General features: G+C 42.1%; 17 protein-coding genes and 1 long non-coding RNA gene across 39 annotated transcripts in view; 10 read left to right on the top strand and 8 right to left on the bottom strand.

Annotated features, from left to right (window-relative positions):
• pum2 (pumilio RNA-binding family member 2) overlaps positions 1–3,682 on the top strand; it is a 28,654-nt gene extending 24,972 nt beyond the window's left edge. Inside the window, 3 exon segments of the mRNA XM_042095665.1 lie at positions 899–1,020; positions 1,998–2,190; positions 2,371–3,682. Coding sequence (XP_041951599.1) covers positions 899–1,020; positions 1,998–2,190; positions 2,371–2,502 — 447 coding nt within the window. The 3' untranslated portion in view covers positions 2,503–3,682.
• LOC121711828 overlaps positions 1–11,358 on the bottom strand; it is an 18,950-nt gene extending 7,592 nt beyond the window's left edge. Inside the window, exon 1 of the long non-coding RNA XR_006032456.1 lies at positions 11,204–11,358. This is a non-coding gene — a long non-coding RNA (uncharacterized LOC121711828). The remainder of the gene's footprint in view (positions 1–11,203) is intronic.
• Positions 11,359–15,521: 4,163 nt separating this feature from the next.
• Positions 15,522–33,990, top strand: laptm4a (lysosomal protein transmembrane 4 alpha). Its single transcript, XM_042095156.1, has 7 exons — positions 15,522–15,721; positions 19,368–19,488; positions 25,439–25,515; positions 27,918–28,040; positions 30,114–30,209; positions 30,903–31,001; positions 32,805–33,990. The coding sequence occupies exons 1-7, from the start codon at positions 15,593–15,595 to the stop codon at positions 32,877–32,879; spliced, it is 720 nt and encodes a 239-aa protein (XP_041951090.1). The 5' UTR covers positions 15,522–15,592; the 3' UTR covers positions 32,880–33,990.
• A 1,583-nt stretch (positions 33,991–35,573) lies between these two features.
• matn3a (matrilin 3a) lies at positions 35,574–45,641 on the top strand. Of its 4 annotated transcripts, XM_042095152.1 has the most exons (8): positions 35,574–35,888; positions 37,098–37,742; positions 38,594–39,169; positions 40,737–40,862; positions 41,885–42,013; positions 44,049–44,147; positions 44,242–44,311; positions 44,698–45,641. In XM_042095152.1, exons 1-7 carry the CDS (start codon positions 35,723–35,725, stop codon positions 44,295–44,297), a joined length of 1,797 nt encoding a protein of 598 aa, XP_041951086.1. In that variant the 5' UTR covers positions 35,574–35,722; the 3' UTR covers positions 44,298–44,311; positions 44,698–45,641. The 4 variants fall into 4 exon arrangements, with proteins under 4 accessions (XP_041951086.1, XP_041951087.1, XP_041951088.1 ...); XM_042095153.1 differs by lacking the exon at positions 41,885–42,013; XM_042095155.1 differs by lacking the exons at positions 37,098–37,742; positions 41,885–42,013 and having other exon boundaries at positions 35,576–35,888.
• A 2,318-nt stretch (positions 45,642–47,959) lies between these two features.
• ttc32 (tetratricopeptide repeat domain 32) lies at positions 47,960–49,139 on the top strand. Its single transcript, XM_042095157.1, has 3 exons — positions 47,960–48,338; positions 48,473–48,639; positions 48,819–49,139. The coding sequence occupies exons 1-3, from the start codon at positions 48,217–48,219 to the stop codon at positions 48,944–48,946; spliced, it is 417 nt and encodes a 138-aa protein (XP_041951091.1). The 5' UTR covers positions 47,960–48,216; the 3' UTR covers positions 48,947–49,139.
• Positions 49,140–49,288: 149 nt separating this feature from the next.
• LOC121711502 lies at positions 49,289–54,931 on the bottom strand. Its single transcript, XM_042095151.1, has 21 exons — positions 54,774–54,931; positions 54,638–54,693; positions 54,444–54,539; positions 54,246–54,370; positions 54,002–54,148; positions 53,842–53,925; positions 53,570–53,734; positions 53,387–53,483; positions 53,078–53,298; positions 52,837–52,993; positions 52,549–52,757; positions 52,336–52,453; positions 51,109–51,308; positions 50,914–51,028; positions 50,669–50,838; positions 50,500–50,591; positions 50,228–50,361; positions 49,939–50,125; positions 49,680–49,821; positions 49,489–49,600; positions 49,289–49,406 (listed from the first exon to the last, which is right to left on the bottom strand). Exons 1-21 carry the CDS (start codon positions 54,791–54,793, stop codon positions 49,333–49,335), a joined length of 2,721 nt encoding a protein of 906 aa, XP_041951085.1. The 5' UTR covers positions 54,794–54,931; the 3' UTR covers positions 49,289–49,332.
• A 3,126-nt stretch (positions 54,932–58,057) lies between these two features.
• LOC121711898 lies at positions 58,058–68,321 on the bottom strand. Its single transcript, XM_042095769.1, has 21 exons — positions 68,203–68,321; positions 68,048–68,097; positions 67,867–67,965; positions 67,648–67,775; positions 67,395–67,532; positions 67,151–67,243; positions 66,808–66,972; positions 65,487–65,583; positions 64,673–64,893; positions 63,710–63,863; positions 62,788–62,996; positions 62,569–62,686; positions 62,037–62,236; positions 61,502–61,616; positions 61,031–61,200; positions 60,066–60,160; positions 59,348–59,478; positions 59,077–59,266; positions 58,493–58,634; positions 58,227–58,335; positions 58,058–58,145 (listed from the first exon to the last, which is right to left on the bottom strand). Exons 1-21 carry the CDS (start codon positions 68,223–68,225, stop codon positions 58,081–58,083), a joined length of 2,712 nt encoding a protein of 903 aa, XP_041951703.1. The 5' UTR covers positions 68,226–68,321; the 3' UTR covers positions 58,058–58,080.
• Positions 68,322–68,399: 78 nt separating this feature from the next.
• Positions 68,400–72,148, top strand: LOC121711899 (potassium voltage-gated channel subfamily S member 3-like). The gene is made up of 2 exons (XM_042095770.1): positions 68,400–68,778; positions 69,722–72,148. Exon 2 carries the CDS (start codon positions 69,769–69,771, stop codon positions 71,284–71,286), a length of 1,518 nt encoding a protein of 505 aa, XP_041951704.1. The 5' UTR covers positions 68,400–68,778; positions 69,722–69,768; the 3' UTR covers positions 71,287–72,148.
• A 23,431-nt stretch (positions 72,149–95,579) lies between these two features.
• Positions 95,580–118,456, bottom strand: mideasa (mitotic deacetylase associated SANT domain protein a). Of its 2 annotated transcripts, none has more exons than XM_042095174.1 (13): positions 117,905–118,456; positions 114,908–116,464; positions 111,354–111,593; positions 110,556–110,889; positions 105,430–105,496; positions 104,642–104,784; positions 103,315–103,418; positions 102,206–102,281; positions 101,464–101,552; positions 101,055–101,177; positions 99,233–99,358; positions 98,472–98,671; positions 95,580–97,221 (listed from the first exon to the last, which is right to left on the bottom strand). In XM_042095174.1, the coding sequence occupies exons 2-13, from the start codon at positions 116,426–116,428 to the stop codon at positions 96,906–96,908; spliced, it is 3,339 nt and encodes a 1,112-aa protein (XP_041951108.1). In that variant the 5' UTR covers positions 116,429–116,464; positions 117,905–118,456; the 3' UTR covers positions 95,580–96,905. The 2 variants fall into 2 exon arrangements, with proteins under 2 accessions (XP_041951108.1, XP_041951109.1); XM_042095175.1 differs by having other exon boundaries at positions 101,121–101,177.
• Positions 118,457–119,161: 705 nt separating this feature from the next.
• On the top strand, positions 119,162–133,699 carry ttbk2b (tau tubulin kinase 2b). 9 transcript variants are annotated; one of them, XM_042094887.1, is made up of 15 exons: positions 119,162–119,396; positions 120,368–120,505; positions 120,990–121,137; positions 121,669–121,742; positions 122,192–122,332; positions 124,416–124,520; positions 124,642–124,707; positions 124,944–125,036; positions 125,512–125,637; positions 126,928–127,085; positions 127,169–127,442; positions 128,363–128,577; positions 129,245–129,827; positions 130,237–130,877; positions 131,569–133,699. In XM_042094887.1, the coding sequence occupies exons 2-15, from the start codon at positions 120,437–120,439 to the stop codon at positions 131,915–131,917; spliced, it is 3,042 nt and encodes a 1,013-aa protein (XP_041950821.1). In that variant the 5' UTR covers positions 119,162–119,396; positions 120,368–120,436; the 3' UTR covers positions 131,918–133,699. The 9 variants fall into 9 exon arrangements, with proteins under 9 accessions (XP_041950821.1, XP_041950826.1, XP_041950824.1 ...); XM_042094892.1 differs by having other exon boundaries at positions 120,365–120,505; positions 127,169–127,403; XM_042094890.1 differs by having other exon boundaries at positions 120,365–120,505; positions 127,169–127,412.
• On the bottom strand, positions 133,577–135,206 carry churc1 (churchill domain containing 1). The gene is made up of 4 exons (XM_042094900.1): positions 134,994–135,206; positions 134,643–134,778; positions 134,477–134,547; positions 133,577–134,362 (listed from the first exon to the last, which is right to left on the bottom strand). The coding sequence occupies exons 1-4, from the start codon at positions 135,030–135,032 to the stop codon at positions 134,270–134,272; spliced, it is 339 nt and encodes a 112-aa protein (XP_041950834.1). The 5' UTR covers positions 135,033–135,206; the 3' UTR covers positions 133,577–134,269.
• Positions 135,207–135,299: 93 nt separating this feature from the next.
• On the top strand, positions 135,300–142,084 carry znf106b (zinc finger protein 106b). Of its 5 annotated transcripts, none has more exons than XM_042094897.1 (10): positions 135,300–135,562; positions 135,805–135,886; positions 136,098–136,159; positions 137,087–137,296; positions 137,429–138,712; positions 139,348–139,627; positions 140,363–140,444; positions 140,554–140,702; positions 140,873–140,933; positions 141,121–142,084. In XM_042094897.1, the coding sequence occupies exons 2-10, from the start codon at positions 135,818–135,820 to the stop codon at positions 141,369–141,371; spliced, it is 2,448 nt and encodes an 815-aa protein (XP_041950831.1). In that variant the 5' UTR covers positions 135,300–135,562; positions 135,805–135,817; the 3' UTR covers positions 141,372–142,084. The 5 variants fall into 5 exon arrangements, with proteins under 5 accessions (XP_041950831.1, XP_041950829.1, XP_041950830.1 ...); XM_042094895.1 differs by having other exon boundaries at positions 135,702–135,886; XM_042094896.1 differs by having other exon boundaries at positions 135,688–135,886.
• A 112-nt stretch (positions 142,085–142,196) lies between these two features.
• On the bottom strand, positions 142,197–155,417 carry LOC121711357 (calpain-3-like). Its single transcript, XM_042094899.1, has 22 exons — positions 155,322–155,417; positions 154,924–155,196; positions 153,190–153,259; positions 151,020–151,138; positions 150,706–150,839; positions 149,892–150,060; positions 149,561–149,644; positions 149,221–149,375; positions 148,817–148,977; positions 147,797–147,954; positions 147,538–147,549; positions 147,070–147,278; positions 146,925–146,958; positions 146,528–146,554; positions 145,764–145,835; positions 145,537–145,594; positions 145,351–145,415; positions 144,975–145,043; positions 144,725–144,803; positions 144,426–144,542; positions 144,112–144,170; positions 142,197–142,549 (listed from the first exon to the last, which is right to left on the bottom strand). The coding sequence occupies exons 2-22, from the start codon at positions 155,182–155,184 to the stop codon at positions 142,523–142,525; spliced, it is 2,139 nt and encodes a 712-aa protein (XP_041950833.1). The 5' UTR covers positions 155,185–155,196; positions 155,322–155,417; the 3' UTR covers positions 142,197–142,522.
• Positions 155,418–159,145: 3,728 nt separating this feature from the next.
• On the bottom strand, positions 159,146–177,958 carry capn3b (calpain 3b). Of its 3 annotated transcripts, XM_042095842.1 has the most exons (22): positions 177,449–177,958; positions 172,010–172,079; positions 169,440–169,558; positions 169,187–169,320; positions 168,445–168,613; positions 168,099–168,182; positions 167,846–168,009; positions 167,391–167,551; positions 166,944–167,113; positions 166,490–166,501; positions 165,823–166,031; positions 165,537–165,573; positions 165,185–165,208; positions 163,507–163,536; positions 162,954–163,031; positions 162,055–162,112; positions 161,850–161,914; positions 161,378–161,446; positions 161,097–161,175; positions 160,647–160,763; positions 160,359–160,417; positions 159,146–160,196 (listed from the first exon to the last, which is right to left on the bottom strand). In XM_042095842.1, the coding sequence occupies exons 1-22, from the start codon at positions 177,779–177,781 to the stop codon at positions 160,170–160,172; spliced, it is 2,268 nt and encodes a 755-aa protein (XP_041951776.1). In that variant the 5' UTR covers positions 177,782–177,958; the 3' UTR covers positions 159,146–160,169. The 3 variants fall into 3 exon arrangements, with proteins under 3 accessions (XP_041951776.1, XP_041951778.1, XP_041951777.1); XM_042095844.1 differs by lacking the exon at positions 162,954–163,031; XM_042095843.1 differs by lacking the exon at positions 163,507–163,536.
• A 6,001-nt stretch (positions 177,959–183,959) lies between these two features.
• On the top strand, positions 183,960–204,755 carry nrbp1 (nuclear receptor binding protein 1). The gene is made up of 18 exons (XM_042095249.1): positions 183,960–184,712; positions 185,553–185,869; positions 186,451–186,573; positions 188,915–189,016; positions 190,149–190,238; positions 190,690–190,730; positions 191,505–191,599; positions 191,804–191,887; positions 195,676–195,734; positions 195,828–195,926; positions 196,347–196,479; positions 196,658–196,751; positions 197,035–197,085; positions 198,246–198,381; positions 198,958–199,011; positions 199,475–199,538; positions 199,793–199,848; positions 201,931–204,755. Exons 2-18 carry the CDS (start codon positions 185,636–185,638, stop codon positions 202,024–202,026), a joined length of 1,611 nt encoding a protein of 536 aa, XP_041951183.1. The 5' UTR covers positions 183,960–184,712; positions 185,553–185,635; the 3' UTR covers positions 202,027–204,755.
• A 928-nt stretch (positions 204,756–205,683) lies between these two features.
• si:dkey-12h9.6 (macoilin-1) lies at positions 205,684–214,655 on the bottom strand. Of its 4 annotated transcripts, none has more exons than XM_042095247.1 (12): positions 214,442–214,490; positions 212,458–212,578; positions 212,181–212,322; positions 211,788–211,914; positions 211,416–211,539; positions 210,702–210,880; positions 209,549–210,056; positions 209,141–209,299; positions 208,485–208,655; positions 208,005–208,131; positions 207,077–207,251; positions 205,684–206,723 (listed from the first exon to the last, which is right to left on the bottom strand). In XM_042095247.1, exons 2-12 carry the CDS (start codon positions 212,514–212,516, stop codon positions 206,530–206,532), a joined length of 1,965 nt encoding a protein of 654 aa, XP_041951181.1. In that variant the 5' UTR covers positions 212,517–212,578; positions 214,442–214,490; the 3' UTR covers positions 205,684–206,529. The 4 variants fall into 4 exon arrangements, with proteins under 4 accessions (XP_041951181.1, XP_041951180.1, XP_041951178.1 ...); XM_042095246.1 differs by lacking the exon at positions 214,442–214,490 and adding an exon at positions 213,398–213,683; XM_042095244.1 differs by lacking the exon at positions 212,458–212,578 and having other exon boundaries at positions 214,442–214,655.
• A 6,112-nt stretch (positions 214,656–220,767) lies between these two features.
• LOC121711985 (serotriflin-like) lies at positions 220,768–225,901 on the top strand. The gene is made up of 9 exons (XM_042095888.1): positions 220,768–220,778; positions 221,873–221,951; positions 222,220–222,223; positions 223,008–223,114; positions 223,334–223,424; positions 223,623–223,765; positions 223,997–224,091; positions 225,167–225,267; positions 225,524–225,901. The coding sequence occupies exons 1-9, from the start codon at positions 220,768–220,770 to the stop codon at positions 225,649–225,651; spliced, it is 759 nt and encodes a 252-aa protein (XP_041951822.1). The 3' UTR covers positions 225,652–225,901.
• A 41,446-nt stretch (positions 225,902–267,347) lies between these two features.
• Positions 267,348–279,285, top strand: LOC121711021 (serotriflin-like). The gene is made up of 8 exons (XM_042094293.1): positions 267,348–267,472; positions 267,662–267,689; positions 269,160–269,269; positions 270,277–270,367; positions 277,194–277,336; positions 277,617–277,711; positions 278,316–278,398; positions 279,085–279,285. The coding sequence occupies exons 1-8, from the start codon at positions 267,380–267,382 to the stop codon at positions 279,210–279,212; spliced, it is 771 nt and encodes a 256-aa protein (XP_041950227.1). The 5' UTR covers positions 267,348–267,379; the 3' UTR covers positions 279,213–279,285.
• Positions 279,286–283,531: the final 4,246 nt, after the last annotated feature.

Below are 283,531 nucleotides of genomic sequence, written 5' to 3'. Positions count from 1 at the left end.
TCTCTCTCTCTCCCTCTCTCTCCCTCCGTTCGGAATGCTTCATAGGAATAATCCCCAGAGCATTTCTGTTCCACGTTGGACCAGCAACATTGACTTCAGTGTGCTTGTTTGCGTAGCCCAACTAATCTTGGTTTGTAAGAGTTCAGTGAGAAGCTCAGAGTCCTCAGTTTGCATTGGTTATCGTAACGGGCAAGGGTCCCCTACTAATTAGTATCAATGTTTGGCAAATTGGCACGGTACTGAAGCCACATGGCAGTCGAATGTTGGTGTGTCTGGACCTGAATGCACTCGGAGTGATTGCTGGGGTTAGCAAGGGCACACTCCTCTAGTCCTGCTCCAAAGGTCAGATGGGTGTTATAAATATTGTAGTCACAATGATTGTAAAGACCAGCCTTTGACGTTTTGGTTGTAAGTGTGGGTAATGTATGTACATGTGGTTGCTTAAATATATATTGATTTATTTGTTTTGTGTCATGCATGTTACTCATGTTTTATCATATCTGTATTGCATTCAGTCTGGACCACAAAAGGCCAGTTTATACATATCCAATGAGATGAGGCTAATTTGTCATGAAAGTGTTTAGCTTGGCAGACCCATTGAATTGTAAATTTGAAGAACCTAAATGGTAGAATGTTGCCTGTTTAATCAGCATTTATTGTAAAGCTGTCATCCTTCTGTCAACATCCAAATATATTTATCCTCTCGTCTCATTGGATGATTGATACTGGCCTTGATACTTCAACAGAATTGCAATCACTTTCATCATTTTTAAGTGCTAAATCCACACCCTGTTAGTCTTTTGAAAATGCATGTTTTAGTAAGTAATGAATGGATCGAGTTCAGTCCCTTTGAGTGACTTTTTAATTGGCCCCCATCTTTTCCCCTGATGCCTTACAGGATCAGTATGGGAACTACGTCATCCAGCATGTCCTGGAGCACGGGCGACCTGAGGACAAGAGCAAGATCGTGGCCGAGGTGCGCGGCAAGGTGCTTGCCCTGAGCCAGCACAAGTTCGCCAGGTGAGTGAGCGGCAGTGGCGGTCCAACAGAGCAATTAATAAATTACTGGATGGAGTTGTATCGTTACTATCCACTCGTACAGTAATTCAATTAAAAGCAGGATACAAGATTGGAGTTACCTTTTATATTTTAGTTTGTCATATTTCACAGGCATTATGCAGGAGAGAATATTATCTAAATGAATTGTTCTGGAAAGCTTTAGTTGAATTTCAGGACGTCGGTATCAAAGTACGCCTGCTTGATCACAGAGCTGTGCAACATCAAAAAGGGCACACAAGTCTGTTTCCTTCTTTAGCCAGCTCTCTAATTAGTGCTGAATAGTGCCTGCAATGTCAACATTTCAGCATGATCGTGAGTGAAACATTGTCAGTGCAGCAGCTTTAAAAATAAGGTACTGTATCGGCCTTTGTTCTTTTGACTGGAGCTAGGCCACATGTTTTTATTTCAAGCTGAATGCCATTGAGCATTGATGAATGCATCATCTGTCCTTATCTGGTTTACTGATCAACCGACAGAACAAAAGGCCCAATATCCAGAGTGCACATTTGAGGCACTATAAAAAAATATATATTGTGTGTAGATATAAAATATGCCAAGTAGGTGGAAGGGAGGTAAGGATTGTGGGCTTGGCAGGATGTCTGTCTGGGCCTCTGGCATGTCTTATAGAGCTAAAGCAGGGGATCTCCGTCAAAACAATACATTTATGTTATAGATAAGAACTTGGCTGAGGTATTATTTTTTTTCCTTTCAGGGGATGAATGTAGGCCTACCATTTCCCTTTAAACTAAGAGAAAAAGAAAAGCAAAAAAATAAATAAAATGTTAAGTGTGCAGGTCAGGATGGGCTGCCTCTTTATAATGCATCCCCTGTAATGTGGCTACCTACCACAAATAAAGTCTGCAGTCACTATTATTTGATCTGATCTGATCCCCCTCTAACCTGTTGTGCCCTCTGTCCCTGTCTCTCCCTCCTCTCAGTAACGTGGTGGAGAAATGCGTCATCCACTCCTCCCGTGCTGAGAGGGCGCTGCTGATCGACGAGGTGTGCTGTCAGAAGGATGGTCCCCACAGCGCGCTCTACACCATGATGAAGGACCAGTACGCCAACTACGTGGTGCAGAGGATGATCGACATGGCCGAGCCCGCCCAGCGCAAGATCATCATGCATAAGGTGACGCACAACGTATAGATCAGGAGCTATGTAATTTCAGTGAAAGTAGTATTGTTTCCTGCTGCTAAAAGATTACCAAGAAGAAGTTGCCTTAAGTTGATATGCGAAAAAACAGAAAAAAAATGTAATAGTGAATTGTCGGACATCCATCACAGCTTATTTTCTCCCTTCCTTTCTCAGATCCGGCCTCATATTGCGACCCTCCGCAAGTACACGTACGGTAAGCACATCCTGGCCAAGCTGGAGAAGTACTACATGAAGAGTGGCTCAGACCTGGGGCCGATCGGGGGTCCCACCAACGGCCTGATGTAGGCTACCCCTCTCCATCCGTCACCCAACCCACACACCCTCCCCCATCCCATAAACCCCTCCTTGGCTAGCTCTATAAAGGTGCACTCGACCCAGCTGGGTTTCTCTAGACACCCTCAATTGCTTCCCCTTGGGGGAATTACCAAAAAAAAAATACAGAAGATGATGAAAAAGAAGAGGAGATAATTATATAAAAATAATGAGACAGAAAAAAAAAGTTGACTTCAGCTCATAGTACAGTGAGGTGCGACAATAGCCTCTGTGCTTGCCCTGGTGCAGTTTTCCCTCATGACCACTAGGGGGTGCACAGTCTGTAGGCCATCTCTGGGTAAAGCACAACTAGCCCTTGTTTATGATGTAATTGATGTAACTGACTGGTTTTTCGTATATACGTATATATATATATATATATATATCTTGTACATTTTTTTTTACCTTGTAAATTCTCTGTAGAAAACGTATACAAATTTGCTGAAATTTACAATTCTTACAATTTACACCAGCAAGTGACTTTATAAAGCCAAACTGAGTGATCCTTTTTAAAATAATATTAATTATTATTATTATTTTATTTTATTTTTAGTACCCATAATTCTCATACTAGCAGTAAGTGGTGACATTGGTAGACCTCACCTCATGGCCCCCTGAGTTTAGACAGTGGTACTAATGCCAAAGCAGTTGATTTCACACAAATCAATAATCTAATCTCCATCTAGCGCTTCGGTTTTTGGGATAGATGGTTAGCACCGACTCAGCTTGCCGGCAAACACTTTGTCTCTTGTACCATTGAGTTAGTCAAATGAATATTTGGCAGATCCAGTCGCCGATCTTTTGCTTGGTACAGACACGGAGTTGCTCGGAGGCTCCTGGGTTATTAGGCCTCAGCTTCCTCTGATTTCTTACTTTTCCTTTCTTTGGAGTCAAACTCCTCAGTTAATAAAATAACATCGGACTACAGCTTTGTGGTAGCTGTTTTTTTTTTGTTTGTTTGTTTTTTTTCTCTCTTTTGCGTTCTTCTATTTAATGAATTTTCTTGGACAAGGAGAGGAAGTTAGCGTGAGGTCACAAACTCCCCCCACGACAGGCTACGTTAATTCAACATCCTGCGCTCTCTGTCTTTTCCTTTTTCGTGTGCGTGTTCTTTTTTTTTTTCCGGCTACAGTTCACTTGGGTGGCTGTGGCCTCCTAAATTACCTTCAGAGCTACTGGCTGTAGTGCCGAACTGAATTCTTTTTAAGTTGTTTTTCGAGAGCAGAGCCTGAGACCGAAGCACATTGGTTGGTCATTCTTCGTGACCGAGCGAGACCAATGTTGTCTTTCCATCGTTACGTGGGAGTGGGGAGTAGGATGTTGGGGAGCTAGGGTGGGAGGGGAGGGTTGTGGGTGGGTTTTATTGGGGTGGTAGTGGGCGGGGACTGGTTAGTGGGGAACGCTGGCATGCCGTGTCTGGATTTAATGCTTACGGAATGATATAATTTTTTTCCTTCATCATGTCTGTGGAACATCTATCTGTCGTAGTAATTTGAGATGAACACTGCCCTAGGAAAACGGTATTGTTTATGTACTGAAATCATCTCTTTACATAGTACTAGTTTAGGCAAAAATGTATAGCATCTTTATGTATGAGTAAATATTAAAGATATTGTTGCTTTTTTCGGGAACGGGGTGGGGGAGGGGGGCCGGGGGCCAGGATGGCGGCGCCTTCCACACCGAGAGAGGATAGCTGGCTGACTGGGCAGGCAAGACAGGAAACCTTTTTTGTGGATTGTGATTGGCTCTTACGTCTCCCTTTGTGAGAATATTTTTTTTTTTTTTTTTTTTTTTTAATTCTATTTAATACGAGCATGCTCATTTGAGCCAAGTGATGGTAACTTTGGTGAAAGGGGTCAGTGTTTTTCGAAGGTTTTTTTGGGCATGAGCCGGTGAGGGAGCATTATTTCAGCGACGATTCAGTCTGAATATGCAAGTTATGCAGAGTGGGGGGTGTCTGGAAGGGCTGCTGTCAAATGCTATACAACTCTTCTGTAATGCTAGTATATTAATGGCTTTTCGTTTTTTGCTTCTTATGAGTAATTGTAGAATACATGTAGTATATGTGCAGTTAATAAGTGTAAGTTTATTAGTTTAAATAGGAGAAGACAAAAAAAAATACGAACTAGTTGTGATGTTGGACAGGCCTTGCTAAACATAGTAGTGATGCTTTTATTTCGTCTGTACAGTTGTACATTTGTAAACGTTAATGCTGTAAATGGGATGTCTTTTACACTTTTGGGGAAGAAAAAAAAAAAGCAAAAATGTGCATTTTTGATGTGTGTATATTCATCACTCCCTTCCCCTTGATTATAATGTATACAGATTTTTTTTTTCTTTTGATCAAGTGTTATTTTAAAGGACAAAAAAAGAAACAAATCTTTTATGGATTCACAATCGGAACATGGTCTTTTGTTTTTAAATCTGTTTATTGGAGAAGGTCAGACACTCTTTGTACCAGAGCTGTAACATCTGTTGATATTGTCATTTTGACGTGTGACGGTAAAAAAAGAGAGATAAAAACTAAAGTGAATGAAATGATCCATCAATGCTCTGTACTTTGAAGAAAAAAACATAACTAGAACTGGGCTGTTAATAGTCCAATCTGCTACCATGGAAACTTCACAGGACACGACAATTATTTTTGTACAGAAGAGTGCTGTATTTTGGAACAGCTCCTTACTTGTAAGCGAAAGAAATGTAAGATATTGTCAATGATATAAATATGAACATATGGGTTTTGTCACACTGTCAAAGTCATGTACATTTTCAGGTGGCCTTATGTACATTTCCAGATGTTAGATGAAGAGGAAAAAGAACTCATTTTTTTGGAAGCAGAATTGTGACTATGTATGATTAAATTGTTCTTCTAACATTTGAATTTTAGCGTTCCTTTATTGTGTGTTTTGTGGTGCGTGTTGATCTTCATGTTCATGTTCTAGAGCTGAAAAGGTATCACAGCTCTTCCAGTCTGTAGTGTGGCTATCCAGGTTAAACAGTGCCAGGCAGAAATTATCTGTCAAATAACAATCAACCTTAAATGTCATTATTAGCAAATAAACCAATATTGTCATGATGACTGAGTCAAAGGCGGGTCATATCCCAATCCCACCCCATCACTCTCTCCCAGTCATTTCCTGTCAGTCTCTCACTGTCCTGTCAAAAATAAAAAAGGCAAAAAGCCCCAAAAATATACTTAACTGAGTCAAACGTTTTTCAAAAATGTCCGTGCCAGAATAAACATGTTGGCCATTAGCGCACTGAGGATTCACCCGAACAGGCCTATGGCCTACATTCAGAAACACAAAGATAAAAGTGCTGAGCCCTCGAACACTCAAGTTCCTTCTATTTCCATGTAAATAAACCCACATGTAGCAAAGTCAGTTCTGATGCAGACAGGAAAACAAATACACAGATCTAACAATAGACCCACCAAAAATGTTACCTGTGACCTAAAATATAAAATAAATTCAAATGAGCACCAAGAGTGAAATAGGTAGTCAAATTAAAGAATAAAGATGGATAGATGTATTTTATGGCCACACAACAATATTGGTGGTGGGGGCGTTGTGGCGCAGCAGGCTACAGCGCCCGTAACATACACGGTTCCAAGTGCCCACGGGGACCCAGGTTCTAACCTGCGGTCGTGTCCCGATCCCACCCCGTCTCTCCCACTTGCTTCCCGTCACTCTCCATTGTCCTGTCCAAATAAATCAAAAAGCCCCAAAAATATACTTTAAAAAAAAAAAAAACAATATTGGTGGTAATTGTTAGAGAAAGAGGTAGCTCAGTTGAGTAAGGGAGAAGATAAATTAAAACACAAAAGTTAATAAATTGTTCGGATTTTGCAGTGTTCAGGAGTGATTGTTGAGATGAGACAATTGCCCAATCCCGGGACTCACAGACTTTGCTCCGCATTTTCGCAAAATTCGTAAGGGCTTAGGGCTGTCCCAATGTTGCATTTCAAAGGCCGTGAGAGTACGGACTTCATCAAAGGGAATTACCCACAGCTCAAAGCACTGTGACGTTTATCACAGAGACCAGTAGCCTGGCTCCGCCTGTCTATGTACTTCCGCTTAATTACAATTCCCCACAGTACTGCGAAGTCAGAGAGTCCGGTATCCAGGCTAAGAGACCATAGGAAAATCCAAAAATGACAAAGGTAAACAACTGCACGACACACGACCAGCTTGTAAAACAAGAGTTTGAAAGAATGTGCCATCAGGCAACCGTCTCTTGTGCCTTGGCCGAGTGAAAAGCTGGCAAACTGGCAAGTTTCAGCAACATCTTTGTTATGAAACGTCACCTAGGTAACATGTGATCTCATGAAGTGCTGTCCCAAACCCATTTATACCTATCTGAGCCCATGTGGCCTCACACACACACTCACTTAGCATCTGAGAAATCTGTGAGTCCTTAGTCCTCAGGGCTTACTTTGGGATTGAACCTATGAATATGACTGTGTAGGGATTTCGGACGAGGAGGCAGTGGAGGGCCAGCAGTGGAGATCTAGCGGAGCTGTGGCTGGAGTATGGAGCTGACCAGTGCTTATGACCCCATCCTCCACAGACTGATAGCAGTGGCTCTAGATCGCCACCATGTCCCAGAGAAGTGACCTCATTATTACAGAGTCACATGTGCGGGAGTCACTTCAGAATGGCCCAGAAAGTAGAATAGTAGGGAATGATCACAGGGTGTACTGTTGAGTCATTGAGTCTTTATGCCCTGGCCATGAACATATATAGGCCTACTGGTCAAATCAGACCTGTACTATCCCACTACAAGACTGCTGGCAGGGGGAGTAAGATTTTACATATCGGTTATTCCAGATACTTCTAAAATTGGTAATGGGAATAAACATTTTAACCTTTCAATTAGTTCACAGTGATCTAGAGACTAGAGGCTGTTTTCCCCAAGGCACTTAAAATGTTTTGTTGTGTTTATGAGTCAAGCGAGATGGGTGGTGTGTGTGAGGGGTTATCATTGTTAATGTTTTTTTTAAGGGTTTAGTAATTCAGTGTTGGTACATACACAAAATGTCAGATTACTCATACTTGTACTCTTGCAACACATTCATACATGCATGAGGTTTTCCAACCCCTCTCCTGTTATTTTCCAAGAGTAACTTCCTGGTTTGTCAAGCCCAGGGACCAATCAGAATGTCTGTTTGTTGAGCGTCTCCCGGTGGAGATTACCTGTAAGGAGGAAGGCGCTACTTATTCACCAGAGGCAGCGATTGTGCCATGACACACTTGTGTGAGCTGAGGAACTAAAGTCCAAGTCAGAACACTACAAAATGAAAGCTTCGTGGTTGGCCGCATGGCTACTCTTCACAGGCCTCTGTTTGCACCCTGGACACACGGTGAGTGAGGACGAATGAATGTGCCATACCTATATCCCCTGCTTCTCTTGCAATAAGGGTTCTTGGTTAATGTGTTGTACATTAACTTGTACATGTAAGGGGGACTAGACTATTTAACAGGGAAGAGATTTTTTGGGTGGTGGGGGAGGGACAAGGTTGTGCAGTATTGACACACCTGATCATTTGTAACTGATGAAGGCTTAATCTACCTGTGGAATGGAAAATTACAGGAGGGTCACGGTTTTGTGGGTTAAGTGTGATTGATGCAGTGGCATGTAAGCCGTGTAAGGCACAGGTGACGGGTTCACTTGTGTGCATAATTGCGCAAACAGACATGACCCTGCTTGTGGACATGATCTAATGGCCTTGTATGCATTTATACAAACATTTGTGTTTCACCCCTAATCATTCTCAAATAACACACTGAAAAGGACCACGGGGTGATCTCTGCCTTGAGTCATCCATAGGGATATGCTGCACAAAACCAAGGCTGCACCTTGTCAACCTAACAGGTGTGAAAGGGTGGTCTTTGGCATGGTGGTTTTCTCATGCCTTTATCTTGATTTTTCTTGTAAAGATGCAAAATAGCCATTTTGGCTAATTCTGGCACATTTACATTTTTTATGTTTATTAATGTGCACTGTCCATGTCTAAATAAATCAGTGTCCATGTCTTAAATAAATAAATAGTAGGCTTTAGTTTATGTAAGAAGTGCAAAAAGGTGGTCTTCTTGTGGCTTTATTTATCTATCATGTTTTTTTCTTCTTTTAAGTACACTCTTGTACTTGTCTTGTCCTTTCCTTTTAACAAATCTTCGGATAAACAAGTGTTTATTGTGTGGGTCTGGTGCAGACACACCCCTCCTAGACAGATCCACAGACACTTTTGCTAGAACTGGATTAGATAAGGGTACCTGTTCCAATCAAAGTCCATCAGAATCAACACTGCAACCAGAACAACATAGAAAGCTCTCAGAACAAAGCACCTTTATGGTTATGTGTGTGTGTGTGTGTGTGTGTGTGTGTGTGTGTGTGCGTGTGTGCGTGTGTGTGTGTGTGTGTGTGTGAGAGAGAGAGAGAGAGAGAGAGAGAGACAAAGAAAGTGTGTGTGTGTCTATGTGTGTGAGAGAGAGAGACAAAGAAAGTGTGTGTTCGTCTGTGTGCGCGCGTTGCCTGCGTGCGTATACCTCTCTGAGTGCATGAGTGTATCAATACCTGACGTTCCCCATGCATCAGGAATTCCAGATTGGGTTCCGCTGGGTTTTGACAGAGCCAGTGCTCACTACTGAATTTGTCCATGAGCCTGTTTCTCACATTCTAATCTAATCACTGTGCTCAGTGAGTGACTCGCACCGATGAGGTCATGGAAGATAAACCCTAAAACGAATACACCTGTGCTGAAATCATACATACAATCACCATGTTAATCACTAAATTAAGGCCTTTTTAATAGCTGTTCATGTTGCATAGTCATTTTATGTAAAGCATGCGGTATTGCACAGTTCTCATTTGGGGACTTGCCCACATTCAGTCTATATCCAGCATTCAGGTGGGAGGAACTTTGGATATGGAAAATAGTTTGTAAATATTTCATTGGACATGGGCCAGAGGGGTCTTCTGTGGAAGTAGTTATCTCTCATGTACAGTAAGTGCAGATGCCCTTGGGGACATATGAGTCCTGATTATGATGATAACTCATATTGACCCTGAGAGACAGAGAGAGTGTGAACATAGGTGCAATGAAGCTATAATTGACCTTCAGTTGAAAAACATTGTTTACAGTTTTAGAGTTCAAAGGCCATGCTGCAATAAACTACCTGAATGCAAGCCAGGTGGCCGTTCTTCACTATTTGGAATACATGACCCTTTTTTACTATTATAACTTATTTTATAAGTTCATTGTAAGCTGTAATGTTTTTGTGCAACATTCATGTGTTTGGCATAGCTTCCAGATACACCAGCTTTCTCTTTTAAGCTTTGTATAAAAGTGACAAAATTGAACTGAAACTTCACACCTTGTTTCTGTAATCTGTTTCATGCCATTTGCAATCACATTTGTTTCAGTATGTTTTTCACGTGACAGACCTCAGAATATTTGCGAGAAGAAAGCTGCAGCGTAACCTGAAGAACAAGTACTATTATCACTGCCACAAACAGCTAACAGCTGGTGGCCACGACTACAGTTATTTCCACCTTCCATTCATTTATGACACCTACAGTTGAGTTGGTGTTTTGATCAGAGATTGGTCTTGGCTGCCATCTGCTTTTGTTTGTGTAGGCTATTTGCTAAAGCACTATCCTAAGCGATTCCCTTCAGTTGATTTTTTATGGAAGAGAAAAAACAGACCATACTTGTCTGACTGTTAGTCATGTCCTTCCAAGTTAATGTATAAGTAGAGACATGTATAAAGGGGTTGGGCCAATGGCACAATCACCTGAGCTGAGCAAACAAAAGGAGCAAAAAAGGAGAAAAAAAAAGACGTCCAAGGGAAATCAATTACTACTTATTACTAAGAATTATTCTTAAGGGAGACAGGAGAGGGTTCTCTATTGACATCACATCATAATCTAGTGGATTAACTCAACAACACATTTGGCAATGGACTGTGTCGCTGTGTAATGGAAGATGATTCATGCTTCTTTGTTATTCATTTTTATGACCGTTAAGAGATGACTGGGAGGGACAGCAGTTATAACCTGGAGGTATTTCTCTTGAATCTCTTACGCTGAGCCTCCATGGTAGGCCTATAGGTCTAATGGCTAATGAGTCAGACATCAGTCACTCAACTGTCATTAGACTCATGGTTAATCTATAAATGGGAGAATCAGTACAGGGATGAATCTTCCTGCACAGTCATATCCTGGAGTTTCATGGCAAAATGATTCATTGTTTGCCTGGCAACTGGTGATATCAGTAAAACATGTGGTTTCAGGGGTGTGAGATAATGGATCAAATTACCGTTGTGAAATTGAAAGCAGCAGAAAGGAGGTTTGGTCTGAAACAAGTGAGTAGAAGGCATGTGAAAACCTTGTAAACAACAACAGGACAGTTGGCTTACTGTGCCAACTGCCAGCTTACTGTGTTAAGCTTTTCTGATGTTGTCATGGAGTTTCTGAAAATGAATTAGAAGCTCACAACAAAACTCTAAAAAGTGGTGAATTTCCACTTTAATTTCAATGTTTCTGCATTAATTCATCCATACTCATCATTACTTGAAGAATGACAGATGTGCATTTTCATCAGGATCAACTCACAACTTACACATCTGTTCACACACACACCACACACACACACACACACACACACACACACACAAAAGAATGTGTTTACAGGTTCTCAGAACATTTATTTACAGGTGTTGGAGCAAATGAAACAGATGCCGGTCCCAATCTGTGAAGTCCCAGCGCGCTCTAGGTTGCTCTGGCACAGATTAAGCCATGTGTGTCTAACTCACACTCTGTCTCCTTCTTGGCAGAGTTCTCCTCCAGAGGATCTGGACGGGTCTGGTGATGATGCTGAAGGTTCAGGGGATCTGAGTTCAGGTCCGGGTAAGTGAACTGCTTTGAAATCCACATTTGCAGCATCATTACCAATCAAATAAGATGATTTTGGGTTTCTGGATTCCCCAAACACAATCTCTGTTATTTTTTAGACCCACACGTCATAACCACAACCCTTTCACAGATGACCCCAGGAGGGGACCTCATCCCAAAAATCTTTGTGGGTGACACGAAAAGAGAAGGGCCTGTAAGAATTTGTTTACTTTTACTACTGCTTATGTGATAGTATTTTGGTCTTTTTATTAAACTGTTTGCTTGTCTATGCTTAGGGTGACTCGGATATAATATTTGATTCCCAGCCTGCCACTGCTGCATATATGCCACGTCCGACAGGACAGGGGAGTCATAGCTTTTTGGAGGACAAGGAGACTCTTGCAGGTAATTCTTTTGCTACGTTGCCAAATAGTATTATGGTGGCTATACAAGACCTTTAAGCACTGGTGTGAAAGATCAACAAATCAGTCAATCTGTGTGTGTGTGTGTGTGTGTGTGTGTGTGTGTGTGTGTGTGTGTGTGTGTGTGTGTGTGTGTGTGTGTGTCAGTCAGAATGAAACATTGCTAAGGCATTTTTTCCTCTGGTGGACTGAGACAAAGTAGACAAAGTTCCTTGTCTAAGGCCACAACATTGGCCTGGTTGATGCCAGACTGCTTTTCAAACTTCAATTGAGGATGAGAGTGGGTCTGAAAACTTGGGATCATCTTCAAAGATATGCATTGAGCTCAATAAGCATCAAACCAGCTAATAGGCTAACTGAAATACATACCATGCCAATCTCTAGGTATGGTGAAGGGTATGTGATGATGTGGGGTTATTTTAATTCCAAAGGCTAAGGGAATTTTATAAGGATGCATATCCTGGATCCATTAAAAATAACTGACCTTTAAAAATAAAAATCTGCCTGCCTCTATGGGAATTCAACATAGGTTTAACATAAATACTTATGCACCCTGTATTTTAATGAAGAACATTTATTTATTTATTATACATTATTCATTCACAAAGAAAATTGGTGTCCTTTAAGAAAATTGGTGTCCATTAAGATCCATTTCCAAAAGATGGAATTCCTGAGTGACTGATGTCTGACTCATTAGCCATTAGACCTATAGGCCTACCATGGAGGCTCAGCGTAAGAGATTCAAGAGAAATACCTTCAGGTTATAACTGCTGTCCCTCCCAGTCATCTCTTAACGGTAAAAAAAAAATACGTCCACTTCTGTTTAACCTAGCCACTGAATGCACTGCTCTTTCTGTCATCATAAGCCCGTCCCATGCCGGATAAGCGGGTTTTTGGTGATCTGGAAACAAATATAAATGGGATCCTTTCCAGACGGACCTGTAGAGCAAATTCAAACAGGTTTGTCTGGCTTCACCCTGGCTGGGACAACATAATCATAAGCGGCTATACTGGGATTCGATCTTTCGGTTTCCAGCCTGAGGTTTGTTTCCCAAAACCATAGTTGCTAACCTGTGAGAAATTGCATTGCAACCAACAAAGTTGCTAACCCCTGACCCACTACTATCAGTTTTGGCTGGGGGTTAACCTGCAAAAAAGAACTATAGGAAGTATTCCAGTAGTATTTAGGGAATGTAGAGATTAGGGATCATAATCGTATAGGAATACTATAGATGTTGTGGCAATCTTGTAGTATTTTGGGACATACTATAGAAGTACTATAAGACTTTCCTATAAAAACCCACTAAGAAAGACTAGAGGGGAAGGATATAAAAGAGGTACATAACAGAGGTATTTATTTTACTACAGAATTACTATAGAAATCTTATAGTTTTACTAGTTCTTTTTCATAAAGGTGTCCAGGGGTCATCTAGGACTGTCTTCTAAATGTATGTTTTATGGATATGTTTACAGGCAGCTCATTCTTCAGAATTTGTCAGCTTTCCTGTGTTTGTCTGGGAGGCACTGAACCGGTTAATGTCACTAATTAGTGGAACCTGTTCCACTGTAAGTGCATTAATTAGCAAGTCCAGGTGACTGGAGCAAAACAACTGAGAGGAGGTGTAATTTCTCTGCCTGAAACATCTGTCTGGCGTCAATGACAAAATGCATAATCAGGAAATCTTTTCTACTTTCAGCTGTCATCAGTGGAGGCGTTGGAGCATTGGTCCTGGCCCTGGTGCTCGTCGGTGCTGTGGTGTACTTCATGAAGAGGAGGGAGAAAGCAAACTATGCAGCGGCCCAGCACACAAACGGCAAAACGATATATCATGCAGCACCGACAAAAGACGAGTTCATATTAGCATAGCCCTACATGCAACATAATGACTATATAAAGGAGGAGATGTTCTCTCACTCTTCAGGGAGTGAGAGGGGGATGAGAAGTACTACAAAGGGTGTGGAGATGATGGAGTAATTGTAAATAAGGTGCAAGAGGAAGAGAGGAAGTGAGAGGGAAAGAAGAAAGAGGGTGAGGAAAGGGAGACTGGCAAGCAGAGGCGTGTCTGAGTGAGAACAAGTACAAAGGGGAAAGATGGGAAATGAAAGTGACAAAACATGTACAGTTCAGTAGCAGTAAAACATAAAAAAAAAAAAAACAGACAAACGACAGGTTAAAAAGATAGACAGGAGCTGGTCAATTAAAAAAAAATTGTTTTATCCAGTGTTTTACAATACAGAAAGAGAGAGAGTAAGAGAAAGAGGGAGAGAAAGAGAGAGGGAGAGAGAGAGATAGTGTGTGCGTGTGTATGCGTGTGTGTGTGTGTGTGTCTTAAGTGCCATGATTTTCATGATTTTTGGTTGTATCACTAGGGCTTTCTGAGATGATGTTCTACTTTGTGTTCCCATTTGTTAACACATGATAATGTATTTATTGATTACCTCTGCCTTAGTTAAGAGGTAATTGTAACACTGCCCTGTCTAAAATGTAGCATATAGCCTAAACTTCTGAGTTGCATTAGTCTCTCAAATGTTCATCATCATTGTCTACAGCTGTAAAAACTCCATTACATTCTACATCAAAAACTAAATCTGTATTATGCTGTTTTTAAGTGTTTTAAGTTGCTGACTTGTGGAGGTTTTACACTTTTGAGTAATAAAGGAGACCTATGGTGTCATGGTGACAGACCTTGTGATTCCTTGTCTAGTCTTGATAAGTAGTTAAAGTGCTGTTGCCAATATTTATATTGAAACATAAAACTGCATTTAGAAGACCAACCTTTTAGACTATTAATGTAGTCTTACCCAGAGCCCTAGAGAAAGATATCTATCTATAAGGCTCTGGCCCATGCTATTGTTATTATATTATTGATTGAATGGACATATTGACATTGTTGTTTATTATTGCTATTCTCCTAGCGTCTGCCAAATCCCTTAACCATAACCATAAAATAAGTGTATGTGCAGGATGAATAATACAAAGAGTGTATTACAGTGTCTGAAAATGGCTCTGCCATCATGAATGGTTTTACTGTAGCTTAGGTAGGTCTTGTTTTTATATTTCTTGATAGCAAAAACTGCAAAAATAAGTTAGCCAACATCTCAGACACGTTCATCAGGCATCATTTGTGAAAGTCATAGAAACACTACTAGCATTATGCATTAAACGTCATACAGTATGTGGTTTCGCATCATGAGAGAAAGCTGTCTATATGTATTATATAAATAGTATATTTGTGCACACACCACGCAAACAATACTAAGCTTTCTGCCTTCCACTGTTTAAATGTGTAGGATGTAATGTTGCCTGGATAGAAATAGGCCTGATCTTTCTGTAGGCTAGACCTAGGCCTACCATGCAGTCTGTTATAGGCTACTGTTTAAATTCAGCGTGTAGGCCCCGGTTCTAGTTTGTTACCCATGTGTAGAAAGAATATGCTGTTGATGGAATTTCCCAGTAACAGTGAGGGATTACGCCAACAAAAGTGGCAAGGATAGCTTAAACAGAGCATTTCTAAATAGGGATGGACTGGCTCAAGTATTACAGCAGCAGCCCTGGTCCCGCCCCTTTCCATTTCCTTTCTTTGGAGGATTGTCTTATATCTTTCTGCCATTGGCTTAGGCAGATGCTTGTCAAGTCCGTATGTCTGTATGTTTTCTTTCGTAACGTCAGTCAGGTAGGGAGGCGTTTCTAGAATTCAGAGTCGACTGTTGTTGATGGTGGAAGTCTTGTAGGTCGTGCTGCTTTCATGATGTTTCTTCCCAACATGCAGGGCGATATGCACTTCAAACCGACTCGCGACAGATTCTACACGACAAGATGTTGTGGGTGCTGCCATGTTCGGACAGGAACTATCATCCTGGGGACATGGTACATGGTATGTGAATGTGGTCGATATGCGTTGGCTAGCTGCAGAAGCCATTTATGCTAGCTTTGCAGGGCTAACAAGAGCTAGCGATTAAAGCTAACGAGCCGTTATTGTCGTGGTGCACTCTGCTGTGCTTTCTGGTTGCTATAATAGTCATAGCACAACTGTTTGTCATTTGTCCATAAATAAGAGTAATAGAGATTATTAGGTGACGTTAGATATCTTGGTTGGTAATGTTAGCGAAACTGACCAGCTAGTTAACGTTAGCAGCTAGCTCGATTGCAAAGTTTACTGAACCAAATGAACCAATCAATGACCTGCAAGGATATTGATGTGATATTAGTCAGTTAATGTAATAGGTTTGATGGACAAAGTTCTAGCATGTTACTGAAATGTGTGGAAAGAGAGATTACATTATTGTTAAAGGTTGATTGACAAGTGCTGTTGTGTGCATTTGCTGAATAGAAGAAGGATAACGTTAACGTCAGTCCCGATGACTAACAAGAGAATGTCTAACCAGGCGCTGCTGTGGTGCTATTAACTGTTAGCTCTAGCTAGCTAGCGAGCAGCATACATACCGTATCAGAATTATACGTGTTTGTTTACTTTCTGGTACTGAAAGTCCTGCAGTTACCGGGGCTAGACAAAATAAAACTATTCATGAATACAATTATCGATTTTAAATATGTTGTTGCGTTTGTTTACATTCGACACGCAAAGATATCCAAAAATTTTAACATTATTTGATCATAATGCTAGCAGACTGCTTTAGCCTTATCTTTAAATGTTTGCTTTTGTTATGATACATTTCCGTTGTTTTGATAACAGGACGACACTGGAGACATGTCCCCAACTAAAAGTGTTTCAAGAGACAGGGAAATAATGTTTATTAGTTAAAGTTAACCATCCTGGCGTGCTAAGTTACGGTAATGCTGTCCAGTTTGGGAGTTAGACAGCCATTGCTCCCCACAAAAAATGCCGTAAGTAAAAGTAATGTCAAACTGGTCGTGTGGAAGTGAGTTCAGAAAACAAGGGGACAGTTCCACTGAATTCCACTGATGGGGAGACTGAACTGGCTGTGATATGCCATTGGTCCTTACAATTGTTCAGCTTCCAGCGTTCCCCACGTTACGCAACAGCTGTTAGGTTTTATGTGAATGTAGGTGCATTAATCCCACACTGCGCCTGTGTGTAGCCTTTCTTTGTAGGCTAGTACACACACACACTCTCACATTTTTTTATTGGTTTGGCTAAATCATGTACATTTCAGGAAAGATTATGTAATGTCAAGTAGAGCTTTTTGCTCCATGTATGTTTTCCCCCTCATTTAATTTAGAATGTTTTGCCCAAAGGACATTTCTGTGTACAGTGTCCTATGGTGACTCTTACTGATACACATGACCTACACACACACACACACACACACACACACACACACACAGCACACACACACAAGGGCATAGTATTTCCATTACATTGACAGAAGCAAATTAAACATAATATGATGTGGTGATTATTTTGATTAAGTGGAATTAGAGGAGGTATAAAGTTTGATGCATTTTATCCAATCTTTGATTCATTAGGTTTTCTTTCATATGTCAAACTAAAGTTGTAGCCCAGGACTTAAACCCTTCAATGCACTGCTCACTCAGAACCTTTGTTTTGTGATCACTCTCCTTTCTGCATATCAAAATGCTGCCTGACCGCTTATTGTTTATAGGACTATCTTTTTCATGCTCATAGTAATGTCTTCCTGGTGCTGTGAAGTCACTGGAATTTCTTCCCCAAACTCAGCATGACTCTGCGTTTCTCACCCAAACATGTTGACTAAATCCTCCAACAAAGCTGCCACTGCTTCTGAAGGTCTAGGGAAGATGTTGGCTGATGTTGTTGTAGGAGGACTCTGTGCCCCATGGTGGTAGGCGCAGGGGGCTCAGGCAGCCTTGGTCTACGAGCTTCATAACAACAGATCAATATACAAACTAATGAAATGGATGATATCAGTTGCAGCAGTTGTGGGGGGGGGGGGGGGGGAAGAAATGTGCCACGGTATATCAGTTCAGGTTTCAAGGATAACACTGGAAATAACAATGCAGTCTTAGCCTGTAGTTCTTACCTTGGTATGCACGCACAAGGTGGTGTAATCGCTTGGGAGAGCTGAATGCTGAAAGGTCAATGGGATTCATGAATCAGTTCTTCTGAGGGCTGGGAGGTCTCTTTTAAGCATTTGAGAAGTGTCAGGATGCACCTGGATATTTCAATACTGTGATCAGTTTTTTTCCCCCCAGTATTTTTTGCATAGCGTAAGTCTGTAGCCTAGAAATCTAGACGCACCCTAGCGGCGACAAATTAATTTGCTCAGCCTGTACGTCTAGTATCAAACCATAGGGATTTCTGTTGGCTGACGCCGTGGACGTCATCCAATCACAGCGCTCTATTTTGCTTGAGAGTCTTAAGGCGGGCTTAACAGGATAACGACAGTCCTGCGACAGTGAACAACAAGGAAGGTGGCTATGGCGAACGAAGAACGGTTGTTTGAATCGGCGTTGGCGTCAACTTTGGAGGAGTTGGACTTGTGCTTTTCTTTGAAAGTTGAGCAACACAATGCACTTAAGTCATTCCTTTCGAAGAAGGATGTATTTGCCGTTTTGCCGACCGGATACGGATATGGTCGTAGCGCTGGCCTATTATATGCCTAGGCAGTTTGAAAGACAATTCTCTGCCCTCCCCTTGGATTAAGCGAGGTGAATGGTTCGATTCCAGACTATACATTTCAATAATATAGGATGGCCCGCCAGGCTAGTAAGTCTGTACTTTTGGTTGACAATGTTAGCCTATGTTAATTTCACATTGGCAGTAGAGGTTAGAGGCGCTAAACTTTAATATTTGGTGCGTTGGACTGGATTGGGTCATAATGAAAAGCAGACCATCGGGTCTGAATGGGATTTTGTGATGCAGCCAGCCTACAGTTATGCTCTACGTAGGGTCCTCCTGAATTTTTTTATTTTATTTTTTCAAATTAATTTAACACATGCCCAGGCCTACATTTTCTTTTCACACGACTGACATTTAACTGTCATTGTCAACCCATGATGTTTTATTGCCTGTGCTTGTGAGCACTGCATTCTGTGGTTTCTCCCCTGGGTTGCAAACTAACTTTATATCCACTCTTGTCTCTAAATACTGCACTCTGACGCTGGTGATGTTTGTTAATTGGTTTTTGTGGGTGTTTGTAGATTTTTAGGTAAAGGTTTTTAAAAGTCTCTTTGTACCGCATAGCTTTTCTTTCTTTCTTTGTTTCTCATTGTCATTTCTTGTTCCTTTTCTCTCACTATTTCTTTCTTTCTCTTTCTGTCTCTCTCTCTCTCTGTCTCTCTTTCTTTCTTTCTTTCTTTCTTTCTTTCTTTCTCTCTCTCTCTCTCTCTCTGTCTTTCTTTCTCTCTCTCTCTCTGTCTCTTTCTTTCTCTCTCTCTCTCTCTCTCTCTCTCTCTCTCTCTGTCTCTTTCTTTCTCTGTCTTTCTTTCTCTCTCTCTCTCTGTCTCTTTCTTTCTCTCTCTCTCTCTCTCTTTCTCTCTCTCTCTGTCTCTTTCTTTCTCTCTCTCTCTCTCTCTCTCTGTCTCTTTCTCTCTCTCTCTCTCTCTTTCTCTCGGTGTAGGTGGTGAATCTGCTGATGGGAATTCTGCTGACAGTGGCTGTTACCCACCCTGAGAACGTGCCCGCCGTTAACCTGCAGTACGAGGCCATCGAGCACTACCTGGCCTCCGACAGGATGTCAGGTAAAAACACACACACTTAAGAGCTCATCAGACCTATTTCGACGACCTTGCAAGCACTTCAGTGGAACTGTGCTGCAAATCTGAAAGCAATCAAAATCCCTTTTCTTTCCATGATGTTTGCTGGTCCCAAAAAGAATGTGACTGCGTGAATGAAAAAGCTTCTGTGAAACCTGTTATTCTTAAGTTCTACTGAAATGCACATGCCAGTTAAAAGGTCTTAAGGCCATTATGGTACTTTCCTTAGAACAAGTTTACCTACTTATTAATTTGGCTGACTTGCAGTAAACTGATATCTAGGACATTATCCCCTCAGTATAGAGGTCATTACCATGAAAACTGTGACCATCCAGTCATAAATGTGCAGGGTCAAAGTCATAAATGTGCAGGGTCAAAGGCCTCTAGCTGATGAATACAGAGCATTGTGAAAGCAACTTTTTAGCAGTCATGAAAAAGAGCACCCCTGACGTTGTGTCTGACCTCTCTTTGATAGGGACTATCTCTTTCTGCCTGTGTCTTTGCTAAACGAAGTTCTGGAATGGCAAATGCCAGAAGCCTGTTTTAACACAAGTCTCCCACCCTCCCCCAAACAGTCCAGTGTGGTTGACTACAAGATGTGTAAGAGCACTAGGTGGAGCAGAGCTTCTCCCCTTTCTGTTCCTCTCCTCTTTCTGTTCCTCTCCTCTTTTCCTTTCCCACCGTCTCTCCATTTTCTCTCTCACTCCTCTTGCTTTCTCTTTTTCCCCCCTTTGCTCTCCGTCCCTTTCCCACATGCCTCTGCTCCTGCCAGCAGACCAAAACTGATCGGCTTCCCAGAAAGGGTGACTCAGGAAAGCACTCGGCAGCCTCCCAGCACAAGTTCCCAACCCATGGATTCATGGAACAGGAACTTCTGTTCAGCAGTTTGGCTTAAACGATTTAAGGCTATTTAATGTTTTTTTATGTGTGTGTGAGAGAAGTAATAATAGGAGAAAAAGTGGAAAAAAACGACAGAGATGCAAAATATACCAAACTGTGTCTTAGAAGTGGTTCAGTAAGGGACAATTGACTGTGTGAAATGCTTTCTAGTTAGAGTGCCATCATCTGGAGGTCTGTGTAGAGCCCCATAAGAAAGTAAGGTTTTGGTAGACATGATCTGGCTTCTGCATCGGGAATCCTAAACGGGGCTCTTTCCCAAAAAAAAATTGTGTGTGTGTGTGTGTGTGTGTGTGTGTGTGTGTCTGTCCGTCCGTCTCCTCACCCCTGACTGGGCGTTGACTCCTGTCTGGAAGGCAGAGTAATGCTTCACCCAGTTTCCTAAATGTGAGGACCTCATATGGCTACAGCCCTTACGGCTTTATCTAATGCCTTCAGCTGACCCAGAATCAGCTTCACCCAGTCAGAGACGATGTGTCATGAAATATTCACCGCTCCACGTCAGATTTTAGACAACAGCCTTCCGCTACCAACTGCTCATAATAGCTCCATGTGCTGCAGGTCACAGCGTTGTCCTGGTTTACGTACAATATGGGAACAATGGTCATACTGTTTTTTTTTTGTTTTTTTTTTAAGTACTTAACTGTATCTTGTAATGTTCCAAAGGTCCTTATTTCGTTTGCTAATGCTTTTGTTGACCTTTATTGACTATCATCAGAGTGCCAGTGGATCTTAAACATGATTTACATGCACTTGTTGAAAGTCAGTCTCGATGTGCAGATGTGACTGATACAACAACATGAATTCAAGTGACGCACGCACCTGCAAGCCAGGATAGATTATCCCTCTGGGCTCTGCCAAAAGAGTATTATTTACCAATGTGGCACAGTAATGAAAACCCTTGCGGACGGCTGGCACTGCTCTCAGTTGGCAGTGCTGTGTGGCTGACTGTTTGGACCAGCATTCGGTCAGTAGCACACAGCCTGCTGCAGCTCCAAGCTTTTCCTCAGATGAGCTTCTTGCTGCAGAGGCATCAAATGCCGCTGCCGCTGAGGTTCAAAGAAGGGGGAGAATTCACCTCCACCACCTATCTCTCTCTCTCTCTCTCTCTCTCTCTCTCTCTCTCTCCTCTCCTCTCTCTCTCTCTCTCTCTCTCTCTCTCTCTCTCTCTCTCTCTCTCTCTCTCTCTCTCTCTCTCTCTCTGTTTCTCTTGTTTCAAAGTACAGTGGCTGCTGCGGCTGTAAGCTGCCTGGGGAGGGATATGACATATTATGGTGGTGTGTGTTGACTGTAACACACATACACACACACTTGCACACACTTGCATGCGCACACAGGAGGAGGTGAGGCAAACAAGGAGTGGTGCCTGTTTCACATCCCAAGTGGGCTAATAGAAATTCAGCAGTTGCTCAGCGGCCCGCTCCCAGCGCCTCAGATGCCTATTTCTCGACTTTCTCTTTCCTGACTCCTTTGTCTCTCTGCTTGTCACTCTGCTCTGTCTGCCATTTTTCGGTTTGTTCTGTTTCCGGCATCTCTTTCTCTGTTCTTCCCACTCCATCTCTCTTCCGTCCCTCTTCGTATTTAGCTCAGATGCTGACAGAGAATGTGAGGTTGATGGAGACAAAGAGAGGGAGGGAACGTCTGTGCGTGTCTGTCTGTGTGTGTGTGTGTGCGCGCATGTGTCCTAGGAGTAACAAGGGAAGTGTGAGAATAGGAGTGTGCATAACGTGGGGAAGAGAGTGAGGGAATGTGTGTGTGTGTGTGTGTGTGTGTGTGAGAGACCAAGGAAGTGTGTGTGTGTGTGTGTAAATGCCCTTTTTTTGTTTATGTATCTGTGAAGGAGATGCGTAGAAGCAGAGATATGCTAACACTTTCTCCCTGGCTGGCAAACTAGCATTCCACAATGCTTCAGACGGCTTTTAATTACAACTGGCTCATCTTGACCTCGTCTTCCGTGCAAGCACTCAGTGTGTTTGTGTGCGTGTGTGAGTGTGTATCTGTGTGTGTTTGCGACGAGAGCTTAGGATTCCTCAGGGTAAACTGAAGTGAATTGAGAGAGTGAGTAGACAAGGCCGCTCGCCTCCACCCCCCTCCCCCTTGCTAACACACACTCCGCCGCAAACTCCATTTATGCACAGATCAATACTAAGCTGTTATAAACTATAAAACTATAAACAGTCCTCCGAGACCACTGGCCTGTTGCCTGCTGTAGTGCAAAGCACAGACAGGGTGAGGAGCCCAGCCCGCCTACTCTCACCTACTTAGCCACGCGCAAATCAATTAACTTGAATAGTGGCGGACGGGTCTCTTAGCTGTAAAATGTCACTGTGGAATGATGCGTTGCACCCTGTGGTGTTCCCCACGGGACTTAAGCATGTTCATGCCACTATGATGAGCACAGACGTTCGAAAATGTTGAGATTTAGCGTTCCGGGTCATCTGGTTTATCGGTTTTCCCCCCTCCGGGAGGTCAAATTGTTTAGTGGAGCAGTTTAGGATGCTTGCAAAATAGCCCCAAAGCAGTTTATCTGCCGTGAGATTGGCCTTGAGTGAACCGAAACTGTTGTTTGTTTATTTGTGTGTTTGCCACTCACACCTGGGGGATATTCCATCAACCTCGCTAATAAAGGCGGCGCTTAACAGAAATAGCCTGGTTTGAACTAGCGTAGAGTTTCACTTGGGGCTGAAGCCGTTCCATTAACTCAAGTTAGCGGCATCTTGGCCTCGTTTATTCAAGCGAGGTTTAGTTTAGCCAAAGATGGTTGATTACGAAGATACTTCATGAGAGGCCATTTCCTGTCCCTGGAAATTTATGCAAATAGGGTAGCAGTACACGCCCCTGCACATTTATGCAGTGATCGGGCTCTCTTTTTAACATTTTTCTGAGCAATGGATGCACATTTCGGACACGGTATCATGATCTCCAAACCCTCCTCCCTATTTCAGTAGAATGTCGTGATAGTATGACCCTCCAGTCGGGAGAAAATTTATTACACATTAATGAAGGTGTACACCAAGTTTATTTTGTACTCCGGCTTGTCTGGCGTGGAACCGAGGCGTTCAAATATAAGTCATACGTCAGTGACACGCCCCTGTGCAGGCGGGAACTGGACCAGAGCCCGTCTCTGACTGAACTCCACTTTGCCCTCATAGACATGAACTAGGACGACCCATCTTGCTACGCATTCATTATCAATGACCAGAGTTCACCTAGATGGCGATCGCGGGCGAGTCCAAAATACATGGGGTCCTATGGAGCTACATGGCTACATTTATTGTTTTCACCTATTTAACAACTGAAACCCTCAGATTTTATTTTATTTTTCGCAAAATGGATATGGATTATCAATCAAAAGTGAAATAATCCGGGTATCATGTCCTTTCGTTTTCTTACAGGTTGGGTCGTTGTTGCCCATAACACGCTAGCATTGATGCTATGCTATGCTATGATCATGCTAATGAATGACGTCATTGACACGTTTGAAAGGCTTTTTAGGACAATTAAGTGACTTTAAAAAATATAATACTCAACCAAGTGTATTGTCTTTGTCTCCCCTTTTGAATACAATATTCAAATTACTTGAAAAAAATTATATCCCGAGAAAAGTGGATTTTGAGGGGTACAGCTCCATAGACCTCCATTCATTCTGGACTCGCCCCGCGAGCGCCCCTAGATGCAGTACCACACCGGAAGAGTTCCGAGAGTGAAGGTTCTCCCCTTATTAGACATTCTCTGGTTCAGCTTCATCTCTGCTCGTGCACAAGGTAGAAAAGTAGACCAAAACAGTAGATTGACGAAAAGACGATATATGTCGTAAAATTAAGACAATACTAGACGATTTCTGTTCGATAGGCAAGCGCCATGAAAGTCATCAAATTTAACATCGAGAGAAAAAAATAGATTGCCTACAGAAATTGGAGAATAATGAAAGCATACATTTAAAACAGCAATGCTAATGGTTTGAAATCAATTGCGAGCTTTATAGGCTTCACTCTTGAACACATACAGTCTTGAACAAAACGAGTGAATGAATAAATGGTATAAACTTAAATAGGCATATATTCAAACCTATCTATAGTCTACGTTCTTATATTAAAAGAGTTCACTCCAAATTATTGTCTAGGTTTAGGTGGTCATAAAATAAATTAGTATCAACATAATAGCCTATTGTCTCCCATAAGTCCCAAAGTGTTTGAAATAAAGTTATCTGAAATGCAATGGCTTTCAATTCAATTTATGCCTAGTATTTAATCTGTGTAGCACACAGTTGATTTGATATTCATGAACAATCGTTGACACATGAAGCAGTTTTAATTTAGCTGCCTAGGCAACAGAATAATTATCCTTTGACTTGCATCAGATATAATATAGCCCCACTGGCAAAGCGGTCACTGAACAGCCTACCAAATGTGCATGACCCTTTATCAGCAGTAGACATATGTCTTTCATCAAAGATTATAACTAAAAATGCCATTATCAAGGTGATAAACAATGTAGCCTTACTTCGTATGGGAAGCGAACCTGCGAACACGCAAAAATGGAATTCCTTTCCTATGCCATTTCGCTGCACGTTACACCACCACCGAACGTAAGTGATTCAGAGTAGCACAATTTCTAGAACCACACGCATGTGAAGTTAAAACATTTTAAATCGCTTAATCTTCATACATTCTTTGGAGCTAGTGAATGTGTAAATCCATGCTTGGTGCACTGTTGGAAAAAAACATTTCTATAGGCCTACTTCTATTTTTGAAGTTGTAGGCTACAGGTTGACGGAACCATCTTTTTGGACTCGTTTTCCGACTGATTGTTTTTTTTGCAACACAGCTTAATTTAGCTTGAAAGTTAACCTGCTACGGAGCAGGTTAGTTCAGTGGCATAAATTCCCATGGTAACCAAGCTGGGATTCACGTTAACCTCATTAATGGAACGGAATTCTCACTAAAATGAGCGAGACTTATCGAAATAAGCCAGGTTTGGCCTTTAGCGAGGTTGATGGAATACCCCCCTAAACTCTTGTTTTGTTTTGTTCCCCCAGAAAATGCCTGCGTGGGATTCGCCATCTCTCTCCTGATGGTTACCATCAGCGCCATGATGGTCTACGGAGCCATCACTGTAAGTCATTTAAAGCACTGTCCACTCTGTGTCTGTGTGTGTTTGTCTGTGTGTGTGTGTGTGTGTGTGTGTGTGTGTGTGTGTGATCTAAAGCATTGTTCATTTTGTGTGTGTGTGTGTGTGTATTGTGTTGTGTACGATCTAAAGCATTGTGTGTTTGTGTGAGAAAGATAGGGTGTGTGAGACCAACCCAGAGAGTGATCGAGATGGAGCATGTTGTTTGTGCATACCTGTGTATGAGCTGTCTTCCAAACCAAACCATAACCAGACTCTGGGAGCACACTGCCTGCAAGGCGTGGGTGGAAGAATAGTGTTGTGTTCTTTGTAGGGCTGCAACTAACAATTACTTTCATAGTCAATTAATCATATCATTAATTAATTTATAGTTTAATCTGTTGATTGTTGTATTTGTTTGATTAATTGATTAGTTGTTTAGTTGATAAATGTCAGAAAATGGTGGTTTTGTCAACATGTTTAGTATACTATATAAGAAAATGTAAAAAAAAAAAGACCCTAACTGATATTATCAAAATAGTGTCTCTGTGTGTGTGTGTGTGTGTGTGTGTGTGTGTGTGTGTGTGTGTGTGTGTGTGTGTTCATAATCTACACAATCAAAGCTGTTGAGTGTCGCTCTGTGTCTGCGGTCTTCGCAGACGTGCCAGCTTTGATGTGCTTCTGGCCCTCCAGAAGCCATGCGTGTGAAAGAAACCTTTCTCAATGAGCTCTTATTGGAGATGCAGATGTGCTACTGCATTTCACATCATTTTGGTACAAGGCTGCCAAAGCAATTGTGTGTGTGTGTGTGTGTCTCTATCTCTCTGTGTGTGTGGATGTGTGGTTGTGCGTGTGCGTGATAATCTGACCATTTCTTTGTAGGGTTGTCTGAAAAGCTGAATCTGTGTAATTTATTTGTTTGTTTGTTTATTTATTTGTTTAATGGTATGCCTTCTCCACTGTAATCAGTTATGGACAAAAAGTCAATACCAACAGACTGTAGCAGAGCCTCACTGAATGCCCTACCAGTGTTTATGAGTCTCAAGTCTGTTTTCTTGTGCTTGTTTTCATCGTGTAACCTTCCAGAGGGAACCAGTCCTGCAAAGGTTTGGGATTTGCATAGACCCCTTCCCTTCAGTTACCAAACCAAACCCACCTGCAGCCGAGTAGCACCCTGGTCAGCGCTAGCTGGGCTTCCATTCAACTCATTAGCACGTTTTAAGTGCATTCATGAGAATTTGTACAATTGCAAATTATTACTAATAAAAACTAGATTCCATTAACCTCTGTTATGCCATATGCAAATTGAGGGTTGATCGACCCCCCACCCCCCTCCCCCTTTAACGAATCACATTTCTATTCACATTAGAAAGTTTTATGCTAATTATTACTAGTCAGAATTTCTTATTCAAATGGTCCAAATGCGCATTAGAAAGTTGGATAACTGAAACCCAACTAGTGTCTGATTGAAATGAGTGGCCCATGTGTGGTTGCACAGTCCCTAAAGGTGGTGCTGGACTAGTGTAGTTGTGAGTTTTGAACTTTCTAGAACCTTGTAGGATCCCCAGAGTTACCCATTGCTGTAGTCCATACACAACGTTGCTTGAAAGGGTTAAATGGGTATTGTTTCTTGTGCCAAAAGAACTTAGTTATGCTTTTATGTATGAGTGAACCTCAATAACAGTCTTATCCGCAAAGTGTGGTTGGTGTGTGACTGCCAACTTTCATACCTATCAAAGCACAAGCATACCTAATGCGTAACTAACCAACCAGCCATTTAACTTTGGTTCCAAAGTAATTCCAAAGTGGTTATCGGATGTGTTGTTGCCTGTTTTGTAATGAAAATGGCTACTGCCACAACGACCCTATCCAGATAAGGTTTGCTCAATCCTCATTTGGCAGAATTAATTATGGGTATGTGGGTTGCTTTGGCTAGAAAAGGCTTGATTTTAGGCCGGGGTCAGACGGACTGCTGGCCAAGACGGGCTGAGCAAAAGAGGGGCCGCGCTTGCGGCGGCCTGCATTCCCGATGGCCGTGCGATGTGTGCAAAGGCGTGGCGGCCGCCAGCCGGGGTCAGAGTGGAGCCTTCTGGAAAAGTCCACAGTCCAGACTTTGTTTGTGCGCTCATCCCCCCCCCCCCCCCCACACACACACACACACACACACACACACACACACACACACACACACACCACCATCACATCACATAGAAAGTCATGGAGCCATGGGCTGTTGGCACGTTTGCTCTGCATACAGCCCTTTTCATACAGCCTTAGAAAAAAAGTAGTGAATAGAAAATGTGACTAATGAATAGTGTGGTGGAAGTGTGTAGATTATGATAGTCAAATTATGTGAGTGATGTAATCCTGACTGTGTGTGTGTGTGCTTTTGTGCGTTTTGTTTGCAGCATCGTGATGGGTGGCTCATTCCATTCCTCTGCTACCAGATGTTTGATTTCATCCTCAGCTGTCTCGTGGCCGTCAGCTCTCTGACCTACCTGCCGCGCATCAAAGATTACCTGGATCAGCTGGTCAGCACTTTAACTCACCTGTGCCTGCCCATACAGCTTCCCTTTAATACCTAGAGTCTTCATCTCCAACACTACAAACTAGGGATCGACCGATATGGATTTTTTTAGTGCCGATACCGATACCGATTTTTTCCATCAGCCTTAGCCGATGACCGATACAGGCTGCCGATTTTCTTGAGCCGATATTTGGAGCCGATACTGCTTTTATTTTGCTCCCTCAATTTACATTATACAAATGACACATAATTACACAAATGATGATAACAAATGTTATAAGTCTCAATTTAAAAAGGAACATTTAATGAACTTATGATGGATGCACTGGATATGGTTAACTGTGCAAAATGCTTTCATCAACATCTTACAACACAGCCTTGATGATGCATTGCTTGCTGACATATTATAAGACATAATTCAAGTCATCACAAAATGTCCTTTGTCAACACATTTAAATAATTTAAGAAAACAATAAGCCTGAAAAGTAGCTATTGAAATAAAGTGCTTGATTTGTCATTTTAGACTGCATGGTTTCAATTTTTCTATGTCTATATTTTTCTAAAAAAAAGCTGCCAGATTTGTCAACCACAGAACATAAATCAGCAGAGGAAAATAACGTGGAAATAACGTGGTGTCAGATGTTTATGTTCTAAACGGCATCAACGTCAAAAGGTATAAAACCGTATCTCTCAAAGTTTTAAAATCTCTCCTTCAGGTAGCGCAGCACTCTCATATCGCTGTGATGCGTGTGTCCCACTCAGTGAAACAGACTAGACGCACACACAAACTTCTGTTTGGTAGCTGACGAACCACCATTGAACTGGATTGATAATGATCACGTTAGCAAACGGCTCTAAACAAGTAAGGCATACACGGTATGGCTGGTACATGATAAACGTTAACACGAATTAATATTCAACTACACGTCTCTCATTATTAAAGCTCTGATATCACTGCGATGGCAACTCCGCCCCGCTCGAAGGGAGAGGGGGAGGGAGACACACACACCACACGCGTCCAAAACTCAGCCAGGTGGTCGCTGAATAAAACTCCCACAAATATCTCGCAACAACGTCGGCATTACTTATTCATATGATTGACCAGTGTTCGTAACAGCTACCGCTAACGCATGCATACGGATAGCCTACAACTTAGCTATTTGCAGCTCCCTAAATACAATGGCAAGCATGTTTTATAGAACAGGCATTCAGGGAGGGAGACACACACACACACACCACACGCTCCAACACTCAGCCAGGTGGTCGCTGAATAAAACTCCCACAAATACCACGGAGCAACGTTGGCATTAGGCTACTTAATCATATGACCAGTGTTTGTAACAGCTACCGCATGAATATGGATAGCCTACAACTTAGCTATTTGCAGCTCCCTAAATACAATGGCAAGCAGTTTTAGGCTATAAACGATCATTAAGCATTAAAAAAAGTAGCTTACCTATCTATCATTCGTGTTTTTCATTTGGACCCACAAACTTGCTTCCACCTTCAAAGTGTATGGCAATATTTCAGCTAAGTCAAACAGTTAAAAGATGCTTTGAAAGTTTAAAGTTTACTGTTGTCTTGAAGAGCAGGATTTCAGCACTCTGCTCGTGGGGGAGGGGCAGTCTGCACGTGAATTGCAGCGTCTCCAGCAACACAGAGCTGCCTGTGGACGCCTGTAAATAATGCGGGGGAAAAACTATCGGCGAATGCAGCGGCTTATCGGCCGATGCCGATACACGTAAAAAACGCAAATATCGGCCCGATATATCGGTCGATCCCTACTACAAACACTTCAACACTCCACTCCAAATTTACACATACATAACAGTGCAACATTTTTCTTTTGGGTTTTATGTCATATCGTATTGGTGCTTTCCTTTTCCTTCAGAAAACCATCTTTTAATCCTGTATACTGTTTACTCTTTTTGAAGTTGAATTAATTTCTAATTGGCCTTTTTAAAATTGGCCTAAGTGCATATATTCCTAAAACAAATTCAGTCAAAGAACAGCAATTTGAACGAGCTCATATTGTTTGTCTGTTGGCACTAACAAAATCTCTCTCTCTCTCTATCAGCCGGACTTCCCCTACAAGGACAACCTGCTGTCTCTGGACTCCAGCTGCCTGCTGCTCTTTGTCCTTGTCTTCTTCGCCTTACTCATCATCCTCAAGGTAGAGGAGGATCTGCTTGGAGTCCTGAGTTTATAGCCAAATCACTTCCTTGATGCTACTCTTATAAATAGATATACAAGGGTCTCCTGGATCTCTGTACTGAATGTTACTCCAGTATAGCTTGGTCTGAAGCCCACTGAAGTCTTAATGACTTGATACCTTCCCTCAGTGCAGGATCCTTATACTGTACAGTGCATATATATAATTACAGGCTTAGCTGAGTTATTTAAGCAATAAGCCCTGAGAGGCCGTAGGTTACGCTGATTTTACAACAGCTAAGGGGTGTTGTTAGGCACGACGCGCTAGCGGAGAAATGTAACGATTTATTCATAGATAATCATTCTTCCGCCAAGAAATATATGTCCTCTATCTGAGTGGTTGCTAAGCAACGTCGAGACGCAGCTACTTGTATCAAGTTGTGGTAGCGCAGTCATATAGAACGGAATGCGGTCAAGGTGTATGTTTGTGCTGGATTTTACAACGGCATCGAACACGATTCAGCCAATCATAATCAAGGACCGGAACTATCAGTTTTAAAATGTTTTACTACCCACAGGTGAATGTTTGGCACTTGGCACTTTCCAATTATTCACCCTCGAAAAGTTTAAATTGGGTCTCCTTGACACATTGTGTCAACCTTGCAATATAGTGCATTCAGCTTCAACTTTAACTTGCGCATTGTTTCTCACACAGGCCTACCTGATCAACTGTGTGTGGAACTGCTACAAGTATATCAACAACAGGAACATGCCTGAGATTGCGGTCTACCCTGCCTTTGAAGCCCCCCCTCAGGTAAGTGCTTCCAAGTGTTTGTTGTCTTCTAAGGGCTAGTCCACACGCACCAAACAGATCTTCCAGGTCTTCCCTGGAACCGTATCAAGAATATTTGCGTCCAAACGGATCCATCTCAACACGACTCAACACGTTACTTCATATCCTTGGCCTATAGGTGACACTGTTTCTCTTACAGAAATTGACCAAAGCTTGCGCGCTGTAGGTTATACAAACATACAGAATAGGCTACGACGAAAATGGCTAGTGCAAGGAAACCAGAATTGTTTGTGTGGACTGATGGTGAACTGCCAACTGTAGTCAACTGTAAAACTAATAAACTTCATTTTTACGGTTTGTGATGGGTGCAGTCCCATCCTTTATTTGGCTAACGCAGGTACAAATAATCTCCTTTACTTTCTTTGGTTGTAGGATAGTCTGCGATTCACATTAGTTTTGGCTATCACCGCAAGTGCATAGGCTACTAATCGCTAGGTCTACCCAAGTTCTAGGCTATTCTGTCGCCACATTTATAATATTGCTATAATACCTTTGTTAGTAACAGTTGATATATTTGCCTGCATCAAATCACGCATTCGCATTTAGTGCGCATCTACCATAGGCTTAACATGAGTTAAGTGTCTTTGTCAAAGTCAAAGTCAAAGTCAGCTTTATTGTCAATTTCTTCACATGTTCCAGACATACAAAGAGATCGAAATTACGTTTCTCACTATCCCACGGTGAAGACAAGACATATTTTACCAATTTAGGTCCACAGACAAACATAACATTCAAGTAAACAAAAAAGTAAGTAAATAAGTAAATAAGAGGGCACATATAATAATGAAAAAATAAGAGCAGCAAAATTTGGTTGAAATTGTGCATAGACAGTCAATAAAAATACTAGTGCAAATTCAGGCCAATAAAAGGCTTGGGTAGTTCTGTTTGACCTAAGTAAGAAGAAAGTGGCATAGTGGTGCAAGTTATGTAAGAGCAGCAGAAGTGTTGTGTTTTCAGGACAACAACACCAGTTGTAAAGTGTACAAGTGTGCAAGTGTGCAAGTGGAGTAGTGCAGGCGGCCATTTTGGGTATGCTCATATCTGACTTCACTAGACTATGAATACATTTATTTATGTTGTAAGACATGTAAAATAAATGAATGAAACTGGCACTACGCACTAAGTCATTTAAACTTACACCGCACTTCCCTAATTACTTCTGACTAGTTCTCTCGCGTCACTGACGATAGCTAGAAATGCATTTAAGAAAACACAGGGAAAACACTGTTCAGTCTACCAAGTCATGATAAGCTATTGGCGCTGCGCAGCACCAGTTGTGATATTTATCCTACTGAGTGTAATCGTAGGTAATGTCATGTATGAAAACTAGTATTGTTAGGCAATACTATAAGTGTCAAGTCCAGGGCAGCTGAGGTGTGGTGATGACATCATCAATACGCAAGTATGCGGTTTCGCCGTCCAAACAAACTCGCAAGGGCTACGGTTTCCAATTTTTCCACCCTGGGACCAGGTTTCAAAAAAGTGCGGTTTCAGGCAGTGCGTTTACAGGATTCGTTTGGACGATCGGCCAAGACGATGCAAAACCTGTGCGTTTAACCCAAAAAGCGTCTCCGTGTGGACGGGGCCTAAGTGACCACGCAGACTGCAAGTGACTAGCGACTGTGTAATGTTAATGTAATTCAGCCATTACAGGCAAAATCGCCACAGGTGGCACGAAATGTCTTGCGACGTTCTTCCTAACTGCCATATAGCCTCTTTTCATAAGACGTTCTCTCATGGCAAAACTTTGGTTTCCTCCCACAGTACGTGCTGCCCACCTACGAGATGGCCATGAAGATGCCTGAGAAGGAGCCGCCCCCACCTTACATGCCCGCCTGAACATCCCCCTGACCCTTCCCAACAGCCCCTAACCCCCCCGTCCCACACACACACACACACAAACACACACACTTTTACCCCTCACCCCTCTCCACCCTTTTATCCTGTCCTCCTCCCCCCACCTATTCTACCCCACCCACCCCACTCCAACTCCCCCCCCCCCCCCCTTCCCTTGCGTGTTGAGTAGTGATCCGGTCGGTCGTGGCAGCCAGATGAGATGGTAAAGGCAGGGTTGCACAGGGTTGCCTGCTGAGGTGGACTTGAGCTTGTGTACATAACAAAAAAGAAGTTAAAATAAGTTTTTCTGTCACTTTTTGTCTCCCCTCATTCTTTTCCATCATACACTGTCTTTCTGTTTTTTTTTAATTTTTTTTATTTGCCTGAATCCTTTGTTTGAGTCCTTTGTTTAAGTTCTTGGATGTGTTTTGTGAAAGGGGATATTGTGTAAAGTAACTGCTTACGAAGCCTATTCCAACCATAAGTCAAGCACCGTCCTGTCTTTTTTTTTTTTTTAGGTTGAATATTTATGAGGCACTTTTAATACAGAGAAGACCTCTTGAGACAATCCGTACGGATTCTTAATGATTGATATTACTCTTTACTGTTGCCTGTTTTCCTTTTTTTCCATTTTAACTATGTGTTATATGTTTATGACTTAAAGTTTTGTCTTAACCATGTTTGAAGTGTTTGGTGAAAGAGGGTTGTAGCACTTTTAAAAAAACAAAAAACAAAGTATATATTTCTTATTTTGAATAACCCTTTCTCTTTGACGTGGCCAGATCCTGTTTGACCATGCTAAGTTTTCCACATTGTGGCTGAAGTCGTTATTGTGATCCACCCTTGTGTTTATCCAGTAGCTTTTGAGGTGTGCTTTTGGCCAGTGGTCCTGGGGTGGCTTGCTTTCTCGCTCCTCACGAAGGGACAGCGCCCCCTGGAGATGTGGAGAAGTATGGCTACTGTTGTGATCATCTGTGAATGCATGCTACTCTTTATTTTACCAGCCTTTAGTTTCACATGCAGTCTGAACCATTGTGGATATTGTAAAAACACACATACACACACATTCACAGAATGGCTTCAATAAAAATTTCAAAAACATTTGTATCCATCACATGACCCTAAGATGCCCTTTTTTCTGTGTTTTTCCTCTGAGCAGTAGAAATGCTACAAGATTGTTTGGATAGGACCGAATTTAATGCTCCATGCATTCATCCATTTGAGACCCTTATCACTTTACTGACAATACTGCTGCTACATCTGTGCAACAAACAGCAGCAGGACAGGCTCATAAGGTCATGAACAGTGGTGGAATGTAACGAAGTACAAATACTTACAAATACTCGATGAGATTGCTATCCGCGGATCAGCGAAGTTACAGGCTATGCCCATGCTTCTGTCACACATCTGATCATTTGCGGCACAAATGAATGGTAAGACTATTATAGAACCGCTGGCCGAAAAAAACGTAGCATTTTCCAGATTAGGAAATATTTCTTAATTGAGTGTGATCAAATAAAGAGGCATAGCCTACAATTCGGGGTAGAAATGTGAGCGCTCATTCAATGTCTATGTGGGTCTGCGCAAGTGAAACTGAACCTAATCATAAAGACACCTTCCTCAGCAACTTTTCTGTTCAATCGGCAGAATTGGCATTACGATCCACCCGACGTTTCCCTTGTCTACCCCGTTAAACTTCAGGCTCTCGTGTTTTGCTGAATGATATTTTACTCAGCAGATCACCCTAGTAGATGACCAAAATTACAGTCTCTAGAATTGTAGGTCAGAATGTAAACTGGGCCACAGATGGTAAGCACAATTGCATTAGCTTAAAACTATCTAGTCGAGTATAACCTAAAACTAGCTTAATTAAAATGTCACAGCCCATACTATTTTTTCTTTTAGAATATAGATATTAAGAGAATAAATCATTATGCAAATACTTTTACTTTTAATACTTAAAGTACATTTAAAAGCAGGTACTTTTTACTTTTACTTAAGTAGGGTTGTCATTGTGGTAGGCCTACTTTTACTAAAGTAAATATTTCTCTGTGTATTTGTACTTTTACTTAAGTACTGAGATTCAGTACTTCCTCCACCACTGGTCATGAAACACTTCTATGTTGCAAATTATATTTCAAACTGCCATTTTATTTGTTGGTGTCCCTCTCCAGGAGATGAGGCATGAACATTAACACTTACAATGAAATTGCACACACATTTGAGATGTGTTTTTAGTGCCTCTCCGGTATTAAGCTGTAGGGATTTGGTTGACTTCTGTCAAACAAAAGCTACGTTCAGAACCTTTCATAAGGTCAATGTTGGATCTGCTTAATTTGTAAACAAACTGAAAACTGTACTAGGAAAAATCGCGATTGTGTAGTTTAAATAATCATTTGCGCCATCTTGTGGACAAATCTAATCTATTCAGCGTGATGAAGGATGGTGAGTTGACTGTTAACTCTGACTCTAGGCTACTTTTGTTTTGACTGAAAAGGTCTATGTAGACTCCAAACCTTTTTGTGTAGGCATTAGCTTATGGTTGGCCTAAGCTTTGGAATTAGGCCTAAGTGAACTTTCAGAAAGCTTTACTTTTGTGACCTGTTTTAAAACAGTAATATATTGTATTGTAATCTATAACAGTCGTTGATCCCTAGATTAGCATAGAAATCACAGTTTGCACTTCTTTCCTAAAAGGGGGCCGGCTCTTGGGGAAACCCCTTGGATTGGACAAGAAACTTAGACGCGCTGTCAGCAGTGTCTTCAAAATGTGCCATCCTTGTAAATATGGGAAGCACCTCAGTGAAAGTAGACAGTTGGGAGCAGAACGACTATCGTGAGGCACAATGAGTCCCTTCATCTGCAGTCTGATCTACGGTCTCTCGGTCTTGTTGGTAGGAGTTTGTGGGACTTATGAAGTTGACCCTGCTAAAGTAGCGGCGCAAAGTTATGCGCAAAGAAGGACTGTTGCCCGACCACAATTCCCACCACTGAGAACTCTAAACCCTGCAGGTAAGTTTAAAACCAAAGATGCTTCAGTAATGCAATTCAAGCGTAATAATTCATATCGCTATGCGGTTTTACAGTGGGCTTTGGTTTTGTGCTCTGACATAAAAACCCTGGCATATTATTTCGCTTTTCCATTGATGGTCTTGCACCCAATGCTTAATTAACATTATATAACAAATGCAAGGTGGATTCCTCCATTGCTTGCATTATTGCGCACTGCATTTAGGACAGCACATTTTCGGAAAAAAACTCTTAAATTAATTTTTATGTGTAAAATAATAATTGTAGCTGTTCCATCATTGTTTTTTGATAAGCAGTGTACTGTGCAACAAACAAATGTTTGTTCCAGAAGTCTTTAAGCTATTTTAGAAGATATGATTACACAACTCAGACCTATTTAATTCTATTATTCACTGATTATTTTGTGCTTTTGACCTGATCTATTACTGAAGAGCTTTGATGTGATTGTGGTTATGTGGCTAACACTTGTGGACTCATTGATGGCCTATCTGTCAATCACTGTCAATCACTTGATATTACATGGACATGGCAGCTCTCTAATAATAGACATGCTAAATCACAGAAATCCATAAAAGGTCAACATGGGAAAGTAAACATATTTTGCTACACCTGCACAATGTGCACTGCTGTCCTTTTAATGAAATGGTTTTGTGGAATAGCAACTTCAGATTCTTCCAAGAAGGCATGTCTTTTATTTTCTTCAGTCTGGCTAAACATCTGCTGAGAATGTAATGGGGTCAGAGTTTCCCACTCCTGTTTAGGACCACGGAGGACTACAGGTCTTTAAGGACCTCAACTCTCAATGAAACAGCTTTCCGTTGCCTGTAGTGGATATGGTGACATTCAGCCAAACTAAAGCAGAAATGGCTCTAAATCGCACAATACTGTAGTTTGTTTACCTGTTCACTGGGACAGAAGCAGGAGTGGAACATTATGACCTATACAAGACCACGGGTGGGTAATCCTATCTATAGTGGGCCAATGGTACTAGCTGGTCATCTAAGATCAGTCTTTTATGCTACTTAGCAGATGCATATAGTTTAGCTGGTTGGACTGCAAAGCTGAGAGTCGCATTGGCCCTCTGCAGGTATGATTTGATCCACCCCTGAAGACCAGTCTAACTAATCACCTACCGGCAGACTTTATGTGACTAATTTGCTTTACCGCTTCTCCTCTCTGGTGGTCCCCTAGCACATGGTGTTAACTACGGGTATAATGGGTATCACTATCACCCCCATCAACCTCACCACCATCTGCACTACCACCAGCAGCCTCCAAACCTCCAGCAACCGCCGCCAAACTACAGCCAGACACCCAGGATGTACACGCCGGTGCTCCTCCATCGACCCTTTCCCCCTTTCTCGCCACCGGTTGTGCACCGTCGGCCCCATCCCCTCTCCCCACCCCTGACACACCACCGGCCCTCGGCCCCCACCCCCCCGGCGGTGTACCACTGGTTCAAAGGCCCCGTGCGTCCCGGGGTTCACCACCAATATCAAAAGCCAGCGCCCCCTTTTAAGGGTGTGGTGCCTCCAGTGGCTTGCAACAAACTCCCCCTTGTCATGCCACTGGTGACTGCCAAGCCAACTACAGTTCCCATAGCACCCGTGACCAATCCTCCTCCAACACCCACCCCAATGTTAGAGACATTTACTCTTCCAGTGGCCACTGTACCGCCGGAGACTAGCCCCCAACCATCGACCACTCTGGCCCCGGTGACTTCACCAGTGGCGACTCTGCCACCGGTGACTCTTCCGCAAATGACCCTGGTTCCATCAGAGCTACCGGTCAGTACCCAAAGTGGAACCATCACATCCGTCAGTCCTGTGGAGACAGGTAGAATATTCCACAGCTGGGTTTCCTTACAAACCCATCTGGTCCAAACGAAACTGCTAAGAACTTATGGTTCATTTCTGTGTATTGTTGAAATACTGTATGTCCTAAAACATTTCGATGTTCGGATCATTTTGATTGGCATCACAATATGAACACAAATTGGAACGCAAACTATATATGAGCAAATGTTATCGTTGTTGACTAACTGTTAACTGTATCTTGTCATATCAAGCAACTAATACTAAGCTTTGAAAACCTGGACCCCTTTTCTCAAAGACATTGTAGCTCCACAATGTCTTCTAAATGATATCTCTTGAGAGCACTATCAGAGCTACAATGTGTTTGGGGAAAGGGTCCCTGTGGATCTCCATTGGACAATAATCTACATCAACATCAACGACCACCATCTCATCTCAGTTGTTTACTAATGGTTCAGCTGTTTGATCTCGTAATCAGAAATTAGGTAATTATACCTTATTATTTGTCGCCAACACCTAATATGTAACTTCTTTAACATGACTTGGTAAGAGCATCTCTTGATAAAATCTTTCTACACATTAGCTGATGCTATAATGTCAAGAAATCAAGATAGTCAGTAATCTGTGAAATTTTGTGATCTGACATGCATTGAATGTTTCTAAAACAAATGCAGAATTAATGTAATATGTGACATTATGAAAGCTTTTCTTTGAGGAAATTTATATTTTAAGTGATATTCCACTTGTCTGTCCACAATATATTATTCTTGTATCAATGTTTTCAATATGAAATCTAATTCATACATGCTGTATGAAAGCATACTGACTGATATAACTTCTATTACGTACACTAATCTCTGATTGGTCTACCAGCCACTGACAGTCAGTGCAGGAGCCGCCCGCTAGATCTGGTCTTCATCATCGACAGCTCGCGCAGTGTGCGCCCTATGGAGTTCGAGAAGGTCAAGATCTTCCTGGCCGACATGGTGGACACTCTGGACGTGGGGCCGGACGCCACTCGCGTCGCTGTGGTGAACTATGCCAGCACAGTCAAGATCGAGTTCCTGCTGAAGGACCATCCAGACAAGGTGACCATGAAGCAGGCCATCACCCGGATTGACCCCCTAGCGGCGGGAACCATGACAGGCCTGGCCATCAAGAAGGCCATGGACGAGGCCTTCACCGAGCAGTCGGGCGCACGGCCCGTCTCCAAGGGCATCTCCAAGGTTGCCATCATTGTGACGGACGGGCGCCCTCAGGACCAGGTGGAAGAGGTGTCGGCTGCCGCAAGGGCCTCTGGGATTGAGATTTACGCTGTGGGGGTGGACCGGGCCGACATGCAGTCGCTGCGGCTAATGGCCAGCCAACCGCTTGATGACCACGTGTTCTACGTGGAGACCTACGGAGTCATCGAAAAGCTGACCTCCAAGTTCCGGGAGACCCTGTGTGGTAGGAGCAGGCCTGGAATATAATTAGCGCACCTCTTTTTCAGCCCTAAAGAAGTATGTTCATTTAGGGACTGAGAAATCTGGTTCCATTCATCTGTCAGACCAGCTGACCTGTTGTCATAGACTTGGTCCTCTCTGAAAATGACTACTCTTTGTTATAATACAGGGTCTTCATTTCCTCAGAGAATGGAACCAGTATTTTGTTTCTGTGAAGTTAAAGTTTCAGAGAACCTGTCATCTCAGCAGCTTTGTAGTTAGACAGTTAAACAAGTACTGGGCTTGAAAAACTGGTTTTGTAGTCACAGACATCTGCAAGATCATATTGCACTTCTACTTAGCATTTTAAAATATATTTTGTTTGTTAATTTATTGCTAATAATTTATTGCTGAATGTATGTTCAAGCTAATAACCTTAACTGTATTCACTAATTTCTGTCTGTCTTTTTCCAGGAAACTATGTTGTCTGTGTTTGTGAAACGGAAAACTTGCCCTGTTTTGAGTTGGTTCTGCAAAAGTGCTTGATGGCTGAAGTGTATGAGATGGATGTAGGGTGTTCATCTCTGGATTAATAGGGCTTGTTGAGATAGACAGCCCTATTGCTTTAAAACACTTAGGCTTGCAATTGCTTCCTAGACAATACAAGTACATTTGCAACAATTTCCACAACATGGCTATGGCAACACACAAATTGTTACTCTCATTGATTTTCAAAACAAGTGTCTTGTACAAGATTGAGTTTGTTCTCCTGACCAAAGATTATAGAGCACCACAAATGTGCACAAGATGGTCCACTTCCACTTTATGTGAAAAATATTAAGATAGCAATTATCAAGTGATCATTGCAATATATAGGAATATATTATATTACATTATTGTTAATAATAGCTGACAAACTGGCAAAAGGAACAGGAAGAATTGCTGTAAAACTTTTGACACTTCTGGCCATATGCCTTAGCTTTATGCAGGTTTTTGGTGCTTTAAAATCTTTGTTCTTGACAAGGTGTCAGTGTTCATAATCTATAAGTTGTTATATTATGGTAGTTTGGTATGTTAAAAATTGAACTAAAGAAGTAATTGTGAAAATAATTACGACGTCATAATTATCCTATAAATGGTCATGATTGTTGGGATCAAACTAATTTTGAAGTTATTTAGATATTTTTTAAATGTCTGATTACAGGCTTCCTTTAGTAACTGATTGTATTGGGATTTCTCTCTGTTGTGAGCTGTCTTTCTGTTGGACATACGAGGCTAATGTAATTTAGCCTCTTGTATGATCACTGACAAAAAATCAGGGATTATTCCTTAGCCTTTAATGTATACTGTATATGAACCACAAGCATATATGACTCCAAAACAACATATATGATTTAAGTACAGATGAGAATGACGAACCACTTTATGGGCAGCAACCTTACGTACACACACACACACACACACACACACACACACACACACACACAGACAATCACACTTAGTTACTCGGCTTAGTTACTTAGTTAGCCAGTGAAATTGTCCATGTGCTGCTTTGGTGCCTTCAGCGACTCCTAAACCATGGCTTATTGCAGGTCTGGACCCCTGCACCATGGGACACGACTGCGAGCATATATGTCTGAACAGCATCTCCTCCTATTACTGCCAGTGTCGGGAAGGCTATTTGTTGAACGCGGACAAGAAAACATGTTCCTTGAAACGTAAGAACCTGTGAGCTGCTATGAGCTACTAGCGTTGATGTCGAATCAGCTTATGCACACAGTGTCCAGTCCTGGCCCCAAAGAGCTGTATGGTTCCTATTCAGAACCAGTTAGTAGAAAATACTGTTATTATCAATATCAATATATTAAATGTATTTATATAGAATTCTGGTTGTTTTAACCTCTGACTACCAAAGGCTTGAATGCATCAATGGATGTATATGAATGCATCAATGGTTCTGTCTACACAGAACTGTCTCTGACATACAGTAGCCTACCTTAGGTTTTTGAAAGTGCAAAAAAAAGGGGCCGCTTTAGGACCAGTTTTCGACTCTGTACATTGTGTCTACTATGTCAGTGTTATGCTATATTTTTCCCACTGAAGAGGAGCTAACCATAGATGTGAACTAACTTAGTGGCATGGTTCTTCATGCACTCTTGGCTTCATCAGTTGCTTTGCATGCATCTCTCTTTTTGTGTCTGGTCTCTAGACCAGACAATTTGTCATTCAGTGTTGCTAGTGTAACTGACATCGGCTGTTAACAGTGGTGTGTCTGGAGTAGTTTTTCTGCTGTGTGTATGTTCTGCCAGTCGGACACAATGAACACAAGTTTATTATAATTTGTTAGTGAGCTGCATTCAAGTCCTCTAAGTTCACGAGTACCTAGGGTAGATGTGTCTGCTGTGTTTGTTATCAGGGATGTGGTGAAGTATCTTTGTCGCTTAGCGATGATAAATCTGTTTACCAGACTTTCCGATCATGCTTGACATGTGGTTGCAAAGCAGAAGAAAACCAAGTGATTTACATTTTCTCTAACTGGAGTGTCAGCTGTTTTGGGCAGCTTTTCTGGCTCACTTTTACGTTTACAGCCATTTGTGCCTTCTGCCAGCCAGGAGAAATTCTTTCAAGTTCAAGCAAAGGCCCGCACTGGCCTCTCGGACTAGTGCTGTGTGATTTCACATACTGCCTGAATGACCCTTTTGTTCCCAAACCTTTTTTTTCCACCCTGGCTTGTTTGCAGGTCAGGACCAGTGTGGCATGGGGCATGACTGTGAACAAATATGCATTAGCAGCACCTACTCCTATCAGTGCGATTGCCAGGACGGTTATGTGTTGAACAAGGACAAGAAAACCTGTTCCTTACAAAGAAGTAAGAACCTGCAAGTCAGCTATAACCCAGCTGGCTTCAGGGCAGGGAAACAGTGAGGTAGCTGGCCTCTGTTTATCACAGGGTCACAGAGTTACTCTAAATTGTTTATTTTTAGCATACTGTTGAACTAAAGGAGTCTTCTCTGGCAGGCTCTGGGCTTATGAGAAATTGGCTATAAAAGGGAAGTGTCAAGACTTCCACAGAGTAACTCTTCACAACTGAGTGTGGATGCCCTTGATGGCAGTGGGTGATACAAATGAAACTTTTTTAGTGTAAATGTCAGCCCGTATGAACAAACATTAGATTGAAATCCTCAGCATTCATCCGCGCATCAATGAAAGGAAAATATTCTTGTAGAGAAAGATGTGTTATTTATTTAAATGTACAATGTGTTCCCGAATTGCATATATACTTCTTTTAATTCTTAAGTATTCATTTGGATGAGGCTTTTATCCAAAGCAACTTACATAATGTCAATTATTATTGCAAGGGTTAGTCTCCCCAGAGCATCTCAGGGTTAAGTGGCTAACCTAAGGATTAGACCAGGTTTGCAGGCTAAGTTCTTAGCCACTAAGGAGCTGGGCTAGCATGCACTAGGAAGTGGACTAGAATCTTCTACACATCTGGAATGTGGAGCATTTGAGGGTCAAAGGACGAGCCTCTTATCCATGGCTACTTTCAGGTGTGGATGTGGACCACTGTGCCCTGGGAAACGACTGTAAGCAAATCTGTATGAGCAGCAGCCACTCCTATCTGTGTCTGTGTCATGATGGCTTTACCCTGAATGAGGACATGAGAACATGTTCCCCTGAACGTAAGGACCTCAAAGCCCCTTCATGCCAGCGGCTTTGAGGTGGAACTGAGTGCCATTTTAGAGATGTTTTACATGTTTTAGAGAAATTACATGTAAACCCACAAGGAATAGATTTATGGTCTATACCTGCTGTAGTGTTATCACACAAAACATCTTTGTCTTCTCTATTTATTGGTCATGATGAAGATGTTTATGCAATGCAAACTCCAAACTGTCCTAGAGACCTGTATACCTGAAACTATGTGATCTGTTCAAAAATATATAAATGCAGGTTGAGACTCTTAAAGTAAACAGTCACCATAACGTATGATACTGAGAACTGGGAAAGGTGACAATTCCATTTACCAGATAACATAATTGCACTGTTAATGTTGGTGTCTATAGCAACATTCATAATAACAATAGCTAGTATCAATTGTGGAGGTATTGGAACTGGTCTTGCCCAACAGTCTCATTCAACGGGGGTGGGGGGTGTTTCTGTTTGACCCATAAATAAACTGGTAGCTAGACGTTAAAACTGTGTACACAAGACCAGAGGTCACTAAGCTACTGTTTGTTTTGGTTAACACTTTAGTCCAGGAAAAATTGTGCAATAGCAGGATTTTGTGTGTTTGTTTGCAATCTTTAGCAGCCCAGCCCTGCTCTCTGGTTCTGAAATAACACAAATGAGTTATTGTTCAGCCATTGATATTTTATGCCACGTCTCTTCAGCCTTCATTATACTAGCTATAGTTTTAGTCAGGGGCAGTGTACTGCCACCACCATATAGCATAGTTGCTAAACATTTGTTAGTACTAGATTAGCCTCCATGTTCACCTAGCAGGATGCTAATGAGAGATGTAGCCTAATTCCATTAGATCTGTACGCCTAGGCTAAAGCTACATGTTACCACCGCCACTACATCTGGAAAAGCTTAGGCCAACAAATGTGCACCAGCTCTGACCTGCATCTGAACAAATATTGCATTCCTGTGGTGCCAGAAATAAACCATAAATTTCACAGGGTGAAAGAAGATTAAACATAGTCCTAGACGGTGACTTTTAAACCAAGTATCTCAAGATAGATTTGATGTTATGGCAAAGACGTGTTTTTTTCCCCCTTGACTGATTTACACATTTACTTTTCTGCAGTTTGAGAGCAGAGATAGTGTTTTAGTTAATATATAATGTATATGTATGCTGAGATACATGTGCTAAAGTCCCTGCCTCACTCTCACTGAAGAGGTTAACGTTGAAGTGATCCAGGACCCCTGCAAATGTGAGGCTCGCCTGGCCTTCCAGAAACAGACTCAAAATTCCCTTCAGGACCTTACTGCTCGACATATCCTTTGTGTCCTTATGGTCTCTTGCGTAGTATTAGAGGTGTTTGTTTGTGTGTGTGTGGCACCATTCCATTTCCTTAACCACGGCAAAACTCGCTGAAGTTACCAGGAAGGTGGAACAGCTGGAGATCGCACTGGGTCATGTCTAGACACACGAGGCAAGGTGAGCACCGGAAGTCTGCTGGTGTGGGCTTGTGTGTATTAGTGTGTCTAAGTTGTTTACTCTAAGAAAGCATGTTAAAAATGACACAATGAGTTGTTTTTTTTAATATAGCTATGTCCAGATATGGACAACACAGTTTGTGTTATTTTTAACACATTACTTTTGTTACACTATGTAACACAGCATTTGTGTAATTTTTCATGACAAACTTTTGCATCACTCTTACATATAATCAACACACATGTGGGTAGAATTAAACTACTATACACAATTCAAAATAAATGACAACCAAACAACCATAACTACAGATTGGCCATCCATTTTTATCTCTGTGCATGTTTGTGGCATTGACTCTCTTCCTCATCCCTGACCTTTGTCTTTTTCAGGGTTTACTTGGTCTGCTGAGCATTCAACTGACCATCACATCTTAGGGATCACTGCCATCCAGCCATCCAGCCATCCCTGTATTTACCTCTTGTCTCCGGAAAAGACCTCCTCTGCCCATGGCTCCCCTCAGAGAGAGCTAGACAAAGACAGAAAGAAAGAAACCATGTGCATCCTATACCTCTTTTTAATCTGATATCAACACTGTATTCCCTAATTTGCAACCCGCCTTTTTAGATTTGGATCCATTCGGATCAGCTGGGGATATCAAATCATGGATTAGGCTATCACCATTCAGACCCAATGAAAGGATGCAGAGACTCCCAAGAATTTATATATAGAGAATTCTGTGTCTCACCCCCCTGCCCTCCTGATTACTACAGATTTGTTTTAAAATAGAAATCTGGAGGAGAAAAGAAATCTATGTATTGTACTTCAGGGTATAGTAGACAATTATTGTTTAAGCTCTAATTATGAGCTATAATTATGTCATTTCATGACTAGCTAGCCTACCCTTTAGTGTCTGTGTAGAGTAGAATAAAATTGGACTCTGTAAAATATGTAGCAAAGTATTTTTTTTTCCATTAAAGTAGTCAGTTTGATTGTTAAACCTTAAGTCTGCACAAGTGCAGACTTAAGGTTTAACAATCAAACTGACTACTTTAATGGAAAAAAAAATTCAGCTTATTCGATGTATCAGAGGAACAAAGTGTTGTTTATTTATCAAGTAATTATTACTGAGTAAAGTGTTGTTTCATTTGTTCGCTTTAGAGGAAATCATCATTTTGGTTGGCTTTGATTTTGGTCTGGTTTATGAAACTGAATTGACCTAAACTCTGACAGAAAGAGATACAATACTGTAGTAATGTTAAAGTGAGTGGAATATATATCAAAGATACATTATACCTGCTCCTTGACCTTTATACATAAAAATGGAAAAACGTGAGCCTGCTTCCTTCTTTCGTAAATCACCTGCACCTATGTCATACAACGGGTCATTGTACAGATGTAGACACTGTTGGAAGTTTTATTGCTGGTGTGTGTGTTTGTGTGTGTGCTGTATGTCTGAAACGGCCGTGTGCTTTTACGACTCAATGTCAAGACGAACACATTTTCAGCTCTGGGAGTGAAATTCATGTAGGTCTTTTGCCAAGCCCATCTCCCTTAGACAACAGTAAGGTCTTTCATAAGCCTATAGCAAATATAGAGAGGGAAGCATCACTCCTCTCAAACATAGTAAAGCTCAATCTTCAGGCACTGTCTCACTTCAGAGAGTCTAGGCATAGTCAACATTCTAATATAAACCGTATGCATTCATGCTGGGAATATGGATTTAATGTTATGAGCAATTACTTAGTACATATTATTATTATTTATTGAGCATACTTTTCTGCGAATGCCAGAGGCAATATTTTCAACTTCAGAATCTACTGATCAAGAAGGAGGAGAGGAAAGTATTGCCTTATCCCTAAGATTCACAGCATGGATGTTGCGCAGACATGTGATTATGCGTGAAAGGAACAAAAAAAAATCTGTTTTTGAGCTCCAATCCCATTTTGGAGCTGCTTATAGAACCCATAACTCTCAGTTATGTACTTAACCCTAATGTCCTATATCTGTGTATATATATATATATATATATATATATATATGAGGTATATGCATAGAACAGGCAGTTAGGGGGGAAAAATGTTCCCTCCAGTCTTGCCAGCCACACACTGTCTGTGGGACTTAGTTCAACAAATGTTCTGCAGACAATCGCAAACACACGTGTCTCACACCTTATTTGCCAAAACCCTCACACAGCATTTTATACTTATGTTAAGTCTATGAACCTTATGAATATTAATATGAATTAGTAATTTACCATACAAGTCTGTGTTCACATTCAAAATGTATAGCATGGATTTACTATCAACGCCCTTCAGATATTAAACTGACACCACAGATACCTATACACTGTTGCCAGGAAATAGGATTCCTAACACAGTCTTGGACATGGATGTGATTGATGTCCCCTCACTCTCCCTCTCCCAAGGGAAGGGTGGACTTTGACGGTATGTGTTAATTCTCACAGCAAACAACAAGATTCAGGTGTTATGAAAAAAGGAGAAAAAATGTCCTTTCCGTCTCCTTTATAGCCTACTTTCTGTCTTGACCTATACACTCAGACTGATAGGCAAGTTTTAATCTTAGATACCTTCCTTCTATTCCTGTAAATGATCAACAGTAATGTTTTTTTGAGGGGTAAAAAGATTGTCGTTTTTTCCACAAGAGTGTGGTTATTGTTACAATTTACAAGAACTAATATTTGAAAAGCTGTTATAATAGCCTTCCTAATTACCTTTGTTTAAAGACTGACATTGAACCATTTAGCACAGGGAAAACTGTGCAGCCGCAGGAGGGATTTCATGTATTATGTTTAACAAATTAACCACAACCTTTTAACCTTTGAGGATCCGCTCCAGAATGCAGGCTAAACATTTTTGAAAAACCTACCTGTGCAGTTTGGACAGGCAAATGCCCCAAATCATAGGCTTACTGCAATAACTGTGAAAAACGTAGTGTTATACATTAAATGTCAGAGAAGCAATGGGACACATTTTCTCAGCATCAGGCTCTTTCAGGAATATCTTGCGTAGTAATTTGTTATTTTTGGCAGGTTCCCTTGACATACAATATGAAAATATGAGATGAGGATAAAATAAAATGTGATGGCAGAAGACCTCCCAAGTAACCCATCCTAGCAATAACTTCTGTTACCAATACAGTAATTTTAAATGTAGGCTACATTCTCACTAGGTGGCAGCATAATGCCAATGAAATGTAAAACTCACACGGTCAGAAACTACAGAAGAAGGCCCTAAGCAAAGGTTTGACGGTAGCAGAGAATGTCTAATAAAGGGGAGAACTGCCACTCTGAAAACTTCCGGTTTCTGAACTGGTTGCAGTTCCTGCTGTGGTTCCACATGAGGGCGCTCGTCCACGAGTGCAGAATGAATGGAGGTCTATGGAGCTGTACCCCTCAAAATCCACTTTTCTCGGGATAGAATTTTTTCCCCAAGTAAATTGAATATTGTATTCGAAAGGGGAGGTAAAGAAAACACACTTGGTTGAGTATTATTTGTTTAAAGTCACTTAATTGTTCTAAAAAGCCTTTCAAACGTGTCAATGACGTCATGCATTAGCACAATGCTAGTGTGTTATGGGCAACAACGACCCAACCTGTAAGAAATCAAAACGACATACGCACTTGTTCTTTCAACTTCTGACCTATAACCCATGTTGAAGTTACACAAACTACAATCAAATCTGAGATTTGTCAACGACAATCAGGTGAAAGACAAATTTAGCAGTCTAGCTCCATTGAATCCCATTCATTTTGCACTCATGGTGATCGCCCCCAGTGGAACTTTGGTGGAACTGCAAACAAAATTCGCTACAATGGGACTTAATACGGAGTGGCCAGGCTCTCCGTAGACGGGCTCTGACGGTAGTCTGCAAAAGAGTGAATAGTCTACATGGAAAAGGAAAGAAACGACGTTCTTAAACAAGCTCACATGGAGTTTAGTAACAAAAACTTTAAACAGGCAGAGGAATTATACAGTCACTTTGTCACGTCTTGTGAGAAGAAACAGTCAAGGTAATCTTATGAAGCGGCTAGGCGAACCAACCTGCTAAATCACAAGCTGCCATTGAACTGGGAGTAGGCCTACGCTTGATTCAACAACTAGGCAGCTAGGCTAGAGCTCTGTCAACTATGTTGTTTTGTTTCAGGAAATGTGACGCCACGGACCTCGCAGTTGCATTGAATAACCGCGGCCAGATAAAGTATTTGAGAGTTGATTTCAAGGAGGCAATGGAGGACTACACTTTGGCGATAGAGGCAAATAAAGAATTCGAAGTGCCATACTACAACAGAGGATTAATACACTACAGACTAGGTAAAGACTTTTAGAAACTAGTCACAGCATGGTTTATATAGGCTATAAGACAATGCAAGCTAGCTATTTATAAACCTATAGGTCTATTTATTGGGTTGGCCATGTTAGTAAACATTAGGCTACAGAAGAACTTTATTCACACAAGTGTGGTTACAGCATAAGTCACATTTCTTTTCAAGGTTTTTTTGAAGATGCCGAGAAAGACTTCAAGAAAGTTCTGGAATTGAATCCAAATTTTGAAGATGCCAAACAGAGCTTACAGCAAACAATAATAGATCACCAAGAAAAGATGAACAGAGGATACTAAGCTGGATAGTTTGATCTTACCATTCTTAAATGCCCCTGTGTGTAATATATTGTAATCTTTGTACAGCATGTATAAATCACCAGCCTTATTGCAACTATTTTGTATTCTCTAGGACTGAGGTGCATTTCTCTTGGTTCAAAATCTCTACTCAAAAAGGTGATTTAATTAAAGTGAAGGCTAGCCTACAAAACAAGTTTGTGCCTGTTACTTTGAAGCCTACCATATCCCTGTATATAGGCCTGCTTTACACATGTAACAGAACTTGTGCTACAGCTACCTAGTTAGATGCAAGTAGGACATTGAGTGAGTTGACGCTTCAAATAAGCACAAGACAGATAATAGTTAAAGGCAATCCCTTTATTCATGTAACGAAACAAAGTTTGATGTCATTTAGATACCAAGATGCGTCCAGAGGAGAGTTGAGCTCTTGATCTGGGAGAGAACTTTGCATTGCTTTGACCTACAAAACAAAGGCAAGGTAGTGTTGGACCAAGCAATCAGAATTCCATTCGTCACTCAAGTCACGCCAGCCAAATACTCACGGCTCTTAAAATTGCTCGGCTGATTGTCAGGGTGACTAGAGCATTGTCTGTAGCAGAAGCCATCACTTTGTCTGTTACGATCACAAATGGCAGCATCACAGTGGACATGAATCTGCAAGAAATTGAAAAGGAGCTTTAGCACAGTTCATAAATTACTGGTAAAAACAGGTTAATGAGTGAAATGGCCTTACCTGGTCTCTAAGCACCACATTATCCTGGACAAATGAAAACATCTTCATGTCGAAGCGTTTGAAGTGGGAAGGGAATTGGACGCGATCATCAGCTGTTACAGGATGCATTGTTGCCATATAACGATCATCTTGGTTGGGGCACCTGTTTAATCAAAATGTTTTATGCATGTAAACACCATGACCAAACCACAGAGATTTGCAAAAGCACTGCAACAGCCAGTAATTCATGACAGCATTTGTGAATATATTATTCATGTACCCATCAACAATGAGGTCCCATCGTGGAGTGGACTGCCTATCGTTTGTCAGTGTTGCCCAGCAGCTCTCGACGAAAAGCTCAAGCTCTGGATCTGTGGAGTCCATCAATTCAACTTCAAAGTAAAGAGGACGCCTCAAGTACTCCACCACAGGATAGTTCTCCTCTGAGTAAAATGTGTTGTAGAAATCTGGAAGAGAACATACAAGTCATCTTGCAAATAACCAAACTCTATGAAGCTCAAATTAGAGGGGGAAAACCGGCCCAAAAAAAATAAAATAAAAAAAAACACCTCTTGCTAGTCTCATGCGGATTCTCATCGCCCCAGTACCAATCTGGGTTAAATCCTCGTCAATTCCCCGAGCTTTTGGGACGAACGGAATAATCTTGAGGTCATCATTCACATAGTAACAAGAGATGGTGAGTCTGGGGGGGGGGGGCAGAGCAAATGTTCATGACAGCCATAATCAGTTAGTGGTCATGAGAAAGCCATAATATACCAGTTGGTGAGGGTGAATAAAATTCCCTTTAAATCTAGTATTCACATATACAGTACACACATACCGATACTCCGGTTGGGAACCAGTCTTGCCATTCTTTACACCTTGATTAGGCATGGTGATATGATTCTGATAGATCATGAAGTCATCTAAGAACTACAAAAACAGTGATTTTTATATGGAACACACATTTTATATTAATGCACATCCAAAAGCTTGAAGGGAAAGCTTACCATTCGGGCTGTTCCACAGGTGTTAACAGTGAAAGAGAAGGAAGCAAACCGATCGTTGCTGAACACTGGTTTGCAAGACTTGTCAATCAGGGTGAGCTGACTGGGGATGACATTCGGTGCAGACTCCACCTTCAGGGCCAGGGCAGTCATTGTACCGTTGGGGTGGCACTCTGCAGACAGAAATTCAGCAAGTATGGAATCACACACAAAAGTCAACACCAGACATATGAATGTGTGATACTGACCAGTCAAAGGCATGGGAAAGGTACAAGCCAGAGAGAAGTCAGTGAGGGTCCACTTATTGACTGGATCATTGACCTTAAAGTCCAGTCGACCACCAGCGGCAGTGGGAATAACGAACTACAGACAAGATATTCAAACAATTAGAAACGTGTGCTCTTGCTGATGAAGGCTCAAGGTGCAATATAAAATAAACTAACCGTAAATACAGCATCGGATGAAAGGAAGGAGACCCTCATAGTCATGTGTGTAGCATTCACACGGACATTGTAGTCGCTGGCCAGGTCACCAGTCAGCTCTCGCTTGCCCACAATGTATTTAAAGTCATTGCCATGACCTTCATGTGCCACGGTGATGTAGTAGTTCTCGTCATCACAGGTTCCAGTTACAACAGGAAACACTGCAGTGAAACAAGCCCAATTCAACACCAGACCAATGCTTAGTTATGGTGGATGGAATCCACCATCTTCAAATCTCCTGGCTTATTATTATTAACCTTTACCCCCCCCCCCCCCTTTTTACTTTTTCAAGAAAAAATGCGACTAACCGCTTAACATAGACATGTTGAAATAACTGTTTTGTAGGTCTGGAGTGGGGCAAGAGATGTATTTTATCAGATTCTTAAAAGTTTATACTTTGAGAAATAGGGGACTAAAAATGTTAAAAAAGCTCATTTTTCCCCCATAGACTTCAAAGGCTGTGATATCAAAATGGCCTAAAGGCAGCTGCGCTTGTTAAGCTCCCAGAGTAGTTCCCAGGCTAATTAGAACACTAGCACAGGTGTCAACTGTGAATCAACCGTCTCACCTAACACATACAATCTGGTGCTCCCTAAAAAACATCCCGTTTAAGTGTTTCCCGTATGTCAAAATAGTCACAGCCATAGCTCATGCTTTGCACATTATATCTCCAGAACGGTTTGACGCATGCGCTTCAAATTTGGTACAAGTGTTTGTATGGACTCAGATGGAGTTGATGTTGGAGGTCAAAGGAGAAGTCAATGAACACTCAGTGCGATAACTCAGAGTGCTTTGGCATACATGCCTGAAATTTGGTATGAGTATTTGTATGGATTCAAAGATGAGGTGAATTGATGTTGGTCAAAGGTCAAATGTGAGTGTTATATCTCAAGAACGCCTTGACACACAAGGTCTTTTGGTACGAGGGTTTGTATGAACTAAGATTAAGTGATTTAAATGTTTTTTCCAGGAATTTCCCCACCAACATTAAGCCAGCAGCTTTCCATCCACTATTGTAATTCCTCTTGCATTACATTCTAGTTGAGATGGATAATTAAGGGTTCCCAGTCAATTTCCAAGGGGTGCAACGAGCAGTGAAGTCTAACTTCTACTGGTACATATCTGGGTTCATCCATGCTATCAAAAAGATTTTAGAATTTGGTAGAAGAATAGATATGGCCATCATACCAACATCCTGAAGAGTCACATCCAGTGCAGCAGGATGAGAGAATGGAGACGGCTCAGGCAGGACCACCAGGCCGAAGATCAAAGAAAGGGTGTAGGTTGTGAGCTCCCGTTTAGGGCTCTGCAATAGAGATGCAAGACTAATACTGGGATGGGGTCCCTGATACAGCAGAATAGAAACAATCAGCACTTGAAAGACTCGAGTTGTCAACATACACTCTTCAGAACCACAGGGTCAGAGAAGGGCACTCGTAGACTAAAGGTCTTGGAACCATTGGGAAAGCGAATCTCTTGGACATTGAAGCCTCTGGCGTTGGCCTCGACAACCGTTAGTACACCAGTGGAAAAGGTAATGTTCATCAGAATCACATCTTGATGGAAGGTCCCCAAGACCACATCAAAGACACGCTCTTCAGGAACAGCATCTGCAGAGCAAGGATCAGGGTTATTAAAAACCATCCATGGAAAGAGGCGCAAGCAAAGGACAGTTATTGGGATACTCACTGGCAATCACATGTGGAGGTCTGGGCATCAGAGGGGTGGTGATGGGATACAAGACCTTATATTTGGTTAGCAGGTCAGAGCCTGCCTCCTTCCACACAATCACAACCATAGCCTCAATGGAGTACAAGATATGGTACTGATACTGAGAAACATGGCTCTAGTGGATGAGAGGGACAAGTCAAACACAGAAGTACAGTAGAAAGGTTCACTTTATTCCTCTTCTCCCAACAAAATAATTTACCTTGTAGTAGCCATCAGGTCCACCCACAGGCAATTCAATGATGATTAGGGAATCGGTCACAGACATAGTGTAGCCCTTACTGAGCAGCTGTGACTCATCGAGCTGCTCACCATCAATGCCCATGTGGACCTCCAGAGTCTCACAGGTATTCGTTGTGAGAAGTGGGTGGATGTGGCGGGGCACAGACCAAGTAATAGTTTTCTCAGTGAAGGTAAGGCCACCTGTAGAGACAAGGGGAGGGTTGACAATACAACTGTCGCCTTGCAACTTCTCAAACTGTGGCAATATTGAAAGCAGTTAGTCCCTTACTGGTTGGGCAGGCTGCTGCAGAATCAAGCATGGTCACAGACCATAGGTCCTTGAAATAGGTAGTTACCCTTAGAACGTTCATCGAGATCCCAGCAACCTAGGAGAAACAGAGTTACTTCATGAGCCAGAGAAGTCAAGTAGTTTTGTGACATTTAAAAGCAAACACAGTGTAGTGCAACTTGCATTTTCAGTGTAGATCTCAGTTGTGTTGGGACGGCTTCGGATAACAAGTCTTGTTGGGGTTGAGGCCACAAAATAACCAAGCTTTTGAGCCTCAGTCAACAGCAAGGACTTTTCTCTTGGGGTGAAAAAAACCATCCTCCAGATGCTCTTCTTAGAGGTCACAGCCTACAAGGCGATACAAATGCACATTCAAACACCACTTTTAAAAAAACAGCAGATTGTTGATTTAGGGTAAACCGGAAGACAAGATGGTAGGGCCAAAAAGAACTTGCCTCAGGAATCGCAGCCCATCGATCCTCCTCCATTTCGGGATGAACAGCTCGGTCAACCGGTGGGGGCAACCTGTTCACCGACACCTGTGAGCAAAACCATGCAATGAGCCGGCCATCCTTTCGAACTAAACTGATAACATTCAGGTCACTAGCCATTTACCTCCATGAAGTCCGCGTCACACAGAATCTCACGAGAAGCCCATTGGTTGTATTTGCATGTCCTGGACACTTCATGCATGTCTGCCTTGTCAGCTTTCTGTTCACTATTTATTGTAACACGCACCTTCATGTTAAAATCCTCATCGTCCTATGCGATGTTTTGGGGGGGGGGGGGGGTGAGAAATGTTTAGTTATAGTACAATACATTGGATATAAATAAACAAACAGAAACTTCAAATCATTACTTGATTTTGAGTGTGGCAGCTCAAGACTGAGGCAAAGAGTTTAACATTGCCCCAAGGGTCAACAGTCTTCCGGTAGCCACATGTAGGTGCCATGCTGGGTGTGATTGGGTAATAATGACTTCCATCTGCAAGTGCAAGCATAACTTAGTCGGAAATAATAAAATACAAATTCTCAGAACTACAAAAAAATAAACTCACTGAATGCAGCCACTTCAAGGTGGCCTCCAAGTGTAAAGGATTTATCAATTGTGAGCCTCATGACATTTCCAAGGCATTGAGGCCTCAGTCCAGTTGCTGTAGTGAAGGAAACAATCCAAAAACTGAATGTAGCAGCATAGTCAAGCTATAAAGAAATACTTAACTTTTCATGAATAAAAAAAAAAAAAACTTACTTTTAAAAGTTCTCTGGGCAGAGATCATAACAGCAACCATGAAAAGCCACAGGACTCTACGAAACAGAATTCAAAATAATTACAACACAAGTGAAGTTAACAAATGACCACATACCATATAAATCAGAGCACTTACCGTTGAAGAATTTGGGCCATTATCACAGAGAAAAAGACACAGCAGCTGGGGAAGCTTGAATCCTATTAAGAACGGCAGCAGCAATAATGGCTCAGACTGCCCTCCCCAGACACCCAGAATCTAAAGAACCAGAGAAGGATGCAGTGCATTTGGAGGGCCTTCTCCTGGCTTTTAAAGGGGGCTCAGCCCCAGTCATACACAAGTGAGTGCAATTGTGATTAACGAGTACTCCTCAATTGGTCATCAATGTCAGGTGTACTCAATGTCAAGTACTATCACACACATAATATGGTTCATTCATGCCACCTGGGAATATCAGGGATCGCCCCCGTGATTATGTTGCTTTTCCCACTGCGAATGTTTGTGTGCTTAGCCTTCGGAATGTATGAAAAGCATGGATGCCACAACAAAGGTTAAAGCATACGCTCACTAATCATAAATAAACAACTGTATTTGCTTAAAGATATGGCGTATGACACTTGTGAAAAAAAGATATGCAGCTTTCAAGTGACAAAAATGGCAAATTCCCAAGTTCACATTAAAATTGTTGGACTTGAAAGTCCACAAGGACTACAAATTAACTATGTGACAACAAAAGTGACCACGAGCCCCCAACTGGGCAACTCAGTTAGCAAAATCTTCCCCCAGTTTCCCACATGAAGTGTTTTCACTGGGAAAAAAGGTTTTCCCATGTGCATGAACACACCGTTACTCCTGGTTGCAAATTAGTGGTTGAATCCTAATATAGTTCACCTGTTGTGTTCAGGAGCCAGTCACTCAGTGGTTGTGGCATCCATGTTTTTCACACATTTTGACGGCAAAGCAAATGAACACTCGCAGTGGGAAAAACAACGTAATCATGGGGGCGGTCCCTGATATTTCCCGGTAGTGGACCACCTTACTTTGATTTACAAAGCGTGGAAAGGCAGAGCTCACCTGAATCTGTTCAAAGTTGTTGTGTGAATGTGTGAAATGTGTCCTCAAGACATAATTGAGCAAATATAGCTGCCAATTCACATTCTGTCCACTAATAGCATGTGATCACAATTCTAGGTTGAGAAGTCACATTTGGTCTGAATTAATAGTTTAATAACAATGTGCTATTAGTCATTTTCTGCTTGGATAAATACAATAATTTAAATTAATTTTAAGAATGTATACTCCCACTATAGGTTCATAGATAGATAGATAGATTGATACTTTATTGATCCCCAGGGGAAATTCAAGGTCTCAGCAGCATACATACAAGACAAACACATTCTTTAACAGCAGAAGAGTAATTAAAGTATATAATATAAAAACACAACTAAGCAGTAAGGACAGTAGAAGATAAAGAATATGCTAAATATACTAAAATACAAATTATACTAACACTTAATACAATATATAAAAATATACTAGAATACAAATAACAAAATTACAAATTATACTAACACTTAATCTAAATCAATTCTAAAAACAGTATCCACATAGTGGTGATTAATAAATCAGAGGCGCTTGCAATGACTGAGGCAGGACTGAGCCTGTGATTCTCTGTGCATAGTAAGGTATGGTAAGGTGCTCTAAGGTGCTCTGTGTGAATGAGTGTCATAGTGGTAGTGCAATGGTGATAGTGGTCATGGTGATAGTGCAAATGAGTAAGTCAACAGTGCAACAATGCAGAAATAAAGTAAAGTAAAGTCTATATATCTATATATTTAACTATTTAAGAAAATGTATAAGTGTGGCCACAGTTCGGCTGTGGCATGGAGGGGGGGGGGGGGGGTATGCATATGTGCTAATGTGCTAATATAGCACGCAAACAGTGAGGCATAAAGACAGTGGTACAAGTGGCTAGTGGACAGACAGTACCAAACATGGAGGGGATGAAGAGGCAGACAGACTATGCAGAGAAGTCTATCTCTCCTCTTCCCTTAAGTGAGGCATTGAACAGTTCAATGGCCCTGGGGACAAATGACTTTCTCAGTCTGTCAGTTGTGCAAGGCAGTGAGCGAAGTCTCCAGCTGATCAGGCTCTTCTGTTTAACAATAGTGCTGTGGAGTGGGTGACACTCATTGTCCAAGATGTTGATCAGTTTGTTCAGGGTCCTTTTGTCAGATAGTGAAGTGATACACTCCAGTTCAGCTTTCACTACAGAGCCAGCTTTTCTTACCAGCTTGTCAATTCACCCCACATCCTTCTTCCTTGTGCTTCCACCCCAGCATACTACTGCATAGAAGAGGACGCTGGCAACAACAGACTGGCAGAACATCCTGAGGAGCTTACTGCACACATTGAAGGACCGCAGCCTCCTCAGCCCTTTCTTGTAGAGTGCATCAGTGTTGGCTGACCAGTCCAGTTTATTGTCCAGGTGGAGACCCAGATACTTGTAGGTGCTAACCACCTCCACATTGACCCCATCAATGTGAACTGGTAGCAGAGTGGGCTTTGACCTGCGGAAATCCACCACCATCTCCTTGGTCTTTGAAGTGTTAAGTTGAAGATGATTGAGTTTGCACCATTGCACAAAGTCCTCCACCAGGCTCCTGTACTCCTCCTCCTGCCCGTTCCTGATACACCCCACAATTGCAGTATCAGAAAACTTCTGCATTAAAGTATTAGCTGGATGTAAAATTAATCAGTTAAATGATTCATTTAAATTTGCACCCCACATTTTCTTTATTAAAATATGACTGTTTTATCAAGGGCTATGAGCCATTCACTCCCACGACTTCATGAATTTCCGCTTAGTTTTTCCTCTTTCTCCAGAGGGTGGAGCCAGTGCTTTGCTCAGAGTGTGAAAGCAATTATGTGTTGCCCTGGGTAAGAAAGATCACAGGTTTTGTGACTGTGCAAATAGATCTTTTAAGAGGAGTGGTTTTAGAATTATAGAGGCCTCTTCTCTTCTGCCACAAAGCTTCTAAAGAGAACCAAGAAATGAGGTCCATAAAATAGATGTTTTATCACCTCATTTCCTTTCATCTTTCACCTACCCACAACTTAATGCAATGTTGTTTATAATATAACCTGTACTCCCCTTTCCCCTCTTGATTGTGCATGTAATAACAAATCTATGGAAAATAGATCCAACTAAATGTATTTATTAAGTAACAACCACAATTACCCATGTATGTACTGAATGACAACTGAATCTTGTACATGTTCTTTTGGAATGTGCTAAAGAGCCTAACAAATCTACCATAATATGGTAAAAATGTAGTCACCTTGACTACACTGGATGACAACACTTAATGTAATTAAACATGTGGATAAACAGAAAAAACAGACAGCAAGAGTTATCAGTATTGGAGTTTATAAAATTTTAATGTCATATCAGGAAGAGTAATCCAGAGGAAACATGTTCTATGTGCAGTTGAGAAACAGCTCTGGGACCTTTAAAAACAGGAAACATACATTAGAATTTTAAGGACGAAGAAAATTCCATTCATAAAATCATTTTGCACGACTCATTACCCCTTTTCACGCTGTTTGTGCCCATTTGCTTGTTAGCACACTGGCCATGGCACAGTCCATCCAAGGGGCTACTGGGGTCACAAATGACTGCATCACAATGGAAAACAACCTGAAATGGGAAGAAGCGTTAGGCCATTGTGGTCTCCATTCTGCCAAAATGATGTCTCACTTGAAAGGCAAACACCACCCCCCCCCCCCCCCAACCCCAAGCAAACACATAAGCAACAAATAAAGCACACAGAGGGGCAATAGCATGCTCCAATGACCTGGCCTGCAGGGGTATCCTCTGCCTCTGCGAAAGAGAACATCTTCACCTCTAACCTCTTGAAGAGGGAGGGGAACACCACCCTGTCGTCAGGCCTTACCGGGTGGAATATTGTCTGATCAGGGTCCTCAGGATTTGGACAGCTAATGAAAATAATAATAATTATTATTATTATTATCATTATTGATAAAACACAACACATGCACACACTCTATACCCCCCGGCCAACACACACACCACACTTTTATCCTACATCAGAAAACACACCGAGCCCTTAAAATAGCCTATACTTGCTAAACCTGCACAACATCCCATAATGTGTTAAAGGTTCTTTTGGAGTCCCCCATATCATCTCATCATATTGTTGGTATATGCTGGCCCCCCATAAACCCCAAATTAAATGAGCTCATCATTGCCCTCCACTGTCATCCTTTTTCAAAAAGGAATATTTCTATGGGTTTCCATTTTACTGTGAGGTGTGGTCATTAAGTGCATCGTTAAATTAGCAGTTAAATGGACTCGGCAGTGCACTACATCTCTTTATGATGTGGTGGCCATTTCCTGTCGGTTTAGTTCAGAACACACCCATCCACTATGACGTCCCATCGTGGTTTGGACATACGGTCCTCATTCAGAGCAGCCCAGCAGCGGTCAATGACGAGCTCTACGTTGGGATCCTTAAACTTCACCAGCTCCACCTCGAAGTAGAGCGGCTGCCTTAGGTACCTCACCACAGGGTAATCCCCATCAGAGAAGAAGTCTGTGTACTTCATATCTGAGGTAGATGAAAACAGGAAATTCACAAAGTGAACGTTTTTTTAACGGTAGTTTTAATAATGTAACCAAAACCCTTTACCTTTAGCAAGCCTCATATGAACCATGAGTTCCCCCACTCCAGCTTCGGCCACTGGTGTTGTGGATTGAGGCATAGTGGAAAAGGCCACAGTTTTACCAGCGTTCACAGCATAGATGCAGAAGAATCTGAATCTAAGAGTATGCATGTTGCAATAGTGAGTTTCCTTGTCAAGTGAAAAAGAGCAGTTGTACTGTTGGAGGTCTACTAAACATAAAGAAAAACAGATAAGATCCAAACTCTTCTCATCTGTGGTTTCCCCAAAGGTGGAACAGGCTACCAGAACGGAGGGAGTCCCTCTCCATCCTCAGACCCAGCTCTTCTAAGAATACCTCCTCTCCCAACACCACTAAAACACCCAACTTGCACTTACCATGAACTTCTTATCCATCCTGTCTAGTCCTCCAATCTACATCCCTGACTTAACCCCTTTATTTCACACCAGCCTGTGTTCCCATCTTTATCATTTAGGAAAGCTGCTCCGTTTTCATACATGTATATCTGTTTGAAGCAAAAATACATTCACTGTTCTAATCCTGATGTGAACAGGTTGACGTGAACGCTCCATTCTCTCTCTTGTACAAGGTAGTACTTATTCTTGTAATATTGTCTCCTATTCACACTGCACCTTGATTTTTTGCTCTTTTTTGTAAATCACTTTGTACAAGAGAGATAACTATGAATAAATGTAAATTATACCAACAGTAATCAGAATTCTTACCGATATACAGGTTCACTGAGATTCAATTGAGTCATGGTATTTTGAGCACTCTTCAAAGTGGCCTTGTTTTCATACACCATCACATCATCTTTAAACTACAAAAGAAACAAGATCAACATAAAACATTTCAGTCAGCACCACTTAATTGGTATTTAATACAACATGGAGGAATATGCTACTCACAAATATCTTTGGCGGAATGGCTTAGTTGGGGGGTGGGGGGGCATGAACTGGTCAAAGCATGCATAACTATTTTAAAAGCAAAATTAACAAACAGTCTATATCCATTAGGCCACTGTTTAATTAGCCACCCTACATAACAAAATCAAAAGGTCTACGAGCTTGCACACTAAAAAAAAAAAAGTGTGGAGAACATTATGAAACAAAGAACATATTTAATAAAAAAAAAAAAAAAAAAAAAACACACACCTCACGTAGAGATAAAACTGCCTTAAGTCAATCTACTAATTTTAACACCATGGGCAAGACCTTAACCGCAAACATTGAGGAGTCAGCTCAATACTCCCACATACCACACGATAGTTATAATAATGCACAATGCACAAGAGCTTTCCTTGTTGGTAGGCTTTGCACTTTGCCAACCATTGAAATCCTCTTCCTTTGTTCCTAAAGACAGTTTGGGAATCCCTGCATTAGACCATAACTATTCGGTCGTCCCTCTTCAAGCATCACCGCTACTAAGAAGGCTTTTTACCATAAGATCCAGGGTGCCACCGATGACACTCAAAAACTATTCTCCACTCAACCAGTCACCTCCTTCGGTTACCAACCTCACAGCACATTCTTCAGACAAAGTGGCGGCTATCAGTAATCAAATAAACAACTCACAACTACATCCTCCAGGTCAGGGGGCAACTAACTCTCCAACATGTAGCCATCCTTCTTTATGTCCCTCCCCCCCCCCCCATACATATTAGCCTCCAAATCCACACAGTCCTACGTACCTTTCTGATGGTCCCACAAGAATCAACACGGAAGTAGAAAAAGGCGAAGCGGTCATCACTGTAGTAGGGCCCACATGAGGGATCATTCAGAGTCAGCTGTCTAGGGTCGAGTCTGGGCACGGCCTCCAATTTAACAGCAAGAGCCCGAATGGTCCCATTTGGACTACATTCTGGAGAGGGGTGTTACACAAGACATTGTTAAAGATTAAACAATTAAACAAACAAAGAGCTGAAGAACCTGAGGGAAAGCAATTCACTTCAATACCACAGGTCACTTTTAACCAGTGGGTTAAAGGACTGACATCGTGTTTGTGAAACCTGCTAGTGATGGAAGTGGCCTACTTTAAAAAGACGGTTCACATCTCACACATTGATTTTTAGTTTCTTCTAAATGAATATGTCCATGGTACATACAACAGTGTGGGCTGAACGACTTAGAATGTGAGATTTTATTCTCTAAACTTTACAGACCAATGACCGAGGTGAGGAAGGAACAGGCCAGGGAGAAGTAAGTGATGTTCCAACCCTTCTCCGGGTTTTGCAGCGTCACATCGAGCCTGCCCCTCACAAATGACGATTGGACCCCCTGAAACACAGATTGCACTTTTCATGCAGAGGTTTAAACTGCATAACCATCACCTACATAAAGGGTACAGTCCTTCAATTCACCAGAAAAGGAGAATCAGCACAGGGAGATGTGGGTTATGAATCAAAACCAGAAAGTGATAAATTCTCCCTATGACTAGTTGCTAGTAGTATGATCGTTAGCTTTAAACTTACACTGCATAACACTATTCTAAACCAGTCATCTTGGCCAAGACATGCTTTCTGACAGAACAGGTTTGGACAAAATCCAGTGAGATTATAGCCTAAACCTTTTATACATTTGTGATGTTTTTTGGATCAAACAAAAGTTGGGCCCAACACACACACACAAAAACAACAAAAGTGAAGAAGTAATGTTGGCCCAAGATTGTGCCTTTTCTGCAGTAATGGTTTACTGTACCTCAATGGCAATGTCAGGAGACCCAAATGGAACCACTAGGCTGAAATGAGTTACGTTCTCTTTGAAGCTGTACTGTTGAGCCAGCTCTCCAGTCAGCAGACTGCCACCAACCAACGTCTCAAAGTTAGGGCCTTGGCTTCCATACTTAACAGTGATGTAGACGTTCCGCTGATCACACGAGCCAGTGACCGATGCCAGATCTGCAAAATCAAGGACAAACCTCAATACATAAAATGAGTAGCGTCATCAGGGGTGCAGATCCTAGTTGAAACCGATACATCTTCATAAGGAAATAATACATACATTTCTGACATTACAGTCCTTCCAAACACCCAGCATATACATTTTCCGATGGGTGTCTTAATCACACAATATTTGTACAACCAGAGAGCATCAGAGATCACTTCAGAACCAAGAGTCATTAATGGGTCATGGTTTTGCTCAGTGCATGCATCCACACATCTAAAGTTAAAGTGAAACGTTGATATTTAGCAGACACCTTTATCACTACTATCACTTTCACTACCCTTACCAGTATCCTTCACTGAAGTTTCCAAAACTGCGGGGTGAAAGAACATGGTCTCCTCTGGTAGAACAAGAAAGACAAACACCAGGTCCAGAGTGTAGGTCATCGTTTTCACATTGGGAATCTGTGGTATGTGTGGAAACGTTTTGAATAATCCATCAGTGTTTTTTGCCCTGGGTATATTCATATGTGGCAGTGGTGGTTTGAGAGTAGGCCGATTCATACCTCCTTAATGACTGCCGGGTGAGTGAACGGCACTTCTAGACTGAAAGCTTTGGAGCCATTAGGGAAGCCATGCTGTCGGATGTCAAAGCCATTGGCTGCAGCTTCGAGTACAGTCATCTCAGCAGAGTCAATTGTGATGTTAGTCAGCTCCACATCAGGCAGGAATGTACCCAAAACCATTTTGAACACACCTTCCTCTGGAACAGTGTCTAAACATGGCACATATGGCAATTTAGGAAGAAAAAAAAAAAAAAAAAAAAAAAAAAAAAAAAATCTGATGTTAGTACAAAGCAAATAACAATGACTGTACATTAGGCCGTGTTTAGTAAGTCCTCATTTCAGAAATGTACAGTAGGACTGCTTATAAGGTAATACTGCAGCTACGCGTCAAAGAGACTGGGTGAGCAAAAAAGAAAAAAGTACAAATTGTATTCATTTTACAGCTTGCTGTGCTACACCCCCACCCGCCTTATCCTTACACTGATTAATGGTACAACACATACACCCAGGACACAGCAGATTGAAATAATGAGTCATTTTATAGTCATTGTGGATGATGGTGCATAAAACTGAGTGACATACAATTAGTTTACACTGCCTACGGTATAAATACACTTTTGGAGGTCACACAGACAGAACAGAACAAAAAAAAAAAATGTAGACAAAACAAAGGAAGAGGACCCCAATTTAAATGGTTGGCAAAGTGCAAAGCCTACAGACAAGGAAAGTTCTCGTGCATGAATTATAACTATCGTGTGGTATGTGGGAGTATTGAGCGGACTCCTCAATGTTTGCGGTTAAGGTCTTACCCATGGTGTTAAAATTAGTAGATTGACTTAAGGCAGAGTTATCAAATTAGCTTTGGTTACATGCAAGACTTTGCACTTTTGCCCATCATTTAAATCAGGGCCCAGAGACTCACAGTCAATGACGTGTGGTGGCCTGGGGACAGGTGGGGTGGTGATGGGGTAGAGGACTTTGTAGCGGGTCTCAGAGCCTCCAGAAGCTCTCCACAGGAGTTCCACCATGGGCTCAATGGTGAAGGTGGTTTGGTAGTCTCTTTTATGAACATGGCTCTTTAAAAATATAAAAACATCCAATAATAGATAGAGTAGATATAGATTGCAATGCACCAACATAGCTGATAATGCAGAGATGATTACTAAGGTGTTGCTAGGATAGACATCGTGTTTGCATAGTTTAAGGAAAGTTGATGGTGTAAAAGTAGACAGTTTAAAAGTTGAATGTAGATAGTTTAATGGATGTTGATTGACAGAATGTTTAATGGCTGTTGATAGGCAGATAATTCAGTGGATGTTGATAGGTAGATTGTTTAAATGGATGTTGTAAGCAGATAGCTAAATGAATGTTGATACAGATTATACTATATAGATAGGCTTTGCTAAATGCTTAATGGATGTTGATGCACCTAGTTTCCCTTATATCCTTGTAGAATGGAGAGACAGAGTTGGCCTAGTTGAGCAGATACAGGTGCAAATCAGTTTAATTGGTTCTTTGTGATGTCATAATGCTAGTGCAAAGTCTATGGGGAAAAATAAGCTTGTTTTTGTGTTAATATCGTAAAGTAAAAGTTTACAAAAATGAAGATTGAGAAAAGACCTACGTTACAATGTTTGAACGAAGTTAAACGGTTGAAGCTGAATTACACAGACGTTTTGGTTAGAAGAATAAAAAGACTTTGGATAACAGAACTCATGAATCTGAGACCAAACACTGTTAAGACATTACCCTTTTATCCAAAAGAACCATTAGTGCATTTTATGACTAAAAAGACAACGATTACAGGTCACAACAATGACCCACACATTTTAAATGCTGCGTGCGTGCGTATCTGTGTACACACCACTGCTAACCTCATACCAACCTTGTAGTACCCATCAGGGGACCCAATGGGCATCTCGATCACAATGTGAGAGTCTGTGGCATAGAGAGAGTAGCCCTTAGCCACCATGCTTGCCTCATCCAGCCTTTGGCCCTCAATTCCCATGTAGGCCTGTAGGGTCTCGCTGGAGGCAGAGGACAACAGTGGAGTGATGTGTCGGGGCAGACGCCAGGTGATCATCTCCTCAGTGAAAGACACGCCACCTTCAAACAACAACAACGGTCAGCTGACTGCACTGTAGACCCTCGCCTATATAATCAAGTGAAGAGAAAATAAATCCTGCACAAGTATTCTGAATCCCAGTGATTTAGGAGGGCTGATGTCTGGCCATCCAGATCAAGAGTTTTGATAAAAACATTCATCTGCAGTAACACTTTTTACAACAAGAAGGTCAGGTATGTGCTCGAAACCAGTCATGAAGCTCAACTGGAAAAGGCAAGGTGGTAACTCAGCTGCATTGCAAGTTTTTTTTAAATGGAAAAGGAAGCCAAATGAAGGAATAAAAAGGTAGAACCTGACATCATGACAGAGGAGCGCTTCAACGACAGATTCAGGCTTAAGATAAAACCCCAGTCAGACACAACTGGATAAACAGGTCTTACTTGTCGGGTGGCATCAAATGTGCTATATCAAGACCGCCATCAAACTCCACTGGAGAATTCACCTCCAGCTGACGGGATGGGTTATTTATGCCTGGACTTGGGGCTCCTTCAGCTACACTGACTGCCACCGGTGCTCAGCCAAGTACCAGCCTGTGTGTGTGTAAGAAGTCTTCACAGTTGAGGGCTCGACTCACCAGTGGGACATGCAGCGCTTGCGTTGACCAGAAACAGCATCCAGCGATGCTCGTACACAACAGAGCTCCTCATTACTGCCATGGGGACTCCAGCCACCTGTTGTTGTGAACAGACTTCACAAGTCACCATCTAAAGGCTCTTCAAAGTTGTCAGATAAAGGAGTGATGTACAAAGAATGGCAAGGCCTAGATAGACTCTTTCAACTTACGGCGGCCTTACATTGTACGATTTTGTTCTGTTTTCACAGTCGGCGACTACATTTCCAAAGTCGGACAGAAATCATGGGAGTTGTACTGGAATCGCGGCGCACTCCCGTCAACTAGATCGTTAAGTGTAAGGTGCCAATCTTAGCGGTTGTAAGTCAGTCGGAGTCATTCCTTTTCTAGTTTTGCCGTTACGACAATATCAAACATGTTTGATATCGCAAGTCTTTCTAGTCGTGGCTCATGCAAATAGTGACGTGAACTATGAAACCCAATAGTGACACCTCTCCAACACCAAACAGGAAGGGGCAAAGTAGGCGACAGCTGTAGCCTATATGATTATTTGTAATTCTTAGAATATTTGTCATTTCTAATACATATTTAGTCGGCTCTTCCACATGACAGAACAACTCTATCGGTTAGGGATGTCACGTATGAAACAATGCTGCAGAAACACGAAAATACGACTGAGTTTAGTAGGCTCTCATTTCAGTTCCTGTTTATCTATTGCACAACGGGTAATTTAAAGGAATCTAGTTGCAGTCTTGTAAATAGTGACCCTGCAAGATCCCTAGTCATTGCAAAATCATAGTCGGACTTAAAATTCTACTAGCCTACTTGTCTTTAGATGTGAGAGGGTCTGAGACTGTAGTCTTTCAAAAATATTTTCCAAATCTTTCCAAAGTCTGTCAGTGTAAAGAGGGCTTTAAACATCAACAATCATGTCTGTCCAAGGCACGGAAAACACTGAGCTAACCGTAATTTAGGAGTAAGCAAAAATGAACGAAAAAAAGAAATAAATAATGAAATAAATGAATCAAATCAGTTGAAATTTTGTACAGCTCTACCCCTATAGTCCAAAATATATAAATAGTATCTGCATTTGTTTTGAACATTTAAACCGGAAACCATCTAGGGACAGATTGAAAGGGTCTATTCATGGGTTTAATCAGGTCCCTTTCCACAGGTGTATTAATCAAGCACCATGCAGCCTGCATTCATAATCATGGTGCGTAATTTTATACACCTGTGGAAAGGGACCTGGTGAAACCCATGAATAAGGGTGAATGGGAGGAGCAAAGGGAAATAAGTGGGAAGGGAGATATGTCTGAATTACATCTTGAGAATATGTCACTGAAGTGTTGTGCAGGCCTCTTATCAGCAGACGAGTCGGAGAGGTGTAAAGTCCGTAGCCTAGCGTGTGGAGTTCCACTGGAGTGACCTCTTTCTGTGCAGGTGCATAGACAATCACCTTCAGGAGTCTGAAGGGGGACCTTGTGCCCTGTAACAAAGAATCAACATGCAAATTCAAATAACTTCATTTTTCCTGTTAGGAACTTCACGTGTGAAAAGCACCAGTACATTCGTATACAGAATACAAATCACATGGGGAGTGGCGACATGTAACACACCACATAAGCAATAATCAATTAAAATCACATAACGAACTGAATTAATACCGCAGATACTGATTTAACTGGGGTGGCATCCTTTACACCAGAGACCATCCATGCCAGTTGTTCAGAGGTTGGAAGATTATGCTCCACAGACACCTGATGAGTAGTTACAGTTACATTGTAAAAACACAACACACAAGATAAACAAAGATAAACAGAAATGTCTGCAACACAAATTCCATCTAAAAATGAGATTCTAAAGTATTATGTTCTTTAGTGCAAGTGGGTAAAGCTCAAAACACAAGACCTCCATGTAGTTTTGGGAGCAGAGGATTTCACGAGAGGTCCACTTTGGATAGCTGCATGACTTGGACACAGTATGGACTCTATGTGAGTCTTCTCCATGTGGTCGGAGCTGAAGATTTATCTCAAACGTTCCATCACTCTAAACATTACGTTTAAAATGTCAAAACTCCAAATAATGACAAGCAACATCAGAGCACTTCTTTAATGAAAATGAATTTGCTACAGCTGCCAAGTCAAGTGGCTTCATTACATACCTTTGATTGAGTGTAACAGTGTTGGAGAGAGACATAAAGCCGTGTATTGCCCCAAGGATCTGAGACCATACTGAATCCACACTTAGCAGCCAGGAAAGGTGTAATAGGTCCGATAACATCACTGCCATCTGAAAAGGCAATTGAACTACTGGTTATAACAGAACGCACTACAACAACTGGTTCTAACCATGAAACAGCGTTGTTGAGTCTCCTACTTACTGAGAACATACACTTTAGCTTGAGCTAGTTCCCCTGCTGTAAGATAGCCGTCCACGCTCACGCGCAACAGATTTCCTAGACACTCAGAGCGCGTGCCATCTGTTTGATGGGGGGATTGTAATGGGTGAAAGGAAGTTAGACAAAAGCACTGCAGAGCCCACTTTTAGAGTTAAACACTTACCCGGGTAGGCCCATATTGGCAAAGTTGTGGTTAATGCCAATATTAAAACCCTGGAAGAAGTTTAAAATTGACAGTGAGGTCAGCAATATAATGTGTGATAGACTAATCACAAATATTGATTGATACATTGCAACTAGGCTACTTCAAACACTTACTGGAAACAAAGAAGAGAGCTCATCCTACGATGTTACGAGTGACCTGCCTCAGATACTGTGAGAAGTCGGATAACCAGAAGCCGGATAATATAAGTTGGGCAATAAAAACCCAAATTGAAAGCGTGGTTATTACAGCTGTAGACTATCGTAATCAAATCTAAGTGCCACACAGATGATTCTAACATCTGCGTAATTGCGGCCAAATATATTTTTATATATAGTTAAACGCTTAATAAAATAAATCAAAAATCAAGTCATATGCCAGGTAGGCTATTGTGTTCGTATTTTGTGTAAGGGGAACTTTTAATCTGATTATATATTTTTTTCTAATTCATATCTTGTGCTGGTTGAGTCCGTTCCGCCCACTTTGAGCCCGGGTAAGACAGCCTGCGCATACTAGCCCAAGTAAAGTATCAATCCTGAGGGGACGGACCATGAGGAAGGTCTTCAGATGTGCGGAACTGCGTGCTGACTCAACGTGGGGTACGCGGTTTGGTGGACGAAATGGCTGCAACAGCTTCTTCGCTATATCTGCACGGACCTCCGGAACATAGACAACATTAAATGAGAAATACGGTAGGTTATGTTTAACATTTTGGAGGCGTCTACATATCTTGTACTATTTTCAAACTATTGCAAAACTGTGTTTTGTTATTATGGGCGTGTGTTCTCGCGTTTGCTCTTTGGTAGCCGCAACTTACATAATTCTAATGCACTACGATAATACTGGCCTACCAGTATTTTACAGATGTTTAGCACAATCGAGAATATAAGTGTGGTTCATTATTGCATGAAAAGCTATTCAGTTTAAAGTAGTAAAGTGATGTGATTTAATTACCCCGCCCACCCACTCGCCCTTAACCATCAGTTAACTTAGAAACAGGCACCTTACTTTGGATAGACAATAGCAATATATCATAGAAGTGAACGGCAAAAATCTGAACTGGAGTAACTCAACATTAGGCATATGTTTAGTGTTCTAAAGACGTCAAATAGGTCGTTTTAGTTACCAAAATGATAGCTAAGGAGCCAAAAGTGAATGGATCGCTATGAAAACTATTCTTTCATTATACAACTAAACGCGACAAAATACTCAAAATAACTGAGCCAGCTCTATAGCCTAGGCCTACTTATGTGATCTCAATGGCGATGCAGCGTTTGTTTGCACCTCCAAACAGCATGACTTACCTGGTTACCGCCCCAAAACGCCCACAAATGGCCATATGTTTGTGTGAAAGAATATCATAAGTCAGTTTTGACAGCTCGCATTCTGGTCTCTCTGTATCCTTACGTAGCTTCTGATCACCGTTTATAGTAACTTATCTGTGACCTAATAGTCTTATGTTCCCAATATTAACAATTATTTACCTTAATAAACATAGCCTACAAGTGCACACTAAGATTTATATCCAAATGCATGATTCATGAATGCATGAAAATGGTGAATTTGACAGTTGACATATGCTGCTGTTAAAAATAAAGTTTTATGTTCACTTAAATAATCTTTTCCTCTCTGTAGATGGATAAGTGAAACAAGCCAACTCCATCTATCTACCCAACTTCTCAATGCCCCCCAACAACGGCACAATGGTTTACGGCCAGATACTCCACAGCCGCGGCCGAGAGGAAGACCAGGTCAACCTCAATGTGGGCGGGATGCTGCACAAGGTGGACAAGAGCACGCTGATGCGCTTCCCGCAGACACGCCTTGGGCGCCTGCTGTGCTGCCACACGGAGGAGGCTATCTTGGAACTGTGCGATGACTACAGTGCAGCTGACCAGGAGTACTACTTTGACCGCAACCCCGGCATCTTCCGCTGTGTGCTAAACTTCTACCACACGGGCCACATTCATGTGATGGAGGAGTTGTGCGTGTTCTCGTTCAACCAGGAGATCGAATACTGGGGCATCCAGGAGCTATACCTGGCCTCATGCTGTAGCAACTGGTACCAGGAGCGCAAGGCGTACATCGAGGACCGCGACTGGGACGTGCGTAGCGATGACCCACAGCCCAGCTTGGACTCGTCCTTCGAGGAGCTCTCGGTGCTGGAGAAGGACCTGGAAAAGTTCAAGGGTGCCTGGTGTGCGGACATCCGACGCTACGTGTGGCTGACCCTGGAGGACCCAGGCTACTCGCTCTCGTCGAAAGTGATTACGGCGGCATCGCTGAGCGTGGTGCTCACCTCCATCGTAGCCATGTGCGTGCACAGCATGCCCGAGTTTCAGCGCGTGGACGCCAGCGACCGGCCGGTCGAGGACCCTGTCCTGGCCATCCTGGAGGTGGTCTGCATCATTTGCTTCTCGGCCGAGTTCGCCGTGCGACTGGTCGTGGCGCCCTCGCCCCGCAAGTTCCTTGCCAACCCTCTCAACATGATTGACTTTGCGTCCATCCTGCCATTCTACATCACGCTGGCGTTCGAGACCATCGACGAGGAGCGGGGCGAGGAGGAGAGCGAGAACCTGGAGAACGTGGGCAAGGTGGTGCAGGTGCTACGGCTCATGCGCATCTTCCGCATCCTCAAGCTGGCGCGCCACTCGGTGGGGCTGCGCGCGCTGGGCGCCACGGTGCGCCACAGCTACGAGGAAGTGGGCCTCCTCATCCTCTTCCTCTCCGTCGGGATCTCCATCTTCTCCGTGCTCATCTACTCGGCCGAGAAGGAGGACGCCGACTCGGACCTCGGCACCATCCCGGTCGGCTGGTGGTGGGCCACCATCACCATGACCACCGTCGGCTACGGCGACACCTGCCCCGTGACGACGGCCGGCAAGCTCGTGGCGGCGCTCTGCATCATCTGCGGCCTGCTCGTGGTGGCCCTGCCCATCAGCATCATCTTCAACAAGTTCTCTAAGTACTACCAGAGGAACAAGGCCATGGACGCCAACCTGGCCGAAGCCGACAAGCCGCCAGACAGTCCTTACATGCACATCCGAGAGCTCTACGGTCAGAGCCTGTACCCCTTCCTTGGTGGGATCTCCTTCAAAAGCAGCGACAGCAGCGGTGGGGATGACACGGACGCGTCCAGCCTCCAGGACGTCGAGGCTGTATGTGACGTGGACGTTCCAGAAAAAAAGGAGCCGAAGTAACTTTTTTTTTTTTTCCCTTTCCATTTCCTTGTTGCTATCTGGCTTCTGTGGCGAGACACACTTTACCGCTGAAAGCACTTTCCTCAGGGCTAATAAAATATCTCCTCTACCAGCCTCGACACAATAGCGGCATCTTCTCAGAATGCAGAGATGTCTTCTTACATTTTCAGTTTGCGCTGACTGATGTTCACAGGAAATGTGATTCTTTATTTTGTGCCTCAACCCCCCCCCCAATTGGAGTATGCACACTGGATGGACAATGGCAGGAAGCCAAAACAACTTAATTGAAAACTTGCAGTGTGTCCATTTTCCTCTCAACTGACAGCAAACGGGGAGATTGTCAATCTGTACCCTTCCATTATAGGCCTAATCTGTCTGCCCGGAAACTGTCCACGGTGAGTCACAAATTGCAGACATCAGATGCAAAGCAAACCGTGTCAAAGTTATCAGCAACGGAAGGAATCTGGAAGGCAAGCCCAATCCCAACTCGTCCCAAAAAAAGCACCTCTTTCGGCATTGTGTGAATAGATGTTATTGATTGGATTTGGCTTGGACAACTGCATGAGTTAAAGCATCCTCACTTCACCCCTGAACCCACTCTATGCATTATATTGATGGTACTAGTCATTATGACCTCCCATGGAGAGTATTTGCTCTTCATATGGTTAAACCTTTTGGAATGTGATTGCAAAGCCTGTGACACACACACACACACAGACACACACACACACACACACACACACAGACAAGGACACAGATCCACTGACACACCATCCTCCAAACAAATGCTGGCATGGCATGCTCCCAGTAAAGGGCTGAAGAACAGAAATGGTAAATGAATAAAGAGATTTGCCCGAGGTTAGAATTGTGGTCCTGGATCATTATTGCTAAGAGTGATGTTACTTTGTGAGGCATCGGAGCTCTGTGCTCATCTTCCAAAAAGTGTTCTTTTGTTGTTCAGTTGCGTTTTGTTGTTGTTGTTGTTGTTGTTGTTAGATTGTTTCAGTTGTTTCTTAGAGCTTCTGCTCTGCTATGCAGTGAATCTGAGAATGAACATTAAGGCCCATTTCACACTGCCTGTATTGTATGTGCGTTGTGAAGGCCGTGTTACCTGTTGATTTTTCAATTCAGTGCCAATGTGAACAGGTTAGAGCAATCATACTGTCTGCGTGAAGCACACACTCGCACTCTACACAATGCATGCAGTGTGAAATACTGGCCTGGGCCTCTGAGTTTGCGTTGCACTGCCTTACCAGTCGATTTTCAAGTTCACAGTTTCTTGTTAACAGTTAGAGCATTCACTTTGCGTGCTTGAGACACGCATGTCTCAGGTGTGGTTTAAGTGTGTGGCTCAAGTGTAAAAACATTTGGGTTGGCAGTAGCATTGTCACAGCTGTAATGTTGGCAATGTGAATGCACAAGTGAATGTGAACTGCAGCAGTAGTGCAATGCAGTCACCAAGGTACCCAATGTAGCTGAACTGCTGTGGCTCTGCAGCGATACCCTCGATGTTCTGCGCAGGTAATGTGAACGCTTTATTAACCTGTTGGCATGAGATGAAAATCAACGAGTATCGCCGCCATAAGGCAACACCCAAGTAGGTAATTGGAAACGGACCTAATGTCCAATGTCACTCTGATTGGTCACTGCCAATACCAGGTTCACTAAAATTCTGTAATTCTGTTGGGCTGTATTTTTTGGCTGAAAGGTTCTGTACAGACCTGCCAATCACAGCTCTCTGGAGGTGCCTCCATGTGTTCCTGTGTGCGGTCCACTTCCTGTATTGATTGCCTGCCAGGAGACGTCATGTATGCATGGCTAGGTCTCCATTATCAGTGAGCAGCAGCCAACTCACTGCAGTAGTCAACAAAAAACAAAAAAACATGTCCAGTAAGCACTTCAGTTCGGGAGCATAATGAAAATGCATTGTTTCAATATTTTTATAGCATACAATATTCCATATTATATCAGAACTTTTATTAGGCTACATATGCTTACATTCCTCCTCCCCTGGATATATGTAAACAAATATGCAAAAACATCTGAAACGCAGAATGTTCAGCATATATTTATTTATTTTTATTGTGTGACAACAGGATTTGTTACATGAAGGTGCCTTAATATCCCTGTTAATACATTAGGAGATCTGGAGTTAATAGATCCCCTCACTTGGGTTCTCAGTTCTTTTACATCGCCACTATAGCATTCCATTTCAGTCTGCATCAACATGCACCATGGCACTAAACCACTATTCAGAAGCAATATTCAGTAGGAAAGTTACTATGCCAAACAGTTTGAGTTTGAAAGACAGAAGGCACATTTTGTCCAAACTACTTTGTCAGACTTTGCATCGACCAGTTCAGTTTAATTTCCCGTCGCCCTAGAATGGCTTCAGTGCATTAGCCCATCCTCATTAGTCTCAATACTGTCGCTGTAAGCACAGAATATTTTTGTTTTGATGGGAGGATGGTCAATATTCTCTTATGTCTTTATCCCTCAAAGCTACCATAATCCATTCAGCTATTGGCTTTGTGTCTGTGTGTTTTAAAAGGGACTAAATCTTGCTCACCGTGTCATCTCGCCCTCACACTCTTCATGACTGGAAGAGTTTTTTTTATTTTACATCATTCTCTGGATGGATAGTCACCGTGGGTTATAGAAGCGAGAGGGAAACTGGCCTCTCTTTCCTCAGAAATTATGTGCCTTGTGCTTTCCTCGCAAAGTCCGGGAATGCTGATCAAGCTGTTTTTATAAAGTGCTGGAGGTTGAAAGTGATAAAGTGATTTTCCCATGACAAAACAAATGTGAATGTAGATATGAGAATGGGCCACGTTTCATAAGTAAAGCGCGTGTGTGTGAGAAAGGGAGGGACGAAGGTAATGAAGACTCAATGAAGGACATGGGTCCACTCAGCACCAAATGAGATCTCTCTCCAACCAGCTTATTTCACTCCTCCATTATTTTCCCGACTGCCACTGGTAATCATATAAGTCTCGGGTGCCAGCGAGGCTCGCCAGTGGACTTCCCTCACTGTCTGCGGGTCACCATCAACCCAAGACAGAGAGTGTGTCTGAGTGCCCTGTACACTGTCTTAGTTTGTAGATGTAGCTCTGCTCATGTTGGGCTATTGACCAGCAAATATTTACTGAAGACTTGCATTATTATGCACAGGCTAAAAAGTCCTCTTGCACATACAGTTAAGAACAAAATTATTCATACCCCTGGCAAATATTGATGTAATGTTGAATTTCTCTTGACCAATATCTTTGTTCTGACTGAAAATGACCCTGCCACATGCCAAAAGGTTGTAAGACAATGTGGTAGAAACATGGAATCCAAAAAATAATCATTTTTATCTTTTTTTAAATTTTTTATGAAAAATGGCATGTCCACAATTATTCATACCCTTTTTAAATAATCAATGTAAACATCTTTATTTACCACCAAAGCTCTCAAAATGGTTCTTATAGTACCTACCAAGACTCTCCATGTCTCCACAATGGTTTTAGACTGCACATTTTTAGCAGCAATCTGGGTTTTGAGGCAGGAACGATTATTTGCCATCGCTTTGGCCTTGTGCTAACTTTTTTGACTGATTGAGGTCTGGACTCTGGCTGGGCCAACAATGTTGACATTGTTCTCTGTTAACCATTTCTTGCCTTGTTTAGCTGTATGTTTTGGATCATTGTATGGTTTAATGGTCCAATGATGCCTATTGGGGCAGGTCTCTTGGCACACTGCCTGATCTTTTCCTCCAGAATCTCAGTGTAGCCTCTTTCTGTAGTGTTACCGTTTACTTTGAGAAGGTCACCAGGTCCCCCTGGTTGAAAAACATCCCAAAAGAATACTTTTCTAACCCCACAATTGAAATGGACATGGTGTCATTGGAATGTAATGCTTATTTTTTTTATGCCAATCTCAGGCCATGTCCCTGTGTCAAAAAGAAATCCAGCGAAAGCTAACTTCTTTGTCCAGGTGTGCCCTTATAAAGGTTAAGCTGAGTTGTGCATGTTTGGAGAAGAGTCCATGATCCATGATCAGCATCCAAGATGACCAAGTGATCCATTTTGAGATGGAGTCCAAATTTCAACCACCAAAACACCGTCCACAATGTGGAGAATAGCTATAGAAATGTATTAGTCTTGGGTGTTTTTTTAGACAATGGAACCTGGTGAACTTCTCAAAGTAAATGGTAACACTAAAACAAGGGGCTACATTGAGATTTTTGGTGGAAAAGATAAGGAGGTCTGCCGAGAGACCTGCCCCAATGGGCATCATTGGGTCACTAAACCACACAATGATCCAAAACATACATCCAAACAAGGCAAGAAATGGTTAACTAAGAACAATGCATCAACATTTTAGAGTGGAGCCAGAGTCCAGACCTCAATCCGTCAAAAAAGTGAGCACAAGGCCAGAGTGATTGCAAATAATCGTTCCTGACTGAAAACCCAGATTGCTGTTAAAAAGGTGTGGTCTAGAATCATTGTGGAGACATAGAGAGGCTTGGTAGATATTATAAGAACCATTTTGAGAGTTGTTAATGCAAATAAAGATGTTTCCATTGATTATTTAAAAAGGGTATGAATCATTTTGGACTTGCCATTTTTCATAAATGAATATGCAAATGCAAATGCATAAAAACAATATTTTTTTTGATTCCATGTTTCTACGACATTATTTTACAAACTTTTGCCATGTGGCAGTGTCATTTTCAGTGAGAACAAACATATTGGTCAAGAGAAAATATACTGTATACCTTAACAAAAAATGGTATCTGCATAACAGACATATTTATATCAATTTCGACCAATACTGTCAGCAAACAGACGTATATTAGGCTATAATGATAAGGAAATTGTTTAATTTTAGACTTAATACTTTTAAATACTTTTAAACCATATTTGTTATGTCAGAGTTCTGATAACAACACATCTTTCTATGCATATACAGGACTATAAGCCTTTGCTTTACTAACATAGCATTATATTCAAATTAATGTACATCGATGGATCCTTCAATGCGTTTTCCACTGTATCTTGGATCTAGAAGACCTCTTTAGTCCTGTTTGCAGCTTGGTAAGCAGAGCCTGTGCTGTTAACTTTGGGGGTTATATCACCGGCTATGTCCACAGAAACTCCACAGGGGCACGGGTCAGTGGAGACCCTGCCCTTCATGGATTTGGGAATTAGCACAGCGTCAAGGGCACATCGACGTTGTGTCATGCCAGATCAGCCCGACACTTATTTGGCCGAGCAGCCGGGGGTAAACAACCAAAGATGCCGTTTCTTACTGGAAGAAAAGGATTTTTCACCACACTCTGAAAAAAACCCCACTGCTCTTGAACACACACTAATTGTTAGCTCTAAGTCACTCGCCTGATGTCACTGAGGTGAAAGGGGACAGCCAACATTTTTCATTATTCATGCTCACGATGGCAATGAAGCCCCTTGACCTTTATATTGTTAAAACCACACTCCAGTGGTTCATGCATCAGAGTGTGTATTTAGCAGAATTGACATTTGAACAGAGCTCACAACAGGTTTGTATTGTTGGCTTATTTGTGATAGGCTAATTGTCTATGTATTAAGCATTCAATGTTGATGTGAAATATATTTACATGCTTGTTATATATTAAATATATTTCACTTTCTTAAAAGTGTTTTTGGCTGTAGAGACTGTATATGTCCTTGCCCATCTTGTGGGTGATACATTATTCTACCTCTATGAGAAATATGCCTTATGGTACATTACATTTATAGGATATTACATTTATTGCCGTTGAGATGAGTTTTACACCTCACTAATTCCCCTGCCATAAAACCACTGTATGTGAAGGACACAAAATATGCTTCATTGCAGCTCTCCATGGCAATTTCCTCCACTTTCACATAATTTTCTGCAACCATAATGAGAAATTTTCTACATTGACCGTACCATGAGGAAGCAACAATGTTTAACAGACAGCTGTAGTGTTGGAGAGTTTAATGCGGAGTTTAAAAATTGTGCTTCCCACAAGCTTTCCACATAATCATTTATTTTTCTATCCTTACTGTGTGCTCTGTCTAATTTCATAACTGTTGCTACTAGAGCAACCGTTTTGACACTAACTGCAATCTTACATCGTAAAGCATACAGTGCATCCGGAAAGTTTTCAGACCCTTTAAAATGTTCCATATTTTGGTATGTTTCAGACTTATCTTAAAATGGATTTAATAAAAAAAAAATTCCTCATCTCATTACTGCAGAAATGTTCTTGTACCCTTCCCCAGATATGTGTGTTGACACAATCCTGATGGACAATTCTCTTGGCCTCGTGGCTTGGTTTTCACTCTGACATACACCCTCAACTGCGAGACCTTACACCCTCAACTGTGAGACCTTACGTAGACAGATGTGTGCCTTTCCTAATTATGTCCAATGAATTAATTTAGGCACAGGTGGACTGTAGAAGCATCTCTAGGCCATTGATAGAATTGGGGCAGCCGTGGCCTACCGGTGTGTTCACTGTGTGCTGAGTGTGTTTCACTAATTCACGGATTGGGATAAATGCAGAGACCAAATTTCCCTCACGGGATCAAAAGAGTATATATACTTATAGAAGTAGGATACACCAGAACTCAATTGCAAGCGTTATAATAAAGGGTCTACTTATGTAATTGGGATATTTAAGTCTTTTTTAATTTTTTATAAATTTACAATTTGTGAAGTATTGTGAGTAGATTGATGAGAAAAATTGCATTTAAAAATGAAACTGAAATATAACAAAATGTGGAAAACTTGAAAGAGTCTTTCCGGTTGCACTGTACACTGTAGTTAATGTCCTCTGGATCATACATTGTGGAAATATAATCTTATTGTGGAAAAATAAGATTAATGGCTGAAAATGATTGATGTCGGATTAACACCTCAAATTTGGCCATGCGTCCTCTTTCAAAGGCTGCTCTTTGTGCTAATATACTGTATCTCCACCTCATTGCCCCTGCTCCAAGGCGATACGTGTATGTTAGATTCATGACCACAGCAGCAGGAGCCGTCAGACTCCATAATGAAATGGGCACAAAAAACGCCAGGAGCTTTGTTCCAACTTGCCATGGATTTTTCTCTCTACTCCCGCCTTTCATCAAATAGGAAAGAAAGGTCAAGTGTTTCTGTGGACTGAGAAAAGTGGAGAGAGATTTCTACCCCTTTCCCTGCACCCCTTATTCCTTCTCACTTTCCCTGGTAGAGTTAATCAGTTTCCTAGTCGGTGACTAGCACACCCAGCTTAAAAAGTCACTCTATGCATCATTCGTACAGTGACAGGTATTGCATTCCATTTATGTACAGAAAGGTCTAAAGGTAGAGGAAAAATAACATTAAGGTCCATTACTTCACATCCACCTGTCAGAGACCTGCCACAGAGCGGCCCACTGCCTGCGATGGGGGAGTTGTACTTACATTAATTCATTAATTCATTCATGAAGCTGAGGCTTTTGTCCTAAGTGACAAAGCAAAATGGATGTCTACATTTGGCTGGCAATCTATTTACAGTATGCCACTTGTGAAGCAGAAAACCACACCTCCACACAGAGGTAGAGCCATGATTTACCAGCAGCAAAAGAGAAATTATGATTATTGTGTTAGAATTCGGAGAACAAATTGTTCCATTTGGAACCTTATGTCAAAAAGAGTCTGTTGGAGCAGGGAATGGTTCCCTTAAAGTGAGGATGATAAAGGTGATTGCTAGAACACAATAATGGGGCTTTTGTCCTTAAACCTAGGGAATAAAAGGCTTTAAAGATAGGGGTTTTGGCACTGTAAAACATAATTTACATTTCATTAACATTTCACAAATGTTCTTCTCTCTTATAGAACTTCCCTGAACCTCATTTCACCTTGTCTCCTCCACACAGTGTGTGTAATTATGATAAATTACATTTTCGATCAAGACCTTTGAGGACATGGATATTGTGTACCATTAAACCAAACCTCCACCAATTAAATACAGTAGAGATAAGGACTGAATCCTTTTCCCCCTGAGTAAGTGATTTCCTGGGTCGTGGTACACTAAAGTCTTCATGGGGGGTATTGGCTGGCCTCACTTAATTGGATTGCAGGTTGAATCCACCCTGGACATAGCACCTCATCCCCTGTCCCGGAGGCATAATGGTACTTACCACGGGCTGAGAGAGTTCTGCTAACGTCATAGTTTGGGATGAGGTCATTTGAGGCCAAAAGGGGCCGTGTATTTTGTAGATGTCACTGTTGGCTTTTGTGAGCGCCGAGCAGACTGAGGTGGAAATGGCTGATATGTGTGTTGGAGTGTGTGTGTGTGTGTGTGTGTGTCTGTTTGCTTGTGTGTTTGTGTGTGTGTGTGTGTGTGTGTGTGTGTGTGAGTCTGGGGGGAATTATTGAGGGGGGTTATGCTGCAGTGTCGGTAGGATACAAGGGCACTTGATGTCAAGCCAAAGTAAACTTTGACTTAACTCGGAGGAAAGTCAACAGAGCTCTATTTTAGGTCTAAACTTAGGGCTTTAAGTAAGGCTGTTTCTCTGGGTCACACATATAAAAGATAAGAGCTGGAGTTTATGCTCTTAAAAGGCTATACTTTTGTCATTGTCTTTATACGTGACAGGCTCTTGCTTTGTCACTTTCATCTGATCCTATGGAAAGCTTTCTTTCATAATCACAAGTAAAATGATACTTTCCAGCATACATTTCATGAGCTCCAGACAGCAGTATGAGTAGCCTACTGTATACTTTCTAATAAGCAGTTCGCTCAATTATTGGATTAGTGCAACAAGTACACACAACCTGATCACTGCCGGCAAGTTTATAAATGCCCATGTCATCAATCTCAGTTGGATGCCAAGGCTGCAGTGATGGAGGGCTTCCTGCAGTGAGCTTTACTGGATTGAATGGGATGATTAAAGACTGGCAATGGCTCTTTACTTGGCATAGAGATTGAAAGGCCCTCTGGCCTCCATTCAGGAGTGAAGAGACAACAGCTTTTATGGACAGCAGCAAATGAATAGGTCTGTGAGTTTGCATTTGAGACACAAACAGATAAAGTAAGCAAGAGAAAGAGAGGAGAGAGCAACGTGTGTGTGTGTGTGTGTGTGTGTGTGTGTGTGTGTGTGTGTGTGTCTGTGTCTGTGTGTGTGTGTGTGTGTGTGTGTGTGTGTGTGTGTGTGTGTGTGTGTGTGTGTGTGTGTGTGTATGTGTGAGAGAGGGGGGGGCATTCTTCTTAAGGAACTTGAATGTCATTCTGACTTTTGCTGAGAATACATTTACATTTACCAGGATCTGTAGATCAGTTTAGGGAACTCTGAAGAGGAACAGTTGGGTCCTTACCAGCATCTATGTTGGCATATCAAATGAGCTGGGCTCCATTGCTCAAAGTTCTCCTCAGGTGGCTCATAGTCAGAAGCTGTTTTATCCTTATTCTGTTAGAGAGCTTCTGCTAATATCACCAGACACCAGCTGTTGTTTTCAATAGATGGCAGACTTTTCTATCATTAATGCACCTGCCCCCCAAGCAGCTATGTCTTCTCTCGTCACTGAGAGTGGAACGATTGTAATATCACACCAAACAACAACATGCCATACAACCGACATTGAGGAATACACAGACACTGTGACCTCCTACATCACCAAATGCATCGATGATGTTACAGAAATAAAACACATCACCACTCAGGCCAACCAGAAGCCATGGCTGACAGGAGACGTCCACAGACTGCTGAGGGCCAGAGACAAAGCCTTCAGAGCTGGAGATGTAGCTGGCCTAAGAACAGCGAGGGCTAACCTGTCCCAGGGCATCAGGAAGGCAAAAAAGGATTACACAGACAAAATAACAACACACTTCAAAGACAGCAGAGATGCACAAAGCCTATGGCAGGGCATACAGGCCATCACTGACTACAAGCCTGCGCCACGGAGCTGTGAGAACAACACCTCTCTGCTAAATGACCTGAACAGTTTTTTCGCCCGTTTTGAAGCACAAAATGACACTCACCCACAGAAAACCCCACCTCCCCCCCACGACCAACCCCTGTACCTGTCCTCTGCCAGCGTGAAGAGGACACTAGCCACCATTAACCCACGCAAAGCAGCAGGCCCAGACAACATACCAGGACGAGTGTTGAAGGACTGTGCAGAAGAGCTGAAGGATGTTTTTACAGACATTTTCAACACCTCTCTGGAGCAAGCAGTCATCCCATCACTTTTCAAAACTGCCACCATCATACCCGTGCCAAAGAAATCATCACCATCATGCTTCAATGACTACCGTCCTGTAGCACTCACGCCCATAATCATGAAGTGCTTCGAACGGCTAGTCATGTCACACATCAAAGCCACCCTACCCCCCACCCTGGACCCCTTCCAGTTTGCATACCGAGCCAAACGATCCACGGAGGATGCAATCTGCTCTGCCCTCCATCCAGCCCTCACCCACTTAGACAATAAAGACTCATATGTGAGAATGCTGTTCATAGACTTCAGTTCAGCATTCAATACCATAATACCACAACAACTCATCAGCAAACTGGACAAGCTAGGATTCAGTACCTCCCTCTGCAACTGGCTGCTGGATTTCCTGTTGAGACCACAAGCAGTACGTGTCGGGGACAACACCTCAAGCACTCTGACCCTGAGCACGGGGGCCCCTCAAGGGTGTGTGCTCAGCCCACTGCTCTTCACACTGCTAACACATGACTGTACAACCACTCACAGCTCCAACCATCTGGTGAAGTTCGCGGACGACACAACACTGGTGGGCCTCATCACTAAGGGCGATGAGGCTCACTACAGAGAAGAAGTAGACCTGCTGGCTAAATGGTGCAAAGACAACAACCTCCTGCTAAATGTCAGCAAGACCAAGGAGATTGTTGTCAACTTTCAGAGAGGCCACAAACAACTGCCACCACTGTCCATCGACGGAGATGCTGTGGAGAGAGTGAGCAGCACAAAATTTCTGGGGGTGCACATCAGCGACGACCTCTCCTGGACCACCAACACAGCATCACTGGCGAAGAAAGCCCAGCAGCGCCTCTACTTCTTGCGCAAATTGAAGAAGGCAAGTGCCACGCCTCCTGTCATGACTACATTCTACAGAGGGACCATCGAGAGCATCGTCTCCAGCAGCATCACAGTGTGGGGCGGAAGCTGCACAGATCAGAACAGGAAGACCCTCCAGCGCACTGTTAACACAGCTAAGAGGATCATTGGAGCACCACTCCCCTCCCTGCAGGACATTTACACCACCCGCCTCACCCGCAAAGCACTAATGATTGTCAAGGATACAACCCACCCTGCACACGAACTGTTCAGCCTCCTGCCCTCTGGAAAGCGGTACAGGAGCCTCCGCTCCCGCACCACCAGACTGGCAAGTAGCTTCATCCACCAAGCAATCAGGATGCTGAACACTCTACCCACTCTCCCATCACTGACAGCCCCCCCCACCCACCAGCCAACCAGGAACCTAGGAAACTAGGATCCTGTCTACCAAACCCCCCCCCCCCCCCAACACCGCCATGTGGAACTGCACTGTGACTGCGCAGCCAAACGTGTTGCTGCTTCACATCAAGCCTGATATACTTGAATTACTGCATACTGCATATCAATGTAAATATACAGGTCACACAAGCACAAGTTTAAACTTCATGTAACTGTTAAGACTACAGAAATATACAACACAACTACCTCTATTTTTTTTTTTATATATATGTCCTATATTTCTATTTTGATACATACATGTTCTATATTTCAGTCTTGCACTTTAATTTAATGTTTATTGTCTATGGCTATGTCCATAGTATGTCTATGTCTGTATTTAAAGCATGTTTATGTCTGCATGGGAAAGTAAGAAACGAAATTTCAATTCTTTGTATGACCAGTGCATGTAAAGAAATTGACAATAAAAGCCGACTTGACTTGACTTGAACCCTGGTTCCAAAAAAGTTGGGACACTGTGTAAAATGTACATAAATCCAGAATGCTATGATTTGTATACATGTAACCATATGTCTAATGGAGAATATTGTGAAGACATCAATTAGATCAATTGTTGAAACAGAGAAATTACTGTCATGATGTTTACCACTATGTTGCATTACCTCTTCTTTTAACATTTATGAACCCAATACACTACTGTAGTTACTGGAGGTTTGAGAATTCCTTTCCAGATGTACAAGCTAGGCACTAATGCACCCCCATACCATCATAGATGTTGGCTTTTTGCTTTACTAGTCGTACAAACTGTATCTCCACTTAAGACCAAACAGCTCCTTGCCTTCCATGTGACTGTAGTTTATTGCATGCGTCCAGTTTACAGTATGAGCAGTCTGTCTAAGTGTGGAAGTATTCATGAATTCCTTTAGTGCATGAAAACACTCACACATACTTAGCAAATGGCAAATAAAGTCTCTTATCTGTTTGATGTGAACAGACTGTAGCCTCTTAATGAATTGCCCTTTCGTGGTACAGCGGTGCTGTGGACAGTTATGACCAGGTGGCATCATACTTTAAAATGGCACTTCATTCCATAATGGTTCGATACTGCAGGCTCATTAAGAACACACCCAATTCCGAAAACATGTGTTCCATTTGGGTTTGGGGAATTACAGTGGTGTTATTGAGTTTGTTTGCCTTCACAGAGGGTCATACATACAGGAAGCCCCACAGATATGCCAGCATCTCTCTGACAGTGAGAGAGGGGAAGATAAATCGAGGTAGTATACCGCTGATAATTATTCTGACTCCCACAAGCACTCTGGCGCCTGGGGCTATAAAACATTTAAACGAGGATTTTTTCATAATTGCCTTTTTTTTACTGCCCACCTATGTCAACTAGCCCCATGAGTTATGTGTGTGAGAGTGTGTTTGTCGTGCCATAGACTCTATCTTGTAATTGAACCCACTCAACCTCTCAAAACACCAATAAACCAAATGTAATGAATAATCAATAAGACGATGCAGAGACGCCGGACCCATGTCCCCCCCCCCCCCCCCCCCCTCTTGGACTGTAATTACTGAAGCTGTGCATTCTTAAGAAAATCTGCTTGAGGTTTATGGGCAATTAGATGGTCTGTATGACACCAGCCTGATTCATTTTGAAAAATAAAATAACAAAAACAACCTCCTCGCCAAGCTTTTGTGTAGTGTATTACCAACAGGCACTGGGGCATTAGATTGTCCAGACTGGTTCAGAGGAGAAGTGATTTTTTACTTTAATTTTATTAACTCTGTGGTATGTGTTCCAAGTTGTTCTTGTATGTTAGTAGGCTAATACTTGTTTTCACTTATAGTTTCCTGACAATATAGGCTGATATAGTGTATGTGAGCTGGCTATTTTATGGCTTTTATTTCATCTTAAATGATTATGTGTGTGAAATGTGCCAAATAGCCTCACTTAAATAAATAAAGCTTTTATGAAATGAAATGGAGGAAAGATTACAGACCGACCATTCTCTCTCTCTCACATAGACACACACACACACACACACACTCACTCACTCACTCACTCACTCACTCACTCACTCACTCACTCACTCTCACACACACACACACACACACACACCTTAGTCTGCAGATGCATCATTTAACTAACTTAATTTGATAAACTGCGGTGTCATGCATAGAGCCGTGACACCCTAATGTATAAACTTGAAGAATACAATTTCCCCCACATGGCCTCAACACTTTGGGAGTAAAATGATCCATCCAGGTCAAGAGAGAGAGAGAGAGAGAGAGAGAGAGAGAGAGAACTATCCAAGGAGCAGCAAATCTCATTTAGGCTGCGAGAAAGGTTAATGCTTGGCAGTGACAAGCCATCAGTGTGACGAAGGAGCAGGACATCTCTCTCTCCCCCCCTCTCTCTCTCTTTCTCTCTCTCTCTCTCTCTTTCTCAGTGTGCAGTGGTGGCCCGCCGGGGGAATTTTCCCCCTTTGTCATTACACCAAGGACAGCAGGCATTACCCAGCGACATAGCGCAGCCCGAGATGACTTGTGCACCGCAGAGATAAATCTAACTTTAGAGGGAGGCATTAAGATCCTTTTTCACTGCCCTCCATGTCAGACTCTTTGTAGGAACTTGTACTTTCTGTCTTCAGCGCAGTTCGGAAAAAATGGGGCTACTTTATGGAACTGTCTCTACCATCTGTCTCCCAGCCTGTGTTTTTGTGTTGAAAGGTTGGAGCCCTTTAGGAAGTCCTGAGGTAATTGGAATAGAAGTTATGTTTCACACAGAATGTTAGGCCTGGATGTTTTGCATGGGAGTAACTTTATGATTTACCGAGCAAGTGCCAAACAGGACTGTTTCAGGTGGAACGACATGTTTTGGAATGTGAATTTCACTCATGCAACATTGGTGTGATGCAAATCAGCATAGCTAGATTTACATGCTGAAGCCACATATACACTGACATGCTGAAAGCTATCATGAGTGAACCAGCTATCCCAGCTCAAGGTTAACTGGCTATGTGGTGCTTTCAAAACACCTGGCTAAGGTGTTGCTTTTCAAACTTTTCAAATATTTTATATTCTCATATCTTTCCAGTCATTTTTTGCTCCAGGTTAAATGTTGACATAACCAAATTCCACAACAAAATGTCTGTCTTGTAAAACGTTATGCCTCAGCCTGCTGTCCCCTCTCCTTTGTGTCCTTCCAGCAGTAATTGATTACATATTTATTCACATGGGTAACTTAATGGAGTAGCCACTGGATTCTGACTAATCACAGTGCCCTTTATAATGTATAACATAGATAGACCATTATTAACATAATGCATCCAACACACTTTCTGATATACTTTAAAAATGAGAACCTCCACACTATGGTTCTTGCCAAATTGCACTTTGCTCTCAAAATCTAATAAATTATCTCAAAGTTATCTGAAGGGTTATGCAAACTTTTGGATTTCCCCTTTAGCTGAGGTGGTGAGGGGGATGTTTTTTTTTTCTTACTTTGTAATACAAGTAATTTGTCCCAGTTTGATCATCAGGGTATAGACTCAAAAGCTGAATGGAAAATTGACCTTTGATGCTGATATAAAGAATGGCATTTAATTATTCAGATTATTCAGCAATGTTTATTTCATTAAACAAGTGATAGGAGAGGATAGAGAGAGTTCTTTTCAAAACACTGGGAGGCAACGTTAAAAGAAACATGACTGCTTTTATATTTAGTGTCATGGAATCTGTAAGAATCTGTTTCACGATGAGTCAAGTGGAGTGCAGAACCACAAACTTTTCCTGAATTACCCCACTGTCCTTGATCTCTCTGCTAGCAGCTTGACGGGAGTGTGATGGCATATAATTGAGGCTAATGTGAATTGTAAATGGCTGTAACAAGGCCTGTGCTGGTTTTATAAGCCCTTAAAAGCTTGTGATGAGGCTGCCCTGTGGCACTGCCTCTTGGGCTCACTGTGAGCTCACTTGCTCCTGTGGTGCTTTCTTTAGCTCCCCTTCGGTGCAAAAGAAACAATAGCTGTGATTTATAAGCTAAAAAGTAATTTTCCTTTCAGAAGTGACCTCAAGTTTGATGTATGTGTTATGGGGCTCTCTGTCCCTCCAGAAGGAATCGTTGAATGAGAAAGGAGTTGGTGTGTTTGTACAGACCAGGGTCAGTTTGCCCTCCCTTGCTTGCTGTGAGGTCTGTCTCCGACTCTGGTGTGGGTTCTGTGCCCCCATTGTGTATTTGGCCTTTACTTTACCTGGAGTAAAATCCAGGTAAAGTAAGAGAGGAGATCCGAGAGAAAAATAAAATAAATGACACCGTGAAAAGAAAACAAACTCTCATGCACTCATTTATAAAGTTCTTAATAGTACTACTAAAGCATATCCTGACACAAACGGCAGGTGCACACTCTAGGGCTTTATCTTTCAATCCAAAGAGCAGTTTAACTTTTTAAGTTAAGGCAGCTTATTTTTCTGTGGATATTAAATACAAAATTGGATTTCAGTAATCAATCAATAATTTCATAGACCCTTTTACCTAAAGTGAATTAGAAAGCAATGGCTGGATCTCTCTCTCTCTATCTCTCCTCATTGAGACCATTGAAGACAAATATGCATGTTGACAATTAATCCACAAAGGCTGGCTTGGCAAAGTCAATTAGCTCAGTCATTGACAAGGACATTGAGTGGGCTGTATATCGACTGACCCATCAAAAATAAACATTGCATCAGAGGGTGTTTCTGCACCATAATCAACCAAATCCTGGTGTGCAGAATTCATTACTATAATGAGGAGGGCGAGAGTTTGGATTACCCTGTTTAATTTGATATTGTCACTGATTAAATTATTTCTAAGCAGATTGAGAAAATTAAATGATTTCTTAACTTAACTTTTAACTCTAACTGTGTTGGCAGCATGGTGGATTGAATGTCAAGAGAGATCAATTATTTTCAGCAGCAATGAATGACCCACGTTTCATAACTGAACTTGAATACGATGAGGGGGAGTGTGTGACTTGAAATGGGGGAGCAATACTTGCATTGCCTTGAAGTAGCAGTGAAAGGCATCACATAGTGTTCACAACAATTTACAATAAATATTGAATGAATTATTTTTGTTCCGTAGCAACTTAGGCTAGCCTAGCCAAGGCCTACTACACAACTTTTTTTTGTTAAATGTAACTAGGCTACATATGCAGCTTCGGTGCACAGTCTAGTTTTCCTGGGACACGTAAAGATTTAAAAAAAAAAGTAGGCTACACAAGTGCTTTTCTATTGTCTCCACTTCCTTCGTTTCCCATTTCCTCTTTGGAGCAGAGTGAGCTTTTGGACTTGAAGTGTGTCGTGGCTGCTCTTTTGGAAATTACATGGGTCCCAACTGTTCTATAGCCTACCTCGCAAGCAAGGACACATCGGAAAGTGACCTGATATCTTTTGAATGTGACATGTTCCAGCTGTGCTGTATCTTGCAAGGATACATCGAAAAGTGACCCGACATCATCTGCTGGTTGTACACCAATGTCCTTGTGCTCTTCTTCCTCCATTCCCTCATCTAGCAGCTGAACTTGCTTGTGAGGTTGTATTTCGATGTCATCAAGATTTCCCCCCTTGAATACCATTAATCGGCCTTGTTCAATTGACATCAGCACCTTACTGATTTTTGCGAGTTGCAACGTTCCCTCTGGCAGTCTGTACCGGTAATATTCTCTGTGGACTACGAGGTCATGTCCTAGGAAATTTGCCAACTGGTCCATTTCTGTTTCGGTCAAATTAATTACTGACAGAGTGGCAACGTGTTTTCTTAACTTAGTGGATTTCAAAGCATCAGGATTCATGTCCAGGCTAAACATGACCATCTTACATCTGAAGAGTCTTCTGAGAGAAGTTTGTGATACTCATCATTCTTGGAGTCTAAGTACGAATGAAGTTTTTTGACATCCTCTGTAAAAGGAAGGATCAACGGAGTGTTCCATTTGGCCTCGTGTATGTTTCTGAGTGCAGTCAAGGATATATAGTCAGACCATCTGGTTTCATGTACCTTCTGGAAATCCACAGCTTGTGCAACCATCTCATCATTTCCACTCATTCTGCCGTTGCTTTCCATAAGTTTCGCAATGTAGTCCTCATAATCAGGAATGGTGGACTTCATCTGAATGGCCTCTTTTTGCTTTTTCTTTATGGATAGCGGCATGCTAACAGAATAACCTTCTGAAGAACTGGATTCTGCAGATGAAGGAATATAATCTTCATCCTCATCTGGAGTAGTTTCAATGGAGTCCTCATAATCAGGAATGGTTGACTTAATCTCAGTGGCACGTGTTGGGAGGTTACTGGTAGAAGGCACATTTTCCAGCTAGGGTGCAAGTACCATCCTCATCCTGAGTGGCACATGTTGGGGAAAAAATATGGAAAATATGGAAATATGGACTATTATTCTGTCTCCATTATTGTATTATGTCTGCAAAAGTATATGGATGTGTAAGATCACCCCTAGAACCATGCATGTAAAAGATGACGTTCTTTCAAAAGGCTGTTACCTGCATTCATAAAATGAATGATGAATAAGAGTTTTACATAGTTCACCTTTCCAGTTGAAGCACTTGCTTCAGACATCAGGGCCTGAGATGCATTCATGGATCCTGCATGACTCCTGCGAGTGCAGTTGACTCTTGAACGATCCCTGCGAGGCATTTCAGCACCCTGGCCAGAGACCTTGTCAGACATGTTCTATCTACTTTGCGTCATTTGCCTAGTTTAGCAAAAGACCTGAGTTTACAAAAATCATGACAGGGGCCCTTACAGGGGGCTCATGCGATTCCTGATTCATACGGTGCATCCATCAGGGCCAGGGCCTCATGGGGATGCTCCATCAGTGCTTGCCCATGAGCAGTGGACAGAGTGATGACCCATGGTCCCCTGGGGCCACGCAAGGACTGCAGGAGACAGCAGTGAATCAGCGCCGTAAATCCACTTTAGCATTTCATTCAACTCTCTTGCTCTTTCTCTTTCTCTCTCTCTCTCTTTCCCTCTGTCTCTCTTCATGAGAGAGATAGATAGAGAGAGAGAGAGAGAGAGAGAGAGATGATCAGAGACCATGAAGGAATAAGAGTGTGAGTGTGTTGTTGGAGGGGGCTCTGACTTGTTTACAGCATGGGAGAGAGAAAGACAGTGTGTGAGAGAGAGAGAGAGGGAGATGAGAGATGGAATGAGAGTGTGAGTGTGTGTTTGTGGAAGGAGCTCTGACTTGTTTACGGCTGATGTGCAGATGGCAGTGTCAGCATTGGTCATCACTAATGATGAAGAGACTGTCTGGCCAACTGACTGACTGGAGGGTTTACCTGCTGTTGCTCCTCAAGTGGTTCAAGAGAGAAAAAGCACTGTAAATAAATAAACAAATTCTTGTTTGTTTCACGGTAATTTTCTTTGCCGTAGAATCAAGTAAATAGGTTATGATTCTTAATATATATTAAAGCTACAGATTTATTTCATTCAACCTTTTATCTAAATGGGTGGTGTACATGCATACTAACTAGGCAAGCCCCAGTGCTTTCCCACTTATCCTGATTGGTTTTGTTTTCGTATAGCTACCTGAATCCAAAAGCCTGTTTCTTTAAGGATTCCTGGAAAGTATTGCTTACCTCAGCTTGCTTACTCTTATTCTCTGTCTCCTGATTAAAATCCTTGTAATACATGGGGCCAGTGCATATGTTAGCCTGTTCAAGGTTGTGAATGTCCTTCCTTTTTACCTAAATCTGTCAGCTAAAGAGATTACCAACTCAGAAAACAAAAGAAACTTCAAAGTGCCCCCCTACACTGTCACAAGGGTAATCTTGGACACAACTACCCCCCTCTCCCACCACCACCCCCAACTACCCCCATCTTCTAAAGGTGGTGTTTTGCTGAGCTGTCATGTTCCCAATTTTGCTCCGTCAGAAGTGATGAGTGTGTTGGCAGCAGCAGGCTTGTGGGGCCGTGGTGCTGCTCGATAGTATGTCTTTGTTGGGAAATTACTCATTGCTACAGGGACGGGGACTGGAGCTGCTGCAGGGGCAAATAGAGCACTGGTGTGGAAGCCCTTTATTTTCTTAAGTGCATTTGGCTGTACCTGCTGTCTACCCCCCACCTCTCACCCCATACACACACACACACACACACACACACACACACACACACACACACATCTCTCGGTCCTCCTTCAATATACAATATCGGATTGAAAGACTATGACCCGTGTTACTGCTTATGCCACAAACCAAGGCTCGATCGATTTGGGTCTTAATTAAAATTGGTCACCTGGACACATGACGAATGAGCACCAGCCAAAGGTACATTTAGAGAGACAACAACAACAACAAAATAAATTACAACACAAAAAAATGCTCTTAGAATTAACCCTTTTCCACCCTTCACTGCTTATTTTAAATTATACATCAAAGCCGATGAGACAACATTGTCTAATTGTCTTGTATGTATGATGTCTTGGGATGTGGTACAGAGGTATCATCTGCAAAGCCTCTACACATGCCTAACAGCCATGCAAATTAATCCCATTTCACCCACAACAGGTCGGAGCAGGCAGAGCCATGTGTCACTTTAAAAACACATTTAGCTTTTTATGGGCCGTTGTCCCTGGGTGCAAGTAGCACTTCTTCACTGAGAGTTCTCCCAGGAACAGATTTGGTGGGTGAGTGGGGACTCTCCGCACTTCCCCTCTCTCTCCCTTACTCCCCCCCCCCCCCCCCTCTCTCCCTCCCCTTTCCTCTTTGACAGCTCACACATCCACCCTGGCTTACATTGTGACTCTGGAAGCATCTTCGCCTTAGCCCGAGTAATGGATCGACCTGTTTGCATCATTTGCATGGGACTGAGTTATAACTGCTGACGGAGACGCTATTCTGATAGCTGCAATTCAATCGTCCCGGCAGTGTGTGTGTATGTGTGCTTGCAAACAGGTAGCAATATGGAAATCTACCAGAGTCTTTGTACGCCTGTGAATCTGCTTGCAAACAAGCAGCCAAATGTATGTGTGTGAGTGTTTTTATGTGTGTTTGTGTGTGTGTGTGTGTGTGTGTGTGTGTGTGTGTGTGTGTGTGTGTGTTTGGACGCTGTTCTCCTCTCTTAATCTTCAATTACAATATACTCATATACTATAAGTAAACAAAACATGTAAAACATGGCACAAAGTCAATGCCATCTGAGCATGGCAGCCTTTTGAGAATCCTAGAATTGTGGTTACAGCCTTCAGTACCATGGACAGCAGCCAGGTGCATGGGTACAAAACCCTCACGTATAGCCTTCTGCTATTTGCTTTGCCTATGTGCCTGAACATTACAATAAGAGCATGTACATGACAGTTAGGCACAGTGTAGGGCAGCAGGTCTATCTGGAAGTACAGAGCTGTTCTGGGATGCCATTAGTATAAACTTCATCAGCAGGTATTAACAGATACAGGCTGACAGCATTAGAGGTGTGACAATTCTCTATATGACAACAACCACAGGCGTGTCTACATGAGCTGGTTTTGTTTCTGCAGTACGAGTAAATGAATGTGTGGTGAGTGACAAATACAAAGTTACGTATGCAGGGAACAACACCACAAGTAGGGGAGCAATAGGCCAGTTGTGTCATGGAGTCTGCAGGGTGGAATATATGTATGCAGATGTTATGAGCCTGGTTTGAATTTAATACACTTCCTTTTTCATTTATATGTATATGAGGTAAATAATGCACAATGTTCTTGAATTTCCCCAATAAAGTATCCATCTATCTATCTATCTATCTATCTATGTATGTTATGAACATTGGCATGGTTAGAGTTTGAGTTAGTTTGGTTCTAAAACACTCCAATTTTGAAAAAAATAATAAGTCATGTATATTTAATTGAGTATTTCAGGTAATATCAATAAAATTGCAGTTCTGTTCTTTTGATTGAGTAAAGATAAATCAAATAACAATACCCAATTACATTTCCACTGAAAGTACTTGGAAAGCAAAATGTAAAAAAAAAATTATTTATGAAAATTCATTATAATGGATATAGAGTTTTGGAACCAAACTCTTCATATATTGTCCAACACAGTGCAGGCAAGGTCTATAGACTATTGACATTTGATTGATTAACAAGGGACCAACAATCCCCTGAAAGAATAATGGTCATGAAAACGGTGAGAGTTCTTCCCGGTATTTAAAACAGCTTTATAATGTCAGAAATGAACCAACTGGGCTGTACAGCGCAAAACAACAGCACAGAAGCACCATCAAGATTAAGCAAAGAGCACCATTGTAAGTCACCAAACTGTTGGGGCACATTTGATAAATGCTTTATAGTCAACGCATCACTGGCAACAGCCTTGTGAAAATATTTCTTTTAATTACAGAATGTGTCTCTAAAGAACTGGCCCCATCCTATATTCCCACTTTACAGTGCAGCTAAATGAGATTGATAGCACCTAATAAGTGCCTAGTGTTTAGCATTTTAAACAGCCAACTGATCTCTGAAATTTAAGATGACATTGACTCAGGTACTGTGGGGTTCAGGGTCATTTTCTCCATTGCTCCTGAGTAATTAAACTACCAGAGGGCAATAGACCTCCATTAAGTTTCTACCAGTCTACTTACCGAACACTGGACCGCCAAGATTTCCTCAGCCACTCTGCTTTTATTCCTACTTCAATCATCTGTTGTCCCCATCCATCCTTAAGCTGCATGCCACCTCCCTTTAATGGAGGGACATTAGCATCCCATAGCCTGCTAGTGATGACATTTGATCCCCACTTAGCCCTTGATGCCACTGCCTGAGTCCCAAGCAGGACGTGCGCTAGCCTAGCGGACCCCCTTTGGGAGTACTGAAACACTCTCCATGCTCTGATCCGTCTTGTCATAAAAGCTCCATTATAGCGCCAGCGAAAATGGCAACGCTAAGTGAACATGCCTCATTTTTAGCCCGTGGGAACAGAAGGATACGGACAAAGAGACAACCGTTTGGGGCAGTAGACACAGTCAGTGTGCTAATCAAAATGACCGAGTCAGTACTGATTCTCCTATGGTTAATCCTTACACTCACACCAGGGATGTGAGTGATGAAAGACCAAGTGCTTGAGTCCCTGGGCCTGACATTCCCATATGTGGGAAGCTTAGCCAGACACCATGTGTTCAGTGTTTGATGCTTTTAAAACATCTTAGAATGCAACACTGGGCGGGAATGGGGCAGGGTAAGTGTGTGAGCGTGTGTGTGTGTGTGTGTGCGCACCCATGCTAGGCTTAACTTCCTATAAAACATTCATCATCTTCAGCCAGCTGGACTTCCTGTTAGGTGACCTCTTGAACCTGCTGCATTGCTAAAAACATGCTCTACATAGTCAGACAGCCTTGTCTAAACTAGGAAGGATGCAGTCTAGCTGAGCAGGCTTTTTTTTTTTTTTTTCATATCTCTGAGTGGTCGTTGGCACAAGGATTGTCTGCCTTGGCAGGAACTCTCCTACTCTTGCACCTCTCCCACCACCACCGCCGCCGCCATCCGACTTTGCAGCAACAGACTGAGAAGGCAAGACTGCCAGCACGGAGGACGCCAGTGATTAGCGCCAGATAAACTGCAGTGTTGTTTTAAATGCCTATAATCTACCTCTTGCCCGGTCTCACAATTACCAAAAGTGCTTCGCTATGCGGAGGTGGCACTGGTGCCAAGGATATGTAAGCAGTTTAGAACCACATCTCCTTCAACATTTTACGAGACAAAATATAAAACAGTTAGGCCCAAGATTTGCAACAGACCCTCTCATCCTTATGGTTTTCAGCCAAATGCTACCTAGCATATTTTAAAGGTCTATAAAATATGATATCGGTGATGTCATATGTGGCCCTTGTTTAGGATGTTGTATTAGAAATGCTGTATTTTATGCTAGTTTATGCAGTTTTTCCTCTTGCTTGTGCCAATGGCCTTTAAGTACAGCTTTGCCAAATCCCTGCTACAGGTTCATAGGACAAAATTGCTGTTCTAGTGCCCTCTACTGGTAATTTAAACACTGACAAGATTTGGAAAAGATTCTTGAAAGATTATAGTCTTTTGAGTAAAGCTTGTATGGGGGGCATTAGTTAAAAGACTCCAATATTTCAAGAATCTTAACCAAATATTGTCAAAGTCTTCTGATGTATGGGTAGCATAAGTGTACAAATCGTATGATGAGTTGAATGCTATGATAAATGCAATGCAATTGCAAGAGTAATATCATCTCCTCCCATGATCGTGGATTCACTCTCATAATGAAAAGATATATAACAGAGCTATGAATTTAGGATTTCACCTTCAGCAGTATGTTCCACTGAAGTCACATTCTATCAAACTCAGTGGTTGAAGGCTAATTAGATTCCCACCATCCTTTCAGACACACACAAATAAATGTGCTAAATTTAATGTGTGCTTATTATTAATTTGACTGATGTTTTTTAAGTTTTTTTATTTCATCCAAAGTGACTTCCAGACATAAATTATTACAGGGGCAGTCACACAGAAGCAACTTAGGGTTAAGTGCCTTGCTCAAGGGACAGATTAATTGAATTGTTGGCATATACCAAGTTCAAATGTATTGGATTGTTTGGCAACCAAATCATCAGGATCATCACCAAAACATCCCTAAAAATAACTTTGCAGTGTCTCTGCGGATAAGAGCAAATAAGAGAAATTAGGTTTAATTTTTTTCCTTTGCACTAGAAACTATTTTTTGTCCCCTTATTTTTGGGGCTCTGCTCCTCACTTTTCCAGGTCTGGAAAAGAGTGATCAACAAATTCACCCATTTCAAACCACTAATGGTCATGTTCATGTTGAAGTCTAGTAATGAAGTGACAAAAACAAAAATGTAGATAATGGCTTTTAATCAAAATGCATAACACTATCCAAATAGCAGTTCTTTCTTGATTATACAAGCGATTAATAGCATTTGTTTTCTTTTTTTTTAAAAAAGGGGGGAAAACAATCACAATCAATTTGATATCACACCCTCTCAGACAATATAGAGGATGTTAAAATATATCAATTTACACCATATATACATTTTATAGTCAAAAACATTCATTTCAAGGTCCCTTAATCATACAGAATAAGTATATATTTTTTAGAGTTTAAAAATCGATAAGTATAAATCTAACAATGTGCACAGAGAGTTGGTGTTCCTTTTTTATAGTTCGAAGTTTTAACCAAAGGAATACAAAACAAACACTCAACAGTTACTTTGACGATATCCAACATCCTTACTGTACGTTCCTGAGGACACAAGCACACTCGCCCACGTGCACACACACCCACACACATTCACTTACTCACACACTCACTCACTCACCCTCACATGAACACTTTCAGTACCAGCACATTCTGCCTTACCTTTGTGACGAGCTCAAATACATCTCGTCATTTCATCCGTCAATACCAGTGAATAGTTCGATGCACAAACTCAGGTGCCCTAGATATCAAAACAACTTTGGCAGTCTCTTTTGGACAAAGAAAGCATGCAGAGGCCCTTACCTCATCAAACGAAGAGAAATAAAAAAACAAACAAACAAACAAACAAACAAACAAACAAACAACAACCACACAATGTAAAACAACTGGAAGACTGAAAGGCCAGATCTCCAACGGCTGCCAAAGTACTGTGTACTGTTTCGATGTGTAAAGTAACTGGACATGTTGTAAACCGACATGCTAAATATGGCGAAAAAAATGAAACGTGAATTGCGGAGAATCAGTTAAACCCGTTTGTTTGAATCCTATGGAGTGCAGACAAACAAAACAAACAAAAAGGATTCCAAATAAAGATTGTCTAGTAAAATAATAATAATAATAAAAAAAACATCAAATAGACAAGGCACCCAGTTTTGGTGGCTAGTCCTGCAGTACAAAAGTCATTGATTTTTCTTTCCTTTATCAATTTGTGTTCAGTGATGTAAAGGCTATCGACTGTAAGGCAAAGAGTCTGCAATGGGGCTTCAAGGCTGGACAGGGATGACCGTTGCGTCGCCAAGTCCTACAAGGCCTTGATGAAGCGCCTTTGTTGTGTTAGGCTTTGTAGGTTAGTGAGGTTCACCAACTCCCTCCAGGAGTTCAAGTCAGTGCTCACATGCAGTTTTGAAAAGCAGGCAGAGTTGGCGGGGGGGGGGGCTGTAAAGGTCTGGCTCTGGCCTCCCTTCCTCACTGCCAGTCTTCATCATCCTCATCCTCCGCCGTCTCCGACGACTCCCCGCTGCTATGGACCACTCGCTCCCTCCCCCTGCCTCTCCGCTCCTCTTTCTCCTCCACGTCGTCCTCGTCTTCTTCCCCACCTCCATTCTGTGCCGCCGCTGCCGCTGCCGCTACTGCGGCTGCTGCTGCCTCCTCGGCCCGTTGCTGTGCCAATGCGGCGGCGGCGCGCTCCTCTTCCTCACGCAGGCGAAGGGCGGCGGCCTTCTTCTCCTGTTCGGCGTGGCTCTTCATGTGGGCGCTGCGGCTCTTCACCTTGAAGAAGATCCTAAAGGGTCGAAGGCAAAGGTCACAGGTTTAAGGCTGTGCTTTAACGATCTGAAACGCACGGTCTAAAGTGGATGGTTTAATTACGTTTATGGTGTGGCCAGTCCAAAAAAAATAATCTTAACAGCGTAATAAGTTCGCTAGACGCAAGGCACATTGTTCAAAAGGGTTGTTCTTATGTTTCTTAATCAGTCATGGGTGTGTTTTGGGCGTAACATCCTTTTAAACCAATGAGGAGTGACACCTGTCATTCCCTTTAAGAGCAAGGAGCGCAACACCAAACAGTGTGTCTGTATTTTGACAGTCAGCGCATCTGAAGGAATCTGCTTGCACGTGAAACCTTGTATGCAACACCAGGATTCCACTAAACCTTGCTTTAGGCTACTAAAACCTGTGTATGACTATCAGAGCATAGTCTACATGCATCTGCACTCGTCTATTATTTATTATATAAATGTGACACGAACTTCACTGTGGTCTCATACGCAAAGATAAACCAGTTCTACACAGTTATCTACCACTATTGACTGACAAGGGGTTACAATCGAAAACATAACCTGAAAAAATAACAATGTTCGAATGACTGAATAAAAATCCTAAGGATGTTTATCCTGCAGACGAGTCGTTGCCTGGGACTTGTTGCTTATATAAGGGCTGCTTACATCTAATTTAAAATAGCTGTGCTTCATGTGTGCCTTTCGTTTCATTCCGTTTTGTATGCGCCAGGTTTTTTTTGGTCAGTGGCATAATGATTTTTAGTGAGTGTAAGATAGTGATTTTTGAATCATGCGCCTGACCACACCTATTTTTTTTTAATTGCCACGACTGTATGGGCAATGTTCAATTGAACTGGAGTGCATGGCCAAAAAAATCACCGCCTTGAATGTAAGATGGGAACAGGACTTTTGTAGTGCTTGGCACCATGTTGCGCTGGGTGTGAATTAAATGTTGCACATCGTTGCCAGCTGTTGCAAGCCTCTACAAAGCATTCACAGTTGCAAAGTTTTAGAAGTTGCAGCTCATCTTGTCGCGAATCTTTGGTGTGTGATCTTTGTGACTGAGCTTGTATGATTACATTAAATCAGCATTCTCTATGTTGTGCATTAAAAATGGGTCAAAACAATCTAGATAGGTGGTGCTCTTTTTACCAATCTTTCTGACACACGGGACTCTAACACAAGGTTTTACAAACAAACCAAGGACACACACACACACACACACACACACACACACACACACACACACACTTACCTGCCACACTTCTTGCAGGGGAACTCTCCCTCCGGTTCCTGTGGAGCCTTGGGCGGCGGTTTGCTCTTCTTGCCGGCCGGTTCTGAGCGAGGCTTCCGTGGTGCGCTGCTGGGAGGAGCCTGTGTGGGCGGTGCTCCTGCAGGCCCCTCCTCTCTCCGCCTGTCATCTCTCTCTGACTTGATCACAGACTCCGCTGATGACTAGACACACCAGAGAACAACAGTCAGAGCTCATTCACTTGTGGCTTAATCAAGTATACTCTTTGGGGCTTTGTTATTGGGCCTTATTCAGATAAGACTATGAAAGTGACAGGAAGTGAGTGGGAGAGAGAGATGAGGTGGGATCGGTAAATGACCCCAGGTCGGAATCGAAGCCATGTCCTTGTGGGCACGTGGACCCGAATGTGGTATTGTGCCACAGCTCCTCCAGGGCTCATTCCCTTCTGTTTTCTAAATCACGCAATCACACATACCCTGCCCTGCATGACCGTACCAGAGCTTTAGCACATTTGGGGTTGATTTTGGTATATGTAACTGTAGGGGTCGTTTCCTTGTAATAACTCTAGGATTGACTACATGCGAAAGGCATTATCTGAGCAATGAACAATGTCAGTGGTTTAAGTGACAGGTGGAAATGCATACCAGGATTTCTACATTGCCCAACAAAAGAAATGTGCTACATGGCCAAGTTCCCCATGCCTCTTCAATAGATCTCTGCAAGGACACATGCTGAGCTGACATATGCTAGCATCGGTGACTTACTTTGTCATAGTTATGGAGGTTGTGAATCACCCTAGACTGGTCAGACTCATCGGTCCGCTCATGGGCCTCCTGCCAGGTTTTGTTGTCCTGAGTCTCTTCAGTGCCGTGATGATATCTGGAGATGCTCTGTGTTCATGAACAGACAGGGGAAAACAGCAGACTAAATTAAAAACGAGAACCAGCATGCTTGCGTTTAGATTATTGCTAAAAGAATGCTCCGTATCTGTAGAAGTGACGTAGTTGAGTTCATTCCAAAGTGGAAGGTTCACCAAAGGTTAGAAGGTGCAAGAGGCAACATTACGTCTAGCTGGCAATAATAGACATTTGCCAGAAACTCCTCATATAGAAGACATATAGGGAAATTGTTTAAGTATGCAAGAAAAGTCTTAAAAGGCAATTCTGTCTGGGGTAAGTGAATCTAAACATAAGTTTCACTTATAACTTAGTAACCTTGCACCTACACTCATAAGGCTAATATTTCACAATCACAATTCACAATCTAAATCAATATCATAACAAAATTACCTTTACTCTTATCCAATTTTCTGCCGCTAATAAATACCCAGTGAAATTCTAATCAAATGAACCCCAACTTTAAATTTAGAAAAGATGTGGGAAAAACATGTGAACAACAAACTTTGAAACTGGTATTGATCCTCCCACATAGAAACACTAAAACAAAAAAAACATTGAGAATGTACTCACAGCTAGAAAGTAACTGAGGAGCAGTCAGCCAAAAAGAGTCCCTAAGTAATTACACTGTGGAATGCACACTGGGTTCCCAAGGCTCACCACTGACTCTTTCCACTGAACCAACAACTAACTATCTGCATACTAGCTGCACTGCACAACGGCTCACACTTGCACTCGTGGCATCCTGTGGTTCATCAGCTCTGACAATGTCAAGGTGCCAATGTCAAATGAGAACGACACCAAGCGAGTGAGTCAGAATGAGATGTGAGTGTGTGAATGAGATTTTGTGTGTGTGTGTGTGTGTGTGAGTGAGAGAGAGTGAGAGTGAGAGTGAGAGTGAGAGAGAGAGAGAGAGAGAGAGAGTTGTGTGTGTGTGTGTGTGTGTGTGTAAGTGAGTGAGTGAGTAAGGACAACATTATTTTACCAAATGTATCAAATTGTTCCCCAATTCCCCAAGCTCCTTCATTTGTTGGGAGGGCATAGTAGTTGTGCAACAATAGCAGCACAATTCCTGGCAGAGTGTAATAAACTGAGAAACTCTTTCCTACCTTTCCTATAATTTTTTTAATTATCACTTAATTATTAGTGTAAGTTTTATTTCCACTTCTACATTTCTTTTCTTTCATTATTGTTTTTATCTCTATTACTATACCAAATATGTAAGCCTTGGCAACACAATATTATTGTCATGCCTATAAAGCTCATTTGAATTGAATTGAATTGAATAGAATTTAATTAGAGAGAGAGAGAGAGAGAGAGAGAGAGAGAGAGAGAGAGAGAGAGAGAGAGAGAGAGACAGACAGACAGACAGACAGACAGACAGACAGACAGCGCTGATTCAGAATGACTACATATTGGGAGGCTCCTGTGAACAGAAGAGTCATGCTTGAACCTCTCTCTGAACTCTTCTATTCCGCTGACTCTGGTTTCGGCTATAAGGTGTGACCTCTCTGACATCAGATACATCTCCAATCCCCCTCATCTCAACACACTAGTTTAATCATTCAACGGCACTAGCAGCCACTTCATCTAAATTATTCACAGTTTAGTGACACTAATGAAAAGCAAACAAACAGCCGGACACGGCCTGTGTGGAAGTGGGGGACGAATATTTCGTGTGATATCTGACCTCAGTGCTGTGTTCCTCGGGGTCTGGCGGCCCGTAAGTAAGCGTCCCGTTTCGGCCGATCTTTACCTGCTTCTTGTAGGTGTAGTAGAACTCCACACACTGAGACACCGTTTTCGTTTGCACCTGTGAGGAAACACGCACACACACGCAAACGCAAACACACACAGACACAGAGACGCAAACACACACACACACACACACACACAGACACACAGACAGACACACAGACACACACGTTGAGTGAGTACACTCATACATAAATGATAAACACATGCTGAGATGACCATGTTGCACTGATATAAATAAGAACATGCAGGACAAGTCAAAAGCACCCGCAAATCACAAGATAAAAGCAGCACACAGATACACATCGTGGGACCAAACGCCTAAGAGCAGTCTGCACACTGACCACTTGCTGCACCATGAAGAAGTCCTTCCGGTAGGCAGAAATGCCCTTGTTGAAGTAGCGCTTCTCCTCCTGACTCCAGTTACCAGAGCCTGCAGACACATGAGGTCACACACACTTCATGAAGGTGTGTGTGTGTGTGTGTGTTTGTGTGTGTGTTGTTGAGTGAGAGGTAAATGTGGAGAGAGAGAAAGAGAGAGAGAGCTGGGGGGGGGGGGGGGTAAAGTGAGTCACAATTGTTCATCTATGTAGTTGTACTACAATAAAACCTGACTGTGCTGGCATGCTGACTGTGTGTGTGTGTGTGTGTGTGTGTGTGTGTGTGCAAGCAAGTGTACTAAATATCTTTTAACAAGTTTTAAACGCTTCACACAATCCCACATAAACTAGCCAAAGAGAGTAGCTAGTTGTGACTAGCCCTGTATCCTGCACTGATGTGGCAGATTAGGAAAGCACACCCCAGTCTCACTCCCACTCTGGTGATGTGACGGCACTAGCGGCGCTGACCTTAACTTGGAGTCTATTGCAATTGTGTAATTTATTCACAAACCTGGGTAAGTTCACAGAGAAAAAAAGTGGTAAACCTCCTAATAGCAGATCCCTATGACTTCATTCTCCTGACTAAACAAAGACAGTAAGCTCCTTTTAGGAGTTTTATCACCGATTACTGTGTTATCCCTTAACCACTTGTGAAATACCCCCCCTGCCCATGCCAAGCCCGTGCAAATGTGGTGCCGTCTCTCACCTGAGTAGTGGTAGTCTGCTAAAGGATGGCTTTCTGAATAAATGGGGTTCTTCAGCAACAACATAGCAAGTGTTTCCTGAAAGGTCAAAGGGTCAAAAGTGAGAGGTCATAATAACACAATGATGATGGAGATGATGGAAACTATAAACTCACTGCTCACAATGACCACGACATGTTGCTTTACTTCCTTTACCTTTTATATATGTTTATGTCAGATCGAGATGCTTACTGTTAAAGGTATGCTATGCAGTTTCAGGTATTTTTGGTGACTTTAGAGCCCTCCCTAGAGTCGTGATATATTTATGTTTTACTTGAAGTTGTAAATAGCCTACATCTTGTGGCTTGTTTCCCCTGTACACAACGGAAATGCTTTTATTGTGGAGGCGACGGATTAACAACTGTAAATGAAAAAACATATCCAAAGAGCTATAATCTACTGAAAAGGTAATGTTTCACAATTCTCACAAGATGTCTTTGTGTCGACTAATCTTTGTTAGCGATGTTGGTTCTCTTCGTTAGCGACTTGCTATGGCTGTGCTGTATGGCTATGCTAGGTGAATGATTTCCCTATTACAAGTTTCATCAAATTCAAATTGGCTTCGTAAAAGTTATATTAAGGTGGAAATCTTGCATAGTGTACTTTTAAAGATGATGATGTTAAGAAAATAAATTACACAGTACATATACAGCTCCGTAGAGGACACCGTTACACTGAAAGATAGAGATTACTGATAAGGTCACTGAACAAGGAAGTGGGACTTCTACTAATGGCATACAGTAGTACCATGGTACTTTAAGGTATGCAAGGTATGTTAAGCCAGTTAGTGTGTGAGGGCATCTGCAATGATGACTAAAGGCTAAAGTCCCTTGGAAACCAGGCAATCAGTTGCATGGGAAAACACCTACACTAACGATTGCATGACCTGAGTCAGAGAGAGTGAGAGTGAGAGTGAGAGAGAGAGAGAGAGAGAGAGAGAGAGAGAGAGAGAGAGAGAGAGAGAGAGAGAGAGAGAGAGAGAGAGAGAGAGAGAGAGAACCAGAAATAAAGAGGGGAGAGGAGGTGGGCTTGGACTCATGGCTGAGTAAGAGGGACAGTGGGGTCTGCTCACCATGACGTCACCCTTGCACTCGTGCAGGCAGTGCAGCGCCAGCTCCTGATTGGTCCCTCCTCCCGTCAGCACGCTGGAGCAGGCCAGGCTCATCAGGTCGTCCACTAGAGGGCGCAAGAGAACAGGTTCCAGTGTGCGCGTGCACGTGTGTCTGTGAGTGTGTGTCTGTGTGTCTGTGTGAGTGTCTGTCTGTGTGTGTGTGTGTGAGTGTCTGTGTGTGTGTGTGTAAGAAAACAAATGGTGCTCCGGCGGGGCAGTATGGGCACAGGACAGCTGCACGTAAAGCACTTAAACTGTTGCTCCACTTCAATTGTTATTGTAACTGGCTTAGAGGGAAGTTTTTGCTTTGGATAAACCAAATGCCTGTTGGGCTGCTGTCAAAAGCTGTACGCTGTGTAAAGGGACCGCTACTCTCGCCTCTGGCATAGCAATGTGCAACTCAACTGCTTCCTGGCTTAGCACGTAGCCTACGGCTTAAACTTTTAGCAAGGACATGCACTGGAAATTCCAGGAAGTCTTGTAATGTGTATGTTAATGTTTCACGGGGCAACAGCATTCGGAAGTAGGCTGTAAATAAGTAAAGTCGATATCAAGACGGCTACAAGTGTGTACAAAGGCTTCATACACAAAGGTCTTGGACTTCAGATGAGCCTAATTTGAGATTCAAGAGCATGACTGCATCTTTCTTTATAATAATTCTAGTACCATTTTCTTTGTTACTAGATTCAGGTTTTTAGTTGATATGCTATGCCTTTTAAACTCACTTTTTTCAACAAGGTAGGTGCTTTCACAGACGTGGAGCCTAAAATGAACTGATTGAAATAGTTCCGACTTCTGCTAATCTCAATTCAAATTTCCAGATAAAAAGGGAATAAATCTAAACGTAAATGTACACTGATAATTCGTGCCAATGAAAAGACATTACTCAACTTGAACAGGCTCCATGACAGCCTGCCATAAAAAACAGGAGTGGCTCATATCTCACTGGCCCTGAAATTAACTTGCGATTGATAATATCTGACAACGATGACTTAACCGCAGACAAATATGTTATTAATTTGGGAATGTTTGCATTTCTCTAAACCATTTGTCATTTCCAGGTTTTAGACACAACCTCAGGCCTAATCATGGATCCTAACCATGCAAATCCAGAACAGCACTACAAAACCTAACTCAAAACCTACAGTTTTAGGTTTAAACAAAACCTACTCATCAATACCTACAGTTTGTATTAGACACTTTACTCTGCCACCAACATCCTGTCTGGGAGAGCACCTCTACAGCGACCCTATGACCTTGAAGGTCATGCCCCTTGACCTTGGCTCACCTCGTTCTTCCTGGTCCCGGCTGGACGGGGACTCCTGGAGCGGGACCCAAACCAGATTGGCCTTGTGTTGGTCCTGCTGGGCCCTGGAGCGGTCCAGCATCTCCGGAATCTCTGCCTGATAGTGAGGCCCAATGTTGATGCGCCTAAAATAGTGTGTGTGTGTGCGTGCACATGAGTGTGTGTGTGTGCGTGTGTGTGTTAGAGAAAGTGAGAGAGTTGTGTGTGTGAATGAACATAACATTATGTGTTGCAAGTGTGTGTGTTTGCGCGTATGTTTTTGGAGACAGGTTAAGTGTTTGTGTGTTACACAAGTGTTTAAGAAAGTGTGAAAGAGGAAAGAATGAAGACAGAAATATGTTAACAATAAACCTGAAATAAATCTGACAAATCGTTTTCAGCTCTAAGAGACAGAGGTGTTGTTTCTACGTGTCAGCAGACCATAAACTAACGAAATTGATCTGGCCTAAGAAACATGGCAAGTGTGTGTGTGTGTGTGTGTGTGTGTTATAGAAGAGGAAGAGAGTGCAAGAGCCAGAAAGAGAGAGCTCTGGACGGTCAGAGTGAGTCACTGTGATTCACATGTGTAGTTGTACTACAATAAAAACCTGATGCTGCCTTCTGCTTTTCATAGGGGGCAGGGGGTGGTGGGGGTAGTAAAAACTGCTGACAGTTGTTCAAGGGCCCTGTGCCTGCCTGCATGTTTATGTATGTGTTTTATGTGTAAGGGGAGGAGGGAGGGAGAGGGAGAGGGGGGGTGGGGGATGATTGTTGTTGCTGTTGTTACTTACGGCTCTAGGCTGACAGGTGTGGCTTCTCCGATTGGGGGGAGCACTGGGGGGGTGATGTCTGAACTGCCTGAAATACAGCCAGGACGGAGAGAGAGAGAGAGAGAGAGAGAGAGAGAGAGAGAGAGAGAGAGAGAGAGAGAGAGAGAGAGAGAGAGAGAGAGAGAGAGAGAGAGAGAGAGAAACATGAAGATAAGATTCATGTGGACGTGTATCTGTCTGTGTGCAGCCTGACCCCGTTTCATCCCTGGGGGATTGATGTTCAGTGAACGCACACAGACAGATCTAGCAGACAGAGAGACAGCACAAACGACGGGGGACGATAAATGAGCCCAAAGACAGGAGGGGGGCAGGGGAGGGGAGATATGGGACAGACAGACAGGCCTAGAGATGAAAGACACAGACTGCAGACTACAAAACATTGTCCAAAGGCAATGGCTGTGAGAGAAGAGAAAAAAAAAAAAAAACTACTAACACAGAAAGATAATCCAGAGACGCAAAAGATAAACTTTGGGCAACTAGACAAAAACAATATTTACACACACATGCACTCTACCGACACAGGACCACACTATTGTGAGTGTCTCACACAATATATTGATCGCCAGAGATATCCCCATCATGATACAGATTCCTCTGCCCATGTGACTGACCAAAGTCTCTACGTCATGGCTTCTCCAGCTATAACTTACTAAACGAACCAGCGCAAATTCAGTTGTAGTGAAAAAGATGAAACTGAGAAAATGGCTGACCGTGCAAAGGCACTCTGCATCTTGCTGTAGTAGGAATATAGATAATTCCTGCTTTTTGCCCTTTTCAGAGTATTTTTACTTACTTCATCTACCTAGATATCGTGATGCATCTTTTGCATGATTTTCTCACAATGTATCAAGTAGGGGTGGGCGATATGGACAAAAAATAATATCTCGATATTTTTTGTTATTTTGACGATAACGATAATTAGTCGATATCCTTTAAAAGAAATTTGTAAAAGTCTAAGTTACTTTACAGCTCATTATTTCTGAATAGCATCAATACAACTAGATGTACCGCATAGCGGTACAAAATATGACCGCCGCTCAGTCCTGTACATCCGTTCCGCGAAAATAAATCACACTTCAATTTGTCTCCATATTTTACTCCATCCCCCACTCTTGAAACTTTTGTGTATGCTTGTTTGGCATGCCTGAGTGTGTGTGTGCGGCTGCACAGAAAGTACCCTACTGGTGCTGAAAAGGTGAATAGATTGTAGAATAGCCAAAGAAGATGTAGAATTGTTATAAAACCTTTAAAATCTCTAAACAATCACAAGTAGGGCAGTTCATCACAGTTCATCCATTGCAACTGGATTGATGAAAGGTCACTTACACCTGTAGGCTACATTGTATTTGGGAAAAGCAAAATGTATCAGCATAATGTTATTTATTTATTTATTTATTTTTTATGTATTTTTAAACAAAAACATCTCTGTCAGTTCCATGCCGTTTTCAACAGCTATCAAAAACAAAGGTCATTTTTGGATGGATGGATTTTTTGTGAATGTTTCTTCTTCTACATAAGATTTTAGTCATCTTTAGTTCATGTAATACTTTATTGTCAATGCACAAATTAAGTAACAGTAGTCTGAAACGTTATTGTTAATGCACAAATTAAGTAACAGTAGCCTAGTCTGAAACGAAATGCTGTTTTACATCTAACCAGTGGTGCAAATAACTGACATGTCCAAATGGGCCTTGATGAAATGCGTCGCTAGACTGTTCATACACATTTTAACGGACCAAAGTTGAAGAGCTTTTGTCCGTTATTGTTAGTGCAAATATAGGCTGATTCATGTTCCCTTGCATTGTTTAACTGAGGTCCATGGCTAGTCTGGCTTTCATCAGACCAAGCTCAATCTTTTAAGAAATCAAAAAATAAATAGCGGGCAGATCAGGCTGGGTTCACCCAGCCTAGTCCATAGGCACCCGATATTGTTTAATTTTCCGATTGAGATATACACGCTCTGGCTATTCTAAATGCAAAAATGCATCAGAGAGTTATGACAAAACGGTAACTAACAAACTAGATCCTAATAGAAAGCCGTTAGCTTCCCTAAGCTACAGGTAGGATTATAAGGTAGGCCTATTTACAACATAAATTGTCAATAGGCTATGCTGGCGACACAAATAAAATCTCCTTTGGAAACCAATGGCTTACGCCTTACAGTATCAAGCGGACTTAAACTGTCATATCGTGGCGAAAAGTTGTAATAAAATTCACGCAGCTCCATGAGTCAAGGAAAGCGCGAATGAAGTAGCCACTTCTAAATGGGACCCACTACACAGTAGCTTAAGGTGTTTTGCTAAAGCAGCCATAATGAAATGAAGGTGTCATTGTTTGGATACTTCACACACACGTGCTTTTTAATTTCACAGACTACAACTACCAAGCTGTAATCAAAGCACATCGATTCCCCTCTCACACCCTGCACGCACTTAAAACAAAATAAACAGGCGTCTCAGTCTCACGCGTGTATAGGCAAAACTGTATCAGACCGGTGTAACGTTGGTAAATCTTCCATTGCACAGAATGATTTTGTAGCACGTGCAATAAATGACAGTCGAAAGATACAAACAGTGCTGCTATACATTTGCTTGGTATAACCGCATTTATAGTTTTCTACAAATGCAATAAATCAAATGCCTCCATCACTCAACCAACGCTAACGGTAACATTACCTAGGTCCTTATTGATATTACAAGATTAACGTACCTGCAGTAAAAACCAAGCATGTCCGATAAACATCCTCAGATTTATTTCGGCTTCAAGAAGAAATGGGAATTACACTTCATGTGAACATCGTCCTATCCTTATTAGATGTTCGCTGCGGTAAATTACAGTCCTTGTATGAAGCGTCCATTGTTTTTTTCCAACCCACTTTTAACTTTTAACAAAATTACGTCTCACTGCAACGATGCGCCATCTAGTGGACAAACGACTACTTCTCGCCAATACTGAAAATGCAGCCATGATGATGATGATGAATATTTATTTTGGCTTTCTTTTAATCCTACTGATTTTCATTTTTTACCGGGGGGGGGGGGGGGGGGGGGGGGCAAATCACAAATGAGTGATTATGAGCCAGGTTGATGTGGGCCCTTGAGACCAACATACCATAAAAGATTCACAGAGAACTGTGTCTGCCCTACCCTCCTTTCGGGGGGTCCAGTCCAGCGGGGGGGCTGCAGATGAAAACGAAAAATGACGGTTCCATGCTATCCATGTGGGGGTACATGCCCACCAAGTTTTGTGTACCCCGGTCTTTCAGTGTCCCGGGAATCCTTGTTGGTGTACGTCACTAAATGTACACATAAATTATTTTATTGTAAGGCCCCCCATGAACGAAAGTACACAAAACTCGGCATGCATTCAGAGGGTGTCATAATGATCCTACACTTTTAATTTCGTGCAGTTTTGACCTTGTCAGCCAGAGATATTGAGATGAAAACACCTAATTTTTTGCTTTTTAATTTTTAACTAGGTGGCGCTATACATGAAATAAGTGGTAATGGGATGGGTTGACATGCCCCCTTAAGACCAACATACAAAAAAAAGGTGGACCTCCTAGGCCCTACGGTTCTCGAGATATTCACAGAAAACTGTCTCCGGCCACCTACAGGCCAGTTGGTGTATAGTAACATAAATTAATTTATTGTGTGGCCCCCCATGAACGGAATTCCACAAAACTTGGCGTGCATACAGAGGGTGTCATAATGATCCTACACTTCCAATTTCGTGCAGTTTTGACTATGTTAGGTCACAGATACCTTCAATTACACCACCTCATTTTTACTTTTTTGTGTTTAACTAGGTGGCGCTATACATGAAATGAGTGGTTATGGAATGGGTTGACATGGCCCCTTGAGATCAACATACAAAAAAAAAAATGGTCCTCCTAAACCCTACGGTTTTCGAGATATTCACAGAAAACTGTGTCTGCCCTACCCTCCTTTCGGGGGGTCCAATTCAGCGGGGGGGCTACAGATCAAAACGAAAAACGATGGTTCCATGCTATCCATGTGGGGTTACATGTCCACCAAGTTTCGTGTACCCCGGTCTTTCAGTGTCCCGGGAATCATTGACGGAAATTTGGGCATGCGAAAAAGAAAAAAAAAAAAAAAAAAAATCTGACTAAACCTATATGACCGCCGCTTCGCTGCGCGGCGGTCATAATAATAACAAATAACCTAACCTGTGACTTTTTAACCAAATCAACCAATGCATTGTCACTCTATGACACATTTCCAATTCTGCCCCCACTTGTGTGTGTGGCAATGACATGGTCTAGCCAGCTACATTAGACAAGATGAATAGGCCTAACAGTTTCCCAAGAGAAAGTCTGAAGCTGAAGACTGAAAACTAAGCAGACCAACAGAGTACATCTCAGTCATTTCCTTCGAGGTTTTGTTTAAGAGAAATCATGTAGGCTAACATTCCAAGTTACAGAATAGAAACTAATGCGTTAGCTTATGGTTAATGTATATGAGAAATCCCATGGAGATGCTAACGGTTAGCATAATCGATATTAGAGCGAACTTCAGTCCATTTACAAAAGGGTTAGGCCTACATGAGAAGAGTTCTTTGTTTACAACTGACTATTAAAATACTCAAAGGCTAATGTTTTCTCTCCATATAATACCATATAGGAAAAAACATGACTCATCAACAAAATCCCAAGTAGCCTACCTCTTGCTGCACAAAATAAACATTCGGCGTGTGTGTGACAATGTGGACCCACTAGTGATCATGTGACACTTGCTCTGCTGCAGCCAGGGGCTTCTCTCGCATAGGCTACACCTCCTGGATTTAGTGAATGTATGGGGTTTCAATGCGTGTTCGAGTGTTTTTTTCCCCATAAGTAATTTAAATACTCGATAATGTAAATTTGCACATTGTTAAAACAACAATCACAATATTATCACAGACGATATATATCGCCCACCCCTAGTATCAAGTATTGCAAAATACTTGATCAAAATACCTGTATCATGATATTGCATCGTGGGCAAAGTATCGTGAGAAAGTCTGACACACACACACACACACACACACACACACACACACAGTCACACACAAAAAAGGTCACTCACTGGAACGCAGGAGACTGCGTGTGGCAGACTTGGGTGTGGGCGGGGGGGGTAACCCCTGTGAGCCGGCGGCCGCCATGGATGAGAGGAAGGTGGAGAAATAGAGTCCGGAGCCCTCGCGCACCGGTGACAGGATGGGCGGCGGCGTGTAGGGCGGCAGCGCCAGCGGGTTGTCGCCGGGCAAGCGCACGGGCGAGCGCAGGTGGCTCTGGTAGGACGAAATGCTCGAGTACACAGACGGCGCGATGAAGTTGCTCACTTTGGGCGGCGGGATGAAGAGCGGCTCGGGCCGCGGCCGCCGCTTGGACTTGGGCCCGTCCTCGTCCTTTGCATTGTCCTGCACAGGAAGGACAACAAACCAACGCTCTGTTGAGTCTTTTGAGAGTGTGTGTGCATGCAGTGAAGACAGTAAGAAAGACATTGTCCCTTTTTAAGTAATCGTAAGAGTACATTTTAGGCATACCATAAAAACACGATTAAAACATGATCTAAAGCCCCAATTAGACACTGGTCCCATTTATTCGCCTGGTGTGACCACAGATTTGGATGAATAAAAGCAGGTCTCAATTAGAAGCTCGGTCTATTTTTTATGGAAGCTTTTTGGTTGTGTAAAACCTCTTAAAGCCCACCAGATCTCCAGCTTGAGCTAGTTCTATGCAGCTTAAAACATGCATTTTCCATTGATGAAAGGCAGGTGTTGGCCAGACTTAGTAAGTCTTTAAACTTCTACCATTATAACATGATCAGACCTTTGTGGAGCCAGTTAGTTCATATTTACAGTAATGTAAAGGTGAGCCTTACCTGTCCCAGGCTGTCTGACGCGGTGTTCTTCAGTGACCGTCGGCGCGCCACAATGACAGAGGGCGTGTGTTTGGTGGGGTAATGGTGTCCTGTTGTCTCCTGTGCCCCTGCCCGACCGTGGGGCCACCCGGAGCCCAGCTGTCCGTGGGCCGCATCTCGCTGCACGGGCACCGAGACTGGGATGACCAGAGGCACCATGCCCCCTCCCACACCCTGCTTGCCTGGAGCACTGTCATCCATCTGTGGAGGAGCAGAGCAGAGTAGTACATCTTTATATGTCGTCTTTTGCTAATCCCATTTCATTAAATTACATTAGTCATTTAGCTGACGCTTTTTATGTTCAAAGTGACTTACAAAAAAGGGAGCAATCAAGGTACAGTACATTTTTCAAGCCGTTTCACTCCACTCCTTTTTCTCAATACAGTGGAACATGTAGTGGCTTTGCTGCACTACACCAGCAACTGGCACTGAATGGCAGTTGAGCTGGTTTTGTTATGAAAAAAAGAGGTGAAAAGTAGAAAGAAATGGAATGATAAAGAAAGAGGGTGTGATGACCAAAGAGAGAGGAGAAGGAAATAGGCAGAGAGAGAGAGAGAGAGAAGAGAGATGTGTGAGGTATGAAGTGGTCAGAGACAAAGGAGAGTTATGAAAATGGTATGAATTGGACAACCAGTCACATCACATGACCAAAAAAATTACTACTGACCAGGGCAGTACACATTTGCATTGCGCAAAAAAAGGATATGAAAAAACAAAAAAAACAAAAGAGGGCCAGCAAACAAGCCTTCTTCTGGCGGAGACGTGTGGATTAAAATCTGTGCCAGATACTGACGTCACTTCCCAACCACGTAACACCTGTTGCTGCTGCGCTGTTATTTCTGCTGGGACAGATCACATAGCTTTTAGTCTTTAGCCTAACTCCTCTTAACATGTTGCACCAGGCCTACGTACAGGCTTAGCCTAACTCCTCTTAACATGTTGCACCAGGCCTACGTACAGGCTTAGCCTAACTCCTCTTAACATGTTGCACAAGGCCTACGTACAGGCTAACAACTCAGGATGCTAGTCAAGCCCTGCTAGCTAGAGCACCTATTTTGCCATCATGTTTGACACAAGCAAAGCAAATCAAGTTATAGCACAGTGATCAGTGACTAGTCCTTAGTTTCTGCCATAATGACTATGACTAGAATGGTCTAGTCTTTAGTCTCATTTCTGTTACATTGCAACAGTTCTATAAACAGGCTAACAACTAATGCTACCAAAGCTCTGCTACAACCCTTACTGGGATCTATGCTTCACACAAGCAAAGGAAATGATGGCCTTTTAGAGACTAATAAACTTCCCATTTTCTCATTAGTTTAGTTTATTATAGGCAATAAGTCAAAAAGAGAAGAACATTGCTGCTAACAGCTCACTAGTCAGTGAGTCTTGTGTGTACACAATTCCATTGTTGGTCATGTGAGCTTGTTCCAGGGTTTGTGTGGGCGTTTTTGAAAATGAAAAAGAGATTGAGCGTTTCACTTCATTTGCATGGTGCACCAGGCTTGAGTCATGTTTTATTGAGCGCAGGGGATTCTCATGGGGGGTGGGCCGCCTGGCAGAGCTGCGCGATGGGGCCCCTTCCGCGTTAGTTACTGGGAACGGGCTTGGGAGGTTCGAGGAATGTGGAGGTGTGCAGACTTGCAGCTGCCTGCAGTGCACACACAGATACACACACACACTGGAACTCACACTCATTTTCTCTCTCTTTCTCTCTCTCTCTCTCTCTCGCTTTCATCAGTGAAACTCCTCTTTAGCTGCAGGCGTGTGTGTGTGTGTGTGTGTGTGTGTGTGTGTGTGTGTGTGTGTGTGTGAGTGTGAGTGTGAGTGTGAGTGTGAGTGTGAGTGTGAGAGAGAGAGAGAGAGAGAGAGAGTAGTGAAAGAACGGGCAGACTGGGGGCCATCGGGACAGGGACATAGATATAATCTGTGTGCAACAGATGGATGGATGGATGGATTGAAGGGTAACAGCCAAATGTAGAGACAGTACAAGATAGAAAAGAACAGCGTCTTCTCACAGAGCAGCTCTTCCCAGCTCTGTTGATGTGGTGTTTTCAGTTGCAATGCAAGCACTGAAGCTAAGTACGCAGGCCAGGCTAAGGAATGAGAGGGAAAAAAAGAAAAAAAGGAGTAGCTTCACTGCTGGGTGTGTCTTTTTGTAATGCAAACACGGTATGTCCCAAAGTAATAACACTCTGTCTGTGCACGGCACGCCAGACAGAGGGTAGGTCTCCCTGCCCTATTGCTTAACAACAGTTAGCTAGTCAACAATTAATTTACCACGGAAAAAAGGCAAGCCCGCCAACACTCTTCTTCTGTACACTGAATACACCTGAAAGGCCACTGAAGTGCCACAGTGTCTAGTGTATGTGTCTGTGTGAGAAACTGTTTGAGAGAGAGAGAGAGAGAGAGAGAGAGAGAGAGAGAGAGAGAGGGAGGGAGAGAGAGAGAGAGAGAGAGAGAGAGAGAGAGAGAGAGAGAGAGAGAGAGAGAGAGAGAGAGAGAGAGAGAGAGAGAAAGAGGGAGTGTGTGTTGGCTTAGTGTGTGTGTGTGTGTGTGTGTGTGTGTGTGTGTGTCACAGTGCACTTGACGAGGAGAGCCTGCTAGACGTGCACAATGCAAAGCTTTGATGTCCAGCTGTGGACATGGGCAAACGGTCCGCACATTTCACATACGAGTTCACAGAGCATGAGGAAGTCACACAGTGGAACACTGCCTTCCTCTCAGAAGGGGAACAGGACTTTGTGGCCAGCCCACAGGCCAAGTGACACAATAAGTGTTTGGGCGGTATGGAGCCATGGCACAAATAAAACCGCACAACATAATGATTTTTTCCTCTCTCTCTCTCTTTCTCTCACTCACTTATGTCAGCATGTGATGCCATTCTGAACTGCTGAATATACACACCCTCTCACACCTGTAAGCTTGGCATTACTCAACCAGTTACAGTACGGGTTTACAAGAACAAACCTGTTCTGGCTAAGAAAAAAAAAAAAAAAAAAATCACTGCATAGAGATAGGATTTCTGACATCATCACCTACAAAACATTGGAAATGTGTGAAATTATCTTACCTGTACTTTTAGCCTATAACTCATTGAGAACAATTGCTGCAAATTTTTATTTTGTCTGTAAGAACCAAGTTGAACTCCTTATAGCCATGATGCAACCAACTAGCGTGTATGATTTGTCTGGACCAGCTGCATTCGGGGGGGGGGGGGGGGGGGGGTGTCTGTGAACTAGGTCAGTAAACTCGAAAAGCTTGCTTGGGGTCAATGCACGAAAATACATTGAACAGAAAACATAAACTGGCTTTCTCCTCACTATGATTCTGAAAGGAGCATAGCCATTAATTCTAAATGTTAAAGCTACTGAACGTTGATGCATGCTATACGTCATGTAATTTTGTGTAGTTGGTTGCAACAAGAAAGATGCAGAATCCATTTGAACCATTCGCCACCATGCAAACATCCTCCATACACATGTCTATGTTACTTTGTGTCCAGTTACTCCTACCTTGATGACTTTAGCAGGAAGTGACTCCATCTCTGACGCCTTCTGGGCCAGCGTCTCCAAGTTGATCTCCTTGGAGGCCCTACGTCTTCTGGTGCTTTGGATCACCCCTCCTGTCATTCCCTGAATGCCCTCCCCTCTGTTGTTGGCTCCTGAGGCGTCCTTGCCGCCGGCCTGGTTCCACGGGACGGACGACGGCACCGCTCCCGTGGGCGAGAGCCCGTCTTTGGACAGCCGTCTGGAGCGTCGGGGGAGCGCTGGCGGCTCCTGGGTCTCCGGAGCGGGCTTAGCCGGGGCGCTCGGCTCCGTGAGGGCGGATGGGGAGACTGGCGACTCCTGAGGTTTGGGCTGTGGGGCTGCCAGGCTTTGGGGCTGGGGTTGGGGCTGGGGCTGCTGGGAGGGGGGCGGTGGACTGGCACTGGAGGGCTGGCTGTCGGACTGGTAGGGCGGAGGGTGAGGGTTGAGCTGCTGGGGCTTCGACTGAGTATGTGGCTGGGTGGGTATGGTCTCCTGTTGGGGCAGGTTTGGCTGAGGCTGTGGCTGTAAATGAATTGGTTGCTGTTGTTGTTGCTGCTGATGCTGTTGTTGCAAGTGATGCATTTGCTGCAGCTGTTCCTGCAAATGTTGATGTTGATAAATTTGTTGCAGCTGCTGCTGCTGCTGCATATGGTGCTGCTGCATTTGATGCTGTTGCTGTTGCTGCTGCTGATGCCTTGCCTGCTGATGCTGGTGTTGCTGCTGCTGCTGCTGCTGCTGCTGGTGTTGCTGCATTTGGTGATGTTGCTGCTGCTGGAGCTGACGTTGCTGCTGCTGCTGCTGTTGCATCTGCTGCTGCAGCTGCATCAGCTGGTGCTGCGATTTGGGCTGCTCGCCAGTGTACGGCATGCCTCCCATGGTGTTGTTCGCCGGGAAGACCGGGTAGTACGCCGGGGGCACGGGCTGCTTGGTGGCGCCGAATGCCAGCTGAAAGGGCTGAAGCATGGAGCCCTGCATGGACCCGGGTCGGATGGTGTGCGGTGGGCACGGCATCTCACCGCCCTTGTGGCCCTGCTGGAAGACCTGGAGCTGCTGGGCCTGCCGCATAGCAGCGGCGGCGCGCTGGTCCCACTCCAGGCCTCTCACCTGGGCTTGAGCCTCCTTGTAGGCCTCGCTGGAGCCCTGGGGTGGTGGCTTCTCCAGAGGCAGCCCGTCGGCGTCGTGGTTCGGCTTGGAGTACACCATCTGTCCCCTGGCCTCGCCCATGCCTGCCCGGTACGGGCTAAAGTTCTGGCTCCAGCCGGGCATGTTGGGAACACCCTGAGGCCAGCCTGGGGCCTGCACAGCGTCTTGGTGCATCCATTTCAAAGGTGCACCCTGAGAGAAATGTCCCCGGACCGGGTGCCCTTTCTCTGGGTTGAAAACGGCAGTGCCCTGGGCCTCTGCGTTGGAAGGGACTCTGGATCCATTGTCATCATGTGCCTGCTCTAATGCAGTGCTTCCCACATTGTAATACACCTCTCCTGGATGTTGTACAGCTTCTTTCATGGCTTATCCCTTCTGCTGGCTTGTACTGCAGGTGCACTGTTAAAACATATTTTTTAAATAATAATGACCAAAGGCAACTCAACTTAAAAATGCAATGGTCCTGGATTTAAACTTGTGTTTCTACTGTGTACTACTTGTGAAACTGAATTTGCCAATTTCATACCATGACCAAGATCTTCAGCACAAACATGGATCAATCAGTTTAATGCTCCCACATGCCACTCAAGAGAGTAATAACTGTGAATAAAGTGAATAACTTTGTACTTTGCCAGTCATTTAAATTGGGGCCTTATATCTCCGGCAGATTTTTCTATTATTTAAATTAAATGTATTTCTTATGTTAGCACACCTATTTAGGTCAACCATTTTCATGCTAGGTTTGACAGAGGTGAATATACACCATCGAGAAATGGAGGTCTTGTAGGAAGAGTATTATATCCGTTGAACTGTACTACTTAGAACATTGCATCATGGCTCTGTCATTGCAGAGTCAGATAGAAAGAGGGTCATGGTGGAAGCAAGACCTCACGTGCACATGGGCAAGTCGCTATAGTCTTTCCAGTGTTGGCTCACGGGGTTGTTTTACATGTAAATTATACTCTGTAGTTCGGAGGTGGAAGTGAAAACGCTTTATAAATAGAGAAGCAATTAGGATAAACATATCTGGAATGCCAGTGGAACTCTTCAGATTAGCGTAGCGCGTCAACTCATTACAAAGCGTACAGGTTTTTCGTCTACTTCCATAATGATACACTGTGGCCTCGTTGACAACAAGAGAAAGTGAGAGACGGTTAATGCTGAAGTATGGAATTAGTCACAAGAACTTGCGGTAATCGACTGCAGCTCCTGCAGTTAAAACCAACGGGTCTTCTAGTGTCCAACGGTAACGAAACACTGAACAGGCCTAAGATACAGCGTGACAGCCACGTCAAACTACTGGGGGGGGGCACTGCCACAGTGTAGTTGTATGCAACCAACCAAAAACAAGTTAGATTACCTCCAAAAATGTTCTCAATTGGAGATTAATAGTTTTGTTCACACAGGCCATGGCTAATTTTGATCCCAGTACAGTGTGCCAGCTAGAACAAGGCGTGTACAGTGCCGTGTTTGACAACGAGAATTACAGGAAGCGAGGAAAACAAGCGCTGCTACTTTTCAGCCCCCCTTAAAAGATCCCCCCTCCCACGAGAACGATCGAGAACTTTTTGTGGCAAAACTTACTTTGCACGAGTGTAATTTTGACCACGAATCATAAATACCGATTGTTTGCAACTATTCACAACAATCCCGAACAACTAGAAGCGTGTAGCGTAATGTTAGTTACATAATTTGATAGCACTGGCTAAGTCCGCCAAGGAAGTCACGAAATGTTTGCTAAGTAAACGTAAAGTAAACAAGTTAGCCTAAAGCGAGAGTGTGAGAAATGCAACATTATAACGTTAGCTTCAACAGAGAATTCGATGCAGGGATACTCACAGTTTCACTATCGCATTGTCCTCCTTAAGTTTCTAAATTCGATTGACAGTGAGCTGGTCCACGGAAATGGTTTTGCTTTCGGACAAAGTCGACTGCATGCATCTCCAGAGCAGGATCATGCACAAAAATGTCAAACAGATTAGCAATGTTTCTTGAAGCCAAGAGGTTGGTATGTTGCAACAGAAATGTTTACGACTGAACTCATTCGCTAATATCCAAGTAAAGTCTATGCGGGTGGATGGTATCCTGAGTTGCACATTGTCAAGCAGAGATTGCACAACTTGGAAAAAAAGAGCAACTTTCCCCTCGAAAGTGACGACGACTATGACTACGCACTCACAAGCCAACAACAGGGGCGCGTTCGCTCTGGTCTGGGTCTTGCGTTGCTTGGTCGATCACTCAACAATATGTATAGCAACAAGTCGTAATCTGCAGACTAATTAGAAATATTTACAAATATTTAAACTACAAGCAATTCGATTCTTGGAGACTTGGACGTCCACGGGCGAACATAGTCTCTAGTTTCAACTGACGCTCTGCAAATCCTCCAGTGAACTAGCCACGCCTATCCTCTTATCCATATTTGGCCCTGGCCATGTGGAATCCGGTAAACGACGCCCTCCTTACATCCCTACAGGGGAATTCCTGTTCACAATTTATTTAGCTGAGAAGTGTCCCCCCACTCAGCGGGTGATAGGAATACGTAGATAACGTTTAAGATGAGTTTTCAAGGCTGCACCTCTGGCTCCTGTAGACAAAATGGATTATGTATTTATTTATTCACAACATTGTCATACTTTTGAAAATAATTGTTTATTTTGTACAGTTACCCAGTCACCTTTAACATTATTTGATAAATGGGGTTTCCTGCATTTCCAAAGGAGGTTGTCAGTATGCCCATCATAACCTGGCATAGAGACAAGCGTGCATCTGGATGCATTAATTGAATTAGGCGTCATTATTAAAGCGATTCGAAGAATATTTAAATAAAACTTGATTCAAATATTGGTATCATTTCACTACTATCGTAGGCTAAAATATAATGGAAATGTCCCCCCTCTGGACACATGCTCAGCCAACTAATGTCAATCAGTATTAACAAAACGTGCTTGATATTGTACAGTTGATTAAAATAAAACAGTTTGCAATACAGTAGTACTACATAAACAATCAATTTCCAAATGCAGATCAACTGATTAAGTTATAAAGCAGCCCTGCCATATCGTTAGTTCCCTGCTGAGTAGCTCCGAAGAAGTCTCACTAACGTGTGACGTAACATGGTCCTTGTGTGAATGAGTCGGGGAGGAGAGGGGATAACCAGTCGGACTACCTTTTGCGCTAACGTTATTCATGCAGCAAGCAGCATTCACTGTTGAGCGCAAACCCAACCTAGTGACAGAATCATGGCTTGTGGACAACAATACCCCTCGAGAAAAAGTGTTTTCGTCTGCTGTCTTATAATTTCTGCCTTGGATTGTCACAACTGAGGAAGGTACGGGAATGGATATTAGCGAGCTACATGGCTGCCTGCTAACTTAGCCCGCTACCAAGACATTTAGCGAGAGATTGCATTGCGGCGCTGCTGCTTTTTATGCAGTCCTTCATCAAACCGCAGAGGCAAAATGCTTGCCATATGTTAGACGATTTTACTTAGGGTACATGCACTTTGTATAGTCAGCTGTCTTCCATTGTTGCGCTCTGTAGGGATAAACTGTAAGGTCGACTGGTTGTTATTTTCACTATAGCTCGCTCGCTCCAGCAGCAGCAACAGAGATAGGATACGGAACGTTGCGCTTTGTTGTCAAGGTAAGGTCGTCTTGTCGGAAGCTAATTTTAGCCAGCTAGCTTGCTAAGCCATAAGTGCAGCATCTCTGATCTATGTCTATAGCCAATTTGTCAACACATTGGCGCGTTTGTTTAGTAAAAGCTGGAAGGTGTTTTTGAAAATTTAAGACGCATAGAGAAGATGATTAAAAATTCCCTCATCGCTCAGTTGTAGACAGTCAGCTAATATGACAAGCAATGATACGAGTTATCGTCAGCAGATGCGCAAATCATAGAATTGATACCCAGCCTATAAGGTTAGCTGTATCTTGATGTTGACTGCTGACTAGACTCACTCAGTGGATGATAAACATCTCTCATTCGAAAGGATTGTCGATCCGAGTAAAAACAAAAACAATTGCCATTGATTTAGTGTTTTGACGATAGCTGCATTTTGACACTTCTGTTGCTGATCGTGCATTTGTGTGGGCTAATCTCAATCCATATGCAAATAGCATTAGCGACACGTTTGTATTGGGTGCAACAATAACCGCAACGCACTGACAGGTAATTGAGATGGCAACATGCTTTATTGTGCATGGATCATAGAGAAAGAAAACAGTGACAGTATCTTTACTCGTCATATGACGATGGCTGAGTAACTCTTTCTGATGTGTGCGTGTCTGTTTGCTGCAGTAGACAGCCTGTGTCACTGATGCCAGGTGCAGCGCCGGTCTGGGCGTGCTCAGTGCACTCGTGAACGTCAGGATGAGTGGGGCCGGTGAACAGACAGACATCCTGTCAGTGACAGACCTGGTCAGGGACCGATGGAGAGTGGTGAGTTGCAACCTGACTTTTTTGATGTGTGTAAATTGAGTGAGCAAGCATCTCTCTCTCTCTCTCTCTCTCTCTCTCTCTCTCACTCTATCTCTTACACACACACACACACACACACACTTCTCTGTAAACAATATTTGCTCCCTTTTTGTCTTTGCTTTCTCAGGACATCTGTAACTAACAGGTGCAGAATCAGCAAATGGCCATAAATAGACCCATTGAGCGAAACAGTGGCTTTTCGAGTACAGACTATTTCCAGGTTATTGCAGCTGTGTCACATTTACCGTTTTAGGACAAGATGTCTGAATATGCCCTCGAGAACAGAAGTACAACTGCCATTCTTTATCATAAGCACAGTACTACATCACAACAAGCCCCCCAAAAAAACAATCTCTCCCTCTCCCCCCTAGCACCAATCTCTCTATGTCTATTGTCACTCTCTTCCTCACTTACACCCTTTCCTGTGCCTCATCTTCCTCCAAAGGTGAAGAAGATAGGCGGAGGGGGCTTCGGGGAAATCTATGAGGTCCTGGATCAGCTGAATCAGGTCAATGTGGCACTTAAGGTGGAGTCGGCCCAGCAGCCCAAACAGGTCCTCAAGATGGAGGTGGCGGTGCTCAAGAGGCTGCAGGGTAAGTGGCTGGGTTGGGAGAGGGTCGGTCAGAAATAACAGAGCTGGTTCGATCCACTAGCTGTACAGTAAGCATACCTCCTTACCGATGTCTTATGAGACGTGTAAGCAACAGAAGCTAACGCCCATGTTTTAGCCTCTTTGCTAGCACTCCGGCCTCCCAATTCGAGGTGCTGCAAGGAGTGGGTTTGAAGCCAGGCAGGTGCAGGGTTGGATCAGCACAACGCAGGTTACATAGGGATATATACTGGATCTTTATATGGGAAACCAACTTTCTTTCTTTCTTTCCCTGTTGTTCATTAGTTCAGACAGCTCCATGTATTTCCATGTTTTTTATTGTTGTTGTTATACTGTAATAGATATGTTTTGTTCTGATGTGTAACAATGGGTTTTCAGTTTCCAAAAGGATATTTGAAAAATCTTATTTTTACTATTCTTTGACATCTATTTTAAGTACAATGTTACACCACATATGTTTCTATCAACCTCATGGAATGTAAATAATTTGATAGTTTATTGCTTGCTTCCATAGGTAAAGACCACGTGTGCCGCTTTGTTGGTTGTGGCCGCAATGACCGCTTCAATTATGTTGTGATGGAGCTACAGGTACAGTATTTGATGTTTGAGATTTTCCTTGTCTTTTATGCATTTTTCTTTCTTTGTATCATAAGAGTAAGAGTCACTCAGCAAAGATGAGATTATTTATTTGTCTCTTTTTAAAATGGAAATGTCAGGGAGGTATTCCTTTTAGTACGCACACACACACACACACACACAGTTTCATTCATCCTCTCTGTCCTATAAAACATCGAAATGCAGAATTTCGTGTACCGCCCAAACTACGTGTTGTATACCGCAGTGTGGAGGTTGTGCTACTGTAGGTTATAATCAGTACTTGTTCACTAGTTGTGTTTAGAACTTCTTCTACAGCTGCAGAACTGACTCCCAGCTAAATGTATCATCCTTGATTGATTCAGCACGTTCAAAGCTGTTGTTTTGATGTGCTGTGTAAAGTAGGAACGCTTGTGAACATGGAAGTGTCGTTCCATTTTCAGGGGAGGAACCTCGCAGACCTCCGTCGGACGATGCGGAACGGGACGTTCTCGGTGTCCACCACGCTCCGACTTGGTCGGCAGATTCTGGCAGCCATCGAGAGCATCCACTCTGTCGGCTTCCTGCATCGGGACATCAAACCGGTGAGCCATACGGACAGAGTCTATATTGTGATACTATGCATGATTTTAACGAAACAAACAACAATATTTTTGTTTATGTTCTACAGACTCTGCACTTGATTTAACATGGTCTGGATACCTTTGTGGTTTGTTTGAGTTAGGGGTGTTTGTTGGCACAGATGAAAATTACTTTGAAAGTGACAGGATTGAATCAGAGCAGACTAACAAAACAAGTGCAGACAGAATCAGTAACAACTCTGTTCGGTAAGGCCTGTGATGTGACTCTCTGCTTAGGAGTTGGTTTGCACAGGGTTCCCACGGGTCATGGAATTTCTGGAATATCATGGAATTTTGGAAGGTCTATTCCAGAAAGTCAGGGAATTTTATCATTTTGGGGCAAAGTCATGGAATATCAGGGAATTTTGTTGTAGCAGTTTAAAATTGACTTACCAAAAAACATTAATACAAATATATTTCCGTGCACAGTTGGTGTATATCTGGTTATTAGCTTTACTGCTTGCTTTAGTAGCCCAACTCTATTCAATGTCCATTTATTCATCTCCCGCTCTAAAAAAGTAAAAGATTCTTCAACGCTACACGCCTGCTCTGAAATCATTGGTCGGCATATTGTACCATTCATTATATAGTAAGTCATGGAAATTCAGATTTTTTGTCAGGAAAAAGTCATGGAATTGTACTTTTGACTTAGAGTGGGAACCCTGTTTGCACCATCTTTTGCACTAATTTTTGAGTATTCAGATTCCTCGAAGCCACAGCCACTGTTGTTTGGGTAGCTGGTGCTGTTTCTTTCTTTTCATCAGCTAAATCACTCCTTAGTGGCTTAGTAGCTTAGTGGGCGAAAAAATCAAATCTGCAGATGAAAAATATGGCAAAGACAACTGAGGATTCCAGACCATACTTCTCAGAGGAGCTTACAAACACTCAGCAAGGCCACAACCCCTGGTCCAGCTTGAAGTGATCATTAAAAAGGCATATAAATTGTGCACAGCAATTAAGAATTATTTTCTTGGCTTTACTTGGTCTGAAGCTTTTAGTAGATATTCAGTCTCCCAAAAAGTTCCAGCATCAATAGTGCCGGTTTGATTGCTCATTATACACATTTATTCTGCAGTGGCGTGTTATTTCTTTCATCAGCAGCTACACTTTCTGACCACTTTAGGATTTCAGGGTTATTTATTTTATTTGTTTTCTTTGTTTCATCCCCCATTAGCGGAAAACCAGTGTGCAAGCTGGTCTCCTACAGGCCTACTCAAAAATCATTGCAGTTGAGGGCATGTGACTCCGCATGTTACTGACATCATCCTCTTCTTCGTCCTTAGAACAGAGTAAAGTATTACCAAACAGCAACATGAGTAGGCAGGGCAGTGGCCGCTGTGCACATGAGTCACTCTGAGGACATAACAGGCCATGACCATCTGACCACTTAGATTACCCAGGCGATAAGATGTTTCAAAAACACATGCTAGCTTCTACAATGGCACTCTTACATCACCTTGTATCCATTAGCATGCACTGACCAGCACTGACCAAAAAAGAGGCTTGCAGCATGTGTTTGATTGAGACTATGGCGGTAAACCTTCTTTGCTGTTGTTCTCTTGACTGGCTCACAGTAGACGTTCAGTCTGCTCTTTCTGCCCAGTCATGGCCTCTTAGATTGATGCCCACGAAGCCTTGCTGACCACAAAAGCCTGATTATCTTGTCGGTGCAGAGGTCTGACGGGGGCAGTTTGCTGCACTGACCGCCGGCCGGCGCAGGTGGCACTGGCATGCGTCCTGCGTCAGATGGCCAGAGCTGAGCCCGCTGCCTCTACAGCAGCCAAACTGCTTACTGCCAGTCATTCAGCAGACACACTGTAGGCTTCCTAAAGACTTCCACAATAGTAGAGATATTACTACCAAAAATATAATAATATAATGTGATCCCAAAGACTTGCACAGTGGTGGAGAGCTAGGATATAGGCATCCCGAAGACTTACAAAAATAGGGAAAGACACACAGTGAAAGCAGACAGGAAGGAGGGAAAGTCTTGCTAGCACATTGCCATCATGTTTCCCCACACTAAATGAGTCACTCCTTTCTGCAGTCCAACTTTGCCATGGGTCGCCTGTCAAGCACATGCAGGACGTGTTACATGCTTGACTTCGGCCTGGCGAGGCAGTTCACCAACTCCTCCCAGGAAGTCCGACCGGTGAGAAACGGTGTTTTACTTTTTTTTTTTGGTTTCTTTCTTTTTCTGTTTCTTGGTTTTGTTTTCACTTTTGCTTTTCTTGGTAACCATTCTCCTTTCTGTCCTTCCTTGTTCTCCAAAGCCTCGTCCAGTAGCAGGTTTCAGGGGGACGGTGCGTTATGCATCCATCAACGCCCACAAAAACAAGGTAAATCTGACATATTAAGACTGTTTAACAAACGTTTTACAAACTCTCTCACTCTCCCTCTGTCTCTCCATCTCCCTTTCTTCTCCTGTATTTAACTCTCTCTCTCTTTCTCACACCCACACCCTTTGACCCAAGCCAGTTTTAAAACAGACCTTGCCTAATTGCTTGTTTGAATCATCAAGACGTGTCACTCTCTTGCCCTTCCTTGATCTGTGACCTGCTATTACAATAAACAGGAGATGGGTCGTCATGACGACCTCTGGTCCCTCTTCTACATGCTGGTGGAATTCATGGTGGGCCAGCTGCCCTGGAGGAAGGTCAAGGACAAAGTAAGTGTACCGGCCTGGGTTGGCCCCAGATTGGAAGATACACAGTTTTAAATTTAGGAAACACAAGAACTTATGAAGTAATTTAATCAAAAATAAGATTTAAAGGGATGCAAAACCATAACGGAAGCAAAAATGGCAGCTGGACAAATCAGTTGTCAGTAGGCCTAATGTGGGAGAGTGTTGCATCATGAAAAACAAGTGTATGGGTAACAAAACCAAAAAGCCAAACCAAAAAAGGAGTACGGTCATTGTTTCAATTCAAACTGCCGCGTAATACTCAGTTTTAACCTGTCAGTATAGAAATTCTGAAAGCCTCATTGGTTGTTGTAAGTTTAACACAGTCCAGGACTGCTGAGGGCTTTTGCACCCCGCATGTGTATGCTCTGCAGTGCCATGGCTATTTTTAAGATCTTTAAGATCATTTTTCTCATTTGAGTGAAATGATGTTTCCCTGCCCTGTCCCATAATCCTTCAGGAGCAGGTGGGGAACATGAAGGAGACCTACGACCACAAGCTCATGCTCAAGCACCTGCCCTCGGAGTTCAGCAGCTTCCTGGACCACATCTCCACCCTCGACTACTACACAAAACCGGACTACCAGGTAGTGCACATTGTTCTGTGTGTGTGTGTGTGTGTGTGTATCAGAGAGTCTGTGTGTGTGTGTGTGTGTGTGTGTGTATGTGTGTATGAGAGAGTCTGTGTGTGCTTGCAGACCAGTACCTCCAATATGAAAACCTGCAAGCCTGTGCCTGTTTGTAAGTTTGCATGTGTATATTAAGGTAATGTAATATGTAATGCTTTTGTTTTCTTGATATAGGTATAGGTGTGTGTGTGTGTGTGTGTGTTTGAGTATCTTTCCGGGAATATCTTCTTGTCTGAAGTGTGCACTCACTGCCACAAGCACACTGGCATAAATATGAGATGAGGACTGAAGTGAGGAATATGGAGCATATGTTATTAGGATGCTCCAGCACTCCCCATCGCTCTGTGGGCTTCTTCACTGTTCCACATTAGCTGCTGTTCCTGCATGAGTGGGAGATTCCCCCGGGCATGCTGTGGGGATATTTATTTACTTCTTAACTTTCATCTTTTTGCTCGAGCCATATTTTGGTAGATTTTCCAAAATATCATAGTCTGGCGAGTGGGGAGCATGATGAAACTGTCTGTGCTCCATTTCCATATCGTCCTTATTTGTGGGCACGTAGTGATTTGAACAAAGGCTCTCAGTTTTGTGTCTGTGAGGTTTCAAGCCGCTTACTTTCTCACTTGACCATAACCTGTCAGATCTGTTCACAGGCAGAATTACTCTCTGTGGAAGGGAATAGGTAGCTAGGAGTAGACCTTCCCCACACTTTGGAAACCAGAAGGGTACACATCCTTGGGGGGGTTTTGAAATTTGAAGTCCCCCACACAGTTCCCCTTCACTCACCACTTCCTGTCGCACCACATCATGCAGTAGTGTATTGATGAGGCTGCAGTAGTGCCAGAAATAGTATGGCCAGGAACCAACGGAGGGTTCCTGATTTGTAGATGGTCAACTTCGAGCTAGAGTGTCCTTTAGTAAGGCTCTCAATGTCACAGTGACTTACAGCAATGTTCTCACTTAGCACATTTACCTCCTCAAGACATCAATGTATTAGTAAGATATAGCACTACATTAATGCTGGCAGAAGGTAAAATGTTGTTGTATGTAGTGTTATGATGAATCGTGGAAGTTGTATAGTGTGTGTTGCAGTTATAACTGTGTTATATGCATAACTGTAAAATGAAGTCAATGAGGAAATGTAACCTTTTGCGGTTTTTGAAGATTTTTTTTGTCTGTAGGGAACTATCAGCAATAGATGATAGCTTTACTGAGTTGTTGATGGTGAGGATTTTTTTGTCTTTGCAGATGCTCATGTCCGTGTTCGACAACAGCATGAAGAGTTTTAACGTAATGGAGAATGACCCCTATGATTGGGAGCGCAGCGACTCAGATGGCCTGTTGAGCATCCAGACATTGGCCACCACTGCCCAGCAACTGACCCGTCTCACTCCTGCATACATGGGGTATGCCCATAACACCCTTCTATTTTTAAAATCAGCCATCACGGTCCAGCATTACTTTACTGACAAGCCTCTCGTCCAATTAGGATGGCCAACGCGTCGGCGGTGCCCGGAGACCTGCAGCGGGAAAACACTGAGGACGTGCTCCAGGGCGAGAGGCTGAGCGACGCGGACAACTGCCCGCCGATGCCATCCCAGCATGCCCTGGGGGCTGACGTGTGGGAGGAGATGGAGCGCAACCGAGACCGCAACCGCAACCACGTCCAGCAGCAGCAGCAGCAGCAACAGCAACAGCAACAGCAGCAGCCGCTCATCAGGAAGGTGAGGGAGGTGAGGCCAGCTGCCCTGCGGAGAGTGAAGGTGGGTTTGTGGGAATGTCGACCAGCGATGGCGCAGCGACAAGCGGAATGGCGACAAAAAAAAAAAAAAAAAAAAAAAAAGATTCCACACCAACCGCCGGCTAAGGCACAAAGTAAGAACTATCAAATGACACATGGTTGATAACAACACATAACACAATGAATTATTTAGTCATATTTCCAAATTTAGTCAATTTTGCCATTTTACAAAAAATCAGATACAAGTAGTTTTCAATTGATAAATTTGAATAGTTGATGCATGTAGTTACATGACCACTTTGTGAAGTGTCAAAGACTTTTTTGCCCACCATTTTGTCAACCTGTATCATTTGGCGAGTTCATATAGTATAAATGATTTGTTGTTGCAACAAAAAACATCTTTGTTGTAGCAACATCTCAGTCGACATACTATAAACCCACCCTTAGATTAATAATGCACCAAGTAACATCTTTAGCAATTCTGATGGGCCAACATGCTACAATGGGCAGCTTGTGTTAGTAATTAATAATGGGCAAAAATGATAAGCAGTGATTGTATAAGATTTGTACAGTGAATGTTATCAATGCCCATCAGGCTGCCCATCAGTATTGCCAGTGTATCACCTTTAGCGTACTAAATCACAAAATAAAAATAGATTTGTATTATTTCAATGTTGGCTTCAGTGATGTCAGTCACTTTATCTCCTTCATTATTTTCAATGAAGATGAAACATTTTGATCTTAACAAGAACTTAGCAGTGGACAGACATAATGACCGACCACAAAACAGTGACCCTAAACGACCCTTAAGTCCTGAAGATGAATTCCTCAAAGCCGTAACTAGTTGCTACTGACAATGAAGCCTCTTGAAAAGAATCGTCTTGATTCAAGGACCGTCTCGGTAACCAGATGGTTTCTCATGTTGCTCCAACCCGGTCATAGGTGGCCAGTGAAGAGGAGCGCAGTCAGAACCAAGGCAACCAGAGCCCCAACAGCGGGTCCATTCAGGGCTCTCCCCGTCGGGTGCGGTCCGAAACGGTGCTGCTGGACCGGGTGGCGCCGCTGCTCCGTCGCATGAGGCACAGCCAGAGCATGGGCCTGGACAAGCGGCTCACCCCCGAACCCAAACCCACCATCGAGCGCTTCCTGGAGGCTTAGTGAGTACTGTAATTTCCTACCTGTTAGCCAAGGTTTACAATACATTTATTTTGCAAAATGTCTTAAACTATGAGGTTAATACAAAGGGGCGTGTTATACATGTGAATGCATTTCTTTCCTTCATCCTTCTTTCTGATTAAAGTACAATCTGATTCTGATTCATTGGGCTATTAGGCACTGTGGTTAATACACAGGTGTGGTTATACACAGTTTTGTCTTTTTTAATTGGCATAAAACACTGTTGTTAAAACACAATGTGGCTAATATACAGTAAATTACTGTTGATCATAGATTTTTTTGTTTTGTTTAGATGCACTAAATGCCCTGATTGCATCATACTTCTCATATTTCTTTTGTCTGTTATATATTGTTCAAACTACCGGTAGGTGTATAGGCAGTGAAAGTCATTTGTGAAATTTATCTCCACTTGTGGGTTCAGTCTGTAACATAAGTGCATAGTAAGCATTGAATTAGTGCTAATTATGGTGAAAAAGTTGTGCCGATGATGCAAGAACTGGAAAAAACAGGCAAGAATACAGTAGTCCTGATTTTTCTTTTCTTTTCCCTCCAACTTTTTTCTGGAAATAGAAGCAAAGCAACTTAAGCACTTGATATTGTTTTCTCTCCCTCACACTTTCTTTTTCTCTCTGTTTTCTCCTCTCTCAGTCTGGGCAAACAGCGTCCCGGCCTTTCCCAGGATCGAGAGCGCGGCTCCAGCCTGGGCAGTCTCCGAGGCAGCGGCAGTGGCGGCGGCTGCGACGAGGACCTCCTGCAGCTAGGGGGCGCCGGCTCCCCCAAGCAGGGCTCCCAGGGCTCCCTGGAGCAGGAGGAGGCGGCCAGTAGCGGGGGCTACGTGGCCGTCACTCTGAGCCCCGTGCCCCAGGAAGGGGACTCCCAGGAGTGGGTGATGGTGGAGCTGGAGGGGGGCAGCGGGAGCGGGGGCTCGGCTGGCTCCAAGCCCGAGGATGAGGAGCGATCCGGGGGAGGGAGTGGTGGTGGCGGCGGGTGCACGCTGGGGCCTGAGATTATCCCCCGTACCTGGTCGGACCCACTGCCCCAGCGCAGTGTCGGTGGCTCCAGTGAGCTGGGGGGCGTCCTGTGCCACACCGCTCCTCCCTTCGGACGCTTGCCGGGCCTGACGGGGATGACGGGCATGCCGGGGTTGTGTGGCGGCCTCACAGGCCTCAGGCGGCTGCCCACTATCCCGTCTGCTGCCGTCATGCGCATCGGCCGCACTCAACAAGAGCCGGTGAGTCTGATCAGCAGCTTTGCCATATCGTTCAGCTGAAATGTTCAACCAAACCAAAGAACAGGTTTGATGGTCCATGGTTATTATCAAGCTGGCGACTTAGCCCAACCCAAGAACACTGATCCATGAAGGTAGATGTCCTGTTTCGGCAATCTCCTTTCTTTTTTGTGCCGCCTGTGGTTTGGTGGTTGATGGTTAGTCAGTGGTTTCCCTAGTACCATCGACCTTAAATTGTCATTTCTAGAAAACACTGATTTCCCAAATGCTTTCTCTTCCTGTCTCTGTATCTAAGTTTGTTGAGGAGAAAAAAGAGGCTTTTTTGTATGTCTTCCATCATCTTCAAGGACTCTCTGAATTCACGTGCTGTTCCCACGCTTTTTTTTTCTCCACTCTCTCTCTCTCCCTCCAGTTTGGTGAGCAGGAGAAATCTGAACAGGATGGTAGACAGGAGGATCAGCCAGGCAGCACCATGGACCAGCACGAGCGGGAGCTCGGCCCAGATGACCCACCTAGCCCCGCGGTGCCACCCCTGGACTCTCCGCACGACCGGGACCCCATCGACGGAGACACCCCCAAACCCACTTCCAAGATGGAGATAGAGGGGGGCGAGAGCGACTCGGGGTTCCCTGACCATGGTGACACGACGGCTGGCGGCGTGGAGGGCACCCACCCGTCGGGAGCCACCCCCCCGCCACCCCGTCCGAGACGAGACTCCTCGCCGCGGGCCAGCCGCATCCCCGTGCGTGACCCCGACTCGCCCACGCGGCGGCCCCTGTCGCCCGCGCTCTCCCCGGCCCTCTCGCCCTCCTGCGAACACTTCCCCTCAGCGCTACTGCGAGACCGGCTGGCCCTGGGGGGCTCGGTAGGTGGGAATGGGGGAGGCTGGCAGGCCGAGGACCCCGCCTCGCTGTCGTCCCTGTCATCAGGGAGGAGCCGCATCCCACGGCCCCTGAGCCCTACGCTGGCCCCGAATGATGTGCAAGCCGCCAGTCGTTTCCTCCCACGTCCGCCACCGGGCAAACCTCCCCTCCGCCCTGCTGGAGATAACCGGTAAGAGACCGTAAGCACACACACACACACAGTGTGTCAATACACAACACAAGTACATACTGTAAAGAGAGAGCAAGTACACTCACACACTTGTGCACCCCGCACCATAAATGTTAAAAAAAAAACGACATCATATAAATCACATGCAGGGTGTTGAGGTGATGGGTTAACATACATACCTATACATACATTACATATGAGAAGTTGAGATGAGGTGAACTCCACATGCATCTAGTCTGAACTCTCATGCACTTAAATATTGCATCTCTGCTCTCTCGTACCATCGGTGTTGCTCTCTGATATGTGGGGAATTCTATGGTTTACAGTTTGCTGAATTAACAGAGGGCTTTGGATAAGGTCAAAATGCTCACCTTAGGCTTGCTTAGAGCAGCAAGTTCTCTGACAAGCTAATGCAACAGCAGGGTGATTTGAGGACTGACATCAAGGGAAATATGCTGCAAATAATGTGTCCTTCTTTAACTTCTCTCTCTTTCCTCCTCTCTGTCTTCTCCATCAATGTCACTCTGTCTATATTTCTCCGCCTAACATTAAAGGTGCAGTCAGCGATTGCACAGGGAGTCCTGTTTGTTTATGGCTATATTTTATTTTATTAGCAGACGCTTTTGTTCAAAACAACCAAACGAGACACGTTCTCTTCATGTCTTTCTCTGAATCTGTCTTATCTTATCAGGCGTCGGCGTTACCGCATCCGTGCCAGTAGCACTAGCGACGCTGATCTCCTGGACAACCTCACACAGCTGATGCAGGAGCGCGGCGGGCCCACCCCTCACTACAGAAGCCCCTCCTCCTCATCCCTGCAGCGCTCCCTAAGCTCCTCCCCCTCACGGCACGAGTCGCACGACGCCGCTGGCGGTGGCGGCGGAGTCTTCCTGGGACGCAGCCAATCGCCTTCCAGCTTCTCGGGGTCCCCGCCACCTCTTCGCGCGGCGGAGCTAAGGGCCTATCGGGCATCTGGGTACTGCCCCAAAGTCCGGCTGGGTAGCCATGAAGGCAAAGTCACTACCAAGCTAAGCAGATGAACACCTGTCCAGATCCAGGATGGGGTGGACTTGGGGTTGTACAGTATATTGGGTAGGACATAATTAAGGTCATACCATGGCCTAATTCTAACTATGGGGTGTCTGGAAGAATTCTGGGAGTTGTAGTTTGAACCTGAGCTGAGCTTCCCGACACACTAGTGACCCGAGACTGAACGAAATGCTTGAAAGAGCCTTGTTACTGACGATGTCAACTATGACGATGGCACTGATGATAATTATGATGACGCCATGGGAAAATGGTCCCTTGCCTTTTCAACTTCCTGTCTGCCATACCTCTGAGATATCTTGTGCACCATTTTGTTTTGTTTTCTATTTATTCCTTGATTTCTGTCACTCCAACGTCATTCCTTCATACACTTTTACTGAAGTTTCTTTTATGGCTTGCCCTAGAAGGGTCCTTCCACTTCAAGTCTTTTTGCCAAAAACATAGAATTAACATCATTCTATGGATTGTCAGTTCTATGGCCAAATCACAGCCTTTTCTTTTCATGTTTCACTTTTTTTATAACTTTATTTTTTACTTCACTATTGTCTCATATGTCATTTGTTACAGTCCAAAAATTATTTATTTTTCTTATGAAGAGTTATTTTCTATTTTCATTGCCTTTATCGGTCAGTGGATATCCACTGATCAGATGGCCATATGGTTAAATATCTGTATAGCCCTATGTGGTTCAATCAAGCATGTGTATATATATGTAATTAATGGAATGTATGTAATGTAAACAGTATCAATAGAATGTATTTATTTATTATGGACATGTGTATTACGGTACTTGACAGCTAAGCTCGGAAATGATGACAATGTCTTCTTGCATTGGCAGCCACATGTTGCAAGCGGTCATTTGTCTTGGTGCAGTGTCCTCTCCTCCATGCCTGCAGTCTGCCTCTACCAGTGAACTATACTCCAGGTAAAGAAAAACCAAAACAAATATGAGGATAAAAGAAGAGATCTGCCACACTGTCAATTTTTAAAAACATATTTCCTTGTCCTATTAAGAACACTAGCTACATGTAGTCAATCAGTTATCTTTCACCGCAGTAGAGGTTAAAGCCAACATATATATATGTATATTTCAATCTGCATTGTTTTAGCAGTGCACTGTGACACTATTGGCAAAATGCAGTTTATGATATTGGGCTTTTTAAATAAAATAAAGTCCCATAAACTGATTTAGTCATACAAGCTTTAGAAAGCTGATAGTCTGTTAGCATTTCATCCTGAGATTCAGATCACTAAGGTTTAGTAGCTCCACTCTCACTGATTTTGATTTAGTCATTGAAAAAGTGAGAGAAGCTGATTTTTGGTCTATGAAGTTATAAATACTGTACATTTTGTCAATAGGCCACATGCTCGGTCCACTGTAACCAAACCACTCATGCTTACTGTATCTTACAAGGTACTTAAAAAGGACAAGACATCTGGTCTGATAGACCTAGTCTTAATAACTGTACAGAATCTATGTAAACTGCCAGTCATTGTGGCATCATCAGATATACCTGTTCGTGTAGTGTGACATTTTTCCTTGAGTTGCCGGCAGCATTTCTTGTTTGTTTTATTTTTTATCACGCAAAGAAACATCTGATTTGTTGGAATGTAAATGTGAAAATGGGAAGAAACGTGCATGACTAAGGTTGTACATAAGTCACTGTGGTCATTTGCTTTTTTATTCATATTTATACAACATCGTACTGTATATTGTCTGTACAAATCAATCTGTTTATTTTTTAAAATAAACTGCTCATGAACAGAACCATCAATGAGACCAACAACTGAGTTTACATGAAAACATCCTGAACCAAATGTATTTTTCTTTACTCAAGTTATTTTACAAAAGCATACATACATATCCTTATTGTGTAGCATTATGTTGAATTGCTCAAAAATATTATTTTAAATAGCTGAATAATCAAGGCAGAGAGTAAGCTTTGAAAATAAACACTTAAAGAACTTTTCTGCAGAAATTATATAAACATATGGGATTGCCTACAGCAGCGGTCCTCTCTGTGTGAGTCTGTAGTCCTACAGTGTGTGGATTGCTGGTTGCAGACTATGGTGTATTGCATCGCTCCAAGGACCGGATTTCTATTAAGTTGGAGTGCTTTTCTGTACTCATTCCATATGGATTCAATTGGAATTAAACTAAACGGGTGAACGGGTACAAGTATGACTGCTTGGGAATGGTCAGAGTTTTGGGCAGAAATTATGTTAATTTCATGTCATCTAACACTGACGACAGCTGATGATACCAAACGTTACAGGAGGCGTCCTTGTGAATTTTCCTACTATGATAACTCTGTGCTAGACTAGATGTAGTCGCAATAGGGATACTAAAACAGGGGGGCCGTCTGCCTGGGGTCATCTGGGAGAACACTGATGGAGTCCTCTGCTTTTCCACACAGCATACACAACATTGTGTATTCCTAGAAAGAGGCATGGTTTCTTTTTTAATCAGTAAAATTAAAACGTCACAAAACTGAGAATTCGCAGAATTGTCATATTTTCCAAAATATCCAAAAACAAATAATTAGGCCTACCTGATAGTCATCCACTACCGAGAATGTGTATTCATGACGTGCTATGACGTGGTCGCAATTTTTACACATATCTGCAAAAGCAACATACGCAAACTTGAATCATTGTAGGCTTATGTACAGCAGGGGGGGGAAACAACTGTTCTCAGTACTCAGTAACAGTACTCACGCAGATATGTGACAATCTCCTCTCCGTCCTCATCAACCGTGGTCTTATTGCTTATCATAACGAAGTCCCTTTGGTGGCAATTAGCACAGCCAACATAATTCATGAGGTAAGATCCATTCTCCAGACAAGTATTTCCCTACGAGAATTGTAGAAAGCAATGAACAACGCTACAAACCTATCTTAACTTTTCGAAACATTTCTACTTAAACGTTGTTTAGAACTACGCTCTTGGTTTACGTGCATAGAAGTAAACGTTAGATCTGTACGTAAGCTAGCACACTAACGTTAGCCATGTTTAAGGCAGGACTAAATTTAAATCTCTCTGCAAAAGTGATATAAATTACTACTCACCCTGTCCGGGTATTGTTTATGTAAACAACCCGTACACATTGTCTCACCAAACTCAATGAAATCAATAGACAGTTAACGTTATATGACTTGTTAAGTGTTTACACAGCCGCTCATCATAAGAATCCAGTCCTTACTTCCGCAAGACAGCAGAACCAACCATTTAAATGAAGGGCGTGAGAAAACCGTAGATCTATATACCATGTGTTAACAGCTGTCTACGATAGATTGTAGTAAGTTGGTATACAGATAGGACTAGGCGCAGGCAAAGGCTGCTTTTTAATGCGATTGGCTCCTTGAGTGTCAGTGGGCTGACAGAGCTCTAGTCATCAAGCACGTGTGTGATTTCCCTATGTTTTACTGTGTATGGTGATTTCTCGCGTTGCAGCAAAAACATGGCGTCCATGGACGCGAGTTTTGGCCGTGGTTTTGGCTCTGAAACATTGCATTTGAAAATAATGATATTCCCTCGGTTGTTATGTATATAATACGAATTATTGAGTGATATCTATATTTTCTAGAGGTTCGCTATTTACAGTCAGTCGCACGCTGTCTGTTGCAGTGCAGTCAAAGTAAGTAACATTTGCAGATGCTAATATAGTTAGCTGCCTGACTGACTTAAATACCACCTAAAATGCATTTTGCAATCTGCAATGGCAGAGAACTGTATCTGTAACTGGAGAGAATTGCTGTATAGTTTTTCTTTTTCAGAATAAAATATATTCAGAGATGTGTTGTCATTCTATGGTCTCCGAGCCAGTAAAATGTCACTGAGCATCTTATCAACGGTGAAATATTTCATTAATGCATAACTAGCTGTTATCAAGATGACGAAGGCACCGAAAAAGAAAGGCTTGACGAAATGTTATGTCTGCACGCACAGTTACAAAGCAGAGGTAAGCATTACTTTTATCTTAACAACCTTTACCTACACCCAGTATAGGCCTATATTATATAATAAGTAACTTATAATATATTATATTATAAGTGATAAAGTACTGTGAATATCCTAGGTTTGACTGTAGGTCTAGACTTTAATGTGTCTTCTGTACCATTATGCATGCAATATAATGTCATGTATTAACGTCTCTCTTCTGATGCCCACAGGAGGTAGATGAACACATGAATGGTGTTACCCATCACCTTGTGTTGGAACAACTATATAACAAGTAAGAACCAAGTCAAGCCAAGAAAATCCTCATGATTTCTGTAATGGCAAATGTGTCACCATGTATTGGTTCTACCTGTGCTCTTAAAGGGACACCAGGCAAGCCTGATGCTTTTTCTCTACGAAACTCCCCCTCGCTCGGTCTGAAGCTCTTTTCCTTTTCTTTGCATCTTCCGTCAAGGGTTTTCGCTGCTTCTTCGCCGGCTCTGCCATTATACACACGTTTGCAACAATCTCTAGCGTTTCGTTAGCCTGCCTCTGTGCTGTAAACTGATCCTGCTTCGGTCGGCGGGTAGGATACACCGAACTTGCAAGTGGGATATTCTTCCTACAGGCAGTAGGGGCGGGCGAAAGAGCCTTCATTCGCCCCGCAATGAGTCATTTAACCATATACCGACTTACGAAGATGATTAATTAACACGAAAACGTTGCCTGGTGTCCCTTTAACACAGGTGATTTCACTAGTTAACTGATCTATCTGGTTGATAAGACATACTAATTAGATTTAGCTGATTTAGTAAATGGTTGGAGCAAATATGTGGCAGGATTTACTAAGTCAGACTTTTACACCTCTGACTGGTGCGTTCAAATTCCTTGAACAGACGTGAACGTATGTGGCGAACATACAGAGCTGTCTGAACAGATACATTTGACGGATTTTGTGTAAACATTTCATCTCAAGGTAACTCTCAACATGTTTGCGGAGAACTACCTCCTGAAACTTTGTGAGTGGGCTTTGGGAAACCTTAGTTGAAAACTCAAAGCAAACAGAAAACTGTGTCTGCACAACATCAACATGTCACCTCTGCACAACATATCACCTCTGCAGAAAGAGCTTTGAGAAACTGTTTATATTTGTTGTAGTCCACACAGTTCTGCCTCTGTTTAAGTATATTTGTTGAATTGATTTTCATTTGTATTAATTCAGGAGTCGCCCCCACCATTGCCTGGTCTGTGGATGTGTATGGAAGGGCCTAACACTCTACCGGCAGCATGTTGGAACTCCAGCACACAAACAGAAAATCGCTGCACTGGCAAAACAACGCCGCAGTGGTGCGAATGTGGCACTAAAGTACACAACCCCTCCGGACCTGATTAACCTGTGCAGGGAGCGTGACCGACTGAACACCGAGAACAAGTGAGGCCAAGTCAAAGAAGTTACGCTTTCCTGTAAAGGGCTTATTATATAAGTTGTCACATACTGTAGGCTAGATGGTTGCTTTTTATCTTTGACTTAACTCATGAAGCATCATTGTTGTTTTTTCAACAGGGCCAAGAGAAGACTAGAAAAGATTAATGCTCGGAAAGCCAGGCACCAGGGAAAGGCCTGTAACAGTAAAGGCACGCAGTCCAACAGTACACATCAGCATCCACATCCACATCCATATCCACATCACCAACAGAACAAGGAGAACAACAACAGGTCGAGTCAGAGCCCAGGCGGCGAACCTCGTGGGCGTTCTCCGTCACCTGATTCCCCATCGAGCTCCTCAAACAGGGAGTGGGACGGGCCCGCTCTGCATCAGGAGGTCTCTAGCTCACAGGCAGATGGAGCCGGAAGCAGTAGGACCGGTTCTGTGTGTTCAGAGCCAGAGCCAGAGCCAGACAGCAGTCACGCCGCAAGATCCAAAGAGCAAGGGGGTTCTTTCCAAAGTAGCGGGTGTGACAACCGGCCGTCTGCAAGCCAGTTCTTCTCAGAGATCGACTTTAGTCTGGATTTCACCAACGATCTGCTTCCCCCAGTGGGGGCCCTGCTCTTTGCACATCCACCAGCGGTCAAAGCAGGGCCGTCCAAGGGCAAGGGCAAGGGCAGCAGCCATACCGGTGCACTTTCCACAGAAACTGCTGACGGCAATCAAAATGCCTCACCGCAGGCAAAGAGGTCAAGAAAGAGGCCGCTGAACCCAAGCGAAGGACCACCTGGCTCCTCAACCGAGCACAATCGCCAAGAGGACCTTCCCCGGGCACCGGGATTGGTCAAAGCTCACGTGCAGCACATCTCCACCATTCTGCGGCGAATCAGGAAGTCCTTGGATGAGGAAGGTCTGGCCAATCTGCAACCCCCCAGCACCTCAACCACAGATGATGATGGGCACAACAGGGTGCTAAAGAAACTAAAGACCGAGCACGATGGAGATGGACATAATTCTGAGGAAGGGACCGGTGTTGAGGATGAAGAAACCACAAACTCCGACTCCAGAGAGACTCTCCAGCCCACACAGTCCCCTAAAAGCAGCAGCAGTAGTGCAGCTGACCCACCTTCTTCCTCCCAGAGCAGGCTGGGTCTCCCCGAGCTGCTCAAACGTGACCTGAGCCGCCTCAGCGCCAAGAGCGGCGCTCACCACGAGCCCAACCTGACGGCGGCGCGGCGAGTGCGGACGCTCAGCAGCTCACAGACGGGCGAGGCGGAGAAGGATGTGGCGGCAGGGCCAGGCCTGAGGCCCACGCTGCAGAAGCTCATCAACTCCACGGTGGCCAAGAGGAAGGTTAACTGGAAGGAGCTCTACCAGGAGTACCACAAGAAGAAGAGGCTGAGGGAGAAGGGCATGCCCAGGTGAGAGAACGCCTACGTCACACAGCTTCAGAAAGTCCTACCACGTGTTTGTTCCAACCATTCCAACCATTCCCTACACTAATTCACGGATTAGGATAAATGCAGCGACCAAATTTCCCTCACGGGATCAAAAGAGTATATATACTTATACTTACTTATACAAGCTGATACTATGGTTAACTGGGGATCACATTGGAAAATAACGAAGCGCCAGCTGTAAAGCCTTACACAACGCTCAGACCATAATAAATCAAAAGAAGTTCTATCTCGTCCCTAAGTTACACAAACATTGCATTACGCTTTGAAAGTTGAACTATGTTCAAGGCTCAAAGAGTTTTCCACTTCTGTGAGCCAGTCTTACAGTAGTAGCAGAAGGCTGATTTTGGCAATGTTTTACCACGCCATGTGTAATTGCTTAAATGGCTTTTGTGATCCTTGAGTGTCTGCTTCAATTGGGACTTGTGTGTACCTTTGCTTTTTTAAAAGATCTTTGTTAAATTAAGAAGTTTATCATCTCATTAAGATTATATAGTAGAAGATCAGTTAAATAAGTATCTTCCACACAGAGCTTGCTTTAGCATTGTATCCAAACAAAGAACAGCATTTATAGAAACGGCTTCAATGTTCCTCCACAGGTTTGGTATTGAGCTGGTGAGTCCAGTAGTGCCGCTCCCAGATGACCTTCACCTGGAGGAGGTCCAGGACCTGCCCTTGGGAGAGGACTTTCAGTGGGACTCTATAGACTTTGACACCAGCGGCTCTCCAATGTGCTGTGAGGATCCAGTGCCTGAGGAACCCTATCTAGAAGACCACGAGCCCTCAGCTGGGCATGTGGACGGGGACACTGGGCCGCACAGACCTGCAGGGGTCTTTGTGAAGATAGAGAAAGATGATTGGGGTCAGAGGGATTTGCAGGTACATTGCTTCACTGCTGTTTAATTTCCGTAAGGGATAATGTATAGAACGCCGGTCATTATTGGGAAAATAAGTCCCGACAGGGCGAACCGGACCCCGACGCGCCAGCGGAGGCTCCTGAAGGGACTTATTTTCCCAATAATGACCGGCGTTCTATATATTATCCCGCTTATTATACGGCTACTTGCCAAAACTAAAAAAATGTGAACTATGTTGTATGTCTCTTTACACTTATTTGTTAACGTTTCGTCGTGGCTTTTGCTGAGCTTTCACTTTTGAATGAAGTTCTAATGCAAGAAGTGACCGGATTACTTGCGGAATGATATGAAACACTTAAATCGGCAGCACAAAACCCGTTGCCATTGACAGCGGTAATTATATGTTTGCAGCGGTAATTACATGAAAATATTTTACCGTAGAACGTTGGGAAATCCCATTCAAGTCAATGGAGCGTTCTACTAGCATTGTGAAGAGCCGTATAATAATGCTTGATAACGCAAGTGAAATGATCTCAAAGGCTGTTCTGTTGGTGATGTTTTTTTTCTGCCCACCAAGGTAGCTTTGTTGCTGAATTTGTTTTTAATGGTTAATAGGCTTGTTTGTTGATTGACCGCTGTGGGAAATTCCCTACCTTCAGCACTAGGAAACACCTCGCCTGTGTATATCTGGAAAAAAATGGAATATAAACTGGAAATATTCAGTAGTATATGTGTAACACTTTTTCATTTTATTTAGGATGTTCCATCACTTGCTGAATCATCATGCCATGACAAAGAGGACCGACCTGGATCAGAACGAGCAAAACCCAAAAAAGAGAGTACGAGGAAACATTTTGTTTTAGATATAATGCTATAATGCTATAACTGTGACATCTGGAGACCTCCATTGAAATCACTGACTTTTACAACCGCACTGGCCAATTGCAGGGCAGGTTGATGAGCTGCTGGCGGTGTCATTAAGAGAGGAGGAGTTGAGCAGCTCGTTGCTAAATCTGGAGGACAGTTTGACCCAGGCGCGTGGCACCCTACAGGAGGCCTACGTGAAGGTGCAACAACTCCTGATGGTCAGGGAACAGGTGAGTTTGCTTTGCTGTAAGCGCAACAGTAAGATGTGTGCGTGCGTGCGTGTGTGTGTGTGTGTGTGGCTGCGTGTGCCTGAAATGACATCCATAGGATCCGATAGTGATGATGAAGGAAAAATGTAAGAGGGTACAGATTTTGTTTAACCATTATGCTCTTTTGCCAGACTGCGAGTGACATTAATGCACTGAGGGCCAAACGCATCGAGATCCTGAGGTTCATGCGAGGCAAGGACCTCTTGTACTCTCCAACTTTGACACATTATGCATTAACAGTATGCGTAGGGAGCTTGAGAATCCATTTAGTGGCATTATTAGTTTGCCAGTCTTCCATGAAGCTGACGTGTTGCCCACTGTACAGCCTCATCACCAATCAGCCTTGTAATGTTTCCTTGTCCCGCTTGCGACCCCGCAGATGGGAGTAGCGCAGATGATGGAGAGAAACAGAAAACCAAGCGCAGCCCAGAGCGATCCCCCCAGCCTCTGAGCTCCTCGCAGCCCGATGCACTTCCTGGTCCGCCCCCTGACGTCCCTAATGAAGTTGCAAAGTGTGCGCCATCCACGGTGAGGCTGGATGAAGCTACACAGCTGGCCGTATCCATGAAAGAGGAGCCGGCCAGCCCTACTTCAGGTCAGGGCCTCGAGGTTTCTCCTGTAGCCCTCTGATGCATGTTTGTCAGAGTGGCGCTTGTTCTTCGCTTCTCAGCCATATGTTTCTTTCCTGTTTTCGTATAATGCTATCCAAGACTTGATAACTTGAAGAGGACTAGAGCAGCATGACACTTTTTTGGACCATTCCCTTTTGAGTGTAATTTCAGTATTTTCATCCAGTGTTCACTTGGATGAATGTACCCCTCCTTTACACCAGAGGGCGCCCTTGACCTCACTCACAGTCAGGGTGCACATAGCAGTTCCCTTCTGTTGAGAAGTGTGGTGTGGCATCACCAGACTCTAGGGACACTCGCATGGCAAGGCCCTTCTCACTGCACTGACACTAATCATATAACAAGCTATGGGGAAACTGGGGTCGGGGAAAAGAAGTTAAATGTACAAAATATTTTTTCTTTTTTTCCTGTCGTTGTTGGAAAGAGCAAATTTTATATTCTAATAAAGTATGCACTCTGTTCTGAATTAAATGGGGAAGAGAATGACCCTTGTTATGTTTAAACGTTGTCCAAATGTGTTTTTTTTTTTTTTTTTTTTTTCTATCAAGGCATTAAATAAATTGTACATAATTTATTAACATGCATTGTGCCATACTTGGTGTTTATGTTTTATCACCAGTGTATAATTAATCCATTGTTTATGACAGTTGGCTTTCTGAGAACAGGTTGCAATGCTTTGCCTTGATAATACGTTTATTAAAAAATCTTTTTTCATTTGATGGATATTTCAAATATTTTTGGTATCATTATAATGCATTCGCTGTTATGTTGTACTTCTTTGATATTATAGCCATGTTTAGTTACAGATTGAATGAAGGCAATGCAATCAGTTAAAAATAAGTATTTATTGACTTTTTTTTTACAAAAATGCAATTGGTAATAATCAAAAAAAGTCAATTGTACTTGTAAGATTGTAGTTTGTAAGGTCACTGGCCTGGTTTTCCAAACCAGCTTGAGACTTTACATCCAACCATTAGCTCAGTTCACAAGGCAGGAGAATCCATAGAGCAGCACAAAGACCAATTGCAAGTTGTCACTCCAGTTTACTTAAGACCTGTTTTGGTCAGTCTTGAGGTTTCATGAATTAAAAATGTTTTCTGGGCCATTTCCAGAGAACCCATGATGATCAGTCTTGTGCATCCCGACAGAGATCTATGCATACATTGTCAGCTGCAGCCACTACAGAGAGAATACAGTGAGTGAGAAGTACAGTTAAGTACATGTACACAAAGGCATAAACTGGCATTGTCACTCAGACCAGGGGGGTATTCAAGAAAGCAGGTTTACTGATTTAACTGGGTATGTTAATCCAGAGTAAGCGGTAAACCTGGATTTTCAGTTTCAAAATTGTCTGGCTATGTAAGTCACTATGGTAACATAGGCTCTAAACTAGATAAGGGGGATGTTTTGTTCAGGTCGTGTTCGGCTCTAAGCTAGATAAGGGAGATGTTCAGTTCTGCACAATGGTGTCTGTTTTTGAGGAAGGTCCTATATTGATAGAGAAGCACAGATAATCCATGCTATTCACTGTGAGAGGGTGATAAGACCACAACATGATATCCTAAACAAGTTTTTGCGAGAGTGCTACTGTTTTTCAGCGAAATCCTTATTATACTTGAACAACATTCTTCATCCCTATGTTTCTAATGTTACGCATTGTGGACCCACCTTCAGTTCTTTTCAAATTATGTGCATCACTCTCCGTTTTTTTGTGACTGGGAGTGTTTTGTACAGAGGCAGAGTATATCTGCAACTGTTTGACGGTCGGTGCGTAAAGTTTGCATTGCGCTAAAGCGGTTTCTGCGCAACTTCATTTATTTTCCTAGCCACAAACCCACGAGGATCATTAAAGTGGATTTTCAGCAACTGGCAGGTCAACATCACTTGATTTAAGTTTCCTAAATTTGCACCAAAATTATCTTTACTGGTGAGCTTTCAATTAATGGGCTTTGGCTATTTCAGGCTTTTCTAATGTCATTGGCTGCATTGATGGGACGTAAGTGCCCATTAAAGCGTCATTCATAAACAAGGCAGATTATGTCAATAGGAAAGGTTTCCACAGCATAAATGTCCAAATAAGTCTAATGGATAGGCTATATGCCACCTATATTTGTGGATGCTCTCTTAATGGTGTTGATGTTTAAAACACATTTTTATGTTAATAATTGCCAGATTATATGATGCTTCACATCTTATCACAAACGTGGAGGTAAGAGCAGTGCACGATTCCAGGATGTACCGGGAATCTAATTTGAACCACAATTTCAACAGGGTGCGTTAGGCCTATACCTTATGGGAATATCATCAGATCCACTACAGGCTAATTAATGTGTAGGCTCTAACTTAATGCTATATGTGCAATTACAGGATAATTTGATGGGTATCTTAAGAGATAGAGGATACCATGCCCGACACTCATCACCCCATAGCCTACCCTGATCCGGATACTAGAGTGCAAACAAGGTTTAACATGGCCCAAAGCAGAACGAAACCATTGTTTCGCTGTTTTCACTCATTGGTTTTCGTCTCTCAATAGATGATGTCTTTATAAATTTGTTGTGAACGTGCACAACTCTAGGTTAACCAACACAGCAGGGTTGATTATTATCCCTACTAATATAATTTGTAACCGGTGTTTTAGAACCAACAGCTCACAGGTTTAGACAGTTAGTTTAGAGTTAATCTCAATGTTTGTTAAACCTTTCTGGAATAACATCCAGTAGGCAGTATGACGATCTTACCTCTACAACGTTCAACTTTATTACACCGTCTCCGTCTTTGTCAAAGGCTTGGAATGCTCCTGTGCAGAGACCAATAAGAGGGCTTTTCAGTACACCATACCAAAAAGAACAATTACTTTCATTAACCTTAACAATATGATAAAATATTATTTACAGATGTCTACACAAGTCTATACACTGCATTCTGCACTATTTCATAATCCAAGCTAATGAAGGAATAAGCACTATGCTGCAACAATGACAGTTCAGGAAAAGCTAGCTGGTATTTTGTAGAATCCATAGTGTTCTAAGAGTACAACAGAAGGTCTCCTTACGGAACATCCCTTCGAGCCGAACCATGCAGCTGATGTAACTGTCAAAGTCCAGTTCCAGGTTCTTGTCTGCATAACGCATGGTTATGATGTTATACAGCTGGTTATTGAGACGGAAGCCTACGTGGAAGAAATAATTAAAAAAAATATATAAATATAAATGCCTCAATATTGAAACCAGCCAGCATTGAAATATGTTCATGGGATTGGTATGCATGAATGCTACATATAAATTGATTAATGATATATTATGCAGCCTAATTCCAGTAAGGTTTTCAAGGAACTGCGCAGTCTAGCCTGACCTGCATCTTGCACAGCGTTCCTCATCTCAAAGCTGCTAATGGTGCCAGATTGATCTACGTCGTAGCGTGTGAAGATCATCTGCAAAGCAAACAACAAAGCATGATTTTTTACCTGCTTGCAGAACAAGTTCGAGACAATCCTAATGTACATCCGAGTTTCAAGACTGAAACAGATGGGTGCAGTTTAGAGGGGGGGGGGACTCATGAATGACTGTGGTTATATATGGACACATAAGAACATTATGAATACCCGCCACTGCTTGATCTTATTCCACAGGTGTTTGAACTCTTGCAGGTTGATTTTGCCACTGCCGTCTGTCTGAGAAGATAGTCAAGGAATAAAAGCACTATCTAAACTTGCATTAGGCATTTGCTGAAGTGAATATGATTTTGATTTGAAGGTTACTGAAGACATCTTTGACTAGCAGAGATGATGGAGATGTAGCTACAGTACTGTTGTAAAGCTCAGTACTGCATTTATACTCTACTAAACACTACCATTTTAGATTTTCTACAACTGGGCTTATTGTTACAATGTAGTAGTAAGCACAGGAAGATTAGTAGTGAACTTGTCTGCACAACAAAGGCTTTATGACATTATGACTTTTAACATCTGTGAAGGATACATCCATCAGAGCGATCATGCTTCTGCAGCTTTCCAAACTGAAGATCGCTGCCTTCAGGTCAATGTCTAAATGACAGTGGATGCAGAAAATAAGAAAATAACTTGACAAGTCATAGAAATGCTACCGTGTAGTAATAGGTTAGCATTTCGAGATGTGAAGGCTCAGAGATGTGACAGAGGAACTCACACTTAGCTACAACCCCATTCAAAAGAATTTTGAGGTCATTGGCACATATCTCCATGTCCTGCTTGGGCAATAGCAAAAAAGAAAGAATGGATGAGAGAGAGAGAGAGTGAGTGAGCGAGCATCATATAGGTGGGTATCCATGGATAATTGTAACTTAAAACTGGACATTTTAATTACATTTAAATACATCTGATTTTTTTTTCATCGTAAACTCATTATAAACTCACCGTCCCGGCAATCTGCTGGTAGATCTGCCTGAAATGCTTGTCCTCCTCACTCTCCTCTGGAGGTTGGCCAAGCTACACAAAGATGAAGAAGTATAGCCTACTACAGGTATGTTTATGCAGACATGAATTAATGGATATGACTGGATAAACAGATTGATGTTTGATGATAATGTCATGATGACAAATACACATGAATAATAAATAGGTTGGTATGAAGAAAAGAACCAAAATGTGATTAAGAAAAGACAAAAAGGAGTAGGATCTTTGACAAGCTTTACAATATTACATTTCGATCAGAATGCCAGGGATTACTGGAAGCTTAATTATTCAATCTTGCTCTAGTCCAGTGTTTCTCAAACTTTTTCAGATGAAGGACCACTTAACCAATAAAAAACGCACGGACCACCTAGCTAAAAAAAATAGATTAGACCTACTTCAACAGTATATCAGCCTACACAATAGGCCTACTCACTGAACCACCTTGCTTATTGTCTTTGCACTTTTCATATTGTTTCAGAGGATTTATATGATTTAAACTGGCATATCTTATATAGACAGTGTTGCAGAACTGTTTGGATTTACATACAAGTTGGTTCAATATTGCAAACAACTCATCTATATTATATTTTACCACGTCTGCTCGCGGACCACTTGGGATAGCTTGCGGACAAGCAGTGGTCCCCGGACCACACTTAGAGAAACACTGCTCTAGTCAACGGCTGAAATTTACATAATCGTTGAAGTCAACAGCACTCTGATCATACCTTAAGCTTCCTTTTTTCCATGGTTTCCTGTGGATATACAAAACACTTAATTAAACACCTCATTATATCAATGTTTTTCCTATAACATAACTGACAAATATACTGTGCATGGGAAAATATACCAGTGAATACTGCTGAACCAGCTCACATTTTGAGGACAGCCTGGAACTATTTACCAAAATTTCCCAACTATTACCCGCGGCAGTTAATATGGTATTAATATGTTTTTTTTATTTTTTTTTTTAACTTGCATAAAACCCTATCCTACGGCTTATACACAATGCGGCTAATACACAGGAAATTACTGTATTCACAAGAAAATGAGGATATCAAGGTGTTCAATTCAGACTAGAGTAGATTATAATAATGACAGGTCAGAAGGATGAAGATCACTCACCGGCCGTTCATCTTGAACTGGATCCTCGATCAGTCTAACAGGAAAGCATAGGCCAGCTGTCAGTCATCACCATGGTAACACACAGCTTTAGAGATACTTGAATACACAGCCAAATAACAGCAATCAACCCTTCATGCCCTCTTACCTTGATGTGCTCTTCTTCTCTGTGAAGATTCTGAGAATGAACTCACACTCCAGGTTAGGGTCAAAGGTCGAGGGCACAATAACATACTCCCCAGGCTTCAGCTGAACGCGTTCAGTGACCTCCCTGAGGTTGACGTAAGACTTGCTTTTTGCCACTGAGCTGTTCTGCTGGAAGAACGCTTTAGACAGTGGCGTGTTACTGCCATGTAACTATAAGGAAAACACAGACAGTGAAACATATTAACAAACTGACAGATGATTATTGTCCCTCATTTTTAAATATCATCTTGGTAGTTCAACAAAAGCCATATTTTCACAGTGAAATAACTTGTTAATTCAAGATCTTAATTCAATCTTCAACTGAGTCACTGAAGAGTGACTTCTTTCTGTGCCAACTTCCCATGATACACACAAGCTACTTAGGAACGCAGCAACCAAAGGCAAGGTTCTCCTCCCCCAATGGGCCTACCTTCTTTGGCACCTGAAATAATGAAAGGAGGCATTGTCACAATTAAACCTGTTAGTACCCTACAGTGAAGCAAGATTAATCCATGTATTTGTTTTGGAAAATATCCCATATAAACAGGAGTGAACAAAAAAGCACTAATTTCCTAAGATCATACTTATTCAAGAAGGATGTCTTGTATTACATTATATTCTAAAATATTATACTATAGCATGTTGTAGCGTTTTATAGCATATTATGTCCAGTAGGAAATCTGAAGCACCTCATAGACAAAGAAGCCAATGGCGTGGATAACTGGTCCCATGAGGTGCTCCTTTCGTCTCTCCTTCTGCATGAGAGCTATGACCATCGTACATCCTTTCCCCCCATCATCCTCCTCCATGAGCCGAATGCGGTACTGAGGGTTTGTCCAGAAAGTGTCTGTGGGAAGAGGTATAAGAGGAAATGATTATATTCACGGGTTCCAAAAGCCTGAAATTATCGGTAACACTTTACTTGACAGTATCGACATAAGAGTGACATGACACTGTCATGAGACATGAACCCTAACCCTAATCCTAACCTCTAAACCTAACCCTAATCCTAACCCTAACTTGTTATGACAAAAGCCAAATGTCGCTTAATAACAGAAGTGTTGTGTCATAAACATTTATATATATAGATATAGTTTTTCTATAGTTTTTTATATTACCTTGCCTACTCTCTTATATGTCCATATTTATTTTATGCTGGTCTCTAGACTTTATTCTTGCACTGTTGCACTGTTGGACTTACTCATTTGCACCATCACCATGACACTCACTCACACAGAGCACCTTACCTTACCATGCACAGAGAATCACAGGCTCAGTCCCTGCCTCAGTCATGGCAAGCGCCTCATGATTAATCACCCACTATGTGGATACTGTTTTTAGACTTGATTTAGATTTAGTGTTATTTAGTATAATTTGTATTTTAGTATATTCTTTATCTTCTACTGTCCTTATTGCTTAGTTGTGTTTTTTATATTATATACTTTTAATTACTTTTTTCTGCCATTAGTGAATGTTGTGTGTGATGTCTGTATGCTACTGAGACCTTGAATTTCCCCTTGGGGATCAATAAAGTATCTATCTATCTATCTATCTATCTATCTATCTATCTATAACTTGTTTATGACACGTTCATGACAGTGTCATGTCACTCTTATGTCGATACTGTCAAGTAAAGTGTAACCAAATTATCTCACTTCCAGGTTGAGAGCCCCTGTGTTAATGTGTTGTGAATGTTCACTGGACCTCACCTGGGAAGTTCCTACAGCCTCCAGCGGAGCAGCCATTCACCCAGCGCCCCTCGTGGACGGTCACTGTCCAGTTTGCCATGCAGTCATTCTTTAGCGTGTCAGGGGTCAGGTTGCAGATCTCCACCCGGGTGAAGTTATTGTAGAAGTTCTCATAAGACATCCTAGGAGCACATAAGAAGGCAAAAAATTCAGGTCATTCCTTCACGATTCATGAAATTCAGTTATTTCACTGAGCAGATAGTCAAAGTGGGGGTTGAAAACATGTGTGAATGAACTTTCACCACAGCTAGTCTCTATCACTAAAGTGTATGTTTGTGCTTTATGTTTATGGTTCTTATCAAATGCTTTTGTCCAAAGTATGTCTTGTTGATCACAAGAACCACACCACCATTCCTCTCCCTTACCAAAACTCGCCCAGCTCCTCAACTGGCTGGAGCCTCTGTTTCTCCTCCTCTGAAGAGGCAAGGGATGGCCAGTCTTTAGACTTGCAGGTGGGGAGTGGGGACACCCCCCAAGGGTCTCTGAGACGCATCAGACGAATCTGGATGTCCTTACTATCCTGCCATTTAAAAGAATTATTAAGGTAGATTGTTTATCATGGAAAGGATCATTAAGTTTGTGCATCTCAACTTTTACTGCACCTTGAAATGGAAATCTGAGTATATGACTTAAAGTATATGCGTATATGACAGACAGTTTCCATATTAGATATATAGATAATCAGACAGATAGCCTTCTTCTCACCTGTTCAACACCAGTTATGGAGTAAGCATGTCCTTTTACCAGACCGGTGGGTGTTCTGACTGCACGATTCTGTGGGACCAAGTCCTGAGAGGAAAAAAAACAGAAATGGGTTGTGAAAACTTTTTTTACTGTTCCTGGATCAGGTGGCAAACTGACTCTTACACTCCATCCTGTTTCAAGGGTTTATTTTCTCAGAAATATTTTGATTTGATGTTGATTGATTTGATGGTGAATTGATAAGATAAAAATGACTTTTTCAGTGTTATCTTTAGAATATCACAGGCCCTGAGAGAGGGCCTATGAATGCGTTCTCTCTCTGCGATAGACTCACCTCTATGCCACAGCACATGAGCGAGCCTCTCTCAAGGGCCTTCTTCATGATCTGGAACAGCTCCTGCTGTGTCTCCCTAACGTGGAAGTACTCGGTTACGCCACCAGTAAAGTCCTCCATGGCTTCCAGAGTGTTCCCTCCACTCAGGGCCTCATATGAGCCGTGCAGCCTAGCGACATAGGAGAGGGAGCAAATGCAGAGAACTGAATGTCAAGATTTCGAGGGAGCAATCTTGTCATTTAAAAAAAGGACTCGACTAAGGTGAGGTTTGTTTAATTTGTGAAGCAATATTGGGTGTCTTGAAAGGCACTCTATGATTAAAATGTACGGTTACACTTTACTTGACAGTGTCGACATAAGAGTGACATGACACTGTCATGAACGTGTCATAAACAAGTCATAAACGTTTATGACATAACGCTTCTGTAATTAAGTGACATTCGGTTTTTGTCATAACAAATTAGGATTAGGATTAGGGTTAGGTTTAGAGTCATGGTTAGGGTTGGGGTTAGAGGTTAGGATTAAGGTTAGGTTTCATGTGTCATGACAGTGTTGTGTGTTCATGACAGTGTCATGTCACTCTTATGTCGATACTATCAAGTAAAGTGTTACCAAATGTACTATTATTATTAAAATGAATGGAAATGAAGCAACAGCAGAGTCTAATCTTTGCAGATTTAATTTGCCTGCCTGTTCCTCCCTTAAATAGTCTCTGATATCTGACCTTTCCACAGATTTGAGAGGCCAATCATATCATTAAAATGTGATGTGACATGGTACAGTACTGATGATTGGTGTATTAAGACTCACTCACTTGGCATAAGCCTTCTCCAGAAGAGCACTCCAGAACTCGTTCTTCTTCCCAGAACTTGTGAAGACCAGTTTATTATTACTTGTTGGAATTCGGTCGTCCACCACAACGTCCACCCATTCTCCATACCGCCAAAACTGTTGTTTCAGTCAGTGCATTATAAATCTTAGTGAGTAGTGAGTCACAGTTACAGAACAACATACAACTAACCCATGCATCCAACCTCTATATTTCTGGTCATTTGCAGAGGATAGCTGACTAGGATTTGTCTGCTGTGACAGATAAATGATCATTTCAGGTGGGCCCACTCACTGTACCTGGAAGTGGAAGATCCCAGCATAGTTCTCTGTGAAGCTCTGATCTGGTGGGATGACCCTGTACAGCAGTTTCTCATTCAGTGTCAGGCAAGCAATGGCTGCAAGAAGCCAGCAGTCACCTGCAGAAGGACACAGCATATTGGCTAGACAGTGCTAGATCACACACAGATTTCAGCTCTACATCCAGAGGCAAGAAGACTCCTGTAATATATCAGAAGAATATTTCTTAATAATTGCTATTCAACTCATAACAACACTTCAGAAGCCACTGACAATTGCATGTGGTGCCAGGAGATATAAAGAGGTCATATATCTTGCTATAACGTGGTAGCCCAGTAAACCAGACTTTTGACTACTCTTCTCTTTGTGCAAAGAGTCTGGCCTGGCATCAATGGCAAACATCTTCTTCCTGGTGGGTGAACACTTGTTTGAAGTTTAAAATAATTGGAATTCCTTTAAACCAATCACTACCAACCAGTGTATCATCATACAGAGAAGTTTCTCTGCTCCACACCCCTTTTTAGGTGCAACAAGCCAGCTAGAATCATATCATCAATTGACAGCCAGCAGTCACACATTTCATCTAGTTATCAATTCACAGGACATTCAACCAGTTACACAACGGTTATGAAGAAATATGTATATGTAACTGACTCATTCAGAAACTATACATTGCCAACCTAATTCGCTTCCCAGGGTCCAGTGTAGAGGACAAATTTAGCTCGTAGCTAACACTTACCATAACCTCCAACGTACAACTGTGGAACTTCTGTATAGCCTAATATAGCCAATTATCTAATTTTAGTTGTAGGAAATATGTTCGTATTTCAAGTGACAGAATTAAGGTATGACTTATGTTTAGTTATGACATGTAAAGTTAAGCTTGCCAAACCTAGCCACAGGCAGCTCTAAACAAAGCCGTCACTTTGTTCGGTGCACTCCTGTTAGTAAACTAGAAAGTAAAAATAGAAATGTAATGGTCTCCTAAATCCCACTTACACACAGATAACTCTCACACCAACCTTATTTTGTGCCTTTTATTCACATTTGATGAAAGATTTAATAAGTATAAGCCCTTTTCGCTCCCCACATTGATGCAGCCTCATAGGTTTCCATTTAATCCAAGCGGGGATGTGTAGCAAATTCAAAGTCCATGCCAGTGTAAAGTAATCACTCTCAGCCATGCCCTCTGTTTGCTGGTTGGTTGGTGCCTCTTGGTTGGTTTTCTACACAAAAAATCTGTTAAAAGCACATCTGTGCCAGTCTACTACTGAAGCGAAATGAAATTGAGCGGAGGTATGTAGCCAGGCTAATAACGTGGCCCTAGCTGTCCAGTGTTAACACTTGGACCCCTAAATAACCACGCTTTACAGATGGTGATGGCTAGTGGGTTATAGGAATCATATGATTTCCACATATGACATTCTGCTGTCTTGCTGGAATGGATTTCTTACCTGAGAGACATACAGATTCAGTATACAGATTGTCAATTTGGGTTCTGCTTACATTATGTAGGGCTATGCATAGTTTTCAGAGCAAAGCAAACCATATCTGTTGACTAGTCTAAGGAATGTTTTAGTGTCCCTGCACAAAGAAGGTGATCTAGTTTTAATGTTCTCATAAGTAGGCTATCAATGAAGAACATTGGCCATTGGTTCTACAAGAGAACTCTGAGAGGTCTCTATTGAGATATTTAAAGGGTTCTGCCATTGTGACCTTGAGCAAGGCACGTAACCTTGAGTTGCTCTAAGGAGACTGGCCTTTATAACAATTGACATTATGTAAGTCGCTTTGGATAAAAGCATTAGCCAAATGAATAAGTAAAAATAAATGCCTACATAGCCTTTGCATTTACCAGGTGGTAAAAAAAGCCCTGGTGCACAGCTTGAAGGCACTGATTCAGTTTATGCCTTCATCTGGACCTGTCAATCACGTCCAGTGACCAACCCCAGGCCCACTCAGCCTTCCCACTCTCCCTTCTGCCAGGGACCCAGCTGTCAGCCTCACTCAAACACTGGTCAGGTTGCCAGTTCCAGGTTAATCCTCCCCTTCCTTTCAATATTCCCACATCTCCTTGAGTCTTTCAGATTCAATCAGGTGTGTAGGGGGAAATACGGAAGTCCTTGTTATATTTGGATGACTGTTACCAGAAGCCAGGACTGCATCTTACCAAGGTCTCCTTGGCAAATGTCTGTTCGGTCAGCTCCGCCAATGATGAACTGGGGATTTTCACAGATCTCCTGTTCCATAGGGAAAACACACAGCTGTAGGCATCATTCTGACAAATGTTGCCAAATAAATTCCTTATAACTCACTCAAGGCTCAAGGCTGTTGACCTGTGAAGACTAGAAGATCTTCATGCCACAAGGTCTGGTTTCAAATCAGGATAAATTTAATAGTATAACTTGAGTTGTGTGACATTATTTCAATGGGCATCAAAACTCTATCTTGAAATTATGTGATGCTTTAAGAGCAATTGCTTGGCTTTACCACGCTATTTCTATAGCCAAACTTAATTTGTCACTACACCCGTAACCTATAACTGAAATAGGTTTATGAAGCGTCAACTTGAACTTCCCTCCTGACACTTGGGAACATGACTCATAATTGATCAAATGCTTGAACACAAGGAGTTGAACACGGACAACCGTTTTAGGTAGGCTACAGTGACAGAAGACACATTGGATTTGAATGTCATTTCAGGATAATTCACTGCAGGCATGCACACTCATTATACATTTCGTCATTTTACAGTAAATAACATCTCTTAAAAGTGATATATGAGTGAGCAGGGCATCTAATTTCTCATATCTGTCTCTCATTGATTCCTCCATCCTTCTTACATTCCTTCCTCATTCCCTTCACAAATTTAAGAAGGAGGGGTTAGGACAGGGGGGAGGAAGGGAGAAATGAGATGCACCTATTTGTAGCTGGCTTGTCTTAGCCATTGATACATGATAGTGCTAGTTTGTAGTTTTGTAAGTGCTTTGGTGCTTTCTATCACTTATGATGCAAGCTCTTCAGATTTTTTCCCATTATAGAATTCAAGTTGCTGTTATTACTGAAAAACCTGACCATTTTGAAAATATCTACAGAACAGAACTAATACTTGCCTTTAGATAGCTTACTTACAATGTGCATTGTGCACTGTATTTAAACCCCCCATAATGCATAATAACAATGCATAATGAAGATAAAGCATTGGTGTGGACTATGTAGCTGAGAGAGGATGATATTGATACCATTTTGTTAGGAAAGTCCAACATTGTAGCTTGGGCATTTCCCGCCCTCACTCAGCCTATGTGCTCTACAGATCCATTGACCCACAAATACTCATGTCATTGGTGGGTAATGATGGGTTGGTATTTGATCTCATCCCAGCACAAATTAACACTAATGCCTCTCACACATATTTATTTAAGCATTGGCTTAACAAGGCATGCTGCTATAATATTACCTCCGGCAGCAGACCTGCACTGTTACGCAACATACTCTGACATATGTAACCTGCACATGGCCTGCTTTCAGTCAGTCAGTGCCAGAAACTGGATTCAGAGTTTGTAAAGATTTGAGATTGAGGCACATCTAAAGTAGGCCTATACAGAAATGCTATCATCAGCCTTCCCTTGTGCAAGAAGCTCTTGTGCTTTTAGTGTAGAGATGCAGTGTGCCAGCTCTTCTGAAATTCTCCCACACATCATCTGCAAACTTTAGAACAATATTGAATTGTGGTCTTTATTCAATTCCTTCAAGATGATGGTGTCTTAAGATGTATTTTAGGGATGCAGTCTAGTTACCTGATTTTACCTGATTATCTGTGGCTAAATTCAAAGACATAGATCTATCCAGCTAAACAGGACACTTGCTATGTAGCATCCCCCTTGGGGGAGACAGGACAACCTACCCGCGGCCGCTTCCATTTAATATCAAGGGGAGCCCTGCGAGTCTTGAAGAGAGAGTTGTTGTTGGCAGGGAACAGTGGGTCTTCAAACAGCACTTTCTTGAGGACGTACTTGTCCCTTAGCTCCTGGAAGGTCTTGAGGCGCTGGGCATCCTTCACGGCCTCATTACGGCTCAGGATGGGGGCATAGGTGTTTCCAGGTGAAGCCAATGGGCCAGCTTCAAATGTAGGTAAAGTCCTTACCTCTGCTTTCTCTTCATTCATGTTGATAATTCACTGGTAACACGCACAATAAATGTTAAGTTAAGAAATTACTTAAAGTCCAAATACTACTACTCCTAAGGGTCTTTGCATAGACTGAGATTAAGAACAGAGAGAGCAAAAAGTATCCCAGTTCTCACCCTCTGTTTCTCTCTCTCTCTCTCTCTCTCTCCCCTTCCCTCCTGCAGCTTTCAGTCCACTTATATGTGGCACACATAACACACACATACAAACTTTTACCTCGGCTTCTCAGCTAACAGCTCTATATTTAGGGTTATGGTGGTGGTGGTGGTGGCGGAATAGGAGGAGATAGGGTGGTGGGGAAACAACCAGACCATTTCTCCAGCTGTCTCCGGACAACCAGCTGAAAGAATACGTCTTGACAGTAAGTGATCACACTAGTGGATGTCTCACATACGTATCTTCTCATGTCCAAATTCCAGAATGGGAACATAGGCTACTGATACATGTTGTGTGCAGTTTGTGGATACTGCAAAGGCCTAACATTATATTTCCCTATAACATGACATGCTATCCCAATATATCCAAAGAGCTTACAGAAGTGTATAACAAAATGGTTGAAGAACAAGTGGAGGGAAAATGCCTTTAATGGCAGCGGTCAGAGATGGGCAGTATTTCTACATGTATTTAAAATACGTATTTCAAATACAAAATACTATTTTGTAATTTGTATTTTATTGAGATGATGAAAATGCCATTGTAATTTGTATCAAAATACTTCAGTGTTGTGTATTTTTGTATTTTCAAAATACTGTAAAATACTTTCTGTGAAACACTGTGATGACATCTATCTAACTATCTATAAAGCACAAAATCTCTGTCTCTGTCTGTCTGTGGCACCCTCGCATGGTCAAGCCCCTCTGCTCCAGTAGAGCGTTTATTTTCTTTTGCTGGACTAATTAACAGGCCCCATATGCGTCGTCTGAATGCAACACTGTTTGAGAAGTTAATTGTGCTTAAATAACTTAAAAGGTTAAAATGCTACCTAGTTTAAATTTCTAAATAAGTCATCCATTTGAATTGTTTGTCTTTGAGTTATTGTCACTGATTCATAGTAAGCAATGTATTACACCAACTGGGAAGTGCAACAGTTGTGGAGTCGGCATTCATAGCCTTCATATTATCAGGCCCTATGTGCAATTTGCTTTTGAGCAAGATCTTACAAGAACATTTCAAAATGAATGGAAAGACATAGTGATGATGATATTTTGCACTCAGCTGTAGCCTAGGCCTGCTATTGGTGAGTCTGTTATAACCTATTTACTTGTATTGTAGCCTATGCAACTATTCTATTAAACGCTGTGTGCTAGTCTATTAAACACTATAGGCTATGACCGCTATGTTCTTACAGTATTTTCCCCCATGATCATATTGTTTCAGTTATCCAAAAGGCTCGAAGGATGCTCTTTATTATATGGCAATTTTGGAAAAATAACTAATAAAAGTGGGGTGAGGTGCCCCCCCCCCCCCTGTCAGTGCTCATGTATTTTGATACATTTTTATACAAAAATACAGTACTTTATTTTGATACATTTTTTGGCTGCTGTATTTTGTAGCTTATTTTTGATACATTTTTAAGGTGGGTATTTGGTATTTAATTTGGAAATACATTTTGATGTATTTGTGCCCATCCCTGGCAGCAGTAGCCTTATGATGGTCACTTATTATTCCCTCAAGTCCCTTGCTTACTTTGTGTCAATATTTTGATACATATTTTGATTTGATTTGTTTTTGCAGGTCTTGCATTCACAGAAAATGTGTGAAAAGCTGGGGACTCACTATTCGCAGTGCTCAGTCTGAGGGGCGGGATAATCGGTTGTCTTTCAAATTCCCTCTGCATGCAATAGGATAGCGCTACAACTCATGAGTCCCATGCATTTTCCCACCAGCGGAGCTAGTTGGCTAGTTCAAACTTTTGCCAAATTAAAAAAAGCTTAACTCGTGCATGCTGTTCGCCAACAGCAACATCCACCTTCTTTGTTTTCATGTAGCATGAAATTCACGCCAAACCGTTGCAACTTTGCCATCAATCATTATGTTAAGCCCACCTACCGACTCTATACACGATGTGATTGACCTTATAGAAGTTACATTTTTCCAGCTCGCAAGCCAACAGAGAGTTGCTAGACTACTCTGGCAGCAAATTACATTTGCCGCCGCTAGGGTGCGTCTAGATCTAGGCTAGTGAAAGCCACTGAATCACTGCAAAAACACTGAATCACTGCAAAAATAGATGAACTGCAGGCTGGATTAGGAGAAACATGGCAGCACTACTTTTTTCAGTTAATATTTAAGACGTAAATAACTAATTTAAAAAGACAATGCTTGCTTACTTACTGGCTATACCTTCCAGTATAAGAAAGTGGATTACAAAAATATTGACTTTATATCACATAAAACCATGAATAAGAAGCTGAACTTTAACAACTTTAACATCAGTAACATCCACAAAGCTGAAACAAGTCAGTCAGATGTCAAATGCTCCCGAATATAAGTTCAGACACACCAACAAGAATTAAAACGTTTCAAAATTTGCTCACTGGAGGTGCAAAGTTACCAGTTATGTCACTGACTAAACCCTTTCCTGATAAATCTATGACAGAATCAGAACTGATGGATTTCCCTGATATTTTGAGTAATCTGAGAGATGAAAGTATATTTTCCCTGAATTATGCGGACCTTAGAATTCATTGTCAACAAGTTGAAAAGGCTGTCTTTGTCACACAGAAGCAGGCCCAAGCTGTAGAAAAGACTACACGAGAGCAAGCCCATTCCGACTTATGGTTTCAGCTTTGCACAGGTCGTATTACTGCATCCAAAAAGAAAGCAGTGTGTTGTACGGACCCAACACAGTCATCGCTGAGTCTGATAAAGAGTATTTGCTATCCTCAATCAGTATGTTTTTAGTCAAGTGCCACAGCTTGGGGATGCACACATGAAAAGCTTGCTAGAGATAAATTTGAAGAAAAAATGTCCTTGTTGCATAAAAATGTTCATATTTATGATACAGGATTTGTCATAAATCCTGAATTTCCTTATATTGGGGCTTCCCCAGATGGAATAATGTCCTGTGACTGTTGTGGTGTCAGTGTTCTAGAGATAAAATGTCCTTTTTACAAAAGGCATGACAACATAATTGATGCATGTCAGGAAAAAAAGTTCTGTTTGAATGAGGGAGATGGTAAAATCAAGCTGGACCCTAAACATGCATATTATTATCAAGTGCAAACACAACTAGGTGTATGCAAATGCAGAATTGCACATTTTGTTGTTTGGACTGAGAATGACTTCATGAGGAGATCTACAGTATTTTGATGAGTCATTCTGGATTCGAATTACCCAGAAATCCCACCATATCTTTCTGAATGTGTTACCAGAGCTTGTTGGGAAGTTATTTTCACAACTGCCAAATGCAGAGTCTCAAGGCCTGCAAAGCAATTCCTCTATTCCAGAATCACTTTACTCTGATGCTGGAAAGGCACAACTAGGATTGCCCTCTGCCGATACTGAAAATACTTGGTGCTACTGTAAACAAGCTGAGTTTGGTAAAATGACAGCATGTGACAATCTTGACTGTCCTATAAATTGGATTCACAATTCATGTGTTGGAGTGAAATGTTCCCCCAAAAATAGCTGGTTTTGTCCAGATTGTAGGAAACTCCTGCAGTTTCAGCCACAAAAAAAAAAAGAAAATGAAGTGATACTTTCACTTTGAATTCTTGTCCTCGTGTACTTGACATGCATTTTTAAATATAACTTTTAAGTTCTGATTTTTAACCTTATTCTTATAACTTTTATATGATTACTGACTGTATTGCTATTTTCTAAATCATATATTCTTATGAAAAGATCATTTAACATCGGACAACACTTTTAGCTTTATGTTTCATAAAGGTTATAAGTAAAATCTATGATTCTGACAAAATAACTGCAAACAATTTTGTCAATGTTTGAAAATGTGTAATTTTTCCACTTTATCATGAAATAAATTGGCAAAAGACTGTACATGAATTCTAACGCATGCTATTTGCCTCATATCCTCATATATAACAAGGACTTTTACTGTAAAGCTTCAAAAAGGCTATATAATTCAGTGCCTGATCAGAATACAGCCCCCTTGTGAATCAAGGTAGGGACTGAATGAGACACTATCTCAGACCTGGAAGAAGAGGTATGACATTAACTTTACAAACAGTCGTTTCACAGCATTTCTTAATTGTTGACAGTTATTGCATTCCATCCAAAGTGAATCCAAAACTGACTGGACAAATGAAGACAACCTGACAGCCCATATGGGTGTGTGCTACAGGCATATGTTTTTTTTTTTACCATAATCAAAATAGAAATCAAATTGCATCACATTGCTATGGCACCCTCTGATGGTCAGGACAAGCTATATCACCAAAGCCTTTCTGTCCTCAACTTGGTGCACCACCTTATTATAGCTGTAACAAAGATCCTTTAGAACATCTTCTGGCTTTAATAAGGTCAGTTGATGATTTATTGAATAATTACTTTTGAGTGAATTTTACCACATAACAAAATTAAAAATAGAAGGTGTATATTATAAGGCACATACAATATCATACCATCTCTAATCATCAACCCATGGTATTTCCAGGTCAACAGACCATGCAGGAGTTTTGAAGGAAATTGTTTGCGCATATAGGTACAGCAGTCAGCAATTCAGCTTCAGAGTAGTACTGTTGTAGTTACCACGAGTGTCCTTTTAAAAACATCCAGTCCTTGCTTGAAGTGGCTTCACATATGACAGACAAATGACCAGAGAGCACCTGAATGTGACTCCTTCCTGAGATGGTGCTGTGCAAATACCTGATGGCAGGGACCCCACTGGGCCTTATTCACACCCACGTTGGTCATGTTTGAGGTTAGAAGAAATCTCCAGTTCTTTAGTGACCATTTAGCACCATTAGTGAAAAACACCATGTAGAGTCACTCCTCTTGGCCTAGGCATACATTGTCAGTTGGAGCCACTTGTGGAGTAAGTTGCATGTATGTGTGTGTGTGTGTGTGTGTGATGGGTTGTGGGGTGTGTGTGTGTGTGTGGGGGGGGGGGGGTGAGAGAAGTTAAAAAGTTAAATTGCAAATGTTGAAGAATGTATAAAGACTACCATAAGACCATTCCACTCTCTTACCTCAAGAACACTGAGCCTTATCATGCCCTCGCCATCTTTGTCAAAGGCCTTAAATGCCCCTGTAGAGGAAAAAAAACGTTTATGCCATAATAACATCATAAAATATGGAAAACAAAACCATATTTACTATAAACATAACACAATTAATTGTTCTAGCAATGGTTAATTTCTACGACTTGTATGGATTATTGTGCCCGCTTCTATTTCTCTGTTATCATTAGATTGCAATAAAAAAATTGCATTTTCCTATTTTGTAAGAAATTAGAGTACAGGGGACAATATACTCACGAAACATCCCCTCAAGCCGAACCAGACAGCAGATGTAACTGTCAAAGTCCAGCTCCATGTTCTCATCAGCATAACGCATTGTTATGATGTTATAGAGCTGGTTATTGAGGTGGAAGCCTAGGGGAACAAGAGATAGAAAGGTTCATCAAACTTCCATCAACCTTTCATAAAGTGGAATGAAAGGTGCAAACATTCAACGTCTGCATTGTATTTCTGCATGGGGGGGGGGGGGCATTTTGGAACAATTTGTCATAATCCACAAATGTTTGAGATAATTTAATACAGGTTGCATACATATAATATGTCTACATAATACAACTCTGGGTGTGTGACATAAACAAGGGCATATCTGAATGATCGGCACCTGTCATTAGATGGTAGAGCAAGTTCACGACATGTAGTTCACAAGTGAGAGAAAGAAAAACAGAGTCCCCTATGAATTGGCCTGACCTGCATCTTCCACAGCATTCCTCATCTCAAAGCTCTTAATAGTGCCAGAATTATCCAGATCATATCGTTTGAAGATCACCTGTAAAAGAAAAAAAACAATACAGGGCATGAACCTCCCCTGAATCTCAGATGCTAACGTTTTTTTTTGTTTGTTTACAGCCGAGAACATAGTGTTCATTTTTGACTGAGGGGAGTCCACACACCAAACATCGCCTTCACCATCTAATATATTTCTCATAGATTGAATGAAGTCACATAGTAAAAGGCTCCTTGTGGGCTACCCGCCAATCTTTGATCTTGTTCCACAGGTGTTTGAACTCCTGAAAGTTGAGTTTACCGCTGCCGTCTGTCTGGAAAAACAGTTAAGGAGGACAAACACTAAATTGCACATACCACTGCTCCAAATATCATAGCAGAAGGGATACACTAATGTATTCATTAATCAGAGCTTACTCAGATCATTATTTCTTCCTTTTATATATATATATTTTTTCATTTTTTGGGGTTTTTTGCCTTTTATTTGGATAGGACAGTGAAGATTGACAGGGAGAGAGAGAGAGAGAGATGGGGATTGGGATATGACCACAGGTCGGATTCGAACCTGGGTCCCCGGGGGCACTTGGATACCCGTATATGGTATAACCAATTTGGCTGCTCACAACACGCTAATGATGGCATTCGTTTGTTAACAAATGTTATGAAGTCCTACTAAAAGCAAACAAGTGCGGTTTTCTACTTTATTAGAAAGGATACATCCATCAGTGCAATCATGCTCCTACAGCTCTCCAAGGTAAACTGTGTTGTCTTCAGCTCAATATCTGCAAGATGAGAGAAGTGGAATAGGACATAATGACCATGTTGGTAATGTAAGTAAAGTAAGAAAGGTTTATAACTGTACTTGACCCTTTCGAGGCTCAGGTCAAACTCAGGCTAAGTGTGGCAAGTACAGGTTACTCACGTCTAGTCACCACCCTGTTCAAGACACCTTTGAGCTCATTGGCACAAATCTCCATGTCCTTCAAAGAGATCAAGACAGCAGAGGGAAGCAGAGATAGCAAGAAGAGAGCAAGGGAAATATGAGAGGGGGAGAGAGAGAGAGAGAAATGTCAGGGGTTAACAGGGTCCCATACATTAAATACTTTATATTCATTGCTGAACTGCTAAACTAAAACATCCTACAGGGACTGTCATTTGCTCAGTAGGGGTTGTATTTTGTAACCAGCTCTCAGTTTTGTAAATATGGACCTCACAGCATGTGAACATTCAATGTATGAGGAGCATGTGCATGGAGTATGAAACTACTGTGGACTACACTACCAGTCAAAAGTTTGAAGACACTTAGAAATTTACTTTTCACTCGATTATAGACAGAATACCAGCTGAGATCATTTGCATTGTTTTTTTACTCAGGGCAGCAGTTTTTTAGATTACATTATGTGCTTACATAATTGCAAAAGGGTTCTGAGGGTTTTCTCAGTTAGCCTTTTAAAATGATATCAGATACGTAAACAGAATGTGTCTTTGCAACATTGGATGAATGGCTGCTGATAATGGGCAATGTAGATATTGCATTAAAGATCAGCCATTTCTTTCTACAACAGCCAAGAACCCTTTTGCAATTATAAGCACATAATGTGACAAAGCGTGACATGGTCTTAGCAGGGTTGTGTATTGATATGAGCTTTTTATCTCTTGCGAAAGACTATCTATTGAACCATATCCACACAAACACATGCATGCATGATTACACACACACACACACACACACACACACACACACACACACACACACACACACACACACGCACACAGAGAGAGAGAGAGAGAGATAAAGAGATAAAGAGAGAGAGAGTTTACTTCGCCAGCAATCTGTTGGTAGATGTATCTAAATTGCTTTTCCTCCTCAGTCTCTTCCTCCTCCTCAGGTTTGCCTGGCTACACAAGGATGGAAGGAGGACAAGGGGAGCATGATGATAAATGATAAAAATTATGGATTTAGGGAAATAAACATAAAAGATGAATCAACGTATGTATGGATGAAAAGATACAAACTGAGAGCATGACAGTCACAGGACAGAGCAACAGTGTATGGGACAGGGTGGATTTGAGAAGGGAGGGGCAGGTTTAGCAGGGAGAGCATACAATAAGCAGAGGCTAGACAAAAAACAGCCACTGCCCTTCTCAGCATGATGGTTGACACACTGTAATAACAGACTGATTACAGTGATTTGCTTGTTTCACTCTGAAAAGCTGGTAAAGCTGGATAATCAAAAGCACTCTACATGGATTTCTTCCTATTTTATAACAAGACAACATGTTAGCAGTTTACTGGCAGTAAACTACAAGCGTGTTAAGAATATTAGCATACTGTGATTATGGTTATCCATGGCACCGCATTGCATGCAACTACCTTGACTTTCTTTTTCTTGTCAGTTTCTGTCTGTTGGATGAATGAAATAAAATGGAAGACTTGAAAAATTACCATGGTGGTGGTATGAGCAAAAATGACAGACAGAGAGGGTCTCCTGCAGTTCCACTGCAGTTTGACCTTCTCTAAAATGATAGTGCATTAGTGTAGAAGTTTAGGCTGGGTGAACCCAGCCTGATCTGCCAGCGATTTCTTTTTCGCCCTGCAGCTCAGGCTGGAAAGCTGTGCATCTTTTTCTGCTGTTTCCGTTAAAATTTTGCCGAGACCAATCACATGCTGGCTTATCCACCTGGCGCGCTATTGGCAGGTTTAAAACGATGACGATAGCGGGAGAGCCTGGAGTTTTCGTGTCCTCTTGTGCAGTAGAAAATACATAGCGGACTCCCCAGACCAATGTTCAATCTTAAAAGATTGAGCTTGGTCTGGGGAAAGCCAGACTAGTAGTTCATAACAACACTTTTATCATTGTGCCGTGATTGTCCCTATCCAACCACTGGATGGTCCCACAGGAGATAATTTGACCTCTTAATGGTCTCTGCAGTAATTGTACATGAGTGGGGTCTATTTATGACCAGGGGATACACCACTAACACACAGCTAGTGTATAGTGATATGGATATAAGCTAGATCAATGTTTGTTAACCGGGACCCAAAAGTAGGTCGTGGAATGTGGTAAAAAAAAGAAAAAGAATCACCCATTTAAAATGCTATCAGATCTAATGTCAGACCTTTTAGTTTGATATACTTTATTTATATGCCAGTCATTGCCATCAATATAGACAATGTTTATGTAACAGGTCATATTAGACGTCATTTTAGCGATAAATATGGCAAAACGACCTTGCATATTATATTTGAAGTATGGATTCACCTGTTGAGGACAAAAAGAGATAGAAACCCCAATGTGTGGTGTGCATTGAATTGCTGGCAAATTAGAACCATCAAAACTAAAATGGCACATGGAAACACCCTTTTGTCAAAGACAAACTTGTCAAGCACGTTGAAAGGTGACTCAGGAGTGGTCAAGGGCTTTGCAAATGTGCCTATGATTTGATACACTGTATTTATCAGTTGGCTTAAGCTAAAATATGGGATGTGACTTAATGACCATGGTAAATTGGGGGTCCTAAGGCCAGACCAGTTAAGAAACACTGGGCTAGATGGAGTCCTGGCTGCAATAAGAATATTCCACAAGCTGTGTATTAGTGGACTGCATCCCCTAGTCATAAATAGACCCCACTCATGAAACATGGGTTACAGGGTTCCGATGCAAAACCAAAACAGATGCCAAAACAGAAATATATTTATATAATTATTTTTAAATGTAATATCAGCCACACTGTTGTTGAGTTGTGTTGATTTTTTTTATATTAAAAAACAAACTTGGATGAATAAAAACAACATGATTTTTACACGTTTGTGAAAGTGGACTTTTTACACCTGAACCTTTTGTATGTTTATATTAGGTCAATCCATAAAGCATTACGTTTTCCTAACAAGAAAATAAGAAAACAGAGGACAAAACAACTTCTTCATTGTAACATATCTATAACATTTTAGATCCAAAATTCTATAATTACAAGTAGTACAAATTTTCATAAATGCCTGTGACCTGACACCAAAGGTACAATTATCTCAGTTCAACTTGTTTAAATCTTACCTTGAGCTTCTTCTTTATGTCCTTCTGCAAATAATTATAGGACCAAAGTCAGTAATTGCATTTTAGAACTATCTATTTCATCAGCAGTAAAAGTTATGATGTGACTTATTGAAGCAGGATGTCTGTCAAGTAAACATATTAACACTTCAAACATATTGAAACATATTAACACTTCAATTTATTACTGCACATGTAAGTAAGTCTTTCATTAGCATGCCAGCAACACTCAGCTCACAAAAGTAATAACTTAAAGCAATGTCTTGAAAACGGTATCTCATCCATAAAATATCTACAAAGTCTTGACATATAACCGTGTGAAGACACATAAGCAGAATCATGTCAGGTGGTGTACCTCAGGTTCATCAGCCTCGTTCGCTCCCTCAATCATCCTAGAGAAAAGCAGAGATCAGTGGTCAGTGTTCTCTCTCTGCTTACAGACAGAGATCAGAGACTGTGATCAGCCTATTCTCAACAAATTCACAAAATATTATTGGTAGGATCGACCCATTAAATTCATAGTAATATGTTAATAATATAATAATTAATATTTTATTATATTTTCATTTATATTATATTTATAGATAAAACATAATATAATAATTGTATAGATCATCCCCCACCCCACCCCCATAACTCACTCTGATGTGCTCTTCTTTTCTGTGAAGATCCGCAAAATGAACTCGCTCTCCTTGTGGGGGTCAAAGGTCGAGGGCACAATGACGTACTCGCCTGGCATCAGCCGCACACGCTCAGTCACCTCCCGGAGGTTGACGTAGGACTTGCTCTTAGCCACCGAGCTGTTGTACAGGAAGAAGTCCTTGGACAGAGGCTTGTTACTGCCATGGAGCTGGACCAGAGATAAACAACAGCAGCACCACTGACATTATCCTGCTTAGATATTTCTGGAAAACCAATCTACTTAGTTCATTTTGATGACAAATTGTACACTAACAACAATGACACTGTTCATTCACTTATGAGGAGTCTTTGAGAGAACCCTCGACTTTGTAGTGATGCTCCCTGTAGCATTTCCATTAGATAGATAGATAGATAGATAGATAGATAGATAGATAGATACATAGATATAGATAGATAGACACTTTATTGATCCCCAAGGGGAAATTCAAAAATTAATTAAATGCATCAAAAATTGCAACATGCTCATCTACCTGTACTAACATGTGCTAACATGTACTAACAGTACTGCAGAAAACTGCAGTACAGAAGTGTGGTACAAAGGGGACAGGCATCTGCAGGGACAGCCCAATTAGTACCCCAGCATGAGTCTAATAGATGTAGGCTTACCTCCTTTGGAACCTTGAGAAAGGAATAAGAAAAGGACTTAATCAACAATATGACAAGACACATCAACAAGATCATTTAGAGTAAAATGAGTCGTGAACAGCAATGAAAATTTAAGCAAATTAGCTGCATCTCACTGACGAGTATGATGATTGAATTGTATGCTCATTTAATATAACACATATGCACAACAATAACAATAACAACAACTTGCATTTACATAGCTCTTTACCAAGGCACCCAAAGCATTTACTGTAGCAGTGAGGGGGGAGCCTCACTAACCACCACCAATATGTAACACCTGCAGTCACCACACACCAGCTAAAGGTGGAGAGTGAGGGAATGAATGAATGAGCCAATTACAGAGGGATGATTAGGGCCCTAGATTGAATAAGCCAGGTTGGGAATGTGGAATATGTGTGGGCCCCTGAGAGCTCTGTTTATAAAAAGTAGGCACCTTGTAGATGAAGAAGCCGATGGTGTGGAGGACCGCCCCCAGGTGGCGCTCTTTCCGCCGGCCCTTCTGCATGAGGGCTATGACAACACTGCAATCCCTCTCTCCATCCTCTGGGTCATCGTCCTCCTCCAGGAGACAGATGCGGTACTGAGGATTCGTCCAAAATGTGTCTGTCAAAATCAATAGTTTGTCCAACTAAAATATGAGGAAAAACCTTTGAGTCCAAGGTTGTGGTCAACACAGTGCAATACTGCCAAATGCAATATTGCACACATACTATGGGCCTTAAGTGGGCAAAGGGCCAAATCTGTCAACAAGTAAAGTTCTTGTGCATGAGCTATAGCTATCGTGTTGCATTTGTAAGTAGAAGTAGCACGACACCAATTGCCTTATTAAGTTACATAAATGTCCAGAAGTAGAACAGGCTGCATGTGTGTTGGATCTCACCTGGGTAGTTCCGGCAACCCCCAGCCGAGCAGCCCTTTACCCAGCGGCCCTCGTTGACAGTCACCTTCCAGTTGCTGGTGCTGTCATCCTGAAGTGTGTCAGGGGTCAGGTTACAGATCTCCAGCTTGGTGAAATGATTCTGGAAGTTCAGAAAAGACATCCTAAAAGGTGGGAAAGAGAGAGTAGGGAGGGAAAGAAAGAGAGAGAGAGAGAGAGAGAGAGAGAGAGAGAGAGAGAGATGAACATAGTCACAATTAAAACTGAGATCCTCAAAATGTGGAAGAGGGCTGTGATTGAGGGTGCTTGGTCAAGTAGGTTAATTTGAGATCACTTCCTAAATGTGTGCATGGCTTAATGTCTAACACCAAATAGCACAAAGATTTCACATGAAAATCAGACCCTGACGGTCTTCTGTACTGTTTGGTTACAGACAGGAGCAGGTCCCCTCTCCGTACCAAAACTCGCCCTGCTCAACTGGCTCCAGCCTTTTCTTGTCCTGCTCGGAGTGGGCGAGGGCTGTCCAGTCGTTTGACATGCACTTTGGGGAGGCAGCCATGCCCCAGGGGTCACGCAGGCGCACCAGGCGAATCCGGGTGTCCTTCAAGACCTTCTGGGGCCCCTGAGGAGCCAGACATGGCGATATGAAATCTCTAGTTAAACACAGAAGCGCTGGGGGAATTAAATAAATCAGCCACACATATGTCTCACCTCTTCAACAGCGGTGATGGAGTAGGCATGTCCTTTTACTAAGCCACTGGAGGTTTTCGTCGTCTGTTCTCTTGCGACTACTTTCTGAGAATAATCAAGGGAAAGACACGTGGCAGGAAAGAGGAAAATATAAGGTAAAGTAAAAATAGCTACAAATTGACATTTCACAGATAACATTCAAGGTTCATCTTGTAAGGGTTTAAAATCGGTCCGAATTACTATACAAAGTGGTAAGATAATTCAAGTTTACCAAGATACTACAGCTGATCTGGGATTATGTTTTAGTATTGTATAAATGCACAGAGCTGACACACAATCATTTCCAGAGAGTTCTAGCACGACTCACATCTATGGAGCATCCCATGAGGGATCCTCTTTCCAGGGCCTTCCTCATGATCCGGAACAACTCCTTGGGCGCATCCTGGACCTCAAAGAACTCTGTCACGCCTCCGGTGAAGTCCTCCATGGCCTCCAGAGCATTCCCTCCCTTCAGGGCCTCATAGGAGCCGTGCAGCCTTGGAACGAACATACAGTAGTACAAGTGAAGAAAGGTTCTTCTGCATTGTGATGATGAGGAAAATATATAGTATAAGTATATATACTCTTTTGATCCCGTGAGGGAAATTTGGTCTCTGCATTTATCCCAAATCTGTGAATTAGTGAAACACGCAGAGCACACAGTGAACACACAGTGAGGTGAAGCACACACTAACCCGGAGCAGTGAGCTGCCTGCCACAGCGGCGCTCGGGGAGCAGTGAGGGGTTAGGTGCCTTGCTCAAGGGCACTTCAGCCGTGGGTGTGGGCATGGGAGAGCAGTGCCCAACCATTTCCACCCTACTGGGTCGGGGATTGAACCGACAACCCTTCGGTTACAAGCCCGAAGCCCTAACCAGTAGGCCACGGCTGCCCCCAAATTAACTTTCAAACTCCTTTTACAGGACCATTATGGACCAAAATTAAAACCTTGAACTTCATGAAGATCCACTCAAAACAATTGAATGTGAAATGCAGAAGCTTTAAAATCGTGTAATAACAATATCTATAATGTGTGAAGGAAAAGCACAAGGATAACACTGAGTTCACTCACTTGGCATACGCCTTCTCCAGGAGAGCGCTCCAGAACTCATTCTTCTTCCCAGAACTTGTGAAGACCAGCTGGTTGTTGCACGTTGGGATGCGGTCATCCACCACAACGTCAACCCATTCCCCATAACGCCAGAACTGCACATTAAACACCAAACAATTACTACCACTCACCAAGCAATTAAAGATTTTCATAGTGTTCAGATTCAGAAAGTATGTGATGTTATTGGATAAGTTGTCATTGGCATGTTGGATACCTGGAAGTGGAAGATCCCAGCATAGTTTTCGGTAAAGCTCTGATCTGGTGGGATGACCTTATACAGCAGTTTCTCATTCAGCGTCAGGCAAGCAATGGCTGCAAGAAGCCAGCAGTCCCCTGTAGGGGGAGCCAGGGAGGTTAATATTTGTTTTTTTTTAACTGTGCACAAATGTAGAATCCCCATTTCGCCATGGACCAAAACTCCTGGAAAACTAGATTTACTAATTTAATTTAAGATAAGATGTTAGGGATTCATCTTGTTAGGCATGGTATATTCACATCCTCTTGTTTCAAGGCAAACAGTGATCAGACCATGATTATCTTTCTTTCTGGCCAAGCTTAATTATTGCCTCAGCTTCAAAAGTCATGAGCGAGTATGTGACTATGAACACACTTGTTCATTCTTTTCATGTAAGTTGATATTGACAGCATCAGTGTTATGACCTGAGACATTGAAACAAAAACAAACCAGAGCGGAACATGAATTCTGGTCCAACAGCTCTTCTGAGGATTTGGGAGTTCTTTGAGAGGATATGCAAATTTGGAAGCCGATTCAGAACAAAGCTGGTCTTTGCGCCAACACTAATTAGAAAGGGAAAAACAAGATCTGTGTCACATGCAGTGTGAAAAATATCGGATTTCTGCCACTTCCGCCATGTGGTGTGACCGTGGCCATTCACAGCTCCCCTTAAAAGTCTTTCTGTGGACACAGGCTTCAGAGCACTTCAAGACAGGTGTGTGTTCTGCTGTGCATCAGCTCACAACACCCCCACTCCACCCCAACCCCTTTCCAACTGTTCTGAGAACGATCAGTCCGTCAACAGTTGTTCTGGTGTTGTGGTTACACACAAACCCCTCCCTCTAACAAACACACACACACAGACACACGCAGACACACAAACACACACACACACACACACACACACACACACACACACACACACACATACACACACGTCTCTGCTTTGCTGTTCGGCCTAAGACTTGCCAGAGTGGTCAGGCCACTGATCCATGTGGGAGAGCCAACATGTCACTCACTCCAGAGTCCTTTGCTGTGTGTGTCGCCTGGTGCTCGGCTCAAGAGGGGTTTCAGGGGGAATCTGATTGGACCGAGTCCAGCTTCTCAGGTTCCTGTGGATCTGTCCATCAAAGCCAACCAACATCACCCCCACTTGGCCCCTCGAATCCATCTGTCCTCGCTCTCTCTCTGTCTTACTTTTTGTTACTGTGGTTACTGTGGTTTCACTCTCTCTGTCTCTGTCTGACCCATGAATGATATGAATTCTATATTGTGTCAAGAACTATTTACCTTGTACGGTAGAGGTGCAGTAAACAATCCTAATCAAATACACATTTGTCAAATGCAGCGCATTGTTCCACTAACTGGCTGTTCAGTGTTTGCACTCATCAACTCAGGTGTTCATATGCAGTTCTGGTTCGGTAAATGGGAGATACTATATACTGTATACTATTTAACTCATTGAATGCCAAGCTGTTTTCGAAAGCTTTGTCCTAGAGTGCCAGCAATCTAGACCATTGTTGATGATTTTTGTACAGCCACAGCATATTCTGTGTTATAGCTATGAACACATACAATGGCTCGTTTAAAAGGTGAGACTTTAAGCTCTCAGTGGGTGCAAACCGTGTATTTCTACACGCCTCTGTTCCTGAGAAATCCCAAGCTAAACAGTGGCTAGTTTTCATCAAAATCGCTGTTTTTTTCTAGAAATGGAGATATAACGTCTTTCATGAAATATGAAGTGTTGCCTGTAAACTTTCCGGGAAGTGATCAGCGAGACCTGGCGAGACTGCCACCTAGTGATAGACCCACGAAAATGGCCTGGTTTTCAGCTGACGTGCATGTGTCACTGATTCGACCCAAAGCAGCAATCGAGTTATGATAAAATGTCCAGATAAAATGTCCAGATTCTGCGTTTTCATGAGTTTTCGATTGTCATATATTTCATTTCCATTCATCACAGAGTTCCCAAAATCACATATAAGGTGTGTTAGAGTGTCTAATTTCGTATTTTTTTTTTAAAAAAAAAGCTAAAAACGTAATATTATGTTTTTGGCACTCAATGAGTTAACATGCTATAAACAACTCCAGCCTATCAACAGTATCAGGAGCACAAAAGAGAAACCAAATCTTTAACTGAAACTGTATTTTTAACAGTAAAAGTATAGTATAGTATAGTTAAAGGAACCATTATATAAGATTGTGGCCAAACTGTACTGCGACCACTTTCAAATTACTAGAGCGGTGTATCCCCTCCCCCTCCCCCCTGACTCGAGGTTGCCAACCCGGATGCCGAAACACTACTGACTTCGTGATTAGTAGATAGGTGGAGGGTGGCGCGTCAGGCCAAAACACAGCATGACCTGACAAAACACAACATCAACATCAGTTGAGGGCTGATTTTTGAAATGAACATGATTGATGATCTGTCTAGTGACATATCAGAGCCATTTTTTGATTAATTGAAATACATTTCTTACATATGGTTCCTTTAAATGTATATTTTGATTTTAGTTTACTCTTAAATCTTGATCATGAATTTGTCTTACCAAGGTCTCCTTGGCAGATGTCAGTTCGGTTTGCTCCGCCAATGATGAACTGGGGATTTTCACAGATTTCCTGTTTGATACAATCAGAGAGAAAGACAAAAACAGCTGTGATCTGAAACAGTCTGATCTCTGAGCCAGAGATGAGCTTCATGCAATATATTGTATTGATTCGGTATTGCCAATCACATCTCAAATGTATGTTCTTCTCTCATAATAATAAAAATGCAAAAATATATAAAAATGGCCATAATGTGCTATAGAACGTGCTATGGACTGGCAACTTCTTGCAACTGGTGACAGGCTTGGGGAACTCTGTCAGCTAGCCTCTCCAGACCCCCACTCTGACACATAAAGCCACATGCTGCTGAAGAGCTTAACCACTGTGTGGGAAGAATCTCCTATGAACAGTTATTTTAAGTGTTATGACAGACAGTAGCCTATATCAGATGTGAATTTGGTGACAATTTCCCAGGATTACCTGACCAAATAGATGCACCGATTGCACAGGGAATCATTTGGGCAGATGCGTCAGTCCAGCATGACCCTCTGCCCAATGAGGTTATCAGTCATTATCACTGCTCGGGTGGAATTTGACACATGACTTGCACATTGCTGCCCTATTCTATAAAACCTGAGCTCCTGCTGGACCAGGGCCACATGCGTTTGGACAGCATGTGATTCTGATTTTGCAGACCTCAGCTGTATGGGGCAGGACATCACCCTTGACCACCCTGTTGATGAATTGAAGTAAAATGGGGGGGGGGGGGTGTTGGAAGGGGCAATAGTTATATTAATAGCAACATAATGTCATAATAATAGTTTTATGACCGATGACAAATGTAATTTATAAAGATGAACATCTTAGACATTCATCATTGCTATGATCCTATCATGATTTTCCTCTAAATATGATGAAATCCATATGTATTGGTTAGACGTAGCCTACACTACTTAATGAAGCTTTACAAGTCAAACCAACTATTTTAAGATATGATGAAATCCAACTGAAATCCCACCTCCAGACAACAGAGAGGAAACAGCCGAGCCAGTCATCCCAGTCATGTCAACAATGTATACTCAGAGGGTAAACAGCATACTGCTATGATACACATACAACCCTGACTGTAAAAGCGCAGCATGGGTCCTATTGCAGATGTGATACTTAAGCCCTGTGGAAATGGCACCCGTAAATCAGAGATGATACTGCCAGATTTATATATCTAATGTGCCCTAAGCATACCAATATCACATCTCCAGCAATGCCTTTAAGACTTTGTGGTTTGATTTTATGCTTGGGTGCTTAATTGTATAATGCTGTAATAAGTCTAAACTACTTTGGCCTCTTAATTATGGCAACAGATAATTCTGTCACATATAATGTAGATGTTGACTCCTGTTTCTCTCAAAGCTGCTTGTGAAGTCTCATGACTGAAGTTCAATAAATGTGTTTAGATAACCACAGCTTTTTTGGAAGTGAAGAGGCATAATGCAGATGCGTATGTAGACATCCAGAGCATTGACAGCTGCTACGTTCATGACCCTCGTGACCTGCATGGCTAGTAGATTAATCTTTATGAGGTACCATTTATGGTGGCCAATGAACTTGACTAGAAGACTAGGAGGGCATGACTTCATATGGACAGAGTTGGCCTTCAATCTTGCACATGTCAGTCCTTATCCAAATAATTTCTGTTTCAACATTTGTACCCAACCCAAAATAGCAATATCTATGAGCCTGGATCTAATTGAAAGAAAAACTAGAAAATGTAATTTCGAGGAAATTACCAGTGCATGAAAATATAAACATACTGTATATTAACATAAAATGCCAAACAAACTTTTATTTGGAAACAGTTGGCAGGAGTCATAGTTGATAACAACTGACAGTTGAAATGGCTGAACAGTTAAATAGTTGAGTAGTTTAAATAGTTAAATTATTTAATAGTGAATTATTGTAGTGAGGACATGTATTTTGAAACAGTTGTGGGCAGAGGAAATAGTAGTCTTAAGAAAGCCAGATTGTATGCTTAAAGCCTGAGACAGAGTATATAGTTTAAAAGTTGAATGTAGATAGTGTAATGGATGTTGATAGACAGAAAGTTGAATGGATGTTGATAGGCATATTGTTTAATGGATGTTGATGGGATAGTTTAATGGGTAGATGAGTGAATGGTTTGAAGAGGATGAATGGATAGAAAATTGGATGGAATGTGCCTTATATCCTTGTAGAATGGAGATACACAGAGAGAGTTGGCCTAATTGAGCAGAAAGCAGTTGATACAGGTGCAATCAGTTTAACTAGCTTTTTGATGGGACCTAGTTGAGCAGCTGGAAGTTGATACAGGTGCAAATCAAGTTAATTAGCCCATTATGATGTCATAGTCCCCATACAAAGTCTATGGGGAAAAATAAGCTTGTTTTTTAATAATATCTCAAAAAGTATAAAGTTTACAAAAGTGAAAAATACATTCCTCAAGTCTCCTTTTCAAGACCTACGTTACAAAGTTTGAACAAAGTTTCTACGTTAAATGGTTGAAGCTGAATTAGACGCAGAAATTTGGTGGGAAGAAGAAGAAGAAGAAGAAGAAGAAGAAGAAGAAGAAGAAGAAGACTTCGGATAACAGAACAGTGCATTTTCATGCACTGTAATATTCAGATTAATGGTGAAAGCTTAATTTACTGATCGAACTAATGCAAAATAACAGTGTAGTAAGGTCTGGAATTGTTTACATGACCGCCACGGTTGTGGTCATGCAGTGACAGCCATTACAAAAGGACTCCCTATAGACCCTTTCAACAATAAAAACAAAAACAATGCTTGAACGTTCTATTTGGTTCCCAATCTACTTCCTCTGCATTAAGATAACATATGGAATGTTAAAACGGAAGCCTTGTGGAGCCAACTATGATGCTGATAATGGAACTCTCTTATGGTCCGTGAGACTTAAAGGGAAAGGGGACTGATATTTAGCAGACACTTTTATCCAAAGTGGCTCAGGAGGTAGAGGAGTCGTCCAGCAACTGGAAAGTTGCCAGTTCGACCCCAACTCCTTCTGACCCTGTCGATGAGCAGGTGGGCGCCTTGCATGGCAGCCTCCGCCATCGGAATGGGTAAATGTGAGGCATAACACTGTAAAGCGCTTTGGGTGCTCGGAGGAGTTGATAAAAGCGCTACAGTATATAAATACAGTCCATTTACCATTTACTCCCGCTGCATCACTCTACCCACCTGATCTACTGTCAGGGAGAACAACTCCTGTGCTATTCTATGTTGCAATTATCCCAGAAGTTATGAAGGGATTTAAATGAAATGATTGGATTGCATTGTGGTGATTTAAATGAAATGATTGGATAGCAGTGGGCTTTCTGAAACTGTACTGTTTCAATAAGTCCCACAGGGTTGTTTTGTTTAATGTGTAGGGTGTGTTTCATAAACAACATAGGTGACCATCTGGTAAAGAAATACTGACATTGGTCATTTGAACTGGACACAGATTCACAGCCAACAGAGAGAAGGTGGAGCATGTAGCATTAGCTGCTTGACACAAGTCCACATAAATGTCAGTCTCTCCTCCTTCACCATTTTTGTCCCAGAAATAAAATCATAAAGGGCTGTAGACTTTGACTTTTCCAAAATACACTCTATTTGCTTTATAAGTGTAAATGCCAAGGGTACGGATGTTATCTTCAAGGAAAAATCATGGACCTACTTTAACCTTTACTTTTTGTGAAGGTTGAAAGACCTACGATCTCCTTATCATCATGCCAAAGTATTTCGAAGTAGTAAACCCCAAAATAAATGATCACCATGTATCACCAAGACACAGCATTTGACCATGTATAGATATTTGGCTCTCTGTCATTCCTATATTTCCTTTCATTACATTTCAGGTCAGTGTTACTGTGACTTATCTGTAACACTACTGATGTAAAATGAGCCCTCATCCCAGATGGTTAAGCCATTTACTAACTACAGAGGCGTATTGCCCAAGTCATGGTATAGGTTTAATTTGTGGCATGAACAATAATGGCAGGAGTGCAAGTAAATGTGAACCAGCAAAACCTTTCATCTTCAAACCATCACAAGCAGAGATAATATTAATTTGCAATGTATTAACACGTTATCCAATCCATTAGAGAAATCAATTGCAGAGCAGTGCAATGCAGACAGTGCTAACAAATAACAACAATCAAGAAATTAAATCGTAACTAATTGAGACAGCACGGTAAAGGTACAGATACAAGGTGAACTTGATGTCACGTTGTTCCCGTTTTGCCAGGCAAATGCCATAACTTAAGTTCAACAATTGCGTTGAACTGTGAGTCACCCCCGTTTACCTCACATGGGCTGACCCTCATTCCCATCACATGGGGTGCTCCAGGGGGACCGTGGGTAGGCAGTGTCAGATCCTTGGCTCTGTGAAGCCGCAGAGCAGCTGGGCCATTTCTGAAAGATGCCCAGTTCAGAGGCCTAATTAGCCACTAAGTACAGGTCAAGAGGTTGTCGTCATCAGAGAGATATTAGCACATTTCTTAAAGATCAATGTGTCTCTGACATGGACTTTAATTAAGCTTCTTTTTAGTTCAAAGGATCAGTGGGTCTTTCGCTTGTAAGCAGCAGACCTCATTTCTTTCAAACAAGAAGTACTGAATCCAGAGAGCTCTGAATAGTCTTGTTTCATTCTCTCTCATAACATTCTCAGAACAAAGGCATAAAAGCATCCTCTCATAAAAAATATGTCTATAAACAAGAGGAGGCTTTAGTGGGCCTGTGTTAGGATCTATAAAATCCAACCCTCTGGCAACAGACTAATGTGAGCTCTCCAGAGGATCCGCTGTTAGTTCATGCCGGGCGCTGTTTGCAGAGTCCTCCCCGGCGCTGCGAGTCAGCTGTCTGAGATTTGAGAATGTGACAAATCTGCGCTATGCCCTAACAATCATGCTGCAGAATCACTTACTGTATGTCTGCATAAGCTTTCCACAGGAATTGATGTCATGAATGAAGAATTCCTGTAGAAGCTGATGACTGGCAAGTTGGTATAATGAAAAAAGTAAGTAGATGTTTTGAACAGCTGATGAACAGCACAATGTTGAGTGCTTATCTTTCAGTTTGGATTTTGTCAGTTACCCTAAGAGCAAAAGCTACTCCTATTTCATTTTGCTCAGACATTGCCTTACATGCTAGGTTCTAAGATGGTCCTTGCACGGCCATGGCTTCTGTGAGTAGATAAACCAGTCAGGAAGAACTGTGGATATTTGTTTGTTTGTTTTTCCAACTTCCAACAACTGGCAAGAATGTAGACACCGGCATCATCAGCTCATCTCCTCAATACAGCTTCCAAAATATATCATTATTATCATAAATTGTCATTACCTAAGGATTTAGGCAATTTCAATGTAAATATATTTCCCTGCGTGTGTTTTATTTTTTGTACTTACTGATGGGCGTTTCCATACAATTTTAATTGGAGGCGGGCAGCTGTAGAATAGTGAGGAGTTGTTAGCAGGGAACAGGGGGTCCTCAAACACCACCTTCTTCTGGACGTACTTGTCTCTGAGCTCTAGGAAGTGCTTTAGCCGTTTGGCATTTTTCACAGCTTCGTTGCGGCTCAAGATGGCGGAATAGGTGTTAGCAGGGGATCCGCAGGTGGGGGCCACCAAGGTAGTCCCAACCAATGGGGCCGCGTGGGTCTGTTTCACAGTTTTGGTCGTCACTTTCTCTTGTTCTCTGCCCTTCTCCGTCCTCCTCTCTTCCCGCCTTGCTCCCTTCATGTTTGAGATCCTGGGGTCACGAGAAATGCCAGCAGAGGAAGTGAAGAAGAAAGACTGAATTTTTAGCCACAAAATGAGATTGCCAAAGTGAGAGAAACTTTCTTTGCAATTTCCCGCTCCTCCTCCCTGTCAGTTCCTTTATATTGTGAGCTCACTTTCTCTCTCTCTCTCTCTCTCTCACTCACATTCACATACACACACACACACACACACACACACTCAAATCTGTCAAGTCTATATATAGACCTCTTGAAGTATTGGGCTATGGTGCTGGTGGAGGGGCTTGGGAAGGGATGTGGGTGGTGATGAGGTTGTGGTGGCTTCGCTGAGGGAGGTGTCATTTATTCCTTCCCCTCTCAACCCATCTGTCAGCTTCAAGTGTGTGGTTTGGCCTCTTGGATGGATACTGAGATGTGCATATTGTAATGCCTCGAGACAACAAGGTTCAAACCAAGCAGGTTTATTGGGTCAGGAGCAGGGAACACAGACAACAATACATGGCACATACAAGGGTAGTCAACAACACTCGTAAAGTACATGTAAAGCTTGGCCACACTCACACAGACAAAAAGGGTTACACGAAAGGCAGAATTAAAAGGGTAAAATGGGGTGAAAGGGTAAAATGAGGGTAAAATGCAGGACACCAAAACACAATAATAATTGATAAAGGCTAATACAGGTACAAAAGCATTGTGGGTTAGCTTTGCACGAAGTCCAGCGCACCAACATTACACAGCCCCATCGCGAGCCATTGCCGTCCTTGGCAATAACTTCACGGCTCAGTTGAAGCCAAAAGTCAGTGCCGGCATTCCCATACACAGTCCATCAGTCTGTGGTACCGCCAACAACACGTGGGGTGCACACACCGCAGGAGTTAACTCACCACTCGGGGAACTGCCAGCAGTCCGATGTGGGCGTGCTGGCAGTCACCTGGCTGTTGCCGCTCGTCCCCAGCTCCCTTCCAGTGACCGCCCTCCGGTCGCACTTTCCGTGGTGTGTCACAGCAGCACTCCGACTCCTGGTGGGGCCCTACTACCGTAGACTTCACTACCGTAGACTCTGGCACCGAGCACCAGAACTCACGGGTCAACTGTTGCTGCACCTCCGTCTCTCCACACCACAATCGCACCAGCTGGAACATGCAGGCACCAGCTCCGCTGCAGCCAGACACGCTGAGCTCTCATGCCATCAGCGATTTCGGCATCCCTCCTTGCGCTGCCTCCTCGCAGAGCTTGTCCTCCGCTTCTCCCAGCCAGTGATGAAGGCTCGACTCCCCCGCTTCTGGCTCGTGCTATCGAACTCCACACAACATTTTTTTTTTTCTGTGGCGCCGGCCAACAGGCCAACTAGAACAGGCGCCCACACAGCACGGTGCCTCCCACACGCAGCCAAAAGGTCCACACACAGTTCAGTCATTCAGAGCGCACCCACCCTCTTCCCCACCCAGAAGTCTCCGGTCCTTCCCAGGTCCCAGAGCGGCCCAAACCAGGCCTTCCCGCCTGCACTTCCGATCCGCCGCACCTCTTCCAGGTCTGCCGCCACGAATGAGTCCTGTCTTGGGATAATCGCCGGTCGCACCCTCTCACGGACGCCTCTGCACTGCTTGCCGGCCGGGTCCACCGACCACCCCGGCAGGAAGGCCTGGACTAGCAGCGCCATATCCAGCCAGTAGTCCCCCGGCGAGAACCTTCCACAGCTGGACCGGCCAGCGAGTCATCCTCCTCGGCGCCGACCTATTCCTCCTGCTCATCCTGTGGCAGGGAGCAGTCTTCACCAGGGAACTCTGCCGAGGCTTGCAGCCAAGCTCTTGACGGCAGCCTTTCTCCTCCAACAGTGGTAAAAGGACTTAAGATGCTTCTCAATTGCCCTGAACTCAGCTGTTCCAGTTTGTGGTCCTGTGGGCTTCTTCCCAGCAGCGTGGTACCCTACTCTAGGACTCAATGGCTGTGCAGAGGTAGCTCTCTTATGTTGGCTAAGAAAGACTTCCACTCCTGTGACCAGTTTAATGGCTCAAATTGATGAGACTCAAACAAAGAAAGTTTATTGGGTTAAGAGTAGAGTACACTGTCAATGAAACAAGGCACACACAATAGTCAACAACACTCGTACAGTACATGTAAAGGGTGGCCACACTCACACCAATAAAAAAGGTTACACGACAGGCAGAACTGAAGAGGGTAAAATGCAGGACACCAAAACACATACATAATCGATAAATAAAGACTAATACAAGTACAATAACCCCCAGTTATTGAGTTTCGGGAGTTCTCCCGAAACCCACCCACAAAGCATTGTGGGTTAGCTTAGCACAAAGTACAGCGCACCTGTTACAGTATTTATGTGTAGGCTAGCAGTTTACACTTGTTAAGGCCCAAGATGGAGACAGGCAGTTTCTTCGGGCCAAGCAAGGGCCCTCTTGCTTACTATGCCTTTGGAGAGGAATTAAATATTTTCACCTAATGTGGGCCTGGCCTGCATGCAAACATAGAGAGGCTGTGGGCATTCAGTATCAATCAAGTTTTGTCAGCTTTGATGCACTTTCTGATGGTCAAAACTAACCTATTTAATAGAGACCGGCAGGCTCAGTTCCAACAATATGGATTCATTAAATGATATCAGAATCAGCTTTATTGGCCAGGTTTGCGTAAATAAAGGAATTTGACTCTGGTTAAGTTGCTCTCAAAGTACAACACTTAACACAGTGGCGGTTCTACCCCAGTATACCCAAAGTCCTTTTGGGCAACTCCTTCCACTCAACGGCCATATTGCAATCCTTTTTGGGCACTCATCGGGCATCCTATTCGGCAGAAATGTGCGTGCGCAAGGCTTCACGACACCAATCTTGCTCCAGCGGTGAGTTCACAACACACCATATGATTGGCTCAATGTATTCACATCACACCACATGATTGGCTCAATGTATTCACATGTCGACGTTTTGCCGACGAAGGGGTGGGATATGTGTAGACAACGGCCATATTGACGTTACAAACTAGCCCCATGCATTTCTATGGAGGATTTTATGGAGTGCTGTGTCTCCTCATTAGAAAGCCTCTGGTATACCCACTTAAAAAGCATCACCATCTCAGTATACCAACTTAAAACAGACAAGGATAGGTATTAAAGGCACACTATGCAGGTTTTTTAGCTTAATATACTAGTTTTTTTAGCTTAATTTACCATAATTTAACAGCTTCAGAGTCATTGGAATGGTTATATGACTTTTTTCGGGGTGAATGGTGGCCGTCTCGCTTCCCCCTAGCGCCTGTGAGCGGAAAAACCACCCTTGCAACTGTGTCCCCGGCCTTAGTGTCAGGAAGTATAACGAGTGTAACGAATTGCTTTACTGCATTCAAATACACATACACGCCAGGCACCGGCTAGAAAAAGGTAGCGATGGAGTTTCTCAGACATTCGTCATGACAGAGCCAGCGAAAAAGAAGCAAAAACCGAGAAAACAGTAAGGAAATTGCCAATACTGCATAGTTTACCTTTAATATTTGGGGTTGATCACAGTATACCCACTACAGCTAACTAGACTACACCACAGTATTAAGGTGCATACATTTCACCAGTGTTACCTTGTTCAAATACTTGAATGCTAAATGCTAAAAAACAAAAAAGCCAATACAATTCTTAACAATTTTCCCATTTATTTATAATGTGCATTGAAAACACAATATAAAACTAAAATATAATAGACACTTCAGTGGAAATACATTGATATTTTAAACAGAAATCATACATCATCATACACACATTTTTCGTTCAAATAAAAAATGTTTTACTTTAACTCTTTCACCTTTTGTTGAAAAGAGAAACCACTTTCACTGTCAGTTTGTGTACATTAAAACAAACACACACACACACACACACACACACACATGCACAGTACACACACAGCATGTGAGCAACAACTACATCATATTTACACAATTTTTTCAACTTTCAACAACTATTTTTACAATGGTCTGATTTGGAATGGTCTTTGAAGCCACCGTCTTGCTTCCAGTTAGAAAAGCCTGATTCTGCTTTGAAGACTGACGATGGGTCATTTGAAAGCGAAAAAACTACTGAAGGGGTAGCAAAACACTAAAGATGGAATATTCCTACCATTTGAAGTCTTTGTATCAGAAGTCATTGAGTGGCCTCTTCCTATTTACGTGCTGCATCTTGCAGAATACCAGTTTAGGAGAGGTTGCACAGAACCATCTGCTCTAGAATGGAAAATGACTGAAGAGAAGAAAATGAAACAAGTTTGAGTAACTTAATTGTTATTAACTTTCATAACCCACTGTCAACCTGGCGTTTCTAAAATGAATGACAAAATATGCTCACTATAGTGGCAATAGGAAATAGCATCATACCATTAGGAGCAGCTATGCTTGGTGACTGGTGGTTCTGAAGACTGAGGGTTGAAGTCACCAGCTCCTACACCATCCCAGTCTGTACGTGAAACACAAATGCGTGTCTCAAAATCCATGCTTGTATTATTCAGCATGTCGTCTGGCAACTGTAAAACCAGTTATTATTTTTTTTTTAAATCATATAACGCTTGAGTGAATAGAGTAGAAAATTTAGCCAATTTATCTGAATGAAACTCTCCTTGTCCTAACACTTTGAAGCCCATGAATCCAATACACTCAGAATAGTGGTTAATAACTTTGCAATGATAGCTCACATTAACTACAAAAACGTAGCATTAGCTATTAGGCATGTAGGCTATTCTCATGTTCATGTTAGCAGCTGCCAAGCTTTTTCCTCAAGCAAAAAAAAATCGAACGTTATTTACATTTGGTAAGGCGCACTAGCGCATGTAATATTATTAATTTCGGACCCCAAACAAACAGGATGTCAATTTCTCTGCGTTTCATATAACACCATTTCAAACACTTCATACGTTACCTTTCCATAAATAAAATCTATTAGCATTGTTAGCATGCTAATAGATTTTATTTATGGAAAGGTAATGTATGAAGTGTTTGAAAAACAATCAAACCTCAACTCAAGTAACCTAACATTAAGTTAATGTTAACAGTTCACTGACTAAGTCAGTTAACAGTTCACTACAAGCTTGCTGCTGCTTCATAATTTAATTGACAAACTTAACATATTGTGACAGCAACAAATAAACGTCACATAATGATGATAACCAACATAGAGATTTGTGACTCACCAAGAAACTTCTGTGGAGGATGAAACGCTGCTATCGGTTCTTCACGTTAGAATTCTAGCTGATACTTTCGTTAGCCAAATGTATCGGTTCTTCAGGTTAGCTGATACTTCCGTTAGCCAAATGTATCGTTTCTTCACTTTAGCAGAGACATTTCTGTTTGGCCAAATGTATTCTTTCCTTTACAGTTCACTGTGTGCTTCAGCTTTCAAGCTTCATAGGTGCATTACTGCCACCAGTTGTTTGGGAATGGAATTGCATCTCTGATCGTCGTTCTCAACAAGTTTGATTAACGGTACAGGGGCCAGTCAGGGGCCAATGAGATTTCAGATGGGGCCCGGGCCCCTGTGGCCCCGCCCCTAGAACCGCCCCTGACTTAACATATAAGAATAAAAAATAAAAACATAAAAAGAGTAAAAAGAATAAAAACATAACAGTAAGAATAGAATAGGGCAGTAGATGTGCTATGTATGAGAATAAGAGTATGTACATTTGCAACAACAAAAAAAAAAACACTACGCGTGGTATAGGGTAATGGAATTGCGGGGGGGGGGGGGGGGGGGGGCTGTTACTGAGTGACTGCTTGGGGGAAGAAGCTGTCTGTGTCGGCTGGTTTTGGCAAACAGTCTGTATCGTCTACCAGAGGGAAAGAGGTATAGCCTTCACGAAAACATTATTATTTATACATAATCAAAAACACATAAAGAACACTTAAAAAGCGTTTCGTAGAGGACTGGATGGTGATGATGGGCCTACCGACCACGCTCTGAAATGTGCATTTCCCATAGGCATTTCCCCATACAATATCCAAGGGTTCAATGGGTTCAAGGGTTCAATGCCGCCCACTGTTGGTCCAAAGGTGAAATTGCAAATACACTCCTCCCACATAGTTTGACAAATATTTGCCCTAGCCAATCAAAACTGTAGTTACAAAATCTCCAAGTTTTGATTGGCTAAAATAATGTCAATCAATTCTAGCATTGGAGCACTGAAGACACCCTTCCAAAAGAACCCAGCAGTTCTTTCTTGTCATTTTGTGTCGCCATTAGCCACATAGTCCAAGTGCAAGTCAGGTTAAATCTGAATTTATTATTTCAAAAATAGCGATGTCGAAAGGCGGATTTATATGTTTATAACTTTACAAATAAACGTGTATCAGTAATTAGTCGTTTTAATGCACTGAGAAGAAGCTAACATTATTAACGATTTAGCTAGCTACTTAGCTAGCAAAGGTTAGCAAGGTGCTAACCGCTTGCCTCCTAACAGTAGCGGAACTAGCTGCTTGTACGAGTCAGCAAGCTAACTTGGTGCTGGTGCTGCAGACCCGGCTGCTTCGGTCACTGCCCGGCTGTGATATAACTTGGTTATACTCGTGCATTTGCATTCAGTAGAAGAACCCGTAGTTTGGATTTTAAGTTCACTTTCGATAAAGTTGCAAGCTTGCTAGCTAACATTGGCTATGGTAGTTGGCTTGCTTGGCAAGTTTCTTTGCTTAGAGTAGTTTAGTGGGCAAGCTAACGTTAGTCTGCCAGCCAAACACATTAGCCAACAGCAAGCAACGTGGCCTGAATATCAAATAAAAGCTCGTGGATTGACAGAGTATTCTAAAAGTAATACGTAGCTCCCAGCCTGTTATTTGACCAGTTTGGATAAAATCGTGCCTGTGTTGGATTTTTGTTGATGGTGGACTACTCCGAATGTTAAGAAGACTTTTCGTTTCCGGCGGAGCTGGCTTGACACCGCTCATCTTCAACTAAGGTAAGTTAGTACATTGTTGCTGATTTAGTGTGTAGGGTGCATTGTTATGGCGACAGGTTATCATGACACCGTGTCCCGTGTGATTGTTTTTGCACGCTACATTGATGGCTTGTAGGCTTTTTGTGCTGGGGGTTACATTGCTACGCAGTCGAGTTGGCACGCAGGCCTTAGCATGAGTGTGCAGTGAGGGGAGGAACCCTGGAAGGATTTCGGGATAGCAGCAACATCATTAGCCCAAATAACGTACCTCTCGCGGACTAGTGATGGTCCACAAACATATCAGTGCCGACCAGTTTTCTCACATTGTTAATTAAACGATGTAACAAAGTGTAATTTCTTTCGCCAACCAACCTTACTATATCTCTTGTTGGCCAACTCACTAATGGTGTTAGCTTGCTAACGTTAGCTTGCAAATTAATTAGCGTCAGTGGAACTTCAGTTTGGGATTAACGTAACGTTAACTTTACCCCTTTTTGGGCAAGCTGTTATTGCTCTTTTGAGTCAGAACTTCCCCGTGTCAAATTAACGTTAAAAAACAGTTTATAGACTGGTAAGTTGGTTATCTCCAACAGCTGGTATCGCAAGCTTTTGATTGAGCGAGTTTACTGGCAGGTTTTCTAGGCTTTAAATTCTCTTAACTTGAGTTAACGTAAACAAGATCAAATGTCTGGCTACCTGTGTTGTGGTGACACGATGTAGGCATGTTATTATACTTTCGATGAGTCATTGTCTCTTTCCTAGAATCCCTTCAAATGCGTTTTGAGGAGAGATTGCCTTAACGTTACCTTTTAAATGGTGTCAAATTGTTAACTGTATATTGGCATTTGTATTCATTTGCAGTTCTCTGCCACCCACCCGTGGTGAGAGTGTGCAGGACTTGACTTGGACATTTGAATTTCTGAGTGGAGTTTGGACAGAGCACTATGTCCGAGGGTGAGGGAAAACCCACGCAGGGCACTGCCCCAGCATCAGCGCTGGACACCAAGCCCGAGTCCGTGGCCTCTGCCCCCAGCGCCAGTCAGGTCTCGCCCCCGGTCTCCACGGTGAATCAGGGCCCACCTGCAGCTGCCACAGAAGACGAGGAAGAGGAGAGTGAGGATGAATCTGAGATCCTGGAGGAAAGCCCCTGTGGCCGCTGGCAAAAGCGCAGGGAGGAGGTAAGACCAAAAACAGATTTCAGAGCTACCAGGAAACCCTTGATGTATATAAGTATATATACTCTTTTGATCCTGTGAGGGAAATTTGGTCTCTGCATTTATCCCAATCCGTGAATTAGTGAAACACACTCAGCACACAGTGATGTCACCCAGTTAAAATGTACTGAAAGTGTGTTGAGTAGGGATATGTTATGGTCTCTGCTTGGATGAAAACTAGCTGAAGCACAAGGCTGTTAAAAGGTATGTAGTGATATTGAGTTTCAGTCTAAACAATAGATGCATGGAGGAGCTCAGCTGCAAATATAACATATACAATATGCTGATATAACACCTGTTCTGAATGTGCAGTAGTTTACTTGATGGCAACAGTGCAGTTCAGTAGTCAGTGATTGCTAGTACAAGAATGACAGTCGCAGGTAGCGTTTTATACAAATCATAGAATCATCTGAAAATGTTATAGGGCACCTGGAATGTCATTCATGTATTAGTCACAGATGTGAGTCAGTGCCCACATGGCACAGGTGAGCATCAGGGCAGCTGCCACGCCCACTCCCACTCAACGCTTGCTCCTCTGTGTGCAGGTGAATCAGCGCAACGTTCCTGGCATTGACAACGCCTACCTGGCTATGGACACTGAAGAGGGCGTGGAGGTGGTATGGAATGAGGTCATGTTTTCCGAGAGGAAGAACTTCAAACTGCAGGAGGTACACTTCAGCACCTCATGCAAGAATGTCAGCTGTTTTCTGATGCTCATGGTGTTTATCCTTAGCCTGCAAAATCCAGACCCTGGTAATCTAGAAAGATTAAGGGTCTGGCCATGAATAATGAAAATGGCCAAGTCAAGGGGCGCCACCAAGCATGCATTTGAAAATCTCACTGCACGCAATTGGATCACACTACAACCAATGTTTACTGACTGATTCCAGACTTCGACGCAATTGGATAACACTACGACCAATGTTACTGACTGATTTATTGCAGCGCTGTCGTCATCTGTTTAGCTCGCCTCATGGCCTATATCAGCTACAGCGATGTGATTGGTTCCTCGCGATGCAAGGGGTAAAAGTATCGTGCATTATTACTTATTGCCTCGTATTGAGTGTCTCGCAGAGACAATTAAATTGTGCTTTTGCGCGACCTCTTGATTTCCAGGGTAGTTTATCCTCTTTCTGTATCCAATTACTGTGTTCACCTTGGATTTATGGTAAACAAGGTTCATTTGATCTGATCTGACTGTGACAAGCCTGTGATGCTGTGGGTTTCCGTAATTAGAAGTCGAAGATGAATCCTAACTTTGATAAATTAGATGCGATATGCATCAGAGTAGATGGTGTTCTTCAGCACCATGTGTTGTACAGATATTTCATACTGTACTGTTCCTCTCAAGGGGGATGAAGTCATGAAGTTTAAGCTGCCAAGCAGGCTTTGTGATTAATCATGGCGTAAGACACCAACCCTCATGACAGCAAACAAAAAGCAACCATAGCTGAAAGCCTGGTGTTGATTCAAGTCCATAGCTTGTTTAGATTATCTGCCTTTGAGAAATGGTGTGTGTTCAGCTTGACTGTGCTCAGCCTGTTTAGAAATGCTATTTGTTTTAGAGCAGCCTAACTGTGTCACCTATTCAACTATAGATTCCATAGGCCATAGAGGCCAAGTCTTAATCCAGTTAATCAAATTTCTGCTCAGAAATGTCTTATGCACAGACCACCGAAGTAAACACTGAAAGTTTCACTGAAAGCTTGACCCCCTTATGGGTTAATCATTTTTCTGTAATACCTCATTTCCTTTTTGAGTTTGATGCTTAGCATTGATCAGCAGCTCAGTGCATCCGCATTAGCTGGCTTTCCCCTCTGGCCGGACATTTCTTTACTGAGAGTGCAGTTAGACCTGTTGCTGCCAAAGCCTTTAGGTAGCTGGGTTTCCATTAAAGGGGAGGGGGGGTTGCAGGGTTGTGAAAAAAAAAAACTCTTGATGCAGCAGCAACAACAAAAACTATTGTGCTTGGTTGCATAATGTTTCCCACCCCAAGATCCTGACGTCAAAAATCCTAAGTGGCTTTCACTCTTCTGTTCTCTAATTGGCTTGCAGTGATCATGTCTGCCAGGCTCGAATAGCCCAATATATCGCTTTTGATTTCCTCTGAGAGCGACACTGGGACCATGTGTGGATTTCCTGTTTATTGTTAGGTGGCGGCGGTCTGGAAAGTATGCGTTTAATGTGCCATGTCCGTAACACATTCTCTCGACGTGACACATTTGATCGCGGCCCGGTGGAGCTCAGCGCTGCGAGCAGGACTGTGGTTCGATTTGAGCGAGAACAAGAGAGACCAAACTGCACCAGTCTGTGTCTGCACCTGTGTTGCACACTGCTTTAGGTGAAAGAATCTCTTTGGTGATTGCAACTGTTACATCACCACATAACTGTGACGATGTTTCCTCCCCGCTGGCCTAGAATGCCAGGAATGGGGAATATGCCCCATCAGTAGTTGCCTGTCCTCAGGGGAAGAGAACATCACTGTTGTCAAAAAGAAGATGATTAGGTTTGGTTGAAGTCTTTTATGTCCCTGAACCCTGTGACCTTTTGCTGCTGTCACACGGACGTGTTGGGGGAAAGCTCAGGTTGTCCAAAGTACACGTGCCGTTTTCTTAAGGCCCCTGTTGATTAGGAGAGTCTCCAGACCAAGGGACGGGCAATGTGTGAAGGGTTTCCGCGTTTCAGCCAACCTTCTCTGTGCCTTCCACTGAATCTGCTCATTGAGTGAAAGAGAATACAAAGAATACAAAGCCACAGATAAGGACACAGATGGTTCCTCTTTACATTTTTTGGCCATGTCATGAACCCGTCTTTTCTGTTTACCGAGTCCTGAGTTCTGCCTTTCACTTCCCCACCATCTTGCTCTTCTGCTTCCTCTCATTCCCCATCTTTCTCTATGATCTATGCTTCTCTATTGTTGTCTTTTTTCTTTTGTCTGTTCTCTCCATCTTCTTTACTCTGTCTTACTGACACACATCTACTATGTCCCTTCCCTCTTCTGTCTTATAGGAGAAAGTGAAAGCGGTGTTTGACAACCTGATCCAGCTGGAGCATCTGAATATCGTAAAGTTCCACAAGTACTGGGCTGATGTGAAGGAGAACCGAGCTCGGGTGAGCACCCCCCCCCCCCCCCCCCCCACACACACACACTTAAACCCAGCCCTGCCTGCCAGCTCCGCTCTCATGGCAACACTCCCTGTCTTAGGGCTTCTACATACTCAACGCACCCGGCCGGTAGCGCGACACCGTGACGTCAAAATGACGTAGATCTTGCTGGCGCGCCAGGATTTTAGCCAGGTAGCTCGAGGTAGCGCACCACTCATTTTTTTTCAGACGAGCGCGACAAAGCGGAAACAGGAAGATGGACTAGTTCGAGGGCAAGCGAGAGTTGCAGTGTTTTGTTACAGTCGTGAATTTTTAATAGTTTGCTGGATAAGTTAACAAAGTTACCAGCGAGAGTTGCAACACATGGAATTAAGAGGAAAGAATAGAAACGATTTATTTTCAAACAAATGATATCTATTAAGGCCTGAACAAAATCTCTTTCCACTTCAGGAAATTACACAAACTCAGCCAGCTGCTAGCTAGCTAGCCAGCTAACTAAACTGTTTAAATTATTAAAATTTCCCTCGGGATGACTAAAGTATCTATCTATATCCATCTATCTATCTACCTGTGCACACACCTTGGAAACTAGATGATGATGATGGTGGTAGTTGTGAATAGTAGCAACCAAAGTCTGAAGTACCATCACAGAGGCTAGATAATAGCAGAGCCCGTTTACATTCTCTGCTACTAGTGTTTCTTAATGCAGCTTCTTCTGCTGTGTAACGTAGTTAGCGTTAATCTTTTCACAACAGCGACACCTCTGTTCAGGAGAATATTGCAACTAGTGTCGTGACCACGACGCGCGACTATAAATGGTTACGGCGCTTCTGTGACGTCACATTGTCGCGCTACCGGTCGGGTGCGTCGAGTATGTGGAACGTTTTAAGCATGCCCAAGAGCTGTGGTGCAATATCACACTTGATGTTTTGATCAGGTGTTTGTGTGAAAGAGAGAGTGTATGTTTGCGTTCATAACGTGTGTGAGGGGATGGGGGTGTGTTTGTGTGGGTAATTGTGAGCATGTGAGTGTCCATGTTTGTATGTGTTTTGTCCCAAGAGAGAGTTGGAGATGGAGATCAGTGGAATAATGAGGCCCTGTGTTCTCCCCACTCCCCTCCACTGCACCCTCCCCACAGGTCATCTTCATCACAGAGTACATGTCCTCAGGGAGCCTCAAACAGTTCCTCAAGAAGACCAAGAAGAATCACAAGACCATGAACGAGAAGGTGACGAAACTGTTTGTCTAGCCTCCCTCCCTTTTCCCTTTGCTTGCCCTCCAGACGATTTCTGCGAGCATGCATGCCTAGTTTTCCGACTGAAGTCTAAAAACGGAACCTCCTGGGTCCAACCCAAATAGAGCCAACGTTGGGAGAGTCCTCCCCTCATCTGTGCTGACCTAACACCCGTGTGATAAATGAGTGCCGTCTTCTGCCTCATGTGCTTTGTCTCCACAGACCTGCATCTCTGTTTGATTTACCTCTGGCTGGCCCACAGAGGAGTGTAGTTTCCACCTTTCGTATGAGATATAAATAAGCTACTCGGGCCATTCTGAGAATAGAAACTGTTTATGGGTGCACTGTTGGGAGTGATGTATTAGATTGTTATTCTGTTGCTCGACTTGCTGGCCTTATGAGGGTGTGTGTGCTCATGTTTGTTTGTCTGTGCTTGGCTCGTCAGGCCTGGAAGCGGTGGTGCACCCAAATCTTGTCTGCCCTCAGGTTGGTACACACACACACACACACACACACACACACCATGCATCATGCACCTGCTTTAAGGCTCAGCAAGGATTCTGCCACCTCTCATAAAAAACACAATATTGGCATATTTTCAACCATACAAATGAAGACACTTGTGTTCTAACTATTGTGGTGCATCTTAGTCAATAAGGACTGTTGAATAAACACTCGCCACTACACCTTTATGAGGATTTTTATAGGACATATGTAAGGGATAATGTATAGAACTCCGGTCATTATTGGGAAAATAAGTCCCGACAGGGCCAACCGAACTTATTTTCCCAATAATGACCGGCGTTCTATACATTATCCCACTTATTACATGGCTACTTGCCAAAATGAAATTCATAAACTCCCCACGATATGACTTTAGCCTACATAGCCTAGCCTATTTGTTTCCGTTCATCGTGGCATTTGCGGAAACAAATAGTTCGCAACAACACGCTGAACTTGAACAACTTGAACTTGAACTCAAACATTCTTTAGAACACAGCTGATCAACCGTCTGCTTTCACTTTTGAATGAAGTTCCAGTCCTTGCGAAAAGGATATGAAATACCGGAATTAGAAGCACAAACTCCGTTGCCTCCGTTGAGGTCCTTTCCCAAGAAATAATGACCGCTAGAACTTTGGGAGTTCTACTTGCCTTGTGAAGCGCCGTGTAATAAACATATATATATATATATATATATATCATTTCATATATTGCATGTTTAAAATGTATGGAGGTTGCTTAATGCCTCTCTCTCTGCAGTTACCTGCACTCATGTGACCCTCCCATTATCCATGGCAACTTGACCTGTGACACCATCTTCATCCAGCACAACGGTCTCATTAAGATCGGATCAGGTGCGTACCCCTGAGCCTGCTGGTCCACACACTGCCAAACGTGTGTGTGTGTGGTCTGAGCTCTCCCTGGCACGCTGTTCCCGTGTCCGAGCTTTGTCTTTGTGGCTAATCCTTTTTCCTCCCTGTCCCTCTACCCCCCCCCCCCCCCCCCCCCCCGCCCCCGTCCCCCCCGTCCACCCTTCTCCACTGCTCTTGTTTCTGCAGTGGCCCCTGACACAATCAACAACCATGTGAAGACGTGTCGAGAGGAGCAGAAGAGCTTGCATTTCTTTGCTCCAGAATATGGAGGTGAGGGCTCAAACAACAGCACTTTGTGGTCCCATAATAGATACTCATTTACCGTCATCTATCAAGATTATGTAATGTGTCAACACACCATGTGCTCTAAAGGAGTCTTCAGTTGAAGGAACTAAAGGAGTGTTCAGTTGAAGGAACTAAAGGAGTGTTCAGTTGAAATCAGATTTATTATTATGACCGCCGCGCAGCGAAGCGGCGGTCATATAGGTTTAGTCAGATTTTTTTTTTTTTTTTTTTTTTTTTTTCTTTTTCTTTTTCGCATGCCCAAATTTCCGTCAATGATTCCCGGGACACTGAAAGACCGGGGTACACGAAACTTGGTGGGCATGTAACCCCACATGGATAGCATGGAACCATCGTTTTTCGTTTTGATCTGTAGCCCCCCCGCTGGACTGGACCCCCCGAAAGGAGGGTAGGGCAGACACAGTTTTCTGTGAATATCTCGAAAACCGTAGGGTTTAGGAGGACCATTTTTTTTTTGTATGTTGATCTCAAGGGGCCATGTCAACCCATTCCATAACCACTCATTTCATGTATAGCGCCACCTAGTTAAACACAAAAAAGTAAAAATGAGGCGTTGTAATTGAAGGTATCTGTGACCTAACATAGTCAAAACTGCACGAAATTGGAATTGTAGGATCATTATGACACCCTCTGTATGCACGCCAAGTTTTGTGGAATTCCGTTCATGGGGGGCCACACAGTAAATTAATTTATGTTACTATACACCAACTGGCCTGTAGGTGGCCGGAGACAGTTTTCTGTGAATATCTCGAGAACCGTAGGGCCTAGGAGGTCCACCTTTTTTATGTATGTTGGTCTTAAGGGGGCATGTCAACCCATCCCATTACCACTTATTTCATGTATAGCGCCACCTAGTTAAAAATTAAAAAGCAAAAAATTAGGTGTTTTCATCACAATATCTCTGGCTGACAAGGTCAAAACTGCATGAAATTAAAAGTGTTGGATCATTATGACACCCTCCGAAAGTTTTGTGTACTTTCGTTCATGGGGCCCCCCCCGCTGGACTGGACCCCCCGAAAGGAGGGTAGGGCAGACACAGTTCTCTGTGAATATCTTGAGAACTGTAGGGCCTAGGATGACCAATTTTTTCTGTATGTTTGCCTCCAGGGGTCATGTTAACCCACTCCATGTGCACACATGTGCATAAACAGATACACACGCACACACATACATGTACAGTAATCATACGTATGACACATACTCACACAGTAGACATATGTACGCATGCATGCACATGCACAAACACACATACGCAGGCAAACACACAAGCACGCACATACACACACACACACACACCCACACACATAAACATAAATTTGTACACGCACACATGCACACAATTCAAGAATTTTTCCCGTCATCTACTCCCTGAATTTTTGGTCATTGATACCCGGGACACCGAACCACCGGGGTACATGAAATTTGGTGGGTATGTAGCCCCACTAGACTTTTACGGAAAAATTTAATTTCGTCCCCGGGGACCACCACCACCAAGTTTCGTAGAATTTCATCCATGGGGGGGACTAAAAAAATTAGGTTATGTGTACATTTAGTGACTGTACACTCATTGGCCTGTAAATGGCGGTGCACACATATACACATGCACACACACAGGCACCCACATACTATCGGTATTAGAACGGCCTATACATAATTACAAATTCAGTAGGATTAAAAGAAAGCCAAAATAAATATTCATCATCATCATCATGGCTGCATTTTCAGTATTGGCGATAAGTAGTCGTTTGTCCACTAGATGGCGCATCGTTGCAGTGAGACGTAATTTTGTTGGAAGTTAAAAGTGGGTTGGAAAAAACAATGGACGCTTCCTACAAGGACTGTAATTTACCGCAGCGGACATCTAATAAGGATAGGACGATGTTCACATGAAGTGTAATTCCCATTTCTTCTTGAAGCCGAAATAAATCTGAGGATGTTTATCGGACATGCTTGGTTTTTACTGCAGGTACGTTAATCTTGTAATATCAATAAGGACCTAGGTAATGTTACCGTTAGCGTTGGTTGAGTGATGGAGGCATTTGATTGATTGCATTTGTAGAAAACTATAAATGCGGTTATACCAAGCAAATTGATAGCAGCACTGTTTGTATCTTTCGACTGTCATTTATTGCACGTGCTACAAAATCATTCTGTGCAATGGAAGATTTACCAACGTTACACCGGTCTGATACAGTTTTGCCTATACATGCGTGAGACTGAGACGCCTGTTTATTTTGTTTTAAGTGCGTGCATGGTGTGAGAGGGGAATCAATGTGCTTTGATTACAGCTTGGTAGTTGTAGTCTTGTGAAATTAAAAAGCACGTGTGTGTGAAGTATCCAAACAATGACACCTTCATTTCATTATGGCTGCTTTAGCAACACACCTTAAGCTACTGTGTAGTGGGTCCCATTTAGAAGTGGCTACTTCATTCGCGCTTTCCTTGACTCATGGAGCTGCGTGAATGTTATTACAACTTTTCGCCACGATATGACAGTTTAAGTCCGCTTGATACTGTAAGGCGTAAGCCATTGGTTTCCAAAAGAGATTTTATTTGTGTCGCCAGCATAGTCTATTGACAATTTATGTTGTAAATAGGCCTACCTTATAATCCTACCTGTAGCTTAGGGAAGCTAACAGCTTTCTATTACCGTTTTGTCATAACTCCCTGATGCATTTTTGCATTTAGAATAGCCAGAGCGTGTATATCTCAATCGGAAAATTAAACAATATCGGGTGCCTATGGACTAGGCTGGGTGAACCCAGCCTGATCTGCGCGCTATTTATTTTTTGATTTCTTAAAAGATTGAGCTTGGTCTGATGAAAGCCAGACTAGCCATGGACCTCAGTTACACAATGCAAGGGAACATGAATCAGCCTATATGTTTTCACGAACAATAACGGACAAAAGCTCTTCAACTTTGGCCCGTTAAAATGTGTATGAACAGTCTAGCGACGCATTTCATCAAGGCCCATTTGGACATGTCAGTTATTTGCACCACTGGTTAGATGTAAAACAGCATTTCGTTTCAGACTAGGCTACTGTTACTTAATTTGTGCATTAACAATAACGTTTCAGACTACTGTTACTTAATTTGTGCATTGACAATAAAGTATTACATGAACTAAAGATGACTAAAATCTTATGTAGAAGAAGAAACATTCACAAAAAATCCATCCATCCAAAAATGACCTTTTGTTTTTGATAGCTGTTGAAAACGGCATGGAACTGACAGAGATGTTTTTGTTTATAAATACATAAAAAAATAAATAAATAAATAACATTATGCTGATACCTTTTGCTTTTCCCAAATACAATGTAGCCTACAGGTGTTGCAGTTGCAACGGATGAACTGTGATGAACTGCCCTACTTGTGATTGTTTAGAGATTTTAAAGGTTTTATAACAATGCTACATCTTCTTTGGCTATTCTACAATCTATTCACCTTTTCAGCACCAGTAGGCTACTTTCTGTGCAGCCGCACACACACACTCAGGCATGCCAAACAAGCATACACAAAAGTTTCAAGAGTGGGGGATGGAGTAAAATATGGAGACAAATTGAAGTGTGATTTATTTTCGCGGAACGGATGTACAGGACTGTGCGGCGGTCATATTTTGTACCGCTATGCGGTACATCTAGTTAGTAGATTACTAGTTATCGGATCACAGGGACTCATGATGATTTTTACTTTCTTATGTTGATGAGTTCAGATGTAAATTAATTTCCCCTTCTTTCGTCCCCTCCTTGTTTAGCGGTTGCTGATGTCACCACAGCTGTTGACATCTATTCCTTTGGAATGTGCGCCTTAGAGGTGAGTGACACACTAGCCCATGATGTAAATAGCAATCGGGTCATTCTGATTGGACAATTTGACCCCTGTGGATGTTTCCTTTCCCCACTACAGATGGCTGTGCTGGAGATCCAAAGCAACGGGGAGTCGTCTTACGTCTCGCAAGACGCCATCAACAGTGCCATTCAGTCCTTGGAGGACCCACTGCAACGGGTGAGGGAGTCTGTGTGTGTGTGTGTGTGTGTGTGTGTGTGTTTGGCTGCAGAGGGCAAGGCTTTTCTTTCATGGGTGTGGGGACAAGGAATGTAGTATAAAGGCCTATCTTCCATGTGGAAGGTTATGAAGGCTCATGTTCACATGCTTATGGTCACAAACAGAAGAGGTGTGTGTAGCCTCTTCATCTAGAAATACAGAGATCAACTTTACTTCTAAGGTGCACATAACGGAATAAACTTCTGCTGCTGTTGGACACTCCTTTTAAAATCAATTTGGATCTTGTTATGATCCTACTTGTAAATGCAAAAGAAAAGAACTTAAAATGTGTGCGTTTGTGTGAGAGAGAGGGAGAATATGGGTCTTGTGTGTGTGTGTGTCTGGTGCTAACTGCTGGGCTTCATGTGTTGTGTTGTGTAGGAATTCATCCAGAAGTGTCTGGAGATGGACCCTGCTAAGAGGCCTACAGCACGCGAGCTGCTCTTCCATCAGGCTCTGTTCGAAGTGCCTCTGCTGAAGCTGCTCGCCGCACACTGCATCGTCAGCCACCAACGTGAGTCAGCCAGCCACCAAGTCACAATCAAACACACTCCTGTTCAGCCAATCACAGAACAGCAGTCCCTGCCAAGTAGTTGTTGTTGCTGTTGCTGCTGCTGCTGTTTGTAAGTTGTCTGTAGAAATGGGAATATTTCTGATTCTGTGTACTGAAAACCTTTTCTCCTTCCTCACAGACATGATCCCTGAGAACGCTTTAGAGGAGATGACCAAGAACATGGACCTTAACCTGGTCATTGTGGAGAGCAGTCCTTTATCTGTCCAGTTAAAGTATGTGTTTTGCAGTCGCTACTTGACTTGTGATATTTTCTATGTAGACATTGGAACCATATATTGTTCGTGTTTATGTACCATATCAGTGTACACCACATTTGGAATTGGCAGCCATAACCCTGAAAGGTGTAGGTTTTGAACATTCTAACATAAGATTCCGTTCCGCAACAACTGAAGGTTCTAAAATTCTATGTTGAATTCAATGAACCCAGATATTCTTTAGAACGTTAATTTCCCAACATACCTTTAAGGGTTTAACGTCTGTCTGTTGTGTTCTCAGGCTTTCCCAGTTTCCTGCCTTGGAGTTGGATAAGTTCCTGGAAGATGTGAGGTAGGAACGACTCCCACGTTTGCTTTTCTGTTCCAGCATAGTTTTGCTTCACTGATAATAGGCATACAGCATGTGGAATGTCTAGTTTAGCATTGGAGAATGTCAATTAACTTTTGCTTGAAGTAGCGAAGTTTTCACTGTATTACCGTGAACTAGCCTGACGAGCCAGACCCACATTAAAATGTAGGGTCTGGTCACTCACCGTTCGCAGTGCTCAGTCCGAGGGGCGGGATAATCGGTTGTCTTTCAAATTCTCTCTGCACGCAATAAGACAGCGCTATGAGTCCCATGCGTTTCCCACCAGCAGAGCTAGTTGGCTAGTTCAAACTTTTTCCAACTTAATAAAAGCTTAACTCATGTCACACTGTTTGCCAACAGCAACATTATCTTATTTGTTTTCAAGTAGCAGGGAATTCAAGCCAAACCTTTGCAACTCTGCCATCAATCATTATGTTAAGCCCGCCTAATGACTCTATACACGATTTGATTGGCCTGATAGAAGTTTAATTTTTCGAGCTCACAAGCCAACGGAGAGTTGCTAGACTAGCCCTGGCAGCAAATGTAATTTAGATTTCTAAACTAACCGTGAACTGTATTGTGAAGTTGAAATGACTTGTCGCTTTGTGACAGAGTTTCAAATTAGCGTACGGATAGAAGCACAAAAAAGAGCAAATATGTAATTTTATTCTTTTTGTAAATTTACTCTGCCCTTCAAGCTGGGGCTCACAGTGTGTGGTCCCACTTGGTACCACGGTTGCCACACTGGTATTGCATTAGTTAACTGATACCGTGTCCATGTTTTAATCCCTAAAACGGACTTGTTAAATTACTTCTGGACTAGTGGAAATTGTATCAGCTATTTAACACAATATCAGTGTGGCAACCGAAGTATAAGTGGGATAATGGACTTCATAGAAAATAATGCACTTCCACTTTGTGGCTGCTCTACCCACCGTAAACATGCATTATGTTTTGCTACCCGAGCCCAGTGTGGTCAGTTTTTTCACAACGGCCTCCAGTGTGGCATGAACATAATAGAATTTAATGTTTGTAAGTGATCAAGTTGGCGATATGTTTACGTTAGTGACGAGGCAGCAGTGAGGTGGGTGGAACTAACCTGTCTAACTTGCCCTCCCGCCTGCCTCTGCCGCGTGCCACAGGAATGGCATCTACCCCCTGACGGCGTTCGGAGTGCCCTGCCCTCAGCAGCCCCAACAAGAGACAGTCAAGTCCCCCATCGTACCCCCGTCGGTCAAGACCCCAACGCCCGAGCCTGCCGAGCTGGAGACCAGAAAGGTCAGCACAGAACAATCCTCACTAGACAGAGATCACACAGACTTTTTTTTTGTTTCATTGTCAGTTTTCATTTGCTGTTCTCTGTGAGGTCTGATGCAGGAAATTCCTCTAGCCTCTAGTAGGAAAACCCCTTTATCTAGCCAAGCATCAAGGTGTAGATGGTGATGGTGGCAGTTTTAGTTTGAATGAAAGTGTGCAGGCTGTTAAGAAGTGTCTGGTATTGTTATTACAAAGATGCACACCAGAAAAAAAATGATGTCTGCACATCCCACACTTCAAGCATGATGGCAACTGTAGTAAGAGTAAGGAAAGAACACTGAAACAGTGTGAACCAGTGTTTACACAGAGACCAGCCCAATGCAGTTTTGTTTGGACACAACCATTCTCTGTTTTATTTTATTTGTTTGTGTTATGCTTAGAGGCGCCAGGCTATTTACAGAACTATTTGACAAACAACCAGGTCCTGTGGACTTCTTTGCCATGATCACAACAGGCCCAGGAGAATGTAATCATGAGATGTTGCATGTTGGAAATAGCCTATGAAGGGAATGCTGATGATGCTATTTCTCTCTACAGGTCCTACAGATGCAGTGCAATATTGAGCCAGTGGAGGAAGGAGCCAAGCATCATGTAAGAGCCTGGCTTTGCATATGTCCCTGTTTTCAAAAGCTCCACTTTCCTGTTTACTCATTATCTATGGTGTGCATACTCATGCTCAGAAGCTGTGCTTCTGGTTGTGTCCTTGCATAAGTGCAGCAGGAGAAATTGTGCTAGTCTGTAATTATAGTCCAGATGGTGTGTGTGTGTATGCATCCAGAGTTGTTATGCAGAGTTGATTCAAACACAATGTATTTATGGAAGAACATGGTTGGTCCATTTTCGTGATAGATCATCTGAAAACCTTCTGTGTCATCACAGGGTATGACCGATTTGGGTTAGAATGGCGATACCTGCACTGTTTTAAGAAAGCAGTCAGTTTTTCCATACACATCATCACAGTTTACTCCCCCGTGCTGCAAATGAATGGGATGATGTTCTGCATCATGGCTGTTATTTTAATACCAGATTGTTTTTTTTGTTTTTTTCTTCACAGTTGACCCTGTTGCTAAAACTGGAGGACAAGCTGAACAGGCATTTAAGTTGTGACTTATTACCACGTATGTGCAATTGTCTTCTTTCTCTGCATGTCTCATATTTGTGGGGAGACAATTATTGATGTGATTTGGCTCTCAGAAATCACACACCCATAGTTACCATAGAAACTGAGTTTAATGCTTACACACAGTGACAAGGTTTGTACTTGTATTTGATATTTCAAAGAAGCCAAAGTATGTGGGAGAGATCCTGCTGGGTTTTTTTGGAGTTGGTGCGTGTGTTGTAAGATTTTGTACTTTTTTTCTGTCTCTTACAGATGAAAATGTGCAGGAGCTCGCCGTGGAGTTGGTTCAGCTTGGCTTCATTAGTGAGGTAAGGCATGGACACACACACACACACACACACACACATACACTAACTTTCCATACTTCATGGATGATACTCTTGCGCAATCCTGGTTCTCAAAGTGTGGGCCGGGCCCCACTAGTGGGGAATAGAGACCTGTCAGATGGGGCGCAAGGAACAGAAGGAAATAATAATTAAAAGAATTGTGCCTATCTTTAATTATGCCTTTGTTTTTTTGACAAAGAAGATCATACATTCAAAACAAAATAGCCACACACAAACATAAGTGATAAACAGACAAACCTGTGAATTAAAATAACATCTGATCCAACGGACTAAGACGGGTAACTTGGAACCAAAATGGCGCAAACATTTTTGAACGTTACCATTTTGCTGGGTTGAATGGTCAAGTGGGGCTTGAAAATTCCCCACCTCCAAAGGGGGGAATGACAGAAAAAGTCAGACAGGCATCTAAGGGTGGGCGATATGGACAAAAAATAATATCTCGATATTTTTTGTGATTTTGACGATAACGATAATAAAAGAATTATCCTTTAAAAGAATTTTGTAAAAGTCTGAGTTACTTTACAGCTCATTATTTATGAATAGCATCAATACAATAATAACAAATAACCTAACCTGTGACTTTTTAACCAAATCAACCAATGCATTGTCACTCTTGACACATTTCCAATTCTGCCCCCACTTGTGTGTGTGGCAATGACATGGTCTAGCCAGCTACATTAGAGAAGATGAATAGGCCTAGGCCTAGTTTCCCAAGAGAAAGTCTGAAGCTAAAGTTCCCTTCAAAAACCTTTACTTAGAATTCACTGTAAAACTAAGCAGACCAACAGAGTACATCTCAGTCATTTCCTTCGAGGTTTTGTTTAAGAGAAATCATGTAGGCTAACATTCCAAGTTACAGAATAGAAATTAATGCGTTAGCTTATGGCTAATGTATGCGAAATCCCATAGAGATGCTAACGGTTAGCATAATCGATATTAGAGCGAACTTCAGTCCATTTACAAAAGGGTTAGGCCTACATGAGAAGAATTCTTTGTTTACAACTGACTATTAAAATACTCAAAGGCTAATGTTTTCTCTCCATATAATACCATGTAGGAAAAAACGTGACTCATCAATGCTACTTGAACAGAAGTAGTTTAGCTGCACAAAATCCCAAGTAGCCTACCTCTCGCTGCACAAAATAAACATTAGGCCTGCGTGTGACAATGTGGACCCACTAGTGATCATGTGACACTTGCTCTGCTGCTTCTCTCGCATAGCCTACACCTCCTGGATTTAGTGAATGTATGGGGTTTCAATGTGTGATTTCGAGTGTTTTTTACCATAAGTAATTGAAATACTCGATAATGTAAATTTGCACATTGTTAAAACAACAATCACGATATTATCGCAGACGATATATATCGCCCACCCCTACAGGCATCTCTCTCACAGTACCTTTTTTTTAGTAGTAGTTTTAACAATTGTTTATTCCAAAAGACATCTATTTAAACACAGAGATCTCCATTCCATGTGGTGTGTACAGTCCTAAGTGAGATGAGCTAGAATGCCTGCGTCTGGCCTGGTCTCTTTACATGCTATTTACTAGTGACCCAGAGCTGAGTCATCTCTATGGATGTGGTGCCAGTTAGAGAGTGGGTTACACAGCTGTAGGACAACGACACCGCTCCACCCCTGCTCTCATCACCACACCACAATGCTTGGGCTGATTACATGCTATTTACTGATCAGGTGTGAAGGGTGAACAATCCTTGCTAATTGCCTGAAAAGCATCCTCGTTTTTTTTTTTGTGAATGCCGCCGTCATACAATCAGCCCAGTTGTTTAAAACATTTCTCTTTTCTTTTTCTCTGTTTTCCCCCTTTTTTTTCCCGTGCTCTCCGCTTTAAATAACCACCATTAAACATGCCAATGTTTACCCACCCTGGGAAACTTTGCATCTCGGCTTTTGCCTCCAAACACCCCCACCCTACCCTCTACACACACACGCACACACACACTACTACTTTCCCTCTGCTCCTCCTTGACTTTTCTTTGATCTTTCTCTACTTCTTTTCTTTCTCTCTGCCTGTCTCTCTGCAGGGGGATCAGTTGCGTCTCGCCTCCGTGCTGGAAGAAGCCTTCAGTAAATTCTACAGTCGCAACGGCTCCCTGAACCCCGTCACTGTGTCCTCGTAGCAGAAGGGGCCTGTTAAAGACGCCCAGCTGCCCACCCTCCCTTCCCGTTGCCCTAGTCCACCTATCCTCCATGAGCCCTTCCAATATCGCCTCTCGCTGCAAGCCTCCAGCCCACCCAGGAGGAAGGACACCGGCATGCTCCATCGCCCCATTGGATTATGGGAGAAATTGCTTTGGGGGCTTCAGGGGTGGGGAAAGCCACTCGTCGTGTGTGTGTGTGTGTTTACACCCCACCCCCGTGAGTGCATGACACCCCCGCCCATGATGGCATGATGTCTTTCTGCGGCTGTAGATCAGGACAGGGAAGGGAAAGGAGAGGGGGGGGGGGGGGGGGGTTTGGGTCCTTTTATACGTTTGTTATATATCTGTCAGTGTAGCTGTCCGCTTCTCTGTTTTAAAAGAAGAAAGCACCTTGGTTCTTATTTAAAGTCAGTATTACTTATTGCTCTTTTTTGGACACATGTTTTTTGACTTCTGATATCTTATAGGAATAGATTTTTTTTTTTTGCAGAGTTGCTTTGAGTTGTGGGTTGCGTGCACCATGCAAATCGCTCTCAAGTCCGCTCTCTCACTGTCGGTAACCGTGTGTGCATGGTGTCAAAAATGAACCAAGTAGTGATCAATCTGCAGTCCACTTCTCACACTCGTTCCCTACCTGATTCTGCAATGAGGAGTCAGTGTTGTTACTATTTTTTTTTTTTATTTCTTCCTTACATAATGCCCTATCAGAGAGGCTTAATTACCCTTCTTTTGGTGGGGGCTAAAAAAAAGAAATTCCTGTGGTTGTAATCATGATGCGTTCATTTCAACTGAGCCAAGACTGAACGGGAGAGAAGGAAAGAGAGAAATGCTGAGATAAAGGCGGTTTATTTATCTATGTAGTCATCATAAGTGTTTTTTTTTTTTCACTTTTCAGCACTATGTGGCTGTTTGTATTTGATTTGTATTTGTTTGTATTTTTTTCTAATGTTATGCTATCTGTTACCGTATAACGTTTCATCTAAGTACAGTTTGAGCACAAGACCTGACTTGTTCCCCCTATAAAGCAGGTTTTCTTAGTGTGACCTTTTTGTCGGCAAGTTTACACCTTGCGTGTTTCTGTGCCTTCTAAGATTTAAAAAAAAAAAAAAAACAGCCACCACTCCTAATTCTACATTCTTAACTGACTTATTAGCAACCATCTTGAAATTGACTGTATGCAAAAACGCGTTGACATCTGCCATCCACCTTAGGGCCTCTGAGTAGCCAGTACCTTATGTGAAAAAAAAGGTTTTCTATCTATAACAAACATGCATGCATATAGTACATTTACCTTTGATTTCACAGATTAATACAGGTTAATAAAAAAAATAGCCTCTTCCAAGTTGAGCTAGAGGCAGGTACAATGTTTTCTTGTGACCGGAAAGAGGCCTTTTGTTTGCTCTTGGTTCTCAGACAGATAAAGGTGTTGGTTGTGGGTTGCAAGTGTCATGCATGCCCCAGTCACTGGGCGTTATATGATATCAACTGACGTCTTATTGAAGGCTTCCACAATAACACCCTGGCTTCATAGGCTGCAAGACATGCTCTTTGCTGGAAGATCCAACTAGCTGCTAGTCTGCACTACTGTACTCTGTAATTGTTAAGTGGATATATTACTGTTGAATGCCCTTAAAGGAGAGAGGGTTTACCTTCAAATTAACATTTCCGCTCACCTGGTTTGCTGGTAGGAATTAGGTTTTATATTTCTGTGGAAAAACAGAGCAGTTGACTAGTAGAATGGCCAGGCTGTTCATTTCTGTATTTTACCATCGGGAAGTAGTCCAGGTGTTTTGAAATAGGATGGATGAATAACAAAAATCTTCCAAATTATTAACCTTAATGGACTAAAATTATTTCAGTGACTGTGGGGATCAGCCCAGAACTTCAACTAGTAGGCTAATGTCCTAACATATTCCCCTCAGATGATGCAATCAAACATTTTCTGCCTTCAAGTAATGGGCTGTGAAATTGAAAACCGTAATATTTCATCCTAATGAACTTGTCTAGTTACCGTGTAACCAGTGAAAAAAATGGTCTGCCACACACAAAACACTGGCTTCAGAAGAAGTTTATGTCTGGAGACCATGAAATGCTTTTCCTAGATTTGTTCTTTGTGGCCAGGAGAAGACCTGGAGGTCATTGTCCATTGTTATCAAACGGAAATGAGCTGACCAGTCTACAAGTGAGCCTCTTGCTCCATTTTGGGGAAAGGGCAACCTGAAGGGTTTCAAATGTTAAAATTATTAAAATTATTGTTTGTAGAAGCCAGTTTTCCTTTCAGGTGAAATGCCTCGACATAAGAAGGTACAAAATGCACAAGATCAATTTGTTAGGCCCTATTGATACACAAGCCAACGGTTCCTTGAACATAAGGAGGAAGGCGACAGACAGAGTTTTAACCAAAACCCACATGAGTTCCCTCAAACCTGAATGAACATGCACATAGGATTCATGAGAGCATCCTGTAGATCTGCAATCTCCTATGATCAGATTGGTCAAGGAGCTCTTTTTAAAAAATCCTGATTCTCTTCGCTGGTTTTCTGCAATGTCTCTCAATGTACAGTTGAAGTATGTCAACCTACATCACGCTGGGCATAGCTTCAAAACTGCATTTGTAAACCGTTCTCTTTTTTCTTTTTTTTTTTTCAATTGAACTATTTTTTCTTGAAATAAATGTGACACTTAGAGCACTTCCATTATTCACTTTGGCATGTGTGTGTGTGTGTGTTGTTTTTTTCCCCTGGGGTAGAGATTAGAGAATGAGGCCAAATTGCATAGCCTAAGCAATTCTGTTTTTTGGACATTATGGGTATCTGAATCAGATGATAAACCAGTGATTATTAGTGCTTCATCTCTAGACCTTTATTCATTGAGAATCCTGTGAGCATGGCCAACGTGCACTTGTGAGAAGGCACCGTCATTACAATACTCTTCATTTACTGCAGTAGGTATATTAAACCATTCAATCATTTGACTGAAGACTGCACCTTGTTTTCAGGTAAATCAAACTAATTGGTGAACAATTGCAGTAGAATCCAAATACCTTTTTATTTAATTTAAAAATGTCAGAGAAAAGGGAAAGCCCTTGTTCTAATGTTTAATTTAGTGCAAACATTAGATCACAAATTAATTTTCTCCAAACCTTTTGTAAGGTTACACAAATTTTCATGCTGACAACACACAAAAGACTTATAAAATTAAATCAATATTCAATTATTCCTTTTTGAGAAAAATACACCAAGGCTAAAAATACTGTTCTCGTAGAAAACACCCTGTAAACACTAAAAACAAACAAGTTCTTAAAAAAGAAACTTGGGCACGTCAGAAAAGATTTCTATAAACAAATAGACAAGGACCTTCAATTACAGTGAATTAATAGAAAAAAAGACTACAAAACAGCACAGAGCACTTCAATCAAAACACTTCACTGTATTACATAAAATTCTTGGGCTGTAGTTCTTAGAATTAATTGAGAATAGGCACAAAAAATTACAGGCAGTGTGAGTACCTCAAAAGTACCTCAAACTTGTCTGGGAGGAGGTGGAGAGATTGACACTTTGTATTAAACATTTCTTCCATCCTCTAAAATGTCCCCAGGCAAGTATACACTGTCACTGACATGTTTAAGGGCCCCTGTCAAACCCAGAGCTTCATAAATTATCCTGAAATGACCCCTCTGATCTGACATTTAAAAAAAATCACTTCAACATATGTAAAACATATTTTCTTTTCAACATTACTGGACCTTAACCTTGTCCTTCTGTAAGATTAGTTCCTCACTGACTGGCTAAATATAAAATAATAAACAAAATATTAATTATCTTCCTGGAATTTGGTTCTGCATCATTCTTTGATCTATTAATATTATATGTAGAGCCCAAGTGATCAAGCAATCACCTTCCTTAACAGTTGCTTGTTTGTGTTCCTTCTTCAGGTTCTTTGCCTAATGGCCTTTTATACACCACCACTTTCTACATAGAACATGTGACAATTTTGAATATATTGCCACTCTTACGATTAGCCAGGATTTTTTTGCTGTTGACAGTTGATTCTTGACGCTGTCAAAAAATGGTTGAGCACCAAGAACGTCATCATAACAAGGGCAGCAAAATGGCCGCATAGAAGAGTCCATTGTAAATATTCACTTGCGTCAGTGGTCGTTTCACTCTCTTAAAATGGAGTGAATATTTCTTTTCTTCTGGCAAGGAAATAGACCATAGACCAGTCCACAGCATGTTGTCAACCAGCAGGGTACAAGAGGCCTACTTGGTTCTGGCCCAAAGGTTCTGTCTGCCTGTGCAGAGCTGCAAAAAAAACCAACAGCATAAACCCTTTGATGAGGTTTTGGATCAGAATACAGTAGATCCATCTGTTGCAGGCCAAAAATGGCATTTTGGCACCTCATTTCTGGTCAGGTGAAATAAACACAGTCTTTGCAGATTGGGAAAACTGAAGGCCGCAGGGTATCATGGAGTTGGTCCCTCACTTCTTAAGACACTGGTACATGAGGGCACGTGGATTTAGCACATAGCGCTCGCTGTTGAGGAACTTGGTGATGTACTGCGGAACAGCTGGGGGCCGAGGGGTCACGTAGGACATGGATGGGGACACTGCCATCACCTCAGCAATCCTCTGCTTCATCTCCCGAATTTCCTGGTCCTGTTTACGCAGTTTACCTACAGGACGGAATCAATGTAACCTAATATTCATACCATTTTTCACCTCAGTGTCTAGATTGCATACACCTGGATACAGACGTATTAAATAAACTTTGTCTTTAAAGAATCAGTATAATGTGTTATTTCAATTAAACAGGCATCATACTAATTTATGGATATTTCTAACCCATGGAATATGAAGCTCCTATGAGTCTATTTGTCTGTGAGATTTTTAAGTGTATGTCTGTGAAACCAAGTTACATTTCCACATGAACAGGCAATAAACATTATATTTTAGTCTATCTGCCATTACACTAATTTACTTCTACTGAAATGTAAGTCAGAGAGAGAGAGAAAAATGGAACAGGAACCTTGAGCTATCTCCAGCTGTCTGCGAGCGTCTCCTAGTGCAGAGAAGAGGTCCAGCTTGATGCGCGTTTCTGCACTCAGGTTGTATTCCAGATGCTGCGCCTTGTCCTGAAGAGAGGAGAGGGCTGACAGCAGAGTGTCCATCTCCTTCTCTACGCCCCTGTACTTCTGTAGCGACTACAAATGAGGTGACACAGGAAAGAGTTTCAAAAATTAGGGTAGGCACATGATATCCAATCTTGCATCATATATTTGGTATCTATATGTTGTTGAAGCACATGCGGTGGTGTTTTCTGTTTCCAAAATGTTCTGTTCATTTGAACTCTGAAAGCTCCAAACTGACAGAGGAAAACAAAATGAATTTACACAGCCAGCCATTCAAGAAACAATGAAAGCCATATTGGATCATAGCAGCCAAATTTAAAAGCTGGTGAGTGGTTTTGGAAACAACACTGTTAATACAACCAGCAATAACTTAGATTTATTCTGAAGCTATACAGTGTTTTGTGAAGGGCTTGGCTTGTATCATGATGTGATTCATGATATTATGATATTTTCATTATGAACTAATTTGCAAAACCAAGAAAAACACCACCATAAATGGAAAAACACACAGCACAACAACAACAAAATGTGTATAACAACCCCGACGACAGACTCAACATCGATCACAGCACTGCTTCAGATTCCACCTCAACCAACATCAAACAGGCAACACACTGAATGCTGATACCACAGACAATACATGTGTTCATCATGACATCCAGAGACAAATGGATTCACCACAACAACATCCAAAAAGACTGCCACAAAGTCGCCACACACTCCGAGCAAATAGTTCTCACATGGACATACACTGAGACTACATGTAGTACACAACACCAGCACTGCAGACTGGGCACTAGCTTGTTTGTAGGGTTTGTTCTTTACCTCCACTTCTTTCTCTAGTGCTAGCACTTGGCCCTCTTTGCCTTGACACTCCAGCTGCAGTTGCTTGTACTCTGTCTCTAGATCTTTCACTTTTTTCCTCAACATTAGTGTTTCTGTTTGCTCCTGCCTGGTAGACAGAGAGAATAAGCAGTGTGAGTAGACAGGAGATGGGGTGGGTGTGGGGATGGGGCTGTTATGAAGGGTATAGGCTGTGGGGAGAGGGGGCGGGGGTGAAATGTAGGAGAGGGAGTTTTGTCCTGCACACAAATAAAGAGAAATGATATTGCCCTCAAAAATCTTGTTTACTGTAATGGTAAAGACACGAGAGAGAAAATATAAAGGCTGCAAAATAAGATAACAGCTTAAAATAAGGACCGTGCTATGCCAAACTGGAATAGCAAATCTTTTAATGTACATTTTTCAGAAGTTCTCACCAAACTATTGTTTCCAACAAATAAAATACGGTAGCTTGTGGCACACCTGTTTTGAGCGCCTCGGAGCAAGATGGCGGCCTCGTCCAGCTTCTGTGCCTGTAACTCGGCCAGCTGTTTCTCCAGAGCCACCCGTGCCTCCGTCTCAGCCCGCGCCTTCTTCTCCAGGACCGCGCTGGCCTGTCTGTCCCTCTGCTTGGTCTTGGCCAGGCACAGGATTCTACACAACACACGCACACGCACACACACACACACACACACACACACACACACACACACATACACACACACACACACACAAACACAAACACACAGAAAGTATGGAAATTATTTAGTTTGACGTACATGGAGTTTTTGTCGCAGGTAGATATATTGCTTTATTTAGAATATCAACAAATGACAGATGAAATTAAATGATAATTTGACAACTGGGGCCCTTATTTGAATGCTGAGCAAAAGTTTAACTAAGGCCTGCTTAATAACTCCAAAATCTATTACAAATTTAAAGGAGAATTCCGTCGATTTTTCACATAGTTTCTTGAGGTCACTGAGTAGTCGGACGAAAAAAACTAAAACAATCGGTTCTACCTAGCCAGCTACAGTGCTACACAGAGATCTATGTGAAAAATCGCCGGAATTCTCCTTCAATACCATGAGAGAGATCCTAAGCACCAACAGCGGTGGGTCAGCGGGGGGATTGCTCACTTGCTCTGCAGCAGCTCGTTGGTTTGCCGCAGCACGGTGACTTCGGGCCTCAGGCTGCGCTCGCTGTTGGTCAGGTTGCAGACGTGGCTGCGCAGCTCCTGTTCCGTCTGCTGGCTCGCCTGCAGCTCCCCTTTCAGACGCCGCAATTCCTGTTCCAACCTGGAGGAGGTGATTTGCACATAAATGAACAATAGATAGATAGATAAATAGATAGATAGATAGATAGATAGATAGATAGATAGATAGATCGATAGATAAACAGTTACATTACATTACAGAAAAAAGGACATTATAGTAAATAATATAGACAAGTATAACAAACGCCAGACATCTTCCTTGTTTGCATTTTGTTTGGATGTCTAGTGGTGTATTGACAAGTAAGGAGTGATGTTTGATGAAGTTCCTTACTTTGTGATTTGTTCTGCATGATGGTTTGCGATTGCTGGTGGAGGTGCGTTTCCCTTCTCCGCTAAATTCCGGTTTGGGCTGATCGTTGTTTTATTGGCGTTCTTCTGTCTCTTCTCTGCCTTCCCACTAGGTGGCGCCGCCGTGACGGGGGCCTTGCGCGCTTTGGGCGGGGAGCTCTTGGAGGCCTTGGTGGCTGCCTTGGGCCCCTGCTCCTCCTGAGGTAGTGGCTGGGAGGGCCCTGAGGGCTCAGGCGCGGGTGCCCCACCTGAGAGCGAGTTGCAGGGCTCGCGGGCTTGGCAAGAGTCACGTGGGTCGTTGCCACGTGACTTGACCCCTGTGGGGCCTGAGTTCAGTTCTCTGGGGGGAACCTCCTCCAGGTCCCCCTCTGTCCTCCTCTCCGCCTGTGGGATCTGCAGGTAGTCTCCTGTCGACCCCTCATCTGATGCAGAGGCTGCAGTCGGACACTGATACTGGACAGACTCCGCTTTGGGTCTCCACTTAGCATCTGCTAATCCAGATATCATAACAGTCATTATTCTATCATTCTATATCAGAACAGCAATGGCATTAGTATACAGTAATATGACGATACAAACTATTTTTGTTTTTGAACAAAAGGATCTATAGATACCAGATAAAATGTGTAAGAACATAAAATGAGTGAATTACAAAGGCCGTAAATGACATTTACACACACAAACAAGCACCACAATTAAAAGGTATGTAACTTAGAACAGTGCTTAAATTGCAGAGTACTGAAGCACAGGTTTGAGCGAGATATTTAAAAGAAGCAACACAGATTATTTTCCAACATACATCAACAAAGCCTTACAATAAAAGCAAAGGTCGCCATTCTGTAATTTAAAGTTCCTTCTCCTGTAGATTTTAGGTCCATAAACTCTGATTGTTAACAGCCCAACCAACTGAAATGTAGCATAAAGTGCCCAATATAATTGTGTGATATACAGTATAATGTGTGATCAAGCGATGAATTTAAAATAGCCACCACGCAAACTGCTAATAGAGGTCTGGTGGTGAGCATGAGCGTGGCGGCTCTTTGCTCTCTAGTTAAGTGTATTGTGTGTCTTTTGTTGTTTGTTCTGCTTACAATGACAATAAAGTCTTTCTAATTCTAATTCTGTTATCGCCTTACTTTCTCTGGTCTCGGGTGCACACTTAGGGTAGAGGTGCAGGCCTGGAGGTAGGGATTGTTGCAGGAGGTGCATGTGGAAGTCATTGTTGCTCTGCACTGTTTTCTGGGTGCGTATCTTAAAGATGCTGGAGAAATAGCATGTCACATCGAAGCCCAGGTACACCACTGGATAGCCAATACTGAAAAAGGGAGAACACACAATAATTTTGTTTTAATGACAATATGATTCACTTTCTCATCCAAAGAGTATACATGTATGGCAAAAAAAATCAAAGTATTTTGTCACTATTCATACAGGACACAGAGGAGCGATGGGAAGCGAATTGGAGAGAGACTTGGTGGGATCAGAAAGCGATCACAGGTCAGATTCAACAATGTGATATGGACGGTGGAGACACTTGTGCCACAACTTGTGCCAAAAACATTTTTTTTTCCATCTTATTATGTATGTATGTGATGATGTGCATCAGTAATGCAACATCTGAGTCATTTTGCTCTCCTTATTTATGGTGTGTCTGTCACTATCACTACATTATAGACATTACAAGTCTCTCTCTCTCTCTCTTCTACCACAGCAATGAAGCCTTTCATTTGTACAAACTTGTATTGGAAACACTTGGTTTGAGGTTGTGTGTTTACAGCCAGCCCTGAACTGTGGGGAGAGAGGAGGAGGAAGGGGGAGGGGAACAGCAGTGTGCGCCGAGCCCAACCTACCAGTGCGCGGCGAAGATGTGTGATAAATTAGCGTGGGAGTTCTTCTGGTCTTTGAGCCGGAGCGAAGCCTCCGTGTAGACCAGCAGGATCCACAGAGATGCAGTGGACATGCAGATGCCCTTTTCTGAGACACACAAAATGGTTGGTTTGTTATGGTAATCATTTTCTGTGTTAATTAACTGACAAGAAACAACACAACCTCACCTTGCAAACAGGCAATCACTGGAATGTCAATTAAAGTAACTATATCACATTAATATGGGCTGAATATATAATTGTAAGAACTACAGCAAGAATTGTTGTGGTATCTCCAAGAAAATATTTGAATCTGCATAATTAATTGGCCATATAAATACTGATATTCAACCTTACCTGTATGCCAAATGTAGTTAAATAGAACATAGGTGCTTGCTGCTAAAAACAGCCAGTGCAGAGGTACAAAAATCAAGCAGAAGATATCGAGGGTAAATGCTGCACACACAAACACCATGCATATGACCTAAACAAAAAGAAACAACAACAGATGTGTAGCCATTAATGACGATGCACAGCAATCAGATTCTGCTATTTAAAAAAACAACCAACGAAAGGCCTATTAGAGAGCAAGCAGTGGTTGACTGATTACATTTAGACCATTAAGACCAACATATAGCCTATTATAAATACATTTATGCATTGATTGTTGATTATTATTATCACACAGATTGACTAAATGAATTCCAGGAAGTGAGTTGTTGATCTATGTGAAGGGACTACTGTACTTACCAGGCCGTGGCAGTGGAAGGTAGTGTAGACACTACCGAAGAATAGCCAGCATGGCCACAGGTACTCCAAGCGGAACTCCAAAATAAAGTCTGCTAGCAATACCAGTGTCCATACTATCATGAACTTCAGGACTGTGTACGCACTGGGGAAGAGAAATCCTCATGATAAAGTTACCAAACAAAGAGCCAATAGGCCTATAATATAATATAATATAATATAATATAATATAATATAATATAATATAATACAATATAATATAATATAATATAAAACAAACATTTGGATATGTTTCACTGATGGCAGATTTATAGTTGTACCAAGCATAATGGATGTCATGAAGGAGCAATGAAGGCATAATGTTTGATAGTCAGCCACAGCTTGATCCTTTGTCTCTTTTGCTGATGAAAATGTAAACAAAGGTAATAGGCTAAATGCCCTGCAGGAAACACGATGCACGAAATGCACAGGGGTATTGTGCAACACTTTTGATCAGACAGAATTACATCAGATTTAATTTCAGAATTACATCACTGTTGTGTCTGAGAATGAATGTGATGTTATTCGTGTAAGAAAAATAGGCATATTGCATCTTAAACTGCAATGCTGTGCAAAATGGCAAGAAAAAGAAAAGAAAGCAAATAAAATAAACAATTGGTAGAGGTCTATGCTTAAGTCCTTTTTATTAAAGCTGCAATAGGCCTATACGATTTAAGGCAATATAATGTTTTGTTGTCAAAATATAAATAGCCTAGGCTATACTCCTGAACATAGGCTACCACAGTTTTAGAATGATGCTAAAAGGATATTATGCATGCTTGTCTTTGAGGTAGGCTATTTGAATGAAATTGTTTTCATGTTTTGGTAGGCTACCTAGCAAATGTAAACAACTGACAAGGACGTCTGTGAAGCTGGGCACCGTTGCCAGTATGCAGAATGACCATTGTTGTAGCCTAAGTGGAGGACCTCTTTTGACAACAATGGCTTAAAATATAGCATCTTAAAAGATTCAAGACGGCTATTCACTAAACACTATGAACCTAAACCAAAACACAGGAAGGAACTTAAGTCTAGAGGGACACCGTGAATAAAACGCGTTTTTATCATAAAATGTAACATAGTGGATTATAAATTTAATGAAGACTAGCCTACAGCCTACTGTCCCCAGAACATACATTTTTGCACCCAGTAAATTGTCTGAAAAATCTTTCTTTCCAGACCTATAGATTTCCTTTTGTTCTAAGTAGCCTTTGTTCTCTGTCTCTCTATACCCGATATCTCCCTCTCTCCTCCATATCATTAGACTACATCGCCTGCTTTTTTTGTTTGGTAACCATGACAACTTTCCTCCGCTCCTCCGCTCCTCAGTACCACAGCAAAACAGAATCTTTGCATTGTAGGCCTATTACCAGAGAAAATGGATGATGGAACGGTCATGTTTAGAATACCGCCGAAATGCTGGCAAGGTAGGCTAATGGGACCTATAGCCTATAGCCTATGTTATGAATGATATATGGATAGGCTAATAAAAAACGATATCACTGCAACCGGGGTTTATTTTGTCGCTCTGTAAAAATATTGCATAACCTTGTTCTCCAACCCATATTATTGATTAAGCGATGTAGTGAATTATTGCTCTTAGAAAACATCCAGTATGTTAGTCTAAGCTTCTGTATGCATAAATCTTTGCAACTTATCGTCCCAGTAGACTTTGCTTTGTTACGCTGCTCCAAATGATCCAATTGTCTTGTGGTCTAGACAACCTGTATGAAGGATGCTCTCAGTAAATGCCGCCCTATTAATGTAGGCTACCTTATGGACCTACACACTATGTGAAAGGTTCATATAATAGGTTAATAGAAATAATAATAATTATAATTATAATAATACGTTAAATTATATAGCCTAACACGTGGTAAAGACTAGGTTATGTCTTTATAATGTTATCATTGTAGCGCCCATAGCTAGGAACGAAATCGATCTGTAATTTGCTACAATCAATGAAGTCACTTTGTAACGATTCAATTCAATTCCAGTTGAACACAATGTATTCTGAAAACAATGTCGTATTTTAAGCTCTGTGAGCAATACTTTGCACGAATAATTGTGCATATAGCCTTCTCAGCTACATTCACTGTAAACTGTAGGTTAAATCGCGATGATATCCTAAATTGCCGCCCAGGTGAGAGTAAAGGAGAGGCACATACACAAAGCCAGCAACAACAAAAGCAACGGCATCCGGGGGATGCGTCACCTCTCACTACCTTTCCGATATCCTTTCTGTCATTTTGAGCTTTTTCATTTTCCGAAGCCTGGTGGCGTCTGCGCAGCGTTTCTTCATAGTATGCTATGGCTTGTTCTCCTTTTGCACCGTGAGCGTCCGTAAACAAGAGATGACCGTGATATGGAAAAAAATAAACAGTGGTCACAGATGGCCCTATAGGGGCGACGACAAGCTGATATTATGTTGTCTCTTTGTGTATGAATGAAAGTACAGCTTGTAAGCCTTACTGCGCATGCGCAAGGAGGACCTCACAGTACAACGACTTGAAAGCGCGCACCTACTGAGCGCGTCCATAAAGGCTACATGTAATTATGTAAAATCTGTCTCATACGATGTTCCCATATTCTCGTCTCATACAAGCGATCTGTCAACACAGCTTGCTTAACTGAATTACATCTTAACGAAAACAGACAGCTCTTCTCAGATACATTTCAATATTGGCATATACAATTCAAAATTGGCACGCCTCCCCAAAACACCTGTTGGTAAAGGGCATTTTCCAGCCTGCAAGGCCGTTCAGAAGTTGCACTGGTGAAGTGAACTGAATATCTTATATCAATAGAGAGCCTAATTTTCACGGATGAAGTCCGCTTCAATAGGTTATTATTTTATCGGACTGGTCTACTGGCCAGCGTAAGAATATTGTCTAGTTATTCCATACGCATAGACATTGTAAACAGCGCGCACTTTTAAGCAATTATTTGATCGACAAATAAAAACAGACATATATATTTTCCGTACTGTTGTTGTGGTCAGCAGGCCAACGAAAACAATGTTTTCCAGGTGCAACAGCACAGTTCCACCCACAGAGGTCATAGTTACTGTAAGCACTATTGCGAAGGGTGAGGATGGGTTGAGATGTCCCCTAGAGACCAACATACAAAAAATTTGGTCATCCTAGGCACTACGGTTCTCTAGACATTCGCAGGAAACTGAGACAAATTTGACACAAAATTACTGAGGGGGAAAAAAATCCGGAAGAAAAAAAAACGGACTACCTATATGACCATTACGCTAGCGTAGATCATAATAAGTCTGGACATTTGGGACGGTATAACGCTTTAGAGAGAGCAAGGCAAACTAGTCTGAAACGGGTTCTCTCTGTTGCTCTTTACCATATGGAGGATACCTCTGCCAAGGTGGTTTATGTAGGTATGCTGCCAACAGGGGAATTACGCACATCCTTAGGCAACAACAAGGTCTCTTAAGAAGAGTAGGTCTACATCCAAATCAAAGCTTTTGTTTCTGATAAGTGAACTTAAAATAGGCCTACTTGTAAAGTGCCTGATCAGATACACTCCCTCACCGCTAGCTGTGGATAAACCATGAGTTCACACAAGGCCTTCACGAGTGGGCTACACGTCTGCATTGTCTGCAAGAAAAAGTTTTTCGTCAGATGGGCTAGTGATCACACTCCTCCCCCTTCAGCAACATGCTGATATGCTGTTAAATAATTGTTTATGTTTCTCTTGTTGTGATCTGTTGAAGGTGCCTGGATTTTTGTTAAAGGGCAGTAAGGACCATGTTCATATTTGCACTAGAATTTTACTTATTTTGTGATGCTCTTACATTAAAAAAAATAAAAAATATATATATACTTTTTTGGAAAGCGTAGACTGTGTACAAGTCTCATAACTGCAGCTGTGCCCTGACCTTGGCCAAGGTTTTTTAAAGATTTATATATAAACGATAATGATTGCCCACATTTTTTTCCCATGTATGAAACGTGATTAATTGGTCTTCTCTTATGATTATATAAATGGAGATCTGGACAACCTACTTAACAAGTGAGGTCACCTTTCATTCTGAACAGTCTTATCACTGGTAAACATGCCATATCTTGCTAAACAAGTTTAATTATGGCTCTAATGCAGTTCAATATCAGTAATTGTTGTTTAATGTTAAAATAATAAGGTGACTTAGGGTATCTACAGCCTGCCTTGGTATCATTTTGTAGTAGTCGTCAAGCTAAACAGCAGAATTGCAGAGTAGCATAGTACCAGCCTGTTAAACTCGCCCAGTGTCCCTCTTCTTGATGCTGCCTCCCCAGCACACCACAGCATACAAGAGGACACTGGCAATGGCAGACTGGTAAAACATCCAGAGGAGCTTACTGCAGACATTAAATGACCGCAGCCTCCTCAGGAAGTAAAGCCGACTGCCCTTTCCGATACTGTGCATCTGTGTTGGTTGACCAGTCCAGTTTATTGTCCAAGTGCCCCCAGGTACTTATATGTGCTGACCACCTCCACATTGACCCCTTCAATGGAGACTGGCAGCATAGGTTGCTTAGATCTCCTGAAATCCACCACCATCTTCTTGGTCTTAGTTGAGTTCAGCTGCAGATGGTTGAGTCTGCACTATTGCACAAAGTCATCCACCAGGTTCCTACTGGTCCTCTTTTCCATCCCTGATACACCCCACAATTGCAGTGTCATCTGAAAACTTCTGCATGTGGCATGACTCAGAGTTGTATTTTTGGAAACCATGGACTTTGCATGTTTTGGGCTAAAACTAGTGGCAAACATGCCCCTGTCCCAACTTTTTTGAAAGGTGTTGCTGGCATCAAATTCAAAGTGAACATATATTTTTTTTTTAAAATCACTCAGTTTCAACATCAGATGTGTTGTCTTTGAACTATTCTAAATTACATATAGAGTTAACATGATTTGTAATTAATGTAACACAATAATAGTCAGTCATTATCAATCACTTTTCTTCATTGCTGGGGCCGTTTATGATCCACTCAGCAACATATCAAAAATATAAAAAATAACATGTCATAAGACTGGCAGCCTTAACTCTTTACCCCCCCATAAGCACGCCATATGGCAACTGTGGCAAGGAAAAACTCCCATATTCCAGGAAGAAACCTTGAGCAGAACCTGACTTAATAGGGGGAGCCCATCTGCTTCTGGCTGGCTGCGCCCTCCAATGGCAGCAGATGTAGAATAATCTGAAAAAGTAGTCTACAGGATAAGATGAGTTAACTAAAAGCTTTTCTGTACAGGTATGTTTTCAGATCTTTTAAAAAAATATTTACTGAACTCGCCTGCTTGATGTACAGAGGCAGGGTGTTCCATAGTTTTGGGGCATAATGGATAAAAGCAGCTTCTCCACTTTGCTTGTGGAGCACTTTGGGTACGATTAGAATTTGATGATCTAAGTTTCCTTTGTGGTTGATAAGATATTAAAAGCTCAGAGATATATGAAGGTGCTATGCCATTCAGAGCTTTGTAAGTAATTAACATAACCTTAAAATCAATCATATAGGAAATAGGGAGCCAGTGCAGTTCAGCCACCACAGGGGTGATGTGTTTTCTCTTCTTGGTCTTAGTTAAAAGTCTAGCCGTAGAGTTCTGTATGAGTGCCAATTTCTTTAGATGTTTTTTGGGAAGACCAGTGAAAAGTGCATTGCAGTAGTCTAACCTGCTAGTGATAAAGGCATGGATTAGTTTTTCTGCATCTTGTTAAGTTAAAAAGGGCCGCACTTTGGCAATGTTTCTCAGGTGGAAATAGGCTGTCTGAGTAACTTTACTGATATGGGGCTTAAAACTTAACTCTGCATCTAAGATGACACCGAGGCTTGTTACTTTTGGTTTGACCTGGTGCGCCAAGTTCCCCAGATTACTAAGAACAATGTCTTGCTTTAGTTTTGGTCCAACCAAAAGTACCTCTGTTTTGTCATCATTTAGTTTCAAAAATGTTTTGCTCGTCCACTGATTAATGGAGGTTAGGCATGCAGTGAGGGAGCAAAGGCCATCTGGGTTAGTTGGCTCCACAGAAATATACAATTGGGTATCATCTGCGTAGCTATGGAAGTTAACATTATGCTGACTTATGACGTTTCCCAACGGAAGCATATATAGGGAAAATAGCAGGGGACCAAGGCAGCTCCCCTGGGCCACACCAAAAGGCAAGTCATGTTTTTCAGACACATGATGTCCTAGACTGATATAAAAATCTCTGGCAGTAATGTAGGTTTGAAACCAGTTTAGAGCATTATCAGAGAGACCCACCCACTTTGCAAGGCGGTGAATTAGGATGCTATGATCAATGGTGTCAAATTCCACACTCAAATCCAGAAGAATAAGGATTGAGACTTTATTTGAGTCAGTACCCAAGATCACTAGAGCTGTTTCTGTGCTGTGATTTGATCTAAAACCTGATTGGAATTTTTCAAGGATACTGTTTTCGTTGAGGAACTGATTACAAACTACTTTTTCAAGTACTTTGCTCAGGAACGGTAGATTTGATATAGGCCTGTAGTTGCTCAGATTGGTATGGTCAAGATTCGACTTTTTAAGTAAAGGTTTCACAACAGCGGTTTTAAAAGCAGTTGGAAATATACCTGTTTCTCATGATGTATTTATTACCTTGAGAATAAAGGGAGCTAAGCTATCATATACATTTTTGAGGAATCTAGTAGAGATTGGATCCAAAACACATGTTGAGGAGCCGGTTTGAGCTATAATTTTACCAAGATCAGATTGAGTAATACTGCTAAAGAACCTTAATTTTGGGGGGCTGTTTTTGGTTGTACTATCAAACATATTAGTTGTGTTACCAATAGCCTCCCTTATAGAAATGACTTTGTTTTTGAAGAAGTCTGCAAATTCTTCGCATCTTAGAGAGGATGCCTGACTGAGTGTATCAAAAGGTGTTTGATGCAATAGCCTATCAATGGTGGAGAACAACACCCTAGAGTTTCCACTGTTTTCAGCAATTACCTTAGAGAAGTGGTTCCTTCTCTCATTCCGAATAGCTCTATTATAATTTGCTATTTTTTCTTTTAGAATGGCACGATGAACCTGTAACTTGTTTTTCTCCATGTTCTCTCAGCTTTTCTACATGATCTTTTTAGATCATGGATATTTTCCTTCATCCAAGGTGTCAGTTTGTTACAGGGCCTTTTTTTAGTCTTTAAGGGTGCCACTCTGTCAAGCAGAGCGCCTAATTCATGATTGAGAGCCTCTACCATTTGATCAATGGGATGATGTAAAATATCTAAATTAGTGGGATGATGTAAAATATCTAAATTATCTTTCAATATAGTAATACATACTCCAAAAACTCATCCCGAAATTGCAATCAAATCGCGACTCTTGGACATTGGCATTGGCTATGAATTGCTGTTCTGCTCTAATGTCCAAGAGTCGCGATTTGATTGCAATTTCGGGATGAGTTTTTGGAGTATGTATTACTATATTGAAAGATACACAATAATGATCAGACATATTTATATCATTTACTGATAAGTCTGTGACTTCTATCCCTCTAGAAATGACTAGATCGAGGGTGTTGCCAAGGTTGTGGGTGGGTAGCATGTAACATGCTGCTTTAGCTCTAAACTGTCCAACACATTAAGGAACTTACTGGCTTTAGCATCAGTTGTCTTATTGACATGAATATTAAAGTCGATAACGCATAAAAACAGATAGTCAAATGTGTTGTCATTTGTCACACACATATGGGTCATTCCGTTGGTGCACCGTCTCAGGTGTTGCTCAAAAAGTTTGTCTACCCAATATTTAGGTCCCAAATCTAAGACCTGTAAAATATTTTTTGTTAAATTCCAATGTTTTCATAATTTTCTTTGCCCTTGATTTTGTATCATTTCTACACTCTCAGAAATGCCATGTTTGGGCATTAATATCTTTAATATCAAACTTTGTAGGGTGGAAGACAGCCATGATCTCAGTATGATTGTAGTTAAAATGATGTTTATATTTTGTGTATAAAATGCCAATGATGTACCATGTTTTATACATAAATACACTTACTTGGTTATATTGTATACCAATGTGTTTTCATTCTTGTCCCTGAGGCAAAGCAATTATTTTAACTCTATTTATTAATTAATGGTACAACATTGGCACTTTGTACACTAAGTGCCCGTACACTGAACTACTTTCACATAAGTCACTTTTACACTGAGATTGCGCAATATTCACGGGAAGAGGAGACGAGACCATGGTACTTCGTACCTCGAGTGTTTACATACAAGCCGGAATATCGAGGAGCCAGGAGGCAGGACCAAATAGCAAAAAGAAGTGTGAAGTGCAACACTGGGGAGTAGCCTGACAGATGGGAACACGTGAGATTTTCTGAACCGGGGATTTTGCTATCACTAATTTTACCCCCATGACTTTTGACAACTGAAAATAAAATATGATACTATGAACAGAAAGCCTCTTGAATGTGCTTAATCACCATGTAGGATAGCTTGTTAATTACTATGAATGTATGAAAATAAAGTTGTGCGTCACTTAGTGAAGGAGCTAGTAACATTGCTATAACCTGAAGATGAGTCAGATGTAGGTTACAGTTAAGTTATGTTGTCCATTCATCTACAAATGCTTTTCTTATGGATGCCAGAAACTGGGTAAAGCCTGCTATCACAAGTTTTGGGCTAGGTCCATAGGCTATACTGTAGGCTCGACAAAGTGTTTCTGAATAACAAAAACATTTAAACACATGCCTTATTTTATCAGAAATGTATCTCAAAAGATGTACACACATTTCATCAAATGTTTTTTGGTTGTAGCATCTCTTTCTTGCCCAAACTCTCTACTTTATGGGACGCAAGCCTTAGGGTACAAATGCTTAATCTGCTGACTAAAGTAAGTTGGATGTACTCCATCTTTTGGCAGTGTATTCACTGGTGCAAGCCAAAAAGGCTCAACACTTACACTCTCTAAACATTTGATTTCATATCAGCACTATCTGCAGTCATTAGCATTAGCGTGGAAGTCACAATATGATACCACTTTCAGATCTTGGTCAGGTGCTCTCTCTCTCTTATTTGAAATGCCCTTGGGGGGAGATTGTATAAATTCAGCGTCACCAGCAGTCTTTTCCTTGTGCATTCTTTGACCTGGAAAGGTGAGTAAAAGCACCTCTCATATCTACCTTGTAATGCATGTAAATTAACTACATACACCTGATTCCTAGAGTAAATTAGGTATGGACTGCTCTATTATATCAATTTAGTAGTAGACCTATTTACTATTATGACTATTACTATGACTTGGAAGGATAGCATCTACCTGAAACTGTTCTGGTTCAGTATATATTCAGGCCATCTGGTCTGGATTGTGTTGATTCTCACCAATAACAAATGTGATGCCATATTGTCACCTTGATATTTTTAAAGTGATCATCAGTTATCACTAAACTGTCTATTGGGGCATTGGACAACAACACTGGTGCATGGAAAGTAGCTTGTCAAACTGTTATGATTAAGTTAATGATATGTGAAATCATACAGTAGGCTATGTGCTTGTGCTCTCATTATGTTTGAGTTGTGAATAATGATATAATATAGCATAGCATAATATATACTGTAATATATAATTCACTAAAATTCATTTGACCTCTCCCTGTTGTGTTGCCTTTGTGTTTTTTACAGTACCACAGCCACCATGTTCTCAGTCGCATTTGTGTTGGCTTTCATCAGTCTGCTTCAGGTGCCCGTCACCTGGGGAGAGGTTAGTGAAAGGCTCTTTTCGCTTGGTAGAACTAAAAAGTATTAACCAGTGTCCATGGGGATATTTACCATGGAAACAGACATTGTATACTATGTTCATTCTATGTTATTAAAGTTCACACCATTGCAGAGTGTGGAGATAGTTGTAAATAATATACTGGAAACAGCTTTAGTATGATTGTGTTTGACTCCTGCCATGCTTAATCTAATTCTACCTTTGTTCTCTACCCCTTTTGAATCCATTTCATTTGCTGATACTGTTTCTTCAGACATGTAAGTATGTTTTTGAACATAGTCCCTGTTGGATCAGTATTTCTTATTCATTTTGGAGGCCAAGCAGAGAAGCTACGTAGGCACCCATTGTGTTTCTACCTTTTCTTATTATCATTGGGGGCACCTTTATTGCAAAGGCACCTTTAGGGCCCTATCTTAGCGATCTGAAATGCATGGTCACTGGTGAACAGCTTAAATAAATTAAGCGGTTAGTCCAGTCCACATTGGGGGTGGTTTTAGTATTAAACGTTGGGCGCCTGGCGCAAAAAGGTTGGTCTTATGTTTCTTAATGGGTGTGTTTTGGGAATAACATCTTTTAAACCAATGAGAATGGCATCTGTAATTGCCTTTAACAGCAAGCAGCGCAACTTCAAACAGCGCATCAGTATTTTGATAGTCAGAGGCGCATTTGAAGGAATCTGCTTGCATGCGAGACCGTATGGAACAGGTATTCCACTAAACCATGCTTTACTAAAACCTAGCAGAGTATATGCGCATCTGCACATGTCTATTATTTGAACTCATAGGCAAAGTGAAACTTCATTGTAGTGTCATAGTCAACAACAAAACAGTTAGCCTATACACAGTTAGATTACTGCACTATTGACTGACAATGGGTTACCATCGAAAACATAGCCTGAAAAAAGCAACACTTACCCCAATGAGATCTTACAGCCACGTCTGAAATAATAGTATTGAGTTGCCATGGCAACTCTGCTGAGCTGCTTGGTCCCCTCATTGCTGTTTGCAGCTATATTTACCATTTGTCTTTCTCTTTTTCTAGATGTTCAGCTTGACACAAACAATCCTGCCGTCCAGAAGGATATTGTCAACAAGCACAATGAACTCCGGCGATCAGTCAACCCAACTGCCAGTAACATGCTGAAAATGGTAACACCAGCATAATTACAAATCAAAATACATAAATTACTCCAAGCATACCACATTGGTATAGTATATAATAGATTTTGACATATTTCTGCATACAGTGCATTATATAAATTGTTCTGTTGATTGATCATTATTAATAGCAAAACATGCTATCTAACATGATGATGGGTATATCAATAATTACAGTAACAGCTCTCTCTCCCCTCTCCCCCCCCCCAGAGTTGGAACAGCGAGGCGGCAGCCAATGCTCAGCAATGGGCAGACGCATGCACAGAGACACACAGCACTTCCAGCAAGAGAAGCATCAGCAGTACTGTATCTCCTTTCTCTCACATTCTTTCTATCCCTCGTTCCCTATCTGCACACTCACACAGATATACACGCATTCACAGATTCAGAGGTCATGATTCATTTGATCTACAAATAACAGATAAACTCCCTCTCTTCCTTTCTATCTAGCCTGTCTCTTTATGTGTGTCTGTGTGTGTGTTTGTGTGTGTGTCCACAGCCAGCGGGTGTGGAGAGAACCTGTTCTTCTCCAGCGCTCCGCTTTCTTGGGATGATGCCATCCAGGCATGGTTTAACGAGGACAAGCACTACAAGTATGGTCAAGGCCCCATCGGAAATGCTACAGTTGGCCATTACACACAGGTGAACTCACTTGACAACACCTGAGTCTGACTGACCCCTTGATGGTGTTGCTAAGGGAATGCAGCTGTGAATTACTCATGTTACTGGAACAAAATACATTAGCAACTTCTCTCTCTAACTCACTTTAACACACACACACACACACACACACACACACACACACACACACACACACACACACACACACACACACTCACATAGCATATCTCTGTGTCTCCTTTGCTCCCTCAGGTGGTTTGGTACAGATCCAATGAGATCGGCTGTGGTGTAGCTTACTGCCCTAACGGTGGCTTTGCCTACTTTTACGTCTGCCACTACTGCCCCCCGTGAGTCCTCTCCTTCTGTCTCTGCTCAGGCCTCTGTGCGAGATATTTCTTAGTTCGATAAAAAAAATGTTACCACAGTAGAGTTTGGATCAGTTAAATATTACGTGCCCTTGGTATAGCTCCACACTTAATTTAGAGAGAGATTTTTGAGTTCTTGTAATGTGAGATTTGGGCTAACTTCATATTAGTTTTCTTCAAAGTGGTTGTATGCACATCCCACCTCACTGAGGCCAGGTGCAGGACAAAAAAGGCTTGTCAAGGAAAGAAGAGTAGTTGTCCGCACACGGCAATCTCCCAGAATAAGTAAGGGATAATGTATAGAATGCCGGTCTGCTGCGCATCGGGGACTTATTTTCCCAATAATGACCGGCGTTTTATACATTATCCCGCTTATTACACGGCTACTTGCCAAAACGAAATAATAAACTCCCCACGATATGACTTTAGCCTACATAGCCTAGTCTATTTGTTACCGTTCATCGTGACATTTGCTGAAACAAATAGTTCGCAACACACGCTGAACTTGAATCAAACATTCTTTAGAACACAGCTGATCAACCGTCTGCTTTCACTTTTGAATGAAGTTCCAGTCCTGGCGTAGTGATATGAAATACCTGAATTAGAAGCACAAATTCCGTTGCCATTGACAGCGGTCATTATTTTTTTCAGAGGTCCTTTCCCAAGAAATAATGACCACTAGAACTTTGGGAAATCCCATTCAAGTCAATGGAGCGTTCTACTTGCCTTGTGAAGAGCCATGTAATAACAAAATGCAACGTTTCAACCCACCCAGGCCTGATGAAGACCCTGGTCGGTCGAAACGTTACATTATGTTTTTAACTCAATAAATTTAGTTATTCTGGGAGATTGCAGTGTGCGGACAACTACTCTTCTTTCCCTAACTTCATATTAAACATGTTAGTAGCTATATTTAAGGTAGGAGTTATAAAGATGTTTGGTTGTCTACTGAGAAACTCTCTCACCTATACTCACCATTTCACTTTGCAAGTAAGTGTGCACATTCATGGTATAACCTTATGCTATGTCTTCTCTTACCCCTTTCTGATTCCCATAGTGGAAACGTTTTCTTTAAGGGACATAATGGCTATGCCTACCCATACAAGGAGGGTCCTCCCTGTGGTGACTGTCCTGATGCCTGTGATAATGGCCTATGTAGTAAGCCTGTTTAAATGCATTCTATACATAAATCATCAATGTATAAGATTAATAAAACAAATAATGCACATACTAGAATGGATTCCCTGCAATGGCAAAATACAAAAAGAAAATCCAGAGTCCAGCACCCTATTAGCAGGGCCCCTTCATAATATTGGACAAATTCAAATCTCATGGTTGCGACCTGTGTACTTTGCTTGTCCAAAGACTGAGAAACTTAATTTATAATTTCTTCTTGTTTCCTCTCCCTGTCTAGCCGACCCCTGCCCATACAATGACAATTACGGAAACTGTCCAGAGATTGCAAAGTCCTGGGGTTGCAGTAACACAAATGTTGCTGACTGGTGCCCTGCCTCCTGCAAGTGCCAAGGCAAGATCATATAGGCATCCTGAGAAGCATTTACATTAAGGAGGCATTTTCAAATGACACCACAACAGATAGAGTAGTGCAGGAAAAGCAATTACTTCAATATTTAATGCTTATGTGTATACCATCTGTAAAAGCATCTTGTCATGATTTTCTGATGATGAAACCATCTCAGTCTGCTTTACTATTACTATTTTAATATCAGAGGTTTGGACATTTATTTCAGTTTTTGGTCTCTATGAGCAAGTATGTGGTGTTGGATGCAAATGTCTGATGAGGTGGTTTTGGAAATAAAGCATCTTCATGTTCATCTGTGTCATAGTCTTCAAAGACAGAATCAATCTTTACAAACCTGTTATCAGTATGACAAACAAAACCAGCAGAACTAAACAGTGATTTTGGGTGCCCTTGAGGTGTCCATCTACAAAGAAGTTATCATGTTATCTTTAAATAAGTTACACAGGCTTATAGCAGCCAATAACATAATAATGGCCAATAATGTAATAACTGCCAATAACATAATCATTTTGGCCATTTTTAATGTAATAAAACCTGTAATTTAATAAATGGGGAATAACGAAATAACATTTCTGAACCAATAATGTAATAACTTTTTGCCAATAATGCAGTAAGTTATTATTAAAATAGGCTTATTTACTATGAACAAACCATTTTATAACTGTGTGTACAAATACTTTATTTATGAGAATTAACATAGGTGCAATGCTTTACAAATGATGAACAAAGCATTTTGTAATAGTTTACAACTGGTTTAGAATGGGAAAATGATTTCATTTATAAGTAGTTGTTTCATTATTTATTAAGTATAAATCGTGTACTTATAACTGTGTGAACAAATGCTTTACTGATGGTAAATTATGTATGAACAATAAATTACTAATGATGAACAAACCATTAACTAATGAGTAACAAAGGCTTAATAAATGATGAATTGTGTGTAGTTATTATAAAGTGTTACCCAATCATGTTTTAAGTATAACAATCATGTTTTAAGTATAACTAAGTATAAATGAAGGCTCTCTCGCCCGCCCCTACTGCCTGTAGGAAGAATATCCCACTTGCAAGTTCGGTGTATCCTACCTGCCGACCGAAGCACGACCGAAGCAGGATCAGTTTACAGCACAGATGCAGGCTAACGAAACGCTAGAGATTGTTGCAAACGTGTGTATACTGTAATGGCAGAGCCGGCGAATAAGCAGCGAAAACCCTTGACGGAAGATGCAAAGAAAAGGTAAAGAGCTTCAGACCGAGCGAGGGGGAGTTTCGTAGAGAAAAAGCATCAGGCTTGCCTGGTGTCCCTTTAAAGTATAATCATGTTTGTGCAACATGTGTGAAGAAAAATGCTTGAGTAAACACTTGTGGGTAGACCGTTTGACAAGCTGAACGCCAGACAGAAACCAAAAAGCTTACTCAGAAATATTGTAGAAGAATGATGCACAGAATAAAATAAGTGTTACTTTTGCAGAAGAAGGCACACACACATATAAAGAGGGGAAAAAATAAATTTGCAGCAGTTGAAACCTTTTTTCGGACATGGTAGAACGGGGGGGGGGGGGGGGTAAGGGCTTGCAGGACCTTAACGCTTCTTAACCCTCACGGGAAAAACTAAGAAGTGCTTTTATTTTTATCTTTTATATTATTTGGGACATATTTTGGTATTTTTCGTAATTCTTTTTATTTTTGTATAATAAACTTCTAGGAAGAGTTAAAAGACTTTTTGTGTCTGGTCATTTTACAAAGAGGACGTTCTTCCTCCCGGTTGGGCTAGGATAACCAACATTTTCTGCTGGTTCAAAGAAACGGGGTAAGTTTTCTCTCTAAGGGTTCCTTTTTCTGTTTGACAGAAGGGGGAACTCAATGACTGCATTGAAAGAAGGGCTTTGGCACTGTTGTGACTGTAGTTAGCTGAGAGCGTGGGGAAGTGGGGAAGAAAAGGGTAGAAAGAATGAGGAGGTTGTCGTCCTCGAGGGGGAGTATCTGAGGGATGTGTGGTTGATGGTGTGTGTGTGTGTGGGGGGGGGGTATGGGGATATGGTGATGGTCAATTTAGGTACTGACACCAATGCGTGACGATTGTTGTGGCTGTGTTGAGTGTCCAGTGTATGTTGTCTGTACCTGTGTGGGATGGGAGGGATATGTGGGAGGTGTGAGAAAATGTAGGAGTTAATGAAGGCAATATTCTCCTCCTCAGGATGGGGGAAGTGATGTGAAAAAATAATAATAATGGGGATATGAATGAGTGCATGAGGGAAGATAATGCATGCTCAATTGTAAAGTGCATGTAATTGTTTGACAGTTAGATTGGGTTTTGTTCATTGAGACCCCAAGGAGTAATGGTGTTCATTATATGAATCCTGTGTGGTAGACCAGTTACTATTAGTTTCTACTTCCATAATCTTTAGATGTTCTACATGGTGGGTTTGAAAATGTCAATGAAGGGTGGACGTAGTCCCTTGGCTTTTAAATCAAATAAAGGTGTTGTTTTAACCTTTCCTTTATAGAGTTCCTGGTATCACCCACATACAGTGCACTACAAAGGCAGCCTTTTAAAATGTAAAAAAGTGTATTCAAGTGTATGCGCTGTGTCAGGGGAAAACCCTTTCCTGTGAGTGAGTTATATGTAAGGTGAGTGTGTGTAATGTGAGTCAGACTCCCGTGGTTCCGCTCTAACTTTAGCCCTAACCAGTAGATCTTTTAAAATGTTGTTTGGCCTATAGACAAAAATCAGACGATATTCAGAAAAGTCTTGGACTTTATTCTGAAGCTGTGTGAAATGAGATCTTTCTGAGTACTTTGTTGGTACTACCCAAAGCCGAGAAGTATGTGTGCATTTGTCTTCTCTATCCCCCCTATGTACATCAGTGTAGTGTTGCATGGTGCACCGATACTACAAAATTATCGCAATAACCTGAAATTAAAAATGTCACAATACCTAATTTTATTAATATAGATACTTTTAAGAATGACCTTGTTCTTTTGAAGTAACATGCGTGTGTGCAAGGCATGCTTCTAGTGCCTCCCCTAGCCTGCATGTCCTTTCTCCTCACACACATTACTGTAGCTGTCGTGCCATAAACAGCGAGACGTGGCTGCTAGTTTAAGTGATGCTGTGGCCGCACGGCATAGGTTGTTATATATCGCTTCTACTGGAGACTTCACCTTAGCTTGAAGTACAGGCTACCGCAACCATGCATAGGGCCAACATCCCTGCATAGCTTAGCATATCCTTCACACTGGTTCCCCTAAAGCAGCACAGATTAGATTATCTGCACTGGAAGTGGAGCCAAGTCTCTAGTTCTCTTTCCCCATTCATCTAAGTGTACGCCATGGTCTGAAAGAAGAGAGTTCCTCCGCCTGACTTGACTGAAGAATGCCTAATGGTTCTGTTTAGGACCAGTTTATGGTTTTACAGTTAAAGGTGCAGTCAGCCCAGATATCGTAGTAAGTCACATTTGTTTGTGTTTATGTTTTAATTTAAATTTATTAGCAGACACTTTTGTCCAAAACAACATACATTATATTTGAAAAAAAGAACCAAACGAAACATGTCAGAGGTAGCTCACCCCTACCTTCAGTATTCCCAGATATATTCAGATATATATACAGGCTGCCCCCATTTTGTTTGTTTCCAGTTTTCGGAGCCTGGGCTGCCTACAGAAACTGTTTTTTTTTTTTTTTTAACAGTGAACTGAATTCTCAATAAGCTGTGTGCGGCAATTTAGTTTTGTTCCAGGCTACATGAACAATAGGCCTACAAACAAACACTTACCAACCCAAAACTCATGTAACAAAATCACTGTTAACTAAATACTTCAACACACAATTTTGGGAAAAGGAAAGAAAAAAAACTCCTACTCACCTCGTTATACCGTCTGTGCACTCCAGACCTGTCGTTAACAAAACTATGCTGGCCTACTCCTGCCGCTTTTGGAAACATGCTGGGCTAGGGGCTCACTGTTCTCAATTGAGCACGGCCGTACTCACGTACCCCTGATGAGAATTTGATAATTCCTACCCAGAATTGTTTCCACGTTGAAAGGTAGAACATAAATGCAACAGAAAAGAATGCAAAACTACAAACTGGTGCTCAACGGATGAATCTTTTGATCCAGCTGAGCCACTGCTTCCTACCTGGAGTGCTTGGAGATAGCTGGTACCGGGAAAAAAAGGTTATGAATGAATGACGCAATCCACGCTGAATTAAAGTCGGAAAAAAATAACTAAGCTATCCCAGACGATCCCCCAAATGTTATTTTGCAACCGGCTTATGGACCACAACATAGAATGAGGCAGAACACAGAAACTTTTAAATAAAGTTATTTATTAACTCAAAATAGAAATGAAATTAAGTCTAGGGGATATCAAATGTTTGGATGCGTGTTAGTCATATATTTGTTATTAGGAATGAGTGTGGGTGTGCAAAGGGTGTCATCAAAAATGAGAGAGGAGCGGAAGCTGAGACAAAAGAGTATTCTGGTCATTTTATACCCACACTGTGTCAGATGTGGGTACTCAACATGGATTGGCCACCCCGCTGCAAGCTTATAATCTGCAGCTGCTGTTTTGTACTGACTGCAGGAGGCACGCAGAGGGTCGTAACACTGATGATCAGTTTTATATATCTTTATCTCTTTGTGTGTGTATCCATAGCCAGTGGATGTGGGGAGAACCTGTTCTCCAGCTCGCCGCTGTCATGGGATGATGCCATCCAGGCATGGTTTAACAAAGACAAGTACTGCAAGTATGATCAAGACCCCATCGGAAATGCTACAGTTGGCTATTACATACAGGTGAGCTCACCTGACAACACCTGAGTCTGACTGACCCCTTGATGGTGTTGCAAAGGGAATTAAGCAATTATCTATTCATGTTATTGTAACAACTAACATTTAAGACAATTATTCTACCGTTGGGGCTTCTCTCTCTAACAGGAGCGTACCTATGTTCCCCGGGTTCTATGTTCCCCTCTTTGTATGGGACCGGGGAACATAGGACCCTTAACCCTAACCCCGAGCGGGGAACATAGGTCCCCGGGAACATAGGGATGACCCCCTCTCTAACTAAACTAACCCCTTCTAACACACAACTCTCATTTTCACTGCGCCTTTCTCTGCCTTTCTCCGCCCATACCGCAATTTATGAGCGTCCACAACTGAACGGTGTTCTGAACAGTTGAATGAAGTTAACTGATGACAACATTAAAAAGAATCAAACGTTTAGCGATCATGAAATAATACAATGCATGAAAAGATGTCAACAAGCAGGGAGATAATGAAGATCAGTAGTTCTTTTCAAACTACTTGTGCACATAGGCTATGGAAGATTGGTCAAATCTAGCAAGTAGGAAAGTTTAAGTGGATGACGTGAAAGTGAAAGTGAGACATTTGAAAGGCCAACGAAAGTTAAAGCAACACCAAAGAGTTTTTGCACCTTAAAATAATGTTTCCAAAATCGTTTCATCAACTCATAACAGGGTGAACGGCACTTCTGCATTCGCTTCACGGCCCTCTATCGCTATTACCGCACTATGTAAGTTTGCCAGATCGGGTAGCGGATCTGTAGTTCGATGGAATGAGACATAAGAAACTACAAATTTCGTAATACATCGCAATACATCGTACTTTCATAAAATCATGCAACATATTCTACCTTGTCTGTGGACATCGTTATTTCCAAAGCCGGTGCTGGATAAACAAATAGTGTGTGTGTGACCGACTGTACATATAGGGTCTTGGCTCTACATAAGTGCACGACTACGCCACTTGGGGCCTTTCACACCAAGATATGTTGTAAACCCAAGTATACCTGATGAGACACACAGATAAGATAAGTAAAAAGTACAAAAATAAACAAGATTTATTAATATGGAATTCACTTAAAAGGCCACTTATGAGGTTAAGCACTAGAGCGCGCACCCACTGGGGTGGAACGGCAAGGGGAAGTGGTAATGGCTACCACCAGGGATATTACTCTTTGGGACAGTAGCAGGGGAGAGATAACTAGTCAGCTGATGGGGAGCGGTTACCTGTCCTGGGAGAAGTGTGAGGCCGACACAACACTCTTGCTCTTGACTCTGGTGCCTAGTCACACATACACACATACACACACGCATAGGCACAACTACTGCAACAATGTGATCACAGCAAATGGTGAGGTGCACGTTACCACTACAAAATACTGTGAGCAGTGCGCGAAGAGGAGGACTCAGATCCGGCGACCTGCCCCGTGAGCAGCTTCACTATTACTCTGGAGAAGAGAGAAGGGGGAGGGGATGGTTAGCACTCAGTGACTGGGAAAACAGTACAGCAAAGCTGAATAGGAAGGATTTTACACTGGTAGCAAACTACTGGGGCAGCCAGTACCACACATGCCCTAATGCCGTGAAGGAGAGAGGCAACAGGAGGCTAAAAGGTAACGGACAAGTCAAATAATACAAAATGAAACCAACTAAACAGAAAAGAAAAAAACAAAACGGGCAAAAGCTACTTTACATTAATTTTACAGTAGGCAAAACAGCAGTGGCAACTGGTTCTGGAGACACAAAATAGTCAGAATCAGCCATCCATAAACAATACACAATCAACAAATAACAGTTTTCCATTGACAGGATTTACACATGCACACTAGGCATCATTCTACTTTACCTCAGTGCATTCTAAAAGCAAACACAACATGGCAAGGAGAACCCTGGCACTCGTCATCACAAGCCGGCGTGAGAACACTGCTGTACACAAGCATATGTCAGATACATCTACAGGCATTTACGTCATAGGCTGAGGACATGATTAGCTCACATGTTACACCATACTAAAGCGGCAACAATCACATATAGGTAGTAAACAGACATACATAAGAGCAAAGGAGTTTACAGGCAAATGTTTCTCTCCCCAAACAAGAGTTACAAATAAATGTACCTTTGTTGGCTAGGTTCCTTAGTAAACAGTGCAGGGCTTCGTTGAAACGTCCTTCACCCAAGACCTACGTTACAATGTGGCTATTAAATATATGTACAACCTCACAAACATGGTAGCCTGACGTTGAACAACAATAATTAAATTATTGTACTATTACCTTCAGTAGTAGGGCTACCCACCAACTACTCGGAAGCATCTAGCAACAGTAGGACACCTGTTGCCCACAGTTTAACATCAGATAAACAATTAAATACAATCATATGATCGTGTAGTAGATAGCAATAGCACGTACCTTTCACAGACGAACACCCAGAGAACCAAGGATAGCCGAATCGGCAGAGTTTACACAAACCAGGGATCTTAGTTGGCCTACCGGTGAGCCTGTTATTTTATACACTGCAAAAACTGCTTATCTAACAAAATCTAACCAAGTGTTATTAATCTTATATCAAGATAAGAAAAAAACTAGTTGGTATTGTTTTTAGTATAAAGACACTTACCTAGCACTTTCTCATGAACTCATTTGACTTAAAATAAGTCAAACTTTTCTTAAATTAAGACATCTCATCCTGAAAACAAGCAAATTTGTCTGCCAGTGCGTTAAGCAAATTTGTCCTAAAAACAAGCAAATTTGTCTGCCAGTGCGTTGAGCAAATTTGTCTTGATAAGACTCCTTAAAATAAGTCAAAGTCTTCTTAAATTAAGTCAAAATGATCTTTCGAGAGAGCGCTAGGTAAGTCTTTTCATACTAAAAACAATACCAAATAGATTTTTTGATCTTAATATAAGATTATCAACACTTGGTTAGATTTAATTTTTTGCAGTGTAGGAAGTGGTGTTGCCGCTAAGGAAACCTAGCCACTTAGAAGCTAACTGGAAGGCGTGACAAAGGGGAAAGGAGCTACGGTAACAGCAGGACAAACTTAATACAGCTCTGCCGGTTACACGTGCGACAGAGGAAAAGTTATTTGGTGTTGCTTTAAGGTTACTTTTGATAACGTACAAAGACGCAAAAAACTGGTGCTCTAAATAGCGATTCTGTTGTCTTTGAAATGTTCTCTTATTGACGCATGTAAAAGCAATTTTGATTAACACGTGCTTTTACAAGGTGGAAATATTTAGGCGCAGAATAGACATGCGCTTTTTAAGGGCAGTTTTGTACACCGCGGAATATATAATTAGGCGCTTTACGGTAAACTCCCACTTTCCCCTTGACACTCCCTTCATCTATAAGCATTACATGAACACATGAACAAGATATGGAAACTTCCAAAATCATTTGATTATATTTCAGATAAATGTACACACACACACACACAAACGTGACAACTAACCCTCAATCTGACAAATCCATAGACTGTATATATAGAACTGGACAGTGTGCCGTCTGTTAAGAGTGATGCGAGCGTTAGTCCAGAGCCCCCTGGTGGCTGGCTGCAGTTCAATGTGTAACTCCGCCCATCCCCATGTATTTCAATTAGTGGGGCTGTTAAGCTCTTAAAATAGGGACGATCTTGCTTTTTGTGAAAGAAGCATGAAACTTTCAGGGTTTGTTCTTGATGACCTAAGCTTTAATTTAAGATCTGGAGGCATTCTCAGTTTGACCCCTGAGGTCAGATAGAGGTCACTGACCTCTGTAATATGTTGTGACACTACAGGTGAATGGGGTAAAAAGATTGTCTGATAAAGCCAGGCTCAAAATATTTTTTTAATTTTGTTGTCATATGAGATGGGAAAAGAATTACTGAGGGGTTTATGGACATCTACTTCTATTATCCTGTAATTCACCTGTACCACTGTGATATGAAATTTCTAGGCCCGAAATTAGAAATGGGTGTATCTTAGGATCTAAATGTGATAGAAATGTAAACTAAATATTAGGGGTGTAAAGATAAACCGATACGTATCGGTATCCGTTTTTGACGTGTAAGATACGGCTACATCGATACGTGAAGCCCCGTATCGGAATAAAACTGAAATGAACCGGTCGCTATATCGATTTACTTGTTACGAATCGGTTCACAACCTTTTCTGCTCGCTCAGACTCTCATTTACGTTGCAATCAGCGCGTTCATCCCACTTCCTGTTTTGAAGCTACACGTGGCACGGATTTGTGGGTAATGCAGTTCGTTTTTGGCTACATTCATTGCCCAAAGTTGTCAAAGGACCTCATTACCCATACATCTACTGCAACTTAAGCACGTGACAACTCGCACTCGGTCGTTTGTTTGACAATTTTTACTCTTTTGTTTTTCAAAGTCCAGTGCGAAATTAAACACTTACTATAGCATTCCTAAACAGCAATGATAGTCAGTAGAGTAGCCTTACGTTTGATGAAGGGATTTCCTTAATGATAAAGAATAATTTGGCCCTTGCTGCTAAAACGATGCACAAATTATTATTATTTTGTTCATATTCACTCAGACTTGTGGCATTATAGGTTTCTGCATATTAGGTCTACCGTTGGAACAAAATAAGCCCAGAGAGTTCATTGACATGTAGGCCTATTTTATTCTTGTAGGCTATATGAGAAAAGGCCAAGAGTGTCTTAAGCACTGTTTTATTTTATTTCGGTATTGTCTTACCTCAACAATAGGCTACAGCTCCTTGAAAGCAATCAGATATAACTCTATAAAATCTATAAAGTCTATAAAAATGTATTTTTATGTTGTATTTGGCTGCTGTGTTTGACTGAAATGTAGACTATTCTTTTTTCATTTCAATACAGTATATGCTACAAACCTCAGTTTAGATAATCATATTCACACATTTTTTTTTTGCCTAATTGACAACCATGATAATTGATCATATAAAATGAATGTGCACCTTGATAAAATGATAAAATCATTTTAATGATAAAACAAATGATAAAATCAAATGATAAAAAATCTTTCAGAATGCTTTTCATTCTTCAACTGCACCGAATTGCATCGAATCGAATCGCATCGAATCGTACTGAATCGTTTTTTATGAACATGTATCTTTTCTTGTATCGAATCGTGCCCATGTATCTAGATGCGAATCGTATCGTCTTTTACATGAGAGATTCACACCCCTACTAAATATGTTTTTCCATGTTTCTGGGCATGAGGAACTCATCTATAGCATTGATAGCACTCTAAGAGGTCAACATCATTAAGTGCAGTGAAGATCACTGGAAAAACATCTACTTCTGTTATCCTGCATATAGCAGGGTATTTATTCGGGGGGGCAATAATGATAAAAACAGCAGGGGAAGGATGACATGAACACTTCGAGCAAACAGGTGGCCAATCAGAGATTCGAAACAAACGAGAGACCAACATGTCAAAATGCAAAAACGCCGGTTTCCCTATTTGCATGCAACTGCGAAACTGGAGTTTTCCAAATAGTTTTTGTGATTTCCGTGTAAATGAGAGGGCAAACCACGTTGAAATATCTGCGTTTTCCCTTCGTGTAAACAGGATCTTATTTTCCCACAGTTCTGGGGTACAGGGTGGGGCAATGGGTGTGGCCTGGGTGTGGTTTCAGAAGTTCCGGCACTTGGGAACCTAAATGGTTGTGTGCTGCTTTCTCTCTCACTTTCTCCTTTGACTGTCCAACAGCACAGAGCGATAAACAGCAGACTCATTTCTTCAATTGAAGAAGAAATGTTGATTGCCTTTGGAACTGGAAGCCATTTCTGTTATATATGCATTCACAATGTGGTTACTGCACTGGGTCCTTCCACTGGTTCTGCACTGCTAGCATTTCATGCTTTCACTGGCTGTGATACAACATCTGCATTCAGTGGTCGTGGTAAAAAGACTGCCTGGGATACATGGCGTGTATATCCAGAGGTTACAGAGGCTTTCCATAAAATGTTGCATATGCCACAAGAGTTGAGTGATCTTTCCTTGTCTCAACTAGAACGTTTTGTGGTGCTGATCTACAGGGTTCCCACGGGTCATGGAGTTTCTGGAATATTATGGAATTTTAGAAAGTCTATTCCAGACATGGAAAGTCAGGGAATTTTATCATTTTTGGAGCACAGTCATGGAATTTTGTTGTATCAGTTTAAAATATACTTGCCAAAATACATAATACAAATACATTTCCACACAGAATTGGTGTATATTGGTATTGGTGATTTTGTTTTTTTAAAATGTATGCAAATTAGCACATTTTTAATGAGAATAATTTGCATATTTAAATGTTAAAATATAAAAAACTTTCAATACATTTTTTTCTTAGTTTGACATGAGTAATCAACTGAGAAAGTTTCATGGTGATATCTATTTTGTTTTGTTTTACCCCATTCACCTGTAGCGTCACAACATATTACAGAGGTCTATGACCTCTATCTGACCTCAGAGGTCAAACTGAGAATGCCTCCAGATCTAAAATTAAAGCTTAGGTCATCAAGAACAAACCCTGAAAGTTTCATGCTTCTTTCATAAAAAGCAAGATCGTTGAGCTTAACAGCCCCACTAAATGGCCAAGTAGCCAACTTTCCGTGTCACTTTTCTCACCTAAAACTATTTTTGTATCTACAACTTTTTATTCGAAAAAATAGTTTTCAAGATGCTTCAATACACACAATTTTTCTTTTCTCGCTGATTTTTTTTTAAGTTATATTAACAAATCTAAAAAGGGCGTGTTTACACCTATGATTGACAGCTGGCTGGCAGCAGACACGCCGCTTTGTCGCTACCTTATTTTAACGATATCAACACGTAATCTAACCTAAATAAGTGTTGCTGTTATTATCATTAGGCTATATCTTATCAGTCTGACTAAATACATATTGATAGTTATACATTGTGTAGTTGTTTATAAGAGACATCGTTGTTAGTTGTGACAGATTCTTTGTGAAAAAAAGATGTGCTGTTCTTTCGTAGATGCTAAATATATTAGCTCATAGCATGCTAAATCATGCTAGCATTAGCCAGTTGATAGGTAAAGTAAAATGTAAAAAAAAAGTAATTACCGCTGCAAACATATAATTACCGCTGTCAATGGCAACGGGTTTTGTGCTGCTGATCATATCACTCCGCAAGTATTCTGGTCACTTCTTGCATTGGAACTTCATTCAAAAGTGAAAGCAGACGATTGATCAGCTGTGTTCTAAAGAATGTTTGATTCAAGTTCAGCGTGTGTTGCGAACTATGTTTCTCAGCAAAAGCCACGACGAAACGGTAACAAATAAGTGTAAAGACACAGCCTATCGTTGAGTTTATTCTTTCGTTTTGGCAAGTAGCCGTATAATAAGCGGGATAATGTATAGAACGCCGGTCATTATGGGAAAATAAGTCCCGTTCCCAATAATGACCGGCGTTCTATACATTATCCCTTACTTAACGTTAACTCTTGCTTAGTTTTGCACGAATGGCAACAAATGTCACCTAGCCTGCTAGGTCGACAACCTCGTTTTGAGCATTTATTAATTAGCCCGACAAATGACGTTATTTGTTTTTTAGTGAACACATATTAGACCATAGCTTAACGTGAGATGGGATTCAAAGTTACAAATGGCCAATTTGCTTAGAATGCTCAGAACAGCGGTATCTGAAAATGCTGAGTTAAGGTATCTTAAGGTATCGTTGTTACCTGTGATTGCACTGGAGAAGCATTTTGCATTGGTATTATTTGATCAGGTCTTGCCAGTGATGTGTAAATCGCCCTGTAGATGTACCCCAAATAATACGTCTAAATTGAAAACTGTGACAACTCATTGATAGGCTCTCTCAATATGTCTGTAATCGTATGCCTCTACCACAGGCTTGCTAGTCTTTCACCAGAGAGTGTGCTCTATTATAAATAAAAAATGTAATATTGCAGCCTTCATGTCAGCTGTAAAAATATGAGAACATGAACCTACTGTACTACATCAGGATACTCTGTAAACATTTTACAGATAATCAGGAAGCTACTTTGCTGTTCAGTGTGTGATGTGCTAAAGTAGTACTACATTTAAATAAACTTATTTTTATTCTTTGTTTCAAGTGCACAAGAAAATACCACATTATGATGATAATGGTTACACGTTTGTCCAAAGCGACATACAAATACAAAACAATATAATACTTAAAACAGGGATCAATCAAAAGCCTAATGAAATAAACAATGATGAGGGGGGGAGCAATAATAAGTAATAATGCCCATTCAATCAATAATATAATAACATGGTAAGACTAAATCAAGGAGAATATCAATAATACACAATGTCAAATTAATCAACAGCCTAATAAAAATACAGTACTACTGCATACAAACCATAACACATAAGTGCTTAAAAGACCAAAAACTATCACAAAAACGAAGAGCACTGGGCAACTCATTCCACCAACATTTAACCACTGAGGAAAAGAGTCTTGAATTTGACCTAGCGTTTAAGACTGGTCTTGATCATTGAATTAAAATGACAAGAAGCAGATCCAGTCAGTGTCCTATAGGCCAAAGTGAGAGATTTAAAGTTAATTCTGGATACTCTAGGGAGCCAATGGAGAGTAATTAGGAGAGGAGTTACAATGTGTCCTCTTTGGCTGATATTAATATTCTTCTAAATTCTGTTAAATACTAAGCAATGGCCTCTGACTTTTAAATACCAAAGCAGTTAAATGCAGTGGTATAGTCTACGTGATACACAGTAAACCCATTTAAAAAGCATCATCTCAGTGTACCCATTTAAAATAGGCAAGGATACGTATTTAATAACAGTTGGGGTTGCTCACAGTATACCCACTACTACAGCTAACTAGACTACAGTACACCACTGGTTAAATGGCGCATTGCAATTTACAATTTGTGTGATCCAGTGACAGTGGGTGATGTCAGGGAGATGGATGTCAGGGGACTTTGAGAAAGGGGGAGGACATGCCACCTCAGACCACCCCAGCCAAACCACTTCACGTATGCATACCGATGTAGACCATGGAGACCACCTTGCCGCCACCTCCAGTAGCCTACATTCAGCCATCACCCATACCTGCAAAAAAGGAAAGTTACAATAAAGTTAGTCAGACAATTGTACAACATTACAAAGCATATAATCAGGCACTTAACACCACTAGTAATACCAATTAATTAAATATATGTGTACAATAAACTTCACAGCCTACCTACAGTAATGTTAACTACACATTTTGCGGTGTGAATGTTATTAACTTGCGTCAGCTTGAAAAATAACGTTATCAGTAGGACTGATCATGGACGTTAGTTAGATGACAAACTAAGGTGTTTTTTTCTCAAACGTTGACCGATATCGCTGGGAAGTGACTGGTTCTTGGCGTAGTGTTAAATGCAGGCGTTTCATTTATCGATCATTCACTTGTGCAGTCTACAACTACCGACCTACCGATCTATTTTTTACAGTCTATGCTACCGACCTACCATCACAGAAGTAGCTCTAACGGAGGTGTCTTTGTCGTTAGCACTAACGTTAGAAAAAAATGCAACGCTGGCACATTAACATGACAGGTTGATAAGTGCTAGGTAGCAGTGCTAGGCTATAACTTTTTCGTTTGTTTTACCATGACTGTTTTTGAAGATGATCATGTGTGGTAGTTTCAACATTAACACGACTTGATATCACTTGTGAGGATGATAATAATAATACTTAAATTAATGTTTAACTTTGATGACTTTGAAGGCAAAGGAATTGTGAGAAGAATTTCTGTACAGCCCATCTACAGAGCCCGTCTACGGAGAGCCTTGCCACTCCATATTAAGTTAGCCTGATGAGCCAGACCCACATTAAAATGTAGGGTCTGGGCACTCACCGTTCGCAGTGCTCAGTCAGAAGGGGCGGGATAATCAGTTGTCTTTCAAATTCCCTCTGCACAATAGGACAGCGGCAGCGCTATGAGTCCCATGCGTTTCCCACCAGCGGAGCTAGTTGGCTAGTAGCTACAAACGTTGGTCAACTTAAAGGGAAACTTGGCAGGATTTCCCCCTCTGCTGGAGAAATTGTGCATTATGCTATTTCAAACTGTGGAAAAAGGTAATGATAAAGCACATGGATTTGTTTACAAGCTAGCAAAACGGTTAGCATAAGTTCGGTAGACAATGTGGATGTTACAAGGTAAGAAACACGATTTAAAACAAGTTTCTTGTTTCTCACTTCTCTTTCCGGGACGGTAGTCTCAATGTTGCAAGGTTGGTTTTCCGCCTGGGGACGCTAGGGGCAGCGGGAAAAGTCACCATTTTGACCGGAACAGGTCATTTAACCATCCAAATGATTTCTAAACTGGTTTATTACGTTGAAATAGTTGCCAAGTGCCCCTTTAATAAAAGCTTAACTCGTGTCACTGTTCACCAACAGCAACATCCATCTTATTTGTTTTCAAGTAGCAGGGAATTCAAGCCAAACCGTTGCAACTCTGCCATCAATCATTATACTAAGCCCACCTATCGACTCTATACACGATTTCATTGGCCTGATTGAGTTTCGATTTCTGGAGCTCACAAGCCAACGGAGAGTTGCTAGACTAGCCCTGGCAGCAAATATAATTTACTGCCGCTAGGGGCGCGTCTAGATTTCTAGGCTAGTATTAACCCTTAAAGGTGTAGGTTTTTGAACGTTCTAAGTTCCGCAACAATTGAAGGTTCTAAAATTCTATGTTGAATTCAATGAACCCAGATATTCTTTAGAATGTTCATTTCTCAACATTCCCGTCACACCGGTGTGACGGTACTCCTTTAAGGGTTAAGTCCCATTGTACCGAATTTTGGATGCAGTTCCACCAGAGTTCCACTGGGGGCGATCGCCATGAGTGCAGAATGAATGGGAGTCAATGGAGCTAGACGGCTAAAATTGTCTCTTTCACCTGATTGTCGTTGACAAATCTCAGATTTGATTGTAGTTTGTATAACTTCAACATGGGTTATAGGTCAAAAGGTGAATGAACGAGTACTTATGTCCTTTTGATTTCTTACAGGTTGGGTCGTTGTTGCACACAACACGCTAGCATTGTGCTAATGACGGACATCATTGACACATTTGAAAGGCTTTTAAGAACAATTAAGTGACTTTAAAAAATATAATACTCAACCAAGTGTATTTTCTTTGCCTCCCCTTTCGAATACAATACTCAAATTACTTGGAAAAAAAATATATCCCGAGAAAAGTGGATTTTGAGGGGTACATATCCATAGACCTCCATGCATTCTGCACTCGTGGACGAGCGCCCTCATGTGGAACCACAGAAGGAACTGCAACCAGTTCAGAAACCGGAAGTTTTCCGAGTGGCAGTTCTCCCCTTATTAGACATTCTCTGCTATCTATCATATGATTTAGTTCTATGGCTAACGTCACAAAGTTAAGTGCGAGTCTGCGCAGTACTGGGGGGACCAACTGAAAAATCGTTCTATTTGACTCAGTGCCCTCCCATTGAAAACGACGGAGTCTGTTCGTCCATTTCTTTTACTGTCTATGCTTCCATAGAACACTGCAGAATGCAGCCACACTGTCCAGTTCTATGGACAAATCATACTGTTATTAATTTCTACACAAATCCAGATGATAAATAGGAACCACACACACCCAAATATGGCCCAAGGACTCCCTACGTTCATTATCAATGGGAATATGGTCATATGGTGCATGAACCCTGATGGAAGTTTATGTAAACAATATAGCTGCAAGCAGCAATGTGGGGGCCAAGCAGGCAGTTCAGCAGTCCAGATTTGCCATGCAACTCAATGCCGTGGCATCAGGCATATAGCATTAAGCAGTCACAACAAGTTCCATGTCAAACAACCCAAGATTGGCTGAGTTACAAGGTCAAGTTTCACATCAAAACATAACTGATTTTGTGTGGCTGAACCAGGGCTGAGTGTCGCCGCCCCCTCCCCCCGCCAGCCCACCGCCGCAACCGCCCCTGCCCATCCCACCCCGTCCCACCCTTGCAAGCACACATTAGAATGAACTAGATGGAACTTGCTGTCATCAGTTTCACATCAAAAATAAAAGATTGACTAAGAGATGATCACACTTGCTGTGATTTAAACACAGAGGTCAAAAATTGACGTCATAGGGTGTGTTGAACTCGGCTTGGCCCAAGGATTCCAATGATACCTCATTTTGCCATTCGGGTCAACAGGTCAAAAGTTACGTCCGTGAACACAAGTCCAACTTTGGCCTGTTGGTGGCGCTAGAGCGCTTGAGGTGCCGGCATGAAACTTGGTGAAATGAATTATTGGACTGTCCCCAATTAGTGTGCAAAATTGTATAACTTTTTACCAGACGGTTCTATGGGCTGCCATTGACTTCCATTGCAAAATAATGCGCATCAGCAACTATTGGCCAAAATGCATTTTTGTCAATTACGGAGCCCCCTAGAGGTCAAATGTCACCAAATTTTTTGAGCGTCCTCCCGATGTGGTCTGAGGTACATGTACTAAGTTTGGTTTTGATACATGAAAGCGTTGCTGAGATATGAGCTCATTTCCTGTTTGGCGGCTTCACCGCAAATTTCGATTGCCCGTTACGGGCCAATGCTTCTCTCAATAATTCCAGAAAATTAGGCAGTGATAAGGCATGGACTGAGGATGGTCTGTGCCAATTTTGGTGAAAATCAGATGAAATTTGTGAACTGTGAAAACTTGTTCGTGTTTTTGATTAAATCCAATATGGCGGCCGAATCAATTACGATGACATCACAAGTTTGCCTGGGTCGGCCTAAGGACCATCAACAGTAGTACCAGACACCACTAGTGCGTTTTAATTCTAAGCACAACTGCTGCTACAGGCCAAAAGGCATGTTTCTTAATTACAGCGCCCCCTAGAGGTCAAAGGTCACCAGATTTCTTGAGTGCTCTACAGATGGGGATATAAGTCCATGTACTAAGTTTGGTTATGATAGATGAAAGGGTTGCTGAGATATGAGCTCACTTCCTGTTTGGCGGCTTCGCCGCATATTTCGATTGGTTGTTACGGGCGAACGGTTTTAGTTCCGAAGACAAAAATCGATAACTTTTGTGCGGATTGGTCTGAAGATCATATGTATTAAGTTTTGTTAAAATCGGACAAACTATGTGAGAAGTGAAACTTTAGTTTCACTTTCGATAAAATCCAATATGGCGGAAAATCCATCATGGCGGAAAATGACGTCATAGGGTGCGTTGAACTCGGCTTGGTCCAAGGATTCCAACGATACCTCATTTTTGACAATCGGGCAAACGGGTCAAAAGTTACTTGCGTAAATGCACGTCCAAATTTGGCCTGTTGGTGGCGCTAGAGTGCTTGAGGTGCCATCATGAAACTTGGTGACATTAATCATGGGACTGTCCCCAATAAGTGTGCCAAATTTCAGAACTTTTGACCAGTCGGTTCTATGGGCTGCCATAGACTCCCATGGCGGAGGAAAGATGTTAAATAAATATAGCTGCAAGCAGCAATGTGGGGGCCAAGCAGTTGAGCAGGAGTTGTCATGGCAACCCAATGTTGTTACATTATACACACACCCAATTAACCCCCCATCCCACACACACACATATACACAGATAAACCTCCTCTCCCACACACCCCAATAGCCCCCTACACATACGCATACCTCAAACATCACCAAATGTATTGTGCGTCCTTAGGTTGTAGTCACGAGTCCACATACCAAGTTTGGTGTCGATACGAGAAAGTGTTGATAATTATAGCGCCCCTAGTGTTCAAAGGTCACTAAATATATTGAGCGTCTTCGGGATGTGTCCCGAGTCCATGTGCGAAGTTTGGTGTCGATACGAGAAAGTGTTGCAAATTATAGCACCCCTAGTGGTCAAAGGTCACTAAATGTATTGTCCTTATTCAGGATGTGGTCCCGAGTCCAGGTACCAAGTTTGGTGTCGATACGAGAAAGTGTTGCAAATTATAGCACCCCTAGTGGTCAAAGGTCGCTAAAATTATTGTTTGTCCTCAGGATGTGCTCCCGAGTCAATGAGCCAAGTTTGGTTTCGATATGTGAAAGCATTGAAGAAATATGAGCCCACTTCCTGTGATTATAGCGCCACATAGTGGTCAAAATTTACCACATTTCTTGAGCGTCCTCCTGATTGGGTCCTGAGCCCATATACCTAGTTTGGTTTTGATATGTGAAAGCATTGCTGAGATATCACTTCACTTCCTGTTTGGCGGCTTCGCCGCCAAACTTGATTGGTCGTCACAGGCAACCGGTTTTGAATATGTCTCCAAAAAGCAATGTGTTTATGAGTCATGGTCTGACGATCATCTGCGTCAAGTTTCGTGAAAATCGGACAAACTTTGCCAACTTTGATGCCTTTTAGGTGTTTTTGATTAAATCCAATATGGCAGCCTGATCAATTACGTTTACCTCATAAATTCACATCTGCGTTGAGTTCGGTCTCATCCAAGGATTCCAAATATACCTTAATGTTCAAAATGTGGTGTACCGTTCAAACGTTATGTGCATAGATGTAATAAAAAATTTGAAATGTTGGTGGCGCTAGAGCACTCAAAGTGCAGACTTGAAACTTTGATAAATTAAAGATATGACTGAACCGAATCAATGTGCCAAATTTCTCAACTTTTTACTGTACGGTTCAATGGCAAATGAGCGTTTCGTTATAATAATAATAATAAATATAACCGCAAGCGGTGATTTACGGGGTCCGAGCAAAACGAACATGAGGTAGCATAGCTTTTTAGTTTTACATATGCTTTGATCGTTTGGGCCCAATTGTTCAAAAGAAACGCGATTGGATTTCGGTTATCGGATTTCAGTTACCGGATTTCGGCTATCGGATTGGATCAAATCTTGAAAATGGCTTGTTCAAAGGGAAACAAGGATCCTGAAATTGGATTAGATCACATAATCTATTCTTGATTTTGATCTGGATAAAACCTTCACTTTGTGTTGTTCAAAACGTTTGAGTTCGATTGGAATAAATTTGATGCATAAAATTAGGATTACCCTGTGCTGTAACGTTATAGTGTGCTAACCTCCACAACCTAATAGTATTGTAACAATACCCTATTCTAGTGTGCTAACCTCCACAACCCAACAGTATTCTAACAGTAGTATTCTAGTGCGCTAATCTCCACAACTCAATAGTATTCTAACAATACTCTATTCTACAGGACTATGCTATCTGTTAATGGAAGGCAGTGTTTCCCACAGAATGGAATTGTATTTGTGGTGGTAGGTGAAGGGGGGTGGGGGTGGGTTCTGTGTTGGAGTCAATAAGATGAACAGCCTATAATTATGCAGTTATACTTGCCTTGCACGACAAGTCCTGACAAGTAGCTGTAACGTTATAGTGTGCTAACCTCCACAACCCAACAGTATTCTAACAGTAGTATTCTAGTGCGCTAATCTCCACAACTCAATAGTATTCTAACAATACTCTATTCTACAGGACTATGCTATCTGTTAATGGAAGGCAGTGTTTCCCACAGAATGGAATTGTATTTGTGGTGGTAGGTGAAGGGGGGTGGGGGTGGGTTCTGTGTTGGAGTCAATAAGATGAACAGCCTATAATTATGCAGTTATACTTGCCTTGCACGACAAGTCCTGACAAGTAGCTGTAACGTTATAGTGTGCTAACCTCCACAACCCAACAGTATTCTTAACAGTATTCTATTCTAGTATGCTAACCTCCACAACCCAGCTGAAGGAACTGTAGGGGGCGATGTGGGTCGAGGTAGAGTGAGTGTGTGGCGAGTAGGCAGAGCCTCGGTCAGAAGGCTCAATGGTATGAAGTGATGACACGGAGATGGCAGGTTTCGGTGCAACACAAGTGAACTTTATTTGAGTTTCAATTCATCTGTTCTTTTGTTCTTTACTTGTATGTGTGCTGCATCAAAGAGGAAACAAACAGAAAATGGAGTAATCAGTGAAATGGGGTAAATCAGTACAGATTCCAACTCACAAACAAACCAATTGACATTTGAACAATAAACTGAAATCATATGGCTATATAAGGTACAACTAAACAATACTTGACATCCCAAGTCAACCAACATCACCTAATCATCTCTCACATGGGACTCCAACACACCAAACCAACAAACAAAGACCTTAACTATACACATGATGGCAGAGCTACTCTACAAACTGATAAACATCACAAAAGTCATAGTGAGGGTCATTAAAGTGATGACTTACGTTAACTCAAAGACGCACACAAAGCAGGACACACTGGAGTGCTGGGTTGAGATGAACAAAAGAGTGAACTGAGGGCGAGCAAACAATTTATCCTGGTCTGAGCCCCTGCTCCGGAGCTACAGGGTTTCCCAGCAGGTAAACTGGGTGTGGTTTGGTGACAGAGCCAAACAATCCAGCAATTTCTCCACAGCACCTCCTTACACTGACAGACTTTGGAAAGATTTGCAAAGATTTGGAAAAGATTTTTGAAAGACTACAGTCTCAGACCCTCTCACATCTAAAGACAAGTAGTAGAGTTTTAAGTCACAGACTATGATTTTGCAATGACTAGGGATCTTGCAGGGTCACTATTTACAAGACTGCAACACGATTCCTTTAAATTATTACCCATCGTGCAATAGATAAACAGGAACTGAAAAATTATAGCCTACTAAACTCAAAGTCGTATTTTCGTGTTTCTGCAGCATTGTTTCATGCGTGACATCCTTAACCGATACAGAGTTGTTCTGTCAAGTGGAAGAGCCGACTAAATATGTATAAGAAATGACAAATATTATAAGAATAACAAATAATTATAGGCTACAGCTGTGTCGGAGTCAATAAGAAAAACAGCCTATAATTATACAGTTACACTACAAGTCCATATTGACAAGTAGCTGTAATGTAATAATATTGTAGTATGCTAACATCCACAACCCAACAGTATTCTAACATTAATGCTTCAAGTGGGATTTGAACTCTCAACCTAAGGATCACCAGTACAAGGCATTATCTCACTGAGCCACTGTCAATCCTACATGTTGGCCAGTCACATTCACATGGTGAAAATGTGTATTGGTAAACACACAACAAGAAAAACTCTAAGCATACATTTGACAATAAAATGAAGGGCTTTCCTAAAAGAGTACACCTGAAAACTTTTTGAAATTCTGGGGCAATAAGACATTTGTAGAGAAGAATACTAATGGATGAAATATAAATATGATAGACTTTATGATGAAGGAAAAATAGTAAACAAAGAAGTTCCCCTGAATGTCATAGAGTGTCTCGGCATTGTGATTCTTGACAACTGATGAGTGTGAATGTTGATTGGCTGATGTCATTCAGGTGCTGTTCAATGGTGTGAATCTTCAATAACCAATAGCATGTGCAGCTTGATCCTGAAGTTCTAATGGGGATTCGAACACTCAACCTAAGAAACACCAGTACAAGGCATTATCCCACTGAGCCACTAACAATCATACACATTGGGCAGTCACATTCAAATGGTGAAAATGTGTGTTGGTAAACACACAAGAAAAACTCCAAGCATACATTTGACAATAAAATGAAGGGCTTTCCTAAAAGAGTACACCTGAAAACTTTTTGAAATTCTGGGGCAATAAGACATTTGTAGAGAAGAATACTAATGGATGAAATATAAATATGATAGACTTTATGATGAAGGAAAAATAGTAAACAAAGAAGTTCCCCTGAATGTCATAGAGTGTCTCGGCATTGTGATTCTTGACAACTGATGAGTGTGAATGTTGATTGGCTGATGTCATTCAGGTGCTGTTCAATGGTGTGAATCTTCAATAACCAATAGCATGTGCAGCTTGATCCTGAAGTTCTAATGGGGATTCGAACACTCAACCTAAGAAACACCAGTACAAGGCATTATCCCACTGAGCCACTAACAATCATACACATTGGGCAGTCACATTCAAATGGTGAAAATGTGTGTTGGTAAACACACAAGAAAAACTCCAAGCATACATTTGACAATAAAATGAAGGGCTTTCCTAAAAGAGTACACCTGAAATCTTTTTGAAATTCTGGGGCAATTAGACATTTGTAGAGAAGAACACTAATGGATGAAATATAAATATGATAGACTTAATGATGAAGGAAAAATAATGAACAAAGAAGTTCCCCTAAATGTCAGAGTGTCTCGGCGTTCTGATTCTTGGCACCTAATGACTGTGTATGTTGATTGCCTGATGTCATTCAGGTGCTGTTCAATGGTGTGAATCTTCAATAACCAATAGTATTCGAGCTAGAGCCTAAAGCACTACCAGGGATTCGAACTCTCAACCTAACAAACATCAGCACTAGGCATTATCCCACTGAGCCACTGACAATCCTACATATTTGGCAGTCACATTCACATGGTGAAAAGGTGTGTTGGCAAACACACAACATCAAGAAAATTCCTAGCATACATTTGACAATAGAATTAAGGGCTTTATAAAAAAGAGTACAGATCTGAAAATGTGCACTGTTAATGGTATCCACATAATGATGGTTGTATGGTTGTTCACCAAGGAAAAAAAATTACTCATATAGGAATATAGGTGATATAGGAGAAATGGGCTGAGTGGTCGAACTTTATTGGTCTATATCTCTGAAATGGAAAAACATATCCAAATTCTTTTGATAACTTTTGTGAGGCTTTGTCTAAACATTGTCTGTGAGAATTTTGGTGAAGATTTGATAATTTTTGAAGTATGTGAAACTTTTTATGATGTTTGGATTTTCTCTGAAATTGTGGCAAAAGTAAAAATTTTTAGAGCATAAGACCAGGGTGAAAAAGATGCATCTGAATGTAGAGATTAATATCATGAAAGAATTTTGAGTCTAGGTCAATCTGGTAAGGAGAAATAAGCATTTTTGACAAGAGCGCCACCTTTGGGTGCAGTACCCCAAATTTTGGGTTATGGGTAGTGGGGGGGTACTGGTAACAATACTTGAAAATGTTTAGTTTCTAGGACTTACGGTTTATAGGAATATAGGTGATCTAGGAAAAATGGCCTAAGTGGTCTAACTTTATTAGCCTATATCTCTGAAATGGAACAAAATATCAAAATTCTGATCCATAACTTTTGTGAGGCTTGGTCTAAACATTGTCTGTGAGAATTTTGGTGAAGATTTGATTATTTTTGAAGAGTGTGAAACTTTTTATAATGTTTGGCTTTTCCATGAAATTGTGTCAAAAATAAACATTTTTAGACCATAAGACCAGGGCCAAAAAGATGCATCTGAGTTTAGAGATTAATATTATGAAAGAATTTTGAGTCTAGGTCAATCTGGTAAGGAGAAATTAGCATAATTAACTTTTTTTTCCAACAGCGCCACCTTTGGGTGCAGTACCCCAAATTTTGGGTTATGGGCAGAGGGGGGTACTGGTAACCATACCTGAAAATTTGAAGAGTTTTGGAGTTACGGTTTAGGCAGCAGTATGACTTTTACAGAATTTTGGCCAAAAATGAACGGTACAGAAACAATAGGGGTCCTGCAGCTACGCTGCTCGGACCCCTAATAATAAGAAGAAGAATACGTAGAATCACTATGGGTTGCCTCGCAGCTTCGCTGCTTGGCCCCCAAATATAGCTGCAAGCAGCAATGAGGGGGCCAAGCAGGTAGTTCAGCAGGCCAGATTTGCCATGTAAGTCAATGCCGTTGCATCAGACATATAGCCTTAAGCAGTAACAGAAAGTTCCATGCCAAACAACTCAAGATTGGCTGAGTTACAAGGTCAAGTTTTACATCAAAACATAACTGATTTTGTGGAGCTGAACCAGGGCTGAGTGTCGCCGCCCCCTCCCCCAGCCAGCCCACCGCCACAACCGCCCCTGCCCATCCCACCCGCCCCACTCTCGCACGCACGCATTAGAATGAACTGGATGGAACTTGCTGTCATCAGTTTCTCATCAAAAATAAAAGATTGACTGAGATATGATCACACTTGCTGTGATTTAAACATAGTGGTCAAAAATTAACGTCATTGGGTGTGTTGAACTCGGTTTGGCCCAAGGATTCCAATGATCTCATTTTGACATTCGGGTCAACGGGTCAAAAGTTACGTCTGTGAACACACGTCCAACTTTGGCCTGTTGGTGGCGCTACTGCGTTTGAGGTGCCGGCATGAAACTTGGTGAAATTAATTATTGGGCTGTCCCCAATCAGTGTGCAAAATTTTACAACTTTTCACCAGACGGTTCTATGGGCTGCCATTGACTTCCATTGCAGAATAATGCACATTAGCAACTACTGGCCAAAATGCATTTTTGTCAATTACAGAGCCCCCTAGAGGTCAAAAGGTCACCAGATTTCTTGAGTGTCCTCCCGATGGGCTCAAAGGTGCATGTACTACGTTTGGTTTTGATACATGAAAGCGTTGCTGAGATATGAGCTCACTTCCTGTTTGGCGGCTTCACCGCAAATTTCGATTGCCCGTTACGGGCCAATGCTTCTGTCAATAATTCCAGAAAATTAGGCAGTCATAAGGCATGGTCTGAGGATGGTCTGTGCCAATTTTGGTGAAAATCAGATGAAATTTGTGAACTGTGAAAACTTGTTCGTGTTTTTGATTAAATCCAATATGGCGGCCGAATCAATTATGATGACATCACAAGTTGGCCTGGGTCGGCCTAAGGACCATCAACAGTAGTACCAGACACCACTAGTGCGTTTTAATTCTAAGCACAACTGCTGCTACAGGCCAAAAGGCATGTTTCTTAATTACAGCGCCCCCTAGAGGTCAAAGGTCACCAGATTTCTTGAGCGTCCCCCTGATTGGGTCCTGAGTCCATGGACTAAGTCTGGTTATGATAGATGAATGGGTTGCTGAGATATGAGCTCACTTCCTGTTTGGAGGCTTCGCCGCAAATTTCGATTGGCTGTTAGGCGCGAACGGTTTTAGTGCCGAAGACAAAAAGCAATGCATTAATGAGGCATGGTCTGTAGATGATATCTATGAAGTTTGGTGTCGATCGGACAAAATGTGTGACCTCTGATACGTTTTAAGTGATTTTGATGAAATCCAAAATGGCGGAAAATCCATCATGGCGGAAAATGACGTCATAGGATGCGTTGAACTCGGCTTGGTCCAAGGATTCCAACGGTACCTCGTTTTTCAAAATCGGATCAACAGGTCAAAAGTTACGTGCGTGAACGCACGTCCAACTTTGGCCTGTTGGTGGCGCTAGAGCGCTGGAGGTGCCGGCATGAAACTTGGTGCAATTAATTATTGGCCTGTCCCCAATCAGTGTGCCAAATTTCACAACTTTTCACCAGTCGGTTCTATAGGCTGCCATAGACTTCAATGGCGGAAGCGTAATAATAATAGGGAAGAAAACATAGAAATATAGCTGCAAGCAGCAATGAGGGGGCCAAGCAGTGAAATCAGCAGGCCAGATTTGCCATGTAAGTCAATGCCGTTGCATCAGACATATAGCCTTAAGCAGTCACAGCAAGTTCCATGCCATACAACCCAAGATTGGCTGAGTTACAAGGTCAAGTTTCACATCAAAACATAACTGATTTTGTGGGGCTGAACCAGGGCTGAGTGTCGCCGCCCTCTCCCCCAGCCAGCCCACCGCCGCAACCGCCCCTGCCCATCCCACCCCGTCCCACCCTTGCACGCACACATTAGAATGAACTAGATGGAACTTGCTGTCATCAGTTTCACATCAAAAATAAAAGATGGACTGAGATATGATCACACTTGCTGTGATTTAAACACAGAGGTCAAAAATTTACGTCATAGGGTGTGTGGGGGTGTGAACTCGGCTTGGCCCAAGGATTCCAATGATACCTCATTTTGCCATTCGGGTCAACAGGTCAAAAGTTACGTCCGTAAACACAAGTCCAACTTTGGCCTGTTGGTGGCGCTAGAGCGCTTGAGGTGCCGGCATGAAACTTGGTGAAATGAATTATTGGACTGTCCCCAATTAGTGTGCAAAATTGTATAACTTTTTACCAGACGGTTCTATGGGCTGCCATTGACTTCCATTGCAAAATAATGCGCATCAGCAACTACTGGCCAAAATGCATTTTTGTCAATTACGGTGCCCCCTAGAGGTCAAATGTCACCAAATTTCTTGAGCGTCCTCCCGATGGGGTCTGAGGTACATGTACTAAATTTGGTTTTGATACATGAAAGCGTTGCTGAGATATGAAATCACTTCCTGTTTGGCGGCTTCGCCGCAAATTTCGATTGGCTGGTACAGGCCAAAGCTTCTGTCAATTGTTCCAGAAAGCAATGCACTCATCAGGCATGGTCTGAAGATGGTCTCTGCCAATTTTGGTGAGGAACAGATGAAATTTGTGACCTGCGGAAATTCGTACGTGTTTTTGATTAAATCCAATATGGCGGCCGAATCAATTACGATGACATCACAAGTTGGCTTGGGTCGGCCTAAGGACCTTAAACAGTAGTACCAGACACCACTAATGGGTTTCAATTCTAAGCACAACTGCTGCTACAGGCCAAAAGGCATGTTTCTTAATTACAGCGCCCCCTAGAGGTCAAAGGTCACCAAATTTCTTGTGCGTCCCCCTGATTGGGTCCTGAGTCCATGGACTAAGTTTGGTTATGATAGATCAATGGGTTGCTGAGATATGAGCTCACTTCCTGTTTGGCGGCTTCGCCGCAAATTTCGATTGGCTGTTACGCGCGAACGGTTTTAGTTCCGGAGACAAAAAGCAATGCATTAATGAGGCATGGTCTGTAGATGATATCTGTGAAGTTTGGTGTCGATCGGACAGAATTTGTGACCTCTGATACGTTTTAAGAGATTTTGATGAAATCCAAAATGGCGGAAAATCCATCATGGCGGAAAATGACGTCATAGGGTGTGTTGAACTCGGCTTGGTCCAAGGATTCCAACGGTACCTCATTTTTCAAAATCGGATCAACAGGTCAAAAGTTACGTGCATGAACGCACGTCCAACTTTGGCCTGTTGGTGGCGCTAGAGCCCTCGAGGAGCCGACATGAAACTTGGTGAAATTAATCATGGGCCTGTCCCCAATCGGTGTGCCAAATTTCACAACTTTTTACCAGACGGTTCTATGGGCTGCCATAGACTCCCATGGCGGAAGAAAGATGTTAAATAAATATAGCTGCAAGCAGCAATGAGGGGGCCAAGCAGTGAGATCAGCAGGCCAGATTTGCCATGTAAGTCAATGCCGTTGCATCAGACATATAGCCTTAAGCAGTCACAGCAAGTTCCATGCCATACAACCCAAGATTGGCTGAGTTACAAGGTCAAGTTTCACATCAAAACATAACTGATTTTGTGGGGCTGAACCAGGGCTGAGTGTCGCCGCCCCCTCCCCCAGCCAGCCCACAGCCGCAACCGCCCCTGCCCATCCCACCCCGTCCCACCCTTGCACGCACACATTAGAATGAACTAGATGGAACTTGCTGTCATCAGTTTCACATCAAAAATAAAAGATTGACTGAGATATGATCACACTTGCTGTGATTTAAACACAGAGGTCAAAAATTGACGTCATAGGGTGTGTTGAACTCGGCTTGGCCCAAGGATTCCAATGATACCTCATTTTGCCATTCGGGTCAACAGGTCAAAAGTTACGTCAGTGAACACAAGTCCAACTTTGGCCTGTTGGTGGCGCTAGAGCGCTTGAGGTGCCGGCATGAAACTTGGTGAAATGAATTATTGGACTGTCCCCAATTAGTGTGCAAAATTTTATAACTTTTTACCAGACGGTTCTATGGGCTGCCATTGACTTCCATTGCAAAATAATGCGCATCAGCAACTACTGGCCAAAATGCATTTTTGTCAATTACGGAGCCCCCTAGACGTCAAATGTCACCAAATTTCTTGAGCGTCCTCCCGATGTGGTCTGAGGTACATGTACTAAGTTTGGTTTTGATACATGAAAGCGTTGCTGAGATATGAAATCACTTCCTGTTTGGCGGCTTCGCCGCAAATTTTGATTGGCTGGTACAGGCCAAAGCTTCTGTCAATTGTTCCAGAAAGCAATGCACTCATCAGGCATAGTCTGAAGATGGTCTCTGCCAATTTTGGTGAGGAACAGATGAAATTTGTGACCTGCCAAAACTTTTTTGTGTTTTTGATTTAATCCAATATGGCGGCCGAATCAATTACGATGACATCACAAGTTGGCTTGGGTCGGCCTAAGGACCTTCAACAGTAGTACCAGACACCACTAGTGGGTTTCAATTCTAAGCACAACTGCAGCTACAGGCCAAAAGGCATGTTTCTTAATTACAGCGCCCCCTAGAGGTCAAAGGTCACCAAATTTCTTGAGCGTCCCCCGGATTGGGTCCTGAGTCCATGGGATAAGATTGGGTATGATAGATCAATGGGTTGCTGAGATATGAGCTCACTTCCTGTTTGGCGGCTTCGCCGCAAATTTCGATTGGCGGTTACGCGCGAACGGTTTTAGTTCCGAAGACAAAAAGCAATGCATTAATGAGGCATGGTCTGTAGATGATATCTATGAAGTTTGGTGTCGATCGGACAAAATGTGTGACCTCTGATACGTTTTAAGTGATTTTGATGAAATCCAAAATGGCGGAAAATCCATCATGGCGGAAAATGACGTCATAGGGTGCGTTGAACTCGGCTTGGTCCAAGGATTCCAACGATACCTCGTTTTTCAAAATCGGATCAACAGGTCAAAAGTTACATGCGTGAACGCACGTCCAACTTTGGCCTGTTGGTGGCGCTAGAGCGCTTGAGGTGCCATCATGAAACTTGGTGACATTAATCATGGGACTGTCCCTAATCAGTGTGCCAAATTTCACAACTTTTCACCAGACGGTTCTATGGGCTGCCATTGACTTCCATGGCGGAAGAAGGTATAATAATAATAAGAAAAGCTAGAAACACAATGGGTGCCTTCGCAGCTTCGCTGCTTGGCCCCCAATAATAATAAATATAGCTGCAAGCAGCAATGAGGGGGCCAAGCAGTGAGATCAGCAGGCCAGATTAACCATGTAAGTCAATGCCGTTGCATCAGACATATAGCCTTAAGCAGTCACAGCAAGTTCCATGCCATACAACCCAAGATTGGCTGAGTTACAAGGTCAAGTTTCACATCAAAACATAACTGATTTTGTGAGGCTGAACCAGGGCTGAGTGTCGCCGCCCCCTCCCCCAGCCAGCCCACCGCCGCAACCGCCCCTGCCCATCCCACCCAGTCCCACCCTTGCACGCACATATTAGAATGAACTAGATGGAACTTGCTGTCATCAGTTTCACATCAAAAATAAAAGATTGACTGAGATATGATCACACTTGCTGTGATTTAAACACAGAGGTCAAAAATTGACGTCATAGGGTGTGTGGGGGTGTGAACTCGGCTTGGCCCAAGGATTCCAATGATACCTCATTTTGCCATTCGGGTCAACAGGTCAAAAGTTACGTCCGTAAACACAAGTCCAACTTTGGCCTGTTGGTGGCGCTAGAGCGCTTGAGGTGCCGGCATGAAACTTGGTGAAATGAATTATTGGACTGTCCCCAATTAGTGTGCAAAATTGTATAACTTTTTACCAGACGGTTCTATGGGCTGCCATTGACTTCCATTGCAAAATAATGCGCATCAGCAACTACTGGCCAAAATGCATTTCTGTCAATTACGGTGCCCCCTAGAGGTCAAATGTCACCAAATTTCTTGAGCGTCCTCCCGATGTGGTCTGAGGTACATGTACTAAGTTTGGTTTTGATACATGAAAGCGTTGCTGAGATATGAAATCACTTCCTGTTTGGCGGCTTCGCCGCAAATTTCGATTGGCTGGTACAGGTCAATGCTTCTGTCAATTGTTCCAGAAAGCAATGCACTCATCAGGCATGGTCTGAAGATGGTCTCTACCAATTTTGGTGAAGAACAGATGAAATTTGTGACCTGCGAAAACTTGTACGTGTTTTTGATTAAATTCAATATGGCGGCCGAATCAATTACGATGACATCACAAGTTGGCTTGGGTTGACCTAAGGACCTTCAACAGTAGTACCAGACACCACTAGTGTGTTTTAATTCTAAGCACAACTGCTGCTACAGGCCAAAAGGCATGTTTCTTAATTACAGCGCCCCCTAGAGGTCAAAGGTCACCAGATTTCTTGAGCGTCCCCCTGATTGGGTCCTGAGTCCATGGACTAAGGTTGGTTATGATAGATCAATGGGTTGCTGAGATATGAGCTCACTTCCTGTTTGGCGGCTTCGCCGCAAATTTCGATTGGATATTACGGGTGAACGGTCATAGTTCCGAAGACAAAACACCACAACTTTTGTGAGGCTTGGTCTGAAGATCATGTATGTCAAGATTGGTGACGATCGGACAAAATTTGTGACCTGTGAAAAATTAGTTTCACTTTCACTAAAATCCAATATGGCGGAAAATCCATCATGGCGGAAAATGACGTCATTGGGTGCGTTGAACTCGGCTTGGTCCAAGGATTCCAACGGTACCTCATTTTTCAAAATCGGATCAACAGGTCAAAAGTTACGTGCGTGAACGCACGTCCAACTTTGGCCTGTTGGTGGCGCTAGAGCGCTGGAGGTGCCGGCATGAAACTTGGTGCAATTAATCATGGGACTGTCCCCAATCAGTGTGCCAAATTTCACAACTTTTTACCAGACGGTTCTATGGGCTGCCATAGACTCCCATGGCGGAAGAAAGATGTTAAATAATAATAATAAGAAATCATAGAAACACAATGGGGCTTCGCAGCTTCGCTGCTTGGCCCCCAAATATAGCTGCAAGCAGCAATGAGGGGGCCAAGCAGAATAGGCCGGAGTAGCTACGGCGACAAGATAGAACTCAGCAGACACCCGTGATCAACAGGGCTGAAACAGGGCTGAGTATTGCCACGCGTCCGCCAGCCAGCCCCCCCACCTAATCACCCCAGCCCGTCCCACCCCGTCCTGCCATGCCCTTGCACACACGCATTAGAATTAACTGGATGGAACATGATGTCATCAGTTTCACATCAAAAAATAAAAGATTGATAAAACACATCAGCAACTACACATCAAAATGCAATATTGCTAATTGCAGCACCTCCTACAGGTCAAAGGTCACCAAATTTTTTGAGCGTCCTCCTAATGGGGTCATGAATCCATATAGTAAGTTTGGTTATGATACATGGCAGGGTTGTTGAGATATGAGCTCACTTCCTGTTTGGCGGCTTCGCCACCCATTTTGATTGACTGTTACAAGCGAATGCTTTTGCCAATTGTTCCAAAAAGCAATATATTGATAGATTATGGTCTGAAGATGGTCTCTGCCAATTTTGGTGAGAATCCGCTGAAATTTGTGACCTGTGAAAACTTGTACGTGTTTTTGATTAAATCCAATATGGCGGCCGAATCAATTACTATGACATCACAAATTCGCTTGGGTCGGCCTAAGGACCTCCAACAGTATTACCAGACACCACTAGTGCATTTTAATTCCAAACACAACAGCAGCTACAGGCCAAAAGGCATGTTTCTTAATTACAGCACCTCCTAGAGGTCAAAGGTCACCAGATTTATTGAGTGTCCCCCTGATTGGGTCCTGAGTCTATGCACCCAGTTTGGCTTTGATACATGCAAGGGTTGCTGAGATATGAGCTCACTTCCTGTTTGGCGGCTTCGCCGCAAATTTCGATTGGCTGTTACAGCCGAATGCTTCTGTCAATTGTTCCAGAAAGCATTGCACTGATAAGGCATGGTCTGAAGATGATCTCTGCCAATTTTGGTGAGGATTCACTGAAATTTGTGACCTGCGAAAATTTTTACGTGTTTTTGATTAAATCCAATATGGCGGCCGAATCAATTACGATGACATCACAAGTTGGCTTGGGTCGGCCTAAGGACCTTCAACAGTAGTACCAGACACCACTAGTGGGTTTTAATTCTAAGCACAACTGCTGCTACAGGCCAAAAGGCATGTTTCTTAATTACAGCGCCCCCTAGAGGTCAAAGGTCACCAGATTTCTTGAGCGTCCCCCTGATTGGGTCCTGAGTCCATGTACTAAGTTTGGTTATGATAGATGAATGGGTTGCTGAGATATGAGCTCACTTCCTGTTTGGCGGCTTCGCCGCAAACTTCGATTGGCTGTAACGCGCGAGCGGCTTTAGTTCTGAAGACAAAAAGCAATACATTAATGGGGCATGGACTGTAGATGATATCTGTGAAGTTTGGTGTCGATTGGACCAAATTTGTGACCTGTGAAGACTTATTAGTGTTTTTGATAAAATCCAATATGGCGGAAAATCCATCATGGCGGAAATTGACGTCATAGGCTGCGTTGAACTCGGCTTGGTCCAAGGATTCCAACGATACCTCATTTTTGACAATCGGCCATACGGGTCAAAAGTTACGTGCGTGAACGCAAGTCCAACTTTGGCCTGTTGGTGGCGCTAGAGTGCTTGAGGTGCCATCATGAAACTTGGTGACATTAATCATGGGACTGTCCCTAATCAGTGTGCCAAATTTCACAACTTTTCACCAGACGGTTCTATGGGCTGCCATTGACTTTAATGGCGGAATAATAATAATAATAATAATAATAATAATAAGAACAAATAGAAAAACAATGGGTGCCTTCGCAGCTTCGCTGCTTGGCCCCCAAATATAGCTGCAAGCAGCAATGAGGGGGCCAAGCAGAATAGGCCGGATTAGCCACGGCGACAAGATAGAACTCAGCAGACAGTCGCGATCAACACTTTCAACAAGTGTCACATCAAACATAACTGATTTTGTAGGGCTGAAACAGGGCTGAGTATTGCCACCGCCTCCGCCAGCCAGCACCCCCACCTAATCACCCCTGCCCGTCCCACCCCGTCCCGCCCCGCCCTACCACGCACAAATTAGAATGAACTGGATGGAATATGTTGTCATCTGTTTCACATCCAAAAATAAAAGATCGATAAAACACATCGCAACTACAGATCAAAATGCAAAATTGCTAATTGCAGCACCCCCTACAGGTCAAAGGTCAACACATTTTTTGAGCGTCCTCCTAATGGGGTCATGAATATATGTAGTAAGTTTGGTTATGATACATGGCAGGGTTGCTGAGATATGAGCTCACTTCCTGTTTGGCGGCTTCGCCACCAATTTCGATTGGCGGTTACGGGCGAACGCTTCTGTCAATTGTTCCAGAAAAAAATACAGTGATAAGGAATGGTCTGAAGATGGTCTCTGCCAATTTTGGTGAGGATCCGCTGAAATTTGTGACCTGCGAAAACTTGTACGTGTTTTTGATTAAATCCAATATGGCGGCCGAATCAATTAAGATGACATCACAAGTTGGCTTGGGTCAGCCTTAGGAACTCCAACAGTATTACCAGACACCACTAGTGCATTTTAATTCTATGCACAAAAGCAGCTACAGGCCAAAAGGCATGTTTCTTAATTGCAGCGCCCCCTAGAGGTCAAAGGTCACCAGATTTCATGAGCGTCCCCCTGATTGGGTTCTGAGTCCATGTACTAAGTTTGGTTATGATAGATGAATGGGTTGCTGAGATATGAGCTCACTTCCTGTTTGGCGGCTTCGCCGCATATTTCGATTGGCTGTTACGGGCGAACGGTTTGAGTTCCGTAGACGAAAAGGAATAATTTTTGTGAGGCTTGGTCTGAAGATCAAGTGTGTCAGGTTTGGTGTCGATCGGACAAAATTTGTGACCTTTGAAGACTTTTTAGTGTTTTTGATGAAATCCAAAATGGCGGAAAATCCATCATGGCGGAAATTGACGTCATAGGGTGCGTTGAACTCGGCTTGGTCCAAGGATTCTAACGATACCTAATTTTTGACAATCGGATCAACGGGTCAAAAGTTACGTGCGTGAACGCACATCCAACTTTGGCCTGTTGGTGGCGCTAGAGCGCTCAAGGTGCCGGTATGAAACTTGGTGAAATTAATCATGAGACTGTCCCCAATCAGTGTGCCAAATTTCAGAACTTTTCACCAGACGGTTCTATGGGCTGCCATTGACTTCAATGACGGAAGCGTAATAATAATAATAATAATAATAATAAGAAAACATAGAAACACAATGGGTGCCTTCGCAGCTTCGCTGCTTGGCCCCCAAATATAGCTGCAAGCAGCAATGAGGGGGCCAAGCAGTATAGGCCGGAGTAGCCACGGCGACAAGATAGAACTCAGCAGACACTCGAGATCAACACTTTCAACAAGTGTAACATCAAACATAACTGATTTTGTAGGGCTGAAACAGAGCTGAGTATTGCCACCGCCTCCGCCAGCCAGCCCCCCCACCTAATCACCCCAGCCCGTCCCACCCCGTCCTGCCCCGCCCTTGCACGCACGCATTAGAATTAACTGGATGGAACATGTTGTCATCAGTTTCACATCAAAAAATAAAAAGATTGATAAAACTCATCAGCAACTACAGATCAAAATGCAATATTGCTAATTGCAGCACCCCCTACAGGTCAAAGGTCACCAAATTTTTTGAGCGTCCTCCTAATGGGGTCATGAATATATGTAGTAAGTTTGGTGATGATACATGGCAGGGTTGGTGAGATATGAGCTCACTTCCTGTTTGGCGGCTTCGCCACTAATTTGGATTGGCTGTTACAGCCGAATGCTTCTGTCAATTGTTCCAGAAAGCAATGCACTGATAAGGCATGGTCTGAAGATTGTCTCTGCCAATTTTGGTGAGGATCCGCTGAAATTTGTGACCTGCAAAAACTTCTACGTGTTTTTGATTAAATCCAATATGACGGCCGAATCAATTACGATGACATCACAAGTTGACTTGGGTAAACCAAAGGACCTCCAACAGTATTACCAGACACCACTAGTGCGTTTTAATTCTAAGCACAACTGCAGCTACAGGCCAAAAGGCATGTTTCTTAATTACAGCGCCCCCTAGAGGTCAAAGGTCACCAGATTTCTTGAGCATCTCCCTGATTGGGTCCCGAGTCCATGTACTAAGTTTGGTGATGATAGGGGAATGGGTTGCTGAGATATGAGCTCAGTTTCTAAGCACAACACCAGCTACAGGCCAAAAGGCATGTTTCTTAATTACAGCGCCCCCTTGAGGTCAAAGATCACCAGATTTCTTGAGCGTCCCCCTGATTGGGTCCTGAGTCCATGCACCAAGTTTGGCTTTGATACATGCAAGGGTTGCTGAGATATGAGCTCACTTCCTGTTTGGCGGCTTCGCCGCAAGTTTCGATTGGCTGTTACAGCCGAATGCTTCTGGCAATTGTTCCAGAAAGCAAAGCACTGATAAGGCATGGTCTGAAGATGATCTCTGCCAATTTTGGTGAGGATCCGCTGAAATTTGTGACCTGCGAAAATTTTTATGTGTTTTTGATTAAATCCAATATGGCGGAAAATCCATCATGGCGGAAATTGACGTCATAGGGTGCGTTGAACTCGGCTTGGTCCAAGGATTCCAACGATACCTCATTTTTGACAATCGGCCATACGGGTCAAAAGTTACGTGCGTGAACGCACGTCCAACTTTGGGCTGTTGGTGGCGCTAGAGTGCTCTAGGTGCCATCATGAAACTTGGTGACATTAATCATGGGACTGTCCCTTATCAGTGTGCCAAATTTCACAACTTTTCACCAGACGGTTCTATGGGCTGCCATTGACTTCCATTGCAAAATAATGCGCATCAGCAACTACTGGCCAAAATGCATTTTTGTCAATTACGGAGCCCCCTAGAGGTCAAATGTCACCAAATTTCTTGAGTGTCCTCCCGATGTGGTCTGAGGTACATGTACTAAGTTTGGTTTTGATACATGAAAGCGTTGCTGAGATATGAAATCACTTCCTGTTTGGCGGCTTCGCCGCAAATTTTGATTGGCTGGTACAGGCCAAAGCTTCTGTCAATTGTTCCAGAAAGCAATGCACTCATCAGGCATGGTCTGAAGATGGTCTCTGCCAATTTTGGTGAGCGACAGATGAAATGTGTGACCTGCCAAAACTTTTTTGTGTTTTTGATTTAATCCAATATGGCGGCCGAATCAATTACGATGACATCACAAGTTGGCTTGGGACGGCCTAAGGACCTTCAACAGTAGTAGCAGACACCACTAGTGGGTTTCAATTCTAAGCACAACTGCTGCTACAGGCCAAAAGGCATGTTTCTTAATTACAGCGCCCCCTAGAGGTCAAAGGTCACCAAATTTGTTGAGCGTCCCCCTGATTGGGTCCTGAGTCCATGGACTAAGTTTGGTTATGATAGATCAATGGGTTGCTGAGATATGAGCTCACTTCCTGTTTGGCGGCTTCGCCGCAAATTTCGATTGGCTGTTACGCACGAACGGTTTTAGTTCCGGAGACAAAAAGCAGTGCATTAATGAGGCATGGTCTGTAGATGATATCTGTGAAGTTTGGTGTCGATCGGACAAAATTTGTGACCTCTGATACGTTTTAAGACATTTTGATGAAATCCAAAATGGCGGAAAATCCATCATGGCGGAAATTGACGTCATAGGGTGCGTTGAACTCGGCTTGGTCCAAGGATTCTAACAATACCTAATTTTTGACAATCGGATCAACAGGTCAAAAGTTACGTGCGTGAACGCACATCCAACTTTGGCCTGTTGGTGGCGCTAGAGCGCTCAAGGTGCCGGTATGAAACTTGGTGAAATTAATCATGAGAATGTCCCCAATCAGTGTGCCAAATTTCAGAATTTTTCACCAGACGGTTCTATGGGCTGCCATTGACTTCAATGACGGAAGCGTAATAATAATAATAAATATAGCTGCAAGCAGCAATGAGGGGGCCAAGCAGTATAGGCCGGAGTAGCCACGGCGACAAGATAGAACTCAGCAGACACTCGCGATCAACACTTTCAACAAGTGTCACATCAAACATAACTGATTTTGTAGGGCTGAAACAGGGCTGAGTACTGCCACCGCCTCCGCCAGCCAGCCCCCCCACCAAATCACCCCTGCCCATCCCACCCCGTCCCGCCCCGCCCTACCACGCACGCATTAGAATGACTGGATGGAATATGTTGTCATCTGTTTCACATCCAAAAATAAAAGATCGATAAAACACATCGCAACTACAGATCAAAATGCAACATTGCTAATTGCAGCACCCCCTACAGGTCAAAGGTCACCAAATTTCTTGAGCGTCCTCCTAATGGGGTCATGAATATATGTAGTAAGTTTGGTGATGATACATGGCAGGGTTGCTGAGATATGAGCTCACTTCCTGTTTGGCGGCTTCGCCGCAAGTTTCGATTGGCTGTTACAGCCGAATGCTACTGTCAATCGTTCCAAAAAGCGATGCACTGATAAGGCATGGTCTGAAGATGTTCTGTGCCAATTTTGGTGAGGATCCGCTGAAATTTGTGACCTGCGAAAATTCGTACGTGTTTTTGATTAAATCCAATATGGCGGCCGAATCAATTACGATGACATCACAAGTTGGCCTGGGTCGGCCTAAGGAACTCCAACAGTATTACCAGACACCACTAGTGCGTTTTAATTCTAAGCACAACAGCAGCTACAGGCCAAAAGGCATGTTTCTTAATTACAGCGCCCCCTAGAGGTCAAAGGTCACCAGATTTCTTGAGCGTCCCCCTGATTGGGTCCTGAGTCCATGCACCAAGTTTGGCTTTGATACATGCAAGGGTTGCTGAGATATGAGCTCACTTCCTGTTTGGCGGCTTCGCCGCATATTTCGATTGGCTGTTACGGGCGAACGGTTTGAGTTCCGAAGACGAAAATGAATAACTTTTGTGAGGCTTGGTCTGAAGATCAAGTGTGTCAGATTTGGTGTCGATCGGACAAAATTTGTGACCTTTGAAGACTTTTTAGTGTTTTTGATGAAATCCAAAATGGCGGAAAATCCATCATGGCGGAAATTGACGTCATAGGGTGCGTTGAACTCGGCTTGGTCCAAGGATTCTAACAATACCTAATTTTTGACAATCGGATCAACGGGTCATAAGTTACGTGCGTGAACGCACATCCAACTTTGGCCTGTTGGTGGCGCTAGAGCGCTCAAGGTGCCGGTATGAAACTTGGTGAAATTAATCATGAGACTGTCCCCAATCAGTGTGCCAAATTTCAGAACTTTTCACCAGACGGTTCTATGGGCTGCCATTGACTTCAATGACGGAAGCGTAATAATAATAATAATAATAATAATAATAAGAAAACTAACAAACACAATGGGTGCCTTCGCAGCTTCGCTGCTTGGCCCCCAATAATAATAAGAAAACATAGAAACACAATGGGGCTTCGCAGCTTCGCTGCTTGGCCCCCAATCACTATGGGTTGCCTCGCAGCTTCGCTGCTTGGCCCCCAATAACTAGAAAAGCATTTCCTGAAGGAAATACAGTGCATGAAAATGCAAAAATATGATGTAAAATATCATACAGAGTAAAAACAAACTATATTGGTTGCTAAGTAGATGAGGTTTAATATAGTTGGAATGACTGAACAGTTAAATAGGTGGATAGTTTAAATGGTTAAATTATTTAGGTAGATAGTTGACGATAACTGACACTTGGAATGGCTCTAATGTTTGCTAGCAGTTATGCTAACTATGTTAACAAAGATAATAATGTTAACCAAGTTACTATGCTAACTAACATGCTAAAATGCTAGCATGCTAACTATGCTAACCATGTGACTTAGCTAACTTAGCATTTTTAGCAAAACTGCTTAAAATGATTAGCTAACTAGCATGCTAACATGCTAGCATGCTAACCATGTGACTTAGCTAACTTAGCTAATCATTTTAAGCAGTTTTGTTAAAAATGCTAACTAGCATGCTAATATGCTAGCATGCTAACTATCCTAACCATATGACTTAGCTAACTTAGCTAATCATTTTAAGCAGTTTTGCTAAAAATGCTAACTAGCATGCTAGCATGCTAACTATGCTAACCATATGACTTAGCTAACTTAGCTAATCATTTTAAGCAGTTTTGCTAAAAATGCTAACTAGCATGCTAACATGCTAGCATGCTAACCATGTTACTTAGCTAACTTAGCCAACTAGCTACAGTGGGTAGGAGTCATAGTTGATGACAAGTAACAGTTACAATGGCTGAACAGTTAAAAAGTTCAGTAGTTTAAAGGGTTAAATTGTTTAACAGTGAAATATTGTAGTGAGGACTTTTATTTTGAAACAGTTTTTGGCAGAGGAAGCAGTTGAACAGGATGTGTAGTCTTAATAGGGCCAGTTTGTATGCTTAAAGCCTGAGACTGGCAGTTGGTCCAGGTGGCCCGAACACCTGCCATAGGATTCTAATTGCTTAACGGCTCTATTGTGATGTCATCAGCCCATGTTAAGTCTATGGGGAAATTTTGACTAGTTTTTAATTAATAGTTTAAAAAGTATAAAAGTTACAAAGCTGAAAAATACATAGCACCCATGTCCTAAGTAAGACCTACGTAACATAGTTTGAATGAAGTTTCTACGTTAAACGGTTGAAGCTGCATTAAACGCGTTAGAAGAAGAAGAAGAACTAGAAAATGTTATTTCGAGGAAATTACCAGTGCATGAAAATGCAAAACATATGGTGTGAAATATATTGTTAAAACAAACGATGTGCTAATTGGCAACCAACATGATGAGGTTTAATATAGTTGGAATGACTGAACAGTTAAATAGGTGGATAGTTTAAAAGGTTAAATTATTTGCTAGGTAGATGAGGTTTAATATACATGTAGTTGGAATGACTGAACAGTTAAATAGGTGGATAGTTTAAATGGTTAAATTATTTGGTAGGTAGATGAGGTTTAATATAGTTGGAATGACTGAACAGTTAAATAGGTGGATAGTTTAAAAGGTTAAATTATTTGCTAGGTAGATGAGGTTTAATATACATGTAGTTGGAATGACTGAACAGTTAAATAGGTGGATAGTTTAAATGGTTAAATTATTTGCTAGGTAGATGAGGTTTAATATACATGTAGTTGGAATGACTGAACAGTTATATAGGTGGATAGTTTTAAATGGTTAAATTATTTGCGAGGTAGATGAGGTTTAATATAGTTGGAATGACAAACAGTTGTGGGCAGAAGAAACAATTGAACAGGATATATAGTCTTAACAGAGCCAGTTTGTATGCTTAAAGCCTGAGACAGAGTATATAGTTTAAAAAATGTAGATAGTGTAATGGATGTTGATAGACAGAAAGTGGAATGGATGTTGATAGGCAGATTGTTTAATGGATGTTGATGGATAGTTTAATGGGTGGATGAGTGAATGGTTTGAAGAGGATTAATGGATAGAAAGTTGGATGAAATGTGCCTTAAATCCTTGTAGAATGGAGAGACACAGAGAGAGTTGGCCTAGTTCAGCAGAAAGCAGTTGATACAGGTGCAATCAGTTGAACTGATTCTTTGATGGGGCCTAGATGAGCAGCTGGAAGTTGATTCAGGTGCAAATCAAGTTAATTAGTCCATTGTGATGTCATCAGCCTAATGTTAAGTCTATGGGGAAATTTTGAGTAGTTTTTAATAAATAGTTTAAAAAGTATAAAAGTTACAAAGATGAAAAATACAAAGCCCAAATGTCCTAAGTAAGACCTACGTAACATAGTTTGAATGAAGTTTCTACGTTAAACGGTTGAAGCTGCATTAATTGCTTTAGAAGAAGAATAAGAAGAAGCCTAGGAAGAACAGTACAGTGCATTTTCATGCACTGTAATAAGAAGCCTAGGAAGAACAGTACAGTGCATTTTCATGCACTGTAATAATAAAATGCCTTGGAATAACAGTACAGTGCATTTTCATGCACTGTAATAATAAAATGCCTTGGAATAACAGTACAGTGCATTTTCATGCACTGTAATAATAAGAAATCATAGAATCACTAAGGGTTGCCTCGCAGCTTCGCTGCTTGGCCCCCAAATATCGCCATGTGCCATACCAAGAACATGCATGCAAGGTCATAGCGTCACCTGTGAATGCGGGGGCGTATGCATACCGTTGGTCTGATATATAGGACAGGTGTGTCGGGTGCCACGGAGATTGCTGCCATGATGCAGGGAGAAGGTTATCCATGGCTGTTTCTCATGCTCCTGAGCACCTCTGTGACCTGGGCTGAGTTCACCCGGAAGTCTGTGTTTAAGGTAGATTAGTGGGTTCTCATTAGAGATATTAACTAGATATTATTAAGGAAGTGAATTAGTAATTAGAATATTCAAATTCTGCCGAACAGTTGGCATTTTTGTGTATTAGCTGATAGATGACAAGTAACCAGATGGTAGTGTATGTTGTTATGAAGTTCATTAACCTTTTCTGTACTTTTTCCCCTGCTGGAAATGGAACTGCGATGGCTGAAGCCTAGTGAGTATCTCTAACTTTTCTCAGTGTGCTGTTTTTTGATGGAAACCATTCTGTTCTCAGAGATATATACGCCGTAATGGTTTACATAGCTGAGAGGGCTCAGGACAGTCATTTGCTCTAAGATGTTTTAGTGCTTCACACAATGATACATTCAAATATTGATAAGGAACAGCAAAACAATTCAGAATTCACCCCACACACAATGGTCAGATTACACTACACATTATATTCAGTTCAGCTTACCAATGACGCTTCTTGTCCACTCCTTGAGTTTGCAGCTGGACCCACTAATCACCGCAGACAACAGACACAACCAGAGATGTAAAAGTCCTGCCATGTATTGGTTCTTTATTTGTGCGTTTAGCACAGGTGATTTCACTAATTAAGTTGTGAGTTGTGTTCATTAGAATCAGCTGATTAAGTGAATGGTTGGAACTAAAATGTAGTGGACTTTTACTTTCTGAAGCTGGAGTTTTACATCTCTGGACACAACACATAAATTAATGGAGTAATTGAAATCAAGTGATGTCTAGGAGACATAGAATGGAAACCGCTTTTGCCTTAGTTTTGATGAATTAGGAGAGGTTGTGCATAACCAAAGAGCTATCATGAACATGAGGCATGGTTGTGCCCTCCTTCATATGAAAATCTTGAACTTAGAAATAACCACTAAAACATGGACGAAAAAAGCCTACATGTGATGTAAAACATCACAAAGCAATTATAGTTCAATTGTGGTTACCAAAGAGGGTGCCATTTAGTCAAAAGGACCATTTCAATACCCAGCCTAAATATAAGGTTTTAATTGGGCTTGTAAAATTGCAATTGAGTTTATTTTTGATAAATCAAAGTTGAATATATTTCAGAACACAGTACAATACTCAATTTCTGAATGTTCCTTGAATTTCCCCTTGCGGATCAATAAAGTATCTATCTACCTATCTCATCTATTCATCCATTCTATGTCCCCTTTAAGCCAGACGCACAACGAGCAGCTAAAGCAGGAAAACATTTCCTGTTTTTTTCCTCTGTGGTGTGTGGCACCCAACATCCTGTGTGAACTCACTTTCCAGAGAGGTGTTAGTTATGAAATTTTAACATAAAATCCCTGTGCACTGGCCGCTTTCAGCGTGCGGTGATTATCTCTCTAGTTGTTATTTTCTATGTTCATTTTTTTCTAGAAATGCTGTTGATATTTCTATGCCATCTGTTTGGGAGCTGTTTTTTTATCTAACCATCAGATCGCTGATTTACACATCTTAAAAACTTTGCGTAAGCTGTACTCACAGGTCAAAGAATGCATAAAAAGTGTATATTTTTCTGATTTTTTTTTCTATTAATCCCAATATTTGCATACACACATCCAGCCCTGTTTACGCAACTTTCTTGTGCGCAGCAGCATTTATAAATCAGGCCCCAGGTCATTTGGAAGTAAATGATTATTGTGTGTGTGACTTTGATGAGATGCAGAAGTGAATGAGCTCTCCAGGGCCACGTCTGCAGAACAGACAGAGATCGTCAACAAACACAACACACTGAGGAGAGGAGTGCAACCCACTGCAAGCAACATACTCAAAATGGTACAACTATTCACCAAGGCTGTAACTTCTTGCTTTCTTTCATTCTTTCTTTATTTAATTTCGACTGACTGATATTTGTTCTTTTCCTCCTCCTCCTCCTTTCATCTCTATCTGTTACTCATCCTGACCATTCCATACGGGTGTGTGTGTGTGTGTGTGTGTGTGTGTGGGTGGAGTATGTGACAGATGTTGAGTATTAATACATGTATGTCACCAAATCCTCACCTCTTCCCTAGTTATCTATGCCAGGTGATTCACCTGGCACAGATAAGTATGGAAGAGGTGAGCATTTTCCTTTTTCGAGTGGTGTGATTGGCTTTCCATGTCATCTGGCATGCTCTCTTTCCCACAATGCCTTTTTAATCTAGTGTGTATTGACCCCTTCACGGTTCACGTCACAAGAAAAATGTGCACGCATATCGGGGTTAGAAAATGTTTCATTCCATTGAATTGTGTGTGTGTGAATTGAATTGAACGTCAAGGAAATGTCAAGAAAAATACCTACTTGTACTACTTTTTCGCTGTATGCACACTTGGCATGTCAACCAGATAATCGTTAATGGTGGGCCGATGAATTTCTGGCCACTTGCTAACGTCGTCTACCCATTCTGTTATTAGCTCAGGATCAGGCAGACAATCGGCATTAGCTAAGACTAATTTATTAAGGGACGGTTCACGGTCCTGGGATGACAAAGACAGTGCATACCTTGACAGCTCAACATGCCGGTCTATTAGCTGCTCCATTTTTTCTAACCCCATGCTGCACGCGCACTTTGAAATTTTGAAAAAAAAACAACAGACCTACCTACCACTTCGATTTTTGATGGTATCCCCACCTGTTCAGTTCATGACTAGCACTATCAGACTATAAAGACAGCCAGAACTATTAGTACATTAGAACATTAGTAATGTTGGTTAGGAGGCATCTATTTTCCAGAGGTAGTTTTGGGACTACTTTTTAGGAAGACTGTACAAGGTCTTAAAAATGTTTTTTTTTTCTGTCACAGAGGTGGAACACAGAGGCTGCTGCCAATGCACAGAGGTGGGCCAAGACCTGCTCCATGAAGCACAGCAGTCCCAGCCAGAGGAAGATCAGCAGTATGGGACACATACATACACATACACACGTACACACACACACACACACACACACACACAAAGCACAGCAGTCCCCTGGCAGGTGGGGGAACTCCAGTGTCGATGCAACGGGAAAAAATGACTCCCCGTTGGACAACTGCGTCCCCCCCCACACACACACAAACACACACACACTTTAACCCCTGCACACATATACAATGGGTTACATTGACTGTATTTGTCTTTGCGGTACACATGGTTAAGCACCTACTGTATGCACACACACAAACATACACTCACACAACACACACACAGACACATACTTTACATGCCAACACAGAGGTGGACATGCAAACATACATATTCACACAAATAAACATAATATTTTTTGTTGTCAAAAACATTTTTACAGATATATAAAACAACTAAAACAACTACATGTACCGCAGAGAGTTACAAAATATGACCGCCGCCCAGTCCTGCACATTCTGTCCGCAAATATAAATCACACGTGTCAATTTGTCTCCATCTCCTACTCCATCCCCTACTTTTGTGTATGTAAATGAGTGTGTGCATAGTGTGTGTTTGTTTTTGTGTATATGTGTGCTTCTGTGTGTGTGTGTGTGTGGGGGGGGGGGGGGGGTGGTATTTGAGAGTGTGTGTGAGGTGGTAATGGGGTGTGTGCGTGTGTGTTTTTGCTTGCCTGCATGTGTGTGTGTTTTTACGTGTGTGTACTGTACGTGTGGGTGTGTTTATGTGTCTGTGTTTATGTGTGTGCGTGCATGTGTGTGTGTGTGTGTTACTGTGTGCTAGGGCTGTCACTTTATGTTTGAAAATCAATTGCACAATCGATTGGACCAAACAACACAAGTTTCGAAAACTAAAATAGGGAATCGATTTTAACCAAATATTTACACTATTAATTTTAAACGAAATAAACAAATAAAAAAGATAGATGTAACAAAATTCACAAACAAGAATATAAAAATATAAAAGAATTCCAAAGTGCAGTAAACATTGCGAAAGCTAAAAAGAAAATTCCCACCAAATCGTGTTTTGCCAAAAAATGGAGGACAACGCGATCAACCTGTGCGACATGTAGAGAGACGAGTGATAGGCCCTAATAACTTGAGGAGTTCGATGTGGAAGTAGCCTACTTCGGATTTTTGGTATATCAAACTATGGAGAAGAACAAAGCGGTAGGCTACGCAAACTGTGCAATCGAGTTCTACGTAGGCGAAATTTGTTTGACATTTCTAATCGTAAACACAGACACAGCTACGTTGAAGCCTGCAGTCATGTCACTGATGTAATGGCAGTCCACTCGGCTTACTGGTTTTCGAGAATGTTGCACTTCCGTTTGTCATTGTGCACGAAACTTCACGCCAATAAATCATCAGAAATATTGCTGGCTTGCGTCTACAAGCGCCCTCTTTAAATTCGTCCTAATGCCTGTTAGTTGTTTGTGGATTGGCCTATATTCGGCGTTGAAAATCGCTGCGCGGCGGTCATAATAATAATAATAATAATAATAATAACTAGAAAACGCAATTCCAGGGAATTACCAGTGCATGAAAATGCAAAAAATATGGTGTGAAATATATTGTTAAAACAGATGATGTGCTAATTGGCAACCAACATGATGAGGTTTAATATAGTTCAAATGACTGAACTAGGTAGATGAGGTTTAATATAGTTGGAATGACTGAACAGTTAAATAGGTGGATAGTTTATATAGGTAAATGATTTACTTGGTAGATAAGGTTTAATATAGTTGGAATGATTGAACGGTTAAATAAGTGGATACTTTAAATGGTTAAATTATTTAGGTAGATAGTTGACGATAACTGACACTTGGAATGGCTCTAATGTTTGCTAGCAGTTATGCTACCTATGTTAACAAAGATAATAATGTTAACCAAGTTACTATGCTAACTAGCATGCTAACAATGTTAAAATGTTAACTATGCTAACCATGTGACTTAGCTCATCATTTTAAGCAGTTTTGCTAAAAATGCTAACTAGCATGTTAACATGCTAGCATGCTAACTATGCTAACCATGTGACTTAGCTAATCATTTTTAGCAGTTATGCTAACTATCCTAACTAGCATGCTAACTATGCTAGCCATGTTACTTAGCTGACTTAGCTAATCATTTTAAGCAGTTTTGCTAAAAATGCTAACTCACATGTTAGCATGCTAACTATGCTAACCATGTGACTTAGCTAACTTAGCTAATCATGTTAAGCAGTTTTGCTAAAAATGCTAACTAGCATGCTAACATGCTAGCATGCTAACCATGCTACTTAGCTAACTTAGCTAACTAGCTACAGTAGGTAGGAGTCATAGTTGATGACAAGTAACAGTTACAATGGCTGAACAGTTAAAAAGTTCAGTAGTTTAAAGGGTTAAATTGTTTAACAGTAAAATATTATAGTGAGGACTTTTATTTTGAAACAGTTTTTGGCAGAGGAAGCAGTTGAACAGGATGTGTAGTCTTAATAGGGCCAGTTTGTATGCTTAAAGCCTGAGACTGGCAGTTGGTCCAGGTGGCCTGAACACCTGCCATAGGATTCTAATTGCTTAACGGCTCTATTGTGATGTCATCAGCCCATGTTAAGTCTATGGGGAAATTTTGACTAGTTTTTAATTAATAGTTTAAAAAGTATAAAAGTTACAAAGCTGAAAAATACATAGCACCCATGTCCCAAGTAAGACCTACGTAACATAGTTTGAATGAAGTTTCTACGTTAAACGGTTGAAGCTGCATTAAATGCGTTAGAAGAAGAATAAGAACTAGAAAAGCATTTCCTGAAGGAAATACAGTGCATGAAAATGCAAAAATATGATGTAAAATATCATACAGAGTAAAAACAAACTATATTGGTTGCTAGGTAGATGAGGTTTAATATAGTTGGAATGACTGAACAGTTAAATAAATGGATAGTTTAAATGGTTAAATTATTTAGGTAGATAGTTGACGATAACTGACACTTGGAATGGCTCTAATGTTTGCTAGCAGTTATGCTAACTATGTTAACAAAGATAATAATGTTAACCAAGTTACTATGCTAACTAACATGCTAACAATGTTAAAATGCTAAGTATGCTAACCATGTGACTTAGCTAATCATTTTTAGCAGTTATGCTAACTATGTTAAGTAGCATGCTAACTATGCTAACCATGTTACTTAGCTAACTTAGCTAATCATTTTTAGCAGTTATGCTAACTATGGTAACCATGTTACTTAGCTAACTTAGCTAATCATTTTTAACAGTTTTGCTAAAAATGCTAACTAGCATGCTAACTATGCTAACCATGTGACTTAGCTAACTTAGCTAACTAGCTACAGTGGGTAGGAGTCATAGTTCTTATTACAGTGCATTTTCATGCACTGTAATAAGAAGCCTAGGAAGAACAGTACAGTGCATTTTCATGCACTGTAATAAGCTTTATTTGTATAGCACCTTTCATACACAGAATGCAGCAAAGTGCTTTACATTTGAAGCATGTACAGTAACACAATAATAGTCAGTCAGTCATTATCAATCACTTTCATTTTTCTTCATTGCTGTGGCCGTTGATCCAATCAGCAACATATCAGAAATATAGAAAATAACATGTAACACAGTTATTAGAGAAGAGTCAGTCGTTCCCCTTTTGTCGCTGTGGCTGTTTATGATCCAATCAGCAACATATCAGAAATACTATTATACTACTATGGATATATAAAGGCTTTGCTGACAAATGCCTAGGCTAACAAATGCTTAGGCTCCGTTGATGCGGACTCCAAGCAGCCAGCCTTAGCTTGTAGTTAGCATATGTCGCCATTAAGATACTAGTAGCTTTACACTCACATTACATCACATAAGGGTACCAGCAGATATCATTCACACAGATTTCAGGGACATCCCTCCAAGGACACTGACCAGCTACCATGCCAAACATGCTTATTCTCAGCACCAGAGGTGGAAAAGTCCAGTTTCAGAAAGTAAGGGTGTTTTCACACTTGGTCCCTTTCAGCCTAAACGAACTCAGATCGATGACACATGCACATTTTTTGTGCATATGTGAACATGCCAACCGAGCTCAGATCTCTGTAGCGCGCTAACTCGGGAGGTAGTCTCGGCGCGGTTCGCTTTGGAGTCCGTGGCACGGTTCACATTATCTGTGCATTGTGAACACAAATCACCCTGGGGTCTTTTTCACATTGCATTGTAGGCTAGCCTATTTTTAGCCTGGCTCCGTCCTCCTACGTACTTCCGCTTAATTTTTAATTTCCCTTCAGTACGTCGTCTGGGTCTGCGGTATTTTCACGGGTTTTCTCCAGGCCAATCTTTACCTGCCCAATCAGCGTGGCTGACAACGATGACGATGAGGTCGTGCGAAGACAAAACCGAAACTTATTGTGATAAACAGAAGTATCAACGCCTGCAAACGTCAAAAAATGCAGCTGGAAAAATGCAGAAATTTATTTACGGCAAAGGTAGACCCACATGCATTGTTTCCTGACTGTTGATGCTCTTTATTGTCAGTTTGTAAAGTTTAGGCGAAGTAGGAAGTAACGTTAGGGATCTCTGATAAGTAAGGCTGTAAGGCTGGACCAATGATTTCAAAGTTAGTGCCTGTCACAATGCAAGTGCTGCAAACGTTTCCCTATCGACAACTGCCACTGACTTTCGAATGAAATGAAAATGAAACATACGTACGAGAGTCTGGATATTTGCAGGCTAGCCTATTTTGTCCAACTTGCCATTGCCAAAAGATATTTTATTTTTTATATATAAAAAAACTAATTATAATAGTTTTATTATATATATTTTATATATAATAAAACTATTATAAGCTCATGATAGGCCTACAGACATTTGTAGCGTTAAATTGGCTACAGCCAAACAAGTGTGACATTAAAGAGAAACTATGCAGTTTTGGCTCCCCCTACAGCTTCAGAGTATATATTTTAGGTCACTCTTCAATCTGTCAGTCTGCTGTTTCCTCTTTCCCTGTTCCTCTGACAACAGTTTACTCGCTTTCTGCTTCTTTTCGCTGGCTCTGCCATGACAAATGTCTGAGAAACTCCATCGCTACCTTGTTCTAGCCGGTGCCTGGCGTGTATGTGTGTAGCGCAGTAAAGCAATTCGTTACATCGCAAGGCTGCCAGACTTTCTGTCTCTGAGGCCGTCGGCCCGCCGGCCCAAAGTTGCAAGGGTGTTTTTTCCACTCACAGCCGGGGGGAGCGAGACAGCCACCATTCAACCCAAAAAAAGTCATATAACCATTTCAATGACTCCGAAGCTGTTTAGTTAAGGTAAATTAAGCTAAAAAAAACTGCATTGTTCCCCTTTAACATTAAGCTGAATATCTTTTCATCCAAGCTATTTGTAACTAACAATGTAGAAGTCATGTAGAAACTTTGGATTACATTGCTCACCATTTTAACCATAATGATCTGCTAGGCTTATCTCTGTGTTGAACTCTCATTGTAAACATATAGGCTTACGAGAGACTGCGCAGCGCAGTTAACCGGCTGCTGTTCACTTGTCATTTTGGACGTGAGTTCAAGTTGGACATAGCAACAGTAACCAGGTGGGGCGGGCCTACCACTGAATTAGAAAGTGTGATTGGCTGGTGTGTTGACTGACAGTTCAAGAGGATCTTTGCAATAACTTCAGATCAGAATACATTCTGAAAATATATTATTATATTTCAGAAAGAAACATGAAACAAAATCACCACACCAATTATGGATTAATGGGTTAATTATGGGTTAATTATTTCAACCTGATAATAATGACTCTAACCCAGAGCAACTACATATCCCATAATCCAAAACAGGTCTGCGAGGTATAGTGTGAACATGAAGAAAATGGAAGCCCCATCAGAGCTGAGAATGAGTCACTTTTGTTTTAGTCCACTTTCTGGTCCACTTTTAGTGGACTGAGTTTGGTTCTTTTAAAAGGGACTATATGTGAAAACACCCTTACTTTCTGAAGTTGGACTTTTCCACCTCAATGCTCAATACTCAATATCAAGCAGTCCGATGCTTGAAGTTGTGAACCACAAATTAATCAATCAATACGATCACAAGAAAAATGAATGTCACCATTTGTCTGCACACAGTAGGCCTAAGAACACTTTGTGGGAACCAAAGATTCTAACTTTGGTGGGAACATGCAATCAAACAATGAAAGCAGCTCTAATCATCAATGACAGACACTTTGAGCGTAAACAGAGTCAGGGCATATCTAGTACTATCTAGTAGGGAAAGGACACATCAAGAGGGGGATCTGTAGTTCAATAGAGTACTAAAGCCATTCCGTCACGTTGTCCGGGCAACCAGATTTTCTGTTCTAAACAACTGAACCTAGATGCCATTTTTCTATTGCTTCGCTGTGTTCTTTCTTTGAAAACGAGAATACATTTCAAGAGGAGAAAATAACTTCAGATCGAAACATGATTGCATTCAGGTGGGAAGCACTGCACCATGTTGACAGCGGTTTACACAACGTTAATTTCAGTTTTAAAATAAAAAAATCTATTCTCAATAATTACTTCAATTACCGGAAAAGCAAACTCCTTATCAATACTTTTCTAGGTCTGGCCTAGTATTTCATGTTGTTAATTTGGTTTGTGTAGAACAGAAATTTGGTTGCTACAGAAACCTGACATCACACTTTGGTACTCTATTCCAAGTGGAGTCTATTTTTTTGATCATGGAAATTGTTTGGTGCTGAACCCGTTGATGGTCCACTTTCTCTTTATGATTTTGATGTCCATCTCTGTCTAAATGACCGTCTTTGTCTGTCTATCTCCATTCTCTTTGTCTCTCTGATGGGGGCTAACAGCCAGTGGTTGTGGTGAGAACCTGTACATGGCCAGCTTTAAGAACTCCTGGAGCAACGCTATCCAGTCCTGGTACGATGAGGTGAAGGACTTCAAGTACGGTGTTGGATCCATCAACGGCCGCATCGTAGGACATTACACCCAGGTTCAAAGACACACACACGCGCGTGCATGTTTGTGCAGACACAAACACACACTCACAGACACACACACACACACACACTCCATTACATAACTTTGGGTTTTGTCAGACAGGAAGGGAAACTCCTAGCCTTATTAGCATACGTCACCACTACTTTTGCTATCAGTCCCTGGGGATCGATCCATCCTGAGACGGCATGGCCACAGCAACACCTCACTTCCCATCTTCCCACTCCTCCCTTCCCTCCCTCTCTCCTTGCCTCTCTCCTTCTTTTAACCCTCAGATTGTGTGGAACAGGTCAGACCAGCTAGGCTGTGCCATGGCTCACTGCCCAAACTCCAAGTACAAGTACTTCTACGTCTGCCATTACTGCCCACCGTGAGTACTGCCCACCGCACTGCCCACTGCTATTACTGCCCACTATGACTGCACTCTCACCTCATTGGTTGTGGTTTTGGCAAATGCTTTTTCCGAAGCCACTTACAGTAGTATCATTGATATCACTTTATTATGAGTTATGGGGATGTCTCATGCTTTGTGTTTGAAACAGACACACGTTATGTCAGATTGGAGGGGAAGAACGTGCAAAAACTATTTCATATTTAGATTCTACCTTGAATCTATTTATATATCCATATTAATTCCCTCATTGCTTTCCATTTATTGTTACATGATTTACGTTACATTTATTCAGAAAGTACATTCTCATTCATGCATTCTTTATCTGAACATAGGCATATTTTTATGCATAAATAATGTTAGGGGTGTGAACAGATAGATAGAGTTTTTTTTTTTTTTTTAATTGTCATTGTATGTTAAAACACAACACAGTTTGGAAGCCTTAAAAAATATCAATAAATGTCATGAATAAAATATATTATCTAAAAGATTGCACTATTAGTGTAGTACTACAGTTATGATGTCAGCAGCTTCTCCACAGCTTTAGGGAAAATTATATGTCATGTCTTATGCTGGCCTCTAGGGGGAACTCTCAGATGACCCACCCATACAAGTCTGGACCTTCCTGTGGGGACTGTCCAAATGCCTGTGAGAACAAGCTGTGCAGTAAGTCTCAGTCCTGAGAAACATGGATCTTGACTATTCATGAAACGGCCTCATCTTCCTCTCAGACATCTGCCATCCTATTCATCTGCATCTGCCTCTGTCTGCTGTTCTCTCTCTCACTTGCTGTCTTTCTCTTTCACACACACACACACACTTTTTTCTCACTAATGCTGCTCTGTATTGTTGTATCTTCTCACTCTGTACCTTTTCTGCTCTTGTTCCCTTTCTTATTATTGCTTATTCATCACATACATTTCTCATGCTCACTTTTGATCTTCTGTCTTTCTCTTTTCATTTAATTTCTCTCCGTTCTTTGCTTTCTTTCTGTCTGTCCTTTGGTCTACTACTGTACATCTCACTACATGCCCGTTATTCCTGTTTCTTATAGGAATTGGGTCCTAATTGAAATGACGGGCAAAGTAACTTAATGAGCAAAGTGTCTCATGCATGAACTAAAGCTATCATGTGGGAACTGATCCACCAATGTTTGTGCTTATAGGATCTTACTCGTGGTAATAAATTAGCAAATAGATTTAGACTCATTATTAAATCAAGATTTAAGATAAGAGTCTAAGATTTTAGACTTTGTTCTTTGCCTGTCATTTAAATTAGGGCCTGTAATCTCTCTCCTGCCTTTCTCTTCACTGTTCTGAAACATCCTCTGTCTCCCCCTCTCCCACCTGTAGCCAACCCTTGTCCCTACATGGACCAGTACAGCAACTGCCCAGAGCTGAAACAACAGTGGGGTTGTGACGACAAAGATGTGGCTTCCTGGTGCCCCGCCTCCTGCAAATGCACCAATCAGATTGTCTGAGCATCTGTCCTCGACTGCCAGTCAACATGCTTGTCCAGTTAGCAAAGTAATAAAGCTGATCACCTAAGCATCATGATGTCTGCCGGTGTCTTCATTTTCAATTTAAACGTTCTTAGTGATTTAAAGGTATACTATGCAGGTTCAGGTATTTTTTGCGACTGAAGAGCTCCCCCTAGAGTCACGATATATTTGTATTTTACATTTACAAGATGCTTTTTGTTGTGGAGGTGAAGGATTAACAACAGTCAAAAACTCTCCAAAGAGCTATAACAAGGTAATGTTTCATGATTCTCCCGAGATCTCTTCGAGCTGTTCTTGAAGTCGCATGGCTGATTCGCCGGTTAGCCATTTGCTACGTCTATACTGTATGGCTATACTAGGTGAACGATTCCCCTATTATGTGAAGTTTGTTTACCATCAAATTGGCTTCGTAAAAGGTTATATTAAGGTGAAAATCTTGCATAGTGTACCTTTAATGGTCAGCTCTGGGTCAGATAAAACAGTCACACCGAGATGGAAACTCAAACATCACAGTTACATGGACATTAATATGTTTTAACCCAATTGAGACAATATTTTGAATAAGACTGCCTTGTAAACAGCATTTTCTAATTGCCTTAACCCAAATAAGGTTATAATTGAAATAAGCAATAATCAAAGTAAGACGTGGAGCATTCTGTTCTTAGTTGCATTATGGAATGTGCCTTTCCTATCGTACACTGCACCTTCATTCCCAGAGTAAATTCTAGAGAATCAAGTCAGGAAGTACCTGGGGCCTCAGGATGCTAGTCGAATACCTCCCTGATGAGGAAACGTGACATTCTGTTTCACTTAGCATTCACAATACCATTACCTGCATTTAGACAATGGACAACAGGACAGCAGACACAAAAGTCTATGGGGGACTCCCTTGATTCAAAACAACGGCAAGTGATAAAGATCTATATACTTCCCACACACACACATGGATTGCCATAACTTTGCCTTTAAATTTGCTAATGTGTGAGAATGTTTGATGTGGATATTAGTTGGTAACAGTTAATTCCCATAAACATTGATATGAAACAGCAATGCCAAACAACTAGAAGTCAGGTAAAAAAACAAGCAAACAAAACTACATTTTGATATACCTACTCTCTGCAGCCTCAGTTGATACTCTCCCACCCCCCATAATGCCCTCCAGCCCTTCTCTTTGGTCCGATCCCCCCTCCTCCATCCCCAAAGCATCGTCAAAGCCCCTCTGCTGGGCCACAGACAGACACCTGTGTCTCTTTGGCCCCGGTGGCCTGGCTTTCCACGGACGTCTAGACCATTCCACCATGCTGCGGCCCAAACACAGGTCACCTTATCAGGGTGTGTTTGTCTGAGAAACCCCCACGCCCCTGGTCTCTACCCCAGGCCACATGTGAAACAGACACAGCCATCTCTTTGTTCTGTATAGCCCTGGTGTTATTTCTGTCTGGATATGGTTAAACACCAAGGTAAAACACCTCATTCTCCAAGCCCTCCAGGCTACCAAATATTTACTTTATTAGGATTAAATGGATTTACAGTCTATCTATAATAATAACCTGCTCAGGTTTTAGCTTCCTAGCAGCAAGGAGTACCGCCTGATGTAGGAATATTTAGCATATTTTCATCCTGGTGAAAATTCCTATGAAGAGAATGTGTTATACACATTTGTATGGCCTACAAATGGTGACAGTATAATGTATCTGAGGACAGTGGTGTACATTTACGCATTTCAACTATTAACATAATCGGGTGGAGAGCTAAAATCAGGAACCACAATAACCTTGTGGGACCTTGGATATCCAAAGACAGAGAAGCTGCAGACTGGGCACTAGTGTTTCTCTGGCGCGGGAAAGACGAGGGGTCAGACAAGGCTTTCCTGAGCTGGAGGGGGCATCACGATAGGAGTGGACACTGGGACAGGGTGGCACTTGATAAGCCCCACTGTGCCATCCTGTGGGCCTTATCGCCCTGTGGCAGACTGCCCTGACAGTTGGCCCTCACACACAGAGAGAAAGAGAGAGAGAGAGAGAGAGAGAGAGAGAAGAGAGCAGCAAATGCTCATGGGTAGGGTTGTATTTTGTTATAGGTGGAATCAAGAAGTGTAGTCCAGGGGTTAGAACCCACACAAAGTCCACTGCAGCCTGCGCAATGAAAACACTGACAGTTGATGTGGGTTTACTGGGGTGGTACTTACATCGGTTTTGTATCGGTCATTTTCTATGTCATACACTCTGAAATGTCTTCTTTGCTATCTCCTTGTCATGTGACAGATTCAAAATTCTGTACTGGCCAGATAACAGCATGAGTCCACATGCCCCCTCTAATCCTCAAAGTAAGCACTTTGAAACACCACAGGCCATATTGAACCATAGAAAATTTAATCTGTGAGGGTTAACCGTCCCAAGAACAGAGAAACTACCTGTGCCATAAATGGGTATGACAATGATGACAACAAAAATGCATGAAGAACATGTTGACTTGAGAACTTTGCTCGTTGCTTCTCAGACCCTCAGTGTTGTGAGATCTCGTGAGAAAAACAAGCAACCGGGTCTCTGAAAACAAGTCAAACCAAGTGAGCCAATGCCACTTTATGATGTCATTGTAGGTGCGGCACTAGAGCTGGGAGCTTCCTCTCATTCACTGCTGTATGGCAGCCCAACAAAAACTAATAGCTAATAGCTAATAATAACTAAAAGCCAAACATGCGTAGCTGTGACTAAGCAGGCAGTAGAAAAATACATACGTGTGCGTATATATCATATAGTTTCAGTGTTAAGTGGACTCCTCAGAATGCCATAGGTCAAACAAATGACAGACCACTTCCAGCGATAAGAGTCCAGGAAATTGAGGGTCTGGGGACACAGCAGCTGTGGGGAACTTGCCATCTTATCTTGGTGTGTATGTGTGTGTGAGTGTTTTCATGCATGTGTGTGCTTAAACACATGTTTCTGTGTGTGACTGTGTTTCTGTGTGTATGTGTGTGTGTGTATGTGTGTGTTCGTGAGAGAGAGAGAGAGAGTGTGTGTGTGTGTGTGTGTCTGTGTGTGTGTGTGTGTGTGTGTGTGTGTGTTCGTGAGAGAGAGAGAGAGAGAGTGTGTGTGTGTGTGTGTGTGTGTGTGTGTGTGTGTGTGTGTGTGTGTGTGTGTGTGTGAGAGAGGGAGAGTGTTTACTTGCATATGCATGTGTCTTGGTGGTCTTGTCTGTCTGCTTCTATTAATCTGTTTGAGCTCTTGTGAGTGTATATGTTTGCCATTCATTTGTGTGAGTGTGTGTGTGTGTGTATGTGTGTGTGTGTGTGTGTGTGTGTGAGTGAGTGCATGGGACAATTTGTACGTCTTTTTAAGAGGCACCACAAACACACTTCCCCATATTGTACTTCCCTTGGCCTGTCAACCCCATAAGAATGTTCCTGGCCCTCATTCAGTTTGACCTCTGACCCCCAGCCTCCGTCACTGGGACTACGCCACCATTGTTTTCACAAGAAATCGATCACCCCATACATTCCTCAAGAAAGCCTCCAAACACCAAACCTCCATTTCCACAACACCTTCTAGCAGCTCCACCCAGATACAGTTCCCAAATACAAACACACCCAAATACAGTAATAAGGACTGTGCACACCAGGGGCCTGTACTATGAAGGGAGCTTAACCTACCCAGATGTAACCCAGGGTTACTTTGTTAAACCAGGGTTGACAAAACCTGGTTATCTTAAGTGGTGTTAATCGGTACTACGACGCTGATTATGAAGTTGATTTGTTGAGCCGGGGTTAACCTAATTGGAGTTCACATAAAAGGGGGGCGGGTTGCAGTGCAAGTCACCACTTTCAATGATGACGCGATCACCTTATTTTACGGATGAGGAATGCACAATTATTATGCCAAGTTATGAGGAATTAAAACCCACTCTACGACAAAAATCAAATACGTTGGCAGTGAACAAAGCAAGGCAAGGCTGTTGGCAACGTATTGCATGCAGATCGGGTAGCCTAAATGCCTAAAAGTAAAGTTTTATTTCCACATGTTCTTCAAATATGTGTTAGGCTACGGAGGATTAATAGCATGCGGAATGTCTGAAATTAGTTGAAATAATTAAATTGCCTATTTTGAGTTCATAGAAATGCCTACAGATGCAACACAATTTAGAAGTGGGCATATAGATTACAGTAATAGGATAATTAAATGTTTAAGTAGCCCCCATTGACTGATTTAGTGTAGGCCTATGCCTAATCCTGTGAACATTTCAGATGCAACACCATTGCCAAACACACATGGCAGCAGGTGAAAATGAAACGCAAACACATT

Source organism: Alosa sapidissima, chromosome 6, assembly GCF_018492685.1.
Source record: "Alosa sapidissima isolate fAloSap1 chromosome 6, fAloSap1.pri, whole genome shotgun sequence".
Classification (NCBI taxonomy): Eukaryota; Metazoa; Chordata; class Actinopteri; order Clupeiformes; family Clupeidae; genus Alosa; species Alosa sapidissima.
The sequence above is the reverse complement of the archived record's forward strand: the minus strand, read 5'-3'. Positions and strand labels throughout refer to the sequence as shown.

Bases quoted from the DNA above. Each gene is read 5' to 3' on its own strand.
- laptm4a (XM_042095156.1), top strand. From the start codon at position 15,593: ATGATGTTTCTTCCCAACATGCAGGGCGATATGCACTTCAAACCGACT. The intron at 25,516-27,917 runs GTAAGTCATTTA...TTTTGTTTGCAG, and splicing joins TGGTCTACGGAGCCATCACT to CATCGTGATGGGTGGCTCAT. The intron at 31,002-32,804 runs GTAAGTGCTTCC...TTCCTCCCACAG, and splicing joins CCTTTGAAGCCCCCCCTCAG to TACGTGCTGCCCACCTACGA.
- LOC121711899 (XM_042095770.1), top strand. From the start codon at position 69,769: ATGCCCCCCAACAACGGCACAATGGTTTACGGCCAGATACTCCACAGC.
- capn3b (XM_042095842.1), bottom strand. From the start codon at position 177,781: ATGAAGGGAGCAAGGCGGGAAGAGAGGAGGACGGAGAAGGGCAGAGAA. The intron at 172,080-177,448 runs GTAAGTACAAAA...TGTATCAAACAG, and splicing joins TTGTATGGAAACGCCCATCA to GAAATCTGTGAAAATCCCCA. The intron at 163,032-163,506 runs GTAGTTGCATGC...ATCCTTGTGTAG, and splicing joins ACAAGAAAAAGAAAGTCAAG to CCAGGCAAACCTGAGGAGGA.
- matn3a (XM_042095152.1), top strand. From the start codon at position 35,723: ATGAGTCCCTTCATCTGCAGTCTGATCTACGGTCTCTCGGTCTTGTTG. The intron at 35,889-37,097 runs GTAAGTTTAAAA...GTGGTCCCCTAG, and splicing joins GAGAACTCTAAACCCTGCAG to CACATGGTGTTAACTACGGG. The intron at 42,014-44,048 runs GTAAGAACCTGC...CTCTCACTGAAG, and splicing joins AACCTGTTCCTTACAAAGAA to AGGTTAACGTTGAAGTGATC.
- LOC121711898 (XM_042095769.1), bottom strand. From the start codon at position 68,225: ATGAGCTCTCTTCTTTGTTTCCA. The intron at 62,237-62,568 runs GTAAGGGTAGTG...TTGATTTTGCAG, and splicing joins AACTTCAGTGAAGGATACTG to ATCTGGCATCGGTCACTGGC. The intron at 58,336-58,492 runs GTCATTGGAGCA...TTCCCATTTCAG, and splicing joins AGGATACCCCTGCAGGCCAG to GTTGTTTTCCATTGTGATGC.
- si:dkey-12h9.6 (XM_042095244.1), bottom strand. From the start codon at position 214,518: ATGAAGAAACGCTGCGCAGACGCCACCAGGCTTCGGAAAATGAAAAAG. The intron at 208,132-208,484 runs GTGTGCCACAAG...TCTGTCTACCAG, and splicing joins CTCCGAGGCGCTCAAAACAG to GCAGGAGCAAACAGAAACAC. The intron at 206,724-207,076 runs GTTCCTGTTCCA...TCCGTCCTGTAG, and splicing joins ACAGCTGGAGATAGCTCAAG to GTAAACTGCGTAAACAGGAC.
- LOC121711985 (XM_042095888.1), top strand. The intron at 223,115-223,333 runs GTAACACCAGCA...CCCCCCCCCCAG, and splicing joins CCAGTAACATGCTGAAAATG to AGTTGGAACAGCGAGGCGGC. The intron at 223,766-223,996 runs GTGAACTCACTT...TTGCTCCCTCAG, and splicing joins CAGTTGGCCATTACACACAG to GTGGTTTGGTACAGATCCAA.
- churc1 (XM_042094900.1), bottom strand. From the start codon at position 135,032: ATGTGTACGGGTTGTTTACATAAACAATACCCGGACAGG. The intron at 134,779-134,993 runs GTGAGTAGTAAT...CAATTCTCGTAG, and splicing joins ATAAACAATACCCGGACAGG to GGAAATACTTGTCTGGAGAA. The intron at 134,548-134,642 runs GTGAGTACTGTT...TTGCTTTTGCAG, and splicing joins GGAGATTGTCACATATCTGC to ATATGTGTAAAAATTGCGAC.
- LOC121711502 (XM_042095151.1), bottom strand. From the start codon at position 54,793: ATGGCCCAAATTCTTCAACG. The intron at 52,758-52,836 runs GTGAGTATCCCA...CTTGCTCTGCAG, and splicing joins ACCTCCACATGTGATTGCCA to ATGCTGTTCCTGAAGAGCGT. The intron at 49,601-49,679 runs GTAAGGCCATTT...AATTTCTTGCAG, and splicing joins ATGTGGTGCTTAGAGACCAG to ATTCATGTCCACTGTGATGC.
- LOC121711357 (XM_042094899.1), bottom strand. From the start codon at position 155,184: ATGAATGAAGAGAAAGCAGAGGTAAGGACTTTACCTACATTTGAAGCT. The intron at 144,543-144,724 runs GTCAGGCTAGAC...TCTTCCACGTAG, and splicing joins GAACGCTGTGCAAGATGCAG to GCTTCCGTCTCAATAACCAG. The intron at 144,171-144,425 runs GTAAGGAGACCT...GTCTCTGCACAG, and splicing joins TCGGCTCGAAGGGATGTTCC to GAGCATTCCAAGCCTTTGAC.
- nrbp1 (XM_042095249.1), top strand. From the start codon at position 185,636: ATGTCCGAGGGTGAGGGAAAACCCACGCAGGGCACTGCCCCAGCATCA. The intron at 189,017-190,148 runs GTGAGCACCCCC...CCCTCCCCACAG, and splicing joins TGAAGGAGAACCGAGCTCGG to GTCATCTTCATCACAGAGTA. The intron at 198,382-198,957 runs GTCAGCACAGAA...TTCTCTCTACAG, and splicing joins CCGAGCTGGAGACCAGAAAG to GTCCTACAGATGCAGTGCAA.
- ttc32 (XM_042095157.1), top strand. From the start codon at position 48,217: ATGGAAAAGGAAAGAAACGACGTTCTTAAACAAGCTCACATGGAGTTT. The intron at 48,339-48,472 runs GTAATCTTATGA...GTTTTGTTTCAG, and splicing joins TGTGAGAAGAAACAGTCAAG to GAAATGTGACGCCACGGACC. The intron at 48,640-48,818 runs GTAAAGACTTTT...TTTCTTTTCAAG, and splicing joins ATTAATACACTACAGACTAG to GTTTTTTTGAAGATGCCGAG.
- znf106b (XM_042094897.1), top strand. From the start codon at position 135,818: ATGACGAAGGCACCGAAAAAGAAAGGCTTGACGAAATGTTATGTCTGC. The intron at 137,297-137,428 runs GTGAGGCCAAGT...TTTTTTCAACAG, and splicing joins CGACTGAACACCGAGAACAA to GGCCAAGAGAAGACTAGAAA. The intron at 138,713-139,347 runs GTGAGAGAACGC...GTTCCTCCACAG, and splicing joins AGGGAGAAGGGCATGCCCAG to GTTTGGTATTGAGCTGGTGA.
- mideasa (XM_042095174.1), bottom strand. From the start codon at position 116,428: ATGAAAGAAGCTGTACAACATCCAGGAGAGGTGTATTACAATGTGGGA. The intron at 105,497-110,555 runs GTGAGTGACCTT...GCTGTATTTCAG, and splicing joins ACGCAGTCTCCTGCGTTCCA to GCAGTTCAGACATCACCCCC. The intron at 102,282-103,314 runs GTGAGCAGACCC...TTGACCTTTCAG, and splicing joins AGTGCAAGGGTGACGTCATG to GAAACACTTGCTATGTTGTT.
- LOC121711021 (XM_042094293.1), top strand. From the start codon at position 267,380: ATGATGCAGGGAGAAGGTTATCCATGGCTGTTTCTCATGCTCCTGAGC. The intron at 267,473-267,661 runs GTAGATTAGTGG...TTTCCCCTGCTG, and splicing joins CCCGGAAGTCTGTGTTTAAG to GAAATGGAACTGCGATGGCT. The intron at 269,270-270,276 runs GTACAACTATTC...TTTCTGTCACAG, and splicing joins CAAGCAACATACTCAAAATG to AGGTGGAACACAGAGGCTGC.
- ttbk2b (XM_042094887.1), top strand. From the start codon at position 120,437: ATGAGTGGGGCCGGTGAACAGACAGACATCCTGTCAGTGACAGACCTG. The intron at 120,506-120,989 runs GTGAGTTGCAAC...CTTCCTCCAAAG, and splicing joins TCAGGGACCGATGGAGAGTG to GTGAAGAAGATAGGCGGAGG. The intron at 130,878-131,568 runs GTAAGAGACCGT...TTATCTTATCAG, and splicing joins CGCCCTGCTGGAGATAACCG to GCGTCGGCGTTACCGCATCC.